General features: G+C 37.9%; 1 protein-coding gene and 2 pseudogenes across 3 annotated transcripts; 2 read left to right on the top strand and 1 right to left on the bottom strand.

Annotated features, from left to right (window-relative positions):
• Window positions 1–13,368: 13,368 nt before the first annotated feature.
• Window positions 13,369–156,415, top strand: KCNJ3 (potassium inwardly rectifying channel subfamily J member 3). 3 transcript variants are annotated; one of them, XM_059704417.1, is made up of 4 exons: window positions 13,369–13,468; window positions 14,191–14,948; window positions 25,127–25,343; window positions 152,699–156,415. In XM_059704417.1, exons 2-4 carry the CDS (start codon window positions 14,247–14,249, stop codon window positions 153,283–153,285), a joined length of 1,506 nt encoding a protein of 501 aa, XP_059560400.1. In that variant the 5' UTR covers window positions 13,369–13,468; window positions 14,191–14,246; the 3' UTR covers window positions 153,286–156,415. The 3 variants fall into 3 exon arrangements, with proteins under 3 accessions (XP_059560400.1, XP_059560399.1, XP_059560401.1); XM_059704416.1 differs by lacking the exon at window positions 13,369–13,468 and adding an exon at window positions 13,565–13,631; XM_059704418.1 differs by lacking the exons at window positions 13,369–13,468; window positions 25,127–25,343 and having other exon boundaries at window positions 13,979–14,948; window positions 152,699–152,835.
• On the bottom strand, window positions 84,468–84,904 carry LOC132237982 (large ribosomal subunit protein eL34-like; annotated as a pseudogene).
• A 10,053-nt stretch (window positions 156,416–166,468) lies between the features above and the next one.
• Window positions 166,469–166,618, top strand: LOC132239009 (U2 spliceosomal RNA; annotated as a pseudogene).
• The last annotated feature ends 44,389 nt before the right edge of the window (window positions 166,619–211,007 follow it).

Genomic DNA, 211,007 nt, shown 5'->3' with positions numbered 1-211,007 from the left:
CTATATGATTTTACTTATATGTGTACTCTAAAGAACAAAATAAGCAAACAAATAAAATTGAAACAGACTCATAGACACAGAGAGTGGTCTGGTGGTTGGCAGAGGGGAGGGAGTTTGTCATACGGTGTGAAAGATGTGAAAGGATTGAGAAGTACAGATTTGTAGTTACAAAATAATTATGGGGATGTAAATATATGAAATATAATCAACAATATTGTGATAACTATGTATATTGCCAGGTGGGTACTGGAAAGGTAGGGGGGAGCACTTTGTTAAGTTTATAATTGTCTAACCACTACGTTATACACCAGAAACTAATACAAAATAATATCAAAAGTTAGCTGTAATTTAAAACATTTTAAAAAAGAAAAAAAAAAACAGACAGACCGACTGAGAAAAATGCAGGAAATTAGCCTTTCAGGCATCACCAAGTAATACCTGAGATTTTTCCCTAAAAAATGGACTGGACCAAAATCCAGCAATGTAAAAGAGAGTTGATAACTTTATTGCTTTGATTTGTTTGATTTCTTTGAACGTTTCAAAAAAAAAAAAAAAAGCTTTCAAACAACATTCAGGTCCATCTCCAGTCAGTTTTAACCATCATCAAAATGAGCCCTTGCTAAATTCAGCATTTTTGGAAGGACTAGATAGAGAGCTTATAACTCTGATTAAGCAATATAAATTAAACTGGCCAACCATGCATACTAATGAACGGGCAATTCTGGCTGATCACCTATCTAAAACTATTCAAATGAGAGAAAAAGACGAAGCTGCCACAATCAGGAACTTATAGCTTCAGCAATGAAGCAATCAGGTCAGACCTCCCCAAAGGTCTCTTAGACAAGGGGAGAGAGAGCCTGTCCTTATTGTAAAAAGTCAGGTCATGATAGATTTCAGGTTAGAAATAATCCCTAATAAGACAATAATTTTAGTTGTTTTTTAATACTTAAAATGTATAATAATGGATTTATAATTACCTTACAATTTTTACTGATTGATTTGATAAATATTTTCACAGTATATATTTGCCCTATAATCAATGCTATGCCTCTTATTCCTCACAGAGTAGATTTAGAACAGGAGACAATATGGAATTCAGGAACAACCCTTAGTCACTTTGTATACATATTGCAAAGACTTGATCACTGTGCCATTGGGGTTTGTGTTATCCGACCTGCATTAGCAATTGCAGCCTCCTCTAAACATGTAGGCTATAAATTCAGCTCCAGAAGAAGTGATATTGTGAAAAAAAATGGACAAATAAAGAAGAAAATTAAGTGACACTTATGCTTCAGTCTATTTACTTGATAGCAGAAATTCAGAAATGCATGTTAATTATTAAATGCTTTGCATTAAGTTGTTTAGTCAATATTTCCTCTTTCAGGAGAATCACAGTATTATTTACTATGTTGGGTTGGCCACTGGTTACATATCTAATTTATTTATTTATTTATTAAATATATTTTATTGATTTTTTACAGAGAAGAAGGGAGAGGGAATAGAGAGTTAGAAACATCGATGAGAGAGAAACATCGACTATCTGCCTTCTGCACGCCCCCCACTGGGGATGTGCCCGCAACCAAGGTACATGCCCTAGACCAGAATAGAACCTGGGACCCTTGAGTCCGCAGGCTGATGCTCTATCCACTGAGCCAAACCGGTTCGGCTACATATCTAATTTAATAGCATCATTTCAATACATCTGATGACTACATTGTCCTTCATCTATGCTATCTCTAACAATTGGTATGCAACCTTTTCCAGTCGTAGAGGCAACCTTGTCATTCATCGATGTTGTTAAGAAGCATAAATAATCACTAGGTGACATTTTGACACAAGGGTTTATTTAGTGATGTTTGCATTCTGACATTGACAGACGATGTGAGGACATTTCATCAGCAGCAACTCCAGCCACAGAATGCAAAAAGAATTTGCAGTGGACAGATAGCTAACACTGGGCCTTGACCTCCCTCTTCTATCTTTCTTCTCCCCCCTTTCACTAATGATTACACCCCTATTCTTGATTTGCTAAAAAGAACTCACTGAAAGAACCTTCTACATATATAGGTAGGTATTTCATTATTTGGTCATATCACAGCACATTTTTATTTCCCTTTTAAAAATCTTTCAGCTTGATGCAAAACCAAAACAATACATACATGTAAATATTAAACAGCAGACATCTTTTTTATATTATATGCGTAATAGAGTGCTAACATCCATCCACTCTCTGTAATAGAAAAACTCTCTTGTTTTTTAAAAACCTGTCACTCATCTAAGCTCTATTTGGAGAATAGACTTTCCAATTAGTAGATAGAGATGAGAGAGGGAAAAGAGTGCTTTAGTGCTTTAGAGAATCATTACATTTAATTATTATGTTAATACCAAGATGTTTCTAGAGCCACAGTATTATCTATGGGGTCATAATAAATAGGTAGAGGCTCTCCATGAATGAATTGAATACAATTTTTACTCTCAGATCAGTTTTGAACAGTAATTGCTACTGACTCATTGAATCACCTAAGCACCCACTTTGTAAATTGGAACCACACAACAAGAAATTGGAGAGTTTTAGTGCATTCCCACTCCACCCCTAAATAAACCTCCAGGGCCTCTTCCATTATCTCATTGGGACTATGAAGATGAGCTGTGGACTACTGGGTAATCAGTAAAGTGGGTGACCTCAAAGCAGTTATCTTTCTTGGGAGTGAAAATCTAAGTGAAGATTTTTGAGAATGTTCTTTGTATAAAAACTGGGAGGAATTCTAAAAAATAAGTGTATGGAAATGATATCTTACTTTCTAATGGTTATTGTCTTTATTACTGTGATTCTTCTTTCTCTCTCTCTCTCTCTCTCTCTCTCTCTCTCTCTCTCTCTCTCTCTCTCCAAACAAGCATGTAGTATAAAGCAAATGGCCAACCCCAACATGGCTCTTTGCCAGTGTGGCCACACAGTTCAACAGTGACATGCTCTTCCACTGGTTTATTGGTAGTCCTTGTGAGAATCTTAATTTGGAGGCTTTTTATTTCTTATATATATTATTGATTTCATAAAGGAAGGGAGAGGGAGAGAGATAGAAACATCAATGCTGAGAAAGAATAATTGATTGGCTGCCTCCATCAAGCCACCAATTGGGGATGGAGCCCACAATCTGGGCATGTGCCCTAACCAGGAATCAAACCGTGACCTCCTGGCCCATAGGTCAATGCTCAACCACTGAGCCATGCAGGCCGGGCACATTCACTTTCATCTCCACAGACAACAGAAAAAAACAAACATTGTTAATAAAAAAGTTAAGACATTTATGGGATTTACAGTTCAGTGGTCCCAGATTCCTCCAGTCATGTTGATTATTTATGACTGTGGGTGATAGAACTGGATTAAACTACAGTCAACCCAAATGTGTCCTGCTTTTCTCGGGTGCTTTTCCAATGAGGGGAAGATCCTCCTGTCACCTTAAGTTCGTGTACACACCTGATGGACTAGGGATTTGTAAGAGCACAGGACACAGGTTTTACTAATCCCAACTGTCTCTCTTTGATGCCAATGGATGAGGGCTCTCTGGAGTGGGAAAGGAAGATGGATGGTATTTCCTTGTGACAGTTCTGGGGAGCTCCTTTACTGAAAGGCATGAGGTTCCCACAGATCCAAGTTTCTGAATTCTAGCTCTGCTATCAGAATCAATACTTATCCAGGGTGGATTCCTGGGGTGATTCCAATGCGCAGCTAGGAATTGTAAAAAGGGCAATTTGATTTCAGAAAATTCTATTCATTGTTCTCCTTTCCTTTCTCATCTGGATCACGTGCCATGAGATGTTGGAGTTCTATTGTCCCTCCCTTTGTCATCCAGGGTCATTTGTGCTTTACTGGCTTCTTCTTTCTTCCCCTCCCCAGTTCTATGGTCCAACTGCTCCATTTCTCCCATCTCTCCCACCCCTTCCTGCACTTTTAAGGTTGCCTCAGCATTGGAAGATGCTAAAATAAATTAAATATATATAAATATATTTCTACCTTCTAACAGACTATAATCAAAGGCAAGATCAACATGGCCATGTTATCCATCCTCTCCAAACAAAAAAGAAAAGATTTATGTGATGGTACTAAGACAAAACTGAAGTTACTAAGCACACATTTGTAATCAGTTTTATAGAGTATACTAGTGTTTCTGTATATTTCTAACAAAAATTCTGTGAAGACACTAATAAATTCCACTTCCACTTGAGATTCTGCTCTGTCTGGCAGCCATGGAGGTGTGCCACTTGATCTCCCTTCAAGAAGAACATGTCTTTGGAAAGAGTGCATTGAGCGGATGGCATTCATCAACAGCATTTTGCCCAAACAGATGCAACATTTAACTAAAGTCATTTTCTTGCAAGAACTACCAATGACAACTCAGCAGGCACCTTCAGACAGAACCATCTCAGCCCAGTGTAGTAATATTCTAACGGGCAACTTTTGCTCTAGAGCAGGGGTGGCAAACTTTTTGACTCGAGGGCCACAATGGGTTCTTAAACTGGACTGGAGGTCCAGAACAAAAGCATGGATGGAGTGTTTGTGTGAACTAATATAAACTCAAAGTAAACATCATTACATAAAAGGGTACGGTCTTTTTTTTTTAGTTTTATTCATTTCAAACAGGCCGGATCCGGCCCGCGGGCTGTAGTTTGCCCACGGCTGCTCTAGAGCCTCCCATTGAGGTGTCCAAGAATTACCTTTTACAACAGCATAGAATGATGGACCTGGAGATTATTATGTTAAGTGAAATAAGCCATTCAGAGAAAGAAAAATACCACATTATTTCACTCATATGTAGAATCTAATGAACAAAAAAAACTGATGAACAAAATAGAAACATTGGCATAGATACATGGAAAGATTGACAGCTGTCAGAAGGAAGAGGAGGAAAAACTAAATGAAAGAGGGTGAAGAGATTAGCAAAAAACACACATCTACTTATATAAAAACCCTGGGTGGTGTTCATCACGACCAGAACCGCGACCAAGCAGAAGGAAGTCAGTCCTGCAGGAGTTGTCTTGGCAACAGCTGTGCCCTCCCCCAAGCTGTTTCCTGTAAGGGTGAGGTTTGAGGCAGGAACCCACCCTGGGAGTGTGGAGGCATTTCTTTATACAGTGTGCTGCGCCAGCACAGCCAAGGGTGAACCTGAGTGGGGGCGGCTGAAAGGCTTAGAAAAGACAGACAAGAGAATGAAAGCCAGGTCTCGGTGGGACACTGCTTCTCTGAGAGACAGCAACCATGCCCACAGCCATGCCTTTATTTTATAGCAGATGCTACGAGCAAAGTAAGGGCATGACCAAGATGTTTACAACATTCTCCTGGGTTTCAATCCTACTCGACTACATGCACCTGAACTCTATCAAGCCTACATCACTCAGACACGTGGGGCCATGTGTTCGGACCATAGGTTCAAGCTTACAACTACAGCTGTTGGCTATAATTGTGCTGGGAGGGCCCTGCCCTCCAAGCTGGGACTTGAGGACTGTGCTTGAACCTGTCCAAAACACTGTAGCGGCTCCCCACAATAAAGTTTTAATTTTCGGAGGATGGGGCCCAGAAATCAGGATTTTAAAAAGATTCCCAGGTGATTCTAATGTGCAGCCAAGGTTGAGAACCATTGCTATAGATAATATTAAAAATACAGCTACATGTGCAATTCTTTGTCCAAAAAATGAGCATGTTCAAAAACTAAATGAAGAAAATTTGGATATATTCGATGGAGAGTTTCACACATATTTGAGTGATGATTCCATTGATTCCACAGATGATGCTGAAAAGAAAAATTTTCCCATCAAATTTCTTAATAGTATTACTCCTTCGGGAATGCCGTGTCATAAATTAAAATTGAAAGTGGGTGCAATCATCATGCTATTGAGAAATCTGAATAGTAAATGGGGTCTTTGTAATGGTACCAGATTTATTAACAAAAGATTACGGCCTAACATTATCGAAGCTGAAGTATTAACAGGATCTGCAGAGAGAGAGGCTGTTCTGATTCTAAGAATTAATTTGTCCCCATCTGACACTGGCCTCCCATTTAAATTAATTCAATGACAGTTTCCCGTGATGCCAGCATTTGTGATGAGTATTGATAAATCACAAGGACAAACTCTAGCCAAAGTAAGCATATTCCTACCTGAACCCATTTTTGCACATGGTCAGTTATATGTTGCTTTCTCTCGAGTTTGAAGAGCATGTGATGTTACAGTTAAAGTTCTAAGTACTTCATCACAAGGGAAATCAGTCAAGCACTCTGAAAGTGTTTTCACTCTTAATGTGGTGTACAGGGAGATATGAGAATAAATTTAATCACTTTATCAGTCATTGTTTGCATCACTGTTGTTTTCATATCATGTTTTTATTGTTTTCATATCATGTTTTTATTGTTTTCATATCATGTTTTTGTTGTTTTTATATCATGCCTCTGTTGTTGTTATATCATTTTGTTACTGTTTATTAATAAATTTATATATTATTTGCATATACATTTTACTAATTTCCTTTCATCTCTTACACTTCTATTATAGAGAAAGGGCAAATAGCAATATTAAAATATCTCTGCAAATTAATTCCCTTTTTTAAAAAATATATTTTATTGATTTTTTAGAGAGAGGAAGGGAGAAGGATAGAGAGTTAGAAACATCAATGAGAGAGAAACATTGATCAGATGCCTCCTGCACACTCCCCACTGGGGATGTGCCCGCAACCAAGGTACATGCCCTTGACCGGAATCAAACCTGGGACCCTTGAGTCTGCAGGCCGATGCTCTATCCACTGAGTCAAACCAGTTAGGGCAATTAATTCCCTTTTAATGTGCACAAATTTCGTGCACCGGGCTACTAGTATATACGTAACACATAGATACAGACAATAGTGTGGTGAATGCCAGAGGGAAAGTTGGTGGGAGCTAGGTGGAGGTGGGCAAAGATGCAGAGGGCAGGGGGAATGGCGATGAAAAGAGACTGTGCTTGGGAGGATAGGTGCAAGATGCAGTATGCAGATGATGTTTTGTAGAGTTGTACACTTGAAACCTGTATGGTTCATCATCATAATAAATTCAATTTTAAAATTTGCACCATAGTGTGAATGTCCTGTTACTGAATTCTGCCTCCTCTTATCTTTCCTTTTCTTTAGTTGATGTCAGATCAGCATCACAGACTACAGTCAATTCTGCTTTATTCTGTCCCTTCCCTTATTATCTTTAATGTGCATTACCCCTAACAAACCTTTTGTCTCCCTAGCTTTGTCTCAGTATCTGCTTCTTCCCAGATAAACTGTACTGACATGACCTGTCAATCTTCTAAAACATTTTTTAAATTGCAAACGTCGCATTATTATATTTCAATAGTGGAAAATGATTCCAATCTTTTTATGTACACTAACACAGGGAATTAGAGTGACAAATTTACTCTACCACCTCCAAAAATGCTGGCTATTTGCATTTTTCTTCTAGTATTTTAATACATGTTTGTAAGGTTCTAAAAGATGAGTACAAATTATATCTCCTCTTTTTTAAATTATGCAAAAATCTTACCTCTTAGAAAGCTTGTCATTAAAAATCTAGCCCAGCTGGCATGGCTCAGTGGTTGAGCATCGATCTATGAACCAGAAGGTCATGGTTTGATTCCGGGTCAGGGCACATGCCCAGGTTGCAGGTTCCATCCCACACTGTGGGGTGTGCAGGAGGCAGCCAATCAATGATTCTCATCATTGATGTTTCTCTCTCTCCCTCTCTGAAATCAGTAAAAAGATTTTTAAAAAATTTATCTTCAGATTTCCAAAATAAAGTTGCTTGGACAGAGGTAACTTCATGCTTAACAAAATGTGACTCCAGTTTGATAGGTTACATTAGCTAGAGGAGTATTTCCTAATGAGACTTGTTCTTCTAAATGTAAATAAAGCAATCGTTTCCTTTAGGTGTTTACTCCATTGTATTAATTATTGTTGTTGTTGTTAATAGATTTTGTCGTCATTATTTCCGACCTGCACAAACCTGATCTAATGCTTGGCACATGGTTGGTGCCCATTAGGTGTCTGTTGTATTGAACTAAACAACACTCTTGTCCATATTTTGACATCTAGCATTTCATGGGTGTGCTCAGGGGAGAAATCCTGAGAAGTGTAACTTCCACTGACATGGAAAATGATAGGACATTGTTGTTTTTCCTCGATGCTTTGCCAATAAGCCCTTGGGTCTGAGAAAAACCATCATTTCTTTGTTAACAGAGGTCGAGTTCTGGAAAAGTTTTTAAAGACTCTATTCTTTCACAAACCAGAGTACTCCCAGGCACAGTGCTGGAGTAAAGCGAGGGTTTAAGTCAGGAAAACGTTGCTAAATAAATGGCCTCCAAGTGACGACGGCATTTAGCTTTTCTCTGAATCCTCAAGCAGAGGCCGGGATTGGGAGCCCACGTTAAGGGCTGGGTGAGTCACCGCCAGGGGATGGCAATGGCTCTGTTCTCAAATCTGTGCAGTGAAATCTCAAGCTGATTTCTCCTTTTCATTTTTCTTATTCTTTTTTTTTTTTTTGGCAAGAGAGAAAATAAATTCAGTATTCTTATTTTAGGAGGGTTAAAAAAAAAAGAAACACAATTCCATTGCCTAAAATTGCATATAGAATTTCAAAGAGTGACCTCTTCCCAGCTATAGCAGAACTTATGGTGACAATGGAAATGTGTTACTGTTTGAAGCACACAGCTTCAGATCCCCAGGCCTGCCCATCTCTTCATTGTAGTTCAGAGGATGGTAGGGTTAAGAGTAAAGGAGTATTAAATATAATACCATTTTCACCTGAGAGTAATTAATATTTCCAGTCGCACAGACCATCACATAGCAGGACACAGTGACAATAAGTGAATGACGAGAAGGTGCGCTCCAGGTGTACTCAGGTGTTCAAAGCCTGGCTTTTTCCACAGTTGGCCGATTAAGTCATTTTTAGAATTTGGACTTCTCAAGAGCAGAGGTTTTTCTTCTTTTACAGTCAATGTACTCTTTTCCTCACACTGTTCAGTTACATAATAGGGTGAGTGCAGGTGCAAAGTCATGCCTTTTCAGTATTAAAACACAGAATCGTATGCCTTGTTTTCAAAGTTACACTTTTTCGTGATATTAGTCATTGTAAACACAGAATAAATATGTAGCTTGTTCTTAATTGAGTTTGTTGGTAAATATAGCTTTAACCCCTCCCCGCCTTACTCCCAAGATCTGTATGGTAGTTTGTTTATAACCACCCTGTCTTTATTTGTTAGACTCCAAATGCTTGTACATTCTGTGGTGATATTTTCCAGGTTTTTCTGGCTTTGTGGCTTTGGCTGAAATCGTGTGCCTCTCCTTCCTTTGACCCGTTCTGTTTGCAGTATTTCACTTCAGTTCATCAGACAGCACCTGATTAGGCGGCCTTCTGTCATCCATTCCCCACACATCCCGCCTGGCTTTGGCACCGCGGGGCTGGCCGGCCTCCAGAACCTCATCGTGGAAGCAGCTGTGCTGACAGAAGAAGAGTTTGGTTCATCTTTACATGTTTTCAAGGAGTTGGACTTAATGTCACAGAGAGGTCAAGGCTCAGCCACCTTTACCGTGTGACATTATGGCATCCTGAACAAATATTTAATGTTTCAAGAAGTACTGTTTCTTTAAAATGAAGACCTTGAAAATGGGCAGATATGTTTTGGAATACATGCTCTACCATCTTTCTAGCTATACAATGGGAATACGAATTGTAAAGTTCCAAGCACCAACAATATTGCCTGGCACAATAAATTTTAGTCCTGTTTAAATATTTATAAATATTTACCACGTGCAAGGCAAGGTCAGATAACTGGAGTACTGAATGGTATCAAAATATTAAGAGGTAGATGCTCAAGGTGCTCTTGAGGGAACTCTTGGTAAATGCTGAGCTCAAATATAGGCTAGAAAGAAAGAAAGAAAGAAAAAAAGCCACATTACAAATCTAGGCAAGTAAGAATTCAAAAAGGGAGAGATTTTTGTTAGTGGAAAGATAATGTAAAGCTTCATGGGGGAGGTGGCACTGGAAAATAAAAGCCAAATAAATTATTTCCTTCTCTCGGGACAGTTGCATTTTGCAGGGATAGAGAAAGGGTACTTAAGTGACAGGGAAGAAATTGAGCAAATGAAATTCATATAGGGCATTTTTGGGGAATTGAGAACAGTCAAAGTTGGTTGGAGTATTGCCCCCATTAAAGGCAGGGTAGGAGATAATTTTGGAACTAGAGGTTAGGCATATTGTAAGGACCTGAGATCTCAAGCTTCTGAGAAGCATGGTGTAGTGAAGGGTGGCCCTGGATATGAATCAGAAATCCTACTCTGTCTTCCAGGCACCTTGTAAGGGATGGCAGAGCATTCTGGTTCTGGAGGTACAATGTTCTGGGTTCAAATCTCAGCGTTTTCACTTGTCAATTCTAATACTGAACAAATTATTTTCTCTTTCTAGCCTCAATGTGCTTATTTGTTAAAGGAGAGGATTAGATTAAATTATGTCTCTTGAGGTATCAAATTATTTGTTTGTAAATTTGGTTGCTGAAAAATGGCAAAGGTTTCTCATAGGAAAGTGTGTTTTTTTAAAGTGAGAATGTTTAAAAGCTTGGGAATAAAATAATCGAATGAAATAATCAGAGAACTCTTTCATTTTCATTTCCTTACCAAACTTTTTATGATTCCAAGAAAATAGATCTAGTAATACTGTGTAGGATAGTTTGAAGGTGTAAAAGACTGAAGGCAAGAAAATCATTTCACATTGGGCCTAAACTGAAATTGGGATTTAAAGAAAGATAGTAGCATTTTTAAAGGGAGAGGGGAAATCATATGAGAGATACTGCAGTGGTACAATCAAAAGAATTTGGCATCTGATTGAATATACATTCTATACCTAAGAAGCATAGGAAGTATTCCTTTTTTATTTAATTTTCTTTTATATTAAATCATATAAGTGACCTGACTTAGTGATGACTTTTAATTTTGTATTACTCAGAGAGAGTTTCAAAGTATGTGGAGTTCCTAGTAATATGGATTGGTACATATTATTGATCCAACAGATATTAATTGTGGACCTGGTATATGACAGGTGTTAGGGACATAGTAAAAGAGAGAGGCAAAGTTCTGGTTCTTGTAGAGCTTGCATTGCAAGACTGTGATGTAATGAGAGAGAGACAACAAACAAATGAAGATAATACCCTTTAGAAAAAAAGTGTTGTGAAGAAAACGAGCCAAACTGATGTGACAGAGAGTACAGGGCTAGGAAAGGTCTCCCTAGAAAGAAGCATTCAGGCTGATTGAAAGAAGGAGCCAGTGACATGGAATAGTAGGGCAAGAACATTCCAGAAAGAGGGAACTGGTAACACAAAGGTACAAGGATGGTGATAATGCTTTGGTGGGTTTTAATAATTGAAAGAAGCCAGCCTGTTAAGGGCATAATGAGTTAGCAGTGGTTCTCAACCTTCTGGCCCTTTAAATACAGTTCCTCATGTTGTGACCCAACCATAAAATTATTTTCGTTGCTACTTCATAACTGTAATGTTGCTACTGTTATGAATCGTAATGTAAATATCTGATATGCAGGATGGTCTTAGGCGACACCAGTGAAAGGGTTGTTCGACCACCAAAGGGGTCGCGACCCACAGGTTGAGAACCGCTGAGTTAGAGGGAGAGCAGTCAGAAATAAGAAGACATTGCCCGTGTTAGTTCACTGGATGGAGTCAACTCCAAAAACTCATTTCTAATCTCCTCTTGGCCTTGTTGCATTTTTATAGCCCAGGAGATAGCATCCCTGGCAGCAAAAGTAGTTAAAAGAACCACATTCATTCTCTTTTTCCATGCAAATTTTGGAAATATGTTGAAACTCCCAATTTTTCAGAGAAGAAAACTGGGGCCCAAATATACTTAGCTACTTGTTCAAGGTCACACAGTTTGTGAATGGCAGGGCCAGGACCCACATCAGGTCTTATGATTCCAGGTCCAGAGCATTTCCCACTTTCCGCAGTGTCACTTTCCCTTCTTATGTAATCCTAAAGAATAAGAGGATGACTGGCCTCTTATCAGACGGCCTGCAGGAGAAGCGCCTGTAACTCCGGGTAGCTGTTTTAACTAAATGACAGTGAAAAGCCCTTGGTTTGTGGATGAGAAGGCCACACATGCTTGCCTGCACTAAGGTTTAAGGGTGGAGATGTAGGGGGGAGTGCTTATAGGCAGAGAATTGGTCGAGTGATTATGTACCTATTTTCCTTTGCTTGAGAGTCTTATAGCAGCCTTTTGCTTTACTAATCTCAGGATTTGATGATATTTTTTCTAACAAAATCAATTTTATACATCTGTACTGAAAGGCCTGAATGTAATGACTGTGCCACAAGATACCATGGCATTTTTAAAACAAACATGAAAAGTGGTAAATAAGCTGGTATTTACACATGGGCACTGTATGAGCTATTTCTGCACTTTGACCCTCCATTAAGTTAACTGCCAAGCTGGGCCATTACAATCCAGCCTTCTTCCCTCAATTACAGCCACGCGTTAACTCTGGACATCCTGAACCTTTTTAATGGAGCCATTTTCAGGAGAGATTATGAGCTTTCCTATAAGTGTTTCTTCTCCTTTCTGTTCCCATCCCAAGGCCCCCTTGGCTACTTGCAACTTTGAGTTCTAGACATGCTTATCTCGGAGCCAGTTGGGATCTCTGTGATGCAGTCCCCGATCCAGGCATCCGTTTCAATGAGAGCCCTAGTTATAGAGACAGATTGTACTCCTTTGCTTTCAGAGACCAGCATCTGCTGCTTGCTGGGGGCTTGCTGCCTGATGCGGAGCGGCGAAGGAGTGTTGCCTGGCGGTTGGGAGCCAATGGAGAATCGCTTCTCATTGGAGAAGCTCGATTTTCCCGAGCTGCCAGACACTGCAGGCTCAACTGAGGCGCGGAGGTGCAATTCGGGCTGGTGGAGCCGCGGGGGAAGCGGGGACAGGCGGGGCTAGCGCGGCTCTGCAGCTGATCACACGCATCGCACAGCCCCGCTCTCCCGCCGCTCCCGCAGGCGCCTGGCGTCTTCTCCCCGGGCCCCCGAGGCGCGGGCCGGGAGTAGGAAGACCTAGGTCCTAGGAAGACAGAGGTGAAGGAAAGCACCGTGCCGCGGAGGAAAAGCTGGAGTGCCGCTGGCCTCTAACCTCAAAGTGACCGGCAGCTCGAGGCTCGAACCCTCACCACGGTGCCGCCGCCGCCAGCTGGGAAAGCGCGGCGTCCAGGAACCCCCAAGTCCCGCGCCCCCATCAGTCTGTGCCCGCGGCGCCAGGACCCTTCTGGTGGGGGCAGCGTGCTGCCCTCTGGAAGTTACGGGGCTCCGGGGGACTGCGCCGGCGCCCATCGAGGTACAGCAGGAAAAGTGGGGGCGAGGGAAGCAGCCCTGAGCGCAGAGCGAGGCCGGGCTCCCGCGGCCGCGGCGCCGTCTCCGCGGGGTGAGTGCGCCGGGTTCTGGCCCCGCCGCGTCTCCGCTGCGCGCGGGGGCAGCTGGGGACCTTCGGGGTCCGCCCGAGGGCCTGGGGGCGCCCACGGAAACTCGGCGGCCAGCAGACACCTCTCTGGAGTGCGGAGCGGGGGACTCTGAGCCTGGAGGCGTGGGTAAGGGGTGTTGCAACACTACTTGGCAGACATGCCTTGGGGCGGGATTTGGGCCAAAAGATAGGAGGGGGAGCGCCGGGGGCAGGCGGGAGCCGTCCCGGGGAGGGCGGGCGATCCGGGAGCGGCGGGGGAGGGGGAGGGTCTGGTCCCAGCAGGTAACGCAGCCTGGGCAGCCTGGCGAGTTGGCAGGTGGAGTGGAACTCGCTTGCCAACTATTCATTTAAAGAGTCAGCTGGGGAGGACAGTCAGGAGGGCTGGGCCAGGCGAGAAGGGGTGGCCGGGATGCCGGTGGTGGGGGAAGAAAAGAGACGCCCCGGGAAGCTTGGAGGCGAAATTGCGCTTGCGGTCCTGGCCGCCCTCCTGCCTCGAGGGCGGGAGGACACTTTTTAGAGACTCGGCTGGGGAGGCCAGCCTCCGTCCCAGGGGAGGAGCGGCGGCGGCAGAGCCCGCCGCTCCCGGCCGCTGCGCCCCCCAAGCCAGGTGCGCTCTCTTTTGTCCACCCCCCTCGGCTCCCCGCTCTCTCCCCCGCCCCCACCTCCTTATTGGTGCTGGTTTGCAGCGCTCGGCTCCTGCGCCTTCACTTTCGCGTGTGAATCTGGCTCGCCCCTCCGTATTATGTCTGCACTCCGAAGGAAATTTGGGGACGATTACCAGGTAGTGACCACCTCGTCCAGCGGTTCGGGCTTGCAGCCCCAGGGGCCGGGCCAGGGCCCGCAGCAGCAGCTGGTGCCCAAGAAGAAGCGGCAGCGGTTCGTGGACAAGAACGGCCGGTGCAATGTGCAGCACGGCAACCTGGGCAGCGAGACGAGCCGCTACCTCTCGGACCTCTTCACCACCCTGGTGGACCTCAAGTGGCGCTGGAACCTCTTCATCTTCATCCTCACCTACACCGTGGCCTGGCTCTTCATGGCGTCCATGTGGTGGGTGATCGCCTACACTCGGGGCGACCTCAACAAAGCTCACGTCGGCAACTACACGCCCTGCGTGGCCAATGTCTATAACTTCCCCTCCGCCTTCCTCTTCTTCATCGAGACCGAGGCCACCATCGGCTATGGCTACCGCTACATCACCGACAAGTGCCCCGAGGGCATCATCCTCTTCCTCTTCCAGTCCATCCTCGGCTCCATCGTGGACGCTTTCCTCATCGGCTGCATGTTCATCAAGATGTCCCAGCCCAAGAAGCGCGCGGAGACCCTGATGTTCAGCGAGCACGCGGTGATTTCCATGCGGGACGGCAAACTCACGCTCATGTTCCGGGTGGGCAACCTGCGCAACAGCCACATGGTCTCCGCGCAGATCCGCTGCAAGCTGCTCAAAGTAAGTGCGACCCGCCCCCTTCCCCACCCGGCCACCGCGCCCCCTCCAGCCTGAGACCCACCCCACCCCCTCAGTCTCACCTTCCGCCACAGGTAAACTTCCGTGGGGGAGGGTGGGGTGGGGGGCTTGGGCCGAGAAAGCACAGTGGGCAGTACTGCCCTGGCTCCACTCCCTCGCCTGCTCTTCCTAGGCATCGTTTGGTTGTGCTTGTATCACTTTCTGGACTAGTGACACTTAAGGAGTGCGCTGGTTTTCTGGAGCCCAGAGGTGAATGAGTGTGCCCTGTTTTCTGCCTTACCCTTGCTGCTTTGCTCTTTAGAGCTCTTTTGATTTGTTGTCAATACTTTGCTTCCTTAAATTTCGGGTACTAGAACTGGGCAGCTTTTATTTGGAAGAAATAGGTGCTGAACTTAGCCAACTTTTACTTAGAGCTCTTCTTCCTTTCATTATTTCTTTCCCCCTCCCCCTCCTTAATAATATCAGCAGGTGGATTATTCCTCCAGAGCCAGGAACAGTAACTCTGTCTAGGGCCATCTTTTGAATGAACACAGAGCCCCCCTCCCCCCCCCCAAAAAAAAAAACCACACACAACAAAACCAAAACAAAACAAAACAAAAAAAAACAGTTCATAAAGTGGAAGAAACAACACCTGGTTCTTTAACATTTTACTTTTGCTAAATATTTTCCTAGAGAAGTATTCTGTGAAAGCTTGAGTGCTTTTCCTGTAGAGCCTCTTGTTAATTTTATTCTCAATTGCCTAGTTCTATGAAGCCTTTGTCAATTACCGATTTCACTTAAAGCTTTTCAGCATCCATTAAAGAAGATTGCCTCCTACCATCAGCAGTGTAAATGCTAAAACAAATGGCACCTAAGAGTGGTTGCTAAAGCCAAGTTCATCTAGTCGTTAGAGGGCACTACTACAAACAAGAAGAGAAACCCACCCTCATCACTCAGCCAGTTAGAGTCTGGGAACCAGGATATAAGCCCAGTTCTCTGAGTGTTATTTACAATTCCTCTTTTGGATGGATTTGGGTAGTTTTCAAGTATTCACAACTTTAAAAGCGTGCCCTTAAATGAAATCATGAAAATTTATCTGAGCTTGCATACAGAACCGTAGCCAGTTTCCAAATTTAGCATTGATAAAATGAGAATCGGTTACATTTATAAGTTGAGATTTGGCTTTAAAATTCAATTTGCACTCTACAAATACATATTGTTTTACATAGTCTCAACTTAGGTTGCAGTTAAAGGTGATCCAGTCTGCTTTGAAAAGTTTGGACCTCGTGTCGTTTTCATGATTCACGTATGAGATCTTACCCTATGACTTGACCATGTTGCTCAGCAAATTGTTAGATTAAAGCAGTTCAGTTGTTCTGTCATTCCACATCAGACACGTATTTACTATGCTTACAGACAGTGTAGAAATTAAAGTTTGTAGGGCATGGTGGAAAATTTTCAACCTGTTTCTGATGTACATGTTCATTAAGATAACTGCAATAAATAATTTGAATAGATCATATGCTGTATAATTAACTTCAATGAGCTACATACAGCTTTTTTTATTTAACTTAGCATATTGTGTTACTGACCACTGTTTGAACTGAGTGAGTAGTTTGGGTTAAGCTAAGCAGTTGTGTTGTAGATATGTTTATTGCATTGATATTTGTAATATGTGCTTGTTATGTTAATAGAACAAGATGTATAATCTCTCTGTGTTAGACCTACTTTGTTAATACAGTGCAGTCTCTCAAGGAACCCATGTTATGTGTTGCTTTGAAATTCTTATTGAAGAGTAGATTACCATATTGATTGCTCTATTGGAAATTTAAAATTAGACTTTAAAGGTCATTTACATGCTGTTCTCTAGTTTTCCAAATATGTAAAGCCATTTATTAAAGCAAATATCCTTTTAAGGCAACATATTTTAGGTGCTTTTAGACTTTATCAAGTTTTATTTTAAAAAAGCCAGAAATAATTAGAATTAATTTATATATCAATTTTTTGTTTGTTCGTTTGTTTTTTACAAAGGTACAATGAATATGCATTATTCAGTCGTTACAGTGGTTCAGAACATTAATAATGATTTCTGTGCATAAGACCATGTACCACATGTACCTTAAGGAATGTCCTGTTTAAAAAAAATAATGAAAGATTGATAGTGTTGGCAACTTTAAACCAAGGTGCTATATCAACACAAGGTGATAAAAACATCTAATTAAAGCAATATGTATGATATTCCTATAAAATATTTTGCTTTTGATTTGTTAGGAAGATATCATTGCTAGAAGTTAAAAATGATTGGCATGTGGCATAAATATGTATTTAAACAAAATATGGGGGGATTCTCTCTTGCTTTTTTGTGAAGCAAGAAAGTTGATTGGTGGCAGGCAGCTCATCATCCAGCCAGTTGTAGTTTGAAGTTGATTTTTCTTGTAACCATGGTAATTAAAATGAATTCTCATAGTTCGCATTATTTCCTTAGACTTCACTAAAAAGGAGTCATGTTTTATTAGGGAACTGATAACATTCAGCAAAATTAGGTGGGGGATTTACTTTTAATATGTTTCCCTTATTTTTTTGAGGGGCTGATATGAATTGACCTAAAACAGCCAACTATATTTTAAAAGAGAACCTACACCAAATCATATAGTATACTATTTTGATATTAGTCTTATACAGCTTCTTATAAAAATCACTACACACATTCAGTTTCCTCCTTTAACCCCCGTTTGATATTTTAAATATAAGATTTATGTGTATTTAATACAGAGAAATATACAGAATTTTAAGGAACCAACACCCATTATATTTAATGGTAGTAATTATAGTCTATGTATGTTATTCCTATTACCTAATTTAATTTCACTTATACTAGTACAGACTTGGGCAAAAATAGGTGTACAGCCTGGCTGGCATGGCTAAGTGGTTGAGCCTCAACCTATGAACCTGGGGGTTAGGGTTCGATTCCAGGTCAGGGCACCTGCCCTGGTTTCAGGCTCAGTCCCCAATGCAGGGCATGCAGGAGGCAGCCTATCAGTGATTCTCTCTCATCATTGATGTTTCTATCTCTCTCTCCCTCTCCCGTCCTCTTTGTAATAAAAAAAAAATGTAGATTCACAGTTGTGAGTATGTAAACCAGTTTTTTCTTGCATTATTAATTATTGTATTATTTGCCATACAAATCACTGTAAGAATAAGGATATGAGTTTTCATGCATATTTCTGTTGAAGTCTACATTTTGATGGAAGTTTTTTATAACTTCTCTGCCCTGTTTTTAATTGTTATTCACTTATATGAAAGCAAATTTTACTTCAACACTATTTCTGTCTTCCAAGCTTGTGAATACTGAAATTTATTTATTTAAATATAGATTTTCCAATTTTATGCCTGGAGCAGTTGGTCCTTTTTCTACTCAGAAAACAAAAAAGGAAGCAGATTAAATTAAAAACATTAATATACTATGAAGTTATTTTTACATTAATATTTATAAGTTTATCAACTCTTTTAAGATGACTATTCTCTTATTTTTGTCTTCATGCTGATTTTTATTAGATTTTTATATTTATTCTAGTTTTCTTTTTCTTTTGACCTAAAATATAGTGACTAATGAATAGCAATGTCATGTTAATACATCATCTAGTTGAAAGTTTTAATAAAAATGTCTGGATTAGGGAGTTGAGATTGATGGCTGGAATGTTGGACCCTGTAATTTACTGATGGGTATAAAGGATTTGGACATTTCACATACTTCTTTCTACAAATCTAATACTAGAGGTTGACTGCCCTAGATTTACATCTTATTAGGGGAAGGTTTTAATTGTCTTTTTTGATATATTATTCAGGAATTTACAAACTTATTCAGAAGCTGTCATATGTATATATGACATATAGGCACTCAGTTAATCCTTATTCACATAAAGTAAACCTAAAATCAACTATTATTGGATCCATATTTTGAAATAAAGAGATAAGGAAAAATTTTTCTTATGAAAGTATATTTCTTTATATTTTTATTTGTTGCAGGTAGTCGTTTTCTTTCTTTCCTGGGAGGTCAGCTGTGCAACCCTTAATTTTCACTTGTTGAAAAAGTAATGGTCTACAATCTTCTTCTAGTGTATCACATACATTATTTTTGTATCACTTTTAAATTCTTTATTTATATGGATACTCAAAATTGGGTGTTATCTGGCTTACTCATATACGTGTGAACAAGTGAAGATGCAATAAAAAACAAAATTGTTGGACTCTTTCACTGATTGAGCCAGGCCAGTTTGCACTTTAGTTTTTAACTTCTTTTTTAAAAAAGTTAAACCTATAAATGATTATTTTACAAAAACAGTTTTTCTGAACATCATATAAGCTGTTAATAAAAATATTGAAAAAGTTTAGAGCTGAATACTCCAGAATTCTTAGAGCTAGATCCTATAATTTGGGTGATTTTTTTTACATGGATTAATTATGACTTGGGGAAAAAAAGAACACAATTCCTATTTAGTCTAGCTTTGTTTTCTCTGACACAGGTACAATAATTTTAAAATCTATAATTGTTATTATTTTAAAAAAATAATAGTAGTAATATGTTGTTTTGTTTGCTTTTGTTCTTTATTTTTAACTTAGTACTGAAAAGGACAAGGTGGCTTGTACTCAGGAGAATACAGGCTGAATAAATAAGGGAAATAAAGGTCCAAATATAAACAGCAGTAGGTAAGGAGAAATGATAAAGGGAAGCAGGAAAAGGCATTTAATGCATTTGAGGTTGCTTGTAAGTAGGAGGGCACTTGTGCATGGAAGGATACAAATTCTGTCCACAGTTATTATAAATTCCATAAAAGGCCCCTAAATAATTATAAAGCTATTCTTTCATTTGAATGGCATAAAAGTCTCACATGATTGATTACAACACAAATTCCATTCCATTCCATGAGGTACTTTCTTTTTATAAAGTGAACATATTTTTATGGGATAAGTAGCTTAGTATTAAAAAATCTTTATTTTAGAATTGATGTTGGCCATAGGGTTTTCCACTTGATATTGATGGAATGTCAAGCTTACATAGTCAAAAGAAATGCGCACTTTAATTGTAGATGGTCTAAATAAAATGATACATCCACACACTTCTCTACCTGACCTTAATTTTGGTCTGAGTCCCAAAACCATTGCCAAAACTGCTTTCAGTCACAAGGCATTTTTTATTCCTTATCGTGGTGCTGGCATTTGGGCTCATTTCCTAATTTTAGCTTCCAGAGAGTACTCTGACCTCATTCCATGTGTTTTCTTCCTGACTTCAGCATATATTCAACACACACACACACACACACACACACACACACACACACACGCACACACACACACACTTAAGGAGAAGTGAAATTACTGATAAAATCCTGGGGAGGTGTTTAGCAAGACTGGTTTACCCTCTCCAGCTGGGCCTGATTTCCTTTTCTTTCTTTCCCTTTCCCTATAATTGGCCTTCAGTGCCCTTTTGCAGTAGGGACTTGTGGGAGGTGATGGGGTGTGGATCAAAGTGGTTCTCAACCTTCTGGCCCTTTAAATACAGTTCCTCATGTTGTGACACAACCATAAAATTATTTTCGTTGCTATTTCGTAACTGTAATGTTGCTACTGTTATGAATCGTAATGTAAATATCTGATATGCAGGATGGTCTTAGGTGACCCCTGTGAAAGGGTCATTCGACCGCCATAGGGGTCGCGACCCACAGGTTGAGAACCATTAGAACACGATAGAGGTAAATTTCATGAGTCAGATGATAGCGACTAAATGTTTCATTCAAAATTTCCCAAGCCTCCCTCGGAGCCAGGACAGACCACAGTGGTTATAATTAGAACGGAGCAATGGGTTAGAGAAATGGGAGAAAGTCAGCAATGAGATTGATTGTATTGGTGAAGTGTGTGCTTGCTGAATGAATGGGAACAACTGGTCACAAATCTCCCAGAAGGAGGATGACCAAATGTGGATCTGCTATGCCAAGACAGTGCTAAATGTGTATTCCAGTTGTGTGTGTGTGTGTGTGTGTTTGTGTGTGTATATCTTTGCACAAGTGCTCAACAGGTTTTTTTGTTTTTGTTTTTTTTTTTTATAATATGAAAGCCATTTATCAGTAAAGTATGTGATTGGGGACTATCATGATAGTCCCTTCTAGTCATCTCTGACTTGAATCTTTTTCCACCTGTAGTCAGAATTGTAATTAATTATTGTGTGGGCCTTTTTGGACTCTCAGTTTAAAGTCATTTGACATTACCTGCTTCTTTGAAATTAGTACATGTGACGATACAATGAGCAACAAGCCTTAAATTCTATACATGTATTCATTTGCACATAATTTAAAATCTGTATCATAGGAATACTATTTTTAAATAATAATATTTTTCTTATTATTTGTGAAAAATAACTTAGAAATGATTTTCACAACCTAAATTGTAAAAACAATCATTTTAAAAATCCATGATTTCCTAATTATAATTTTTGGGCAGTAAATTTAAACAAACTTTAAGCTATAGATTTCTTTGATTTTTATTTTAACTTCCAGCATTTGTTATAGTTCAGTCAACCAGAAAACCTTTCAAATGGAGGAAAGTTTTTATTTCCTTCCCAAAATTCTATATAATTGAAAATAGAAGTTGTATTAAAGCCAACTCCGGTCCTATTGCTTTCAAATTATGTTCTGAATTTTTAAGAATTTCCAAATTCCGATGAATTTCTTTTCACTTTTTTCTCACTTTCCTGTTTACTCAGTAGTTTTGTAGTTCTAAGTGATTATTTCATCAATTGACGTCAACATTAGTTATCCACTCTTTACTACATCAATCCTAATCTTTAGCAGTTGTTTTGAATTATTGTTGATCTCCATCATATCTATTTACACAATTTTATCTAGAAAATGATCATGGTTCTATGTTCCCTTTGAAATTAGGAGGTTTAAAGAACTAAAGGATACAATTGAACCATTAACAAATTGCTCTATAAAAGAAAGATTTCTTCTTATATATCATAAGAGATAACATAATAAAGGTTAAATTGGTTTTTATCTAAAATTTCTTACACCTATTGTCAAAATTTCTGGGCCAATTGATAGTTAAATAAGAGAATTAGAAATATCAATGGAATATCAATGCTGCTGATTTATTACATAGTCCAGGTAGAGATCATGCTTTAATTTTATAAAGGACATGCATAACCCCTTCCTCTTCCCCTCCCCTCCCCTTCCCTCCCCTCCCCTCCCCTCCCTTCCCCTCTCCTCTTCATATACATGTGTATATCACAGTTCCTTGAACAAAAGATTTCTCACTCTGCTTATACAAGTCCAGAGACTTAAAACTATGCATTTTCCCCTTGGCCCCAGAAAATGTCTGCAATTGCATCAGAATTAGAAAAACCTAGATTAGAATTTTTTGTAAGCCTAGAGTAGAAGTCTATGCTTCTGAAAATGTATTCTGTAGGCTTATGTAGGTTTCTAGAACATCATAGGTGTTTGATTGAACATAAACTTGCTCTAACCAGGAGCTCAGATTTTAAACAAGTCCACAACTCCAAGCACCTTCCAACTAAAACCACATCCTCCTCTCTTATAAATAAAAAAGCATTCTATTTAACCCACAGTGATTAATAGGTTTCCCAGTCTATAATAAGTGAAGAAAGCAAACAAAAGTCAAGGAGGTAAGAAAGTTGAAATATTTGATTGTCTAACATAAAGAAGACTTGAAGATAAAATTGGGGATATAGAGTCTCCGAGTCATTTAAAAGAAGGGTAAATTAGATAGTATCCACTGGCAAATACTTTTCAATTAATACGTAGGGAATTTCACTTACTTGAAAAATATATAAACATGGAAAACATCTTTCAAAGCAATGTAATGTTACTACTTTATCCACAGTGCCACGTAAGAGGTACAGTGTCAAGTTTTTCCTACCAATACTTGGATAGGACATAAAGCATTGGTAGTGGTGGGAGGGAAGGTATAATTTTGAGTATGTAGGACCGATTTCTTTTAAATAAGAAGGTGTATGGACTTTGAATAGAGCATTTCCATGCATATTTAAGTCTAAATTACCTATATGTGAAGAAACTGCTTTGCTAAAAACAAAATATTTCTTACTCTAGGTTGGCATTCTCCTGATAGACTGCCTACCTGGTATTTCTAGGCTACTTCTTGTCATGGGTTGTTGGATAATCAGTGAATTTAAAAGTTAATTACTTACTCAAAAGCTTTTAGAATGAGACAGAGGCTTAATAGCAAAGCTATACAAAAAAAAGGAAGATGAAATTTAATTTTGAGGTACATATATAATCATTAGAAAAATGTATCTTCTTTGGGGAAAATGATTTTTTAAACAAATGGGAAACTGAGTTTTTATAGAATTATCTTTGTGAACACTTCCATTTAGTACTGAAATTTCAGAGCTTAGAATAGTTAATAAAATTACCAATATCTGTTTATCAATTATAAACATCAGAGTACCACCTTGTGTTTATATAGCACCTGTTTCTTAGTAGATGAGATAACAGTGACACAGGGTTTTTGTTTTGATTTTGGCTTTTACTGTGTTATATTAATCAATACTTATACAACTGTGTAGTTGAAAAGAAGCTGGTCTCATCCATGTTTTACTGGGTTGAAGACAGGTTCAGAAACACAGGTGAATTCTACTAGCCCAGAAATACCCAGTTTTCTCTAATATTGGTTGGTAGAGCTGCTGTTTTTATTTTTGCACTATCAGGTTTTTTTCATGGATTTTTCTTTCTTATCAATAATCTCTTTCATGTCTTTTTTTTGTTTTTTAATGAACCACTCACAAGGTAGAGAAGATAAATAGTCTCAATATTTTCATTGGATTTTTTTCTACACAAATAAAAGTCCTGAGTATCATTAGTTAGAAAATAGCCTCTGAAATTCTGCTATTGAAACTCTTTGTGGCACTTGCTGCCGTACAATTGCCCACCAATTTGAAACTCTTGGTTCTGTTTTGCAATAGAGTACATCTTCCTAAAGCACATTTCTCAGTGTTTTCACACTCATCTATTCTACATAAAAAGCCAATGTATTTCTTGGAATTTTGAAAGTAAGGATTTTCTCTTCCAACTACCACTTCATTGGACAGACCTGTTAATAGATTCTGTGATTCTATTTTGTTCATTAAATTAGCTTTGCAAAGAACCTGTTAAATGTTTCCAAGCCCCATTTCACAAACAGCAAGCATCATTATATAAATTAAACTTTAATATTTGTTTATATATGATCCTTATAAGTAACAGACATGGAAAATAAAGTAAAAATGAATAGAAAATAGGTTTGCTTTCGTGGTTTGCTAATTTTAAATATTTGCATATTTAAGTTTCAATAGGGTTTACAGTGATTTATGCTGATTGATATTAGATGCCGCTGCCTCATGAAAGTTTTAATAAACCATAAGTTTATCCAATATAGATTATTAAATGGCATTTTGGTCTTAAAAATTTCTCTTTAGCCCAATTTTGTACACTACTTTAAAATTCATAAAATAAATAGAGAAGTGAACAACTTTAATGCAATTTATTATTAGGAGTTTGAAAGCCATTAAATAATAGCATCTGCCTTTTATTTTTACTGTGAACTGTTGTGTGTGTACATAACATAATTTAATATGGTAACATCTCCACTCTTCTATTTTATATCTATTTGTTGCTTTTCAAAAGTCCTGGAAAATAAATTCTTAAGTTTTGCTTTGTATTAATGAAATAAATCTCACTTTAAATTTTGATCAACCTTCTTCAGCTTTAACAAACTCCATAAGAATTGCCTGCTTATTTGCTTTCTGAGAAAATATCTGCCATGCAATGGGTTCCCATGCAGCAATTTATGTCAAGAAGTAGCACATGTACTTTCAGTTGCACAGTTTGTCCTAACAGCCATTGTTGGACCAGGCATTTCTCCAAAGCTCACGAGTTAGGGAATGGTAATTATAGTAAGTCGTATATTATAAATAATGCATGGATGTCCCGCATGAGCTATGCGGGATTTCGGCCCATTTGCCAGAACATAGCTGCATAAAGATTTGTTTGGAGTTTGTTGCTGATGATTGATAGTGCAGAATGTTGGCAATGATGTAAATTACTGTTAGGCTGCCTTGAAAATTTCAGTGCAAGTGGTGATTTCTTCTCTTTTTCTGTGTGCTTGTCTAGTCTCGGCAGACACCTGAGGGTGAGTTCCTTCCCCTTGATCAACTTGAGCTGGATGTAGGTTTTAGTACAGGGGCAGATCAACTTTTTCTTGTTTCCCCCCTCACGATTTGCCACGTGATCGATGCCAAAAGCCCCTTTTATGACCTATCCCAGCGAAGCATGCAAACTGAACAGTTCGAGATTGTCGTCATCCTAGAAGGCATTGTGGAAACAACTGGTGAGTAAAAACAGAGATATACCATCACGTTTCTTTATTTCATAATGGCTTATGTTATATGCACAATGCTTGTCAACAAATTGGGTTAAATTTCTCAGCTCACAATGTTGAAAATGATGACTTGCCTCTTAATTTCTTTGTAATATTAAATTGATACTTTTAATGTGAAGATTTGCTGTGGTGGTGATCGCAGATGTAATATTAACTCAGGAATACTCACTGCAAAAAAAAAAAAACAACGCAACTGAGATGACTCCTTAGAAATGATTATGATGTTCTGTTTTTATTACAGTCTTGCATTTTCTAAAATCAAAATTTTTCTTTAAAGACTTAAGGTTAAAGTAAATTCTGCATAATTAGTGAGCAGCCTGGACTCAGCATGCACATTCTTGCCTTGGGGATGGTGATTCAGGGTGTCACTGACAGCGCTTTGATATGCTGCTATGTGCAACCTCAATGGAAAATTCCTGGGTGTGTGTGTGTGTGTGTGTGTGTGTGTGTGTGCATGCGTGCACGGGCACATGTGCTAAAGCAGCACTTTAATGTCAAAATGGGTCAGTCGATTTCCCCAGATGAACCTTGACCAAAAAAAAAATTGAAGCATATTTTTTCTTCTTTTTCTGCTTTGGAATAAGCTACATGCTGTGTGTTATTTGTTAAGACACAGTGTAGCATTGATATACCCCAATTTTCTATTCTCTAAGGAGAGTAAAATTGTCAAAAGGAATGAAACAATAATTAGAGTACTTTGTTCGGGGCCTGAGCGTTTGGAACCTGAAAGGTGTCTGAGAGGAATAATATACTATCCACGTAATTGTATACATATATGTATGTATATACTAGTATATGTGTTGTATTCCAGTTGTGTTGTACCCTTTCTACAAGTAATGAGAAAGAAAGACATATTTTAGCTCTCAATATTTTAACCAGTATTGTTTTAACAATCTTAAAATGCTAGTTATTATGTATAAACTATAGTACTATAGAAAATAACATAGGCAGTAACATGGAAACATTTAAACTTCAAAGCCAGGTGGGAAACTACATTCTCAAATATCTCTCACCTTGGTAGAAAGCTTTGTCCAAGGAACAGGGTGAAGAAGGCATTGCAATTTTTCTACACCTGTCAAATAACACCTCTTTGAAAATTGGGCAATATACATAATCTCTATAAGCGTTTCTTTCTCTTTAAAGCATGAATCATAAAATAACCACCTTGAAGCTGTTTGTCATTTTCTAGCATTCTATTATAGTAATGACTTCAGTTTAAACATTAAGATTTTTAAGAACAGTGAGTAGACATTGAACTCATCAATCTATACCGGAAATTTGATTTCTGTAGAATATTTTATGGTTTAAGTCCTCTATTTAGTTTTTTAACTTAATATTTAAATGATATGATAGTGTATTTCTAAAATGCCATATGTTGATAAAGAATACAGTCAATTTACAAAGGCTTTTAATTTAAGAAAATCTTTACATTTAAATTTCAATTTTTAGTCATCTTATTTATTGAAGTAGTCATATATTGGTAGAACTTAAACAGCAGATGTTGCAGTTTTTATTGGTGTATTTCGTATATGCTTCTGTCTTTGACACACCTGCTTGTAACTTACCAATTGCTTATTATTCTAGTTACTGACACGTGAGAAGTTTCTGTTTCACTTGACAGCCCTAGAAGCCTTTCGTTAGTTCCATTCACCAACCTATCTATCCATTCTTTTTTCCTGTTTATTGCTAGTTTATGTTTCTTTCTTAAGAATGAGGACATTTCCCTACAAAAATCACAGTGAAATTTTAAAACAGGAAATTTAACGATACCATTACTACCATTTAGTTCTTAGGGCAAGGTCAAATATCATTAGTTGTCATAGTAATTTCTATCCAAGCTATTTCCCCCCTGTTTCAACATCAATTTAAGGATGGCTTGTCTTCTTACTCCCAAGATGGAGACATTCTTCAACCTTACTTTGTGTTCTTAACGTGGACATACTCAAAAGTACAGGCCAGGTATTTTGTAGCATGTCTCCCCAATAGAATTTGTCTGAGGTTCCCTTATTAATTATTTTGATTTTTGACTTCTACATGGACATCTTAAGGAAATTTTGAAGCAGATTGCTTTTTAAGTTTACTTATGTATTCCTTTATATATATATATATATATTTTATTGATTTTTTCACAGAGAGGAAGGGAGAGAGATAGAGAGTTAGAAACATCGATGAGAGAGAAACATCGATCAGCTGCCTCCTGCACATCTCCTACTGGGGATGTGCCACAACCCAGGTACATGCCCTTGACCAGAATCGAACCTGGGACCTTTCAGTCCGCAAGCCGACGCTCTATCCACTGAGCCAAACCGGTTTCGGCTACTTATGTATTCCTTATGTAATTAACATGTCTTCATATTTCAAAAGGCCATGGTTAGTATATAATGTCTTACATAAGGTCATTAGAAGTTTTGTAATATTTCATTATTTGTTAGGACTGTAGGTTTTAATATTTCCTCCCACCTCCCTTTTATTTATTTTTTAAAAATATTTTTTAATTGATTTCAGAGAGGAAGGGAGAGGGAGAGAGAGATAGAAACATCAATGATGAGAAAGAATCATGGATTGGTTGCTTCTTTCATGCCCCCTACTAGGAATTGAGCCACAACCTGGGCATGTGCCCTGACCAGGAATCTAACTGTGATCTCATGGTTCACAGGTTGATGCTTAACCAATGAGCCATACTAGCCGGGCCCTCCCGCCTTTCTTTTAAATCGAAACAATAACAAAACAATGAACTGACAGAGATTGCTTTTCACAGAAAATATGAAACCTTAATGGAGACTGAGTTTCTTAATTAGATATTTTCTTTTATGAAGAAGAGATTAAAATCTGCTTCCTCGTAACCTCTTAATTAAGCCTGCTTTCTAGATCTAATATAGCAAGCCAAAGAGCATAAATATTACTCACAATTTATAGAAATTATATCATGGAAAATTTATCTGACATTTCACTTGTGTATTTGCTCTAATTAAATCCCATACTGTTTCAGATTCTATCAAATATATCTATATTTTCAGACTTCCCTGAGCCTTATAAAAATAGCATAAACATTTTTATGTCTATTTGTTATCTTACTAAAATTTACATAGATTCATTTTTAAGGATGTTCCATCCTCTATCCCAGGGGTGGGCAACCTTTTTGTGAGTGCGTGCCAAAATCAGCAAAATCTCTGACTCAAAATCTTCTGCGTTCCAACCCTAATTTTTTGAGAACATGTTACGCCTACTTGATATCTCTTAAAGTGTATGCATGTGAAGAACCTTGAAGAAATAATAAAATTCATTCGAGCGACAAAAACACACTATATGATAATGAAAAATACATTTATTTTTCAATGTATACATGTACACTGATAGTCTGACAGAAAACTTTATGACTCCATTTGATATTATCAGTGGGACTTTTGCTGCTGCATCACTGATGACAGAGATTTTACATCAGGTTTATATTTCGTGACCTTCAGAGATATGCACGATCTACTGCTTTCATCTGTCAGGCTACTCCTATTACGAGTCTTAACAAAATTCATCACTGAGAACAAAGATTCACAAGTGTATGTGGATAAAACCAAAACACTGGTCAGATCTAGGAAGGCAGGGAGAGTTAAGGCATAGGCATAGAAATCGCTCTTCCTCTCTCTTGTCAATCCATGTCTATGGTCTTTAAGATAACTTGTTATGTAAAATTATTTATTTATCTAAGATGCACCTACACTGAATTTATCTGAAAAATAAAAAAGTCGATATTAAGAAAAAAATTGTAAATGGTAGATTATAAGAGAGGGTTTCACGTGCCAGCAAAAGTTACTGGTGTGCCATGTTTGGCACGTGTGCCAGGGGTTGCCCACCCCTGCTCTATCCTTTCATTCTCAATATTTTGCTTTCTCCTAATATTTATTGCTTAGAATTAGGCAGATGAAATCTTTCAGGTTATTCTGAGACAGCAGTAATACCCTTTTTACCCTTTTTGTAACAGCCTGTGAATAAACACTTACTCAATGTAACTTCCCATCATACTTAGCATGAAAATACTAAGGTTTTAAAAAATCATGTGTTCATTCATTAGACAAGTACTTGGGTGTATACTGTGTGCTCAGAAGTGTTTGAAATGCTGGTGATACAATGGTGACCAAGACAGGCAGAATCCATTTCCTCATGGAGGTTCTATTCTAAATGGAAGAGGCAGACCACAAAACAATAAAAGAGCAAGATATTATAGATAAAATGGCTTAATAATAAAAGACAAAACAAAACAAGGCTATGGGGAAAAGAGTACATCCCAGGCTACTTCAGTTTGACAAGGAAAGCCTTTCCAAGGAGGTGACACCTCAGAGGAGACCTGACTGTCCAGAAAGATCTGGAGGCAGAGCTTGGCAGGCCTGGTGAAGGCTGACAAGGGCTCGGAGCTGGGAATCAGCTTGATTGATTCCAGGAACTAAAAGAAGGTGGAGGTGGTTGGAGCAGATGAGCAACGTGAAGAGTGGGGTGAGGGGAAGGCAGAGGGGCGGAGGGGCCGCCTCTTCGCTAGATGATTGCATCGCACCGACAGGAAGTGGGAAGATTTGATTAAAAAGCAAAGCCTATATTTATATGAAAGTAATAATTTAGTAATCTAAACTGTATATAACAAAAAAAAATAGAGACACTTTTTTTTTTTCATGGAGTATATTTAACAGTGAGTGACCCTAATGTGTTGGAACTGAATGCAGTTTAGATTTCCACTTTTTATTGTATTGATGCTAACACCCACCTCATTCCCACTTCCCCCCCAACACACACACACACACACACACACACACACACACACACACACACCTGCGTGCGCTCACTTCACAGCAGTCCTCTGACAAGAATCTGCTTATCTCATTTAGTTTCTGCTTCTCCTGGCTCCTGTGGTCTCAGCAGGGGTGGTTGGAGTGGAGGAATGGGAGATGAGAGATTAGAAAATTAGAAGCTTTCTAATTTCCTTGAAAGTTTCAACTTTCAGCTTGGGATTCACAATCATTACTTGTCCCGCCCTCCTTGGATCGGATGCACCCATTGTTGCCCTCCTCGCTTCAGATGAGGTGGATTTTCACTCCCAACAAGGAACACAAGATTGGCCTCTTCATTAATAACCTTGACCTCATCCAACGCATTCCTGAGAACAGGTTACCTCTAACTCCTGCTCCCTTTGCTGCTTCTCCCAGGAGAGAGAGCACTGCTAGAGGCGAACAGCGTAGCAGATTTGGCTCATTAGAACTGGATGCTTTCAAACTTCAATCTGCTCTCTGCTGCTATTTGGCAGTCTGTTTAATTGTCTTTTCTGTACTCCCCGGCTCTCTCCCCATGGGAGCTATTTTAGACCTTGTCTCTCTTTCCGTGCCCCCAGTCCCAGCTGTCCTATCCCTTCCTTGGCATATCATCTCTCCACCTAGTCTATCAAAAATGTAACACTTCAACTTTTATATATTTCTTACTCTCATTAATCCTTCTCTTGTAGTTTTTTTTTCTTTCCTAGTGTTTGTGGGGGAAAGCATCTTTATTCTCTAAAACCATCTCCTTTATAACTAGTTATGTTGTGACTCAAGCTCCAAAGCTTACCAATACATACCTAATACTTAAAATCCCATCCACTCTATTTGCTTTCAGACATTTCCGTGTTTTGTTTTTTGGATGAAAAAATCTCATTATTTGTTACTTTATTCTCAAGGTTGTTCCTGGGATTCAGAGACACAACATTATCCCCCCCCCTTTATAGTTTCCAATTGTTCCTTATATACCGTATCATTGCCCCTTCCTAATCCTCCTCTCTGATGTTTCCTGTATCTGTCTTTGTCTTCTTTTCCTTAGTATCTAGATACTTGCCTTTTGATTTTTAAAAATATGTTTGATTGATTTCAGAGAGAAGGGAGAGGATGAGAGAAAATCACAGATTGGCTGCTTCCTGCACACCTCTCCCCCAACCCCCAGTGAGGATTGAGCCCACAACCCTGGGCATGTGCCTTGACCCAGATTCAAACCATGACCTCCTGGTTCATGAGTCAGTGCTCAACCAATGAGCCACACTGGCTGGGTGCCTTTTTCTTTTTTAAATGAATTCTCAAACTACAAATTCACCATTCCTGTGGAGCCTCCTACCAGCTATGATCTTATAGTTGCTATTCATTTTCAGGGCATTTTAATTTAGAGTCAGTTTGTCCAAGTGCCAAGTCATCATTTAACCTTCAAATTACATCCTCATTTGGAAAGTTTGTCTGTATTGGAGATTGCAGTTTTATCCCAGACTTCTTCCCACACCATTTCCAATGAGTTTGTTCATTCCACAAATACCCACGGAGCACCTATTAGAGGATACACACTATTCTCGACCATAGGGGACACATTTGTGCCCTTGTGGGTACATATATTCTTTTATCTCATTTTTAAAATTAAATTTATCGTGGTAACATTGAATAACATTATACTATTTTCAGATGCATAAGATTATATAGTTCGGCATCTTTTTCATGCTCCCACCTGAAGACTAGGTTCCTTCAGTTCCCATGTACTTGCCCCCTTTACCCACTTCGCCCTCCCTCTGCCTTGTTTCCTCTCAGGGTACATACATTCCTTATTGAGGGAGCAGACACAGAATGAAGTAGTGTTTCATCTAGAATGTGAGAAAGTGATGCGTGCTCTGGGGAAAAATAAAGTCAAGAGAGAGACTGGGAGTGTAGGGAGACCAGGGTAGGCTGCAGGGAGAAGGAGACATTTGAACTCAAACACAGTGAAGAAAATACCTAGGAAAAGGGCATTCAGGAGGAAATATCAGTAAATGCTCCAAAGGACCCAGGTACCTGGCTGTTCCTTTCTCTTAGTTCCCAAAGTCTCTCAATTCAACTGTTCCTCTTTAAGCCTGCAACATGTACTTCTAAATCACAGCAGTTGTCTCAGGAATAGGTCCCTGTCTCTAGGATCTCTGCTTGCATGCAGATTGTGCAGTACTGCCCGGTAAATTTTCTTACAACACTCCTTTCATGATAAACCTTTGTCCCCAAATCCCTAATGACTGCCAAATCTGAATGCTTTTATTTCTTCCTGAGAAAATTAGGCTGCTCTTCTTCATGTAATGTCTGTCCATACACTGATGCTCATTCTTGGTTTCCGTGTCTGTAATAATACTATTTTCACTGCCTAGGATAGCACTTCTGTCTTCTCTCATCTGGCATAATAGCTACTATATTAGTTCATTCTTCCCTGAGAATATTAGTTTATGTGTTTTTCTTTAAAACACACTTTAAAAAACTATTTTTATAATGAAAGGGATATTAAATACATTCCCATAATGGGAAAAATAGAAATATGTAAAATAAAAACTTTACTGTTAATTTAAACTACTATTCTATTAAGGTATTTGGTCATTAACCTTTTAACAATTGCATTCAGATATATTGTTATTATGCCATGTGTGCTGTTTTATAACTTGCTTTATTGTATAATATATTAACACATTTCATGTCAAATTATCATTCTATACCATTCGTTTTAATGTCTTTATTGTGTGCTAATCTTGGTCTTTATTGTATGTTAATATAGGTATATATCTTAATTCTTATTACCTATCTCCTAGTCTGAGATTTTTAGTCATTTCTTTTTTTAATAATGTAAATAGTATAATAGATTTGATATATGTGCCTCCTTTACAAATTTACTATCCTATATAATAAAAGAGAAACATCTAAATTGACTGTCCCTTCGCTACACTCACCAGCCAATCAGGAGTGAATATGCAAATTAACCCAACAAAGATGGTGGGTTAATTTGCATACACAGGTGCCGGGCAGAGAGCAGAAGTGGGAGAGCCTGCAGCTTGGGGGGATTTGGCTCCCTCAGTCGCTCCCTCAGTCGCTCCCTTGGGGGGATGTGGCTCCCTCGGTCGTTGGGCAGAGAACAGAGCAGGAGAGCCGGAGGCTTGGGGGTTTGTGGCTCCCTTGGTCGCTCCCAGTGCATGGAACACCAGGAATTCTGGGAATAGCAGTTCTGGTGGCAGCCCCAGGACCAGAAGCGGAATCCCAGAGTGCGGGGAGCACCAGAAATGCTGGGAATCATAGTTCTGGTATTAGATGGATCTCCTAGACCGGCCGTGGGCAAACTACAGCCCGTGGGCCGGATCCAGCCCGTTTGAAATGAATAAAACTAAAAAAAAAAAAGACCGTACATTTTTATGTAATGATGTTTACTTTGAATTTATATTAGTTCACACAAACACTCCATCCATGCTTTTGTTCCGGCCCTCCAGTCCAGTTTAAGAACCCATTGTGGCCCTCGAGTCAAAAAGTTTGCCCACCCCTGTCCTAGACACTAGAGCAAAGTGAGCCTGGAGCAAGTTACTGTTGCGGTGGGGAATGGAGGGAAAGCAAAGGTAAGAGACATAAGTAAAATCAGAGTGTCTAGGAAAAATTAAAGGGAAGGTACCCTAAAACTTCTGGGAAATCTCCACCAATGAAGCAAAGAAAAAAAAAAGCCTCTATTATTCTGTGAGCAACAAATCTAACTGGGTTGGGGGTCTCAGACAATTTGCTCATATGATTGCAAAGACAGACAGAAGCTCCTGGATTGGAGAGGGCTCCCATGAGGGCTCCCAGATTGGAGAGGGTGCAGGTTGGGCTGAGGGACCCCTCTCTCAACATCCCCCACCCCTGTGCACGAATCTTCATGCACTGGGACCCTAGTTTTATATAAATGTCTAAAGATGGAATTCCTGGGTACAGGGCATGTGAAGCTGTTGTTTTTAAATATATATTTCAGAGTTACTAAGTAGAAAGTTGTAGCAATTTACAATTATATATGAAATTGCCCATTTTCTCATACCCTTATAATCATTTTTATTGTGGCCAATTTGACATTATTTTTTTGATTTTCAATTGTTAGTGAGATTGAAATTATTGTATCATCTATGGGCTTTATTTAACAAATTATTAGTTAATATTGCTTATTTTCTTTACAAAGATATACATGTGTAATTTTATCACATTATTTTGTATGTGCTTTATGATAGCATCAGATAAACTTGAAATTTCCAGGATTGATTGGAGACTTTGTTTCATGGCTTTTTTTTTTAATATGCTATAGAATTCAGAAAGTGACCAATCCCAGTAAATGCTTCTGATGTTTGTTCTTATTTTTTATTGATTTTAATAGAGTTGTTCTCTATTTCATAAGCTTGCTTTCAGAGTCATCAGTTGTTTCTTATAGGAATTAAATCAATAAATGCTTGTTGATTATCTGTTATATTAGGTGTAAGATAATACAGAGATGATAAAGGAGAAAGTCTAGAGTCAAGAGGGAGACAAAAGATGAACTAAAATGAGTATTACCAATATGTACTCAAAAAGACGTATGCCAGTCTTACATCGGGGTCTAAAATAGTGGTACCTGATTGATATTTACAGATATCTCCAATTTTCCCTGCATTGCCCCCTTCCTCCTGCCCTGCCTTAGGCCTTTACCAGCCTATTGTCTGTGTCCATAGTGATGCATAAATGCGTATACGATCTTTGGTTAATCTCTTCCTGCACCTCCTTACCCCTTCCCTGTGAGATTAATCAGTCTGTTTCATGTTTCCATGCCTCTGATTCTATTTTGTTCATCAGTTTATTTTGTTCATTAGATTTCTTGTTCATTTATTTTGATTTTTTGATTAATTGTTGCTAGGTATGTATTTATTGCCATTTTATCCTTCATATTTTTTATCATCCTTCTTGCTCTTCTTCTTAAAGAATACCCTTCAACATTTCATATAATACTGGTTTTGTGGTGATGAACTCCTTTAGCTTTTTCTTGTCTGTGAAGCTCTTTTTCTGACCTTCAATTCTAAATGATAGCTTTGCTGCATAAAGTGATTTTGGTTGTAGGTCCTTGCTATTTATCAATTTGAATATTTCCTGCTACTCCCTTCTGGGCTGCAAAGTTTCTTTTGGGAAATCAGCTGACAGTTGTAAGGGTGCTCCCTTGTAGGTAACTAACTGCTTTTCTCTTGCTGCTTTTAAGATTCTCTCTTTTTCTTTAACCTTTGGAATTTTAATTATGATGTGTCTTGGTGTGGGCCTCTTTGGGTTCTTCTTGTTTGGGACTCTCTGCCTTCCTGGACTGTTAAGTCTATTTCTTTCACCAGGTAGGGGAAGTTTTCTGTCATTATTTCTTCAAATAGGTTTTCAATATCTTCCTCTCTCTCTTCTCCTTCTGGAACCCCCATAAATGGGAATGTAGGTATGCTTGAAGTTGTCCCAAAAGCTCCTTACACTATCTTCATATTTTTGGATTCTTTTTTCTTTTTGCTCTTTTGATTGGGTGTTTTCTGCTTCCTCATATTCCAAATTGTTTATTTGATTCTCAGAATCCTCTACTCTACTGTTGAATCCCTGTAAATTATTCTTTATTTCAGTTAGTGTAGGCTTAATTTCTGGTCCCTTTTCATGTCTTTGACATTCTTGCTAAGATCCTTGAAAGTCTCAATAAGTTTCTTGAAGCTTTCATTAATTCCCTTGAAGCTGTCATTAAGATCCTTGAGTAATCTTATAACCATTGTTTTGAACGCTATATCCAGTAGGTTGCTTGCTTCCATTTCTTTCATTTGTGACATGTTTCTTTGTTTCCGTATTTTGGCTGCTTCCCTGTGTTTGTTTCTAAGTATTAGGTAGAGCTGTTATATCTCCTGGAATTGGTGGAGTGGCCTTGTGTATTAGGTGTCCTGTAAGGCCCAGTGGTTCAGCTTCCCCACTATCCTCAGCTGGGCACTCTAGGTGTGCCTCTGTGTGGGCTGTGTGCACAGTCTTGTTGTAGTTGAGCCTTGATTGCTGTTGGTGTCCAGGCTAATTGGCTGTGAGGAACAGCTGAGTCTAGAATGGAAGAGCTGCTGTGCAGGAGAAAACCCTATGGAGCAGAACTTGTTTCAGTGGGGCTTTGGTGCTCACTGAGTCTGTCTCTTGAGTGTGTTGCTTGTGGATGTGTAGATTTGTAATCTGTTTTGGTCTGAAGCTGTCTGTTGGGTTCATGCATGGCTCTGGGACCTCTAGGGAGTTGCAAAGTCAGCCACAGCCTGGGGCCACCCAGCAGGAGCTACAAAGAGCTCTGCAGAGGGCTGCTACTTGTACTGGGCTAGGAAGTGCCCAGGTGAGGCCCATATGTGAAGCAAGGCAGGCTGATGCTGATGCCGAGTCTTGGGCCTTTTATTGATAGGTCTGATGCCAGCTGCTGCTCATTTGAGAGATTTTAGCAAAGTCTGAAGCCTGAGCCAGGACAGGCCATTCATATCAAAAAGCTGCTGCAAACAGCTTGGGTGGGGCTGCAAATTGGATGGGCTGGGGTCTCAGGGAATCACCAGGGTGGAGTGAACAGTGTGGGCCATGCTGATGGAAACTCAAATTTGGCTGCCAGTCAGCTCTGTGACAGGGAGGTTCTAGCACAGGAATAATGACGCCTGGGAGTGCCCTTGTCTGGGAGGAAGCGATCTCCATGTTCCTGCCCCAATGTCAAGCAGTCCCGTTCGTCCCTGTATGTCCTTGGATTATCTCAAAAACAATGCCCGAAGCTGGAGCTCAGAGGAAGCAGGACCATGTAAGTTTGTCGGGCCCTTTAAGAGGAATATCTGGGACTCCAGCAGCTTCCATGTCACTCAGCCACAATCCCCACTGGTTCTTATAGCCCAAAGTTATGGAGACTTCTCTTCCAAGCTCTGGACCCCTGGCCTGGCCTAGGGATCTGGTGTGGGGCTGGGGCCCCTTGCTTCTCACAGGAGGCCTTAGCGATATCCCTCTCAATTAAATTAATGCCACGTGTGGGTGTTGGATCAGCCTGTTCCACACTTCTGCCCCTCCTACCAGTCTCAATGTGCTTTCTTCTTTACTTCTCTAGTTGTAGGACTTCCATTCCTACAACCAGATTTCAGCCAGATTTCAAGAGGTTCTGAATGATGGTTGTTCTGCATTTTAGTTTTAACTTTGATGTGGTTGTGGGAGATGGCGAGTACGAGCGGTTACCTACACTGCCATCTTGGTTTCCCTCTGGATTTGTTCTTAAGGGGAGTGAGAAGGCCACCCTAAAGGACATAGCGGGAGCTGAGACAGGAAGGTGAAGCAGAAGCTCATCAGCAGGGACAGGGGAGCTGGGCATTCTGGCCAGAGAAACAGTGAGAATTCATTTTGTTAGAGGAATCACATGATTTGGTACAGTCAGAGCATAGAAGAGGTGGAGCGGAAGTGGCTGGAGATGAGCCTATCCCTGAGTCATAATTATACCTAATTCTTCAAGCAATAATACCCTTGAATGATTTTAAGCAGGAGAATGCCATGATCAGATTTGTTTGATAGAAAGATCCCTCTGGCTGCAGGTGGAGGATGGATTGAGCAGGGCTGAGACCGGAGACAGACCAGTTATTAGGCTGTTACAATAGGCCAGACCAGAGGTAATTGGGTCCTGCATGGAATTGTCTGGCTCAGGCAACTATGTGATTTTTGAAAATAATGAGAAAAGCCTCTAGTTTAAAGCTGTTACTTATGATTAACCAGGAATAGGAAAAAGGGCCACAGGATCCTTCCCACTGAGGTTCCACAAGCTATTTAAAAGAAGTCAAGGCACCCAAAAAATCAAAAGATAAATTGAGAAAAAATGAATAAAATAGCACAAACAAGCTATTGACTCTTCTTATTAGTGAAAAACATTTTCAAATTTTCTAATGAATAAAGCACAGAGGAGAGCTCAACTTGTGAATAATTGAGATGTGCTAATAATTTTCCTCCTGAATGATTCCACAGTATTTAGCTTTATTAACTGTAATGAATCATTACTCCTTAGTGATCTGTCAGAAGGTAGTGATCAGCAAACCCCCTAGTGTTATTGTAAATGAGGTAGCACTCTCCTGACCATTGGAAATGTTATTCACCCCTCCTCATTGCAGTTCTGAGTCATTAGCCTGTGAGCTCTTTATATTTGGGGTAGCCAGGCCCTAAATCAGGAGCATTGATGGGTTGTCTCTCTGGTTGCCCTGTTTTTGCCCAGATTGATGTTACTTTTTTAAGTAATTGCTGCCATTTCAGAAGATATTCCACCTCATCAGATAAAAGTTCATGGCATATGGATATGTATATATTAGAAATCTCAAAGTACCTTCCTCCCAGTAATTTTTATAATTATACATTGATTAAATATTTATTGCTTCCTAATTATGATACTTTTTTAGAGATCCTTTTCAATAAGTCTTTGAGTCAAAAGAAAACCAAAAATTTTTTGGGGGGGTATATTGATATTTTTTAATTTAAGGCAACTTTTTATGACCAATTCCTAAATAAAATCCTACCCCATCATTCTCTTTGAATAGGACGTTGTAGAAATTTTCAACGGATTTTGAAAATTAATGCCTAAATGTTGAGGCAGGAAATAGGATGGCCAACCGTCTTGGTTGCCCTGGGACTAAAAGGTTTTCTGGGCCAGGGGGGCTTTCAGTGCTAAAATCAAGCTGGGATGGTTGGTCAGTTAAACCTTCCTACATCCTGGTTTCAGTTTAATTGAGAAATTTGAATTATTAATAGTGGAATAGATCTTTTCAAACTCATGATGGGTGTTACTCCACTAATTCTCTTACTCTGTTTTTGTCAACATTGTCTCAAAACTACATAAAAAGAATATTTTCACTTACCTATTTTCTCTATAATTTTATTGCTATCTTTTATAGAATATTTAATTAATGAAATGTAGGGTTTGGGGTTCAGACTTCTTCTCCTGGGTTCTTGTCCGGCGAAGTTGAAGAATAAATTCGTGGACTAACAGATTTCTTTCATAAAAATGTAGAAGTTTATTGAAAGCATATACAAACTCGATCTGGGCAAGGGTGTTCCCAAAGGAGACTCCTCAGGGTGGGCCCCCAAATGGAAAAAGCCTGCTCTTTCTCTCTCTAATGGGAAAAAATAAAAAATCTGTAATCTGCTGAGTCTCTTTGTCTCTGGGTTTATAAAGGCTGTGGCTCCTTGTCTGAACATGACCTTTTCTAATTGGACCCTTTCCTTAATTTGGGACCCTCGTGCTTTCCTCTGCTACATAGCATTAGTTTCTAAGCTCAAAGCCCACCTGGTGCCCCTCACTCTCCACTTATCTTGCTGGTTGGAGTTGGTTTTGAACTTCCTGATGGCTCTCTCTCAGGTGTCCTGGTTGAGGATGTTTTATTACCCCTCTGCTCTTCCAGCTGCTCCGGTCAGGGCTGCTTTAATTGCTCAGGCCAGAGATACCCCTGTCCTTTGTTTATGGCTGTTTTATTTGCTCAGGCCAGAAATGCCTCCTGGACCCCCACTTCCTGTGTGCCTAACTAAGCTAGCTAGCTAACCCTTATCATTAATACCATCCTCAGCTTCTTAGGATGGAAGTTTCTCCTTTTTTTTGAGTAGGAGGTTGGATGGGTAAATTACTGTGAGTGAGGTGTGTTGGACAGTATTGACACTGTATTTGTCGCAATCTTGCCTATGGCTGATATGAATAAAATATGTTAGCAAACCTTATGAATAACCTAGTTAATTTTTAATGTAGGCATAGGGGAATTGTAATTGGGGAAAACAGTTTTGGTGAAGATATGGCATAGTTCAATGACAAGGAACTTCACATTTTAGACATTAACTAATTCATTTTCAGAGATTTTCAAGGTGACATCCTGGGATGACCTACACTAAGACCCTATAGGATACTTATTAAAAATTTGACTTCTGGGTCCTTGCTTAGACTTACATTGTCAAAACGTCTAGTGCTTGTGGCCCAGGAAATTTGCATTTTAAAAAAGTACCCAGGTGATTCTTTTTTAAAAAAACATATATTTTATTGATTTTTTTTTACAGAGAGGAAGGGAGAGGGATAGAGAGTTAGAAACATCAATGAGAGAGAAACACCGATCAGCTGCCTCCTGCACACCCCCTACTGGGGCTGTGCCCTCAACCAAGGCACATGCCCTTGACCAGAATCGAAGCTGGGACCCTTCAGTCCGCAGGCCGATGCTCTATGCACTGAGCCAAACCGGTTAGGGCTAATTCTTATTAAGAAAATAAAGTTTGATAACTTTATTGAATTAATTACTCAACTGCAATATTTTGGCCTAGACTGTCACACTGACATTTGATAAAAATGAAGGACAACATAATTCTTTAAATTTCTCAAGTCTTCAGAGATGAAGCTTTATTTCACTTCAGACTGTGTAGCCAAATGCAAATTAAGGTGGGTAGAAAAGGGTGAAAATCAGGAATATGAATTAAAATGCACTGCTATTCATCATCATAACTAAGAACAAGATGTTATAGCTATTGTGGAACATTGTGTGAAGATGTAATAGAAATGCCAAACAAGGATGTTAGTACCATTCATTGATGGAGAGAATTCTGATCATTGAAATCGCTGCACATGCATTATTACAGAATACTTTGTGTGGTTATTTACTGTTTCATAGGAGGGGATGTCATTATGCTTACTGAAAAGTTTCAAAGGACAATTTCCATAATTTTACTCTAAGACTGACACTGGCTACTACACAATATAGCTAAACTATTTGAGGCCTTTTCTTTTTTGATGTTATATTTTGTGGAGATTGCAGAAATGAAATAGAAATATGGTTTAAAGTAGGAAATGATGATTTGAGATCCAAATAGAGTGAGTTTATCTTGACAAATAAAAATTCTAGGCCCAATTTAACAGTGCTTGCTTTGATTAATTATTACATTGTCCCTTCTATGCCTTAGGCTCTGTCTAAAGAAGAGCTAAGATCATTAACCCATTCAGCTCACAGAGTAGTGCTTAGAGCTGAAATTCAAGTGGGAAATCATTGCTGCTGTTGTTATTGTTGCATTAGAAAATAAATGTCCAATGAGATCAATAAGAAGTAATTTTATAAATGGGGGCATTTTAATATTTACTAATGACGCTGATGGAGAGTCTCAGCATGAGAAGGCCTTGTCTTGGGGCATGGGAGGAGAGAGAACAATCAATTCCTTGTTGTCCAAGGATGCCGTAACCTTGGAACATCACCCTGTGGTAATTATACACGGGGTGCCCTTGCTGAACCGCTTGTGCCAAAAATATCCTCATCAGCCTGAGGGTAACTCTACTTAGGATCTATCCCTGCTGCCACCTTCAGAGAAGAGCAATGTCTAGACCAGGCGGGAGGGATGCTTAGATCTTAAAGGCTTGTGGAGAAGGGGTTTCTTAGTTTCCCTGAAATTACTGTCAAGCAATTTCCCCCTGTGTCTCTCAGTTAATTTGTAATATGATTTAAGCCTTTATTTTAGTTGCCTAATTTTATTTTTATTTTAGACTTTCTTGTTATTTGAATTAGAAAACGTTCTGCCATTAGTTTTTAGAGACATCTTTACAGACATCCCAGGCAGTATGTAGTCACAGATAAACTCTGGTCCTTGGGAGGAATCACTTTCTTCCAAATGCACATGATATGAGCGGATGAGTTCAGGAAGGGAAGAGGGCCTGGGGCCTTGGTGCCTAGAGAAGGCTTGGACCTGCTGAACCGAATGCATGTCTGTTTGTGGATGAGGTATCAGCACTTTTTAAAGTACTTTTTCTGTGCGAAGGGTTTACTTTCTGACTCATGCTCCTGATTCAGCAGTTTCCCCGAAATGGCTCCAATCCTCCCGTATTTGGCAGCACTACTTAGAGAATGTGGAGAGAAAATGATAGTCTCTTTATATGTGTGTATTTATTCAGATTAGCATTATCAGTTCCAAAAATGTTTTAACATGTGTTATCTGTTTCTTTCTGGTTTTGCTTTGCTCTGCAGTTTCTCCCCATGGCCTTTTCTCAAATGTGCTTCATTACCATCCATTTTTTATACAGTAAATGGAAAAAATGGGAAGGTTTATTAAACTTATATGGCTATTCTCTTCATTTAGTTACAATTTTAATATTTCATAAACTGTAAATTGTAGAATGGTTGTGCCTCACAATCATTCTTTATAAAGAAGTTCAAGTGTCTTAAGTTTTTGAGGCTAAGATTGAAGACACTTTTTGATCATGAACTTTTTATGTTTATCCAATGTTTTTAATTCAGTTATAGAATATTGTCTAAAAGCTGAATTAAGCTTATCTCTAAAATGTGTCTGAATTGTCAGTAAAGGAAGGGACCTGACCTTTATGGAGTGCCTTCCTAGGTTTCAGGTTCAACTAGACCAGCAGTACAGATACCAGTTAAAGTATCCGATATTATTGAAGCTATCATTTAATTATGATATGATATCTTCCCTTGCTTGCATATGCTTGGTACAATCTAATATGCTAATTTCACCTTTAAGGGAGCCTTTAGTTTCTTTGTAGTAGAAGCCATAATATTATTAGAACCAGAAAAAGTTGATAGAAGAAGAAAAGGCACATTTATGATTTTTGAAGCTCAGTTGTCACCTAATTCAATAATAGAATTGGAATGATAGAATTATAAATACACTTTAGTGATAATCTAATCAAAATGTCTATTTGCTGGAAATGGAAACTATGATTCTGTGAGATAAAATAAGTTGCCCATTTTTTTCAAAACCAGTTGACAAAATAGTCTGGAATATGTTTTTGTGCTTTGAGTGTTATTCTGGCATTCTTATTACCAACAATGTTTCATTTACTTAATTGCATTTCTTGCTTACCTACTACAACACAATTTATGGTCACGGAGACTGTATTTTGTTAAGAAATGTCAATAATATTATTTTTTTCTCTGTTACTTGGCTCTAAGTTTTAGGTCAGATCATCTAGTTGCCTAGCTCAGCAGAGGGGAAGGTCAGTCAAGAGATCAATGCCTTATAGACTATATCTTGAACAACTTTAAAAGTTCTTTTCTGAGCAAATACAGTAAGAGTGGTGGTTATTGAGACATTCATATTTTCAACAACTATGAATAAAGCAACCATTAGATGTAAAGCACTAATCCAAGCTCTGGGTACACAATAGTGAATGAGAAACTCAGTGGTTCTCAGCCAGCAAAGCCCATAATCCAATGAGAGAGAAAAACTCTTACATAAGCAGTGGTGAATGGTGTAAATTGGGATGTATACCAGGAGATGGAGGGCAGTGTGAAGACCACCATCTAGGCTCAGGAAGGTAAGTGGGAGTTAGCCAGGCAAAGAGAAATGCAAAGAGTATTATTGAAACAGTGTACAAAGTTAGAAGGCCGGAAGTGCAGGAGAAAGAGAGCACTTGCTATCTTTAAGGTACTGAATGGCACTCATAGGGTTAGAGGTAGAGTATGTGTGAGGTCACAGGGAAAAGAAGGAGTTGCAGCAGATGGTAGTGGGAGAAGACAGGAAAACGTAGCAGTTTTTAGTCATGTATGTGTTTGCACTTAATTGTTTTGGGTAATGGAGGGTCACAGATTTTAAGCATGAACATGACATGATCACAATTATGCTTCTGCATAAAAAGTTACTCTGGCTGACCTTGGGGAAGTGCTAAATGGGGCAAACCTGGAAGTGGGTCAGTCAATTCAAGTGCTATAGCAGGAATTCAGATGAGAGGTGGTTGCTAGTGGAAATTTGAAGAATCAACAACCCCTTTTGGCTAGGCTGTGGGAAAAACCTTGTTGAAAATTTGAATTAAAATATGTTTTCATTGATTTGAGAGAGAGATGGGTTGGCTGCTTCCTGCACGCCCCTACCAGGGGGATCGGCGGGCAACCCAGGTATGTGCCCTGACCAGGAATCCAACAGGTGACCTTTTGGTGCTTGGGGTGATGCTCAACCAACTGAACCACACTGGCCAGGGCAAAAAATTGAATTAAATAAAATTTGATGTTGCGCTTAATGGAGTTTGAAGCCTGAGATGAAGGAGAGACACTTAAGATTGTAAAAGTGTAGGGTTAGGGGTGCAAAAATGAAGGGAATAGATAGGGGAGTTTCTAAATTCAGATTTGGACCGAAGAGTGTGAGGTATAAAGTGGAAAAGGCTGGAAAGATATTGGAGAGCCTAGCAGGGGTCCTCAAACTTTTTAAATGGGGCCAGTTCACTGTCCCTCAGACCGTTGGCGGGCCGGACTATAGTTTAAAAAAACAAAACTATGAACAAATTCCTATGCACCCTGCACATATCTTATTTTGAAGTAAAAAAACAAAACGGAAGCAAATACAATATTTGTATTTGCATGTGGCCTGCGGGCCGTAGTTTGAGGACCCTTGGCCAAGGGTGCTAGAACTTCAATTATTAGGCAAAAAAGATCATAGGTCTTTAAGAGGAGAGTGCTATGTTCTGATTTGTACTTAAGTCTGTGTAAAATAGCAATAGTGTGTATTAATAGTGTGTATTTATCATTTTGTTGTATTCTGTGTTCATTTTGTCCTTCCTGGGAAAGGAAACATAAGTTAAATGGATATTACTTAAATTCATTTAGCTTTTGAAACATGCCTTATATCAATGTGATGAGTACATTTATAAGTCAGATGCTATATGCTCAGTGCTTTGGTAAAAATAAATAGTCTGAAATTATTAATTTAATCCGAAATTTGTCGCTAAAATTAATTTTAAAGAGTTATTAAGTATTTAGAATATTTGTCTTCAAAACACAATCTTTTAAAGATACAGTGATATGAAAATACAATGTCCAATTAAAGTGGGAATCCAAAACCTTTTCTAGAAGATATCTGTGAAGATATTTAAAATCATTCAATTATACATGTGTACTCTATAATTTAAAATTAAGTTCTAGAGAGCACTTTTGAATCATGCCCCACTTGTCTTTTAGAATTCTTTAAGAAATAAAATTTTAATTGAAGAAAAAGTAAAATCTTAGACATTTGATATGTTAAAATTAGATGACAAATTTTATAGTTATGGAGATTATGCTATTAATGACACTGTCCATTTAATAAGATTCTATGAGTATCTTAATTGCAAAATGTCAATATGTATGTGCCTTCTCATGAGCATACTGAAAGTTAATAAAGAGCTGCTATTATTTGATTTGTGCAGTTATGAGAATAACTTACTTCAATAAATGCTAACTATAGATAAATTCTGCCCCAACTTTGGTTAAAATAAATTTCAAACTTATTTAGGAAAAAAGGTATAGATAAATCAATTATTTATTTTTAAATATATTTTTGTTGATTTCAGAGAGGAAGAGAGAGGGAGAGAAAGATAAAAACATCAATAATGAGACAGAATCATTGATCAATTGCCTTCTGCACTCCCCACACTGGGGATTGAGCCTGCAACCCGGGCATGTGCCCTGACTGGGAATCGACTGTGACCTCTTAATCCAACCACTGAGCCATGCCAGCCTGGCTAAATCAATTATTTTTATGGTTCAAGGATTTTCTTTTGATGTGTCTCCAAGATCTGTCTAAGTTGTTATACATTTCCTGCTTGTGCAGTGGTTTTTACTCTGCACACAAAAGTGAGAATAGAGCATAATCTGTTGAAAAATGCCTTCCCTGACACATTTCATTTTCTGGAACTGTGACAGCAGTTATGTGCCATAGGCATGGGGGTATTGCCTTCCTGCGTTCACTTTGCCATGCCCCAATATAATGTGGTTTCACTTTGGAAAATGAGGATCTTACATGACTGGGAGAATAAAATCTGATGGTAGTGGATACAGGAAATTCTGTATTACCATTACATTATACATGTAAGGTTTTGTTTTACCTTATTTATAAATATAGGTAAATTTTTTAAAATATATTTTATTGATTTTTTACAGAGAGGAAGGGAGAGAGATAGAGAGTTAGAAACATCGATGAGAGAGAAACATCGATCAGCTGCCTCCGGCACATCTCCTACTGGGGATATGCCCGCAACCCAGGTACATGCCCTTGACCAGAATCGAACCTGGGACCTTTCAGTCCGCAGGCCGACGCTCTATCCACTGAGCCAAACCGGTTTCGGCAATATAGGTAATTTTTTAATTTTAATTTTTAAAATTAATTTTAATTTTGTTAACACATACACCTTTAATGTAGAGCTGAGACTTGAAGTGTTATTTGACTCTGAAGAGTTTTTAATGGCTCATCTGGGCTTTTGATGTTTCCTTTGGGATATTATTCTGCTGCTTAATGGTCCATGTTTTAAAATAATTTCCTTAGACATTCAAAAACCTTAAAAAAATATAACTTCATTGGTAATAATCTCAACTTCAGCCATTTGTTTTTTTAAAAAAATCAAAGCCTTCAAATTGTTACTGGTTTGGATCACATTCTCCCACTGTCATTTACTAGTCAGCTAATAAGTATTTATTAACTGTTTTTTTCCCCCTCCCTCTCTTCAAAATTCTCTTTTAGAGATTTGTCTTCAGTTACTTTCTACTTTTAATATCTTGCATCCTCTACCAACTGCTTGGGTGTTTGGGGAATATAGTTTTCTTTGGAAGTTTCCTTTTTTGGAAAATGGTAATATACCACCTCCACTTATCTCTCAAAGAATTCAAATAATGTATAAAACATGTGTTGCAGCATAGAAGTCCTGTATAGGAAAACGTCTCCAAACTCATGTCTTTCATTTTTACCCCCTTCACCCCCATTCTCGCACCACATATTTAAAAACATGAACTTCCAAGGTTCTACTTCCAGCATTTTTTCTTACAGATACTTGACTAATTTTTTTGTGTCAAAATTTATTTCACTAGTTCTTGGCAATATTCTTAACATTTTATTTAACTATTTGGTGTAATCTACAGAGATCTACCAGTAACCTGAACATTAAGTTATGGAAAGAGTATAAACTAAATTTATTTAAAAGCTGTATCTTTCATTATTTACAGAATACTGTAAGTCCTTTTATATGGTTTCTCACATTGAAAGTCTGATTATATTGAAAACTTCTAGAGTGCAGAGGTTATACATAGTATTGACTTTTTAATATGGTATTTAGAATAATCTATACCTGCATGGCTAGCTACTGTGGTAGAAAGAATGCCGAGTTAGAATCCAGATCTGCCCTTCACTGGCTGTATTATCTTTGCCAAGTCAAATGGTATTCTTGAGTAAAATTTCCCTATTTACAATATATGAGTAATGTTTCTTGTCCTGTTTCTTCTGAGGCAAAGAAAATGTATATTTTTTTGAAATTATTAAATGTGAGAATATATAACATACGATTTTGATAAATGACAATTACTTAAACATTATTTTCTTATGTCCTTTTCATCTTGTTAGTATTTCACTTGTGTCATTATCTCCCTATTATGTTTTTTTAACCCTTATGGTTGTATCAAAAGTTTAATAGCATTTTATGTCATTTTGCGTATATTTTCAGGACAGATACATCTGTGGTTATTGTGACCTCATTTTTTATGATAGTATATTTATGGCCAGTAAAACTGCTTGACATTTTATTTTTATTTTTATAGAAATAGCCTTGCGGTTTCCTTATATCTACTACGTTATGTACTTACTAGGGGCCCAGTGCATGAATTAGTGCACCTTGAAAGGACCTGTGGGCCATGAGGCTGTGGTTGTCACAGGGGTGGGTCTCATTCCATTCTCTGCGCCCCCGCCCAGCCCCTCCCACTGCAGCCCTGATCTCCTGTCTGCTGGCAGCCTTGCTCTCACTGCTGCCACTCCCATGCGCTGGTGGCATCGGGCCCGCTGGCATCTGCTGATGGCACGGAGCAATTGGGGCCAGCGCCAACAGTGGGTGCGAGCGGGGCTGGTGCCATCATCAGGTGCGAGCAGCAGCTGCTGCCCCAATTGCCCCTCAGGAGCAGGGGGAGGTGGAGAAGCCCTCAGGGACGATCAGGGCCAGCAGCCACTGCTTACACCGCTGATGGCACCGAGTGATTGAGACCGGTAGCAGGTGTGAGCGCCGTGTGGGACTGCAGTGCATGGGAGCAAAGAATTTTTAATAACCACCAGATGTTAGCCCCAATGACAGTGACTGGTGCCCCGCCTTGGTCTGGCGCCCCCACTCACCTGCTCCACCATCCCACCCCAGGCAATGCCCACCATGTTCCACACCCCTCCCCCCACAGTGGTCAGTGCACTCATAGTGACCGGTTATTCAGTTGTTGGGTTGCTTTGGTTGTCGCGCTGTTTGGTCTATTTGCATTTTAGCCTTTTATTATATAGAATCTTTATGTATTTATATACTCTCCTCTAAGTGTCTAGGCTACTTTGTATTGATGCCAGTTTGGAAGGGGAATATCTGAAGGATCATATGTTCTCAAAACTTTTGTGATGTATAATAAACCGCTTCCCTATTAATTTATCACACTTTCTGGACATTTTTGTGGTTGGTTCCTGAAAGCACTGGAGTAAATCTGTTAGCCTTAGTAAAAAGAGTTAGTTTTTGCAGAGTTGACTTGCCTGTAGAAGAATGTGTTGCATGATATTTCAACCTGTCGATTTAAAAACATGTCTGGTGCTACAGAAAAGTGGGCTGTTGAATTTAAGAGATTTAGCACACAGGGTGATTATAGACTTTAGGGTCAGACTACCTGGTTTTAAAGTCTATAGACCATGTATTATTTGCATGATTCTGGGAAAGTTGACTAACTTTCCTCTGCCTTGGTATCCTCATATGGAAAATGGAGGTAGAAATTTTACCTATCTCTCTTTTTTTGAGGCGGGGAAATTAAATTAATGATATCAAAATAAGATAGTAGAGTGAGCATATTATCTAGTACTTAAGTGCCAATCAGTATATATTACTAACTAGAGGCTTGGTGCATGGATTTGTTCACTGGGGTGGGGGGGCGGGGTCCCTCTTACAGTCCGGGACTCCTTGGGGGATGTCTGCCTGCTGGCTTAGGCTCGATACCCCAGGGATTGGGCCTGAGTCAACAGTCAAATATCCCTCTCGCAGTCTGGGACCCTTCGCTCTTTACCGCCTGCCTGCAGTAGAGCCCGTGATCCCAGCACCTGCAGCAGAGCCCGTGATCCCAGCTTCTGGCTGAGTGGCACTCTCCCTGTGGGACTGCACTGACCACCAGGGGGCAGCTCCTGCATTGAGCATCTGCCCCCTGGTAGTCCGTGCACAACATATCGACCAGTCATTCTGCTGTTCAGTCAATTTGCATATTAGGGTTTTATCATATAGGATTGTTATTGTTATAATAAAAATTATCAGTGTTCCAGAATTCTTAATTTAGCTCATTTTTGAAGACTAAGAATGTATTAACATATGTAATATACACAAATTTTCTTAGACTAGTTTTTTAAAAAATTACTGATGAAGGATGGACCTGATGGGAACGCATAATGAAATTTTATTAATGAGTACCAGAAATGAAGGCTTCCTCTGTGTCAGCAGGGTTTTCATTGATAAGTGTAAGTTTAACATGATTAGAATGGATTGAAAATTATATTTCTTTATGTCAGTTTGGAGGGATTAGCTTCAAAATTTATAATGTTTACAATTAGCTTTGCCAGTCAGACAGAAGAATTCACCTACTCTTTAATTTTTAATGTTATTAAATATCATAAATTATAACAAGAGTAGGGGGCTTTTCTGTAACTGAGTAAGCCACAGTAATTTAATTAAGTTCCTTTTGAACTGGTCCATGATCCAAATGTAATATTGACTGTTCAGAATAATGGTCTTACATCTTATTTTATCATCATCTATATATTTAGCTCCTTTCTTTTTCCATTTTGTTATGCTATATTTTTGAAAGCATTTTTCAATAGCTTAATCATTTTCTAAACCATCACCAGTAAAGCATTACATTGGTGTACAATGACTACCAAAAAAAGTTAATTATTGAGACTTTTCATCATCAATGAGAACCAAGGACTGGCGACTAATGCGCTACATATCTAGAGCAGAACACACTTATAAATCCGTTTTTAAAAATGGAATGAATAAGAATCATGAATATTTTATTATAAAACAAACTATAATAAAATATTGTTAAATAAGACTAACTTTCAGAAAGCTTGATTTAAATTTGCAATATACTTTCTCCCAAATAGTGTATGAATCAGGCATGCACGTGGTTGTAAATAGCAGATAATCCAGCCCGTGGCTTCAGGAGCTGGAGGTTTATTTTTCATCTGTAACAGGATGTTCAGAAACAGGCCGTCAGTCTGGCCCAGCTGCTCAAGGATGTAATCAAAGACCAGACTCCTCCTGCCTTCCTGCGTGGCTGTCTTTAACGTTTGTCTTTCCTGCTGGTTGTCATGTGGCTGCTGCACCTTTAGGCATCGTTTCAGAGCTACAAGCAGAGAGTAGGGGAAGAAGCCCAATGGGGCTTTCTCCTAGAGAGGCTTTGGTGTTGCATTCGGGAAAGGGCATTTCCTAGGACATTTTCTATTGTATTGGTCAGAACCTCCTCCTACGCCCTTGTCCCAACTGGAAGAGTTTTAGGCATTGAGTATTTTTAGCTGTGCATAACTTCTTGAATTAAATAAGGATTTTTTCTGTAAGAATAACAGGATGGGGGAATAAACATTGTTGGGGCGGGAGGGGGAAGGAAACTTAGACAAGTTTTAACAGTCATTTTGATAAAGCAATATAATGAAAAGTTTTGTTTTTAAATGAAATTTTTTCTACTTAATTTTAAAAGGCAAATAATCAAATGCAAGAGTTTTATATTTTTTCCCATAAAAGCTGATATAAGGTAGAAAAATTAGTGACAGAGAAATATTAAAATTATTCAGCCTGGTGATTTGGTTTTACCCAAATAAGCAAACATACATTGCTTTTTTATATGAAACTAGAGGACTGGTGCACACATTTGTGCCTGGGTGGGGTCCCTTGGCCTGGCCTGCCATCGGGGCCGATCAGGGCTATCTCACCCAGTCCCCATGGGGGCCTTTGGGGGCTGGCTGGCTGGTGGGGGAGGGACCGAGGGAGGGCTCCAGGGTGTGTCCAGCCCTCCCGCCCGGTCCCGACAGCTGGACCCCAGCAGCAACTTCACCTACCAGTTGGAGTGTCTGTTCCCTGGCATGTTATAGCTACTGGTCAAGTGGTCGACCAATTGGTCGGACACTTAGCATATCAGCTTTTATTATATAGGATAAGGCTGAGGTATAAAGAAAGAAAAACAGCACAGGCTTTTTTTCATTGCCTCATTAATTTCGCACCTATAAATACTAAAGCCCATGTAAAATATTATACAAATACTCAATTTTATTTTATCCTTAATTATACATTCATATAAGGGGCTTTTTTCTCCTAAACATATTCTGGTTTGAATCTCATCACAGATTTAAATGTTCTCCCAGTAGACTTTTTAAAATCTACAATGTAATGTAAATCACACCCTTCAGTAAGTTACAATTATTCCCTACCTAAGCGATGGTACAATGAGCTTACCGAAAATTGAAATCACATTTCAAAAGTAATTTAGCAATTTTTTTAAAAAAGGAAAAAGTATGCAGTTCATTTAAATTCTCTGTTGTGATTCATATAATGTTAGAGGGATGTGGAATAAAGATGTTCTTTTTAGAGGATGGTATAATTAAATTTCCTCTTGAGTTTGAGGTCAAGGCAGCCTATCCAGATGAAGTGTTTACTGTACTGGAATTTTAAAAGAGGAATAGAACTTACCCAGCACGGAGAGCAAGGGATTGAAGGAGTGATGCAGTGTGGTGTGATTTAGGGAAAGTTATGTGTGTGCCCTTCTGTCTGAGACACAACGTAAGAGATGGGGTTGCCAGATCATGAAGATATTTAGATAGCTGGTTTGGGACTAGCAGAATTCTCAACAGTTTTAAAAATTCAAATTTAAAAGGTAAACTTTTCTGTTAAAATTATTAGTCTCCATTGCCTACCTTTTTGTTTTTAGTAATTTTTGCCACAATATCTATACTTGTTTACTGTTTCTGTTGCTTAAAATATATTTTTATTGATTTCAGAGAGGAAGAGAGAGGGAGGGAGAGATAGAAATATCAATGATGAGATAGAATCATTGATCGGCTGCCTCCTGCATACCCCACACTGGGGATGAAGCCCATAATCCGGGCATGTGCCCTGACCAGGAACGGTAACCTCTTGGTTCATAAGTTGACCCTCAACCACTGAGCCATGTCAGCTGGGCCAGTTGTTTTGTAATAAGAGAAGTTACCTAGTTAATTGAAGGGAAATCATTTTCTAAAATACAAATGTTATATATATATATATATATATATATATATATATATATATATATATATATATATATATTTGAGTTGTTCTGATAAACCAGATAACTTCTTTGGGTATCTTTTAAATATAAGTAAGTATTTTATAAAATTAATTAATATATATATATATACTGTCTTATATAGTTGTCATATGAAATTACCTTTTTAAAAAATAGACAGGTGAACAGATCTTGCTTTGGAAAAAAAGAGTTTTTGCTTGTCAGTACTTTATCAACTGAAATAATTCAATTCACAATTTTTCTACTGAATAAATTTGTCAAGATGAAAATGCTAATTTATTTTAGTGGTTCTTCGTAGAGCAAAAAAATATTATAATGCTCTACTGACATATATTGCTAGTACAGTTACTAGAAATTGTACTGTTACTAAAACATGTTTAGTCATAACCTTTCCATGAGTTAGGCAGTATTTTCTCATATTTGTAGACTAGAGACCAGGTGCACGAATTCATGCACAGGTGGGGTCCCTTGGGCTGGCTGGCTTGGGGGAGGGACCAGGAGAGGTTGGCTGGCAGTGGGAGGTTGGCTGTGGGAACGCACTGACCACCAGGCAGCAGCTCCTGCATTGAGCGTCTGCCCCCCTGGTGGTCAGTGCGCATCATAGCGACCAGTCAACTGGTCGATCAGTCAACCGGTAGCTATGATGTGCACTGACCACCAGGGGGCTAGGTCGTAATAGTTGCTTAGGCTTTTATATATAGAGAGAATAGGAAACAATCTGAGAGTACTTTCCTTTTTCATGTCAAAGTCTCCATTTAAATCTTATAAGATAAGCTAAGACACCTACCTAATAGGTAAAAAAGTGCTAGCTGTACAATTTACTTATTTTTTCTGCCATTATGAAACTGTCTGTAGAGGTACAACCTAGTGAAAAGTGAGTTTTGTGCCCTGTCTGATTCTGCATGTCTATGTACTTTAAATTTCTAAGTGTCCTAGACATCCCAGGACTGTTTCGGTGCTATGGAAGTTGTCATTGTTTGCTAACTAGCATAGCATTTATGGGGGGTTTTCTATTTTATAACCCTCACTTCCTTTTCTTCACGACAGTCCATACTTTTCTTACCTATTGGTTTTCAGATAAATGAAAGACAATTGCAGACTTCAGTGGACTCTAGAAACATAAAAATATCTTACAGAATCATATTTTGGAATGGGATTGAAAAGATTTGTGACTTTAATCATTTTTTTCCCCTTTGTATCACCACTTGGTTTGAAGTTTTTCCAGGCCGGCATCCTGAGTGGCTCATTAGCTGTTCATTTGTGCCTTCTTTGCATGTCTCACTTACTGCCCATCAAAATAAAATGTGTAGCTCTGGGCCTGCTACAAACAATCTGGCAAGATATCATTCAAAAGCATGCAGTATTTACAGATCACTTGAAAGTACTAGGGATTAATCAAGGTAGGAAAGTATAAAAACACAGTTAGCTTTTATCAGTGATTTATTTTAAAAGTAGAAAATAAATCAGATATTTATTGGCTTCTGGGAAATAGAAGCCAAGTCTGCCCAGCACAACATAAGAAAATGCAAACAAATAAAAACTCTAGTATTGATTTCTGATTTAACCTGTTGTTATGTATACATTTTGGTTTTCAAAATCTACATTCCTTAGAGATTAAACCAGCCAATTTATTGATGACAAAAACTAGTTTTGAATATCAAAATAGATTTTTTCTCTCACAGATTTCTCACAATTTTTATACATTGCAAAATTAAATTGTTATTTTTTAAATTACTATGTTTGGATTGGCTATCTATCCTTAAACTTAATTTGCAAGATATTTTTTCTTACTCTATATGAATTACAAAATTAAATTTATGGTTAAACATACAAATGTTTACCTTCTACAAATTTAATCTCTAGAATTTTACTTTTCATTGAGATATAATAAACATTTTAGGGAATAGTCAGTTTTATTTCCATGTTGCCTTGAAGGGAAACAATGTTTTTTTCCTAGTAAAATAAAATATAAAATAAATTTATCTTCCTGAATATTTTAATCATTTTTGTTTTGAGTCTGTCTTTTGGATGAAGGAAGAAGCTTGAGTCAATGATATCCACCTGTGTTGTCTTGGGTGAATGCTTTTGTTTTGTCAGAGGAAGTCACATGCAATTCCTTGTTATCTTGAATTTTGAGGCTGGGGCTCCAAAGCCAAAATTACTAAGTGATAAGGGCCTCACCTTATAAGAAAATCCTAGATATGTTCATATAGGGCTTTCAAAAAAAGAAAAAAGCAAAACTGGTTTGGTACCTCTCAACCTCATTGCCAACTTCCATTTGAAGGGGTATTATTGAGACTTATTAATGTAGAGTGTGTCTGCATACTGGAGAGATTGTTGTCCTGCGTCATTTCTCCATCCTCTCTAGTAAAAGATTAAAGAGGAGAAATCCTATTGAGAGTCTTTATGAGAAGTTGATATGTTTGTTCCTCTTGAAGTCTGGTGAATATAACTTCATATAGAGAATGGCTGGAGAAGTTCCAAGTTTTGTGGGGCTTAAAGCTTAGCTTATATAATATGGGGTTTGACTATATTAAGCTTTATATTATTTTCAAATTTTTCAAATTTTACAAACTATCTGATGATATGAATACATTGCTAAGGCCCTTTTTAGAGAGTTGGAAAGGGCTTGTTATCAGGGAAATTGGGGTATCCCTTTCTCCACTGAGTGCTGGGGGTGGGGTCCTTATGAGTTCTCAAGAAAAATAATGTTCTGAGACTCACACGGGAGGATGAGTGGTTTTTATTTGTGTGGAATTACATCCCTGGGTTTCCTAAGTCCCAGTCCAATCACAGAAGTGTAGCCGGGTTTTAGTAAGGCTAAAAGCAAAGCCAGTGTCCAGAGTTTCCATTCCGTGTTGCAGCCGGGTCCAGTTCAGCATCAGGCGAGTTATCGTCCCTCAGTCCATTGTGAGTGGGGATCCCAATGGCCGTGGGCCATGTGAGTGAATGCAGGAGAGCCATGAGAGTGCACCACCTGCAAGAGTCCCAAGAGAAACCAAGAGAGTGAATCTCTTTGTTTAGTGCAGTGGTCGGCAAACTCATTAGTCAACAGAGCCAAATATCAACAGTCCAACGATTGAAATTTCTTTTGAGAGCCAAATTTTTTAAACTTAAACTATATAGATAGGTACGTTGTTATTAACTTAACTAGGGTACTCCTAAGGCTTAGGAAGAACCACATTCAAGTGGCCAAAGAGCCACATGTGGCTCGCAAGCCGCAGTTTGCCGACCATGGGTTAGGGGATTAAACATCCCAAAGTCCATGCCCTTGCAGTGGCCACGCCCATTCTGTCCAATGACCTGTTTCAGGGTGTGACTGATAGACAGGTACCTACCTGATGTCACCCCAACTTTATTGGGCATCTGTTTATCTTCCCCTTGCTTCTTTCCTTTTACTATTAATAACCAGGTTAATTGTAACAGCATCACATCCTGAATTTAAACTTATCTTTACGATTACTCCATCTCTAATATAAACTAATATTTGCTCCCTACTTGTTGAATTCATGGACACTTACTAGAGATGCTTGAGATAACAGAATTTTACAGGCCCGAAAGAGGTAATGCAGCTAGCATTTGGCATGGCGAGGATGCCTTACTTGCCAGAAGCTAACTGCGTGCCAGAGCAAGAGACTGGCTTCATCTGTCCTAAGGGGAATCCTGCCTGCTGGAAGGGAGGGCACCTTAAATTAAGAAAATCTAGGATGATTTTCTATGGTCAGGATCTGAGAAAGCAGCCGTTATAGCATCTCACCTCCAAAAAGTGAATTAGTGAAGTACTAAGGGTAAGAAATTGTGAGCTGCTCAAACACACACAAACATGCACGCACGCACGCACGCATGCACACACGCATCCTATAAAAGAACTAGCAACTAACGATTGCTAGAATGGATTAAAAGACAACCTATTTGTGTTAAGCAAGAGAGGTACTAGTGTTTTACCCATCTAGCTCTAATTTCTACTCCCATTGCCCTCTCCAATTTTGCAGAATAGGAGATGGGAAGAAGGGTGAGGGAACAGAATGAGGAGAATGAAAGAGCAGACCACTGAGATGGAGTGGAAAAAAACTCTGAGATTGTTTGATTTTATAGAAGTTTGAACCATTAATTGTAAAAGTGAATTGTAATTATCAGTTAAGGAAGTATTCTATACCTGAAAGTTGAGATGTTGCCATTCATTGAAGAATGAAGATCCAGCAAAGTGAATTAAAAGGCAGAAAGCAAAGAAAAATGTCCCTGGAGTGTTACGTGGTTGGAGCATTGTCTGTGCAGCAAAAGGTTGCATGTTCAATTTCCAATCAGGGTACATACCTAGGTTGAGGGTTTTGTCCAGTCGGGGTGCTTATAGGGGGGAGTCAATCGATGTTTCATCTCTCTCTCTCTCCCTCTTTCCCTCTTTCTGTCACTACCTTTCTCTCCTTACTTCTCTCTCTGAAAAATCAATTAAAAATCATGCTTGCCTTAGCTGGTTTGGCCCAGTGGATAGAGCATTAGTCTGCAGACTGAAGGGTCTCAATGTGCTCTGGGTTCAATTCTGGTCCAAGGGCACATGCCCGGGTTGTGGGCTTGATCTGTGGGCTCGATCCCCAGTAGGGGCTGTGCAGGAGGCAGCCAATCGATGATTCTCTCTCATCATTGATGTTTCTATCTCTCTCTCTCTCTTCTCCCTTCCTCTCTGAAATCAATATATATATATATATATATATATATATATATATATATATATACACTAATAAAAGAGAAAAATGGTAATTGGCGAACGACGCTACCCTTTTCATTGGCTAATCAGGGCTATATGCAAATTAACTGCCAACTAAGATTGGCAGTTAACTGCCAGCTAAGATTGGCAGTTAACTGCCAACAAGATGGTGGTTAATTTGCATATGTAGGCACAATGTAGGGAGGCGAAAGGGAAAGCAGGAAGAAGCCCCCTGCCACTGACAGTGATCGGAAACCCAGGGGGGAGCTAAGAGCTGGGGGGCAGGGCAAAGGAGGCCCTGGGGCCGCCTTTGCCCTGCCCCCCCAGCCATGATCAGCGAATCAGGCGCCTTTGCCACCCTGGCCAGTGATAGCAGGAAGTAGGGGTGGAGCCAGCGATGGGAGCTGGGTACGGTCAAAGCTGGTAGTCCCAGGAGCTAGGGGTCCCTTGCCTGGGCCTAAAGCGGAGCCCACGATCGCGGGGCCGCTGCAGCTGCGGGTCCCTGCTGCCCGAGCCGGACGCCTAGGCCAGAGGAGTTAGGCCTGGGCAGGGGCGGAGCCTGCAACCGCGGGGAGCTGGGGGTCCCCTGCCCAGGCCTGACACCTCTGCCGGAGGCCTCAGGCCTGGTCAAGGGGCCGATCTGGTGATTGGTGATCGGAGGGTGATGAGGGTCAACTCCTCTGGCCGAGGCATCAGGCCTGGGCCAGAGGCATCAGGCCTGGGTGGGGGGCGGAGCCGGGGATTGGGGGGATATGATGGTCCCCTTGCCCAGGCCTGAAGCCTGGGTCAGAGGCGTCAGGCTTGGGCGGGGGGTGGAGCAAGCGATCAGAGGGAGATGGGGGTCCCCTGCCCAGGCATGATTCCTGGGCCAGAGGCCTCAGGCCTGGGCGGGGGTCAGAGCCAGTGATCAGGGGGAGATGGGGATCCCCTGTCCAAGCCTGACACCTCTGGCAGAGGCGCCAGGCCTTGGCAAGGGGCCGATCAGGCAATTGGAGGGTGATGGGGGTCTACGCCTCTGGCCGAGGCATCAGGCCTGGGCAAGGGGCTGATCCTGCGATTTCAGGGTGATGGGGGTCAACGCCTGAGGGCTCCCAGTATGTGAGAGGGGGCAGGCTGGGCTGAGGGACACTCCCCCCCACACACACCCAGTGCACGAATTTCATGCACTGGGCCCCTAGTATATATATATCCATTCTTGAGTGATGATTAAAAAAAAAAGAAGAATGAAGCCAATTTTTCTGTCCTCATCATGTTCAGGTTACTTAATAAACAAGTTCCATTTATGTTCAGTCAAGCAATAGTGAGGGATTTAGCTTTCTGGACTTTGCACCCCATTGTGGGCCTGTCTCCAGGCCACTGGAATGAATATCTTAACCTGTGTTCCGGTTGACACAAACCACCTGAAATTGCAAGACAATCGGCCTTCCAGGATAAGAACAGCTGTAATTATGTGGTAGCTTTTCTCCAGACATGAAGAAAAACACTGGATATGTGCTTAGTAAAATCCCATCTTATTTTCTTTTTATATGGGATGTAGTTAATTAAATTTGCTTAAATTATTGATGCTAATGCTAATATTGATGCTAAAGTGTTTTTGAATATTAAGATATTAAGAAGTCCGAGTTAAAAGCGAAACTAGGGTATATAGAGACATGACCAGTCATTCTGAAAATTTAATTTTTCCTTAATATTATCATTTTTAAATTACCATCTTAATATTTATTTCCTTCAGAATAGTCAAAATGTCTGAAGGAAGTCATGGTTTGTGTATTTTCATCCCCCACACCCCTAATATCTTTTAGGAGAAACAGAAGAAAACTGAAATTTTTTATTTTGAGTGACAGACCTTGCGCTGTTTCATAGAACGCTGTTAAGGATTGGCTTAAATGATTTTAGTTTCATTTCTCTAATTTGATACAAAATCTGTAGTAAATTCAGTTTTGAATTTTAAGTTATAATCTTTGACTCTTAGGAAAAGGTTCCCATGTTCCTGTTAATGTCCTAGGACAGAGTATATGTAATTTATTGTGGCATTCATTGCCTTTTGGAAACTTGCATTGTCTTTTGAATCATTCTTGGAATCCCTGTTTCCTATGCTCTTTCCTCTTTCTCTCCTGTTGCTGTAAACTAGGTAGTGTCCCTAAGTTTATCACACATTGGTTAGTATAATAAATCATAAACTTAATTATCACAGCTTTTGATACAGGTCATTTTAATGGCCACAACCTGAGCCTTTTTCAAAACTAAGAGACACTCAAAGATTCTTGCCATTTTATCTATTTTATTTTTAAAAAAATATATATATTTATTGATTTTCAGAGAGGAAAGGAGAGGAAGCGAGAGATAGAAACATCAATAGTGAGGATCATTGATCAGCTGCCTCCTGCATGCCCCACCTTGGGGAACAAGCCCGCAACCCGGCATGTGCCCTGACTGGAATTGAACCGTGACCTGCTGGTTCATATGTCGAGGCTCAACCACTGAGCCACACCAGCTGGGCTTATCTTGTTTTTTTTAGAGTGGGAGAAAGTGAAAGGGAGTCACTAGTCATAAGTAAAAATCAACAAAACAAAACAAAACAAAAAGATCTAACATTGGATTCTGCTTGTTGCCTGGGCTAACTTATTCTAATACCATTTACCAACCCTGAGCGTTAACAATGTGTATGTATAATGAGCCAATAGAAATTGTAAAGAGTAATGAGTGTGGGAAGAAAAAGAACATATTCTTACTCTTCAAACTATATATGTGAAAGAAGAAACAAAATAAAAAAATCTTCCATGCCTGCAATGTTGGAGTAACAGGTGTTAAGGTTTTGGCTGGTGATGTGGTCTGTGAAAGAATTCACAACTGAGAGAAGAGATAGATGAGGAGAGAAAATTTATTTTACTTTTCCCAAAGGAGGGCCAGTGCATTGCTAATCAATACAAGGGCAAGAAACAAAAGTGGCTTCCCCCTTTAAGCCTTGGCTGTTGCTAAGCAACAAGGCAGGGAGGGGGACTTTTGGACTGAAATTGAGCAGACATCAGAGGGATAGTAGTTTGTTTGTTCTTTAGGAGACAGTCTGGGCAGATGTCCTAGGGCAGCGGTTCTCAACCTGTGGGTCGCGACCCCTTTGGGGGTGGAACGACCCTTTCACAGGGGTTGCCTAAGACCATCGGAAAACACATATTGAACATATAATTACGTATTGTTTTTGTGATGAATCACTATGCTTTAATTATGTTCAATTTGTAACAATGAAAATACATCCTGCATATCAGATATTTACATTACGATCATAACAGTAGCAAAATTACAGTTATGAAGTAGCAACGAAAACAATTTTATGGTTGGGGGTCACCACAACACGAGGAACTGCATTAAAGGGTCGCGGCATTAGGAAGGTTGAGGACCACTGTCCTAGGGAGATGTCTTTGTCAGCATCATCCCAAGCCCATAAAACCCTTGGAGTGAAAATTACAAATTAGGAAGAGATTGAAAGAGGCCTTTTTGAAGGAGAGGGCAGAAGGGAAATTTCTACTAATAATCCCTGAGTTGTGAAAACAGCAGAGAGGAGGGATATGCATGCAAAAATGTAACGTTGAGAGTAATTTATCTTGTCTTGCAGTTTGAACAGAGGGGCTGTTTGAATCAGAGGAGCTAACAATCTTGGGGTTTAATTACCAGGTGCTACTCATAAATTGTGGAAGGCCACAGGAAAGAAAAAGAAAGGCCTTCTTTTTCCTGTCTTTACAACGGGAACTAGATAAATTAACCCACCTGAAACATAAAAGTTTCACAAAGACAACGACCTATCTGAAACAGGACATTGGGTATCAGACAAGGAAGGGCAGTGATCACTGGGAGACTTGAAACCAACGAGGTGAGCCCTATGACTGCCCCTGTTTACTGCCTGCACAGTTCCCAGACTGAGGTGCCTAATGGGAGACCCCCTGGTGGAGTCTGGAGCTTTCCCTAAGTTGAGAAGGAGAGCTGGTAGCCCAGAGAGGTCCAAGGGGCTGGAGTTCACAGGGCAGAATGCACGAGAGGATAGAGCTGCACAGAGAAAGAACGTTGGAGAGCTGCAGACGTCTACAGTCTTCAGCTCACATGCATGAGGAAACGTACCTCAGCTGGAGAAAGAACCATTCAAAAGGATCAGAGGGAACAGTAGCTGGAAATCACAAGAGCTCTTGTTCTCACTTGCTAGAGTAGAAAACCTTGTAATTCATGGGTCATTGTTAGACGATTCAGTATTAGGAAAAACATACAAAAAAGTATACAGAAGAGTACTCAGGCTAATACTTCAAGATATATATACTAGAGGCCCGGTGCCTAAAATTTGTGCACTCGGGAGGAAGCGGGGGGCCCCTCAGCCCAGCCTGTGCCCTCTCGCAGTCTGGGACCCCTCGGGAGATAACCACCTGCTGGCTTAGGCCTGCTCCCGGGTGGCAGAGGGCAGGCCCAATCCCTAGGTTCAGCCCCTAGTCGGGCTCAGAGCAGGGCCAATTGGGGAGTTGGGGCGCCACCCCCTGTCACGCACAGAGCAGGGCCAATCAGGGGGTTGGGGAGCTTCCCCCTGTCACTCACAGAGCAGGGCCCATCAGGGAGTTGGGGAGCTCCCTCTGTCACTTACAGAGTAGGGCCAATAGGGGAGTTGGGGCACCGCCCCCTGTCACACACAGAGCAGGGCGGATTAGGGGGTTGGGGTGCCGCACCCTGTCACACTCAGGGCAGGGCTGATGGGGAGGTTATGACTCTACCCCATCACACACAGAGCAGGGCCCGTGGGGGGAGGGGTTGGGGCACCGCACCCTGTCACACACAGAGCCGCAGGGCGGTCAGGGGGTTGGGGAGCTCCCTCCTATCAGGCACAGAGCAGGGCTGATCAGGGGGTTAGGGCGCCTTCCCCTGTCACGAACAGAGCAGGGCCAATAGGGAGGTTGTGGCCCCACCCCCTGTCACACACAGCCGCAGGGCCATCAGGGGGTTTGGGCGCTGCCCCCTGTCACACTGATCCTGGTGCTGGGAGGCCTCGTGGCTCTGCTGATCCCGGTGCTGGGAGGCATATTGCCCTTTTACTATATAGAATAGAGGCCTGGTGCACGTGTGGGTGCCGGCTGGTTTGCCCTGAAGTGTGTCCTGGATCAGGGTGGGGGTCCCCACTGGGGTGCCTGGCCAGCCTGGGTGAGGGGATGATGGCTGTTTGCAGCTGATCACACACCCTTCAGGGTGGGGGTCCCCACTGGGGTGCCTGGCCAGTCTGGGTGAGGGGCTGAGGGCTGTTTTCAGGCTGGCGGGTGACTGAAGCTCCCAATCACTCCTTTTTTTCTTTTTTTTTTTATTCTGGGCCAGCTTTAGCTCTGAGGCTCCAGCTCTTAGGCCTCCACTCCTGAAAGCAGGTATTATCTAATTTGTTTCGGTTCTATAATCAAAACTCTGTATCAACTCCAGCTCTGAGATCCCGGCTCGCTGAAAGCAGGTCTGGGGTTTTGTTTAGCTTCTATATTTGTTACAATGTTTCTTAAACTGCAGGCTCAGAGGCCAGCAAGGCAGGCGGGGAACGTTGGAGTTCTCCGTCACTGAAGCAAGCAAGCCTCATGTTAGTTTCAAGCTGCCTGGCTGCCGGCTCCCATCTTGGCTGGCAGTTAATTTGCATATCTCGCTGATTAGCCAATGGGAGGGGTAGCGGTTGTATGGCAATTACCATGTTTCTCTTTTATTAGATAGTGTATATATATATATATATATATATATATATATATATATATATCCATATATGTTCTGACAAAAGTGAGCTTTCTGCCTTTATTTTGCTAATTTGGAGAAAAATTCAATGTATTCACTTTTGTTTGGCAATGGACTGATATGGCATTGTGTTATAGAGGGATGTGTATGAGTCTTCTTCTTGGTAAATAGAAATGAGAAGCAGTGAGGGGTGGAAATGAAGACTGGCTGATGGGAAGAAAATCTCCTTATTAATTTGCCTTAGATTCTAAGGCTTAGAATGAAGTGAGGTAAAAGTGGATTATAAGGGTTTCCTGGAGTTGTATAGAAGTTGAAGGTGATAAAATATTCACCTATAGTACTTTTTTATTAATATTTTGAGTTTTTATTGTCAGTTTTTACTCATAGAGTAAGTGAAAGAACAATATATTTATCTGAGTCTTTTCCATTAGAGTTGTTGTCTTTAGTGGCTCATATCTCATTAAAACACAACTCTTATTACTGATTTTATTTCCTTCTGAAACACTGAATAAGCCCAAAGCAGGTTGGGTTACATTAGTGCTTCTTCTCACCTACAGCACAAATGGAAATTTATATTGCTCTCTTACCTTTTAGAAATAAAGCAAATAACTGCTAGTGGTTTTTTTTTCTCATTTTACTTTTCATTTCGTGAAAGAATGAGTATTACTTTTGATAGTGGGGAGGCTGGATAAACACGAGTTCAGTTATTCTTAGCCACCTTAGATCTCTTACATATAAAAACTGAACAGAATTTTCAAATAATGGGCTTTATCTTCAGATAAAATATGATATGATTTTGGGGCAATGTCAAAACAGGCATTCTTACTATTATGGAGTGGAGACCCTTCAGAGATAACCTGTGTGTTGGATTTAGCTCATTGGTGGCACCCATATTTATAAATACAGTGATGCTTGATTTTTTTTTAAAACCAACACTTACATAACTTGGAGATTTCAAATAGAAGTGTGGGTTTTTAAGGTTTCTCTTGAAAAATGAGATTTCACAATACCAGGCTTGCTTTGTAGCTGAATAGCACCTGTGCTCTGTACCTGGGGCATTCTCTCCCCAGGTTCCCACAGGCTCACGCTCACCTTCGCTCATTCATGTTACCTGCTTGGCACACTCTGAGTTTGCAACCTCTCCCTTAGGAACTAAAGCTGCATTCAGCAAGTATGTTTTCAGACTGAGCCTGGGTGTGAAACAGCTGAAGACTCTGAAATCTTAAAAGTCATATCTCTTCTTTGATGCATGGGAAAAATCTAATGGGAGTAAAAATCCAAATTCAACAAATTCTTGAATGAGTGTGAAGTACATTCTACTTTCTGCACAATAGAGCCCCATGGAATGGCATTAATTATAGATTGCTTTTTCATTTTTTAATGCTGAATGTTATTTTTCAGTTATTAGTTTTCATAATCAGATCTTTGTCAGTGTATTGTTAAAACAGGGGAGAGCTTTCCTTATTGTTTTTCTTCAATTCTGCGCTGTCATTGGAAACTGTTTTCAGTAATGGCTGCTGTTATTACTTTCTTGATTGTTCATATGTTCCCTGTTGTTGCCAACGATTAAAAAAAAAAAAAAAGAAGAAGCTGCCTGGTCACTTGGAAACTAGCTCAAAACAGATTTTGCTTCCCATCCTACAATATGTTCATTTTTGTTAATAGAATTTTAGTAGTATAACTATCTAATGGAAGCCATTCCTCATTAAGGGGGTTGCTTTTGTTTTCTCCTTAGGACTTTGTTGCCATTCTGATGACTGATGCTTTTTGAGAGAGAAATTATAAAACTCTGATGTCACGCCCCAGAAGAGACTTCCCAATTTTAGCATCTGTCCCCTTGGCACATTTCCTGGTGTTGACAGTTGGGTGAAAGACACCCCTGGGTTTTATAAAGTCCTCCTGCTACAGATGGTAGGATTTTGCTTTTAAACAGGCAGCTTTAGCCTTGGCTTTTAAAAATCTATTTTCTATATATTTTTTGGTGAAGGTTTTCTGTGATAAAAAAAAATGCTGTTTCTCAAATAAAGCCCATATAAAATCATTTTATCATGGCACATGATATAAATCCAGACCACAGGTTTTGTATTGGCAGAATCGATGAGTTCTGGCTCTGCATTCTGCCAGACAGAAAACAATACAAATTGCAAACAAGACCAAGACAAAGCGCGTTTGTCATTTTTTCCCGAGCTTTTGTACTAAGTACCAAATAGCTTCCTGTTTTACTCACTACAGTGCAGCTTTCCAGGGAATCTGGGAACTGATATTAATATTGAGAGGATATTTGGTCTGTATCTCTGGGCAGTACTACATCCATACTTTCTGAGAAACTCCACTTCTAATAACCTTAGTAAATCTTTTTTGAGTAATTACTGACTTAGTTCAGGTAAATTTTTTTTTGAGTAATTACTGTTTCTTAGTTCTTATTTTAAGTGTTTTCATATATTATTAAACCTCTCATCACCGTATGAGGAAGGCACGCTCATCGCATTTTACAGATGATGAACCCGATTGTCAGAGAGGTTAAGTAACCTCTGCAGAGCCACACAGCTAGCTAATGGTGCATCTGGGATATGAGCTCTTTCAGTATGATTTCAGACCATTATAATGTACTGCTTGATTATCTCCGGGATATATTTACAAAGCCATTTGGTGCCACATTTCCCTGACATATTGAATTTAAACTACCTTACAGAGAAAAAAAAATTTTGTCTAGTTTTGCTATATGATTTTCCAGCTATATTTTAATGAAAGTTTTTCTCCTCTTTAGCCCTTAGTTTTGTTTGTTTGTTTTGGGTAAAATGTTTCCTTAAATGGGTGACAAAAAATATTTGTATTAATATTATCAAAATTGAATTGTTTTATAGATATTGGGACATGGTCATGTCTTTCAGATCTTCTGCTTGTAGCCAGACTTGAATGAAAATTTGAGTTAAAAAAAAATCCAATATGTCTATGGACAATTTTAGCTGAAAATAGAACTTAAAAGTATTGACTTGAGGTTTAAGATGACAGGTGAAACATATGAGTTTGGCTTCCCTCCATCCCCAAATTTCATCGAAATGACAGAAAAAAAAATATATGTGCAAAGAAATGAGTTTATAAGAATCCGGGAAGCAGGAAAGGGTACAATCAGTAGATAAGACATTTTGCTGAATTTTCAGAATGTGTTAAACCATTAAAATGCACTGAGGGAGGTATCAGAGCAGAGAAATTTGAAACACAAAAATTGAACCTGAAATTTGCTTCAGAGCGAATTGATGTCACCCTTTATGGAAGGAACCAAAAAAATTCTTCCCCTTAGAGAAGGCGCTATGCAGGGATACTTGGAGACAGCCTGGTAGAGTGGCCCACTTGGACTTCTCTGCCCCTCTGCCAGCTTCCATGTTCACAACCCCCCGAGCCTGGGAGGACAAGAGTGTAGCAGAGGCGAGAGTTCGCTGGTGTGGGGCTGGAGAAAGGTGATGTCAGTGTGGACGGAGAGATGAGCAAAATAAAGGGCACTAAGGCTTCAGGACTTCACATTCCTAAATCTGAGGCACATTTTCTGCTTGAAAGGGGCTCTTAGGTTTATGAAACCCAGCTCCTTGACGCTTAAAATGACAAAGGTCAGTTAGGGAGACGAAGTAAAAGGGCAGGCAGAGATATACCAGACTACAGGAACTAAATGATTTTTTAAAAATCAGGTAATATGTAATTTAGAGACTAATGCAATAAATAAAAAACAATTTTTAAAATGAGCAGTCTGCTGGAAGCTTGTGCTGAAATATTTTAGTCATTAGTTAGAAGAGACTCAAAAGCAAACAAATTAATTTTAAAAAGTTATGTAAATACACTGGTAATTTAGCAAATCTGCAATGATTCCATACTTCTGTCAAAGGTAATATATCAACAACAACAAAATAGAAGTGGGATGTATTTCACAAAGATTAGTTAATTTGCTTTATTAGATATATTGTATGTGACTGCTGTACTGAGAATAACTTTTTATAGATTTACTAGAGGCCCGATGAACGGAATTCATTCAAGAGCAGGCCTTCCTTCCCTTGGCTTCTGACACCGGCTTCCCTCTGGCACCCGGGCCCTGGGCTTCCCTAGCAGCCCTGGCTTTGTCTGGAAGGACTTCTGGTCTAATTAGCATATTATGCTTTTATTATTATAGATACGATATTTGCAAGTGTTAAATATACATAAATGTACATGGTTAAACATACATTTTATCCATGGATAATATCCCAAAATAGTTCAAAATTCATGCTCATATTGGTCACATTATTTATAATAAAACTTTCTTTTGTAATTGCATTCTTAATACACTTTAAAACCCTACAAGACAGATTTTATGCAGTGCATATCCAAAGTATTAAATATACCTGCTGGGCCTTCCATAAATATTAGTTGATTTCTGATCCAGATTTGGGTGAGGTGGGGGGAGAATGCTGAGAGAGCTTTTTTAATATAGGAGGTAACCTTTGAGCCAGTGAAATTTTCCTGTGTTTTCTAGCTTTACTCTGTTCAGGCAGAAAACTGAAAATTTGGGGTCGACCTTTAGTTGAGATCTCCTATTCTTCACCTTGCTTCCCATCTTGGATTTTTCTTCTGATTGATCTTCCTATTTTAGAACCCATCAGCCCTTGCTTTCTGATTACTGTACAGTCATTTAAAGCTTTTGTTTTGACACTCTACTATATTATAACTCTGACTAACTCGGGCAAAGTGACTCAGAAGAAAGCTCAGGGATAGTTCTTGCAAATTTCAGTGTTAACAGTTTTGGGCCTTAATATAATTAATTAAACTTTTTATTTTGGGATAATTGTTTATTCACATCCACTTTTGAGCGATAATAGAGATTCCCTGTACTTTTTACCTCATTTCCCCTAGTGGTAACCCTCTTGCAAAATTTCATACAGTACAATATCACAACCAGGGTCCTGACAGTCAAGACAGAATATTTCCATCACTACATGGATTGCTTAAGCTGCTCTTATACAGGCATACCTACTTCCCCTTCTTGCTCAGCCTTTTCTCAACACTTGGCAACTACTCATCTGTTCTCTAATTCTGTCATTTCAAGAATATCACATAAATTGAATCCTACAGTATGTGACATTGGGAATTTTTTTCCCCACTCAGCATAGTTCTGGATATTTATTCAGATTGTTGCATGTATCAATAGCTCATTATTGTCTGTAGGTATGGCTCAGTGGTTGAGCCTTGACCTAAGAACCAGGAGGTCAGGGTTTGATTCCCCGTCAGGATACATGTCCAGATTGCGGCCCATCAGTGATTCTTTCTCATCGTTGATGTTTCTATCTCTCTCCCTGTCCTTTCCTTTCTGAAATCAATAAAAATATTTTTAAAGCACACTATTATTTTTATGTGTTTTTTAAAATATATTTTTATTGATTTCAGAGAGTAAGGAAGAGGGAGAGACAGAAACATCAATGATGTACACAATTTTTATTTCAACCATCCCTATAGGTGTCTCATTGTGGTTTTAATGTGCATTTCTCTAATAACTAATGATAACTTATTATCTTGAGCTTATTTGCCATTTGTATATTTTCAGTGAAATATATATTAATTTCTTCTACCTATGATCTAATTGTATTTTTTTAATTGTTGAGTTTTGAAAGTTGTTTATATATTCTAGATCTAGACAGTCTTTTGTTAGATTAGATATGTGGTTTTCAGATATTCTCATTCAGTCTGTAGCTCATCTTTTTTATCCTTTTTACAGAGTCTTTTGTAAAGCAGAAGTTTTTAGTTTTGATAAGGCTTAATTTATCAATTTTTTGAATTTGTGCTCTTGGTGTAAAAGATTAGAAGTCACCTAACCCTAGGTCCCAAAGAATTTCTACTCTTTTCTAACAGCTTTTTAGTTTTACATTTAAGTCTGTGAACAATTTTGAGTTATTTTTTATAAGATGTTAGACTTAGGTCAAGATTAATTTTTTTCTCTGTGCCAATAGATGTCAAATTGCTCTAACACCATTTGTTGAAAGGGCCATCCTTGCTCCATAGAATTGCTTTTGTACCTTCATCAAAAATAAGTTAAGCATACTTGTGTGGATCTATTTCTGCATTCTCTGTTCTGTTCCATTGATCTATGTGTCTACTCCTTTGACAATACCACTCTTGTTATATATCTATATAATAAGTCTTAAAATCAGGTAGACATATTCTTCCACCTTATTTATTCTTATTTCTTTTTCTTTTTTTTTAAATATATTCCATTGATTTTTTACAGAGAGGAAGGGAGAGAGACAGAGAGTTAGAAACATCGATGAGAGAGAAACATCAATCAGCTGCCTCCTGCACATCTCCCACCGGGGAAGTGCCCGCAACCCAGGCACATGCCCTTGACCGGAATCGAACCTGGGACCTTACAGTCTGCAGGCCGACGCTCTATCCACTGAGCCAAACCGGTTTCAGCTATTCTTATTTCTTATATGTGAATTATACAATAATATTGTCTACATCTATAAACAATCTTGTTTGGATTTTTATATGGATTTCTTTAAACCTATATATCAATATGGGGGAGAATTGGCATCTTTACTATTTTAAGTCTTCCAATCAAGGAACAATGTATGTCTTTATATATTTTTTATTTGATTTGATTTCTTTCACCAACATTTTGTCATTTCCAGCATAGAAATTTTATATATGTTTTGTTAGGTTTACTCCTATTTATTTTTTAGTGGTTGCAAATGGTGCTAGTATATAGAAATAAAATTGGTATTTAATATATATATTCTGTCTTGTTATAGACTGAAAGATTGTGATCCTCCCCAAATTCATATGTTGAAACCTAATCCCCAATATGATGGTATTTGGAGCTGGAGCCTTTGCAAGGTGATGAGGGAATGAAGGTGGAGTTCTCATGAATTGGATTAGTGCCCTTATAAAAGAGACCCCAGAGAGCTTCCTTGCTTTCTGCCATGTGAAGACACAGCAAAAACAATATTTATAAATGAATTCAGGAAGCAGGTTCTCACCATACAATGAATTTGCTGGTGCCTTGGACTTCCCAGCTTCCAGAGTTATGAGAAATACATTTCTGTTTGTTTATGAGCCACCCGGTCTCTGGTAATTCTGGTTTAGCAGCCTGAATGGACTTAGACATACCTGTAACCTTGCTGAACTTACTTATTAGTGATAGAGGGGTTTTATTTAAAAAAAACTTTTTTGAAAATTTCTACCTATTTTTCAAATGTTTTTAATATGAATGGGTGTTGAATTTAATCAAATGCTTTTTCTGCATCAATTGATATGATACAGTGATTTTTCTCTTTAGTTAATATGATAGATTATATTGATTGATTTTTGAATATTGAACCAGCCTTCCATACTTAGAATAAACCTCACTTGGTCATGGATTAGAATTCTTTTCATATGCTACTGAATTCTATTTGCTTACATTGTTAGAGATTTTGATATCTGTATTTCTGAGGGATACTGATGTGTAATTTTCCTTTTTGTACTGTTTTTGTTTTGGTATTGGATTCATTCTAGCTTTATAAAATGAATTTTGTAGTCTTTTCTTCATTTCTAATTTTTAAAAAGGATTATGTACAATTGGTGTTAATTCTTCTTTAAGTGTTTGGTAGAATTTTCCATTGAAACCAGCCAGAAGATTTCCATTTGAGAAGTTTGTAATGAGAAATTCAATTTCTTTATGCTATCAGGCTATTCAAATATTTTTATGCTCTATTTCATTTGTGTTTTTTAAAGGAATTAGTCCATTTTATTGATGTTGTCAAACTTTTGTAGAGTTTTTCATAGTATTCCCTGATTAATCTTCTGATGTCTACAGAGTCTGTAATGATACTGATAATTTGTATATATATTTGTTAGACTTTTGCTAAAGGTTGGGCAGTTTTATTGATCATGTCACACAACCAACTATTTGTAACACTGATTTTTTTAAAGTTGTTTTTCTGCTTTCAATTTCATTGGTTTATGCTCTTATTTTCTTCTTTCTGCTTACTGCGGACTTATTTTGCTTTCTCCCCATGCTCCCTAGATGCTTGTAGGGCTTTAGATTGTTCATTTGAAACCTTCCCTTTTTTTATAATATATACATTTAGTGAAATAAATTTCCTTCTCAGCATGGTTTTAGCTGTACTGTACTAACTTAAATATGTTAAAATTTTATTTTCATGCAATTCGTTGTACTGTTTGATTTCCTTTTAGACGTTCTCCTTGACCTGTGGATTATTTAGAAACGTGCTGTTTGATTTCCCAGTGTCTGGAGAGTTTCCTATTATCTTTTTGAAACTGATTTCTGCTTTGCTCCTATTGTTCTCAGTGAAAACACATTGCTTGATTTCAGATCTCTTAAATTCGATGAGGTTTGTTTTATGGCCCAGGATATGGTCTGATGATGATTGGTGGAATACTTTGCAAATGTTGATTAGATCCTGTTGGTCAATAGTATTTCTAGTTCTATATCCTTTCTAGTTTTCTGTAATTAGTCCATCAATTTTCAAATGAGGGGTTTTGGTCTCCAACTATAGTTATTGATTTATGCATTTCTCCTTTCATTTCTCTAAGATTTTGATTCACCTACTTTTTGTCTATGCATTTTGTTATGTACACATTTAGGATTGTTATTACTTCTTATTTAATGTCCTTATTTGTCCCTGGTTATTTTATTTCAGTTATAGTGTTTTTACTTCTAAAATTTCCGTTTTGTTCATTTTATGTCTTTTACTTTGCTGAGACCACAGTTTTTCTTTGTTTCAAGCATACTTATAATTGTAGGATGATGTGTCTGCTTTAAATTCTTTATCAGATTAGTCTAATATTTTTTGTCATCTCAGTTTTGGTATATATTGGTTATCTTTGATTACTCAGTTTGATATTTTTTTGAATCTTGGAATGGCTAGTGCACATTTTGAGACTCTGGACTTTGTCTAACTTCTCATTTAGCTGGCTTCCTCTAACACTGCTTGAGTGCAGCGAAAGAGCTGTAGGAGTGGGAGTCCAGTTCCCACTTAACCTCCTTGACTTTGGAGTCTCCTCCTTACTGCTAGGCAGCGCTGGGAATTCTGTCTCCCTAGTAGGCCACCACTGATACTGCTCCCCACGTGGCCTCCACTGAGTCAATGGGTGGAAGGGAGTGGCATGGTTCCTGGAGCAAGTCCTGTCTCTTTCTCCTCTGACACTGTCACAGGAGTGAGGAGGGCACCCTGTTACTTCCCACTGGGAGGGAAGGCCAGACTTCTCACATGGTCTTCATTGACATGGGGTGAGGGGGAGGGGGGTGGGGGCTGGGTAGCCCCTACTCAGCCTTCTCTGAGACTACTCAGGTGGAGAGTTGGAGTACCCCAGGTGAAGGTGAATTGCCCACTTGACATTTGCTGATGTACCTGGGGTAGAACCAAATGTTTTCTATTGTGTTTGACTAGAGCAGAGTGATCATTGTCTAAGTTTTCTATACTTCTGTTCTGCCCTTTGCCTTTTTCTTTGGCAAGGAGAACAGGCTTTTCATGGGACGTTTTTGGATCTTTGTCTGTTGGCATTTCTTGGTTGCCAGTTATTTTGCTTCAAGTCTGGGAAATAAGAGGCCAAAAGGAAACCCAGTAAATTAATTGCCATATCTTTCCCCAGTGACTGAGATCCCCTGTCATATTGGCCTTTTTTTTTTCTGCTTTCAATTTTCTTATGTTTGTTTTATATATAACATTCAGAGTTTTTAGTTACATTTAACTGGAGGAACAAGGGTAAGTATATCTACTCTTTCTTCCCAGAAGAGGAAGTCACTTTGGACTTTATTTTATATAAAAAATTAAATATAATATATTAACAGGTTATCTCCCAGAGAAATTTGTGACATTTTGATTTGTAGACATACCAGTATGTGTGCTAAAATAATAAAGACATGTAATAACATCATTCCATGATCATTACTGTAATAAAGATACCTACTCACATATAAGATAGATGTAATATATATTTGAAATGTATTTAGTTTGGAGAAAAAAATCACAGTGAGCACAAGAAAGTTCATAAAGGCTCCTAAAGCTACATAGGAAATTAATAGGCCTTTAAATCTTTTCTTGATATTTTCTTGCTGTAATTTCCTACAAAATCATTTATGAAATGCATTCTCTAAGTTATCACACCACAATGAAAGGGTCAATGTTTTTATCTAAATAAGCAGAACATCATGTTGCTCGGATCTGAGCAATAAAATCTAGTCTTCCTGATGTAAATGACAGTATAGACTTCTAACAGGGAAACTACTTCCTGCTGTTTCTATTGAAAGAATATGGAAGCCCAGGTCATGACTTTTGTACAATAGGTGGTGCATACTGCACTTACAGTACTTTTTCATTTCATAAACCTTTCATGTGTTAGAGATATAAATATATATTTTAAATAAAACATATAAAAAACATAAATATGTTGGCATTTTAGAGTATGATATATCACCTTGACTGTCCCTTTTATTTTTATTATTGCTATTATTTTTAAACTAGAGGCCTGGTGCATGAAAATTCATGCACTCGGGTTGGGGGGAGTCCCTCAGCCTGGCCTATGCCCTCTCATAGTCTGGGACCCCTCAGGGGATGTCCACCGGCTGGCTTAGGCCCACTCCCCAGGGGATCGGACCTAAGCCATTAGTCGGACATTCTTAGCGCTGCTGCGGAGAGGTTCCCACCACCACTGCTGCTCTGGCCAGCCATGAGTCGTCTGGAAGCACACTGACCACCAGGAGGCAGCTCCTGCATTGAGCGTCTGCCCCCTAGTGGTCAGTGTGCATCATAGTGACTGGTCATTCCCGGTCATTCCGCTGTTAGGGTCAATTTGCATATTACTCTTTTATTATATAAGATAGGGAGCTTTGTATTTATTTAACTTTTATTGATTGTAGAGAGGGAGGGAGGGAGGAAAGGATGGAGGAAGGGAAGGAGAGAGAGAGAGAGAGAGAGAGAGAGAGAGAGAGAGAGAGAGAGAGAAACATGTAGAAAGAAACATCAATTTGTTGCCTCCCGTATGCACCCCACCTGGGGGCCAAACCTGCAACCTGGCATGTGCCCTGCCCAGGAACTGATCCAGCAAACTTTCAGTGCACTGGCAGATAGATGTTCTACCAAGTGAGCCACACTGGCCATGGCAGTTGACTGTCCTTTTTAAAAACGAAAAGAAAGTTACATGTGGTTCTTTGTTACAGGCTATTTTTTTCTTTCAAATTGTTGTGGAGAATGTTATTGTCTAGAGAGAGCAAGTGAGGGAGCAATTCTATGTGATATTTCTAAGATGCCTTGTGCCCTTTGTCCTATGCCTTCAAACCAAACCCATCCAATGGTAAGATCTAGTTTAGAATAAATGTGAGTAACCTGAAAATTATTAGTCATACAGTGATCAACAAGTTGTTTAGAAGTCTTTAGTTTCTTCATTCAGATATATTAAGAAATTAGACTAAGTAATAGCTTACACGCTCAAGAAGCAGTAATAAAATCCAGATTTTTCTTTTATTTTAGCTAAAACTGTCAGGGAGAAGACTGATAGACATACTAGGAAACATAAATTGTTTCATGTGATCTCAGGAGATTAGACATTTGGTAAATGTACTACAGTTATGGATATGGTAACAATTATCTGTCAGCTACTTGACTTTTCCTTAGCATGATGGTGATAAATGAAGTGGCTTGCAAAGCACTTTGCAAAATTCAGCTGACTAGACTCATTGCAATATAGAACTTTTAATATTTTCATTATTTGATACTAGAGGCTTGGTGCATGAATTTGTGCATGGGTGGGGTCTCTTGGCCTGGTCGGGGCCGATCAGGGTCATCTTGCTCAGTCCCGATGGGGGCCTGCTGGCTGGGGAGGGACCACGGGAGGGCTACAGGGCATGTTTGGCCCTCTAGCCCAGTCCTAATCTGCCGGACCCCAGCAGCAAGCTAACCTACTGGTTAGAGCATCTGCCCCCTGGTAGTCAATACATGTCATAGCATCTGGTCAAGTGGTTGACAAATAGCATATTACAATTTTATTATATAGGACTAGAGGCCTGGTGCATGAAATTCATGCATGGGGTGGGGGGGCGCTCTCAGCCTGGCTTGTGCCCTCTCACAGTCCAGGACCCCCGAGGATCTGGCCTAAGCTGGAACTCAGATATCCATCTCGCAGTCTGGGGATCTCGCAGTCCACGACCCCTTGCTCCTTACCGCCCACCTGCCACGAAAGCAGAAGAGGCTCACGCCACCTCCACTGCACTTGCCAGCTGTGAACCTGGCTTCTGGCTGAGCGGGAGGTGGGGAGGGAGTGTGGCTCAACCAGAAGCTGGGCTTGCTGCTTCTTAGCCCTGGCCCCGCCCCCGGCCCACTGGTGGGTGTGTGATCTGGGGCCAGGCCTATGGGGGAGGGGCTGTGGGAGGTTGAGGCACCACGGTCGCACCCCGTCCAGCCTCTGTGGAGGCTCCGGGATCACGCCGTCCCCTGCCCCTCCACCTTTGTGGAAGGCGTGGTGTCAGGACCTGGTCCAGGCCCGCACCACTGCCTCTGTAACTGCCTCTGCAGAAGGGGCGGCGCTGGGTCCAGGACCAGGCCCGCACCATGGCCTCTCCTGCCACCTCTGTGTAAGGGGTGACCCCGGACCAGGACCGGGCCTGCACTGCGGCCTCTTCCACTGCCTCTGCGGAAGGGGGTTGGGGTGCTGGGACTGCCATGGCTGGTCCTGCCCCTGCCCACTGGTTGTTCCAGAAGGTCGTCTGGACCAGAAGGTTGTTCTGCTGTCTGGTCTAATTAGCATATTACTCTTTTATTATTATAGACTAGAGGCTTGGTGCACAAAAATTTGTGCACTTGGAGGGGGCATTCCTCAGCCTGGCCTATGCCCTCTTGCAGTCTGGGACCCCTCGGAGGATGTCCACCTGCTGGCTTAGGCCCGCTCCCTGGGGGATTGGGCCCAAGTTGGCAGTCAGACATCCCTCTGGCAGCCCAGCAGCCCTCAGGGGATGTCCACTTACCAGCAGGGAGCAGAGCTAAGCTGCAGTCAGACATCCTTAGCGCTGCTGAGGAGGCGGAAGAGGCTCCCGCCACCACTGCTGTGCTGGCAGCCATCAGCCTGGCTTGTGGCTGAGCAGAGCCCCCCCTGTGGGAGCACACTGACCACCAGGGGGCAGCTCCTGCATTGAGCGTCTGCCCCCTGGTGGTCAGTGTGTGTCATAGTGACCAGTCATTCCCAGTCATTCTGCTGTTATGGTCAATTTGCATATTACCCTTTTATTATATAGGATAGAGGCCTGGTGCATGTGTGGGGCCCAGCTGGTTTTCCCTGAAGGGTGTCCCGGATCAGGGTGGGGGTCCCCACTGGGGTGCCTGGCCAGCCTGGGTGAGGGGCTGATGGCTGTTTACAGGCTGGTCAAGCCCCCCCGCGAGTGGGGACCCTCACCCCATGGAGGTTTGGCCAGCCTGGGTGAGGGGCTGATGGCTGTTTTCAGGCTTGCCACACCCCCTTTAGGGTGGGGGGTCCCCACTGGGGTGCCTGGCCAGTCTGGGTGAGGGGCTGAGGACCGTTTTCAGGCTGGCCAAGCCCCCCTGGTGACGGACGCTCCCAGCCTCTCCTTTTTTTCTTTTTCCTTTTTTATTCTGGGATTTATTTACCTTCTATAATTGAAACTTTGTAGCCTTGAGAGGAGCTCAGAGCCAGCCAGGGTGGGCGGGAGGGAAGCTTGGCTTCCTCCATCACCAGGGACAACCTAAGCCTCCTGCTCGCTCCAGCTCTGTGGCCACGGCCGGCTGAAAGCTGGTATCTGGGGTTTATTTACCTTCTAGAATTGAAACTTTGTTGCTTTGAGTGGAGCTCAGAGCCAGCCACGGCAGGCGGGAAGCTTGGCTTCCTCCATCATTGGGGCAACCAAGCCTCATGCTTGCTCCAGCTCTGTGGCTGCCAGCTGCCATCTTGGTTGGGTTAATTTGCATATAGTCACTCTGATTGGCTGGTGGGCGTGGCTTAAGGTGTAGCAAAGGTATGGTCAATTTGCATGTTTGTCTTTTATTAGTGTAGATTAGCAGGGACCATTCTCATTTCATTTTTAAAAGTTACCAGATGTGTACATAAACAGGATTGCTGCTTTTATTTTTGGTTGGAATGGGGAATTGTGGGGTGAATTGTGTCAACACAGAGGTCAAGCAGTTATTATAGAGGATATTAATTTTGTACAAATCATCATTTGGAAATTTAGCCACTGAACACTAAATAATAGATTCACTGACAAGTAAGAGACCTTTCAGATATATGTAGTTGATACCAAGTGACCCCCCCAAAATTTGTTTTTCTCAGATATCTTTTTGTAATAGGCTCATGGACATGTCCATGAAAAGGCTGGATTTGCTCAAAAGTCTCAGGAGATCTGCTTTATTGTGGTCATGAATGTATTTATCTTGCTAATCCCTAGTATGGTATCCCATTTCTCTGTCATTCTCAACATTCCATAGGCATGCTGTGAATAAATAAGCAAAACCTTTTGTGGTTGCATCTGATTGTCATAATATTGCACAGACAGAACTTCTGATCATTGAACTCTACAAGAATATAACTCATCTTAGAGGGTTGTAATCCAAGATATTTTGTCTTTTGCTCTTCTGTACTTTAAGCTATGCATGAATTACTGGCTTTATCACTTTGTTTTATAGTTTTGGAAAAGTAACATGACTACTCTGATATTTATTTTTCTCATCTGTAAAATGAGAACAGGTTATTTTTGAGAAAGTGGTGGTGAATATATGTTAACACTAAATAAATATCCATTCACTTACCTTTGTATAGACACAAAATTGTGAAAATTATGCTCTTCAATTAAGATGTGACATTTTCAGAAGTTATCTTTTACTCACATTTTCCCTTTGAACAATATTAAACAATGGAACTATATAAATATTATGGGAAACATGTGAATTGGATAGTTCCATGTAAATAAATCCTTTATATTTTATTTAAACACAATTATGTTTAAGTAATTAATCAGATAATTAATTAGCAAAGTCTTCATGTTAGCTTCAATATTTATACGGTTTGGTCATAAGCTTTGCTAATTCATTATAGTATTTTAGTAATAATTATTGATAATATAACTAAAATATCTATACTGAACAAACTTTTGGGTAAGACATGTAACTTTTACAAATTTAATGTTTTTTTGCTACTTAATACAGTGGTATCTTGTTCTAAACTGATTAGAATTCTTTACATATGACTTTCCATAAATTCTTATCTTGAAATTATACCAATTATTGGAATAGGTTCTGAATCGTGATATAATCCCTTTATTTCATATCAGCCTGAGATAAACAAATAGACAAGCACATAAATAATAACAACAAAAACACTAGTTGACCAATTTATCTTCAATCTCATAGCTGCTTGTGCCTCTTATACAACTTCATCATAAGATAGAACTAAAGACATGGCTTTGATTTACCCTGCAGATTTGTTATTAACAGGAGGCTTTTGCTAGCTTCCCCTTCATCACAGTTCTTTTATTTATAGACCATGGATAGAATGAAAAAGAATGTAAGTTGTGTATCAAGAGTGATAACTGGAATCATAATTGCATATATTTTCTAGTCAGAAATAACTGTTTTTCAGTTTTTACTTCAGTGATAAGGAATTATTTTTCATCAAAAAATTTTGAAAATCTGTATTTGGGACTTGGCAAATTGAAATTTGCATATATGATCATTAGTAGAGGCCTGATGCATGAAATTCGTGCAAGAGTAGGCCTTCCTCCCCCCGGCTGCCGGCACCAGCTTCCCTCTGGCACCCGGGACCCGTGCTTCCCTCACAGCCCCGGCTTCTTCTGGAAGGTCATCTGGTCTAATTAGCATATTATACTTTCATTAATGTAGATAATGGCTAAAAACTTCATTATTTGGATGGATATTCATTTTTCTAATTTTTTAAGATAAAAGTTTAGCCTGTTGACATTCAACCTTTTTTCTTTTTAAATATATGCTATAACTTTCCCTCTAAGGTACAAACTTACTTCTAAGAAAAGGTATAACTCCATCTCACAAGTTTGGATAATACAGTTTTCATTAAATATAAAAATATTTCCTAATTACCATTTTTAAGTTAGGGTATTTAAAACTTTATTTTATAATTTTCCCAAATATGTGGCATTTCAATTTAAGCTTTATTATTAATATTTTCCTTAATTGTTTTTCAGGTAAAAAATGTTTTAGTGTACTCAAACTGAGATTGCTTTAACTGAAAACATGTCTCTACTTTTCTTCATGTTTTTTATATCCTTCTATAAAGCTTCATACTTTTTTTTATCTTCCACATTCCTTCTTATATTTATTCATATGGATTTTGTACTTTATGTGGTAGTTTGTGTTGTTATTATGAATAAGTTTGTTTTTTCCAATCACATTTCCTAATTGGTTATTGCAAGGAAAAATTGCTGATTTTTGTTGTAATATTTTTATAATGATAATAGTATGCTTTAAAAGCAAAGCAATCTCAATTTGAGTACACCAAGATGTTTTTTCTGTATTCCAAAATATTTTTTATTCTGCACTCAAGATAGCATCAAGGCATTTCACTTGTATGGATCCTTATAAGAAGGAATTAATTAAAATACAAAACCTACATTTCTTTAAATGAGTACAAGGTAATTTTAATAGATGTCATAGGTTGACACGCCCCTGCCTCCAAATTCATATGTTGAAGTCCTAATTAACCCACAACACCTCAGAACATGGCTGTCTTGAAAGGGGTAAGTTAAAAATTAGATCATGGATGGACCCTGCTGCTCCATGATTGATGTCATAAAAAGGAAATAGGTCAGGCAGACATAGGAGGGAGATCATGTGAGGCCAAAAGAAGAAAATGTACCAGTTATTTTCCTAAGAGAGCAATCTTATTTGTTTGGTATTTATTGACCTCAGATGATACCCTAAATGCTCTCTTACTGGACACAAATTTTGTCTAATGAATTATAATGTAATGACCATGTGTGTTTTTTTGTGTGTGTTTTTTTAGCAAGCCCTTTTGAACTATTGAAATATTTATTTGTCATGGACTGCTAAAACTATAATTATGAGGTCAAAGGACAACAATATGACCATCTCCCTGTTAGTTTCAATGCAGGTTAAATCAATTATCTCCTCCATAAATGAATTGTAGTAATGTTTTTTAATAGCAGCATAAAGCCATTTTGAAACAACATGGCGTGGTGCTGATTAGAATTGGGCTGATATGACAAAGCAATCTGCAGGTGGCTGTTGCTTGTGCTGGGTTTGGAGATGCCCAGGAGAGGTCAAGCTGTAAACCAAGGCCGGCTACTGCTAGTGCTGAGCCTGGGGCCACTTAGTAACAGGTATAGGGCAGATGCCATTTGTCTGAGAGATTTTTGGTAAAGTCTGAACCATAAGCCAAGACAGACCATTTGCATGGAAAGCCACTGGAAACAGCTGGGATGGGCTTGCAACTTGGTTGGTGCTATGTCTCAGGGAATCATTTGGTTTTCTGCTTCGATTTTATCAGTAGTTACTGGCCTAGAAAAATACAACCTTCTAAAACTCAATCAAGAAGAATCAGAAAACCTGAATAGACTGAGCACTACTGATGAAGTTGAAGCAGTAACAACAACAACAACAACAACAAACAAAAGCCCTGGTCTGGCAGATTCACAGGGGAGTTATAACAAATATTCCAAGAAGAACTAACACCTCTACTCCTCAAACTATTCCAAAAAAATTCAAGAGGAAGGAACACTTCCTATGAGGCCAGCATCACCCTAATTCTTCTGTGTCTTAAATATACTATTGTCCTTCGATACCATTTGCCCCAAAAGATGTCACTTTAAGGACATTTCTTTTCACTTTTATTCTGATGGCCTGCAGCATTTTTACATTATAGTTCCTAGATTTTATATTTTCATATTTTTTTATTTTTTATATAGAATTTATATTTTTATATAGGCAGGTTTATATTTTTATATAGAATTCATGTTATACTATACTTTTTGTTCATTTTTCACTTTGTATACATACAGTAGGACTTAATACCAGTACCAAAGAGAGTTAGCTATCACCTATGTATATTAATAATAATGATGATGATTGTAGCAATTGTCATATATATTAATAACTTCCTATATGCAAAGTTCTATCTTAACCACTATATGTGTTATTTTATTTTTTAAACATCACCATTTTATGTACTTAAGCACTAATATCCTCTAGCCTACTAGTAATTATAACTCCTGCTTGATAATTCAGTGGATATAAAAAAATTCACATTTTTTAAATATATTGGAAATCTATATATTAGAGCTCTATAAAACTGGTGCTATAAGTACTTCTATATTCATAGTGGCACTTTCATTAAATGTGCTATATGCTATAAGAGAACAAAGCTCTTTCTTTTCAGTTTACTTTAAAATTTAGGACAAAAGTAAATTTGTGAATTTTAATATCCAAGAAACTTATAGTAGTAACAGCGCAAGATATATGTGGGAGGATTTTGACTCTGATTTACTCTGGGGAACTGTATGATCTTGGAAAAATGACACAACATCTCTAGGCCTCTGTATCCTTCCAAGTTAAATAGGTAAAAAGAAAAATAATGACAGTTACTTCACAGGCCATTAGAAATACATTAATAATGAATTTAAAAGGTACTTCTAAACATCAAAGCATTATATAAGTATTTTCACAGCAAGTGTGGGTTTTTCATAGTGAAATACAGCACATTAATAGATGATATATTATAAATTAAGATATTTGAAAGCATCAGAATGTACTATTTCTCTCTCTGTCTTCTCTCTCTCTCTCTCTCTCTCTCTCTCTCTCTCTCTCTCCCTCCCTCCCTCCCTCCTGCTTCTTCCTAGATGAGCAACTAAGGAAAGCTGCTGATTTTGTATCTGTGAGCAGTAGAGAAGTATAATAAGTGAATATTTGGGGGAGGAAGGTTTAGTATTGTGGCAGCTGCTTCAGGCTGTTTCCCTTATCAGAAATAGTGCTTCTACTATCAAAAGTAGGAATAGAGCTTAACATACAATTCTCATTCAACCGAGTAAACTCTTACATTTTCCCCTCCTATATTCTTCTCTACATCTCCCAGATTTAGGAATGTGCACATTTGGCTTATTTTCCCTCCACATGAGATCTTATTATATAGTGTGAAGAAGAAAAATGACTCAGGTACTTCCCTCTATTTGTAAGCTTAATTTTAATCTTTGATTTTATGGCATCTTTAGAAATTCTGCCCTTAAAATGAGGGGAATACTGACTGTTTCAATCTAAGTAAGACTAATGTTTCAATCTTATTGAACATTGACTATGTAAGGTTTCTTAATCTCTTGACAATTATTTTCTATGTTTAGGCTGAGTGTTTTGGGTAGAATTTCCTCAGAATTCCAGAACAAGAATTGTTTTTAATGTGGTGAAAATGATACTTGATAAGCAACATTGTTCAGAATTTATACCAATGATGGACTTCCAGAGAAGTGGCAGATTAAATGCAATGCAATGCAAAGTAAAAACATAAAGCACACAAGTTCTTAATGTAAAAGCTGTGCCTAAACCAGGTACATTTGCATACTAATGTTGGATGTCTCTGGGTGAATTGCAATCTTGAACAAAAGATAGAATGTGGTAAGAGAAAAAGCTTATTTTTAAACCTGAAACAAATACTGATCCTCTTTTTGGATTACATAAAAAACTTAATATACATGAGGACAGTTTAATTACATGGGAGTCCAATTTAAAGAAATTGGGTGCTTTTCAAGTATTTGTCTTAATAGCTCTTTTTTTTTTTTTTTTTTTTTTTTTTTTTTTTTTTTTTTTAGCTTTTCCTTTAAGGGCATTATGCTTAGTGATTTCAAGTTTGCAGCTTCCACTGTTGATTGGACTTCTGGGTTTGCCCTAGAAACCTCTGACAACAGTAAAACAAGTTTCATAAGCAAAAGATTCTAATGGATGATGGAAATTTTCTGGTTTTGCTGACTCATGAACAGATGGTGCTTCTAATCCTTCCATGAAATGCCCTTTTGTACTGTTCATGTCTGTAGCCAACCCAGAGTGCATCTCACAGCTGTAAAGCACAGATTTATGTGGAATTGAACTGAACCTCAGAACAAACTCACAATGCTGGGTAATGTCAATTCTTAGTACTTTGTACAGTTGAATGGACATCTCAGTCTAGTGTTTGGACTGAGGATTATCTCAAACACACCAGAAGGATGTTGCACTTTTTATATCAGTGTAGTTCTAGAAGCTTACTTATTTGCCCTTTAAGTTGGTTCTTTTTTGCAATATAGCCAAAAGGCCTTCTTTGTTTGGATTTTAATTCAATTTAATTTTATTTACAAAATATTTCAAACATATGGGTAAGCAGAAACATTTGTGTACCCATTTTTCAAAATGTAAGAGTTGTTTATATTTGGGAATATTCATTACAGATTTTGTGTTTTAAAAACACAAATCACTAAGATCTAACTAATTTTCTTTTCACTTTTTCCCTCCCCCAAGGACATTTTTATTCTGAAATGACATGTATTAATACCTTGCGCAGTTTTTATTTTCATACTAGAGGTCTGGTGCATGAAATTCATGCACTCGGTGTGTTTGTGGGGGCGTCCCTCAGCCCAGCCTGTGCCCTCTTGTAGTACAGGAGCCCTTGGGGGATGTCCACCTGCTGGTTTAGGACTGCTCCCCGGGGGATCAGACCTAAGCCGTTAGTCACACATCCTTAGTGGTACCGCAGAGGCGGGTGTGGCTGCTGTGGAGGAGAGAGAGGTTCCTGCCACCACCGCTGCTCTCACCAGCCATGAGCCTGGCTTTTGGCTGAGTGGCACTCCCCTTGTGGGAGCGCACTGACCACCAGGAAGCAGCTTCTGTGTTGAGCGTCTGCCCCCTGGTGGTTAGTGTGCATCATAGCAACCAGTCAGTCTGCTGTCAGGCTGAAACAGGCTCTCTGCCATCCCCTGAGGGGTCCCAGATTGCGAGAGGTCACAGGCCAGGCTGAGGGACCCCACTGATGCAAGATCAGGACCGGGGAGGGATGTGGGATGTTGGCCTACTGGGGAGGGACTGGACTGTGACAGGAGTCCAGGGCCTGTCCAGCCCATCTCGCTCAATCGGCCCAGACCCCAGCAGCAAGCTAACCTACTGGTTGGAGCATCTGCCCCTTGTGGTCAGTGCATGTCATAGCGACTGGTCCACCAGTTGACTGTCTGCTCCCTGGTGGTCAGTGCATGTCATAGCGAGCAGTTGAGTTACCTTAGCATATCATTAGCATATTATGCTTTGATTGGTTGAATGGCCAACTGGATGACTGGACACCTAGCATATTAAGCTTTTATTATATAGAATTTGTATGCATTCAGAAAAATGAATGTTGATTTTTCTCTCTTAAAAATATAGGTAAATTATATAATTTTCAATTTGTTTTTATTGTTAACTTTATTGTATGTTTTGAAACCAGAGATTTTACTCATGCATTTAACAGCTCTAAAGTCTTTTATGGTATGGAAAAAAAAATTCTTTCATCAGTATTTTACTGATAGATTGTTTCCAATTATAAGTACGATAAGCCCTTGCTGAACTGAATAGCATTTTAGAAGCTTCTCTCTCTCTCTTATTATTTTTTTTTTTGCTTTTTAATTGCTTTTGTTACTCAAAAAAGCTTCTTTTTAAATTTTATTTAGCTTTCTGACTCTGTGCTTGTGCCTTCAATATTTTCACAATGATTTTCTGCTCCCCAATAAAGAAAGCACACTTGATCCTGTTATATACACATTTTGCACATGTGAGTCTACCATAGGTCCTGCTGACATATTTTTTTCGTTTTAGACAACCTCATTAGAACTTTAGGTCTCACAGCACAAACTCCAAGAAGTCGGCCTGGGCACATGCCACATGCAGATTTTGGTGCTTTCCCAACCTTCTTGGTATAAAGGTAACCAATTCTATTACCAGGGGGTCAGGACAGCCTAGTTTTGTTAGAGATTGTGTTGCAGGAGAGTCTCTAACAGTATGTCAAATGCTGCACCATGGTGAATGCCTGAAGTCACCGTCCCCAGAAGAGGAAAAGGTAGAAATTTCTTTAGGTAAGATAGGGTTTTGCAAGACTAAAGAACTGTTAGAAGAAATGCTGGGTGGTAGAGAATGCAGAGTGGCAGATTTTCTATGTACTGTAACACATTGCCAAATTCCTCTCTGAAGCGCTACTTCAGTTTGTACTCTTACCAACTATATTCATGAACTCTATAAAAAAACATATTCTAAATTATACCCAGTGTAATTAGACTCTTAAGTTTTTGGCCAGCCTAGTGACTTAGAACTGTCACTGTCATTATTTTAATTTATATTTTCCCGATTCTAGTCAAATGTAACCATAATATTATTAGTTACTTGATTTCCTATTCAAGTACCTATTATTTATTGATTTGTAGGCATTCTTTGAATATTTTGGATATAAGCTTTTATGAGCAATGTGTTTTATAACAATTTTGTTTGTAGCTTTAAACATTTGTGGAGGAGTTTTTGTTATGTAGTAGATTTCATTGGGAATACTTTAAGTTTTACCATTCATTGTGAATCAGATTATTTCTTTTAACTTCTTGAAATGACTTTATCAAAGCCTGTGACAATATGTAACATGTGATTATTTATGATACTTTCATTTTTTAATATAAGTTTTGTGGTAGGCAGAAAAATGGCCTCTCAAAGTTGCCCATGTTATAATCCTCAAAACCTGTGAATATGTTACCTTGCCTAACAAAAATCTGCTGATGTATAAATTAAAGATTTTGAGATGAAAAGATTACCCTGGATTATCCAAATGGACCCAGTGTCATCATGAGGATTTATAAGTGAAAGATGAAAGTGGGAGGCAAAGGAAGAGTTGTAACTGATTGAAATAGAGGCTAGATTGATGTGGCCACAAGCCAAGGGATGTAGGTAATTTCTAGGGGCTTGAAAAGTCAAGCAATGTATTCCCCCAAAAGCCCTTAGAAGAAACTCAGTCCTCCCAATATCTTGGTTTTCCACTTCTGACCTCCAAACATGTAAGATGAATCGGTGTTGATTTAAACCACTAAGTTTGTGGTATTTTATTACAGAAACGAATATGTGCCCTGATGAAATTGCTTTGTGAGGCTCTGTTCTATTTCAGTGTGAGGTAGAAAGTGTCTTTAATATTATGTATCAAATAGCAAATGTTTTATCTATTAAAAACGTTTGTTAATTTAGTAACGGTGCATCTAGGAGTAGGGGCATTTGGGAGAGGATCAGTTTTACCAATTGTGTATAAATAACGGACCCTAGAGAGTGGGCCAGAAATTAAGATTGGCTGAAGATAAGGGAGGCAGTCATTTATAATAGGAAGTTCTATGCTACACATTAGAAGACCCGACAGACATTTATTTACAAAAGTGCTTCCAGCAAAAGCCAGTTCACCTCTTCGGTACTTGGTTTCCTTTTTTTTTTTTTTTTTGGTTTGTTTTTTGTTCATCAGAAAAGACATCTCCTATATCCAGTATCTCCTATATCCAGAAGTTGTTGGTATATATAAGACAAATAAGGTCTTATATATAAACTGTCAAGTCGTATTCAGAGGAAAATAGTAGGAAGGACTTCACTCTCTAGGCTTACACTAGGGAAGATCATATCAGAAAGAGAAAATCAATTGGTAATCAAATTGGATAAGATCCTTTCTAAATCTGGCCATTACATGTCTTTGGGTATTGACTTGAACATACTGTAAGTAACTTCCACTGCTTATTCAGAGGGCTGGAAGCTTTAAGCTATTTGGCTTAGAGAAAGAATGGGGTGAGTACGGGATGGGGTAGAGTGGGTAGGGGATGGGGGACTGTGTCTTGCAGGTGGTCTGCTGGAAATTTCAGATAATTCTCCATTTTGCTATGAATTATTGGCTCAGGCCAATTATTTAATTTCTCCAAGCTTTAGTCTCTTCATCTGTAACATGAGCACAATTCCAAGGCTTTGCAGAGCTGTGGTGATGATAAAATAAAGTCACATAATGGAAATACCTGTCCTGTCTCCTGTCCCGTATACTTATATTTGTAACTTTGGAACTCGGATGTCTGATTATCTATTTTGTGAGAATTTTGCCTAGTTATTAAAAAATTAACTGTGTTAGAGTATACCTTTATAATTTGTTTCATATTTTGCTACCAGAATGAATGTAGTCTCTTTCTTGTGGCTACCTAATAAGGCTTAGAACCTAGTGCAGTTTGGAGAAGAAGGTGGAGTCTTTGACTCCCATGAGATTTCCTCTATGTGTCCATGTGCTTTTGTCCTTTTCAAGTGGTTTCTGACCAACATAAATAGGTGTTCATTTCAGCTATGTATTCTGCAGTTGGTAGTCTGAAGGATCTGAGGTAGTCGTGACCTTCTGTCGCCATGGGTTGCCTATTTTGGGACCCAGAGTGGCATAGCCTTTCCTTACAAGAGGAAGAGCTGAAGATTAGGAAGTAGGTGCTCAGCCAACCTCAGGGTCTGCCCAGCCGCTATGGAGAACACCACGGGGATGAAATACAGAAGGAGAATCAGTTACAGAGAAGAGGGAAGTTAGTATTTTTTGTTTGTTTGTTTCTACAAACAAGTGTGGCACGGTAGGAGTTTGCATGGGGTGGAACAAAAGTAGATTTACAGTAGTGAGTACATGAAACAGAGTTTATTATTGTATAATTATTTATTAATTGTTTTTATTATTTTCCATATGAACAACTGTAAGCCTACTTTTGCTCCACGCTGTATATTGGAAACTGTGAGAATCAAACCCTGGCTGTGGCTTTCAGTTTTTAAGTACTGGATTTGGACAAGTGACTTTTTCTTGGATGGCCTCAATTTCTCTGCCTTAAAGTGAGAACATTTGAGTCTGGATAGAAACAAGTGAAAATATTTAGCTTCAAACCTAGTGTCTACAAACTAGGTGTTTAACAAAAACCACATTCCTCCTTTCTGTCCCCTCTGTTGTGCAGTTGCTACTGTGAGGAGAGATTTTTTTAAAAGAATGTATAGCCTCTGTCTAATGATTTATAAATTAGGATATAACTGGTGTGCAGGTGTCCCTGCTGAATTATCCACAGTTATTCAAGAAATGAGCTATTCTCTCTGCCCCTGGTTGTGACATCAGTGTTTATTGTCAGCTTACTGGCCTTGCTTAAGTATGAAAAATGCTGGAACTGTCTCAGTTATAGGCTGGGCTGAAAGAAATGTCAATGTGAAAAGCAATGAAAGTCATTATTTATAATGGAAACCAAGGGGTGAAAACATCTCTGACGATAAAATACCTTTCTCTCTTTTCTGCTTTTGGTTTTTTGGTTTGATCAAGTTATGCTTGTCCAACCTGCAGAATCTCACAGCTGCTCAGTGGCAACACAAGCCACGATACAGTCACTTAATGACTGCATAGGCCTTCGTGTACATCACCAACTTTGCCTGCTGTGTCACATTTTACAGCAGAAGCGAAAGTTGAAACTTCATATAGGCTGGCGTTTGCTTGAATAATTAAAATAACAACCATCTTCCTTTTATCCTGATGATTATTTACGCAGAATCTCCTTTCTTCTAATTTACGCTTCATTTTTGAGGATTATTGCAATTTGTCTGCACTGGCCTCCAACTACAATGGCCCTCTCTTGGTTCAGTGGGTACACCATAGTCTTATTTAAGATCTTCGCACATGCTGTTCCCCTTAGCTGGAGTGCGCTCTGATGCCCTCTCACCTTCAAACACCCACCCACATACACACCTATTTAAATCAGTCTCAGCACTGTTAACATTTGGGTCAGATAATTCTTTGTTGGGGGAGAGTGCATTGAGGCTGTCCTATGCATTGTAGGATGTTAGCAGCATTCCTGGCCTCTACCCACTGGGCTTACTTGTGGAATCCCTCCCAGTCATAACAACCCAAATGTCTCCAAAGTCAGCCAGATGTCCCATGGGGCAAACTCACCCTCAGTTAAGGATCACTACTTTAGAGCTTACTGCAAATGTTATATCCTTCCTCAGGAAGACTTCTCATCCCCTAAAATGACTTGGTACCTTCTACCCTTTATCTGTTCTCAATCAGGCTATCATATTTGTCTATTAGTTTCCTTTATAGCACTTATCACACAAAAATAACTGTATTAATATTTATTTTTATACTTTGCATTATATGTTTCTGCTAGAATGTAAATTCCATGAAGGAAATGACTTTTCTTGCCTGGTTTTGCACTATAATCCTAGTGCCTTGCATATAGCTGGCACTCAATATGCATTTGTAAAATTGATGAACTGTGATTTGTGTCTGTTTATTTTATATTATATAAAATGAATATATATTTATTTTATATTTTGAATGTACATTTAAATTAGTGATTCTTTGCAATCATTAGAGTCCTCAGAACGTCTTGTTATTGTCATTGAAATAATCTTTAGCTCTGTGATTCCCAAACCATGTGCCAAGGTGCCCAGTAAACTCACCGAGGTTGTGGAATATTTTAAATACCTTTTCAAGGAAAATAAAGTAACATCCCTGCAAACTACTAGATTTAGTTGTTTCAGTTTCAACACTAAATTGTATTCTGTTACTTTTGACGATGTCATATCTTTGTGTAGCTAGGTTTTGACAGTTGCTTTGACACAAAAAGTAACTACTACAAGAAAAATTAATGTGGAACCGAAAATGGGGCTGGTGATGTTCAAACTGAGAAATGGTGTATTACTAAACAGGTGCACACATACCAGTAAGTAGTAAGTAACTGTGGTTATTTAAGAATGAAATCAAATACTATTTTGTTTAGTTTTTAAAATGGCTACCAAATTGTTTAAGAAACACATTGGTAGGTTGTTTGAACCTAACTACTTAATGAATAGAACAGTAGATATTTCTTTTGGTTAAGAAACTAAAGGCAGTAAGGAAGCATTGAAGAGAGAGAGCTTGGAAATCTCTGCATTTAGCCAATTTAATCATGTCTACTCTAGACACTTTCTTTTACTAGACACTAATTTTTAGTTACTTATATGCTCATATTTTAAGAGGTATATCATGCATTTATGACATGCTACATCATGATTTGTAAAAGGATATAATATATAAGAAACTTAAGATTGATATAGGTTGCAGGTTTTATCCTGCCATTATGCTGAAGCTCAATTATCAGAGAATTTGGGACTGATTTTAGAGCACTTTATAGTTTTCTTAAATAGAAGAAGAAAATTTATTTAAAATTATCCATTTTCATTTGCATTTTTTGTTTTTGTAGGAGCTATCTGCCTGTTAAAGCTGAAACTAAGCTTTTTTTCAGTACATGTTAGACATTATTATTGTATCTACCAGATGTTTACTAAACTTGTAAGTTATTAACATCTTGGCTGAACTAAATAAGGCTTTTATAAGAATTTATTTGGAATTGGTTATAATTATAATTTTCATTAATTAAACTCCAAATCTCTTTGCATTTTCTTTTTCAATAACTTTTGCTAAATTGTGCCATAGATTGCATAAGTACCATTATAATTAAATCAAATTTATTTTAGCTGACAATCCAAATCCTGTTTAACTGCTGAGGCATTCTTTACATTTGTATTGGCTTCTATCTACCAATCCCAACATTCTGTGTTATATGAACTACTGCAGATATGCATAAAAGGGAAACTTTATGACTCCTGCAACTATTATTCAACTTTGCTCCTTAGTATAATTTACCCATTGATAGTTTTAATGCAGACATTTTCAGTAACAAATTCAAGCTTTATAAAAGAATTTTCAATGAGGTGATTATATCTTCAGAAAGAGATTATATCGAAGAAATCAACCAAACAACAAAAACAAGAAAAAACACCCACAAAAGCTCTTTCATGTCCTTCCCTCAGTTCATATCTTTGTATTTCACTGCTCTCTCAACACCCTCTTTGAAGTTCCAGATATTGTGCACATATTACACATACTAATTTGTTAAGAATATGTGCTACTGAGACTTCTTGGAAAGATGAGTAGAATTCATGTTGGTGGAAACCTTCCTACTCCTAAAATCTGATCTAGCACAGCCCTTGAAAACTGAAAGCAACATATGTATTTGGAAGATTTAAGGAACTGAGAAATAGAATTTTTAGCTTTTTGGGTTGTTTTGTTTTTCTTTCTTGCCGACAGTATTTTAAAGATGTATTATCATATAGTATCTTGATTATTTTTTGCCATTGCTAATTAGATGATTTTCTGTTTCAAGGAAGTTGACTTTTGTCCATTTTATATATGCTATTATTGATTATTTTTGAAAATACTGTTTTTGTTCTTAGTATGGATTATTGGGAAGGGGGTGAAATAGAGGGAGGTTAGGAATCATAAGGATCCATAAAGATGCTGTAATTTTCATTAACTCCTTTACCAGAAGTGGTTTTGTTATCCCCTACTCTAGTTTCTGCATGGCAGCTCTCTTAGGCAAAACACTGAACCCATCATTTTGAAGATGCCAATAGAATTTAATTTATGTGACAGAATTTTGATAGTTAAAATATTAAATATTCTTTCAAACAGTAAGCCTCAAGAAGATAATTTTAAAGGTTGTTGTTAAGAGCAATTTGTTGATAAGATGAAAAAAAGAATAAAAAAACTAGTGATTTTACTCCCCACAAAATACAGGACTTTTCGATAAATGGTTTTAGGCAAAGTAAATAGTTATACCTGAAAAGTAAAATAAATTGGGATCTATAGCTCACATGCATGAGATGAATTGCAAACATATCAAGTATTCAGATATTAAAAATGAAAGCATAAAAGTACTAGATAAAAATATTAGGGAATTACTTTATAAATATGGAGTGGTAATGTAAAAAACTAATGTCAGTGAGAAGGAATCTATAGGAAAGTTTGGATCTACTAGGGAGGGATAGTTGAAAAGGTAAAAGTGAGGGGGCAGAATAGGACACACCCAGCCATGGGAGTGGGGAGGCAGTGTGTTCCAAAAGGTAGAACTCATTATACCTTGAGCCAATAAGCAAGCAGATGGTCTTTATTACAGTCGCTATCAGCTATTTCCAGCGAGGTTAGAATGTTCTGGAAAAGGAGCAAACACTGTTGAAAAAGCAAATAGACTGACTCTAGGTTCTAGACTATGTTGATAGCTGAGGGGACCATCTCCTTACATGACATCAGGGGCTTGGCTCCTCTAATCCTTAGAAAGAATTTATACTAGCAAAGTGGGCTATTTACTAGATAAGGAATTTGAAGTTCAACATTAGTGGTAGCGTCACATAAAGGGTGACTTGTTACTAAGTATTGAAGTAATATACTGAATTATTCTGGCTTAGGTTTGGGGTTAATCAGAGAAATCACATGAGGTTGTGGACATTTAGTCTCACATGTTCTGGAAACAGATGCAGAGACAGAAGTGAAATATTGGGTGTTTCAAGAGCTGAAAATATATAAATTGATACTGTAGGGAGCGGCTCTAGGGTCAAGCCTTGGGCTGACCTGTGGCAGAGTCACAAACAAATCCCAGCCTGGAGGGCAGAGCTCTCCTAGCATAATTAAGCCTGACCTTGGAGCCCTCCCTAATTCCTTCCTAAATAGCTAATGGGCTGTGTGAGGTGCAGCAAGTGTTGCCAAAACAAGAACATTTGTATACATGTTAATCTACCCTTGTTTTAATCAGACTATGAAATAAAGCATCAGCTTACGGGCTGAGTCTGTTGTGCCCTCATCCAGGCATGGGAGATCCACTGAGCCCCAGCCGTATTCTCTTGTCTGTCTTTTCTTCAATCCTTCACCCGCCCTCCTCAGGTTCACCCTTGGCCATGCTGGCGCGGCACATGTGGTGCCCAAATGTGCCACCCTACGTGTGGCCCAACGTGAGAAAGAGGACTGGTTTTGAATGAGGCCCTAAGCCAGTGGTGGCGAACCTTTTGAGCTCGGTGTGTCAGCATTTTGAAAAAACCTAACTTAACTCTGGTGTTGTGTCACATATAGAAATTGTTTGATGTTTGCAACCATAGTAAAACAAAGACTTATGTTTTTGATATTTATTTTATATATTTAAATGCCATTTAACAAAGAAAAATCAACCAAAAAAATGAGTTCACGTGTCACCTCTGACACGTGTGTCATAGGTTCGCCATCACTGCCCTAAGCCAACATTGATATTAACCAACCATCTATAATAAAAATTTGAATTTAGTGAGACATCCAAACAGAAATTTTTCTAATTGTTTGCAAAGATGCAGGATTTTTAAATTTTATTTTATGTACTGAATAATCACCATCTCCTTACATTTAAGTTCTCCTTGGGATAGAGTACATTGAAAAAAGGGAGAGAGAACAAGACTTAAAAGCTGATATAACTACAGCTAATAATTTCTTTATCAGAGTTCATTGTTTTCACTTGTTCCATACTGCTGGAATAAAAAACATTCTAATATGCAGTTGGTAGGTATTAAGAATGCATCATGTAAATTGGAAAGGTTGAAGCACAAATAGTATAAAATCTGCATTAATGGTTTTGCTCTTGAAATATGATTTGTGACAGAATGATGGTCATCTTAATGTTTTACTTTTCTTGGTACTTTCCCTGATTGGTGGGAAAGAAATGTACTGCATGTCTAATAAAAATTTGATTTTAAAAACTCAATCAGAGATACTGAAAGCTGAGATTTTGAATTATTGTCCTTAAAATTCTGTTTTCAGAGCTTATTTTTTATAAGCCTGATTCTGATGCCAGTGACAGTCTTTTAAGTTCTTTTTGCCTTTACCATTTTCAGCGTCAAAAAAGTGGAGAAAACTTTTAATCACTCAAGTTGAACCAAATATAATGATTTTCCTCTTTAAAAAGGTTCTACTAACTCAATAGTATCCTATATAATAAAAGGCTAATATGCAAATTGACCAAACAGCAGAATGATTGATCACTATGATGTGTACTGACCACCAAGGAGAAGACGGTCAATACAGGAGCTGCCCCTGGTGATCAGTGCACTCCCACAGGGGGAGCGTCACTCAGCCAAAAGCCAGGCTCATGGCTGGTGAGCGCAGCAGTGGTGGTGGGAGCCTCTCCCGCCTCTGTGGCAGCACTAAGGATGTCCGACTGATGGCACAGGCTGGGCTGAGGGACACCCCCTCCCCCATGTGCACAAATTTTGTGCACTGGGCTTCTAGTATTATAATAATATTTTAATTTAAATTTCAAGTTTAAATTTTTTTTTAATATATTTTATTGATTTTTTACAGAGAAGAAGGGAGAGGGATAGAGAGCTAGAAACATCGATGAAAGATAAACATCGACCAGCTGCCTCCTGCACACCTCCTATTGGGGATGTGCCTGCAACCAAGGTACATGCCCTTGACCGGAATCGAACCTGGGACCCTTCAGTCAGCAGGCCGACTCTCTATACACTGAGCCAAACCGGTTTGGCTTTAAATTTTTCTTATTGTCAATCTGTGAAAATCCTTAAGTAATAGGGAGGTAAATTCCAGTGAATACATTGGGACAAAATAGCTAATTGAATTAAGCATGGGGCCTAAGAAGAGACCCCCAATTAAAAGGTATCACATTTAATATGGAGAGAACAACGTATTTTAATTATTGAAATTAATTTATAAAGTATACGAATTGCTTTAATTTTTATTATTTATTTATTCATTTTATTGTTGACAGTATTACAGATGTCCCCCATTACATCCCTCTTGGCCCCTCTTCTGTATTTAGTCTTTATTTTTATCCTAAAGACACCTCCTTGAAGGGTTTGCTGTATTTCCCTTAATCATGACACCATAAAATTGGCTATTTAAAAAAATACATATATGTATATATATTTTTTATTGATTTCAGAGAGGAAGGGAGAGAGAGATAGAAACATTAATGATGAGAGAGAATAATTGATTGGCTGCTTCCTGCATGCCTCACATTAGGGATCTAGCCCCCAATCTGGGCATATGCCCTGACTGGGAATCCAACTGTGACCACCTGGTTCATAGGTTGATCCTCAACCACTGAGCCACGCTGACTGGGTTGGGATTACTTTTTTTGATAACTGCTGAGATTAGCACCAGCATATGAATTTAAGAGTGTGTACTTGAGGGGTGGTTGTTGATTCTGACATGTCTTTGAGCCATGGGCCATTTTGCTAATTCGTTGGCTTAAGTGCAATTATGAAAACAGGAATTTGGAGGTAGTTTAGGGGAGCGTTAGGATATTTGGAAGGTTTGGGGAGAAATTTTATGGACCAGAGATGAACTTCACTTTTGGAAAACTTTCCAGTTTTGAGCAGAATGACAGTGCTGTAGAATTCACTTTTTTTTCCACATGTCAAGAACTATCATGCTAGAGTCATATTTCAATTAATGCCTTTTATTTTTGACTTGGATATCACTAGTATTCTGTATTTCAATGTTATATTAATAATTCAGGCCTATCCCATTTTTGGTTGCACATTTTTTCCTTTCTTCACTTTTAGAAGTTTTGAAGAGTTATTAAAGTGATTGAACGTCTAATATTCATACTTGAGAGCATGTCTTAATATGTAAATTATACCTGCTAAAAATATTTGTGTAGTCATTATGAGATGTTACGTTATTTCTTTAACACTTTGTCAGGGAATGATTTTCTTAGATACAAATTTATTAATCTTCAGCTATTCATAGACTTACTATATAACTATTAATACCACCAATGCACAAGAGTGTTTTTCTTTAATTGTCTACATTCTTAAGAGTTCACATTTCATTTATGGCATCCCAGTTAGCTGCAAAGAAAAAAATCATTAAATGTAGCTTTGGCATGTTAAGTTGGCCATGGATGGATATTGGTCTCCTATTTTATTAAATTAAAAAAATTAATCAGTGATACTTTAATATTTTAGTCACTTCCAAGTAGACCAACTATCATTTGCCAATCATAATTTGCTTCCAGCACATAATTTTTGAAATGACACATATTCTCAAAATGAAAACTAAAACAAAATATCTAACTAGTCCAGGGCAAGTGTTTTAAAGGATTTTATAGAGGAAAACTAGTTTCCTCAAATAGAAACTAATTTCTATGCCTATAAACTCCACTTCATTTCATTCCCAGTACTGTTTTTTTAAAAAAATATATTTTATTGATTTTTTACAGAGAGGAAGGGAGAGAGATAGAGAGTTAGAAACATCGATGAGAGAGAAACATCGATCAGCTGCCTCCTGCACACCCCCTACTGGGGATGTGCCTGCAACCAAGGTACATGGCCTTGACAGGAATCGAACCTGGGACCCTTCAGTCCGCAGGCCGATGCTCTATCCACTGAGCCAAACCAGTTAGGGCCATTCCCAGTACTGGTTTAACAGCATTTGAATAAAGAAGGCTACACTTATTTCTACCTCTTGATCACTTGCATTACTTCATATAGTAATATAGTAATATAGTAATCTATAATATAGTAATCTATAATATAGTAATCTATAGTCTTAGGCATCATTTTAACATTTTGCATCAAATATTTATATACAGTACATCTTTATTATACCCCAATTATACAAATTTACAAAAACAGTTAACTGGCTTAGTATTTTATATTTAGAACCAAAGTTATAGTTTCTTACATCTTTGACTTATTTTAACTTCAACAACAATCAAATAATGCTAATTAAATTTAGAAAACATTTTTATAAATGTCATTATGTAACAGCATTTATTTTAGAATCAAAGAAATGCAACATATCTCCATTTGGAATTTTATAGAACTTCTCCCTTAAACAATATGCATTTATATAGACAATTGAAAGTGCAAGAACTTAGACCAGGGCAACCTTGGGGGGTGGAAAAAATACGAAGAGGGAGAGAGATAAAGTTTAGATAAACTTGACTTATCTATGAGGCAGACAAAAATTCCTTCCAACATACTGAGCTTGCTTTTTTTCTTATTTTGCGGTTCATAACAGCATCTTTATTTTTCAGGCTATGAGCATTGATTTCAGAGAGGAAGTGAGGGGATATAGATAGAAACATCAATGATATAAGAAAATGATTGATCGGCTACCTCTTGCACACCCCACACTGGGGCTCAAGCCCACAACCTGAGCACATTGACTGGGAATTGAATTGTGACCTCCTGGTTCTTAGGTCAATGCTCAGCCACTGAGCCATGCCAACAGGGCAGACCATGAGCGTTTTTAAAAGGAATTCAGGAGATGGGACTTTTAGTGCTTCTGCTCTTCCCCTGTCATGGTTTTCTTTCTCATCCTCCCTTTCTGCCTGGAAGTTTGAAGAATAGATGGCAAAGGAGCTTGATCAAAAGTAGTTGTTTCGTATTGGTCATGATAAAGACATATAAGCACAATACTATATTGATATACATAAAATGAAGTAATTTATAAACTATTTAATTAAATATCTTTATTTTTATTGATTTCAAGAAGGAAGGGAGAGGGAGAGAAATATAGAAACATCAATGATGAGAGAGAATCATTGATTGGCCTGCCTCCTGCACACCCACTACTGGGGATCTATCGGGCTGCAACCCAGGCATGTGCCCTTCACCAGAATCAAACCTGGGATCCTTCAGTCTGCAGGCCTGTGCTCTATCCACTGAGCCAAACTGGCTAGGGCTAAACCATTTAATTAAATGTAGTGCATTTAAAGCTGAAGACTTCAGCCATTCCAAGGTAAGTTTAAAAGCACAATATTTAGTATAACAGGTCCATCCATTCCATTCTTTAAATTGTTTTATACATAAAATAGGAAGCATTCTCTTAATTGAATTATCATGTCTGTTCAGTATGATTTAGTAAGGATAATCAAGTACTTAAACAAACTTATCCTTGATTATGTTGAATTAATATCTTAGTTTCACTGAAGACAAGGTATATATCTACAATGTCAGTAAAAAAATATTACTATAGTTAAATTATGATAATCCAAGAAAAAGATGATAGTATTAGACATTTAGCAATGTTCCTCAAGTTTATTGAAAATGTATTATCTTTTGTCTTGCATTTTCATTTTCTTAGCAATGTATCGCCAATAAGTAGGGGAAAAAAACCTACATATTTGAAACTAAGAATTTCTGTAAAGTGGAATTATGCTCTAGTGTTCTATTTTAAAATGGCATCACACATATCATCAGTCAGTTTCTAAATGTTCCAAAGGAATTTTTCCAGCAGTGTCTTCAACTAATTTTCACATACACACACTCAAAAAAAGTCATGAATTGGGAAGAGGCAGTTGGGGCATGAGCTAAATTTGTCTGATGGATAAAAATAGTAAATCCAGCCTGAAACACCTCTTTATACATACCACAGATGAATAAAAACATTTTGTATAAGTAGGGTCTTTTCAAACAGTTTTCATTGAGAATGTGTGATTGAATTGCAATAAGCCTTGCTGATTTCCTGTGATTGCATCATGTTCCTTGGTTTTTGAGTGTGTGTGTGTGTGTGTGTGTGTGTGTGTGTGTGAAACTTAAGAAAATTATTTTTTTTAAAATTATATTTTAAAATGTTTCTTTTGTAATGGGCATCACACACATATCTCAGTTTAGCCAGGTTGACTTTGTCTGCTGTCAAAAATTACTGACCCAGTGCAAGATATGTAACCAGCAACAATCCTGTGAAATCATAACTGACCTTCCTGCTTTCCGTCACTTTGTCAAATTCTATTTTTTTTTTCATTTTTATTTAACATCCCCACCCCCCTCCCATTCCCTGCCAGTAAACTGCTACATTTTATAGATTTGCCTGGTGTAGGATACTGGAAAGTTGAATCAGTAATCACCCACCCCCATTCCCACTGTTTGATACATTCTGTTTAAATATATGGGGCTTGGGGAGTGTTTTAGCTTTTTAAATGTTTACTTCTTTCAAAGTTCATTCTTTAGTAATGTGGTTTCAAAGGCTTAAAAGTTATTTTAATATAATATAAACCTGGTGAATTTTTCAACTTTAGCTACTCTGAGTCAATTGACCCAATTTAATTTTCAGACCAAGTTGAAAAAGGAAACTGAAGAGAGAAAGGAGGCTGGCTTTAAAAATATATATACATTTTTTTATTGATTTCAGAGAGGAATAGAGACAGGGAGAGAGAGATAGAAACATCAACGGTGAGAAAATCATTGATCATCTACCTGCTACACACCCCACTCTGGGGATTGTGCCCTGACTGGGAACCAAACTGTGACCTCCTAGTTCATAGGTCAACGCTCAACCACTGAGCCACATGGGCTGCGTGAGACTGGCTGTATGGTAGCCAGTAGGAAATGATTAAGTTCTAATGGTAAAGAACCAAAAACTAACTCAATAGCCACTTACTTATTTATATGAAGACTGCAAGAGTGATATATTAGTATCAACCCATCATCCACAATCTTTCCAGAGAAGCCTGAGCTTTGAATTTTAGAAAATGAAACCAGTCTAAAATGCAGAAAAAGGAGAAACACACAATGAAACAAAAGTACAAATGCAAGAATTAGCCATGAAGAGTAGAAATTTGTACTTAAGTAATGTCCATTTTAATTACTGAAATGATAATAGAATTCAATAGCATGCAAGATCTTGGCTTCTGAGTGGCTTGCTTCTTGGCTACTGACGACATCTTACCTAATAATAGACACACATGTAGATTAACCATCCCTCTGCTATGCTCACCAGCCAATCAGGAGAGCATGCAAATTAACCCAACAAAGATGGCGGTTAATTTGCATATGTAGGGGCAAAGTGGCGGAGCGAAGACTGACATGCCCCGAGGGGTCCTGGATTGCGAGAGGGTGCAGGCCAGGCCAAGGAACCCTACCGGTGCACAATTGGGGCCAGGGAGAAACGTGGGATATTGGCTAGCAAGAGAGGGACCACTTGAGGGCTCCAGGGCGTATCCAGCCCATCTCACTCAGTCCCGATCGGCCAGACCCCAGCAGCAAGCTAACCTACCAGTTGGAGTGTCTGCCCCTGGTGGTCAGTGCATGTCATAGCAAGCAGTTGAGCAGCCTTAGCATATCATTAGCATATTACACTTTGATTGGTTGAACAGACAACTGGACAACCAGACACTTAGCATATTAGGCTTTTATTGGATTGGTGCTTATATAGGATTGGTGCTGTTTTAAGAGCTCCATCTTGCTTATATGCATCATGATTATTGGGAAGCATTCTTTGATGAGGTTGTTTAAAGACACACTTGGTACTTGAGAAGAACTATGGAGCCAGGATACCTGGTTAAATGTAGTTCTGCTATCTGCTCACCATGTAATTCTGGGCAAGCTCCTTTGCCTTCCTATGCCTCAGTTTCCCTATGTGTAAAACGGAGATAATAATAATGCCTACCTCATAAGAATGCTGAAATTATAAATGAGTTAATATATTTAAGTTACTCAGAATAGTGACAGGTTCACAGTAGGTGCTAAATAAATGTTAGCTATAATTACTTAACATGTAATTAAAAATGGGTGAAACATGCATTTTAAACTATTATAATACATGGCATACACAATAGCATAGGTATTTGTTTTTATACAAAGCACAGAGGCACACAAACTCATACACACTTTCACCTTCAACATGCATTTTCTAGATCAGAAAATGGAGGAAAATAATGATAAAATGTCTATTAATTAAAACAGGTCATCAGCTGCTTGCCTGGTGTCATGCATGAGAACTGATAAAGCATTCCCTTTCAATCTGCCTTCGTGAAAAGATTTGGACGGCAGGTAGGGTTTCTTGGTAGGGTTCTACCCAAATCAAAGCACGGAGAATTCCATCCCTACTTCACTTTCTTATTAGAACAGGGTTTGTATGGGTACAAAAGAAGACTAAGGGTTAAAATTACATTACTTGAGACAAAATTTAATATTTTCTTGGAATGAAGAGAACATTTCATGAAAGAACATTTTTAGTATATTTTGGTGAGGAAACACACAGAGGAGATATTGGGACAACAAAAAGTAGCTTCGAATTTAATAGTGTTGGAATAGTCAAGGATGTTAAAAATTTTTATCGGCATCCCCAAGTGCATTTTGCATGATTCAGCTTTTTTTTTTTTTTTTTTTAATGAGCATTATAGTAATGTTCACAGAGCTGTTCCTTGTTGAATTCTTTGTTTTGCTTGGAATGAGACAGAGACAAGGAAACATGGTGATGGAGTTCCAATGACTTAGTAAGAGAAGTCTCCTTAGTACATGTGTTTCTGCCACCACAAACTGGGAATGACCCACGTCCCACGTGGTTCAGGGTTCGGGCTCTGGAAGAGGGGCCGCACGCAAATGACAGAGACGAGACAAGAAATCATAATTTGGAAATTGGGAGACCAGGCCGGCCAGGTGGGAGCCCATCCCAAGAGGAAGGACAGCACTTGGGCTCAGGCCTTGCCATACTTTTATTCAATTTGGGATACAACTATAGCCCTTAGGCAGGCAATTCCCAGTAACAGACAGACAGACAATCTTATCAGAAAGGATTTACATGACTATCTAGTGGGGAAGTTGCTTTAGCTACTATTGTCTCCACTAAACAGTAGGTGCATAGCTCTGACCTTTGCCAGGGCTCAAGGGTCACCAGCATTCCGGGCTCCTTGTCCACACCTCTCTGCTAGTGAAGACAATAGGCGGTTTCCCACAACAAACATCCTGGATTAACAACCAAATGGTAATCCTTTCATGTTTTTTATTTATTTTTTAATCCTCACCTGAGAATATTTTTTCTATTATTTTTTAGAGAGAATGGAAAGGAGAGAAAGAGAGAGAGAGAGAGAGAGAGAGAGAGAGAGAGAGAGAGAGAGAGAGAGAGATGTAAGAGAGACACATTGAGTGGTTGCCTCCCACACGCTCCTCCACTGGGGCCCATGATTGAACCAGCAGCCCAGGTAGGTGCCCTTGACCGGGAATCAAACCTGAGACCCTTTGGTGCCCAGGCCAACATTCTAACCACTGAACACATCAGCCAGGGCCCTTTCATTTCTTTTAAAAATACATATATAGAAGATGCTATGACCAAATCACAGTTTTAAGTAACTTGTAAATATTAACTTGTAAATGTTAAATCCTCATAAAAACTCTGAGGTAGGTGTTAGAATAATTCTCATAGAGAAGAGACGATTAAGGCACCCAGAGGTTATATAATTTACCCAAGAGCTCACAGCTACAAAGTGGTAGGGTCAAATTTGAACCCAGTTAACCTTATACTCTACCTTTCTGAACTGCAAGAGGCAATGTTTCTTCTATATGTAAGAAACTAAATGGTGACTATTTCCATTATTCTATTTTCTCAAACAAAGAGGACCATTTAATTACTATGCATGCTGGATCTTAAGATGTATTTGGATTACTGCTCTTTGATTGGAGTAGATACAGAAAACAATTTCTAAAACACATGTAAAAGTAAAATTCAACATTTATTCACGAAAGAATTATGGAAGAGTATGGTACTTACAAACTTTAAATAAAAATCAAATTTTTACTTTTTTCTTGCTGGGAAATAAAATTTGAGGTTTATAATATACCTCATTTAGATTTGAAGGTATTACATTAATGATATAGCAATAATTTTTGCAAGGATAAATTTGGTTTTCCAATTGGTAATGTTACCAAGGATTTTCAAACACTGTTTAATTGTTAAAAGTTCTCATTTATCACAGAAATATTATTTGACTGTTTCAAAACTGGACAAAATTTAGATTTAATGTGTCTGACCAAAAAACTATTGGCATTATATAAAAGAGAATAACCTGTCAGCAGAAAGTGGAGATGATTTTTGTAATAAAAATTCAGGTTGCCCTGGTCTGGTGTAGCTCAGTTGGTTGGACCATCATCCTGTGCATCCCAGTTAGGGCACATACCCAGGTTTCAGGTTTGATTGGGGCGTGTGAGAGGCAACTGATCATATTTCTCTCACACATTGATGTTTCTCTCTCTTTCTCCCTTCTTTTTTCTAGATCAACTAAAAAAAAAAAAAAAAAAAAAGATTCAGGTTAACCAAAAGTAACTGAACCAAAATGGAAGAGAGTTTCACTTTGTAAAAGTCAGAGTAGTGTTTTAAACCCTGTAACAGTGATGGCGAACCTATGACACGCGTGTCAATGGTGACACACGAACTCATTTTTTTGGTTGATTTTTCTTTGTTAAATGGCATTTAAATATATAAAATAAATATCAAAAATATAAATCTTTGTTTTACTATGGTTGCAAATATCAAAAAATTTCTGTATGTGACACGGCACCAGAGTTAAGTTAGGGTTTTTCAAAATGCTGACACGCTGAGCTCAAAAGGTTTGCCATCACTGCCCTATAACATAATGGTTAAAGAATAGTTCTAGGTTGAGGCTTCTGGGGTTTGTGTCCTAACTCTGTGTCTTTGGCCAACTTACCTACCCTTTTGAGTCTTTTTCCCAATTGATAAAATGAGCACAGTAATAGTAGCTACCTTGTAGAATCATGAGAATTAAATTATTTACTATGTAAAGCATTTATAATAGGTCCTGCAACAACCAATGTATTCAGTAAGAGTTAGATTTTGCTGTTGTTGGTGTGATGGTGGTGGAGAGGAAAAAGAGGAGGAGGAGGAGGAAGAGGAGGTGGTGGCATTTTACTGACTTGTAATCTGAATGTTCTAATAGCAGCTAAGACAGGGAAACCAGTTATGTAAATGAAATATTACTCTAAATTTGCTGTTATCAACTGTTCTCTCATAGAGAATATAGGATGGCTATATGTATATATATATATATATATATATATATATATATATATATATATATATAATAAAAGCATAATATGCAAATCAACTGAACAGCAGAACGACTGGTCGCTATGAAGCGCACTGACCACCAGGGGGCAGATGCTCAATGCAGGCGGGTGGTAAAGAGTGAGGGGTCCCAGACTGCGAGATCCCTGGACTGCAAGAGGGATGTCTGAATGCTGGCTTAGCCGGCAGGCGGACATCCCCCGAGGGTCCTGGACTGTGACAGGGCACAGGTTAGGCTGAGGGACCTTCCCCTGCAGTGCACAAATCTCATGCACCAGGCCTCTAGTCCTATCTAATAAAGAGGGAATGTGCTAATTGACCCTCACACCACCACAAAGATGGTGGCACCCACAGCCAATAAGGAGGGAATATGCTAATTGACTGCCACACCCTCAAAGATGGCGGTGCCTACAGCCACAAGATGGCAGTGCCCAGTCCCCTCAGCCCTGCTGGGGTGGCAGGCACATGGCAAGGTTGGGCCCACCCCCAGGTGGGCCCGGCCACTCCGTGTGCCTGCCTCTGGAGACCCCCAGTTCCCTCAGCCCCCCAGCCGCCCAAGGCCAGTCCGAGGCACAGGCAAGCCTCAGATGGCAGCTTTCTAGCCGCCCAGGGCTGGCTTAAGGCACAGGCAAGCCTCAGATGTCAGCTGCCCAGCCACCAAGGGCCGGCCCGAGTGCAGGCAAGCCTCAGATGGCAGCTGCCCAGCCGCCCAGGGCCGCCTGAGGCGTAGGTAACCAGGGCCAACCAAGGCTTGCGCTGCCAGTAGTGGCTGCAGCAGAGGTGTGATGGGGCATCACCTTCCCCTGATCTCCAGGTCACCTCCTTCCCCTGAGGGCTCCCAGACTGGGCTGAGGGACGCCCCCCTCCATTGCATGAATTTTCATGCACCGAACGTAATTTTATATAAATGGTAAGATGTGTGTGGCAAAAACATTACATTAGTTTGCTGGGCTGTCATAAAATGGCAAAGCCTGTGTAGAGTAAACCACAGTGATTTATTTTCTTCTGGAGACTAGAGGTCTAAGACCAAGGTATGATCAGGTTGTGTTTCCCCTGAGGTCTTTCTCCTTAGCTTGCAGGTGGCTGCTTTCTCACAATGTCCTCACATAGTGTTTCCTCAGCTCTCATCCTGGTATCTCTCTCTGTCCAAATTTCCTTTCCATATAAGAACATGAATCAGATTGGGTTAGGGCCTACACTAAATACTTCACCTTAACTTATTATTTAACATCTTTACTTTCATATATAGCCTATTCTCAGGTACTGGGATCAGGGCTTCAACATATGAATTATGGGAAAACACAATTCAGCCCATAACAGTCATAATTGTGACAAATGAATTTAAGACCAGTGACTAAATGTCTGAACCAACCAAGGGATATCTTCATCTCTTTCTGATGTCTCAGTTTTGAAACTGATGGGTCTCTTTTTAGGATTGTCTGTTGTGGTATGAATATCATTGCCTGAGGAAATGGATTAATTATAAAAAGCACTGTGCTCACTCAGACCGAAGCTATTTTAAAGGGTTTCAAATCTGATGGAAACTGTTGAAATAGAGTTTTTACTCCATTTATTCTGAAATGACCACCAGTTAAAAAAGTCAGTGTCAGTGTTCTATCTATTTTTACCTCAATTGATTCCTGATGAACTTTTTATCCCCTCACTTTGAGAACTGAGGGTAGAAGGTTATAAAAGTTTCCTTGGATAGACCCCTGGGAACATAGGAGACATCGAAGGCTAGGAATTTCCTGAAAAACAGATACTCAAATGTATACATATATCACTAATTTCTGGGGTATTAACAGTGGACATGAGAAGTATGTTTGAGGATCAATAGTGTTACCCACCCAAGCTCTATAACTAACACTTGGTTATCGGACACCTTTATGTGAGGGATAAAATGTCATGCCCCCTGCTACTTTCAGTCAGTTCAATTGTTTCTTAGGACTAGATGCTGTTGTATTTCTCATTGTGATGCAGATGCATGTATATTTCTTTTTCAATACTTATCTGTTACTTATTACCCCTAGCCAAATAAAACAAATCAAAATGTCTTCTGATGACATCAGGATTGCTGTGCATCATAAATGAAAGGTATATAAAAAGAATTTCATTTTAATCAACTGAGAAAAACAAGAAAGTATGTGTGTGGTGTGTATGTGTATGTATATATATATATATATATATATATATATATATATATATATATATATATATTCATTCCTTGGTTTAAGATAATATTTGCCAAAACTGAATGATGACATTGTTTTTAACTGAAGAGCTAAACAATAATGAATTAGCCATGATATACCAGAGGATATTGTCCACATTACAGGGAACTCGGAAGATTTAACAGTTATGCTTATAAATATGAACCAGAGAATATTAAATTTATTTTAAAATTTAGATTACTATGCAACTTAAGGAAATCTTTGAGATATTAAGAGAGAAAAATATTAATGGATGATACTGTTTGGCATTTGTGTTGGAATCAGTCAATAAATCTTTTTTTTTGCCACTAGAAAGAATGTATGTCAATTTAAAAACAGTTTAAAAGTATATTGAAATGAAAAGGATTTTTTATAATTGAGAAATGCAGGAGAACTTTTTTTATATTTGGTTTTGGAATTAAACTTCCCATTTCATCCCCTTTGTATTTTCTGTAACTTAGGTATTTCTGACATTACATTGTCTTCCTCTCCATTCACTAATGGTTCTTTCTCCTAACACTGTTTCTAAAAAACTGATTTCCTGTATTCTCTTTTGCTATTTTTACCCTATTATTTGGAATAAAAACTTTGGTAGAATTTCAACATATCGTTATGGAGCTACTCTGCACCAGGGATTGAGTCCACCCTGTGTGTTCTTCCCTCTCAGCCCTCCTCCCTTCCATAGCAACCATGGAGAGCCTCTTCCAAGTCCTAGGGAACCAGGAGCAAGATATGAATGTGACTGCTGCTAGCATTACAAACGTGTTTATTTGCCTCTTCTTATTCTTTCTGTTTTCTCAAACTTCCTCAAGTCCAATTCTCATAACAAGTAGCAGTTAATAAATGGAAAAGCCATAGGAGGGTGGATGTAAATGTAGAGAAGTGTAGCATACCTCACCCACTATTCAACCTGTACTGTTCAGGCTCCTGGAACCTACTCTGTGCCCTTCTGCATTCATGCATTTTTTTCCATGATTTTTCTTCTAGGTGGAACACAACTTCTTCCATCTCTGGCTTTGGAAAAGCAATGCATTGTTTTATATCATCTCAAGTATTCTAACTACTATTCCTTAGTGCTTTCCAACTAAATGAGATCCAGTGTGTTTTTTTTTTATGACAATAATTTTAACCTTTCTTGGAATATACTCTAACATTCACTTGTGCTAATTGGCCAGAAATTCCTTGAGTAGAGAGAAGAGTATTCAGGAAGAGAATAGGCATTCATCCACATAAATGTCATCAGTTTGGAAACTTAAGAAATGGAGTGGCTGATGTTACCACAGAATTCATGAAAACTGAGATGAGAACAGGTGTTTGAACAGAGCCTTGAAGATAACCAATATTTGAGATACAGAAATAGAGGCCAGTTAGAGAGAGTCAGAGAAGCAGCACACACGTATCTTTATTGATATATAAGGTAAGTGTCATCTACACAAATCTCATCTAATATGTGCACATGGAAAATAGAAATATGGAGAATATATAATGAAGAAACTAGCAAAAATCATTGCTGATTATTGTAGCCAGTTGCTTTTTGGTAAATAGGGATTGCTTAAATATAAACTCATGTACTGAATAAGTGGTTCTGGTTTATAGCACAGACTCCAGGTGTCCTAGAATTTGAATTGAGGCTCTATACTGTTGCAGTTGAGAAAAATGGCAGTCTTTTTTATTTTGCAGGAGAAGCCATTTATTGGTTAGAGTCTTGTGTCTAAATGGATGTTTTGTCATTTGCCCTTATTCCTTTGATACTACTGCTTGTCGGCTACAAAACTAGTTTTTTAAATAAGCATTGATGGAAAATTTTGAAATGGCTAGTAACAGTTATCACACACATGCTTTGCATGGGCACACATTCTTCCTACTTTTTAAATATTGACTTCAAATATATTTATGTTTTCTGCTATTAATATTTCTATAATTTTTAAATGGTTGAAAAAAATTACTATGTGAGTTTGAGGTGTGTTCTAGCTCAAGTGTGAGACCTACTCATCATATGTATTTGAAAGGATAATATTTAAGAAGTAAGGTAGCATGCTGTACAAAATAAGGAGGCCATGGAAGATCAAAAACCACATTACCCCAAATTTGCCTTGGTGTGGATATGAGAGCTCTAAAGAAAACTATGTTATCTGGGATTGATTCAGAATTACTTGTGAGTCTCACTCTGAATTTCAGTTTTAAGGTTTGAGAAACCTCTATCAGTTGGTCAAGAATTTGTTGATATTTATGTTAACTTTTGCTATTATTGATTGCTCTGTGTTACATAAATTTCATAGCCCTTAATTTGCTTAAAGCTCAGATCTTTGATAGCTGATATTTTTCTTAATATTTGTATAATATTGTACAAAAAAGCACAAAGATCTTTGCAAATTTGGCTTTTTATTTTGTCTCACTAACAAGCCCAGGAAGTTACCATGTACCCAGGGCCTAATAGTAATCAGGCTAAACTTAAAGTGAAGAAGACAGTGGCCTCCGGGGAAATTAAACTCACTATCTCTTTGAATTTGCTTTGTTTGTTGAAATATCATGGGGAAAACACTAAGGATATTTATTTTATCTAGGAATCTGAGTTGTGTAAGTTTATGGAAGACTTTATTAAGAGCTAGCTAGAGGAGCTAAGGAAGGTTGGCAATGCGTTACTTTTTTTGGAAAATACTAACTCTCCATTTTATGCTCTTAATATACCTAACAGAATAGAAGAAGTCCATCTGACTACTGAAATAATGCATGCAAAAGTGCCTTGAAATATATAAAGAATATGGTTGTCTGTTTCAAACGTTAGATATAATTAATTTGTTAAAACATAAACTCTTCTGGGCTACACAAAATGTAGCCATAAAAGATATATAGAGAAATTAATTTCCTTTATCCTCTGTCCTCAACATTAGGGATATGTATTTTCACCCAGGTATTTTATATTGTCATTTAATGTCTAATCTTTATTGACATTCTGTGGAGAACTGTGTATTTTTGGTACTAAAGTATCCAAACAGGACAGGCTTTGGATATTCAAATATAAGTAGGTAGTTGGAAAAAGAAAGTTTAAAGAAGCTGTGATGGGAGGAATATGATTTGCAACAGAGAGCATTTGGAACAAAATAAAGAAATACACAATCGACACTAATGTGATTTTGGATCTCTAATGAGAATATTACTAATAATACTTTATAACAGGGGTGAGGAACGTCTGGCCTGCAGGTCATATAAGGCTCACAAAATCCTTTGATCTTGTCCTGCCAAGGCATTAGGGGTGAGTTCATTAAATGTTTGATCAAATAGAGCAGGCTGATTTTAAGTGGATAATTTTGTATGACCAGGAGATGATATAAATATCCAAATGTCCCTCGGCAGAAAAAAGGTTCCCCACCCCTACTGTATAATGTTTGAAAAATTCACAGAAATCCAGTTCCATCAAGTGTGATCAGTAACAAGCTGCTGTTTTATTACATGTAGGGAAAGGGATAGACAACTGATCTGATATATTTCATAAATACCAGTCTCATTGAGCAGGGCATGTCCTTGGCTCCCACCTTCATGACAGGCAGGTATCAAATATTATTTTAACGGAAGTCCAAAAAATAGCACAACTTTCAACACAAGTTGACCAAATTATTCACCGGTAATACAGGGAACTAAAAATAATATCCTTGGATATCTATGTTGCTATCACTGGTAATACAGCCATGTGTACAACATACTTTAACTTGAGTAAATCTTACTTTGACAGCCAAATTACTATGGAAATAGAGCAGCAGATGCCAAACAGAACATGTACCCTCTTTTGACATTTTTGATGATTTCCTAATTATATTGTTACATGAACTTCAATTATCTCCTCTGCTTGCTTTCATTACTCCTTTTACATACTTGTCCTAAATCTGACACTCCTAAATTGCTCGGAGGTTTCCTGAATGAATGATTAGTAATGATGATAGTAAACTAATTTTTAACTGTTTTACTTGTCTGTTATTTTTGACTGTAGCTTTGTTTTGAGGTTAAATGCTTTGAAGAGAATTTCCTTTGTTCTTAATAACATCAAACAGATTTTTAAAAGTTTATCATAGGATGTAAGAGAGCTTCCTTATTTTTGATGACTAAGATTTTGGAGTTTTTTGGATGAGTTTCCAATTAAAAGGTATATGTTTTCAAATCTCTGTACCTCCAATGGTTGCAGTGATCATAGCAGAAAGGAGTTTATGGAATGTACAGCAGGGGTTGGGTGAGAGTCCTGAGGGGTCAACCAGAGAGGTTTTGACCCTTCTGTGGAGGAGTGGGGTAATGTGAGACCTCAGTGAGCACAAAAAGTGAACTTTGATTAACTCAAGAAATTATCCCAGTAGAGATGACTAGCATTTGGATTTCAACAGCCTTAGTTAAATAAGACTTTATCTTATCCCCACATTTTTTATCTTCTCCCCTACTTTCTGGGCAGGTGGGAGATGTATTAGTGATAGAAGCTAAAAGGAGAAGGCATTGCTTAGGAGAGGAAGAGTTTCGAGGAGGAGGGGGAAAATAACAGAATAAAAAGGTAAATCCTGCTCCCATTGTCCACCTTTGGAATTTGTTGGTTGTGCTTGAGCTAGAGAAGTATTGAAATTTAAATTGCTTAAAATTAAAGTTTTAGTAGCTTAAATACAGACTATAAGAACTACTTGTTAATTAATTTCTAAAAGTGGTTAAAAATCTAAAGGGTATGCCCCAATTTTTTTCCAGGGAAAGGGAGAAAGGGTACTTCAAAGTTGATTTGGAGGGCTATAATGTTAAAAAAAAAAATAATGTTTTTAATTCCTTGTCAAACTCTTCTGAGACTAGCAGGTTCTGCAAACTGGTTACACATGCATTATCTCATTTAATTCTTATGAGGTGGGTTCTATTGTTATTGCCATTTTAAAGAATGTGAGTTCAAGAGAGATTATGAAACCTATCTGCGCTCACACAGCCAGCAGATGGCTAAGCCAGATTTTGAAACTAGACTGTGACCAAGAAATCTGCCCTTTCAACCATTATGGACAAGTGTCAGAACCAGTAGGAAAGGCGATAAGGATGCGCGACTGTGGAGAGCAGAGTTCGGCTCGTGATATAATTGCTTTGAGGTAGATAAAGGGCAGGCAGTTCAAGCAAAGGCCTGGGAACCAGGCTGTCAAACAGAGACTAGAAACCTTTACTAAGTTTACAAGACCATTACATATATATAATAGTGTTTGTGTGTTTTTTACAACCAAGAATGGCGATTCAAGCACAAAATACACTAGATCCAAACTGTTAATCAGCAAGATGCCTAATAGAATGGGGCAAGTGCACAGGAAAACAGAATTCATTCATTCTAGAAAAATATAGTAACCCTTATTATGGTCCAGGCTCTGTATTAGGTCCTGAGATTATATTAGGTCAAAAAACAAACAAAAGCCCATCCTCATTCAGCATCTTCCAAAGGCAAAGAAGTAGAGTGGATGGTTTGTTCTTTATCTGCTTTTTTGTTTCTAATTAGGAGCTTCCCAACTTTGTGTCCATACCAAGCAATTTTCAGATATGCTGCCAGACAGTCCACCATGGTTCACTTGTGATCCTACAAGTTTTGCAGAGGGTGCCAAATCCCTCCTTTATCTATGCCCTTTCGCAGGATAGTTTATGCAGCAGGTGATTCAGAAAAGTGAGGAAATGCATCCCAGGAATGCATCATTTAAACCTGGCCCTTAATAAATATTGGTTGATTGAAAAATGGCTATGGATTGAACATAGGTAATTGAATGTAATATCTCTAGACATTCATATGGCCAGTTCTGAGCCCAAACATTATGGTAGTTCTTTTTTTAAATTTTTTTTTCTCCTGAAATAAACCCCTTGCTATTTTCAGGGGCTGTTATATGTTCACTTTCAGCAATGTAAAGTGTTTGGAAACTCAAAGTCAGCCTGTGAGGAAAGATTGGTTTGGCTTAATTTGTAGTGGGCATTTGAAATGTAACTGGAAGAATGAGGTTAATATGTTCTGTAATTCTATATCTTGGGCTATTGCGTAAGAATTTCTTTTGCTTTATTGATAGGAAGCTGCTGTTCAGGGTTGTTTTGTCAGAGAGGTAATCATATATATTTTGTTGTCATGTCTCTTTCATGTTTTTATTTCCTTTAAGAGCTGAGTGTACTTTCGAAATTTTCTTGTGCACTATTTCCTTTCAATGCTCTTTAAAATATATCTGCCAAGAAAATATTTCACCTCCTTGCAAAATGTTAACATTTTCAATTTTAAGTAAAAGCCACCTTACAAACAGTGTTATTTCAAAACGTTTGATTTGTCATGATATGTTCAGTCTATTTTTAATGTTCTGCAAATTGAATTTTGAAGATGGTGTTTGTTCCAAGTTGAAGCAGTGTGAAATATGTTGCATTATGACTGAGTGGAAGAGAAAGAGAGATCCAGGAATAAATAGATCTAGAAGATAACTCACAGCTAAATTCTCTCTTTTCATTTCCCCAGCAAAGGGGATTAACCCACCAAATGGCATCTTGCCCTGAAAGTCATACTGAATTTCATTTATGAACAAGTGGGATCATTACTTTTGTTGAATTTTTCCATTTATGTGATGCACTAAATATTATTGAATAACAAATAAATCAAATGCCCCAATCTTTTCTTTTTTTTTTTAAATTAAATCTTTATTGTTCAGATTATTACATTTGTTCCTTTTTTTGCCCCCCCATAACTCCCCTCCTCCCAGTTCCCGCCCCACCCTCCGCCCTCACTCCCCACCCACTGTCCTCATCCATAGGTGCACGATTTTTGTCCAGTCTCTTCCCACATCTCCCACACCCCTTTCCCCCCCAAGAATAGTCAGTCCATTCCCTTTCTATGTCCCTGATTCTATTATAATCACCAGTTCATTCTGTTCATCAGATTATTTATTCACTTGATTCTTAGATTCACTTGTTGATAGATGCATATTTGTTGTTCATAATTTGTATCTTTACCTTTTTCTTCCTCTTCCTCTTCTTAAAGGATACCTTTCAGCATTTCATATAATCCTGGTTTGGTGGTGATGAACTCCTTTAGCTTTTCCTTATCTGTGAAGCTCTTTATCTGACCTTCAATTCTGAATGATAGCTTTGCTGGATAAAGTAATCTTGGTTGTAGGTTCTTGGTATTCATCACTTTGAGTATTTCTTGCCACTCCCTTCTGGCCTGCAAAGTTTCTGTTGAGAAATCAGCTGACAGTCGTATGGGTATTCCCTTGTAGGTAACTGAGTTTCTTTCTCTTGCTGTTTTTAAGATTCTCTCTTTATCTTTTGCTCTTGGCATTTTAATTATGATGTGTCTTGGTGTGGTCCTCTTTGGATTCCTTTTGTTTGGGGTTCTCCGCGCTTCTTGGACCTGTAAGTCCATTTCTTTCACCAGGTGGGGGAAGTTTTCTGTCATTATTTCTTCAAATAGGTTTTCAATATCTTGGTCTCTCTCATCTTCTGGCACCTCTATAATTCTGATGTTGGTACGCTTGAAGCTGTCCCAGAGGCTCCTTACACTATCCTCACATTTTTGGATTCTTTTTTCATTTTGCTTTTCCGGTTGGATGTTTTTTGCTTCCTCGCATTTCAAATCATTGACTTGATTCTTGCGCTCCTCTGGTCTGCTGTCGGGCGTCTGTATAATATTCGTTATTTCAGTCTGTGTGTGCTTAATTTCTAGTTGGTTCCCCAATATAAGATCGAGGGTCTTATTAGTTTTCGTGTAGATCTCATTAAGTTTATCGGCAGCTTCTAAACAGTTCTTGAGAGACCTTAAAAGTGTGGTTCTGAACTCTATTTCTTCCATTGACAATTTTGTCCTGTTTCTTTGTCTCCGCATTTTGTTATGCTTCCTTGGTGCACCCCCTAGTGGTCTTTGTTCACAGTCTTATAGATAAATCTTGATTGTTGTAGCTAATTCCAGGGAGGGTTTGACCTCCAGGCCAAGTGGCTATGAGAATCAGCTGTGTCAGCAGTGAGAGAACTTCTGTCCTCTACGGAGGTGCTAATCTAGCCTTTGCCTGAGGCTATCCGGCAAATGCCTCTGTGCAGGGCTTGGGCGGGGTGGGTCGCACAGGATCAACAGGGTGGGCCGGAGAGAGCAGTTATGGCGGCTCTCAGTCCTGTCCCCAGGGGCTCTGCCTCTCTGAGTCCCAGCAATGGCTGCAAAGCTCGGAGAGAAAGCTGCACTCGCTCTGACCAAAGCCAGACCGTCCCGCTTCTCCCGTTTGAGTCTGGGTCCCTAAAGATTCGCCCGGATCTGGTGCTCAGAGTCTGCGACTCCCTCCCGATTGAAAACAACAACCGCGCCCTCCGCCGCCAGCCCGCTCCGTGCACTCCGCACCTCAGAATTTGACTTCAGCACTGCGCCTCCTCTGAGTGTCCATATGCGTTTCTCTTTCCTCCTAGTTGTAGGACTTCCACTCAGCCAGCGTTCCTGTGGTTCTGGGTGATGTCCCTTCCGTTTTTTGGTTTCACTTTTGAAGTAGTTGTTCAAAGCAGCAAACTCCCGCGTTAACCTATGCCGCCATCTTGGTTCTCCACCCCAATCTTTTCAATGGAAGTTTAATTTATTGTCTTACTCTATTGATATAAGTATGTGTGCAATACTTAGCACATGGTAGGCATTCAGTAAATGTAACTGATAAAAAGTTTCCTGATGCTTTCCCTAACAAAGGATGATTACCATGTATTGTTTTTTTCCTAATACCCAAACTGTATACCAACCACTGTGTAATGGGTTATAAAAATGGGTGTAAACACCCAGCCAGTATGGCTCAGTGGTTGAGTATTGATCTATGAACCAGGAGGTCACAGTTGGATTCCTAGTCAGGGCATGTGCCTGGGTTGCGGGCTCGATCCCCAGTAGGGGACGTGCAGGAGGCAGCTGATTCTCTTCCATCATTGATGTTTTCATCTCTCTCTCCCTCTCCCTTCTCTCTGAAATAACTTAAAAAAAAAAAAGAGTATAAACAATGCTGCAGCCATTAGGAAATTCATAGTAAATGGAGGGACACAGTCTGTAACACTAAGGAAGAAATACTAAGGACACTAAAGAAGCTTCATGAAGGAACATTTGCAAGTATCTTGGGATAATCTGATTGAACCTATCCTTTTGAAGAATTCACTTTTTGAACAACCATAATTTCTTTTTATCTTCTCCAGGGAGCCTGCATTTTAAGTCTATCAAGTGAGAATGCATTGTTGAACAGCAACATGCATGTCCCTTGTCACAAAACAATGCCCTTCAGTAAATAGCTTTGACTTCATGAATGTTTACAAGATACAATTCAGACTTATAATATATGAGTGGCCCCATGCATGGATTCATGCACATTGAAAGGAAATTAATGAGAAGAAATATTTTAATATCTCTATTCGCCCTTTCTCTATAATAGAAGTGTTAGCCAAATTCATGATTGACAATGACAGATTGAAACACGTGCGTGTGATTGGCACCAGCAAGAGCTTTATATGTATCTCGCATGCACAAGTCAACTTAGCCTTTTATATAGAGAGAGTAAACTTGCTTAATTGGAGCTGCTTTCTGATGTAGCTAAACTTTTTTCAGCCCAGTGAAACACCCCAACTTCTCTTCCAGGTAATTGTCAGCAGCACAGCAGTAAATATCAACACAAAGCAGATTATTATTGTAGATCACGCAGGGAGAACAAAGGCTAAAATACTTAACTACAGCAGTCTTTGACTATATTCTGCGCAGTGAGAAAACCTGAAGTCATTTTCACGGTCCACCATTTCTTACTTCTTCGCAGTTGGGTCAAGTTTCTAAGCTTTCTAAATCTCTGTTTTCCTGCTAATGAAAAGAAAATAGAATTCCATTGAGTCTCCTATCTACCTACTCCACGACTTCTGTGAGGATCAAATGAGATGAGGCATGGGAAAACGCTTCACAGACATTTGGTTAAAGTGTGAAATGTTTGCACTTGGCTATAAAGCAAGTTGTGTTCCTGGGCTGAAGAAACTGCAAGGAGGCTAGTCGCTAGGGAGAGGAAGCCAGGCATTATTACGTGACGTCATTACCTGATGCCCACAGCAACCATTTCCAGGCTGGGCTGGGCTGTGGGCCGCATTTTGTGCCATGGGGTCTTGGCAGCGTTGGCTGTGATTTGGTGGGCTGTCGCTCCCGGGTGGTGGGTGGTGGGGTCTGTGTCTCAGATGGGGGAAGCCGAGTGTTGCTTTGTGGGCACCAGGACCATGGTGCCAGTGCGCGTCATGGCAGCCCCTGCTTTGAGAGTCTGCCCCCTGGTGGTCAGTGTGCATCATAGCTATTGGTCAGACGGTCGGACACTTAGCATATTAGACTTTTATATAGAGAGAGATTTTTTAAAATGTTGATATCATCTATGTAGCACCTGTTTCCATTTTGTTAATTTCTTCTTATGTCCTATGCCTATTATGTTGACTTTCTTCTCCCTCCTTTAAATGGATTTAGTGTACAAATATGATCTATTTTGTAAAGTTTTTGCAGGAAAAAGAGTGTTTTATAAAATTAAAGATCATAAATTCTTAGCCTTTCACCTAGAAAATCAGAAATCAAGTAAAATTATCACTTTGAGGCTGAAATTATATTTTACTGCCTATAGTAAATATGTATGTATGTGTTCCTATATAGACATGTACATCTATATTTCCATATATGTGTGTATATATTTTATATATATATGTTGTGCTTCATATTTAATGGGCAATTAGTACTTAAAGTTTAATTCCCTATGGCTCTTTCACTACTGTAATATATTAATTTCTTTATTATAATTTTTATAAGTTTTTCAGAAACTTTAAATTCTAAAATTAATTTTTTACTATCATCATGCATAACTTTTTCATATTTAAATTTTTAAGTATTTTAACTAATTAAGTACATTTTTATTTAGAATTTCAGAGCCATTCTAATAGGCTAGATGTCTTTATTTTTAATGTTTCATATTGATTTGTTTTCTAACTTGCCCAGAGGAAATAACTTACATGTGGTATTTTTGTCTTTTATAACTTTGAAAAGCTGGCCTTTTGGAGACATAAAAGATCTCGTGTTTTATTTTTGTATTTCTTTGTGAAGTGCTTTCCTTTTTATCCTCCTTGCTAAATCAGTGTGGAGCCCAAAGCATCATTACAGAGTAAGGAAAGACTTAGAGAATTGGATTTCTACCTGGGAAATTGGATTTTGAGGAATTTGATTTCCCCATTGGAGTGTGAATGACAGTAACTCAAACTCTAAGAGAAAGACACATTTTAAAATGTCCTTGCAGACAAATTTACAAAACACTAGGCCAGCGATTTTCAACCTTTCCATCTCCTGGCACACATACACTAATTACTAAAATTCTGCGGCACGCCAGAAAATATATTTTTTGCCAATCTGACAAAAAATAGGTATAATTTCGATTCATTCACACTGGTCAGTTATTGTGTGTTGACTGTTGGCATTTTTTAATTTGACAATTTAAGGAGAAATAGGTCTGTGCTGCTGACTAAATAGTCAGGTACTGCATATTTTAAAGTCTTGAAAATTGCTGCCTTTAACCATTGTTCTTTGTTATTAAATCACAAGTTTTTTCCCATTGGCCTTTCTCCTTCTAGCACGTGCATAACATGGGTGATGGATTAAGCAGCAAGTTATGTTAGAAACCAACAAACGTTCTGATGCAGGGCTAGATCACATAATCATCTGAGGTTATCTAAAGGAATTTAAGTCTGCCTTTAAAGTACAAGATCAGATCTACAATAGAGGGACTCACCCTAGAAGTGGCACTCAGCCGATAGTCAGGAAAAAAAAAAGCCACGCCAGGTAGACACACACTAGAAACAGGTATGAAGATAGTAAAAAAAAAAAAAAAAAAAAAAAAGATAGTAAGAAGATTGTAAAAAATGAGTTTTAGCATTTAAAGTTTCTGAAACGTTTATAAAAGTATTAAAAGAATCTTACTACATTAGAATAGTGAAATAGCCATACAGAATTTATACATTTATATACAGATTTCTGTAGGTATAAAAAAATCCTGCAGAGTATCTTCATACAAAAGTGAAAAGGCAGTTTTTCCAATTACGTGATCTAGACAATGTTTAAGTATCCCAATTACCTGTCTTTATCAATTTCTCTCAGTGACCTCTCTGATATGTTGACATAATTATTTGTTTTGTATCTTTTAAACACTAACCACCTTATTCAACTATGTGGTGGACACTTTTCAGTATCTTTTTAGTAATGACTGAGTTGATTCTAGGGTATGCTTTTCCATCAATGCAGGCAAAACGTTCACCATTTGGAAAGCTAACACAGTGATCTGTGTTGCTCATTAATTTTTGAGCCACTGAATTCAAATTATGTTTTAAAGTTTCCTTTGTGATGATACTTATTTAAAAAGATACTCAGAGGGAAGGCAGGGGAGGGTGGGGGTAAGGGGGAGAGATCAACCAAAGGACTTGAGTGCATGCATATAAGCCTAACCAATGGACACAGACACCAGGGGGGGTGAGGTTATGAGTGGGGGAAGGAGGGGGGCAATGAGGGAATAAGAATACATATGTAATACCTTAATCAATAAAGAAAAAAAGAAAAAAAACAATATAGTTCCAAAATGTAAAGACATTTTTACATTTGAAAACAGTTATGAGTGCATATTATGACCAGAATGTAAGCTCCATGAGAGATGGGACTAGTCCATGCTATTCAGTGATAAATCCCAAGAACAGGATAGTGCCTGGCACATAACAGGTATCAATGAAATGCTAGTTTTATTACATAGTGAAGTGACCAGGGAGGGAAGAGAGGACAAGTTAAAAACACAGGAAGAATATCAGGCCCCAAGAACCTACACTTGGAGAATAAGAAATGTGGATGGAATGCAGGTGTTAAGTGCTAAGAATTTATAAAAGTAGAGCACAGTGGGATCAAGTTGGGGGTGGATTATAATTTTAAATAAGGTGGTTAGTACAGAGAAATGAGAAAGTGACATTTGTGGCAAGTGTTGAAAGAAGTTGGAGAATTGGATTAGCAGTGCATATATCTGGACCTATGTAAAAAGTTTACTTGCATTACCTTTGAAATAAAAAAAAAAAAGTCAAGAGACTATGTCCCTATTCATTCATTTGTGTATGTTTGTTCAGTCTTCGGTAATTTATTGTGATCTAGAGGTTAGCTTCTCCCTTCCCTCAGTTCTGGAAAGTTTCCCATTAATATCTTAGAATACAGCTTAGTTTGTTCTAATTTCCTGTATAAGAATAATTGGAATTCCACTGAAATTCAACAAAATGAGGGTCAGAGGTCAGATACTTTCAGTTTATGAATGCCATACAAATATGGACATGAGTTTAGAGGCAAGAGGTTTTGGGTTTAAGCAGTCCTAGTGGGGGAAAGTATTTGTTGAATGAAGAAATGGAAATAGATGTATAGATATGTCCTCCATTCTCTTTCCCCCACAAATATTGTGGTGGTTATTTTATTTTTTTTTTGTAGTTTTTTCTCTTAGTGACATTCTTCTCAATTTTCAGAGCACCTTTTATGTTTTTCCTCTACATTACTAATGTTCAGTTAATTCTGCTTTTTACTGCCTTCAGGTATGGACTTTAATTAAGCTTCAGCATTTAGAAATTTTTGCAACTTTTACTTATTTCTTCCAACTTCTTCGTAATAACATGTTCATTCTAGCTTGTCTTTTCCTTATAGTTCATTTTCTTGTTTTGTAGAGCATGTCATTCTTTGATGTCACCAAATACTTATTTTCAAAAAAAGTAGTTTGAATCCTGCTGTGCCTTTTGGTAGTGCATTTGCAGGAAACGTTGCCTTGTTATGTACATTATGTTTTAAGTAAAAGATATGAACGCCTAATTGGAAGATGGATGTGGAAAGCAGGAACTTGGTAGTATTTTCCCCTCAGTGACCTTCGTGTCCCCAAACGCCCCTGCCTGTCAGGCTCCCTACCTGGCTTGGAGGAGGTGCCCAGCCGCTGGTGTAGAATCTTAGACACTCTTACTGTTTTTAAAGCCTCAGATTCAGAAGGTAGGATGTGGTGCTAAGCCTCTGTCTATAACCCCACGCATGTCAGTTGCATGCCCCAGGGCAAGTCATTTACCTTAATCCAGTTACTCGGGCTCCAATTTTCTGATCTGTAAAGTGGAAATAAATATCAGTGGATGTATTTTAAATATCTTAAAGAATGGTTGGCAAATAGTAAGAAATCTGTATTAGCAAATTTACTCTTGATTTTATTTACTATTATTTATAGATGCCATAGTTCTTATTAATTTTATACTGGTCTCTGCCTTAACTTGATTCTGCTGTCTCACATACGGTTTGGGTTATTATTGCCAGTTTTTGGAGTTGTGTATCTTCATAGTGTTTTTAAGCCAATGAAGAGCTTCACCAAAGGACTAAGAAAATTTCAATTGTCCCTAGCCAGTTTTGCTCAGTGGATAGAGCATCGTCCCACGTACTAACAGTTCCTGGGTTTGATTCCGGCAAGGGCACAAACCTCAGTTGCAGGCTCAAGCCCCAGTCCTGGTGGGGCGTGTGCAGGAGGTAATCAATCGATGTGTCTCTCACATCGATGCTCCTCTCTGTCTCTCCCGCTTCCCGCTTCCCTTCCACTCTCTCTTTCTAAAAAGAAGGAAAACTGTCCTCAGGTGAGGATTAACAACAACAACAAATGAACAAACAAAAAAAGAAAATCTCAATTGCATGTTCTGAATTATGAATTTATCTTTCATCCCTGAATTAAGTTAGTCTCTAATCATAACTTTCAAAACCGAGGACTTAAATTCTGGCTACTAGCAAAATACTTGTACATGGAAATATGCTAACTTTTTTCCCTCCGTCATGGATTTGAAATAACATGAAAAAAGTTAATTAGAACTTCTTGTTGACAAGATGCATATTGAAATAAAGATATCTTGTAGCATGAAAATGAAATGTAGTCTAGATTAAACTGAATTTGATCTGAAATGTATTGCAAAATGAATAAATAATGCTAATTAGGTGGTAGGTGAATAATAATGGTGTCCTTGCTACAGAAAATTATGCAGTTTTAAATATTATTTTTTAGCTGATGGAAAAATAAAAAAGAGCATAAGAAAGGTTATAAAATCTAAGAGTTGTGATAGTATCTTGCTATTTAAATGCATTGTATATTAAGGTATTCAAACTTATTTTGCAAAAAAACCCTTTTATATTTCTAATAAATATAACTAAGATTTTTCTCAAGATGTTTTATTTTTTGAGTATTGGTTTTATTTTTAAAATAGTAAAAATAGTGCCTACTTCAGGGGGTAGTTTTTGAGACACAGTGAAAGATAATGTATGAAAAATAGCACAGCACAGTGTGAGCACAAAAGATCCCCAGTGAAGGTTTGTAAACATTTAACCCAGGGGAAAGGCATGTGGGCTACCTCTAAGGAAATATTGAGCAGGGTTTTAACAAAACTGAAAAGTGCCAGTTTTTGCTAAAAATCTAATGGAGTAAATTTATTGTAGAGCTGTTTTGGGTACTATATTACTTGCTTTGCTTGTCAGTGACACAGACTTTTTCTCCATTGTCTATATCTGCAAGAATTCTGTATTTCTCAATTGTCTGGAAGATTTTTCACATTGTTTTAATGCTGAGACGTGGTCATCTAGTGTGTAGATGAAGGCATGATATTATTCACATGATAAATTTTCTGCTAAATTTCTCATCATGATAATAGCTCAGATTTACTCCACCCCTTGTGACAAGTAAATGTCAGGTACCATGCCAGGTGCCACTGACGTAGCATCCAACCCTGTGAAGTAGGTGTTATCCACATTTTATTGATTAATAACCCAAGACAGAGGGAGTGAAGGAGTTCATGAGTTCAAATACTAAAAACTAATGATATGGAGGTTGAAGGATGGGTCAGTTTGGCTCAAAGCCATATTCTCAACTTGAAGAATGCTTGCCAATGTTTGACATGTTCCTCATTATTTTGAATACTAGACTTAATAATCTGTACTATGAAATATTTACACATTATCTATTTTCATTATTACATCATTTGTGTTTTTCTATATTTTAATATAGAACATGAGGATAAAATATACAATTTAAATTTGTCGTGAAAGTTGACAAAAAGCAAGTATAATTATCAGGAAATAAAGAGACAGATCATGATGTATTCAACTCTATATTGGGGCTTTTTAGTATTTTGAAGGACTAGCAAATGGAATCCTGAGAAGAACAAACACTTTTCCTAAAAAGTCCTTTCAGTAATTGGAATATGTGCGTAATGGAAAAGTCACAATCTATAGATGTGTGTACAAAAGAGGTGGATTTAATAACTGGTGAAACATTTTAAAAATGGGGATAAATGTGTAGTATTTTGTACAAACCCTTAACTAACAACTAAAGAGAAGACTGAAAGGAAGTGATGGGAATTGGGGGCTGATATCCTTCCTTTTCTCCGGAACTGGCGCAGTCAGCCTGGCGAAGCTCTGCTGTTAAAATGGTGAAAATCACTGGGTTGGAGCAAAAACTCGAGAAGGAGTAGAACAATCTGGGCTTAAGGTGAAATAAAAGCCTTGCGAAGTTGACTTACTTTGTACTCATACATAGGATCTGTAAGTCATATTGGTTCCTTTTATGTTTTAGAAAACATTTCAATAATACTTTTACATATGCCTTTTTCTCTTTCAGGTTAATTAATAAATGGTAGTACAGGGATGATTTCCAAGTCAGCACATCCTATGAATTATAATTTGGAACAAAGTAACATAAAGATTGTATTTTTACTTTGTAAACTCTTGCCTCTAGATTTCTGGAACTTTTTGATAAATGATCTAATTGGCTTTAAATTATTTTTAATACTAAACTAAACTTTTAACTGTTATATTCAGAAGATAGATTGTGATGTGAAACATGGACATGTTACAATTCAATTGTTTTCCTTAAAAAACATTTAATTTATATGCAAATTAAAGATAATGGTGATCAGATTTGCCAAATTTAGATAAAGCAATTATCAATTTAGAAAACAGGACTTTGAAAATGTGATGTCTAATGAATTATAAACAGAATCACATAAAATAGACTATAAATATACTAAATAGAATGCAAAATGTTCCAATTCTTTTACATTATATCAACATATAGTATAGGAGAGTGGTTAAAAACATTCTTTGTATGTATATTGCCTAGTTCAAACCCTAATCCAGCTACTTTCTAGCTAGTGTGCCTTTTATTAATTTTAAAGATACATTCAAAAAAAGTTTGGATAGTGGTTAAGATATACTTAAATAGAATACAAGTACATCCCTTTCAAAATGGATGTTGTTTCTCTAAAGAACTGTGAAGGTTCTGAGATTTGATTTTACCCTATTTGCAAGCCAAGAAGTCAGCTGGCCAAAATCGCAAGCATGCTGGCAGAAGACACAAGACCCCTGGGTCAGAGACAAAGGACTGTATTACTCCTGGCACAGCAAGCAACATGAGCATCAGCATATTTCTCTGTCCTCCTTGCCGCCCAGGTCCCACTGGGGCCGTGCAGTGGGCCCTGAGAGATGCTGCACAGGCAATGGGTTTGGTTCACTGCTGAGGAACCCAGGGCCAGGCACTCTCTGAGCAAGCAGCAAACATTATGGCAAAGCGGGAAAAGCAGATCCCTCTTTCACTGGAGTGGAAGCAGTTACGTGGTTGTCTCACTCTGGTGGACTTGGCCTGATTAGTTGCTTATTGATTATCTAGAAATACTGCTTAGTATCAGGAGATGAATGACCTTTGTAGTTTCGCACGCTCAGCTAGAATATGCAGGGATGCTCAGAGCCCTGGTGGACTGTTTATAAAAAACCAAACTACCCCTTAGCTCTCTACAAGTTCTTAATGGGCCCCTAGGATTAATCTTATCTACAGAGACAAGACTTATATCAGTTCAGCATTTGCCTCATACAACATTCAATTAAAGCTACCATGAACAGGACTCCACAGCACATGGAGCCAACCTGCAAAATTGACTTCAACCATGATTCCCAGGGTCCTAGACTCAGCTGATCAAGCTCCATAAACATCAGGGTGTATACTTTAGAAAGACACCTGACTTTCTCTTTAAGCCTCTGCATTGACCTTTCTACTTTTTTAGAGGAAATAATTTAGGTACAGCAATGAGTGATTACACAAGTCCCACCTTGGTTTGAAAGAGGGATGTGTAGTACAATACTATGTTCGATAACAGTTCTGTAAAATGTTGCTCACTCCAAGTATGACCTACATCAGTCAGGGGACACAGGTGAACAGTGCCTCCAATGTGGCCTCCAGGCCAGCTGGTAGATCTCAGGTTCCCCAATTCTAGTTTAGCCTGTGTATTCGGAGGGGTTGCCTCAGGGTGTCAGTCTGACTTACTGCTGTTTGTCTACACACTTGCAAGGTGGAACTCATCCATCCTATGGAGTGACCCAATGACAGAGATGGGAATGGAAATAAGGAAGACCTTAAGAAGTGTTCTCAGGCATTTTGCTTGGGAGCTGCAGGAGCTGAGGCCACCCTCTAAACTTTCTGATTGACTTCTAGATAAAGTTATTGAGACTGGTGATAAAGTCATGGTCTCTACCATTTAGTGTGGAATGACAGATTTAGGCGTCATTTAAATTTAAGTAGCTTGCTACTCTTTGGTAATGTGTACTGCGTGTTTTTCTCCATAGTGTCTCTGAGAGACAAAGGATCATTGATTTCTCTTTCTGTTCTGTACCTCCTTGGTTTTAAGGTGTTCCCTTGCCAGATGTTGTTGTTGTTACTCTCCCTGTACTCCCACAAAATCAGTGCATCCCATTCCAGTAGCTATAAGTTCATGTTTTCTCCAATCAGCATCTCCATGCACCCAGAACTTCCGTCTACAATGTCAAATGCAAGAAGGATAACAACATTTTAGTAAGATTTATTGAGATGCATTATACCCATCACCGTGCCTCAATTGGGTCTCTGTCATGGACTCAGAAGTCAGTGCACTAAACCAAGTGATTATTACCTTTATGACATCCAGACCATATCAACCCAAGTCGAGATTCAGATGGCTGAATTAAGTTTGAGTTTCATAGGCTAACTTTTGGCCAGGCTACCACATAAAGAGTACCTGCCAAGCTGGCCAGAGGCTGATGTTAGAGGAAAACAAGAAGCTTTCATGGCCAGAATGGAATGGTGGGACCCTGAGGTTTCAAAATAGGTCTGTATAACTCCTCAGCTCTGTGATCCTGGTCATTCCATAGGAGATGGACAAAAACAAGACCAACTATTTTGGGAAACAGCTATCAGTAGTGACCAAACTGCTTTTACTAAGGTGTGTAGATGAGGGCAAGGTAAGAAAGGTGGAATCAGAAATTCTTTTTCACATATTTTTTTTAAGGATCAGGCTACTTAATACCTTTTAAAGATCAGGCTACCAACACTTCAGATGAAAAGAGGCATGAACTGTCCATTGAATACCTTAACTGTTGGCCAAAGTCTGGGTGGCCTTTGTGACAAAAGTGTATTATTGCCAGAGGGTAAATGAGTACAATGTCAGCCAGTGGGGATGGCTGATCAGAGTGGTCTAGCAATAGCTTCATGCTTCCCAGCCAGCTTACCTCCCTAGATAAAAGCAGCGCTAGACACTGCAGGTAGCCCTGCAGTGGACACCTTACCACATAGCAGAGGAGATCAGCAAGAAGAAAACCTGCAATTCCTGATAAATCACTTTCTCCTGATTTCACAAGCCAGATAAATGAGACCAGTGAGGGGGATTTCCCCAATACCTCTGAGGGATGAAAACTTCATTTCAATAGACAGCATGCCAGGAAGAGGAGGGAATTATCTCACCTGCAGCAGTGTTGTGCAAATGACTAGGCTAGAGAGTTAGCTAATTACATAAGATAATCAGGTTAATTACTGAATTGAGAGGCAAAATAAATTGTCTACAAAAGCGTTTATCAGAAACACTTATACAAGGCTGGGACTAAGTGATGTTGGATTGACAAAGAGTAGTAGAGTTTTTGTATCAGCAACTTTTACCCTGGAAAGCCTTGAGATTTTTCTTTCATTCACTGGTTTTCCGTTAGAATCAGATGGGTCAATTGTGTATGCTCGTTCATGAACTTTAAACTGAAACCCAAAGTCATTTTTTTGGGATGTGTTTATTTACTTATTTATTTATTTATTTTTCTTTTTTTTATTGATTTCAGACAGGAAGGAAGAGGGAGAGAGAGAGAGAAACATCAATAATGAGAGAGAATAATTGATTGGCTGCCTCTTGCATGCCCCTCACTGGGGATCGAGGCCACAACCTGGTCATGTGCCCTTGACCAGAATCGAACCTGAGACCCTTCAGTCTGCAGGCCAACACTATCCACTGAGCCAACCCAAAGTCATTTTGACTATGAACTCATATATAGCAATAACATATTTTGTAGTGTCTTATCATAATATTTTATTTTCTGTCTAATACGCAAAGAGCCAGCATTACATACCTAGTTTATACAAGTTTTTATATCTTTGTATGAATCTTTATAAAGAAACTAGAGGCCCAGTGCATGAAATTCGTGCACTGGGGGGGCGTGTCCCTCAGCCCAGCCTGCACCCTCTCCAATCTAGGGCCCCTCAGGGGATGTCCAACTGCCGGTTTAGGCCCGATCCCTGTGGAATCAGGCCTAAACCGGCAGTCGGATATCCCTCTCACAATCCGGGACTGCTGGCACCTAACTGCTCACCTACCTGCCAGCCTGATCACCCCCTAACCGCTCCCCTGCTGGCCTGATCTTTCCCACAACTGACCTCTCCTGCTGGCCTGATGGCCTTCAACTGCCCTCCCCTGCCAGCCTGGTTCCTCCCCTGCCAGCCTGAATCTGCCTCCAACTACCCTCCTCTGCCAGCCAATTTGGTTCTGATTGGTCGATTTCTATGCCAGTCAGTGTCAAAAGCTCCACTTCCTAGGCAGCCATTGGCCTCTCACAGTTGACCCAGATTTGGTTCTGATTGGTCAGTTTCTATGCCAGTCAGCATCTCTGGGCTTATCAACAGGGCCTGATAAGAAAGGCAGTGCTGAACAACAGCCCCAGTGGAGGCCTGGAGAGAAATGGAGGCGCGGCTGCTGACCAGGCCCAGACCTAAAGAGAGAGGCAAGTGCTGATCAACAGCTGCCACAGAGGCTACAGATCAGACCTTGTTTCTCTCTCTAGCCCTCTCTCTTGGCCTGATTCATAGCCCCTTCAGCAGTCAGTGCTGGGTCACTGTGCCTGCAGCCATAGCAGTAAGCACTGGGTCACCACAGCAACCCAGCGCTGACTACAGGAATGACTTCCGCCGGTTGGTCGAGCATCCTGGTTGTTGCAGATGTGACGACCCAGGGTTTTTATATATTAGGATAATATTACCTATTTCACATAATGCATATGAAATTCTACATCATTGAAAAATATGTATATATCTGGATATATGCACATACATGCATACGCACACTGATTTTACTTACATTTTCCAAAAGTTTACTTCAGTACCACATATGTATGTTCAGGGCACTAAATATGGTTTTTAAAGATGATTAAGACTTGTTTTTTTACATTAAGGTCAGGATATAAAAAAATAAGCAAGATAGGGGCACATTAAAAAAAATATTCTACTGGATAAGATACTATAAGGGCCAATTATTAAAGCAATGTATGAAATTAATACTATCATAAGAATAGACAGATGACAGACAAAATATATCCAGAGACATAGAAGCATGCAACAGGCTAATGATTCTAGGCCGGGGATGGGGGGAAGGGAGAGATTAACCAAACAACTTATATTTATCCTAGAGGCCCAGTGCACAAAATTTGTGCACTTGGGGGAGTTCCTCAGCCTGGCCTGCACCCTCTAGCAGTCTGGGACCCCTCAGAGGATGTCTGCCTGCTGGCTTAGGCCTGATCCCCCTTCTGGCAGTCAGACATCCATCTCGCAGCCCAGGACCCCTTGCTCCTTACTGCTAGTGTGCAGCTGTGCTTGCCAGGGTGCTTCCCCTGTGGGAGTGCACTGACCATCAGCGGGCAGCTCCTGCATTGAGTGTCTATCTCTTGGTGGTCAGTGTGCATCATAGTGACTGGTCATTCCACCGTTCATTCAATTTGCATATTAGGGTTTTATTATATAGGATATGCATAATCCATGAACATAGATAATAGTGTGGTGAAGGTCTGGGGAAGGAATGGGTATGGAGAGGAGGGGTCAATGGGCAGGGAACATCTGCAATACTTTCAATGATAAAGATAACTTAAAACAATAAGAACAATGTATTCCACTCCTACTGAGTAAGATATAAAATAAGTGCATTGTCCCTATAATACTATGTTCCAAAGTAGGGTTTACATGCCCAGATAAATATGCTCAACTTGTACCTTTATAAAATGTGTATATTAATCAACTGGGTATGCTATCTACATATTTGCCACTTATTGAGCATTTTCTACATGTCCCTTTAACTAAACAGTGTCATCACTTCTACTTTTATCATACTCTTTCCTACTCTATCATTACTTCCTCAAAACTTCTGTCCAGATTATTGCCTAACACACAGTTTTTAAAAGATGTAGCTTTCTTTCTTTTTCTTTTTTTTACCTATATCTAAAGATTTTTCCTGTTCTTTACTTGTGTGATTTTCAACATCAGATGATGCAGCTCCATTCCCAGGGGACAGAGGTAGTGCTATGAATGATCAGCAAAGCTTTCAAATGCATAGTGCCTTGTGAAAGGTATAGGCATATTAGTAGCATAAGTCACAGTGTTGTTGTACAATTTAAAAATAAAATATATTAAAGGAGGAAATCTTTCAATATATTATTAAGTTGATAAAATTATTAAAATGTTCCTCCTCGGGGAAAAATTCAATAATCAGTGATATATTATGTGCATTATTGTGAAAGTTGGCCACCAACGAACATCTTTCTTATATCCTAAGAACAAGGTAACAAAAGGATTTATTGTGAGATGGGTAACTTAACAAAATACTTTTAGAGCCAGAGAGCAGCCCTGGAAAAGATCACACCCATAAATAGGTAAGGCAGTTAAAGCAGGCACCGTGACTTACACAGAAGCAAAGCTTGTCTATTTATGGCTTGTAAGATGTGCAGGAACAGTTACTGCTGCCCCTGAGCTAGGCAGATATGAAAGTATGAATTGCCTAACTTGTTTGACTTCTATTCAATATAAATATTCCCTCTAAGCCATATTTCTATGTAAATAGTTTCTGTGTTTTGTTTTGTGTCTTTTTTTTGGCTTCTCAGCTCCTTCAATATATGTTTTGAATTTAACTCAGTCCTGAAGAGGTGAACATACATGCTTATTAACTCTGCTGTAGAGAAAACACAGGGGTTTAAAAATTCTTGACAGTTAATTCTGTCCCCCAAAATGCATATATTTTTAATCCTCACCTGAAGATATTTTTCCATTGATTTTTTTAGAGAGAGTGGAAGAGAAAGGGAAAGAAAGATGGAGAGAAACATCAATGTGAGAGAAACACTTTAATTGGTTGCCTCTTGCATGCACCCTGACCAGGGCACGGGCCGGGAGCCTGCAACTATGGTAACCTTGACCGGAATTGAACCCAGGATCCTTCAGTCCCCACGCCGATACTCTATCCACTGAACCAAACTGGCTAGGGCCCAAAAGCTATATTAATACTTGCTAATAGCAAACAACGTTTACTACATTTTATTCAGTCCTTTATTTTACCTCTTTTTTAAAAAACAAAAACACTGCATTAGACATTCATATTGATTGTAAAATCAGCTTTCAACAGTGTCCTTCTTTGTAATTTATTTGTAGGTTTATTACACAGGCACACATTTACCAGAGAGAATCAAATGCTGGTAGATGGAACGTGTATGCATCACCCCAGCATTGACCTCATGTGCACTGATGCATCAGCTTATGCATGAAGAACTCACACATTGTGACTAGGAAGAGATCCCCTTCTTGTCTTCCTTATAACCTGTATCTCCTTCTTTCAGATCCAAGGCCCATGGGAGCAGACTCCCCGACTCAATTCTTAATGTTCAATGCCTCATGCCCTGTTGTTGCTGCTACTTGCCACGTTTGCAGTCACCTCCAGGCCTTTGCGTTTACTGCCCTGTTTCTGGAACCCTATTCTGACAGATATTTTCAGTGTCCTTTGCTCTCTTTATTTACACATTTGCCCATCATGGAGGTGTTTCTTGACACCCACTGTGTGAATACATGCTCCATCACACTGCTTTACTGTTCTTCAGAGAGTTTATCACTGCCCAAAATGATGTTATTCAATTAGTTTATTGTTTTGTCTTTCCATAAAATATAAATTTCATGAGGGTGCTCCTTTGCTTGGCATGTGGTAGATTCTCAGTATTATTTATAATTGAAGTAATTGTAAATAATTGAAAAAATTCTTTATGAGAAATTCTGAATACTTTTTAATTTAATGAATTAGTTAACATAAACCAAACATTTTCTTAGAAAAGTAGCTACAGCGAGTAAAAATTGTGATACATAATACTGTGTGAAAGGGAATGCTGATTGTTGGGACTTAAAGTTTTTGAAAATTCTTACATTAACAATAGTTATCATACTACAGTATGGTTATCAGTGATTTTAAAAAAAATCATAGTTTGTTTTTGGTTTGACTTTGCTTTTGTTCTCTGGCAAGTCCGGAGGCATTTGTCTGACGTCACAGCAGTCCTCAGTTGAAAAAGCGATTGATGTGAGCGAACAAGAAAGGATTACAAGCATTTAGTGCACGCATTACATTCAACATGCAATCTTTTCTTCCCCTTGATCGTAAGAGCCTATATTGGGTTTTCTTCCCATGAATTTCATACTCCTGTTTCATTCTAATAATACCTGCAATCTGCAACCGTAATCATGATAAGCAGTCTCACATCACTTTATCTCATCACAGTGTTGGATAAACACTTCTGATTTAAATTTGAATAATTCTGTATTAACAGTGCTGATGTGAGCCTTCAATGTCTGAGGGAAATGGTGCACAGGGATTACTTAGTAATTATCGGTTTCATTGAGGCTTCTGTGAAAGCTGCAGTTAGTGCTGTGCCAGAAATACGAGCCCTAGAGATCAAGCCAGGCCAAGCTTTCATGATGACTGCTGTTCAACTATTAGATACGTCATAAAAATGAAATTAACGTCTCTCCACTGGGTGATCAAACTGTCTGAAAATCTCATAGAACATTAGAATCATGGAATTTAAAGGAGCGCTCTATTAGATTATCTAATCAACCTCCTACCCTATCTTTCTCATGAGGGACTCTTTTCTTAATGCCATTTTTTATTATTTTTATCACGTCTATTTGGAATGACTGGGTCCATAAGACTTCTCTACTTCCCCTGGGAGAACTTACCCCTGCTCTAATAGATTTCATTGTTGGAAAGTGCTTTTTAATTGCTAGACCTTTTCTCCTTTAATTGTATGCTTTCCTCTTATTTTAACCTTTGTTTTATAGTCCACTTGTTTCTATACATTATACACAGCCCATATTGTGTATAAATTTTAAATTGATACAATTGACATTCAAAATGTGGGTAACAAGATGATTTAGAAAGGTAAAATCTTGGACAAGCAAGTCATACTTATTAATCAACTAAGAAATGTCCTTATTTTATGTCAGAAACTGAGATAATCATTTTTGTATAAATTGTTCCCCTCTCATGTTCTAACGGAAATCCTTGTGCAGAATTTCTATCAAAATACTGAGCCAGACTTTATCATTTGGGATGTTTGTACCCCCCTTGGTGGGGGATGGGGGTTAGAACAAATATTTCATTGTCATATGCTATGGACTGAATTTTGCCCCTCCCCCTAAATTCATATGTTGAAGTCCAAAAGCATAATATGATTATTTGTAGATAGGGCCTTTAGGAGGTAATTAAGGTTAAATGAGGTCATAAGGGTGGGGCCCTAGACTAATAGGATTGCTGGCTCTCAAAGGAAAGGCAAGAGAGGCCTGTCCGCAAGCCAGGAAGAAAGTGCTCTTCAGGAACTGAATTGGCTAACCTAGGACTTCCAGACTACAGAATTGAGAGAAAATAAATTTCTGTTGTTTAAGCACCTCAGTCTGGTTTTCCTTGTGGCAGTTGTAACAGACTAAGACAAGAAATAGAATGTGTTTTTATAATATTATGTATAATTTGGAGTCCCTCTAAGTTATGGGGGAACAACATATTCTTCCCTCATGGGAATGTAAACTGCTACAGTCTCTATGGAAAAAAGTATGGCACTTCCTCAAAAAATTAAGGATACAGTTTATATGTGATCCAATAATTCCTCTGCTGAGTATCTACCTAAAAATTTTGAAAAAATTTATTTGTAAAGATATAATCACCCCTATGTTCATTGCAGCTTATTCATGGTGGCCAAGACTGTGGAGACATCTAATGTGTCCTTCAATAGATGGAGAAGAAGATATGGTACATACATAACGTGGCATACTATTCAGCCATAAGAAAAGATGAAATGCTGTCATTTGCAACATTGATGGACCTTGAGAATATTGCATTAAGTGAAATGAATCAGTCAGAAAAAGCTAAGAACTATATGATTTCACTTATATGTGGGATATAAAACTGAAACTCATAGACACAGATAATAGTATGGTGGTTACCAGAACCAAGGGGAATAAGATGGATAATGAAAGGAAAATGAGGCCAAATATATGGTGACGAAAGATGACCCTTTTTTAATAATCTTTTAAAAATATTTTAAAACTCATTTTATTGTTGAGAGTATTACAGACGTCCTCCATTTCCCCAAAAAACCTATATAGTCTTATTAACAAATGTTACCCCAATAAATATAATAAAAAAAATCCTCCTGGTCGCAGCCAGGTTCTTACATTATACATTTTTCCATTAACAATTCCCTGTATGATTTTAGTATCCATTGAATCATTTGGGATTGCAAAATGGTGGTAATTTTCTAATTTTATTATTTCTTTCACAATTTATTATCTGGAATCACAATGTAAAAACAAAACAAAACACCTTTAATGTTATTTAGTTACCCTGTGTCTTAGTTACCTAGGACTCCTACAATAAATTACTACCCACTGGATGGTTTAAAACACCCTTAAAAAGTTCTGGAGTCTGGAAGTTCAAGACCAAGATGTAGCAGGTTTGGTTTCTCCTAAGGTCTCTTTCCTTGGTGTGCAAATGGCGGTCTTGTCGGTGTGGCCTTAAACCACCTTTTCTCTGTGCTCATGAATCCCTAGTTTCTCTGTCTCTTATAAGAATAGCAGTCATATTGGCTTTGAGTCCCATACTTATGAACTTCTTTTATGTTGATTCTCCCTTTCAAAGCCCTGTCTTAAAATACAGTCACATTCTAAGTTACTGGATTTTACATAATTGATATATAAACTTCGAGAGTACAAAATTCAGTCTGCAACACCCTGAAATTTAATTTCTCCCTTTAACTACCAATTTTTATAATAAAAGGTTAGTACTCTAGCTACCTCCAGTGAATACCACATATTTTGCTCTTACTGGGTATTTTAGTTGGTTGGACCATCAGCCTATACATCAAAAAGTTGTGGGTTTGATTCCTGGTCAGGAAACATACCTAGGTTGCTGACTCGATCCCCGCTAGGGGCTCATAAGGGAGGCAACCATCAATGTTTCTCTCTTACATCAATGTTTCTCTCTTCTCTCTCTCTATTCCTTCCTCTCTCTCTAAAAATCAATGAAAACATATCCTCAGGATTTAAAAATATACACAGAGATTTTATTTTTCTCTTTTATTTTGTTTGAACACTTTATCTCTCTTTATGTCTATCTCTATCTATATATCTATCTATATATGTCTATGTCTATATCTACATCTATATTTCTCTTGGGAAATACGTTTTTAAGTGTCATTTTGAGCTCATGATTTTTTATATATAGTGTTTCTATTAATTGTACTTATTCTTTTGCTGAAGATTTTTTATTGATTTTTTTTTTTTAGAGAACTAAAGGAGAAGGAGAGAAACATTGATGTGAGAGTGAAACATGAATTAGTTGCCTCTTGCATACCCCCTCCTGGGGATTAAGCCCAAAATCTGGGCATATGCCCTGACTGGGAATTGAACTGGCAACATTTCAGGGCCTGGGACAATGCCCAACCCACTAAACCACATAGGTCAGGGCATTGTTATACTTTTTCATACTGAAATTCTTCATCTGTCATCAGTACTAATCAGATCATCCTGGTTCCTGTGTCCTTTTTACACAAACCCACTAGACTATGACAGTTTTTCAGCACAAGATGTAAGAGTCTCATTCTGTGCTTTATTATCTAAGATCTGGAATGAGTCAATTCTTCAAAAAGTCTAAGATCGTGTGTGTGTGTGTGTGTGTGTGTGTGCATGTGTGAAAATGTATTGAGAAGCCATAGCCTGAACACAGGAGTCAAAAACATTGACAATGTATATTTCCTTGAAATACATTATTTTCGTGGGTAAATTAATAGGCAGTTGACTATTCAAAAATAATCTACCACAAAGCTTTAGAAGTTCGAAATTTTGTTAAAAAATATTTTACCAATACCTTTTCTAAATCTTTTCATCTATAAATCATTTTCTGCAGAGTAATATAAAAAAATTTTATTAATTATATTTTCATCTTCCTAGGAATGGCTTTCTCACTTAAAGAAAGCAAAACAAGAGAGAACTCATGGACATGGGCAACAGTGTGGTGATTGCTGGGGGGAGATGGGTAGGGATAGAACAGGGCACAGAGGGGATAAATGGTGATTGAAAAATAAAGAAAATAAAAGAAGATAAATTTTTAAAAATAATAAAGCTTACAGTAACCAGCACCAAAAACCTTTCTAAAAAAAAAAGAGAACCTGCATCTGATAGCAGAACCACACCAAAGATGGCACTCTTGTTGCTTTAGAATGGATATTTTGTCAAAATATTAAAGATTGACTTTATTTTCTAATATGAAAGATGTTATTTTAATGAAGTACATAATACCATTATATTCATTTTTAACATCTTGGACTTTAACAGATGTTTCTAATAATTCATATTGAAAAATAATATTGGTCAAGCAGTAACAAAAAGTATGGTGTATAAATCATACATATGCAACAGTTTTGACTTTTAGCCATGTACTTCTATACATTAATGTAATAATATAAAGAATAATTGAAAAATAAAAAGACAATGATACCATAAGGAACAGTTAATGTTGATACAGAATTAGAACATAGAAGTGGGAAAAAGGTCAGGGTAAACTAAAGAGGAGTGAGATGCCATAGAAACTTCCCATATTCTCTCTTCCTGTATCATGTCAATGACCAAAGTCCAACAATAACACATGGTTTTATTTATTCATTCTTTTTTTCCTCAGTCAACAAATATTTTTCAAGCATCTCATGTGGCAACCTCATCGATCTTAATGCCAACACCCTTACATGTAATCTCCTGTCTATAATCTTACTGCTTTCATTAGCCCTTGAATAGATCCATTCATTGTCTTATATTGCCCTTCTCAATCATATAAATTACATGTGTATTACAAGACTAAATCATCTATTTCTTCCTGTTGAATAGTGTTTCTCCTCTCATCTATAATGCCCAGTATTGATTAGATTTTCTGTTGTGTCAATATTTATACATACATTTTTGTTTTATTCATGTTGCTTTTTGTGAGGTATTTATTTATAATTTTGTCTTCTGTATAAGGCTATGATCTCTGTGGAATCAGAGGGTTTATGTCATTTACTTTTCTCTGCTGTCATTACCTTTTAATGTTTAGCATAAATGATGCACTCATCATATAACTGTTGAATTGCATGAGTGAATTTTTAAAAGAGCTACCACCTTCTTGAAGTAAAAGATATTGGTGTGCAGTACTTGGATTATTCGCTTTGGTTTTTAAAGGGATGTAAATGTGGGGGAAATCTATTTGGCTTTCAATTATTCTACACTTGATATTACATTACTGTAATATTATTTTATTGATATTTATTTATAAAAGTACTCATGGAAGTCTCCTTAAATATTAACCATCAGCCCTTCATTCCAACAAAGTTTTGAGTGTGTAAAATTTCAAAGTCACACTGCATCAAATTTTAGTCCTTGTAAAGTAATTTAAAAGGCAAATGTTCATTGAGGGTCTACCACTGAAATAAAACCAGTGAGTAATCTATAAGAAGCTTAAAATATTAACGAAAGGACTTATATGTGTATATGCATAACCCAAGGACACATACAATAGTGCAGTGAAGGCCTGGGGAGGGGGCAGGTACACTATTGAGATGGTCAATGGGGAAAAAAAGATGACATCTGTAATACTTTTAACAATAAAGATAATTTTTTAAAAAATAGAATGAAATCTTGCCATCTGCAATAATATAATGGACCTAAAAAAGAGTATTGTACTGAGTGAAATAAGTTGGACAGAGAAAGACAAATTCCATATTATTTTATGTATACGTGGATTCTAAAATACAAAATAAATTAACAAGCAGAATAGAAACAGACACATAGGCACAGAGAATATTTTGATTGGTTGCCAGATGGGAGGGGATTTGTAGGGATGGGTGAAAAAGGTGAAGGGATTAAGGAGTACAAATTGGTAGTCACAAAATAGCCATTGAGATAAAAAATACAGCATAAGGAATATAATCAATAATATTGTAATAACTATGTATGGTGCCAGGTGGGAATTAGGTATGTAAGAGTGATTACTTTGTAAGTTATACAAATGTCAAATCACTCTGTTGTACAAGTAAAACTAATGTGATATTGTACATCAACTATAATTGAAAAATTAAAAATTATTTTAAAAATAAAGTAGAAACATTATTATTAATATCCAATAATAGAGAAAAATTTCAGGTGGGACAAACTGGGCCAATTAAAGTCAGTTTAAGCAAAGCCATCTAGAAATCCCAAAGGCAATGAGATAAAGCAGAACAGATGAAGATTCCTACAGACCACAGTCACAAACTTGCAAAAGCTGTATTAGTGCAGGTGTGACCAAGGCAATGGGCAGTTGTGTCAAGTCTTATCATGAGAAATACATGGGATAATCATAGCAGCAAAGGCACTGAGTAAATTTTTGGCTTGGGTCATGTCATGGCTCATGATTATGAAAATGAGGTCTAAAAAGAAAGAGGCTTAAGATATAGCTCTTTCTTGCAACGATACTTTTTCTCCTGGGAAAAATGTAAATGCATTTACAAAATGGGAAACCAGTGTGTATTTTTAAATCATATGAAATAGACCATAAGTATAAATTGTCATGTATGGAAACCAAGAAGCCAAATGCAGCCACTAGAAAAGGATGTTGCAAGAGCCATATGAAGGATTGTGTAACTAGATGATAGCTTACATAACAAACACATTTCTAGTTAACCTTCCAGGGCATGCATGCCAAAGCAACTGCTTAACAATAAGGTCTGCAGAAAAGGGATCTTGTAAAGCACATGTGAAAATGACCATGTTCAGAGGCTATAAAAGCGAAAAGTTTAAAAGGAAATAAACCCCAAAGGGAAGTGATCACTTGCTAAATATGTGATACATTTAAAATCCTTCAATGCGTATGTATTTCCCTTAGAGTTTAATCTGCTTACTATGGTTTCATGGTTTCCCATGACCTGGTCACTGTCTGTGTTTTTGGTGTCTCATCCCTGCCTTCTTTTTCGGTGTCTCATCCCTTCTGTTCTTTCTTGGTCCACAACTGGTTTTCTTCAATATATACATGAGGTGCTGTCTGGCTTCCCCTCTGGTATGCAGAGCTCTTGGCCTGGGACAGTCTTCCTCCCAGCTTACTCTTTCCTTACCTGTCTTAGAAAGCTTCACTTTCCTGGACTTCTAATGACCATGGTGAATGCATCAGCTCGGTGTCCCAAAAGAGCCTGGAATAAAATTCATCACACTTCAGTGAAATGTTGTATTTAAAAATATATTCTTTGCTAGACTCATGAGTCCACTAGCACAGAGATGAAACCTGTTTGGCCCACATATTTATCAACATGAATTTTCATCAGGGCTGAGAGATGTCATCATGGAGATGGCAACGAGAACAGCAGTTCATATGGATCTTAGCTCAGGTGAAAGGCTATTCTGTTCTAAGGTGAAGCACAAGGTTAGGCGGAGGCGTGACACCCAGGCTGCTCCCTTGGGAAGTTCTCCCTCTGACAGAAGTGGAAAATCTCTTGTTCTCTCTTCTTGTTCATTCTTTCAGGTATGTGAAGCCTTATATAATTTCAAAATCAAGAACTTTTGCTCTAAATTACGAGATAGATTTAGGAGTAAAATATTTTGTTTAAGTTCTTCAAACAAAAGTCAGTGGGAAAGTAGAATTTACTTAACCATTTCATTACAGCAAAAGATGCTTCTAGGCTAGGTATGCTGGCATATATAATAGATTTTATATAATATTTAGGTCTACATTAATAGACTTAAAAATAACTGTGTAATAGTATGCTTTTGTTCACCCTCTTAGTTCTGTTACTTGTCTCCTTACCCTAGTTAAGTAGAGGTCAGTGTAGCTGGTAGGACCTCAGGGTAAGCTGAAGGACTGACATACAGATACTGTTTTTAAATGGCAGTAGAGAAAGAGACAGATGACCATTCCCTTCACATCTTCTAACAGCCTGAGCTATTAATTAAAATAAAGGGTAATTAAGAATGTAACAAAAGTTATACTGAGAGTTAAATTAATCTAGATAATTTAGACAAGATCACAACTCTTCAGTTTAAAGCTGGGATTTAGATTGTATTCAAATTATGTGGTCAGTGAGCCCATGTTCCCGTTTCACTTTTCTGGTGTTGACATCATCTATAAACAAAATTGTGTCATAGGTAAAAATAGTTAATGCTGGCACATGTACAGGAGGTTACTCCTCTGTACCTCAGTTTCCCTCTTGGATACAGTTGGTGTTTTAGATGGCATTTCCTGAGTCCTCTCTAACTCAAACTATTCTGAGTTTCTTCAGTTGCACTGTGCAGGCCATACGATTATTCATCTTACAATAAGCATAATTCTTTGTTTCATCATATTCCTTAATAACATACATCTTCTTCTTCTTACTATTTTCAGAAACATTTTTATTGACTTCAGAGAGGAAGGGAGAGAGAGAGAGAGAGATAGAAACATCAATGATGAGAGAGAATCAATGATCGGATGCCTCCTGCATGGCCCCTACTGGAGATCGAGTCCGTAACATGGGCATGTGCCCTGACTGTGACCTTCTGGTTCATGGGTCAACACTAAACCACTGAGCCACACTGGCCAGGCTATAAAGTACATTTTCTTTGCCTATTTTGCTCAGATATTCCTGGAAATGAATAGTGAATTATGGCTGCATTTGAACAGATTCCTATTAATTATAGGAAAGTTAATGGCTTCCATTAAAACTATATTTTAACCTCATCTAGATCACTTGAAGATTATTGATCCTATGTGTTCAGAAAAGAGTGTTGGAGAAACAATTGTGTTAAGATTCGCGTCAAGCATTTTTTTAATCTGATTAGTTGGCTGAGACCTGGCCGGTGCTCTGTCTGACCAGGAGTAAAACAAAGAAGCTATAATTAATGCCAGATATAGAAATGGAATTTGAGGTGACATTTTGGTCATAACATTTCCTTTGAGCTTAGCAGAATGAAGAGACAGTTTAGCATGAAGTACTGTTCTTCCTTTAATGATTAGATGAAGATGGTTATTTCTTTCATGCTACTGGCTGCTAAGACTATAAATTGGCAGGCTCAAGGGTACAAAACTGTCTGACAATTTTAATTCTAAAGTTAAGAAAACAAAATGTTATGATTTAATTTACTATTTTAATCTCCCATTTCTTACAAGAAGTACAAGTAAAATTTCATGGCATGGCCATTTTCATCATTCTAACAATAAGAAATCATTGGTTGCCAGTCTTTCTCACCTTCTAAATCCAATAAGTTGTCAAGTCCTGTTAAATTTGCCTCTTAAGTAAATATCTTTTCGATGCATCTTCACAGACACTTGCTTGGTAGCTGTCTTGTACCACAGCTTCCCAACTGCTGTACCTGCTTCAGTCTTGCCCTGAACAGTCAAGGTGATTTCTGCAAAACACTATCAGACAGTGTCAAGCCTATGATAAAACACATCACTTACCACCCTCTGAGGGGAGTAACACATTTTTTTCAGGTGATAAGTACAATTTTCCCTCAATGTAGAGTACCAAAGACTCCTTGTCTACAACATTTATCTAGTCCTCCAGGAAAGAGAAGAATGGAAACGTGAGGAAGGTCAAGGTAATTGCCAGGTGCTGTGGACTAGCTTTGGGGTGTGGGGAGGGGGCACATGAGATTAGGTTAAGAAATAGTGTTCAGTGGCCAATTTCTATGAATGAGATGTGGACTGGAGGCAAAATGGGAAATGTCTATAAAAGGTATACAGAACGTATAATCTCCTTCCAAAGTTAATCAATATCAAGAACCAATGAATTACAAAATAATCTCTCAAGGTCATGGCAAATCTTTTTAACTGTGCCTGCAGTCTAAGTTGTGAACCTGGTTTTGATTACGTTATTGCACTCTGCAGGAGCAAATCTAAGCAAGGATGAATGCTTCCATCATTTAGAACATTCTCTTTAAGGGGAAAAAACGAATACAACATTATGAAATCAAATTTATGAAAATGGAAAAGATGCCTGCTAGTGAAAGTCATTGAAGCTTAAGCTTTATAAGTATCATGTTAAATCTGCCTCTGGCAGATTGAAGTCTTGAATGTTTACCTTCTGTTTCTTTTGAAAAATAGTAAATGTACTTTTCCCTTTCTTTTATGATAATAGGAACATTTCTTCATTAAGATCCTAGTATATGCTCTTAACTAGCATAGGCTTAAATCTAAATAATAAAAACCCAGTGGTTGTAATGCTGTAACGACCAAAGACCGGTCACCAGGAGGTGCCTTGATGCTGCATCTCATGGTGCACCGAGTCTGGGCCTCACACGATTTCACATGCTGGGCCCTAGTCTTATATAATAGTATTTATCATAAGCACTACTTTTTCCACCATTTATTAAATATTATATGTACTTAAAGAACTGATGTCCAAAGGAAAAGTAAGAAAATAATGTATTACTTGAGGGAAGAAGCAGATAAGGTTACTTCATATCTTTTTCCTGGCTTGATGGCTCATTTCTTTTTATCATTGAACTAGAGGCCCTGTGCACAAAATTCATGCACTGGGGCGGTGGGGGGCGGGGTGTCCCTCAGCCCAGCCTGCATCCTCTCCAATCTCAGATATCCCTCACAATCCGGGACTGCTGGCTCCTAACCTCTCACCTGCCTGCCTGCCTGATTGCCCCTAACCATTTCTGCCTGCCAGCCTGATCACCCCCTAACCACTCCTCTGCCAGTCTTATTGCCCCCTAACCGCTCCCCTGCTGGCCTGATTGACACCTAACTGCTCCTCTGCCAGCCTGAAACCCTCTACTTCCCTTCCCCGCCAGACTCATCATCCCCAACTGCCCTCCCCTGCCGGCCCAATTGCCCCCAACTGCCTTCCCCTGCAGTTCCAATCACCTCCAACTGCTCCCCTCTGCCGGCGTGATTGCCCCCAATTGCCCTCCCCTGCAGGCCTGATCTCCTCCAACTGCCCTTGCCTGCTGGCCATCTTATGGTGGCCATCTTGTGACTATGTGGGGGTGGCCATCTTGTGATGATGCGGGGGTGAGACACCACCTAGGCTTTTATTAGTATAGATAACATCCCTTTGTATTGATATATATACCAGGTTTATCCATTGACTCATTGAAGGACATTTTGGTTGCTTCCAGTTTTGGAAATTATGCAGAAAGTTGCTATAAATATTAGTGTGTAGATGTTTGTGTGGACATTAAATTTTCAACAAATTTGGGTAAATTCTAAAGTGCCTAATTGCTGGATTATATGGTAACTAGAGGCCCAGTTCACAAAAATTTGTGCACTTGGGGTTGGGGGGGGGGGGGGCTAAGCCTGGCCTGTGCCCTCTCACAGCCTGGGACCCCTCGGGGGATGACCACCTGCTGGTAATAGCATGTTTAATTTTGTAAGAAACCACCAAACTGTCTTCCAAAGTGGCTGTATCATTTTGTATTTCCACCAACAATGAATGAGAATTCCTGTTGTTCCAATACCTCACCAACATTTGTTGTTTTCATTCTCAATTCCCTGATGACATATGATGTCAAGCATCTTTCTATATGAGCAATTGCAATTTGTATATCTTCTTTGATAAAATGCCTGTTCAGATCTTTTACCCACTTTTTAGATGCAAGGTTATCATGTAAAAAAGAAGATAGTAGCTATTCCACAGGGAATTTGAAAACAAAATAATTTATTTAAATATTGTAGCATAAATTCTAGAATATACATGCAGTAGATATTAGATGATAGTACTGTTATGGATTATCTAAATTACTTTATAATTATATATCTGAAATAAAACTTACTCCTCAACTAGCCTGCCAATTAGCTTTCATTCCCATTTTTAAGAAAATCATTACCTCAAATATTTTTTATTTCACTTAAAATAGTTCTATTATTCTTGACTCATCCCCAAATGCAAATTTTTGTCATTTCTTTCTGTATAAATTTGGTTAAATAAAGACATGAATTAGTGAATGAAACAGTCTCAGAATAATTTTGGATAATTTTATGTCAATATATATGAAAGAGATGCCCGGACATTGTGGCTCAGTGATTGAGTATCAACCCAGGAACCAGGACGTTATGGTTTGATTCAGGTCAGGGCACATGCCTGGGTTGGGGACTAGATCCCCAGTAGAGGGCATGCAGGAGGCAGCCGAATAAATGATTCTCTCTCATTATTGATGTTTCTATCTCTCTCTCCTTCTCCTTCCCTGTCTCCCTGTTTAATATATATATATATATATATATATATATATATATATATATATATATGAAAGAGGATTAAACAAATACAATTCAATTTTTGTATTTGTATTTTTAGGTCAATCAAATGAAATATTAATTTGTTAACTTCTGGATTGTTTATCAGGCAGAGTAAGATATTACTTGAAATAAAATAACTCATGATATTAAGCTATTTTCTAGTACTTTTTGCATTTGTTTTTTTGAAAAGTCTGTTAAAATTGGTAGAATCTATAAATTGTAGTATCTGATTATGAATAACACAAAATTGATACCTGTGGCCACCAAATAGGTCTGTTCTTTACCAGTTTTTAATTCTATCTTATAATTCCTAAGTGGACATCTGGCCTGGAAGTTTGATTTACAATATTCTAAGTGGATTAACTCACCTGCCTTTCCTCTTTCTTCACCACTAACTTCCTTGATTAGAACTTGGCTACATTGTTTTTGCAACATTAATAAGCCTTTGGATTTTAAGCAGTTTTATATGTTGTATATCTTAGCATCATCTATATGATATAAACAGTTCTGCTTGTAACTTATATGACATCCTCTAAGATATATGTGATAAAATGTCCCCAGAAAGTCACCAGGCCAGCTGAGAATTTTACCCTTAGACCTTGGTTCTCTACATTAACAGAATGCATGTTGACAGATCATTTGTCATTTAAAACCTGGGAGAATATCTAGGCTGCCTTAGGAGTTGAGCTGTATTTTAACATAAACCTATAAAGTTTGATTATTTGCTTTCTGCAAATGTCAAATTTAAGGAAGTTTGCATTTCATATGATATTTTCCTCAGCATTTTTATGTATTTGCCTTTTTTGAGATATTTTTAACTAAAGTAAATTAAAATACTATCAAAGGAGATAAGAAATTATGTAATTTGGGAAACACATAATAGTTTGACTTTTAAATACTTGTTTATGAGGGCAGAAAATAAAATTATTTCATAAGACTTACATGTGCTAACCCAGTGGTCAGCAAACTGCGGCTCAGCAAACCGCAGCTCGCGAGCCACATGCGGCTCTTTGGCCCCTTGAGTGTGTCGGTATTTTGTGGAAGACCCACACTCAAGGGGCCAAAGAGCCGCATGTGGCTCGCGAGCCACGGTTTGCCGACCACGGTGCTAACCAATCATTCATTTTTCTTTTAAAATAGATGTACGGAAATATCATGTATTTGTGATTATTGCTGTGATGTGGCATTTCTACATCTAAAATAAAAAACACTCAGTAATAGTTCTCATAAAATTATATGGACTTTATTTTTCATTTAGGTTCAAAAATAACATAACAGAAAAATTAGAAGCAAAATGCTCTGACCTTTCCCTGAAAAGCATAGAACCAGAACAACTGCTGAATTGCAAATATTTATTCAGGCTCCATTCTAAGCCTGCAAGCAAACAAAATGTATGTGAATTTCTGCCAAAGGAGATGTTAATAAAAGGGCTTTAGTTAGTGATTTAAAAAGAAGTAGCAGGCTATATAAAAAGTAAGCCTGCCCTAGCTGGTTTGGCTCAGTGGAGAGAGTGTTGACCTGTGGACTAAAGGGTCTTGAGTTTGATTCCAGTCAAGGGCACATGCCTGGGTTGCGGGCTCCATCCCCAGTGTGGGGCATGCAGGAGGCAGCCAATCAATGATTCCCTCTCATCATTGATGTTTCTATCTCTCTCTCCCTCTCCCTTCCTCTCTGAAATCAATATAAATATGTGTGTGTGTGTTTTTAAGTAAGCCTATTTTATAAAGTGATCTCTTATAGCTTCATAAGGAATAGAAATTTCCCCCAAACGAGGTTTAACTAGAGATCAAGTATGCAAGTGTATCATAATATGCAATTAATTTAGTTATCATGTGATTTAATAGTTAAATGCAGATGAATTTAACCTCTACAGTAAAAGTATGTAGACAATACATTTATTGGTATATAATTTTACAAAAGTGAAATTATAAACTAACTGGTTATCTTTGAATGCAACTTACCAGCAAATGTGTCTTACTTCTTTGTGCAAGAGTTATTCATATTTTATAGAGTGATTATATGTAATTTATTTTGAGAATTTCCCCCCTACTTACTGATCAAACTAAACTTTTAGTATATATGTTTCAAAGCCATGGAGGTTGAAAAGATTCATCCTTTTTTTTTCCCCATTGCCGTGGCACCTTTTAATTTAGCACCTAAGAGAGTGCCTGGCAGAACAAAGATGTTTCATAAATTAATAAATGTTAAGTACTACTACTGATTGAAATTAACTGTGTATGTCATTGAAATATGTACAGTACCTAGATAGTGAGGAATGTGGGTGCATGTGCCTGTGCATGTGCACATGTGTGCATGACAGTGATATATATAAAAGTCAATAAATTAAAATTAAATCATAGAATTAATAGCATGTGATCTGAGCTTTGAATATGAATTATGTCAATGGGTGGAGAGATGGAAGAGGATATTTCAAGCCATTGAAACAGCATGGACCAAGAAATGTGCATAGAAAACAATAGTTACTAATGGGAAAGTTGTCCAAGAAAATGGAAGCAGAATAGAATAGAGGTCAAAAAAGCTGGCTCTGGAATTGGAGGGCTTGAGTGTATTTCTTGACTACAACCATCTCTTGCATAAATCATTGGACAAAATATTTCCCCTCCTGATATGTCAGTATTGTTATCTGTCATATGAGCAAAATAATAGTTCATTCTTCTTAGAGTGGTGGAGAGAATGACACAATAACATACATAGTACAAAACACTTAGGACCTGGCTGGTATTGTTTACCATGTATTATGGTTATTATTACTAAGGTTTTTTGAAGAGATAAAATGTAATGGTAACTCAGAACTAGATTTTGAAGGAACTAGGAAGACATGTTAGTAATTTTGGGGGTTATTGTTTGTTTCTTTTTTCAATTTATTTATTTATTTTGTTTTAATATTACATAGTTTAAAAATTACTTATCCCTACCTTCTTATACCATCACAGTAGGGCAGGGTAGTATTTCAACCTATTTCCACCATCACACCACACAAAATAGTTATGAATTTATATTTGAAAGCAAAGTTTTAGGAGTATCTTTTAAAAACAGGGATCAATCTAAACATTTAATTATTGTAACTTACATGTAACATTTTTAAAAAGTTTACATATGTATTGTTGCTTCCAACAGTATTTCAAACGGTTTTCTTCTCTATGACTAGGAATCATCTTCTCCAAAATAAATTAACTCCACTGTGATCTTAAAGATGCTCTGTTTTCTTTCACACTAGAAATTTATTACATTTTTTTCTTAGAAAAATATTTTTTCTGATGTCAGTCTTATAATATGGGTTATTCCCTAACAGTGATTAGGTTGCGTTGTGTCTATGACATTAAGATGTTTTGGAAGCTAAAGGTCATAACTTTACAGGAGTAAAAAATAACATGAATGAATTTAGGTTGCTAATCTTATATAATAAAAGCATGGGATGCAAATTGTCCCCTCAACCCGGAGTTCGACCAGGGGGCGGGGCCGGTCAGGGGAAGAGAGGGAGGCCCTGGCTGGCAGCCGACAGCTGCTTGGGACCCTACCAGTGCATGAATTTTGTGCACTGGGCCTCTAGTGTTTCTATAATTGGCAATACAAGGAAGCATGTAGATACTATGAAGGAAAAGAGAAAACCAAGTGCTAAGAATGGAACAATTCCATTGTTAGATGAGGGGCATGAAGGCAGTTAGTTGAAAGTGTACTGGGAAAGTTCTGTCATACTTCTATATGAAGTCTGAGTGGACAGCCAGAGGTAGTGCAGCAGAAGTTAATCTATTTTGTGAGATGTAGTTGCTACTGTAAAGTTAGTCACATTAGTGCAGGGCAGGTCAGATCGACAATGCTAGACTTGATTCAGTTCATAATGTGTGTAATAATAGGCCTTTTTCATACTCCAAAGAAGAATAGACAACATGGTATATATCAAATTAATAGAACTTAACAAGGTGGAAATTACTTCATCTGTTTAAGTGGAGTCTAAATTAGGTGATCACTAGAGAATTGACATATATCTAAGACGACCTTTTAGTTCATTGGAACCTCAATAATAATAATGATTGATAATAGCTACCAATTATTGGTAGCTATTTTCAGGTAATATAGTAGACTCATTAAATAGAATATATCATTTATAACTGTAATAAACCTATAAATTACATATTATCCCTTATTACTATCCATATTTTATCTCAGTCAAGGTTCAGATAACTGAAATAATATGCCCAAGGTCTTACTAAAAGTGTGTGGTTAAAACAGCAACAATCTCAAGTTTATATTCAAAGTCCATGTCTTTCAAATATATTTTTAGCAGTATGACCATGAATTCCCTGTTGGATTTTCTACCTGCCTTTAACCCTTATAGCACCTGCACTTATATATCTTTTTGGGAGCTAACGTGTTCTAGTGGTCATGGTTGAAAATCGGCTTTCCTTTCTTTTGTTCTTCTGAGAACTTAGAAACCGAAACTATTCCTTTTGAAATATTTGTTACTAAACTTCTTATTGACACTTTATTTTATAACAAATATAATCGGGGTTTCCTTCTTGTTTTTATGTTTTTATTTATTTTTAGAATTCTTTGACCTAGCTTGAGCAATAACAGCAAACTGATACACGAGAACACATGGTAAGAACAACTGCTTGTGAATAATAGAGGATAATACTGGATTGACTCCGTGCCAGAAACTTCTCTAAAAAGTCTATCTGAACAGAGTACATTGAGCTTTAAAGAGATTGCATCTGTTTGAAAAGTAAAGTTTCTGGAAGCAATTACATATTCTTAGCAGCTTTTGCAGCCTATATCCCTGAGGAGCCTGATGTCACAATGGTAGTGTTATTGAACAGTGGTGTACACAGTATCTTTATGTTTTATTTAACAAGATTTCTTTTAAGTCTCATTTGCTTCCTCAAAAAGTTTCTTCTTTAAATTTGGGTTCAGTTCAGTGCAAGATAGTAGAGATCGTGCCGAGAATGCCAAGTAAACATTACAGTTATTACGTCTTGGGGGATGGGTGAAATTTTGGAAGTACTTTAGGGAAGAAACAGCTACAGACCTTGTTCAATAATCTTCAGAGCAAACCAGAGAGCGGTCTAGAAAATTACTTTGTAAATATAACTCATACTGTGCATGCTAAGCTATTCATCAATTGCCCTGTTGAAGAAAAATAGGCAAAAATGATAGATTTAAGGAATAAAAACAAAATATGATGGCTGAATTTTGCAGTTGTGTGTGTGTGAGAGTGTGAGTGCATTATTAATGACATTTGTAGAATAGTAGTATAGCCTGTATTTAAGGACATCTTCTGGGAAAAGATGGCCAATACTTATTGTGCATGCAATTTATACATATTCATTTAATCATCACAACGTCCATGTGAAACTAATGAAATCAGCCCTTAATTTACAGAGTTGTTCTGAGGATTCAAGATAATATGCAAAAAGTGTTTAGAAAGACACTTGCACGTAGTAAGCCCTACAGGGATATTAACTATTATTATTATTACATGACTTAATTGAGGATTTGCTTTTTTTCTCCTTTTGCTTACAGCGTACATAATGAAACACAACCACCATTATAGGAGAATCCTCTCTCTCCCCCCACCTCCACCCTAGGCTCCCCCTTCTCCCCACTCCCAATCTCTCCCACTTCCCGCCTTCTATAGTAAGGTTACGATAAAGCCTCCACTGTGCAGAAGCTATTGATTGTTTGATAGTTTCTGTGTCTCAGCAGTCAGGCAGCCCCCTTGGACTGGTTATATTGTATTTAACAATCTCCTACTCACCTCATGTCGGCGACATACGTACCACCCCTGACCAGGATATATTGAGTTAGAAGAATTCTGAAAGGTGAATAAAGGACTTGTCAAATAACAACTCACTTTGCCATGTTCACTTAAAAAGCATTCAGGCTTCTTATTTGAATGAACATTCGATTCAGTTCAATAGATGGTCATAATAGCATGGTGGAAAGGCAGAATCAGGAAAGGAAAAAGTAAAAAATAAAGGCGTTAGCCTACATTGCTTCTGTCCTTTTAGATTGACATATTGACACTGGAATGAATTAGATGAAACAATAATATATAGAGGTTTTTATCCATGAATCACAGAATAAATCCCCACCCCCACCCCTCAAAAAAATGTTTTTCATCTAAGGATTCAAAAGTCCCAGCTATTTCCAGAAGCAACATCTGTTGCTTTGCCAGTTTCCACAGAGATGAGCTTGTGTTGATTTTCATCACATTTGTTCAAATCTGGAATCTGGTTAAAACATGCAAACAGTTGCATTGCCAGTTAAGTGATGCATCATATCGTACCCTTTGAATAATGCTATTTTTCTGCATTAATTTTGATTCCAGTGAAATTTTCAATTATGGATCCAAGTATGAATTATTTTAAAATAATTTGGGTTAGAGTAAGAAATAGAAAATAACACATTCTAGAAGGAAGAACACTATGATACATACATGTTCTTAGAAAACATAGTTATACTTTAAATCTTTTCAATTGGAATTTGTAATTTTTTTAGCAGCATTTTTGGAATAACTTGTAAAACGCAGTAGTCTCTCAATTGCATGTTATGTTAGCACCTTGTTTAAACTACGGAGTGACCATCATAGACATTTCCTGTTATCCAACTTTTAATGCTTTCATATCATTATCCAGAGGTTGATTGCATATGAGTATTTTGAAGTGAAACCATGTATAAAAACTATGATATTTTTAAAATGGAAATGTCTGATGTTTGTGTACCTATATCTAATAAAAGTGTAAAAGAAACAGCAGAAGAACAAACAAAGGTTAAAGTGCTGGCAAATATTCTTGGGATAATTACCGAAGTATGATAATGGATTTAGTCCCTCAGCTTGCTGCAGGTCTTTGCAATACACCGAGTCCACAGCCAGTCTCTCCTGCTATTATGTTATCAGAGATAACAGGTGGAAAATATGAAGAAACTCTAAATGTTGCAAACATAAGTAATGCATTTTTTCTATATTTTAAAAAAATTTGGATATTTAATTGACCATTTATAAAAGAGATTGGCTATCTGATATCTAGTGATTTTTAAATTTAATTTTCTTTATTTCTCATATGGGACAAATGACTAATATGTCAGAATTTTTCCTTATGTAAATTCAGTATAACTAATTTACAGGAAGAACAGGAATTGCAAGTGATCACTACAGAAGGATAAGCACAGCAATCATAATTTTCTGAGCATTGCCTAAATACTAGGCTTTGTTCTGTACTTTTTCTTCACTTATCTCAAATTCTCAACAGCATTATAAAGGAAGGTATCATTATCTCTACTTTGTAAAAGAGAAAACCAAGGTTCAGAGAGCTTTAGGTAATTTTCACAAGTTATTTAGTAGTGGAATTGGTAGTCAAATTCATACACTTTTGAATTTAAATTTTGTTCCAGTGTTTTCTCTATTGGTAGAAATAACTGAACAAATCCATGATCTAAACTTTTAATACTAATATTGTTATCTTCATATATAAATACTAGAGGCCCGGTGCACTGATTTGTGCACCAGTGAGGTCCCCAGGCCTGGCCTGTGGGGCTTGGGCCGAAACTGGCTCTCCGACATCCCCGGAGGGGTCCCAGATTACGAGAGGGTGGTTCTTGGATGATGCACCCTGGAACTGGGCTCCCTCCTCTCTGGTTCCCAGTGTCACCAGAGAACCACAGCTGCCAAGTCACCCCAGCACAGCAGCTCCTGTGTTGATCGTCTACCCCCTGGTGGTCATTGCACATCTTAGCTACTATCTGGTCGGATGGTCAAACAGCCACTTAGGCTTTTATATATATAGATTTCTGAGGGCTATTCCTGATATAATGTTGATTATTAAGACTGATACTTGGTCACTATCAGATTTTTAGCATCATAGTTAAATTGATAGGTTCCTTAAAATTGGTTTCTTAACAAATATACAGATATATGATGGCAAAATAAAAACAGCAACAACAACCCCAGAAATTAAAATAATACTGACACCTTTTTTTTTTCTACAGCTTCCTAGATTTGCTCCCAAGAAAGGTCAAGATATTTAAACTCTTTGACTAACATATTCTTTATTTTAAAAATGGATGTAAGAATATTTTCATATCAGGATAATATTGAAGATTAGAAATAATGTAGAGAGAGAAGCTAATAGTGCCTGAGATATGATAAGTATTTATTTTCGATATAAGTTTCTTTTAAAACTTTCTGGAAAAAGACAGTATTATAAGTGGCAACAATTTATTCTTTGGTGATATATAACTGATAATAATATAAGGTGAGATATTTGGAAAGAATCAATGAAGGATTTATCTTTAATATGGCTTTTCAATTATGCACTTTATTCTAAGTATTGTATGTATAATTATTAGTCAGGGGGAAAGGACAGAATGTCCCTTTATGCAAACTATTCTAGGCTTAAACACAATAGAAATTATTTATAAAGTGACAAAGGGAGAATAGAAATGAAAGACAAAAAGACTGTCATTGTTTAAATTACACTTAATTATTGAAGAGATGCATTTTTTTAAAGATTCATCTATCATTTTACATTGTAATAGCTTCTAATAGAAGTCTGAGAATAAAGGTAGAGGGAAGTAGTAAATTTTTCAACTTAGAGAAATTGTGTCTTTTGAGTAATATAAGACTGAAATTTGATATGTTATTAATTTATTCATGGACTTCCAGTCTTCACACAATGAATATTTACAAATTGACTGATTTAATAGTAACTCATCCTATATAATAAAAGCCTAATATATTAAGTGTCCAGTTGTCTAGTCGTCCGTTCAACCAATCGAAGAGTAATATGCTACTGATATGCTAAGGCCACTCAACTGCTCGCTATGATGTGCACTGACCACCAGGGGGCAGACACTCTGACTGGTAGGTTAGCTTGCTGCTTGGGTCTGGCCAATCGGGGATGAACCAGGCAGGCTGGACATGTCCTGGAGCCCTCCCGCATCCCTCCTCAGCCCCGATGGTGCATCGGTGGGGTCCCTAGGCCTTGCCTGCATCTTTTCGCAATCCGGGACCCCTTGGGGGATGTCGGAGAGCCAGTTTAGGCCCGATCCCGCAGGCCAGGATATGCCTCTAAGCTATCAACCTTTATGCACCAGGCCTCTAGTCTTAAATATATGTTTATGAAGAGAACACACTTGAGTAAAACAAACTAGCATGAGGTAAATGTCCAAGTGATATAATAAATAAATAGTAAAATTTGGCATTTGATCTCCAGCATCGGTTTCGGAGATTCTTATAGCAGGAATAGAACTTGAAACATCACATGGCCCAGATTACCGATTTTAGCATGTCGATTTCTAACTCGACCAAAACTTTACCTGGCCTTAAAGGTCCAAAAGAATGGAGTCACCACAATGACTTCCCATTATCTAACAAAGACATATTTCCAACTTTTATTTATTTAGGAAATACTTGGGTTAGTTATTTTTGCTGTCATTTATAAGAACAAACTGTGTGTAGACATTATACAACATATTTTACATTTCTGTACATGTTATTTATTATATTTCAATCTCAAAGCTGTCCTGTGGCACTGGTGTTATTTTCCACGTTTTATTCAACAGAATAGGGAAATGATGCTCAGTTAAAGATATTTCATAAGTTTACACGATGGTGATGTTTGGATTCAAAGGCAAGTTTGTTTCATTAATCACACTGTTTCTTGAATGATGGAAAATTATTATGTAATTTCTACACTTATCTCCTTATAGAGATAAATATGTTGCTATTGTTGCTATTATTCAATGCCCTTTTATTTTGGTTTATGGATAAACAATTAAGTATGCTATTGGTGCATTAACCTTTAAACATGAAGTGGCCCATGTTTTTCATTGGAAGAAAGTATATGCCTCTAAGCTACCAACCTTTATGAAAACTTTTAACATATTCTGTTACTTATTCTACTCAGATGGACACTCCAAAGCTTAAATAAGAAACCAAGATAAATTCCTTAGTTCAAACTAGCTTCACTTGTACTTCCACTATGCGTAAGTTTTATCAAGTACTTTTTTTTTTTTTTTTTGCTTGCAGGGATGACTTGTCAAGCTCGAACATCATACACTGAAGATGAAGTTCTCTGGGGTCATCGTTTTTTCCCTGTAATTTCCTTAGAAGAAGGGTTCTTTAAAGTTGATTACTCCCAGTTCCATGCAACATTTGAAGTCCCCACCACACCTTACAGTGTGAAAGAACAGGAAGAAATGCTTCTTATGTCATCCCCTTTAATAGCACCAGCCATAACTAACAGCAAAGAAAGACATAATTCTGTGGATTGCTTAGATGGCCTAGATGACATTAGTACAAAACTTCCATCCAAGCTGCAGAAAATGACGGGAAGAGAAGACTTTCCCAGGAAACTCTTGAGGATGAGTTCTACAACCTCAGAAAAAGCCTACAGCTTGGGAGATTTGCCCATGAAACTTCAACGAATAAGCTCAGTTCCTGGCAACTCAGAAGAAAAACTGGTATCTAAAGCCACCAAGATGTTGTCTGATCCCATGAGCCAGTCAGTGGCTGACTTGCCACCAAAGCTGCAAAGGATGGCTGGGGGAGGAGCCAGGATGGAGGGGAATCTCCCCGCCAAATTAAGGAAAATGAACTCTGATCGATTCACATAACAAACACCCTCTTAGGCATTATTTACTGTGGGATTTAGTAATAATCTAATATTTGGCTGATGAGGGAATCCTCTCTAAGGAATCTGAAAGGTACATTTCCTCCCCAGTCAGATATGCTTATTTGAGAAGCCTTATTTCCCAAGTACTACTACTGTGCAGAAAGCAAACGTTGTGAAGGGAGGGCATCATAAGGAAATTCCTACTAACGGGCATGTATTATCACATCATGCATGCAATAATGTGCAAATTTTGCATTTAGTTTTATGGCATGATTTATATATGGTATATTTATATTGTATATTCTGGAAATATATATATATATATATTTAAAGGGGTGGTATTCTCCATGACATTTCTAATATGTAAATTAAGCCGAAGATGAATAGATATCTTTCAGGGCGATAAAACTATATATATGTATGTATATGTATATACACATATATACATATATATGAACACACACATGCATACATACATATATATCTGATAAAAATTGTGATGTTTTGTTCAGAGTTGTAGTTCTTGTGCATGTTTACTTTATTAAGCTAGGAAGGCTACTGGCATTAATTATTAATACCAAATATTTTAGCCTTAAATTATTTGTCATTTTTAAAATCTAATTTAATGTTTTCTGCTGTTTAAGGTCCTAAAAGGGTTTCAATTGTACTTTATATGAGGGAGTCACACAAGTCTGTGCTATTTATGGCCCTGCCAAAATATAACCATTATATATTTAACTTGTAAATTTTAGAGTATATCAATATGTTGAAGATTTTTTACAATTTTTAAAACTTGCTAGTATTGGGGGGAAATAAAGATAAATAAATTTGAGAATTGGTCCTCTCCTGGACTAATTAAAATCTGGACACCTGTTTTGTATATGATTTAACACAACTGTGAGCTCTGAACAAATGTTGAGTCATTGTGATAGTCAGTAGCCAAGTTATACTGAATGCAGAGAATGTGTGAAATTACATAATTAATGGTCCCTGTTTCAAAATGAGTCAATTTCCACTTTGTTTCTGAAACTTCTGTCATTTCAAAAACCAATAATTTTTTCTTGCGGAGACACAACAATACACTGAAAGAGATGATAAATATTTATGTTTTAAATATATATGTCTTATTGAGTGTCTTCTTTTCTTTCCAGAGATTTCTTTTATTTTAAAAATTTTAAAGACATTTTTATTGATTTCAGAGAGGAAGGGAAAGGGGGAGAGAGGTAGAAACATCAATGATGAGAGAGAATCATAGATCAGCTGCCTCCTGCATGCCCCACACTGGGGATCTAGCACACAACCCGGGTATATGCCCTCACTGGGAATCAAAACCATGACCTCCAGGTTTCTAAGTCAACGCTCAACCACTGAGCCACACAATTTGGGCTAATTTTATTTTTTTATTACAGTTTCCATTCAACACTTTTGTGTGTGTGTGTTAGTTTCAGGTGTACAGCACAGCAGATGGACATTGATACAGTTTACAGAGCGCTCCCTCCGATTCTCTTTTCTTATGCCTTTCTTTTGTTGATGGCATTAGTTGTAATAGGACAGACTTGTTTCCTCACCTGGGGAACCTATCCTATCCAACACCTGTCACTCAGTTTGTGACAAATGTTTTGTACATACTTGAGAGAATTTAAAATTTGATGAATTGAAAGTATTTTACCCATCCATTTTTTTTTTCTTTTTTGATGTTATTGTTTGGTTGGTTAAACACTGATTTCATTGGTATATTGGATCCCTGGCCTACCAAAATAATTTTAGCAGTACTATTTTTTAACCTTAAGGTTTTATATTTATAATTCATTACAGAATCAAAGCTATTGCTTGGCAGAACAACTACAAAATAAAGATTTGGAATGCAGATATTTTAGTGAAAATTTATAAGTGCTCTTTATCAGAATATAATGGATTTTCCTATAAAACTTTTTGAACATTGCAGTGCAAGTCTGCCCATAATTAATCTATTTGTCCTTATTAACATGCAAATCCTTAATGGCTGGTTTGGGCACTCATCATTTCCTGTTTTTAGCAATCTTGTGATAATTCCCTTATTGGAAAATTATTACATCAACAATTCAATCACTGATTACAAGAATACCTTCTGGCTACCTCTGTATCAACCAAATTCTGTAGGTGCAAACATATACCAGGGAATTGTTACTGGCAAAATGATCAACCTTGAGCATCCATCCACTGTGAATAAAGCTGGTTGCCCTACCCCTTAATCTCTGAACTTTCCTTTTTGCTGGATATAAGAAGTGAAATAGTAGCAGAAAGAGGAGTTGGGGGGGGGGGGGGTGGGGAGGGCGGAGTGGGAGGGGCTAGTATATTTATTACCAGTGGAAGAAACTGCATAGATCATTTAGCCCAAACACTTAAAACTAAATAGAGCCATAATTCAGTTTGGAGAGCTATTTTGTCTTTGATACCAAGTAGAATATGGGCCCCAAAATAAACTCTCCAAAGATTTTCATTAATTCATTTAACCTTTTTTTTTTTTTTTTTTTTTTGCATGTTTTGTTTTTTTATGTCCCAGGCATTTCTCGCTCCTGGGGGATTTGGGTATGACTAAGTCAGAGGAGGTCACTGCCCATTTGAACAATGCATATCAGTAGGAGAATGGGGAGGGGCACCGTGAGACAGACAAAAAACAAATGAGGTGATTTCAGATAGTAACATATTACTTAAGGAAAGGAAAACAGGGTAAAATGAAAAAAATGACTGGGTGAAATAATAATCATTTTAGAGTAGGTTACTGGTTTAGGGAGGGGGTGATACTTAAACAGAGACTTGGATGATAAGAAAACAACCCCTCTTGCCAAAATTAATATTTCTTAGTGAATGCTATTTCTTTATTTTTACCACGTATGTATGGGAAAGATATGATTTCTGCATGTAATTGCAGTTTAACCCCTATTGCTAAGTTGCTCATAAGTCCCAGTTTCCATTCAAGAGTGCCAGCTTGTCCTGTTGTACCTGTGTAATTATTAACAGCACTCCCTTTCACTCTTAGAGTGTCTTGGTTTGAATGACATATTATATGGTGACTCTACATTTTTGTTGAAACTAACTAAATTATAAAGTCTAATATATTTGGATAAAAATAAAGAATTGCTTTTATTCTCCCTTTGTTGATTTTTTTGACACTGATCATTCCACACAAAATCATTGCAGTTTCATATATGGAAAAGTGACTGGGTGAAATAATTATTTTAGAAAAGGTGACTTCTTATCAAAGTGATTTTGTGTAACATTTGCTCGTTCTACACGTGACATGTTTTCTCAGCAGTGAAATGTTATGCATTTTATTGACTGAATAAAAAATAAACCTGTGGTGTTTCCATTTCAGGAACTTGTATGAGCTCAAATCAAAGAGAGTAAAAGTCAACTTAAGCCAACGAAGCTTTCAGCCCACCAAAATATAATGTGTTCATTGAACTGAATAATTATTTAACAACTGCAAACTAATCCCTTTTTATGGGATTTTTATGGTGTATGTAGCTCCTGTCATGATGAAATATTTCACTCTATTTATCAAAATGATGTAAATAAAAGAAATACAATTATTTTGATAATGCTCATCTTCATTTTAAATATTATTCATCACTTTCAGCAATAGGTGAATAGGCTTTTATAAATACTTGCCAAATGAAAAATAAGGATATATCATTAATTATTTCTGAAAAAATTCTTATGCTGTTCTAAATACATTCATATATGGCTTTAAATACTATAAAAAAGCATTTAGCTGTCTGATTATTCAAGAGCCACTTTCTCTAGACAAGATGGAACCTGAATGGATCATTTCTGTGGGAGGAAGAGTGTGATTATGGGGAAGGTGTCTTACACACTGTATTATGAAATTTTCTATCATTCCATACCATGAAGAGAGTTCACCTCGGATGCACAGCACATCTGTGAGCTCTACTTCAGTAGTTGTGCTTGAATTACATAAATACTTAATTACCATCAAACTAATTTCATTGTCTGGCATGCAATTTATAATTATTTAAATGAACAAGGTCATTTAGGTTATAAAAATATAAACTCATATATTCAATACTGCAACTTCAGTATTATAAAAACTATATTTAACTTTCAAATCATGATTGGGTTTAATATTAAAGTGTGTGCAATATTTTTCCACCTCCCACCAGTTAACTACTCATATTTCTTGATTCAATGTGATTATCAGAAGACTCTTAACTCCTAAAAGGTAATAATTTAATCCGTCACAATTCCATCCTTGAGGTTAATTTTTATTTTGGCTCCTTATTGGTGAGACACGTCAGCAATATGGAACCTGAACTTCATGCACATTATTTGAGATCTGCATTTCTTGGAGGTGTCTTCATGGACATCTTCTCCTTTGCTGAGCCAGAGTGTTTCAAAAGCCACAGTAAGTACAACAGACAAATACTTGTTTTCTTTAAATAAGAGGTCACCTTTTTTAAAAAAGTGTTCAGTTGCTTTTTTTGAAAGAGTTTCATAGAAAAAGCATATAGCATTCCTAACTTTGGATCAGGCCAGTTCTGTGATATGTAATATGCCAACTCCCTGGTACCTCTCAGAATTAATTCAAAAAGCCAAGTTCTTACAGCTTCTGGCCTAGAGGAGTTCAAAGAAAATGGATCTCATCATTTAGTAGAATGTATTTTTTCTTTTTTCAAATTCTGATTTTCTTACCTGAAATGTCTTGAAATCTTGGCTGTCTCAGAATATTTGGGCTCTGTGTGATCAATGAGTACTGTGGACAGCAAATAAGGTAGGGCCCGTTACCTCCTCACTGCTTATTAAGAGTCTCATCCCTAACTCCTGCTTATCCTTTCCCAGCTCCGCATGTCAATCATTTGCATGGTGATCTGCCCACATTATTTGAATCTTCGCAACAACTATATGGTAGAGATTTTACAATGAAAAAAACTAATTCTCAGATAGTCAGTCCATTTAGTCTGTTTTTAACTAAATTAAATCTTCAAACATGAGAAGTCCCTGCCCTCTTGGGTGGTTCTACTGTTATTTACATGCAAATCCCTTAACCATTCTTAAATTGCTTCTTGATTTTCCATTTGGGAACATTATCTATTTGCTTTTAACTGAAGTAGATGAAAATCCAATTTGGTTTTGTTTTGTTTAACTCTTGCTACCCACTACACCTCCACCATATCCACCCTACCCTAAATTCCCAATGTTGTTACAGCATGCTTTAATTAGATTAACTATCAGTGTTTTCTTTAAGTGCTATAACAATTGAGCCCATGTGTTTTTTTTTCTTTATTGATTAAGGTATTACATATATATCTTTATCCCCCTATTGCCCCCCCACACTTATGCCCTCACCGCCCTCCCCCCCCCCCCCCCGCCCCTCCGTGTCTGTGTCCATTGGTTAGGCTTATATGCATGCATACCAAGTCCTTTGGTTGATCTCTTCCCCTTACCCCAACCTTCCCCTGCTTTCCTCTGAGGTTTGGAGGTCTGATTGATGCTTCTCTATCTCTGGATCTGTTTTTGTTCATCAGTTTATGTTGTTCATTATATTCCACAAATGAATGAGATCATGTGTTATTTATCTTTCTCTGACTGAGCCCATATGTTTTGATCATTTTCCCATTGTGTTGGGATCTCCCTTTATCATCATGCTGGGGAATTCCATTTATGGCATTCTTGGTGTAGAAACCCTGTTTTATGAGGCATGTATTTTCATCTTTTCTTGGTTTACTTCTTTGTTTTCACTACACACATTTTTTAGGAGCTTCTCATAAAAAATAGGATAGTGAACTTTTTGAGACTTTGATTTTTAAAATAATCAATCTGTACTTCCTAACTAATATTAATAATTTGGCATGGTGTAGAAATCACTTTCCTTCAACATTTCAGTGACATTGTTTCTTTTCTTTTTCTTCTTTTTTTCTTTATCTTCTAATGTTGCTACTGAGATGTCTGATGCTCCTCTGAGTTTTAATTCCTTTTTAATTTAAAGCTTTCAGAATATTATAATATTCCCTCTGTTCTTAATTTGCAAGATGTTCTGCCTAAGTGTGAGTCAAATTTAGCCCATTTTGCTCTGCCTTTTCAGTTTGGACAGTTTTCTTAAGTTTTTTGATTTCCCTCTATTTTTCTCTATTCTGTCGTTCTAGAATTTTCATTATTTGGCTGTTGGAACTCTTGGAATGATTTTCTAATGTTCTTACATTTTCTCTTTTGTTATTGTTATGCACTTTTTCTCTACATTCTTGAAGATGTTCTTAATTTTAAGTTTTATGACTTTCAGTTTATGTCCATTTATTTGATTTCATTTCTCTTCCAAGATTTTCATTTCTTCTATAACATTTTTATTTTTCAATAACTTTTTTGTTCTCTAAATATGCCTTTAAAACAGACTTTCAAGTTTAATTTTGCCACTGTCTCCTTTCCTGACCTCTTTGCTCTGCTAAGCCTTTAAAATTCTCTATAATTTCAGTGTTTTAGGAAGCAGTAGGAATAAGTACTTACAGTATTTAATCTGCTACTTTGAGAAGAAAGGTTAGCATAACTGCATTAGTTTTCTATCACTGTTATCACGACTTACCACAAATTAGCAGCATAAATAATACAAATTTATCACCTTACAATCTGTAGATAGAAGCCCAACATAGGTCTCACTTGGCTAAAATCAATGTCAACACAACTGTGGTTCTTTTGTGTTTTTTGTTTGTTTGTTTTTTTCTGGAGGCTTTAGAAGAGAATTGATTGCATTGATCTTTCCATTTTCCAGAGGCCATCCACATTCTTTGGCTCATTGCCCCCTCCCTCCGTCATCAAAGCCAGCAAAGTTGAATCTCTGTGTCTTTGTGACTCTTCTACCTTTCTCTCTCCCACTGTGCTATAATCTAAATAATACCTTCATCTCAAGGTTATTGATCTAGTCACATATGCCAGTCTGTTTTGCCATGTAAGGTAACATATCCATTGGTTCTAGAAACAAATTCATGTGGACTCCTTTGAGGGTCATTATTCTGACTACCTCACAACATTTCTCACTTATCCCCTTTTATATAAAGAGAGTTTAATTTCAATAAAACATTTCCTCCCAAAATCTAAGTATAATTTTATGTAGATTTAAAAATAAGAGCAGGCATTTTAAAAAATTAATTACATCCTAGCTGGTTAAGAAACATTTATAATAAAAGCATAATATGCTAATTAGACCAGATGTTCTTCCAGACGATCTTCTAGATGAAGCCGGGGCTGCCTGGGTCCCAGGTGCCTACTGGCAGCCAGAGGCAAGCCTGAGTCCCAGATGCCAGAGGGAAGCCGGTGCCATAGCCAGGGGAAGAAAGGCCTACTATTTCATGAATTTCATGCATTGGGCCTCAGTATTTAGTAAGACATTAATCATTCCCTTAGGAATCTATTTTTGTCATTGTGAACAAATGTCTGACCAGGTTTCATTTTACAATTCTTCATGGAGGAAACAGACAAACAAAACAGTGTTTCAAGAAATAGATTGATAATAACATCCAAAAAACAGTGATTCAAGAAATAGATTGTTATATCCTAACTTTGTATGTAAAATCCACTTTTTTTTGGTTAGCCACCCTGCCCTTGGGTCTTAAAACTATATCAACGGTGGGTTTAGGTTTCAGTAAATCAGCCTTAAACTGGTATCATTTGTTGGCAGAAAAACATTACTGTGCCACTTAGACACTTAAAATATATGAAAGTTTATGACCTGAAGTTACTTTTAGCAATAAATTTCATTGTATTTTAGCCAAATGATCAATGAACTGTATGCAGACACATTGGATGGGCCCTTTGGGAGTTGGCACTTTGATCACATTTGTTTCAGTGGCTGACTGAATGAGAAGGGTAAATCTGAAAATGTCACTTAGATGCAGGTTTATTTTTGTAAGTGAAAGATGATAGCCTGTCTTCTACCTAGTATCCCATTGTTATGAAAATGACTTGTAATATCTAATGAGAGTTATGGCTTCTTTTTTATTAAAGACTAGAGGCCCAATGCACGAAATTCATGCAAGAGTAGGCCTTCCTTCCCCCAGCTGCCAGCACCGGCTTCCCTCTGGCACCTGGCACCCGGGCTTCCCTCCAGTCGACGGCAGGCACCTGGGACCCAGGCTTCCCTGGCAGCCCCGGCTTCGTCTGGAAGGATGTCCAATCTAATTAGCATATTATGCTTTTATTATGATAGATTCCTAAATAAATGATTTCTTTTTTAAAAATATATATTTTATTGATTTTTTACAGAGAGGAAGGGAGAGGGATAGAGAGTTAGAAACATCGATGAGAGAGAAACATTGATCAGCTGCCTCCTGCACACTCCCTACTAGGGATGTGCCCGCAACCCAGGTACATGCCCTTGACCAGAATCGAACCTGGGGCCCTTGAGTCCACAGGCTGACACTCTAAAATGATTTCTTATCATCAACTTTTATCGCCCTTTCCTTTTTACTGTAGAGGGACTTCTCAGTTTTATAAAGCATGCATTATAGGAAAAATTGTGCACATAATAATTATGATAGAGACTCATATTTTTGTAACCATTTATAGGCTTTACTTCACTGGCTCTCACTTTCCCTATATACAAAATTAATAGTATGAAATTATATTGCATTCTTAGATTCATATTTTACATTATTTACAACTTTACTTAAAATATGTAGATTTGGACATTTGAACAAACTCTCTGATCCAACCATAGTTTACTAACATTAGATTTATATTTAAAGCCAGTCCCTTTTCATTCTAGCAGCCTTACAGAGTTGATATTCAACTTTAAAGAAGAGATTGAGTGGAAGATATTTGATATATTTGGATCGATACCCTGATAGGATTACACAGTTTCTTACGGAAAGTAAAAGTAAGGATAAACCATAATCTTTTGATTTATTAATGTAAAAGTCATTATTTTTTTTACCATGACTATTTATCCCCTCCATGCCCTCTTCCACCTCTACCCCTGCCCCCACCCACAATCACCACACTATTGTCCATGTCCATGAGTGTTCTCTCTCTCTCTCTCTCTTTCTCTCTCTCTCTCTCTCTTTCTCTCTCTCTTCTTTTTTATTCAATCCACCCATAATTATTGATGATCAAGTTGGAGGGAAAAAATTGCTTTGGGAAGAATCAAGATGTTGGTTACAGTTGAAATGGAACACAAACTGTGAATGGCCAGTATTCATGCCAATAGTCTAGTCTGAACCAGTAAGGTAAGGTAGTTTTACGTAACTGGTTATATATTTTATTGATTTCTTTCTCCAGTACCCTCCTAATACTTTCCAAATTGTCAAACATGAATGCCCTGTATATAGGTGGACCTCTTACTTTGTGCCATGTGGACACTGTGCCACCTATTGTCCTTTGTTGTGTTTTTAAATGTATTTATTTAACTTTTAATTAAATTTATTGGAGTGACGTTGATGAATAAAATTATATAGATTTCAGGGGTACAGTTTTTTAATACCTCATCTGTATATTGTATTGTGTTTTCACTATCCCAGGTCAAGTCTCCTTCCATTATCATTTATCTTCTCTTTATCCTCTCTTACCTCCCCAAATCCCCTTTCCCTCTGGCAATCACCATACTATTATCTGTGTTTATGAGTTGTTCTTTTTTTTCTTAATTCATTCACCTTTATCACCCAGCCCTACTCCCCCTCCCTCTGGAAGCTCTCAGTCTGTGTTCTTTGTCTATGAGTCTGTTTCTATTTTGTTAGCTTATTTTGTTCATTAGGTTCCACATATAAATGAAATTATATGGTATTTGTCTTTCTCTGACTGGATTGTTTCACTTAGCATACTACTCTCTAGGTCAGTGGTTCTCAACTTTCCTAATGCCACGACCCTTTAATACAGTTCCTCATGTTGTGGTGACGTCCAATTTCATTGTTACAAATTGAACATAATTAAAGCATAGTGATAAATCACAAAAACAATATGTAATTATATATGTGTTTTCTGATGGTCTTAGGCGACCCCTGTGAAAGGGTCATTCGACCCCCAAAGGGGTCGCGACTCACAGGTTGAGAACCGCTGCTCTAGGTCTATTTATGCTGTAGCAAAGGGTATGGCTTCCTTCTTTTTTATGGCCTAGTAGTATTCCATTGTGTAAATGTACCACAGCTGTCTTATCCACTCATCTACTAATGGACTTGGGCTGCTTTCAAATCTTGATTATTGTAAACAATGCTGCAGTAAACATAGGGGTGCATATAGTCTTTCAAATTAGTGTTTCTGATTTCTTGGGATATATTCCTAGAAGTGGAATTGGTGGATGATAAGGCAGTTCCATTTTATTTATTTATTTATTTATTTATTTATTTATTTATTTATTTATTTTAAATTTTACTGATTTTCAGAGAGGGAGAGGGAGAGATAAAATCATCAATGATCAGAGAGAATCATTGATTGGCTGCCTCGATGCTCAACCACTGAGCCATACCGCTGGGCCCATTTTAATTTTTGAGAACTCCATATTGCTACCCACAGTGGCTGCACCAATCTGCATTCCCACCAATAGGGCTCCCTTTTCTCCACATTCTTGCCAACACTTGTTATGGATCTAGTGATGATAGCCATTCTGACAGGTTTGAGGTGATATCGCCTTGTGGCTTTAATTTGCATTTCTCTGAGACTTAGTGACATTGAGCATCTTTTCATAAAGTTTGCTATCTGTATGGCTATTCAGTTTTCCCTATCTTTTAATTGGAGTGTTTGTTTGCTTGGAGTTGAGTTTTATAAGTTCTTTATAAATTTTTATGTTAACCCCTTATCATATGTATCAGTGAATATATTATCCCATTCAGTGTGTTATCTTTCCATTTGTTGATAGTTTTCTTTGCCGTGCAAAACCTTTTCAGTTTGATGTAGTCCCATTTGTTTATTTTTAATTTTGTTTTCTTTGCCCTAGGAGATACGTCAGAAAAAAACATTGCTACCAGAAATGTCTGAGATTTTACTGGCTGTGTTTTCTTCTAGGATTTTTACCGTTTCTAGTCTAATATTTTAGTCTTTAACCCATTTGGTTTTATTCTTGTGTAAAGTGTAAGAAAGTGGTTTAGTTTCATTTTTTGCACCTATCTGCCCAATTTTCTTGACACCATTTATTCAATAAACTGTCTTTACCCCATTGAATGTTCTTGCCTCCTTTGTCAAATATTAATTGACCTTAAAGGAGTGGATTTATTTCTGGGGTTTCTATTCTGTTCCATTGATCTATATGTCTATTTTATACTAGCACCAGGCTGTTTTGATTACTGTAGCCTTGTAATATATTTCAATATCAGGTAATCTGATTCCTCCAACTTTGGTTTTCTTTCTCAAGACTGCTGTAGCTATGTCAGGTCTTTTGTGGTTCCATATAAATTTTTGGAATATTTGTTCTATTTCTGTAAAATATGCAATTGGCATCTTGATAGGAATTGCATTGAATCTATAGGTTGCTTTGGGTAGTATATATATATTAATGATGTTAATTATTCATATCCATGAACATGGCATATGCATCCACTTATTTGTACCTTTTCAATTTCTTTTTTTTTCTAGTATCTTTATATTTTTTCTAGTGCAGGTATTTTATATCCTTGATGAAATTGATTCCCAGGTATTTTATTTTATTTTTTGATGCATTTATAAATGAGATTGTTTTATTAGTCTCCCTTTTTGATTGCTCATTATTGGTTTATAGAAATGCAACTGAAATCTGAATATTTATTTGTATCCTGCTATTCCTTTTGACATGAACTTTCTGGGCATTCATTTCCAGTTTGAATTTAACTTCAGGATTGAAATAGCTACAGAAACCTATCAACTTCACATGAATAATCATTTGTTTAGGTAATTTTGTGGGCCTATTGTGTTATAGATTATATGGTATCCTTGGAGTATACCATATAAAAGAAAGGGGCTCCAAACTTATTACCAATGCGATCCACTAATGCTAATGAAATTGCAGCATTCTAAATGTTTGAAACATAACTGCACAGGATACTATGAGTGTACCCTGAAAACAGGTAATCCAGTTCAAATCTAATGTGGGATTGGTGTTGGGTTAAAGAAAGATCTTGTTTTGTAGTAAGGATATATTAGAATTATGTTTTCAGAAATTTGAGGAAATTATATAGATAACTAGGGGCCCGGTGCACAAAATTCGTGCACTGGGTGTGTGTGGGGGGGAGTGTCCCTCAGCCCAGCCTGCCCCCTCTCACATACTGGGAGCCCTCAGGTGTTGACCCCCATCACCCTCCAATCGTAGGATCGGCCCCTTGCCCAGGTCTGACGCCTCCGCCAGAAGTGTCAGGCTTGGACAGGGGACCCCCATCTCCCCCTGATCACTGGCTCTGGCCCCCGCCCAGGCCTGAGGCTTCTGGCCCAGGAATCATGCCTGGGCAGGGGACCCCCATCTCCCTCTGATCGCTTGCTCCACCCCCCGCCCAAGCCTGACGCCTCTGACCCAGGCTTCAGGCCTGGGCAAGGAGACCATCATATCCCCCCAATCCCCAGCTCCGCCCCCCGCCTAGGCCTGATGCCTCGGCCAGAGGAGTTGACCCTCATCACCCTCCGATCACCAATCACTGGATCGGCCCCTTGACCAGGCCTGAGGCCTCTGACAGAGGTGTCAGGCCTGGGCAGGGGACCCCCGGCTCCCCGCGGTTTCAGGCTCCGCCCCTGCCCAGGCCTAACGCCTCTGGTCTAGGCATCTGGCCCGGGCAGCGGGGACCCGCAGCTGCAGCGGCCCCGCCATCGTGGCTTCGCTTTAGGCCCAGGCAAGAGACCCCTAGCTCCTGGGACTGCCAGCTTCGACCGTGCCCAGCTCCCATTGCTGGCTCCACCCCTACTTCCTGCTATCACTGGCCAGAGCGGCAAAGGCGCCTGATTCTCTGATCATGGCTGGGGGGCAGGGCAAAGGCGGCCCCAGGGCCGCCTTTGCCCTGCCCCCCAGCTCTTAGCTCCCCCCTGGGTTTCCGATCACTGTCAGTGGCAGGGGGCTTCTTCCTGCTTTCCCTTTCACCTCCCTGCATTGTGCCTACATATGCAAATTAACCGCCATCTTGTTGGCAGTTAACTGCCAATCTTAGTTGGCAGTTAATTTGCATATAGCCCTGATTAGCCAATGAAAAGGGTAGCTCGTACGCCAATTACCATTTTTCTCTTTTATTAGTGTTGATAGAAAGAGGGGACCTATTGCTTCTCGGCCTTTTGGCTAAGATCAAGTGTAGTATCTGTTCTTATCATAAAGAGGGGACCTAAAGGAAGCAGCATGTGTAGATTCATGGAGTTTGGAAACAATATTATGTTTTACAAATTTAAGTAATTCTGAAAGACTAAACCATGGGATGTGAGAAGTGGATTAATTTGGAAAATAATTAGAGAGGTTAGTAGGGGCCCATTCATTTTATAACCCCTAGAAACTAGTTGGATTTCTATGAAGACAACTTTTAAAGATTATAAAAGGGTGGTGGGATCAGATATGTACATTAAAAAGTTCACTCTTCCAATATACACCAGAGATAAATGAACTCCACATTTTCATTTTATTGGAACCAGTATATTTTGATTAAACTTTATTTATAGCTCACATCCCTCAGAAAAAGAATGTTGGGGGCTTAAAAATATTATAGGAAATATGAATAAAATTGAATACACAAGAAAGATAAGAAGCAAAAAACAAGAATATATTCTAACTGTATAGATTAATATAGATGCTGTAACTGAATGCAATAGTTCACCCCTGGCAGGTAAGGACATCATTTTGTGTCACTCCTCTTTCCTGTAAAGAACAAAGACAACAATTTACCAGCAGCAGCCAATAATTTCAGACCTTTTTATATCTCACTAGACTTCCACAAAAATGTCTCTCTTTTCTCAACCATTGCAGTCAAGCACTACAAATTATCTGAACCATCCCCCAAGGAAAGTGTTGTTTAAACATTTATTTCCTCTCTTTGCTTTTCTTGTTACATTCAAGAGCATTAAATTGTTTTTTTTTTTTTATATATATATAAGGTGGTAAAATGGAAACTCTGAAAAAGCAAAGGTTTAAAAATATTGACACTGGACCTCTTGCTACTCAAGAGGTGGTTTTGTATCAGGAACACGTTTCAAGATATGAGCTGTTATTCAGTTTTAATCCAAGATAGAATATTAAAAAAACAATTTCTAGTGTTGGCATATAAGCTAGAGCCATCCAAAATAACTTTATAGATTTTCCATGATTTGGCACTTAATAATTAAGATTCTCTGATTAGCCTGGCTGATGTTGCCCAATGGCTGAGCATCAATCTATGAACCAGGAAGTCACGGTTTGATTCCCTGTCGGGGCACATGCCTGGGTTGCAGGCTAGGTCTCCAGGGGGGCCTGCAGGAGGCAGCGATCAATGACTCTCATCATAGATGTTTCTATCTCTCTCTCCCTATTCTTTCCTTTCTAAAATCAGTAAAAATATATTTTAAAAATATATATTTAAAAAATTCACTGGTTAAATCATTTTTATAATTTTAAATGTATGTAACAAATGTTGTTCTCCAATAATTACTTGTATACCAATAAAAAGAAAGAAATGTTTATGCATTGACCCTTTCCTTCAGCCTAGGGGTTCAGCATTATGACCCATCAATGTGGACCACATGTGGACCGATATTCTAATAGATAATTCCCATATTTTTTCATCCCTCGGACTGTGTGAGCTTTGGCGAGATACAAATCAGAGTTGCTTTTCAACAATTTTAATGTATAGTTAATATCCCACATCTATGGAAAGAAGAAAGAAACATAGCCAACCAGTGGCATATAACTTGCTGTCTCCAGAATCATGCAGATCATTTAGAATGTCAATGGAAATTGAATTGAACTGAAGTAAATTGACCACCCTAATCAATATGTGGAACAAGGGGCACAGATAGGTTAGTTAGGTTAGGAAATATGCCACACTCCATTTTGTCTTACCATAAAACTCTAGTTTCATTGATAGCTGGTGAAAAAATATATAAACAGAGCAGATATTTTAGCTTTATTATCAGGTTTATTTTCAATATTCTTTCAGAAAAATTTAATTTTGAGGATCTCTTGGAAGAAATTCACTCCTGGACTTACCTGAGTACTCAGTATGCTTACTGGCCATACTGACTTGGCAAAAACCAAAAGGGAAACAATACTAAGAAGCCTGACTATGAGAAAAATAAAGACAGCCTAACTCAGTCTTAAAGTAACTTTTTTAAAAGTCTAAATTGCCAGATCATTAAGCCAAGTACTTTCTTTAATTAGTGCTAGAATTCATGCCTATTCAATACATGAAAAATAAGTAGGTCATAGTTCAAAATAATAAATGACCTAAATATATTTGCATATACATGTGTTTAAACACATTCCCAGAATGTTTGTAATGTGAAAGTTATGGGTTTGTCTTGAGAGGGAAGAGTGGACACTTTCTATTTAGACCCCTGAGCTCTCATATATAAGTGATTTCAAAATAATATGTGAGTGGTCAGAGGATATGGGAAATAGATAAAATACTCAGGATGATTTTTTTTAAATATATTTTATTGATTTTTTACAGAGAAGAAGGGAGAGGGATAGAGAGTTAGAAACATCGATGAGAGAGAAACATCCATTAGCTGCCTCCTGCACAACCCTCACTGGGGATGTGCCCGCAACCAAGGTACATGCCCTTGACTGGAATCGAACCTGGGACCCTTGAGTCCGCAGGCCGACGCTCTATCCACTGAGCCAAACCGGTTCGGCTCAGGATGATTTTTAATGCATTAGGGGGACTACTTTTATATTTATCTATAAGTGAGACACAATTCATAGCATCATTTCATTTGCGTCTATAACAGAAAACTAATTACAATGGAGAAAATTTAGGGACTTGGCTTCACTCTGTGGCTTGATGGTCAGTAATTCTTCTCAGTAAACAAATAACACCTTAGGTATTTGCCAAATCTTTTTCGTACTCATCCACTAAACAGTCCCATGCCAGTGAGGATATATTTGTATTGAATTATATTAGATTCTCTTCTAGAATTATGGTACAAGAAAACACATTCCTCAGGGAATAATGGTGTGCAATTACTGTTCCAACCATCCTGCAGAAGGTTTTCAATAAAAGCCCATTAAACCTTTCCTTAATGTGCATTCCATTCATATCCAACACAAAGGTAGCTTCTAACATTAAATATGCAATATAGTTGCTGAGTGCTATTTCCTGATAAAGCCTAATTAAATCGACTCTTGTTCTCCCACCACTAAGTGATAAATATATGGGTCTGCTTATCTTTGAATAATGATTAAGTCCTGCATTATAATTGCCCTACTGCTCAGAAGCAATATGATAGAGATAAGTAAGAAGTATTCCATTCCTTGTGGCTGTAGGATTCAAGGCAACTCGTTTTCTTAAAGCCAGCAGTAGAAACAGGTGCAACACTTTTATATATCATATATATGTAACTGTCTAAAGCCCATCACCTTTGCACAATCATTCCATGTAAGCAGGCCACAGGTCCTGTGGACACTCAAGAGTAGGAATTACATAAAGGCATTAACACCAGGAGATGGGGATCATGAGAAGGATTTTTTTTTCTGTCTGCCTTAGAGACTTTGACAATTCTAAGTACAATTTAACAATTGGAACAGATAGAGATAGCCCCCAAATCTAGTTCACCAGGAAATTGTCAGAATATGTCCCCTGATGCTCTCTGCATCTTTATAATATACCAAATGTGTAGGATTCCACACAAACCTCCAGGTAAATCACCAATTACATTGTTTAGTCCTACAAAAGTGTTTTTTTTCCTTCATCTTTATTGTTGAGAGTATTACAGATGTCTTCCTTTACCCCCCAGTGTCCCCCTCCATCTGGTTTCCACACTCCTCAATCCTTCACCACCCCATTGTGTGTGTCTTTGGCAAGCCATATATGCATATAAATTTTTTCGTTAATCTCTTCCTGCCCCTCCCCCCTTTCCTCTGAGATTTGTCAGTCTATTCCATGTTTCCAAGACTCTGGTTCTATTTTATGTATTAGTTTATTGTGTTTATTAGATTTCACATATAAGTGAGAACATGTAATATGTCTTTCTCTAGTTGCCTTATTTCATTTAGCATAATACTCTCGAGGTCCCTCCCTGCTGTCTCAAAGGGAAATCGATCCTTCTTTTTTACTGCTGCATAGTATTCCATGGTGTAAATGTACCACAGCTTTTTTATCTACTCATCCGCTGATTGGCACTCCAGAAATTTCCAGATCTTAGCTATTGTAAATAATGCTACTATGAACATAGGGGTGCATATATTCTTTTTGGTTGGTGTTTTGGGATTCTTAAGATATATCCCTAGAAGTGGGGTCGCTGGGTCAAATGGCAGTTCCAGTTTTAATTTTTTGAGGAAATTTCGTACTGTTTTCCATAGCTGCTGCACCAGTCTGCATTCCCACCAGCAATGTGCTAGGGTTCCTTTTTCTCTACACACTCGCCAACACTTGTAGTTTGTTGATTTATTGATGGTAATCATTTCGACAGGTGTGAGGTGATACATTATTGTCATTCTGATTTACATCTCTCTGATTAATAACATTGAGCATGTTTTCATATGTTTTAAGATTTCTAAAATGATGAAAAGAGTATACCTCTGAATCAGATTTTATCTGTGATATTAAGTGAGACTTTTATGAGGAAAAAAATCTGTGTAGCAGTAATTAGGAAAAGTAGTTTTCTATTTATGCTTAAATTAATATTTTTTCCTAATACCTGTTACAAAAATGTACCTTTTGTTTCCTTATGTATTTATTCATTTTTTATTTTACTAATTTTTCTGCTTTTTAGATCCTCATCCACAAAAAAATCTGAAGTAGCTTTTATTTATTATTTTAATATTTTTTTTATTGTTGATAGTATTATAGATATCTCCTACTTTCCCCCCTTCCCCCTAACCTACCAGCCCCTACCCACCCACCCCAGGTGTTCAAATATGTAAAATTTAAATAAATTATTTTAAAAGTCAAAGACAAAATTATGGCCAAACCAAGAAAAGAAAAAGAAAGAAAGGAAGAAAAAGGAAATTAGACAGAAATATATGACTAAAATGGTCTTAGATTATGTTTTAATTGGGCTGAGAATTTGAGTTCACTTTGCAGGCTTCTGGAGCTTTATCTTGTAGCTTCCTTCCCTCTGTAAGTAACAAAACAGATCCGCTGCCACCACCACCACACCTCACAAGCTACACTTTGAAAATTTCCACACACTTATTTGGATAACAACTTATAAAATGCAGCAAGAAATGCGATATTGCATTTCCAATAAAAATGACCTGCAAGACGATGGTGATTTTTGCACACATTTGTAAACTAAATATTATCCTCTTTCCAAAAGCAAAATGTGTTTTGAATTTTTGAGGTATTTCTATGTAAGTAATTAGATTCTCATAATGCCTTTATTAAAAGGGAATAATGTATCAACGAATTATTTTTTCAATATTTTAGGCTTTCCATTTCTCCTTAAAAACTTTTTCTACAGAAATAATTCTAATATGATTATAAGCCTATGCACTGTAACATTTAATTAAATTATTTAACCTGTGCATATTAGTCCACTCAATCATTGAATTCAATAATTATTTTTAAAAAGCAAACACTTTTAAAGTGAACTTATCTACACATATCTTTTTGTGTAAAGTCAAAGTACAATTTAATGTTCAAAGTACAAATAGAATCAACATTTATTTCACTAAAGTTTTTTGTTTTTGTTTTCTTTAAAAACAAACCAATTTTTTTGACTTTAAAAATCTTAATTTTTCTGGGTGAAAGCAAGGTAATTTTTATTTTTGGGTGTGTGTTCAAATTTTGTTGAGAAAATTGTTGAAAAAATAAGCCATTTACATATTCCAGTTTCTGAGATTAGTTTTTACAATATGTTTTTATTGATTTTTCTTAGAGAGCAAGAAAAGGAGAGGGAAAGAGAAATAGAAACATCTATGAGAGAGAAACATCGATTGGCCATCTCCTGCACAGTCCCCACTGGGGATCTAGCCACAACCTGGACATGTGCCCTGACCAGGAACCAAACCGGTGACCTCTTGGTACAGGGGTCAATGCTCAACCACTAAGCAACACTAGCTGGACTGAGATCAGTTTTTAAATCTGACATCGATAATTTAATTTGCAACATTCAACAGAAAAATTTATATGGACTCTAAGACAATGCCTTTATGTACCTCAAAATTACTAAGATCTTTAGATGAAGCTGATCACAGAATAGTAATAATACTTAATCATTTTAATATTTGCATTCTTAAACTTGATGAAATAATAATAATATCACTAAATTGCTGGGACAATTGTGTTCAATTTTCTAACAATGGTGTTGTTGGTAATGCAGCAAAAGTGTAAAAACATGTGATTGAAAGTGACAACAGGAATAACTAGATATCCTATTTAACAAAACCCTAATATGCAAATCAACCAAACGGCAGAACAACTGGTCACTATGACATGCGCTGACCACCAGGGGGAAGATGCTCAATGCAGGAGCTGCCCCCTGGTGGTCAGTGTGCTCCCACAGGGGGAACGCTGGTCAGCCAGAAGCCAGGCTCATGGCTGGCGAGCATTGTGGCAGTGGCGGGAGCCTCTCCTGCCTCCCCTGCAGCACTAAGGACCCCTTGGGGGATGTCCACCTGGCTCAGGCTGGCTCCCCACAGGCAGACATCCCCCAAGGGGTCCCAGACTGCAAAAGGGCGCAGGCTGGGCTGAAGGATGTGCCCCCCCGCTTCAGTGCATGAATGTCATGCACCAGGCCTCTAGTATATAAGTAACATCCCAATAATGGAGAAGGGCCAGTGATTTGTTATTGTTCAAATGGAAAACATGTACATAGAAGTTATATTAAAAAGTGAAATCATTTGGTAACAGATGCCAGAAGCTGCAATTACCACTGAGAATTAAAGCCTTGGGAAGATCAAATGTTTGCCTGTATGTTTTGAACTGCACAGCTTGAAAAATGGAACAGGTGAAAAGGGAGTCCTTTGTTTTAAAAGATGGTATTTGTTTGCTTTGATAGTAAAGTAAGGAGAATTATAATAAAGTAAAGAAGTAAGACAGGGAAGGAGATTGTAGATATGAAATGGCCTGCCCTGGTGAACACAGGATGGCAGGAAAATACTAATAGACTTCTGAGAATATGAATCTTCTCTGCTAATTAAATTTTAGTTGTCTAAGCTCTTTAAAAACTAATCAGTAAACTTTTTGTTTTGATTTTTATATTTTAAGAGACCAAATCAAACCAATTATTCCCTGAATCACATATCTAACCATTATCACTCATCATCATCATCACCATCATAGTTGTTATTTATGGAACCCTTACTAGATGCCCAGCATAGTGACAACTCTTGAATGTGTATTTTCTTCTTTTTCACTGTCAGAAACATTCTATGAAATAAATGTGACTATCACCCTTATATTAAAAATGAAGATACTGACACATCAAGGCAGGGAGTAGCTTGACAAATGCTCTTCTAACACAGGGATGTACATGCTCAATGAAGGAAATGAACATATCTCCTAAAAAATGTATATGACATGAGACAAAAACACCCCAAACAAAAAGAAATATGTTTTCTTGGAGCTGATATTATAGTGTTGGAAAGATAAGAAATAAATAAAACAAATAGGTAAAACATATGATATGTAGACAGTGACAACTGCTGTATAAGTGGTGCTGGAGTGGTGACACAGGAAGGCTTTACAGAGATAGTGATGTTTGAATAATGACCTGAAGGAGCTCCCAGAAGCTCTCTGAGAGCAGAACATTCCAGAAAGTGGGCCTATTCTACAGGCGCAGACATGTTTAGAAATCTGATTTCAAAAAACAAGGAAAATTGCCATAACCAGTTTGGCTCAGTGGATAGAGTGTCAGCCTGGGGACTGAAGGGTCCCAGGTTCGATTCTGGTCAAGGGCATGTACCTTGGTTGCAGGCATATCCCCAGTAGGGGGTGTGCAGGAGGCAGCTGATCACTGTTTCTCTCTCATTGATGTTTCTAACTCTCTATCCCTCTCCCTTCCTCTCTGTAAAAAATCAATAAAATATATTTTAAAAAAAACACAAGGGAAACTTAGCGAGGGATGACTGAGAAGGGTGAGATGAAAGCAGTGAGGTAATAGGAGGTGGTGGTGAGTGGAGGATATGTAAAGATGGGTGGAATATTTTAATGCTTTTAGACTTCACTACCACAGAGTGAGGAATTATTGAGAAAATGTTGAGCTCAAAGAAATGGCATTAATCCCATTTACATTTTCACATGATCACATTGGCTGCTGTGTTGAAAGTAGATTGTTATGGATCACAGACAATTCAGGGACACTATTCAGGAGGTGTTAGCAATAAGCCAGACAAGAGAGGCTAACAAAAGAACCAGGGAGACAGCTGTGGGTATGGTGGTTGTCTTCTGAATATTCTCTCAGCTGACTTACAGGGTTTCCTAGGATAATAGAATGAAATCACCCTTATAATTTTAACACAACACATGACAAATCCCAGTGTCTATACATATTTTGTAACCCTAACTCACCCACCAAAGCATCGTCTAAATGATAAATGTCAAGATATAAAAGAAACACACACACACACACACACACACACGTTTACTTGCAAAAAGTCAATGAGGTCCGGCAGGTGTTGCTCAATGGTTGAGCATCAATCTATAAACCAGTAGGTCAGGGTTCCAATCCCTGTCAGAGCCAGGTTGCAGGCTTGATCCCCAGTAGGGGGCGTATAGGAGACAGCCAATCAATGATTGCCTCTCACCATTGATGTTTCTATCTCTCCTTCCCATACCCTTCCTCTTTGAAATCAATAAAAAAATATATAGTTTTTTTAAAAAGTCAACAAATAAAATATCTCATTGTTTTAAAGGGGGGGAAACACACACACGAGAAAAACAAGGCTATTGTTGATGAGCCCCCTACATGGGAGGGGGGGGGAATATTTGTTTTTATTGGGCGAGGGCTGAGGAAGACCTCAGGGTGTCACTTATTTAGGGAACTGTAACTAAGTAGAAATGGGTGGCTGTTTTGGAGAGAAGGTTATTCATTCATTTATTTATTTTATGTTGATTTATTTGAAGGACTAAAGTTCTTTTTCTCTGACATGGGTTTGGTGCACTGCTCACTCTAATGGAGGCAGGACAAGGTGTCAGTTCTCTTTGACAGAACTTGTTCTAGCTGACCTGAAGTGGGCTGATAGTTCTGAGCTGAACCTGCAATTGGTGTCCATTTTTAGGTTGGCCATGGCAGCAGCCAACAAAATGAGGATAAACCATAGGAAGTTCCACAATGTCAGTAAAAGAAGAATGTGTACAATGTCAGAAATGGAAATACAGTATAAGAACTGGAAATAAAAGAGAAATAGTGGCTAGGGCATTTTACTATATTGCTGTGGATATAAATGGCAAAGATCATGTGTAAATTTGGTGTGAATAAACTTCTTTATTAGCCTCATGTTTGTTTGACTTTGTGAATTTGTCCAACTTACATTGGATGTATTCTCTCTCTCTCTCTCTCTCTCTCTCTCTCTCTCTCTCTTTGCTGGTGGGGGAACTGGAAGTGGTGAGATGGGTAGACCTTGGGGTAATAGGATGGAGCAGGTGTTGGGAAGACAGAGTAATTGTAAGAGGAGAGGAAGGAAGTGAGGGTTTGGGGCATAGGATGGGGACAGGGGTAAAAGAGGTGTGGTGTTGGTGAAGAGCTAGTTGGGAGGAAAGGGAAGTTGGGAGAAGATGTGCCTGGGCAGGGGGTGGACAGTGAAGTCCAGATTCTGTTTTTTTGGGGGGGAGGGGGACTTGAAGGGGGTAAGGTGAGTTTGGGGGAGGTGTTTCCTCCCCCGCCCTCCTCAAGACAGGGTCTCTGAAGTGGGGAGGCCTGAGCTTCAGTGTGTGGGGAGAGGTGGGCCGGGCTGAGATGGAGGGGTTGGGAGAGGTGCCCAGAGGTTGGCCCTGGCTGCAAGTCCCCTGGAGTGGTGGGTAGAGGTCAGCGCTGGCCTGGGCTCAGGCTGCAGGACTGGGAGGTGGGGCAGGGGCGCGGGTTGCGTGTTTTCCGCTGTGGGAGCTGGAGGGAAAGGGCCTCGGTCGGGGGGAGGGGGGGCGGTGGGAGTGGAGGGTGTGCACAGCGGAGGTGTCCTGCCGGGTCCCTGGCAGGCCCTGGATTTGGCAGCTGTGATGCAGTTTTCTAGTATTTGGCCGTCAGGTGTGGAGGCTGGTGCCTCCAGACCCGCTTCTGTCAAAGAAAGGGAGCAGGTCCGAGACCCGGCATAGCGCCTGGTAAAGGATGTATTTTTTCTACAAAACTAAAGTCATCATCATCAAACACAAATATATGGACAAACATGTGAGTGATGCAGCCATCTAACAGCAAGGAGAATACTTCCTAAAGTTCTTGGGTAACAAGATTTGTGGAACAAGAGTTTTGTTGAGCTCAGGTTTAAGTCAGGAAGACAAAGCAACAGGCACGAGGTCTTGGAGAAGCCTTTCGTAACCGTAGCCCTTACATTTTTCATGGCTTCATTATTTTTTAATCTTCCATTTCTTGAAGCGAGTTACTTCATTTCTTACCTTTCAATTTACTCTCACTTATACCTCACATCCACTTACCTATCTGCCTACGTTTTTTTTTTTTTTCTTTTCTTCTTTCATCTCTCTTGTCTCCAGACTGTGATTGTTGGAGAGGGTTCTTTCTGAAGTGAACAATGTTACGGTAGATGAGGGTCTCAGCCCTGAAGAGCACCCGTCGACAAGAAAACAAGGGGGTAAATAAGGAATGAATGGTGTGTCCTCTCTGTTCTCTGAGGCAAGGTAACAGTATTAACATTTTTTTCACTGTGAAAAGAAAGACCAAGGGTCAAGCCGGGAGCTGGAACGGGAGATTGTAGATGAAGACTTCTGTAGTGGGGCAGTTCTCTCTCCAGCATCCCAGCATGGCACATTCTGACCTGCTTTGTGCAAAAATCCAGCAGTCTCATATTACGGGTTTTCAGAAATAGGCCCAAGGTCAATATCTGCATTGCTCTCATAATAATGAATTACTGATGGGAAAGAGGGCACAGAAATACATATTTACTTGCTTGAGAGATGACCTTTATTTAAACAGTCTAGTACAAGAACATATTGTGTTGTCATTTGACTCTGGCCATTATGATATGTTTTCTTTGCTTTTTTTAGCACCTTTTTTCCCTCCTGTAGCCATCTTGTGGCCTGGCATTCTAGCACGGTCTTTTGCGTTGTTCTAGCAGTTGCATGTACTCCTTTTCCATTCAGGTCATGGAGGTTAATTGGCATTGTGCCTATTGGGCTATTAATCATTGCTGGTATCCAGAGAATATTTTGCATTAAACCATATGGCATTCAACTCATGATGTTTATGGCTCATAACTGTAGGAAAAGTACTTATGATCTTTGTTTAGCAAAAGAAAAATAAAAGATTACCTCATCTCATTGCAATTAAAAAGAAGAGAAAAGAAAAGAAAAAAAAAAAAGAAGAAGAGAAAAGCAAGTGAGCCTTCCAAATTCAGGCTTTACAAGACAGTAGTAAATAAAATGATCTCTAAATCAATGCCTCTGCCCCGGAGAAATGATGATTACCTTCTATTGCTGAATTTAACAGTAACCAATAACTTTAATTCTGGGTTGTTACACCTCAAAGTATGGTGATAGCTCTTAAGACACAATTCTGTCATGATCTCAGTGATTTAGATGTTTGCTTTTGTGAAATAATTTAAAGTTTATAAAAGGTATGGTTTCATTGATTGCTCTCACTGATTGCTTGGGGCTGAATTCACACAATGCCGGGTCCACCCCAGACCTACTGGATCAGGTCTGCATGTTAATAATGGCACAGGTGTATCCTATGTATGTTAAAAGTTTTGGAAGCACAGACCTATAGAACTAAGAGGCCAAGTCCATGCTGTGCTCTGTGCGGAAGTGAGATACATGCTAATCTAACCACTGTTTGTCATCTGGAGTTCTGAGAGCTGTTTATGCCTTGTGCCTCCTGTAAAATCAGCTTTTTATATTCAGCCTAGAGTTCCTCTCCCCTTTTGCCTCAGGCACAGTTCATTGCCCCTGCTGGAGAATTATTACCCAAAGCAGGCAACACGCTATGTTCCACAGTCCTTTCTAATTCTCCCAGGCACCTTCACAGAAACGTTTTCCCTAATTTATTTTTTCAGGTTAAAAAAATTTCTCTTGCAAATAACTCCTAGTGGATTCACCAACTGTTCATCAGACAAGCCTAGAAACAAGCTGAATCAAAATCTTGTGCCAGTCAGTTATAAAGGGATACAGTTGTTACAGTTGGAAACAGACCTTTAAAGCTACACTGTCATTGTTTGAATCCCTGCCCCTTCACTTACTTTCTGTAACATCTTTGACAACCTACAAAATATCTCTGTCTCACTTAGAAAATGATGATAATGATAGCACCTAAGGTTTAATTGAATTAACCCATGTAAAGTTTTTAGAAAATTTCCAAAGACAGAGTACTAGATAATAGTAAGTATTAGAAATACTATCCTATATAATAAAAGTCTAATATGCTAAGCGTCTGGTTGTCCAGTTGTCCGTTCAACCAATCAAAGTATAATATGCTAATGATATGCTAAAGCCCCTCAACCGCTCACTATGACGTGCACTGACCACCGGGGGCAGACACTCCAACCGGTAAGTTAGCTTGCTGCTGAGGTTCAGGCGATCAGAATTGAGTGAGACAGGCCGGACATGCCCTGAAGCTCTCCTGTGGTCCCTCCCTGGCTGGCCAACCTCCCGCGTCCCTCCCCAGCCCTGATTGTGCACCAGTGGGGTCCTTCAGCCTGGCTTGTGCCCTCTCGCAATCTAGGCTGAGGGACCCCCCACCCCCACCCCATGAGTGCACGAATTTCATGCACTGGGCCTCTAGTGTATTATATAATATTAAAAGATTAAAAATTCTTTTTATTGAATTTATTGTGATGACTGTTAACAAAATGAGCTAGCAATTAGTATATCTAGTCATGATGTGAATGGTAGCCCAGGGCCCTCATGCATTCATATACTCAACAAATTTTTATTGAGCTCCCAATATGTGCTATGACTATGCTAGTACCTAGTAACACAATGAAGACTGTAATTAACCCGCATCCTCAAAACATATGTAGTTTAGATTAAGACATGAACAATAATAAGTAGGATGTATGGCATGGTGTGGGGAAATGGCAGACAGTAGTAGGTTGATTTGTAAGAGTCACACAGAGTGTCACAGAACAGGCAACAATAATCTAAGACTTGAAAGAGGAATAAGATTGTCGTGGTAAATAAGTCAGGTTGACTACTTTAGAGAAAAGCAAAGCAAATGTGAATTGTGCTTTGGAGACTGCAAATACTTATAAATTCCTGTAGCACAGAGTTTGGGGATGACCGTGGTGGGAAAGGGGGCCAAATGACAATGGTCCTGCATGGCATGAAAATTCCTTTCATGAAAATTTCTTTCAGGTGATGAGAACCACTGAAGAATTTTGAACGAGGACATGACACAAAGTGATTTGCATGATGAGTCTCCCTGACAGAAGTGATGACTAAGACTCAGGTAATAGGACCCAGTGAGGCAGCTTCGGGTGTTCAGAAAGGGGTGTTGAGTGAAAAGGAAGCAAATGGAACAGAAGAAAAAGGGTTTAAGAAATACCCAAGTGGGAGAATTGTCTCAACCTCGTGATTGCCTAGGTGCTGTGAATGTGGACACGTGAAGAGAGAACCACTGCTGTGTTTCTAGTCTGATGTTCTGCAGATGGTGGGAATGACATAAAGCGCTAACGTCCCTTCCAGCCTGGAATTTTCAGCCTGTGGATGATCTTTAAAAGGGTCACTTCAAAAATGCACAGAAATGACCTACAGAAGGAGGATTGTTACCTGCCATTTCTACGTTAGAACACATTGATAGAGCCCATCACATCAATCATCACATTGAAATGATCTTGAGAGCAAGGCCTTGGAAGTATAAACCGTATGGGCCCATTTAGGTCTGGAAGACAGAAGTGTGAGCCTTGATTCATGAACAGCCACAAGTTCTAATGGAGAGTTGAGGAGGAGATTAGCTAGGCAAGAGACTATACAACAGATACACTGATACTATGAAATGATAGGAATAAATTGATAGCAGATGTAATGATTAAATTAAAACTCAGAAGGAAGCAAATGAGGGTCAAGGATATCTCAGAATTTTCATATTTGATTAGAGTCTGTGCTGATTATTTAGACAAGTGAATAGTAAGCAATGTGTAATAGTAACAATAGTAATAATATATACCTAATAAACATAAGCTAGATTAATGTTCTGTAATCTTAATACACAAATATATAATGTGTTCTGTTATAACATATACTACAAAACATAATAAATATATGATAAATCATAGTAACAAAGAGACACAGAATGTAAATAGGTTCATAAGAACTAACTACAATTGGCATCAGTTTGTCAGCCAACAGCATTGTATCTGCTAGGTCCGTGGTCGGCAAACTGCAGCTCGCGAGCCACATGTGGCTCTTTGGCCCCTTGAGTGTGGCTCTTCCTAAGCCTTAGGAGTACCCTAATTAAGTTAGTAACAATGTACCTACCTATATAGTTTAAGTTTAAAAAATTTGGCTCTCAAAAGAAATTTCAATCGTTGTACTGTTGATATTTGGCTCTGTTCACTAATGAGTTTGCCAACCACTGTGCTAGGTTATCACCAAAAAGAAATGCAAGAAGGTCAAGGCTGATTTCTTTCCTGTGAATCTCAATACTCAAGTCATTCTTTTCCTTTCTCCTATAACTTAAAGAGTTTTAAATATTTTCACTTTATAATTTTTAATATAGAGTTTAGCTTATTCTTGATACATAAAAGGTATTTCAGAAAATTATTGAATTTTTTGAATAAATTTGGCCACACATATACAATTAATTTTAAAAACACTTATCAAACTCTGGCTTATAAGGCTCCAGGATATTAATAAGTACAGAATAAGAATAGGTGATAAAGAATGAACCGTTTGGATGCATTGATTAGCTTCATAAAAGCTTTATAAAAAATCTAAGTCAAGTTACATCAAGTTCATATAGGCTACTTTAATTACTTATATAAACACTTTATTCATATCCTTAACATGAATTATGGTAATTTCTACACCTGGCATAAGGTTGTTTCAGGGACTTTTTTTCAGTTGATCCCAGCAAATATTTATGGAGGAACAACCCTGTGTTAGATTGTTGGGCACAGAGATAAGACATGGCCTCTGTATACAGTGAACTCACAGTTTAGCTGGCAGATAGAGATCATGCAGCACAGAATTATAACTCAGTATGTTAGGTGAAATAACATGTGAGAAACAACAATATGATAGTCACCATAAATATTACAATCATTGATCAGCTCTTTGGTGGAAGGCACTATGTGACATTATCTCTGATTATTACAAAACAGTATAAAGCAGGTTTTCTTTTGCCTTTGCTAGATAAGGAAAAGGAAGAGTAATGAGGTAATAACTTGTTAATGTCTATGCTGCAAAAGGATGGATGGAGTCAGGATTATATTCCAGAGCGAGCTGACTGTGCTTACCACCTCATGAGCTACACGTCACTGTCCGTTCCATGAGTCTGTGTTTTGAAGCATAAGGGCATACAGGTAACTTATATGTTTTAAATTTATTTTCTAGGATTATCTAAATTATTTCCATAAAATTGATTCATTAAAATAGCCATATCATTCAAAATAAAAACTAACAATACCTTTAGATTGCTTATCAAAAATTGTCTTTTATAGTTGAGGAATCAAAGGCTTTGTCTTGATGACATTTGGGGGGAAGCTATTGAACTTCTTTTGATGTCTTTCCGTGGTCACTGGGATTTGATGAGCTACAGTAAGTCTGTCCCTTTTAAAATCTCTTGGCTTTTAGAAAATACCTCCTGTGTAACATGAAGAAAAGCAGGCCTAATCCCTAGAGCTACACTGTAGACAGCAAAGGAGGATTAAAGATGGGCATGGCCAAGAAAAACTGGCAGCTGAGTCATTTGGCACTAAAATTAAATTCACCAGGATTATGTTCCCCAAACTATGGCTGAGAATGTATAATACATTGCTAATTTGAGACAATAACACCTAGTTTGTTTTTGTTATATCAATATATCTGAAACATAAACATTGGGTGTTTGCGAAAAGTAAACTATCCTAAAGTATATTGACTTTGCCCCGTTCGGGCTTGAATTCCTTCTTAGGTGCTTAAACAGAGTAAATTCCCTCTTTCCACCTTTCTGCTTCATTCCATGTTATTCAAACTTGAACAAGTTTTTACTACTTGAATACCCCTGTTAACGTAAAAAGCCATTGAAACCTGTAAAGAATTTTTGTGAGTTTATTTGAGCCAAACTGTCGACATATGCCGGGAAGCAGAACCTCAACGAATTGAGATAGTGCTCCGAAGAATGGCAAGGTTACAATTGTATTTATACATTGCAATCAAAGGAGGGACATAGGTGGGTTACATGAAATTCACTGGTGATAGATTAAGGAGGAGGGATAAAGCAAAGCAGGGAAACCTCCGGGATTGGATAAAAAGTAAAATGATGGACAGGAACAGTTAACATGATAAATGAAGGAATCTGTGGTATCTGTCCTGGGCCCAGCACCCCTGGCTGTGCCCCAGGGGCTCCATAAAAAGAGAGGTCACAAGTTACTCAGACATCCCAAGGACATGTTATCATAGATGCAAAAAGACAGTCTCAGTTACGGTAAAGGCAGACCTTGTCAGTGAAGATACTGGCCTAGGACGTAACTGCCCACCATAACTGCTTTTAGTTAAAGTTTAATTTCAGACCATCCTTTGTGGTTACTTTAGGTCTCCGAGTTTGCAAAACTGCCATGCAGGCCTCCCCTGAGCTTGTCAGGTCAGCATGTGGCCCCTTTCGTCCATACCCCCTAGCCCAGCTGTGGGCAAACTACGGCCCGTGGGCCGGATCTGGCCCGTTTGAAATTAATAAAACTATTGAAAAAAAAGACCGTACCCTTTTATGTAATGATGTTTACTTTGAATTTATATTAGTTCACACAGACACTCCATCCATGCTTTTGTTCCGGCCCTCCGGTCCAGTTTAAGAACCCATTGTGGCCCTCGAGTCAAAAAGTTTGCCCACCCCTGCGCCTAGCCTCTATCACAATAATAGCTAGAAATTCTGCACTGGCTTCTCAAAGTGAGGGTTTTCTGGCTAGTGATCATTCCTCCAGGTTCAGTTAATCTATATATGTAAAAGCCCAGCTACCAGAACAGCGGAATGACCAGAATGACCGGAATGACCGGTGACTATGACATGTACTGCAGCAGCCAACTAGCCTGATCTGGGCCCTGATCACCTCCCACCTCCTCCTGCCAGCCCAGCCCCCAATTGGCCCCCAACACCCCGATTGGGGGTGGGGCTGGTCAGCCAACCTCCTGCGCCCCCTCTACCCAACTGGCCCCACCACCGATTGGCCCCCAACACTCCAGCTGGGGATGGAGCCAGACGGACAACCTCTTGTGGCCCATCCCCCGCCGGCCCAGCCCAATAGGCTCCCATCAGGGTGGGCCAGCCAGACCCTACCCATGCACAAATTTGTGCACCAGGACTCTAGTATTAGATAAATGGGAACATGCACAACCTTTTGATAGTGAAGCAGGAATTTTGGGGGGACATAGGCAGGCTTAGGAATTTTTTTAGAATTGGGGTCCATGGAAAAGTGTGGGGCTGCATACTGGGAGAAGGTACATTTCCATAAGACAAGGAAGCCAGGTGCACTTACATCTCCATAAGACAAGGGAGCAGCAACAGGTATATTTACATAAGACAAGGGAACTGGAAGTAGCTAGGAAAGGTCTATATATACAAAATAAAGAGAAGGAAGCCCTTCATTCAGATGGAAAAGAAGAAAGCCCAGAGGAATGGAAGGACTATGAGGGAGGAGGGCCTTAGGAGTCACTACAGTAACCAATTCGAAGGGGAATGTTGACCAATCAGAGGGGATATCAGGTACCAGGATCTGCAGCCTATATAAACCATGGGAACAGGAACTCAGTGGGACCCTTTCCCCCTCCCTATTGGAGTCCATTCTTCCCTCTCCCAACGTGGAGTCTGTACTTGTTCTTCAATAAATCTCCATCTTTGCTATACCACTTTCTGTCCGTGGATTCATTCTCTGATTCTGGCAGATGAAGAATCTGGGTTCCAGTCCAAAAATTTGGTATCAATAGGAAGGTGTGAAATATTTCCAGGAGGAGGAAAATATTTCAATAAATTTTAAAAATTAAAACATACTTATCCCCAGAGCAATTTTCTTTGTGGGAATAAGCCTAATGAAAAATTGGAAGAAAACATGAATATATATGGAGAGGGTTATTCATCAAATAAATAATATCAGTAGCAGTAGTTGGAAGAACTAAATGTTTATTAAAACTGAATAGTTATCATTGCTAGATAGGATGCTATTGATAATATTAACAATGCCATACAAAAGGCTAACCATGTAAACGTCCAGCATTACAAAAACGAGGCGAATATATTTGCAGTTTAATAAAATTTATACTTGTTCAGTCTATATTTGACATGTATATATTAAAATATATATCAACATATATCTTTATTTAATAAGTGGATCTTACTAGTATATTTTCAAGTGCTTAAAGCAAATTTCATTAATACAGTCAAGATGCAGAACATTCTATCAGCACAAGGATCCTCCTGCTGCCCTTTAGAGTCACACTCACGAGCCTCTGCCCACCCTGCCCTTGACCACTGGTAACTACGAATCTGTTCATTTCTACAACTTGCTCATCACAACATGTTATATAAATGAAAATATAGAGCATGTATCTTTGGGAATGGGGTTTTCTTTTATCCAGAATTCTCTGGAAATGTACTCAAGATGTTGCATGTATCAAAAGTTTGTTCCTTTTATTGTGAACTGGTATATAACATGCTTTAACTTTTCACTCCTTGAAGCACTTCTGAGTTGTCCCCAGTGTTGAGCTATTATAAATAAAATTGCTATGAAAACTTGTGTGCACATTTCTGCATGAACATAATTTCTTATTTCTCTGGGATAATTGCCCAGGGCTAAAATGTTTGGGTCATTTGGTAGTTGCCTGTTTAGTTTTTTAAAACACTGCTAAATGAGGTTACAAAGTGGTTGTAGTCTTTTACGTTCCCATCAGCAATGTATGAGTTATCTAGAGTTTCTTCTCAGCATTTGTATTTGTCACTTTTTAAAAATTTTAGTCATACTGATAGGTGTGTAGTGATGTCTCATTGAGCATTCAATTTGTATTTTCCTAATGGCTAATGCTGTTAAATATGTTTTCATGTGCTTATTTGCCATTTGTATATCCCCTTTAGTAAATCGTCTCTTCATATTGTCATTTTCAAATTGAATCACTTCTGTTTTTGACAGCTAAGCTTTGAGAGGGTTTTTTTTTTTTTTTTGGTTTGTTTTTGTTTTGTTTTGTTTTGATTAAATCTCATCAGAGGATATTTTTCCAGAGAGAGTAGAAGGGAGGGGGGGGGGCAGGGAGAGAGAGAGATAGAGAGAGAGAAACATGGATGAAGAGAGATACATCTGTTGCCTCCTGCACACACCCGACCCAGGCCAGGATTGGGCCTGCAAACCAGGTACATGCCCTTGTCCGGGAATCAAATCTAAACCCTTCTGTTCACAGGCTGGTGCTCTAAGCACTGAGCCAAAACAACTAGGGGTAGAGTTCTTTATATAAACTACATAGTAGTCCTTCTTCAAATTGAGATTTACCAATATTTTGTATGTAGTTTTCCACCCTTTTCCCATAGACTTTTGCATAACAAAAGTTCTTAATTTTTATTAAGTCTATTTATCAATATTTCTTTCATGGATCCACTTTTATGACAAGTCAAAAAACACTGCCTAAGATTTTGTGCTATGTTTTTATCTAGAAGTTTTAAAATTTGTGTCCATGATCCATTTTGAATCAGTTAGTATAAGGTGTCGATTGAGGGTGGGTCTTTGTTTGTTTGTTTGTTTGTTTGTTTGTTTGTCTACATGTGTATATCTGACCTAAGTAAATGGAAACATGTATGATATTTGGTGTTTGGAAGAAAAATATGTTTAGATATCAAATTTTTTTCCAAAATGAACTCATTTGATCCCAGTGAATCACCTGATTTTTTGTTTTTTTAGAAACTGAGCACTCAATTATAAAATTTATATGGAAAAGCTCCAGAACAGTCAAAGCAGTTTTGAAGAAGAACAGAGACTATGAGATTTCAAGACATGCTATAAGTAAAAGCATTTTAAGAAAATCAAAAGCTGAGAGAGTTCAAGACAGTGTGGTTTAGTTTGGGGGGGGGGGGAAGACATAAATATCAATGAAACATAATGCAGAGTCCAGAATAGACTGACCTATATAAATTTATTATTTTTGTGAATGGGGTCAAGTTCATTCAAAGGCTCAAAAAATAATATTTTGAACAAAGGCTGCTGCAATTATTGGACTTTTATATGTAAAAAGAAATATACCTTTAACCTTATGTCACATTATATACAAAATTAACTTGAAGAAATAGATACAAAGGTAAAAAGAAACTTGAAGAAATAGATATAAAGGTAACATTTTTAGTTAAAATATAAGAGGAAAATTTTGTACCTTGGATTAGGCAAAGAATTGTTAGAACAAAAAGAACATGAGCCACGAATAAAAAAAATTAATTAAACTTCATCAAATTAAAGATGTCTGTTTTCCCAAAGACATTGTAAAAAATAAAAATGTAAGCTATGAACTGGCAGAAAAAAAAATTGCAAAACACATATCTGAATAATAACTTGTATCCAAATCATATGAAGAGTTTTTGCAACTCAATAATAAAGAATAAAAATAATTTACTGAATTATAGCGCTAAGGATGTGAACCAAAGAGCATGTATGGAGAGCAAATAAACTTATGAAAAAAATATGCACATTAGTCATGAGGGAAATGCAAATGAAACTCATAAAGAGGTACCTCTACACACCTGCTATGATGTTTACATTTAGAAATACCGATAATTCCCAAATCCTAATGAGGCTGCTGAACAGGTGGAACACTTCTACATTGTTTTGGGAATGCAGTATGAGGTAGCATTTTTGTTATTGTTTTAATTTATCTTTATGTTGAAGTACTACAGAATCCCCCTTTTTTCCCCATAGACCCCTTCTAGCCCTCACCTACCCCCTCCCCCGGGCCTTCACCACCCTATTGTCTGTGTCCATGGGTTATGCATATATGCATATAAGTTATTTGGTTAATCTCTTCCCACCCTCCCACCCACCCACACCTTCCCTCTGAGATTCAACAGTCTTTTCCATGCTTCTATGTCTCTGTATCTATTTTGTTTATCAGTTTATTTTGTTCTTTAGATTCCACATATGAGTGAGATTATGTGATACCTGTCTTTTTCTGGCTGGCTTATTTTGAGATAGCACTTTAGAAAACAGTTTGGCATATCTTATAAAGTTACCTATACACTGAACACATGGACCAATAATTCCACATCTGGGTATTTACTCAAGAGAAATTAAAACATATGTCTACAGAAAGACCTGTACATAAGTAGTTATGGCAGTTTCCTTCATAATTGCCCCAAACGGTCAATAATTCACATGACCATCAACATGTACATGGAAAACAAATGTGGTGTTTCTATACAATAGACTAGGTCTCAATAATTGAATGAAGTGAGCTACTGATGTATACAACAAGATAGATTAATTAATAGAACATTATACCATGGGAAATAACACAGATTTATAAAGCTACATATTTAATGCTGGCATTTATATGATACTATGGAAAAGAAAAAAAAAAACTGTGAAGGCAGACATTAGATCAGTGACTTCCAAGGACCTGGGATTGGTGATGGGAATCAACTACAAAGTGCATGATGCAATAAAAACATGTCTTATGATGTGGTTTCACTACTGTATTCATTTCGCAAAACTTATCACACCGTATGCTTACAGAAAGATATTTTTAAATCATATGTAAGTTAAACTTCAAGAATATGACTTAAAATGTATTAAATTAAAATAACCATAGTTCATATAAAATTGGGAAAGAGGTTTATGATCACTGAGTTAGATATAACCTTTCTTGTAATTTATTTATGATTATAGCCAATCACCAATGGTATTTCAGACTGCCGAGAATTCTGAAAATAGACAGTGTATTTTCTTTCCTTTGGGAACTCACAATATAACAGATGTCATTGTAACTAAAGACACCTGATTATTATCAAGGCTTAATATCATATCATATCATAAATAATCAGTGTTGTAATAAATGCTTTGAGGTGGTAATGCTATACATATTTTGTTATTTAAATTTTTAAATCGCCATTTGTATTTCATTTTTAAGATTCTTAAAATTACTTTTGTAATGCTTTATAATTTTAGGCTTATTTTTTAATTTGAGCAACACAAGGGGTAGAAAACTTTCCAACATCTGTTACTCTAAAATTTAAAGAACAAAATGATTTTTTTAAGAAATGGATACTCTAAAACCAAATTTAATTTAAAATAATTTTTTCTATTTTGCATTAATCTGCAAAATTCAGGCTTACTACACATTGACATATAGATCAGATTAAGCAAATAAATCAGAACTAACTGTTATTCTTATAAGAGGAAGGTGAAATGTGATTCTTTTTGAACTTTCAATATTAACCCGAATATTAATTCCAAGATTTAAAGCAAAGTCAAAATATTTCTCTCTGCAAGCACATCTGAAAAGTGCTGAGGTGAGGTTAAAAGCCAAGGAAATGTCACATTGTGTAATCTAAAGACTTTTCTCAATTTTTTTTGAAAATCTGAAATGCATTTTATTACAATTAAACACTTGCGGGGCTATTAGGAGTTAAAAATGTTTCTAACCTGTAAGTATTAAGCAAGGCAATCTGCTCACCGAGGGAGTAATCTGGCACACATTTAAGGTCACCTTTCTGTTGAATCTTTTCTTCACATATCAATTTGTTGAATCCACTGATTCTCTGTAGTTTGGGTAGATTTTCCATAGACATTGTCCCTCTTCTAGTTCTTTATACTAAGATTTTCTTGTCTCTCCTTTTCTAACATGAAATTTAATAATTATGAAGAGTCCCAGTACTTTATTATTCATGACTCTGATAACAACATACCATTTTATAAAATTCCTGCTTTTTGTTTCATTAACTACAATGAGACATAAAAGTTTTCTTAGAGTTTAAAATGAGAACAATGCCTAATATACCCACTATCACTGAGTGGTGAGAAAATGGCCTCCTTCTTATTCAGGATTGGATATATTTTTGAGATAACTAGCCTGCTCCTCAGTAAAAACCTCTAATTGGTGTTATCATTAGCAAGAGTAGCAATGAATATTAGCAATCTAACACTCTAAGCAGCATATATATTGATGGTGCTCCCTAGAGGTTACCAGTGAAAGGTTACCAGAAAAGATGTGAAGTAATACCAGATAGTAAAACTGCAAGCAGTTAATTATCCTGAACACTTACCATCTGCTAGGCCCTATCATAAGTGCTGAATACGTGTTAATTCACTTAATATTCAGAAAAACACTATGAAATTGATCTTTTACTATCTTGAGGAAACAATCAATCTAAGAATGTAATGACTTTCCAGAGGATAAATGGATAGTAACAGAACTCATATTCCAAACCAGAGAGTATGGCTTCAGAGAAAAAGTATTTATAGCTTTTTTAGAAGATGTAGAGTCAAAGTTATATGAAAAGAAGAAAATATTTATTTCTAATGTAAACCAGAAAGAGAGTGGAAAGTGGAGGAATTTGAGAAGATTATGGGGGAGGTCTTCTGAGAGCCCAAGGGGTGTCAGATATAAACTCAGAAAATCCCAAGAAAAACAAAAGATCTGAAAATCAAGCGCAGCAGGTGACCCCAATTTACCAACTCGGCCATATGTTACCATTTGGGAATAATCTCCAGCTCCATTAATTGGGACATTATCAAACTTCCATTGAGATACAGAGTTTATTTCTTATGAGAAGAGGTTTGGGGAGTGGAGAGTTGGGAAGAATTTATATCATTTAAAGGTAGAATCATGATCATCATTCTGGACCAACCTGAACTCATTCTTCAACAGTCTGAGCCTGCTAGAGAACAGTAAATTGATAACAGAACCACTCTCCTTAGGAAATAGCTAGAAATACCCATTATGGGGCCAACCAAAAACAATTAATCATAAAGATTAAATTTATTTCATGTAGAAAATATAAATGAATCAACTGTTAATGTCCCCAGCCCCAGCCCCAGCCCTGGGATTGGGCCTAAACTGGTAGTCAGACATCCCTCTAACAATACTGGACCACTGGCTCCTAATCGCTCACCTGACTGATTGCCTGGTCACCCCTAACTGCACCCTCCCTGCTGGCCTGGTCGCCCCTGACTGCCCCTCCTGCCAGCCTGGCCACCCCCAACTGCCCCCTTCCACCAGCCTAGTCACCCCTCACTGCCCCCTTGCCAGCCTAATTGTCCCCAACTGCCCCCACCCCCGTGGCCTGGTTTTCCCCAACTGCACCCCCAAACAGGCTTTTACTGCCCCCCCCACTGCCCTGGTTGCCCCCAACTGCCCTCCCCTGCTGGCCTGATCACCCCCAACTGCCCTCCCCTGCTGGCCCAATAGCCCCCAACTGCCCCCCTCTGCTGGCCTGGTCACCCCACACAGCCTGCTGTTCAGTTGTTTGGTCATCCCTCACTAATCCCCCTGCCAGCCTGGTTGCCCCATGCAGCCTGCTTGTTCAGTTGTTTTGATGTCCCTCACTAACCCCCCTGCCAGCCTGATTGCCCCATTCATCCTGCTTGTTTAGTCATTTGGTCATCCCTCAGTAACCCCCCTGCCGGCCTGGTTGTAGGCAGCCATCTTGTGAGGGTGTGAGGGTCAATTTGCATACTATTTCTTTATCATATAGGACTAGAGGCCTGGTGCACGAATTCGTGCATGGTGGGGTTCCTTGACCTGGCTGACGATTGGGGCTGATTGGGGCTTGCAGGCTGTGGGGAGGAACCTCAGGAGGTTGGCTGGCCAGCCTGGGGAGGAACTGCCAGAGGTTGGCTGTGGGAGCACACTGACCACCAGGGGGCAGCTTCCGCTTTGAGCATCTGCCCCCGGTGGCGAGTGCATGTCATAGTGACTGTTTGCTTAGGCTTTTATATACAGAGACTAGAGGCCTGGTGTATGAAAATTAGTGCACTCGGCCGGGGGGAAGGGGGTTCTTTTAGTCTGGCCTGCGTCCTCTCATAGCCCAGGAGCCCTCAGGGGATATCCGACTGACGGCTTAGGCCCACTCCTCACAGATATGGGAATGTACTGACCACCAGGGGGCAGCTCTGGCCCTGCCCCCCATCACCTTGCTGCCACCGCTGGTTGCCGCCGCCCCCCCGATCGCTGTCCCTTCCCTCTGCCCACTGGCACCCACTGGCCTGGCACTGCCCCAATATTACCAAGCTCCAGCATGCAGGAGGCATGGGGAAGAAATGCTTGGAAGCTTCCCACCGTTGAGGCCCCTACATTTGGTGGTGTTCCCTGGGGGCCCACCATTGAGGAGGTTGATTAACCCAACCTTAGCATAGATTTAACATTGCTGCACATGATAAAACACTGAAGTAACCAAATTTGTAACAAATGCCATAACTGCTATAGTTATAATAATAACTAAAAGGCTAATATGCGAATTATCCCTTCAAACAGGAATTCGACTGGGAGTTTGACCAAGGGGCAGGGCCAGATGGCAAACCACCGGAGGCCCTTTCCCCTAGCCAGCCTCACCCCTGATCGACCCCCTACTTCAATCTGGGGTGGGGCTGGCCAGCCAACAGCCTGCAGCCACTCCTCCCGGCCAGTCCCACCCGGATCGGCCCCCTCACCCCAATCGGGGATGGGGCCCGCTGGACCCCACCCATGCATGATTTTGTGCACCAAGCCTCTAGTAGTAAATAATTGGGCATTCTCCATACTCAAATGTGGAATATGTGCACAGGCAAGGGGAATACCATTATACTTTATAAGCACTTTATTGTAAGTAGAAAATACAGTGTCTTAAAACTGTATTTATAATTGTCATCATATAAAATGTGCACATATATGTATATTTCTGTATACACACATATACATATATGTGTGTATGTACATTATTTCCAAAATTTACTTATTTTTCACTATTTCTAACAATGCTTCACCTGAAAACCTTCACAGATCTTCTTGTATGCATGCATTTCCAGAAAGAGAATGACTATAAAAATTGCATTAGTAATATGCATTGCAAATATTTTTCTCAGACTGGATTTCCTCTTATTTAACTCTATAGGGAAAATATTGTTTGTCTTATTTTTAATCTCTCACATTGATGCCATAAAGATACTTTTATATATTTATATATTTTATTTTAAATATTGTAATGTTTTGCTTTATACATGTAGTTATTTAACCCATCTGGAATTTATTTCTGAGTGTGGTATGAGGTAGGCATCTAGTTTGTCATTCTCCATATGGAGAGCCAGTTGTCCTAGCATCATTTATAGGAAGAATGCATTCTTCTCTTGCTGCTGCTTAGCATTTCTTCTTCCAAAACCACCTTCCAATATAGTCAGAGATCTGTTTATGCCACATTTCCATTTCTCTATTTTGTAGCATCTATGATAATAAAAGTCTAATATGCTAATTAGATAAGACGTCCTTCAAGATGACCTTCCAGACGAAGCCGGGGTTGTGAGGGAAGCTCGGGTCTCGGGTGCCTGTCGGTGGCCGGAGGGAAGTCTGGGTCCTGGGTGCCAGAGGGAAGCCGGTGCCAGCAGCTGGGGGAAGGAAGGCCCACTCTTGCACGAATTTCATGCATCGGGCCTCTAGTAAATATATATTTGGCTAACACTATATTGAAACCACATAGTTTTAATTAGTCAATAAATTTTCAAATCTTATTAATAAATTTCTATTATTTATTACTTTTCAAAATTGTCATGGCTACTCTTTTATTCCTTTACATGCTTTTTAGATAACTTGGTAATTTTTATTAAAATTGTGTTGATATTTTTATAGCTGTTAAATGTTCAATTTTTCTATGCAACATGGTATTTCTCATTCTTTATTGAGTCTTTTTTTTACATTTTGATGTTTTATTAATTTAACCTTTAAAATATTGGAAAATATTTGATATGCTATAGCAGTTGAGCTATTTGAAAAAGTACTTAAAATATTGTATTTTCTGACTAGTCTCCAGTATATGAAATTACACAAATTTGATAATATATATTTGAGCTAACAATACTGCTGAAATTTTCATAACTTTTGTTAGTTGGTTTTTTGAATTTCTGTGTTTAAAATCTATCATCTAAAAAAATTGATCATCTGTGAATAATTATATTTCTGTTTTTTCTTTTCAATCCTTAAACCTCATTTTTTTCTCTTATTAATGGCATTGACAAAAATATCCTCTTGATTCAGGATTAAAAATATATAATACTTTGGATTAGTTAATCAAGTATTTTTTTCAAATATATTGTAGAATATAATTTATTGTACTTTCCTGTAACTCCTGTTTTTAGTTATATCTTTTTTATTTCTACATTACTTCATTTTACCTTTTAGTGAAAAATGGCATATACACTAATCATATGTGTATGACTTGATGATTTTTTTACATATAAATACAGCCAATTTCCCAACTGGTTTAATCAAGTTAAACTCTTACCAGAAATATATGAGAGTTCTAGATGTCTGCCTTCTTAGCACACTCTTGGTATTATTTGCCCTTTTGATTATAGCCATTCTTATGTGGTATAATTGTCTTCTGGTTTTACTTTGCATTTCTCTGATGACTAATGATGTTGCACATATTTTTACTATATGCATGCTGAATAATTTATGGATATATTTATTCAAGGATATTTATTGCAAGTCTGTGACTTTCACTTTTTATTACTGTAATTTAATGCACAGAGGCTTCTTTATGGTAGTTCCTCCTGTGTCTTGTTTAAAAAACCTATTACTATCCAAAGGTTAAGATTTTATTGCCCTAGATTATCCTCTAGCAGCCACTTGTTTGCATCTTTTTATTTTTTTTCTTTAACCCTCACCCGAGGAGTGAGGGTATTTTTTCCATTGATTTCTAGAGAGACTGGAAAGGAGAGGCGAAAGAGCGAAAAACATCGTTATGAGTGAGACAAATCGATTGGTTGCCCTCTGCACTCACCTGGACCCAGGTTGGGGATAGAATCTGAAACCTCGGTACATGCCCTTAACTAGGAATCAACCCGCCATCTTCTGGTATGCAGGCCAATGCTCTAACTACTTAGCCAGGCCAGCCAGGGCTGTAATTTTAACACTTAGACCTAAAATCCACATCAAATTAATTTTTATGAATTATTTGAAATAATGCTCAAAGTTTCTTTTTCCTTTTTTTATGAATATTCACTTGGCTGTGCACTAATATTTTGGTAAAGAATATCCTTTCCCCATGAATTGCAGTGGATGTCTTTGTTATAAACCAGGCCTATGTGTGAGTCTATTTATAGACTCCACTCTGTCCCAATGGTTTATTTTTCTAAACTTATGCCAAATCATCCTGCCTTAAATATAATAATATTGAATAAATCTAGATACCCAGTAGCGTTGGTCTTTAGCATTGTTATACTTAACTTTCTGAAATCTTTTAGGTTTCTTGTTTTCTTTATCGGTCTTGCTCTAAGTTTTTCTCTTTCATGGGCGTTTTAAAAGAGCCTAGTTTTCCCATTTTTGAGGCATTTTAAACACTTTTGGTTATTTTCTATTTTAATTATTTCTGCAATTATAATTATTTCTCTTCTCTTTTATTTATACATTCTACTTGATTTCTATTGCTTCTGGAATAAATCCTATCTTACAGCGTGCAGGTCAGATGCCCAGGTACGCTTAACCATGCCTCTGCTCTTGGTCTCAGAAGGCCAAAACCAAGGCGTGGGCTCCCCAGGGTTCTTACAATCGAGTTTCTTCTGGCTGTAGGACTGAGGTCCTCATTTCTTTGCTGTCTGAGAGCTGGGAGCCTCTCAGCTCTTTAATGCCGCCTGCATTCTCAAACCAGCAAGGGCAAGTCAAGTCCTTTTGGTGCCTTAAATCTCTCTGACTTCTCCTTCTGTCATCGCTGTTCTTCCAGAAAGTCCTCTACTTTTAGGGGCTCGCAAACAAAATAGCACATGTTGTAAAGTTTCACATATGAAACTTTGGAACACGCAAATCTATATTTTTAGAAAGCAGATCAGTGGTTGCCTGTTTGCCACGGGTGGGGTTTGCAGTGATTGGGCAGCGTTGTGGGGGAACACTGAGGGGTAATAGAAGTCTTCTGCATCTTGATTATGTTCGTGGTTAAAAGGTGTTTACATTTGACAAACGATTGCACTCTGCACTCAAAGAGGGTTCAATTTATATAATGCAATTTATACTTCAATAAAGTATTTTCACAAAAATATGTTTCACTATTGTTTAGATGACCAATGTAAAGCTTAAAGTTCAATAATTTGTTTCAGGGGATATTATTACAAGATACTAGAAAAGAAAGGTAAGCTGCCTAGTATATTTCAACTTTGTTTCATCCAGATACAAATGAGAAAAGTTTTGAAAAAAAAAATGCTATCAAGAAGAACAGATTTTTTTTTTAGACTATGAAACAGAGTGTTTAGAAAAGAAGAAATTATTTCATGCCCTTGGGAAACTAAAGCTGAATCCCAGCAGAGAAACACACACACACACACACACACACACACACACACACACACGAGAAAATTATTCTAGAAATATGAAGTTATAAGAGTTACTAATGTCTATACCAGATTTGCTATGCATTTAAATCTATAAAAAATTTTGGGCTGTGTGTTAAATGACTTCTATGCCAAAAAATATATAACATTTTAAAATAAGAATAGCCTCTGAGAGGGTCAATTGTAAATTTTTTCTGTTTTGCAACACATTTTCCATTTTGATCTCACTACAATAGAGTTGTCAAGACCAAGAGCAAATCTTACCCACCCCTCTGCAACAATTAGAATGTCAGGCTGTTAAAAATAATCTTCTTAAAGAAGTCCCCTTGATTTGATGCTTACAATTTTTAGACACCCTTTAAACAGTACTTTGTTTCAATTTTTAATTTTACTAGTAGTTTTTTAAATTATGGTAAATCATACATAACATAAAATTTAAAATGTAATGATTTTAAGTATTTAATTCAGTGACATTAAGTACATTCACATTGTTGTGCAACCATCACCACCATTTCTACCTTCAGAACTTTTTCATCTTATCTAACTGAAACTCCATTCCCATTAAACAATAACTAGCCAACTCCCATCCCCAGCACTTTGCCATCACAATTCTATTTATATTACTTCTATGAATTTAGCTATTCTAGGCACCTTATAAAATAGAATCATATAATATTTGTTCTTTTGTGCCTGGCTTATTTCACTTAGTATAATGTCTTCAAGATTTAGTCATGTTGTAGCATGTATCAGAATTTTATTCCATTTTCAAGGTGAACAATATTCCATTATGTGTATATACCACATTTTTTTTTTACTTCTTCCACATTTTGGCTATTGTGAATAATGCTTCTATTAATATTTGTATACAAATATCTATTCAATGACTGCTTTTTTAATTCATTTAGGCATATGCCCAGAAATAGAATTGCTACCTTCTCTTATCTAATAAAAGAAAAATATGCAAATTGACCATACCATTGCTACACTCATAAGCCACGCCCACCAGCCAATCAGAGCGACTATATGCAAATTAACTCAACCAAGATGGCGGCGGGCAGCCACAGAGCTGGAGCAAGCAGGGGGCTTGGTTGCCCTGGTGATGGATGACGCCAAACTTCCCGCCTGCCGTAGCCGGCTGTGGGCTCCGCTCAAGGCAGCAAAGTTTCAATTATAGAAGATAAATAAATCCCAGATACTGGCTTCCAGCCAGCCTCCACTGGGAGCTTGGGTGGCTGAGGGCCGTGGCCAGCCTGCAAACAGCCATCAGCCCCTCACCCAGGCTGGCCAGGCTCCCCAGCAGGGACCCCTACCCTGAAGGGGCTGTGGCCAGCCTGAAAATAGTCCTCAAACCCTCACTCAGGCTGGCCAGGTACCCCAGCACGACCCCCAACCTGATCTAGGACACCCTTCAGGGTAAACTAGCCAGCCCCCACCCATGCACCAGGCCTCTATCCTATATAATAAAAGGGTAATATGCAAATTGACCCTAACAGCAGAACGACTGGGAATGACTGCTCACTATGACACACACTGACCAGCAGGGGCGGACACTCAATGCAGGAGTTGCCCTCTGGTGGTCAGTGCGTTCCAACAGGGGGAGCTCTGCTCAGCCACAAGCCAGGCTGACGGCTGCCAATACAGCGGTGGTGGTGGGAGCCTCTCCCACCTCCTCAGCAGCGCTAAAGATGTCCGACTGCAGCTTAGGCCTGCTCCCTGCTGGCAAGTGGGCATCCCCCGAGTGCTCCCAGGCTGCCAGAGTGATGTCTGACTGCCAGCTTAGGCCCAGTCCCCCGGGAAGCAGGCCTAAGCCAGCAGGTGGACATCCCCTGAGGGGTCCCAGACTGCGAGAGGGCACAGGCCGGGCTAAGAGACCCCCCGAGTGCTCAAATTTTTGTGCACTGGGCCTCTAGTATCATATAATAATTCTGCTTACTTTTTTGAGAAGCCATCTCATTTTCCACAGTGTCTGCACTATTTTTCATTTCCATCGGCAAAGCACATGGTTTCAATTTCTCACAGCCTCACAAACACTTGTTAATTTCCATTTAGTTTAACTTTTTTTATACTAGCCATCCTTGTGGGCATCAGTCTCATTGTGTGTTATCTTCCCACCTCCAGCCTCCCCCACCCACCTCTTCTTTGACCTTTACCAAACCATTGTCTGTGTCCATGGGGTATGCATATATGTTCTTTAGCTATTTCCTTTACCTTCTTTATCCAGTCTCCTCCTTCACCCTCCCCTTGGGCACCAGCCAGTCTGTTACATGTATCCATGTTTCTGGTTCCACTTTTGTTTGTCCATTTATTTTGTTCATTAGATTCCACATATTAGTGAGACCATATGGTTTTTTCCTTTCTCAGACTGGCTTATTTCACTCAGCATAATATTCTTCAGGTCCATTCTTGCTGCCGCAAAGGTTAAGACATCCTTTTTTATAGCCTCATAGTATTCCATTGTGTAAATGGGCCACAGCTTTTTTATCCATTCATCTGCTGATGAGATTTTGATTTGCATTTCACTAATGATGAGTGATGTTGAGCACCTTTTCAGGTAAGTGTTAGCTACTTTTATATCTTCTTTGGAACAATGTCTTTTGAAGCCATTTCCTCATTTTTAAAACAGGTTCTTTGTTGTTAAACTGAAGGAATTTTTAACACATTATTTATATTAATCACATGACATATGGTTTGCAAATAGTTTCTCCTAGTCATGGATTGTCTTTTCACTCTGTTGATATGGTCCTTTAATGAAAAAAAGAGTTTTAATTTTGATGAAATCCAACTTAGCTAGCTTTTTTCTTTTGTTGTCTTTGTTTTTGGTTGTCATATCTAAGACATCCTAAGCAGATTTGGGTTTTATTTTTTTAATTAAACTGAAAAATATATATTGTTATAGAGCATTGTGAAAAAATTTGAATTTTACTTGACATGAATGTAAAACTTAGAAGTTAACTCTTTGAATCCTTTTCCAAACAATTCAGGACAAATCAAAAGGTGCTGTCTGCTCTTAAATCCTCAAATGAGAGGTAGGCATTACATTTGTAGTGCCTGACTAGAAAGTGATTATCAAGGAAGTCCACAATGTGTGTTTTTTTTGTGTGTGTTAAAATCATTAAATGTATAAACAAAATTAAAAAAAATCTTAATAGAGAAATAACTAACAGGAATATGTTTATGTTAAAATATCTTATTCTAGTTGACTAATTAAATGTAAAGGAATTCCTTAAAGCAAAGTTTGACATATCTGAAAACTGATAGAATAATCTAAAGCAAACTTAACAAACGGCTTTGAAATATACTCACTATTGTCCCTTCCAAGGAGACTCTTCTGTGTTCAGAGAATGAAAATAGTGCTGTTGGTATGTTCTTTACCTTTCAAATATGCCATGTGGAAGTAATGGTAACCTGGTGTATTCACCAATCCATTAATCTATCAACATGTATGCAGAATCACACATTTCTCCTAATTTTTTTTTAAAAAAATATTTCTCCAGTCTTTAACTTCCTTACAAATTATTTAATGTCATTAAGTCAGACTTAACAAATAAGCACCTCAGGGTTTTAATGATCTGTTATATGCTTATACAATGTTTAAAGAAATTCATGCACCCACCTCATTATGTTTAAAAAATAAATAAATTTGCTGTACAAAATTCAAATGTTAATACAGAACTTAATGGAAGATACTGTGAAAATAATGGTTGCCTCAACTTTTGGCCCATTCATAAACACATAAGCAATGTCCTTATATAGATATATTACTTTAGCATCACTGAAATTATGTAATTTGGTATAAGCATAGCTCACATTTATGATACATATGTACTACCTAGTGAAGGTAATATATTATTCTAAATATGATTATTTAAAATATTGAATACATAGCCTACAAATGACCAGTGAATAGGCATTCTCCTCTAAGGCTGTATTTTTCTCTCTACTGGTGAGTCAATGTATCTCATTATCATCCATCTGTTAAATTAGCTGTACTTATAATTAATGTCATCTCCAATCAAAACCTCCTACACTTAAATAGAAAAATGTATTAAAAAACAGAATGTATTTTTTTAATAAATGGTAAACACTTCAAGGTAAAGTGGGAAGCAGTCTAAAAAACATCATTTCCTTCTAGTGGGTTGCCTAAAAGTTATATGAAATGAATCAGAATGATTTGAATCCTCACCATGCTTTAGGGGTTAGACACTAATGGAAGTGCAATAATTCTTAACAACTATTGTGTTAATGCTGGCTTCCAGCTCATATCTCCACCTTGTTTCCAGTTCCTCGTCTCTGTGATGATGTTAGTGGTAGAAAGAGAAGTCCAAATCCAGGCAGTTTATATTATTTTTTAAGTTTTACACAGGATAGTGGAAATGAGACCTGTCTGCTCTGAGGTTGCTAACTTCCGGGATTCAGTTTCTAGTAGTGAGTTCCAGTTTATTCATTAGAACGATGTGGATATAAAAGCACATGCTTTATTATTTATTATCTTCCTCTCTACCAATTACTCTGTCATCCAAGGAAATATCAATGATGTTAATGAAGGGAACTATAATATTGACAAATGTTTTACTGAGTTCTCATATAAGTTATTATACTCAACAGTTTACCTTCATGATCTCATTTTTACCCAAGAAAACTGTAATTTAGAAAGAATAATTTTAGAACTATATCTAAATTTAGGAGTTAAAAAAATATGATTTTGTTGGCTTTTCATAAAAATTATGTAGCAATTATGATCCACCGAATAGTACTATAGAAGAATTTATGGTTAAAATCATGTCTTCAAGATCACCTTTCCCAGCTCTTGTGCCTTTATTCTGAGGCAACATTCTAACAGTAGTCTGTTTTAGTTTTCCCTACCAATTTCTTCCATAATTATAGACTGTATTATTACCTCAACTTCTTAATTTATTAACTTCTGACATTTGACTGTACTTTTAAAAGCTAAGGACTTAGCTCATTTTATCTCCTCCCTTCTTGTCCTTTCATCTTTTCAATATTCTATAGTTATAGTATTATTTTGTTATATAAACTGATTATATAAACTGATTATATAAAACCTTAAATATTACAATTAAATTTTTATTTCTTGCTTCAGCCATTTTTAATAGTATCTATTGACTCCCTGTTTTTGAATATGCAAATAACAGTGAATAATAGTGCCTGTAAATTTATTTTCTTCTTTTTTTCCATATCCTATCTCTATTTATTTTAATTGTATATTGTTGAGGTCATTAAGATTACATTATATTCTCAATCAAAGATACATCTTTGCCTATGTCTTGGCTCAGAAATTTGACAATAATTTTATTATCATTTTGATTAGGCAAATATTGTTTATCCTAGCATAGTCAAGTTCAATTTCATTCTGGTTAATGTCACTGTCACTGACTATTACATAATCCACAGACAGATCTTCCATTTACAGCATCTTTATCTCTCACTTCAAACTCCATATATCTGCTGATTTAGAAACTTGATCCTTTCCTGTGCTCTCACGGTTACATGGCCCCAACTCTAGCAGTCACACAGCAATCTCCCCTTTATATCTTGTTATAAAAATCCTGTTCTATTGTAACCACTATTTTTACATTCTCTTTGCTGTTATAGATTCATTCCTTTTGTGTAGTTAGACTTATTTCACAAGAGTTTTGTAGCTGAAAGAAGGACAATGCATTTATGCAGTCTGTCATCTTCAAAGGGAATTTGTGAAAATTGTAAATCTCCATGGTCCAGGCTTTTTCTCTTTAAGTGAATATGGCAGTGATGGCTACAACATCTCAACTCTTTATAAATCATGTCTAGATGGCACTGGATCTTTTCTAAGGCCACTCTTCCAGGAAAAGGTAAGGAGGTTGTGTCAGAACTCAAGGTGTCATGTGAAAGGAAAAGACATGTACTATGAAAAGTCCTCCTACGATGTGAATCAATAAATCATATGGTGAACCAATAGTTTTAAATTATTTTTTTAATATGTTTTTTATTGATTTCAGAGAAGAAGGGAGAGGGAGAGAGAGATAGAAATATAAATGATGAGAGAAAATCATCAATTGGCTGCCTCCTTTATGTCCTCTATTGGGATCAAGCCCAAAACCGAGGCATGTGCCCTCACCAGGAATTGAACCGTGATTTCCTGGTTCATGGGCCAATGCTCAACCACTGACCCACTCTAGCCAGCAATAGTCAAACATTATCTTCTACTTACTTCTTACCTGATCGCTACTGATTTATATCTCCCAAGGTAGGGGGCTTAATTCTTATTATCATATTTAAACCTAAGAGTAGTTTTGTGTTTCCAATTATTCTTAATTTCCCACTTTATCTTGCTTTAGGGAGATAGAGAATAAAAGACCCATACTATTTTATTCAAATAGAACTGACAAGTAGGGGTTTGTTATTTTTTTATTGATAGCATCACTTAAACACAAAACATTACTATCTTTTACTAATCACCCATGGGGGGGAAATAATCACAATCAGATCCTGTAATTAGTTTTCTCTTAGTATGTAGGCATGGTGCCAACTACAGAGGGTACTGAAATTCATGGGGTAATTGTGGCTTGATGGAAAAGTAAAAGGAAAGAGAGGAACAGCAAAGCAAGACTGGTGATCTTTTCTATTCTGGAAGGAAGCAAAGATTTTTAAAAAGATAAGAAAAACTAAAAACAAAATGAAACAAAAAATCTAAACAGGCTGGTTTCAGGCCCTTAGAGGGTCCACTTTGACAGGTGAGAGTTCAAGGGAAGGCAAAGGGGAAATGATGTGCCTTTCAGAATTTGGGCAGCATTACTTAGAACCACATTTAAGTTTGTGTGGCTTACAGAAATATCCCAATAAGATGAAAAAAAATCAGAATATGATCCAACGCTATGAAATGTTAAGGAATAAAGAAAAAAAAGGTGAAAACAATTTTTTTTAATTTGATCAGTGTCCAGATTAAAATATTTGAGCCATGGAATTGGGAAAATTTTTAGGCAGAATCTAGTAATCTGAGGCCAGTGATTTCCATGGTACCTCAGTCCTGTTAAGCTGTAGGCACTCTATGTTAGTTCATAGAATGACAGGGTGTTTCCAAATCCCACTTGTTCGCAGCAGTGGATTTCCTCAGACTCTGCAGTCCCATCTTCTTTTGATTTACGGGATTAGGCTGGGAGATGTGTGAACTGACAACTTGCCTTTCATCTCTTATGAATTTAAAAACATATGTGATTGTAAAATTCTTCTTTAAATTTTATCTGCCTTCTGTTACTGTTTTATTCCAATTCTTTCATTTTAACCTCTCTGTTGCAAATTCAAAAATCAATCCTTGACTATGCTATCCTTTTCAGCAGGGATCCACAGGACAAGACAGAAACCCCCTCACACAATACTCCATAAATATTGCATTAAGATAGACACAAAGGTGAATTTGTCACAAATAAACCTCTCTCTGTCATCTGTTTTCTTGCTGTTTTTTCACATTTCACACTAAGTGACACCCAAAGCCACTACCAGAAGGTATACAGCACTATGAACAACTTGCTTCTTTCCTAGTGTGAGAATCTGTAAGCTATAGAATGTTCAGGCTAGAAATATAGGATAATTTCAGTCTAATGAACACAGAAGGCAATCGAAATTCAAGAACCAGACCAATCAAAAGTTTTTGAAGAATCACGGGGGTCCCAGTCATGGGCTGACTAGATGTATTATCTGGTGCTATCAGTGAACTTTTTAAGCATCTCCTAAAAGAGGACTTAATTATGATAAAATGGGGTTATCAAATGTAAAGTGTCAGATGTAAGCTAAAATTGAAAAATTGTATGGAGCTTGGATAGAACATATGCTACAGGACAAAATGCAATATATTCAAAATGCAAAATCTCCACATATTTTTTAAAAAATGTAATTTGACTATTTTCATTTAACTATTGGAGCATTTGCTTATGAGAAAAAATAAAAAATATAGACAAAGAACATCAATATTTAGAACCAATAAAAGAAGTTTTTGTTCCTATTAAAAAAAAAAACAAAAAACCTATTGACATGCCAAGGGCAAGAACTTGCACTATGAAATTTTGCAAAGAATTCCATTTCTTGGAGGCAACCTACATCAAAACTAATGTTTAAGAACAGCTTGAGTTTTATAGGCAAAGGGTGGCAAAACTACTTTCATAAAGCTCACCCCCGCTGTTCTTATTGATGGTACCCCCTGCAATGCATTAAACCTTCTCTGTGTGCCAAATGTCTTTGGTTTTAATCCACAATCATTTAAACTCTGAGTTTTCAAAATCCTGGTAGCATAGAGCTTATAACTAAAGAATGCAATAGAAGAATAACACTGTTCCAAATGAGAATCCAGTTATTGCTAAGATCTCCATATAATTGTGTCTAATTGGTTGGCCTGCAGACAAAAACAAAAGCTTTGTTTCTACCAAAGGGAATTTTAAAAAGAGATTTTGCTGAATTGTTTTAACTCTTTTATTTTATAAACATTTGTGGTATATACTTAAATTAGCATGAAATTCTGACTTGGCCTATAGCAGACTGCCAGAAATTTCTAAACAGACCATAGATATTCTAATATTTCCAGTTAGGGAAAAAGTCATAACTAGGGATAGTGTGAGTTGGCCAAATTGGATATAAAACTCACATTTCATAGTCATCCCACTATTTCTAATGTAATCATTCTCACCAGCATGAGATTTTTCTCATATTTCAACTAACATGAATTTATTATCTGTCACAGTGACATTTTTCCTGTTTGCACAGCCTCATTATAGACCAATAAACACTATCAGTTTAAATACATACATGTATTTGAAGGCCTTTTTCTAGGATTAGACAGATGTTGTATTTCAATATAAGAGTCAAACTATTAATTATCTAGCACTTAAAATGGTTCTAAATGATGATGAATATCAGGTAATTCTGTGCCTTTTGATAGCTCCAAATATAACTAGACAATAAATCTTTACTTGACTCAGTATTTACAGTTATTTAGCGTGTAAGATTCTTGAGTACAAAATACAATTCTTTAGTAATTTTAACTAACAAATAGTAGATTCATAATTTATTGGTCATTTGGAATTTTTTGTGTGTTTTTCCCCCCGGATGTATAGATAGGCAATATTGTGGTATAGTGAGTGTTTTTAATTACCTAGAATACAATTTCTTCTAATCTAAAGCTAATTTGCATTAATTCCCCAATCTCAAGGTACCCTTAGCTCTCACTATGGCTTTGTATTCAAGGGAAAAAAAGGCAAATATGGATAAATTAGGCAAAAACACCAAAAGTGTTATATAAAACATAGGACAAACTCAGATATCACCTATAAATCACCAGTGATTATGTTCTGATGGGTAGGAAGAGGCACTGCATTTTCATAGTCAGTGTCCACTGCTCAAACATCTATTCACACACATCATAAGAGGACCCATGGTTGAGAAGTAGAAAGTATAGTATGACATAGCTTGTTTTGCTGAAATATTTGTGTCATAATCTTGTACTTTCCTTTTTATTTATTTTTGGTAGCATTATAATTTGAACTTAAGCTATTATTTATCTACAATTTGTTTTCTGAAATTAAAGATAATTTTATATTTAACCAGAAGATATATGATAATACAGAAACATATTTTATGAAGTTTAAGAGGATCTATTCTCTTGAACAGAGGTGGCAGTCTACATTTTAGTGCAGTCTGTGACATCAAGTTATACTTATGGAATATGGGTCTCAGCTATCATGTTTGGTTCTGTTTTGAGTGCCTAAAAGAAATTAGCAAGTCCTGGACATAGAGAAAAATATATTTAACTTAAAAATTTCAAAAAAGACAACTCTCATTAATTCTTTGAAGGGAAAAGCAATATAAAGTCAAAATAAGTATAAATCAGTGTAAACACTGGGATTTTTGATCCAGACTGCATGGGTTCTAACCCTACCTACACCATTTTAATAGCTATGTGACCTTGGACTAATTACTTACCTGCTCTGTGCCTCATCTCTAAAATGGGAATAGGACAGTTTCTATTTTATGAGTTATTACATGAATTTAATTAATCAAGGTATATAAAAGATCTTAGAGTAGGGCTTGGTGTGAATTAGTATTACCTACCTGCTCCTTGTTGTTGTTATTATTATTAATTTAAATAAGAAACTTTTCCATGTTGCTATACAAAATGACCCCCACCCAAATTTTTATTCTGTTGGCTGACTATGACTCTAACTGAAGATACCAAATAGGAAAATCTTTATTCAAAAAAATTAGCACTGCCTATTTAATACTGGGTCTAATCCAAATGCTTCTGGTACCTGTGTTGCCCTTACAGTCATTTAATTTTCTGATGTGATGTTATGAAGAGAAACTTGTACCCAGATAAATTTTCTAAAGTAGCAAGAAGCAGAACTTTCACGAATTTACAAAAAATGAGAAGTTTGCAATCTCATCCCTCCTTTCCTGGCAAGCCCTCTCATTTACCTTGTCAGTCAATATTGAGACTTTGTAGCATCTCAGGGTGGGATTTTGAACAATACCTCTCTATTCTTTGATTGAACCCTATGTATTCTCTGGATCATAGTAAACTAAAAAAATACCTTTATTATTGACATTGTTAGCTGATTTTTTAGTTCTATATGCAATTCACATAGGGTCTTCTTGTTATAGACTCAACATTATATTTTATTTACATTTCATTTCTTTTATTTACACATTTTATAACATACACTTCATTTCAAAAATACATTTCAATGTATGAAGTAAATAATATTTCTAAATATTACTATTTAGCAACTATGGAAACCATTAAGAAGATTACCACCCAGCCAGTGTGGCTCAGTGGTTGAGCTTCGACCTAAGAACTAGGAGGTCATAGTTCAATTCCAGGTCAGGGCACATGGCCAGGTTGCAGGCTCCATCCCCAGTGGAGGGCGTGCAGGAAGCAGCCAATGGATGATTCTCTCTCATCACTGATGCCTCTATCTCTCTCCCCCTCTCCCTTCCTCTCTGAAATCAACAAAAAAAAAATTTAAATAGAAGATTACCATATATAAAACACGCAGTCTATTGTCTCGGTGCATTCCATCAAAGAGCTGTCTTCAGGAATAATTTTCTTATAACTTTAATACTGATAATAATTTAGTAACAAATACATTTATTTTGAGTATATTATTGATAGGGAAAGTGTTTACACTCTGAAAATTATAATTTTGTAAACAAACTGAAATGATCTTTATTTGGTCAAAGCACCATTGGATGGAATTACATAACATTTACAAGTGTTAAGAAAATTTAATGCCACCTCATCATGGCCAGTATTTCTTGGTTTGCTTTGTCTTGCTCTTTATTTCTACTCAATGAAGAAGCAAGTGGTAACAATGTGCTCTCGAGAGGCTCTTATCTATTTGTCTCGAAGCCAAGGTTTGAAAAGTATTGACTTAGAGAGAAATATTTCATCCGGAGCCAATTGCTTATGGAATAAAGCAAAGTTGACCTTTATTGAAGGGTAGCCTTAAAACATCAAATTCCAAGGATCTCTCTGTACTTCCCATTCATGTTTCTACTTTCAGTAATGACTCTGCATAAGAGAGTATACTCTCAAATTCTAGATTTAGACATAAGTTTAACAAAAACTTCTGACACCAGATTTCTTCTTGACTCAAAAAATTAGTCAAATTATTTCCTTATAAAATAATAATGAGACAGACAAAATAAAGGTTTTGTAATTATGGGGGCATTTAAAAAAATCATTCTGAGGCCTCTGTTTAAATTAGTAAAAGCCCAATTTCATTAGTCACAATATCAATAGTCAGACTTCATGTATAGTCTGTGCCCATATTTGATCCTTAATTATTAGTATTTATTTAACACTTTTTCTACATAATGGAGAAACCAAAGGCCTGAAGACATTAATAAGTAGGAAAGCAAACTAAACTACATCAACAATATAAGAATTGAATACTTTAGTCAACAGTAAAAAAAGGCATGAAAATTAATGATGCAAATAGGACACATGTTAGATGGGCCCTGTTGTGACTAGAATGCAGCAGTTCAAATGTTTTATAGCCCACAGTGCATATGCTTAAAGATAAAGATAGTGGGGAATAGAAGATATTGATTTATTTTTAAATGAAAACCCAAATGAAGAAGTATAGAGAGAAAGTAATCAATTGCAAAATTGTATCACAGGGGGAAAAATTCACAGTTCATAAATTAGTGGCTCCACAGGTTCTGCCACCTACTAGCTGGATGCCTCTGGGAAAATTATTTTACACCTTTGTGCTTCATTTTTCTCATCTATACAAGGGAATGGTAATAATAACAGTACTTTCTTCATAGAGCCATTTGAAGATCAAATGAATTGAAATCTGTAAAGTGCTAAAATATCTGGACCTTGTGGTTTATTGTTATTACTGAGTAAAGAAAAAATGGAGAACTAGCTAATGAGAAAATCAATGAATATGTATGGCATTGGCAAAATTTAAGTGACAGGAGGGTCTGAGCAAAACCATTGTTTTTGCTTCATTGAATAATTGCCTTTAAAAATAATAGACTTGGAAGAATTTTTTAAAGTTAGATGCTTGATTAAAGGTGAGATTTTTATGAACAATGAGGATTAAATTAATTAAACAATGTTCAATTCTTATACCCTGAAGATCAGTGTTATAGGAAAAATTATTACATAGCTTATTTTAAGGTTTGTCAAATTTTGGAAAGTTTATGAATATACACTTCATCTCCTGTATTTAACTTTCTTATTTACTTTGCTTTCTTTGTTTCTCAGTTTTTTATTTTAAACTCCCTCAGATTATCTCAACATCTCACAATGAACAAAGTTATATTTTTCCTGTACATTGCCCTCAAGATATATTTTGTAGTAATTATTGTTTAGGCACTTGATTTTATTTTGCTCTGTCATAGATGAAATCAGAAGTTAACTCTAGTCATTATCTAGCCTATTCAAAAAGTATTAGGTAGATGGTACTGCTGGGTTTTAGTTCTCTGGGTTTTTTTTTTGTGGGAACTCAATTTGCATTAACATTCATTAGTTTTCATACAGAATTATAATTCTCTGGAACAATTTTAATATAATTTTTTCTATTTTCTTTTATGATTTCACATTATGATCTGCATCACTTAAACCAAGTATAAATAAAGCAACTGTTCCGAACAAAACAGACAAAGGAAGCGGTTGCCTAGCAACAGAAATCACAGAACAGATCCGAAACTCCTACTCACATGGAAGCTTGAACCCCGGCTTAGCGGTGAAAGACTTCCATTCTCTCACCGTGCATGCCCCTCACACTGCGAGCAGAGGCAGCTTAGGATCCTGCTATTAAATGGAATTGGGAAGTAATAGGCTTCGGAAGAGTTTGTAGCATTTTCTTTGAGGCTCATGAATTACTATATTGAAGATGATGAATAATTTACACGCCTGGCATGCTCACACTTTTGTTTCAAAGCTGAATGACTAGGTACCTGAGAATTATTCTGATTGCTCATGGGGTGACCATATGGGCTGAGCAGGAGATTAAAATGCATCTGAATCTGTGTGCGAGCAAATCCAAAACAAGCACTGGGACACCCTGGAAACCAAGTCAGTTTGATGTGTCCATATTGGGAATCCTGCTGCATGCTGCTCAGGGAACTGCATATGAGGATTTGTAAATCCATGCAAGTTACAAATAATTTAGATTTTTCACTCATATCATCATTCTCGGTATTTGAGCATAAGCATCTTCAAAAATGATAGACTTTGTTGTCTTGCCTTGTGTGTGTATTTTACATTTCTATCAGAAATTAATATGTTAAAGAAGACCTGTATAGCTTATAATTATTATTACATTATTTTAAAATTCTAGGTTAAGTTTTTTATTTCTTGATGGATGTCAGGTGCACAGAATTGGATTAATCTTAGTTTGTGTCTCTTTGTATGATATCATCATTGGTCTATAGAAGGCCTTCTTCATTTTATTTTATATTATTTTGAATGTAGAATTATATATATATATATATATATATATATATATATATATATATATATATATATATATATACATATATATATCATACACCGTGCCCTTTTATTCTTAAACAGTTCAATGCTAAGAATAGGAATATTCTCTTACATGTCAACTTCAGTAAATTAACATCAATACAATATATTATCTAATCCACCATGCATATTCCAGTTTTGTCAATTGACTCGATAATGTTCTTTATAACGTTTCTTTTTCTTCCTCTAGTATAGAAACACATGTAGGTTCAAGTATTTCATTTAGTTGTCACAATTCTTTAGTCTCCTTTCATCTGGAATATTTTGCAGCCTTTCTTTGTCATTTATGACACTTTTGAAGGTCCAATCCTGTTTTTGTGTTTAATAGAAAGTTCCTCATTTTGGTGGTTTTCTGCTGTTTCTTCATGGTTAGATTATGCATCCCAACTTGAATACTATATAAGTGATACTGTGTCCCTCTCAAGGTATCACCTCTGGAGGCATCTCATTGATGATGTGAGTTGACTATCCAGTCAAGAGGTGCACAAATTCATGCTCCAGTGGAGTCCCTCAGCCTGGCCTGCAGGATCCGGCCGAAACTGGCTCTCTGACATCCCCCAAGGGGTCCTAGATTGCGAAAGGGTGCAGGCCAGGCCGAGGGACTCCACCAGTGCATGATTGGGGCTGGGGAAGGATGTGTTTGACCCTGTCTCGCCCAGTCCCAATCAGGGCCGATCGGGGCTGGCTGACTGGGGAGGAACATGGGAGGTTGGCCAACCAGGGAGGGACTGCAAGAGGGCTCCAGGGCATGTTGGGCCTGTCTTTCTCAGTCCCGATTGGCCAGACCCCAGCAGCACAGACCCCAGTAACCTACTGGTCGGAGCACATGCCCCCTGGTGGTCACTGCATGTCATATTGAGTGGTTGAGCAG

The sequence above is a fragment of the Myotis daubentonii genome, chromosome 7 (assembly GCF_963259705.1).
Source record: "Myotis daubentonii chromosome 7, mMyoDau2.1, whole genome shotgun sequence".
Lineage (NCBI taxonomy): Eukaryota > Metazoa > Chordata > Mammalia > Chiroptera > Vespertilionidae > Myotis > Myotis daubentonii.
This window is presented reverse-complemented; position numbering and strand designations above follow the sequence as displayed.

Bases quoted from the DNA above. Each gene is read 5' to 3' on its own strand.
- KCNJ3 (XM_059704417.1), top strand. From the start codon at position 14,247: ATGTCTGCACTCCGAAGGAAATTTGGGGACGATTACCAGGTAGTGACC. The intron at 14,949-25,126 runs GTAAGTGCGACC...GTGCTTGTCTAG, and splicing joins TCCGCTGCAAGCTGCTCAAA to TCTCGGCAGACACCTGAGGG. The intron at 25,344-152,698 runs GTGAGTAAAAAC...TTTTGCTTGCAG, and splicing joins AGGCATTGTGGAAACAACTG to GGATGACTTGTCAAGCTCGA.